Here is a 288,358-nt window from a genome sequence, read left to right on the forward strand (position 1 = left end):
TCTAGTGTATTTTTTATTTGGTCCACAGCATCTTTAATCTCTGTGGTATCTATTGCTTTTCTGTTTATTCTTTTAAATTCATCTTTATGCTTTTCTAGTGTTTTCTTAATTTCCTTTATGTCATTAGCCATCCCAGTGATTTTGTTTAGAAGAATTATATGAACATCTTTGATTAGTTGCTCCAAAGTCTATGTCTCTTCCATTTTTTTAAGTTGGTCATTCAACTGGGCTATATCTGTCTGCATTTTCATATGGTTAGTGATCTTCTATTGTCTTCATGGCATATAAATATCTTGATAAGGTTACTTTGGAAGTTGATTTCCTCCAGTATTCTAAAGCTTTATAATTGTAGGATGGCTGAGGATGCAGAGCATGGGGAGGGGCACAATAGTGCAGTGATGGTGTGTGATGCAGGCATATGCCAGGGTAGGGGATGTTATACTGGTGCCTGTGAGTGTGGTATTTGGATCATTGGGTTATGGAGGTGTGGTGCAGGGGCCATCGGGTGAGGTGCAGCTCAGGCAGGCCTTGAAGCCAGGAAAAGGGTGTAATGTGGGGGAGACAGAGGTAGGGCATGGTGGGAGGCAGATGTAGGGGTTGAGTGGATTTGCTGAGGCTGGTACATGGGCAGGATGTGGGTGGGCACGTGAAGTGTGTGGGTTGTGGATGTTAGGGTATGGGGTACAGGGCATAGAAGTTGGGGCACAGGGAGGGTAGGACCTGGGTGTGTCCTTGCACAGGAGGAGGGATCCAGTGGGGCCAGGATATGGATGCATAAGTGTGTAGGGGCAGGGCACAGGTTGTGGAGGTTGCAGGATGTGTGTAAGGGATAGGTGATGTTGGGTGGGTGAGGAGATTTGTATGGATGTGCAGGTGCAGGGGTGTTGGGGCAGGGGTGCCTGCATGTGCAGGCATAAAGTGGGAGCTTTATGGCACAGATGTACACAAGAGCACCTTCCAGGTGTTGGAGAAGGGTGCTTGTGCTGAGGGGTGGGGTAAGGGTGAGCATGTGTGTAAGCTGGAGGGTGGGTGCAGGCATTAGGAGGTTAGTGCATAGATATGTGAGTGCCTGATCATGCCCATGCATGGGTCTGCAGGGTGGGGCCCTGGTGTGCTCATGCCTGGAGTTCAGGGGCCACAAGAACAGGGTTGTGCTGTATGGGCTGGTGGCAGGTGTGGACTGGATGTACACGTCAGCACTTGCTTAGAGCTGAGGGAGCTTGGCATGAGTGCCCCCACATGCATGCATAGGCCTAGGGGATGGGATGCTGATGTGGGAGTGTGCAGAGCTCAGGAAAGTGGTGGCCTGGTTGCCTGACTGTATGGGCTGGGAGTGAGTATGACCAGGGTGTAAAGGTGAGCATCTGCAGTCTGGATGCACAGGTGATGGCCTGCAGTGGACAAGGAGGGGGAGGTGGTGGTCAAGGGGCTGGACCTCGGTGGGCAGTTCTCAGGAGGGGTGGGGCAAGACTACACACTTTCATGGGTGAGGCGGGTCCAGCTAGTACAGGCATGTGCACATGTTTGCATGTGCAAGGCATGGATGCATGGTGAGAGGGGTTGGGGTGCTTGGAGTGTGGTGGGGGGCCCAGTGTCAGTGTTCAAGGGCATGGGATGTGGGAGAAGTGGTGGGGGGTAAGGTGAGGGTAGCATGCATAACGGTAGTGTGTTCTTGGAAGGCAGCTTGGCTTACTTCCTTGTCCCTGTCTCCCAGTCCATGCACTCCTGAGGGCTCTGGGCCTCTATTTGGAAAGGGGCGTGTTAGGCTGTTTCCTGGAACTCCAAAATTTTTTATGTTCTTTAACATGGTCATTCATGCTTTCTCCTGAGTAGCTAGTTCTTATCATATTACTTCCTTATTTTTAAGGCTCACTGCTGCTTTTAGCGTCATCCCTTCATCTCAAAGCTTGCACTCAGGCCCTCACTAATCCACACTTCACTGTAATGACTCCAGGGGCCTGAGCAAGTGTTGTTTGAGCACTTTAGGGGCTTAATCCACTCCACATGCTGAATTTGATTTAGGTCATTACATTCCAAGAGAGACTCTTCATAACATAACAGCATGAGTAAATACCTTCCCCATCTTGACTTGCTTTCCTGTGTTGGTGGGCAGCCCTCTAAAATACCTTGCAATGGTCCTCACCTAGCCTCCCCTTATGGCAGTGGGATGGACATGGGTCTTGCTTCAAATGGATAGTGTATGACAAAAGTGATGTCACTCCATGATTAGTTTATCAAAAAAAAGCGACTGCCATTGTGCTGGATTCTCACTCCATTGAGTTTTCTACTACATGCTTGATGAAGCAGTTTTCCATATTGGAGCAACATATCTGGCAAGGGACTGAGAGTAACCTCCAGCCAACAGACCACAGGGAACTGAGGCCTTTGTTCAGTCCAATAGCCCACAACAAAAACAGAATCCCAGCAATTATAGTGCCAGTGAATTTGGAGTGGATCTTTCCTCAGGATAGCCCTAGATGATTGTACTGACTGTAATCTATACTGTGATTTGCAGCCTGTTAGAGACCCTAAAGCAAAATACCCATATAAGCTGTTCTCAGATCCCTGACCTAAAGAAATTGTGAGACAATGAATGTTGTTTCGAGCCACTGAGTTTGGGGTAATTTGTCATGCACCAGTAGCTAACTAGTATATACTGTCTTAGGACATTACACACACATGCACACACACACACACACACACTTACACAAACAGCCAGTCTAGATTTTATCTCTATTCATGGATGTTATTTTACTTGCTCAAAGAGAATGTGACATCAAATATGTTTCACAGAATTTTAACTTTCTGTAAGATGTTGCCCAACTCTACCCTCCCCCTCCCCCAAGTATTTCTGGTAGACAATCCAGATGTTTTTCTCTTATATTTATTTATGAATAAGATCTGTCAGTAATAATGAGGTTTCTGCCATTTTCTTCCTCTACTATCCAGGGCTGCTTCTGAAAGCTCTGGTGTCTATGAAGTTAGGGAGGGATTTCTTATCCCTGCTTCTGACAAGGCACTTCTACCCTTTCTTCGCACTGACATGGAAGTTCCAGAGACTTCAAAGTGTCAGGGCAACCTGAGAAAGTTCTGGGGTCTTTGATGAGCATAAACAGCTCCATGTCCTGGACTATAGTAGTTTTTATATATTTTTTTTCTTTATTATATGAGAATTTAAAGCCACAGATATTCTTCTACACAGTGCTTTAGCTGCATCCCACAGATTTGGATATATTCTCAGTATCTTTCAGTTCAAAATGTTTTCCGACTTCCCTTGTGACTCTTCTTTTACCCATGGGTTATTTAGAAATCTGTGGTCTAATTTCCAAATAGCTGGGGATTTTCTAATTTCTAATTTAACTCTATTATTTTTGAAGAAGTGCTCTATATGATTTTAGTTCTTTAAAATGTATTGAGGACTTCTGGGAAGATGACCAAATAGATTGGCTCAAGATTAGCCCTGTTCCACAAAAAGAGAAGGGACAGGAGGGTGACTGAGGTGGTGATTTGGGAGTGTGGTGACCTGGAAGAGCCTTCTGTAGCACATGGGGGCAGCCCTGGTTGCACAGTCTGAGGAACTGAGAGGCAGAATGCTGGAGCCTGGTTCTGAAGCATGCAGCTATGGAGCCAGCAGGAGTGCACAGATGGGAGCCCAGGACCAGGAAGTAAGCCAGGCTGCATTCCTTGGGCACGCTACCCACACCAGCACAGCCCCGTGACCTGTGACTCACCCCACACCACACACACCCAAACCCTGTCACCCGCTCCCATTCCCCACACTCCAGGCACCCCCCCCACCAGCCCCCAGTACACGTAACTGTCCCACACTCTCACTGCAAGTGCAGTCAAGCCCACCTCTCCTACACCCTTCCCAAGCACTACCTCCCCCTCCCTGTTCCCTGCAGGCTATTGACAGTGCAAAAAGGTTGCGGGCACTAATCTCCAGACCTAGGCTACACCTGTCCCCCACCTATAGTGTCACACAGTCTTACTCTTCCCTGCTTGAGCTCTGTGCATCCGTTTAAGGCACTCCCAGGCCCAAACATGCACACAGGGTCCCAAATACATCATTCGGTTCTGGAAACAGCACTTTAGAGCAGCCCTAGAACCATACATTTGTACTGCCCTCAACCACACTTCCCAGCTTGGAGAAACTGCTGATCTGTGCAGCTGAGTCACATCTGCCCCCAATCCACAAGGCATAATACCAACCTGCTGCCACAGTTCTACACATGCACACAAAGGGCCCCATGCCTTAGACCAACACACACCAGGGTTAAGACCCACAGACTATTGCACCCACACAGCTGCACACTTCCTGGCCACTGGGCACCCACATTCATAAGCATCAGCATAACATCCCCAACCTGCACCCATACCTGCCCTGAAGCAAATCACTGTACTGAGCGCCCCACACCATGCCTGAATCCCTGCTGTACAACCATTCTGCAAACACAAGACCTTAGACTACTGAAAGAAATCAACTCCCAAAGCAAATCACTCAAGATATTTACATACCATGAAGACAGCAGAAGATCACTAAGCATATCACAATGCAGACAGATATAGCCCTGCCTAATGACAGACGAGACACAGAACAACTAATCAAAGATAGTTCATACAATTAAAACACCAGAGGAGACACAGAACAACTAATCAAAGATAGTTCATACAACTCTACTTAATAAAATAAGTTGGTCAGCAAATGACATAGGAGATCAGGAAGACAGTAGAAGAGCATAAAGAGGAATTTGAAAAAAATAAATAGAAAAATAGCAGATATCACAGAGATTAAAGACTCTGTTGACCAAAAAAAAAAAAAAAACACACACACACACACACACTAGAGGCACACAACACCAGATATGAAGAAACAGAAGAAAGAAAAAGTGATATAAAGGACAGGATAAATGACTTCAAAAACTCAAAACAGCAAATAGCAAAAAGATAGAAAATTTAAGTTAGAACTCAGGGAAATGATAGACAAAACAAAAACAAAGAGCACAAATATAAGAATCATTGGTGTCCCAGAAGGAGAAGAGAGGAGTAAAGGGCTAGGAAGAGTAGCTGAGGATATAATGGGGGAAAACTTCCCAACCCTAATAAAGGACATAAATATACAAGTCAAAGAAGGCCAACAAACTCCAAACAGAATAAATCCAAATAGGTCTTCCCAAGGCATATACTAATCAGCCTGTCAAATGTTGAAGAGAAGCAGAAAATACTGAAAATGACAAGAGAAAAACAATCTACTACATGAAAGGGAAATCAGATAAGATGGAGTTCAGGCTACTCAACTAGCACCCTGGAGGTGAGAAGGTATGATATACTCAACATTCTGAAAGAGAAACACTTCCAGCCAAAATTTCCATACCCAGCTGTGGTAGTTAGATTCAGGTGTCAACTTGGCTAGGTGAAGGTGCTGAGTTCTATTGCTGTGGACATGAGCCAATTGCATGTGAACCTCATCTGTTGTTGATTACATCTACAGTTGGCTAGGAGGCGTGCCTGCTCCAATGAATGATATTTGATTTAATTGGCTGGTGCTTAAGTGAGAGAGCACAATGTAGCACAGCCCAAGCATCTCAGTATACCTCAGCTCAGCACTCACAGCTCAGACCAGGCCTTAGGAGATGCAGAAAGGAATCACCCTGGGGAAAGATGTTGTAATCCACAGGCCTGGAGAGGAGGCCAGCAGAGATTGCCCTGTGCCTTCTCACATAAGAAGGAACCTCAGTTGAAAGCTGCCTGCCTTTCCTCTAAAGAACTATATGTCAACTAAATAAATCTCCTTTTATTGAAGGCCAATCCATCTCTGTTGTGTTTCATTCTGGCAGCTAGCAAACTAGAACACCAGCCAAAGTGTCCTTCAAAATTGAGGGAGAGGTTAAAGTTTTCACAGACAAAGAAGTCCTGAAAGAATTTGTCAACAAGAGACTGATCCTACAAGAAATACAAAAAGGAGTTCTGCCAACTGAAAAAAAAGGACAGGAGAGGGAGGTCTGGAGGAGGACACATAATTGAAGAGTACCACTAAGGGTAATTTAAAGAATACAAAGAAGAAGAAGGAAAAGAATATATAGATCTGACAACTAAAATAAAAAACAAGATGGTGGAATCAAGAAACGCTTTTTCAGTAATAACTTTGAAAGTTAACAGACTGAATTTTCAAGTAAAAGATATAGATTTGCAGCATGGGTTAAGAAACATAATCCAGCTATATGCTGCTTCCAAGAGACTTGTCTTAGACACAAGGATACAAATAGATTGAAAGTGAAAGGATGGAAAAACATTTTCCATGCAAGTTGTAAGTGAAAGAAAGCAAGAGTAGCTATACTAATATCAGACAAAATAGATTTTAAATGTAAAGACATCATAAGAAACAAATAAGGACACCATATACTAATTAAAGCATCAATTCTCCAAGAATATACAACGTTCATAAATGTTTATGTTCCCAATCAAGAGGCTCCAAAGTACATGAGACAGATATTGACAAAACTGAAGAGTGTGAAAGATGTCTCAACAATAATAGTAGGGAATTTCAATGCTCCACTTTCCTCTATAGACAGAACAACCAGACAGAAGATCAATAAGAAAATTGAGAAGTTAGATAACATCTGATAAATGAATTAGACCTGACAGATATTTGTCAGATATTTATAGGTCATTGCACCCCCAAACACAAGGATATACATTCTTCTCTAGTGCTCATGGAACATTCTCCAGGATATATCATACACTGGGACACAAAACAGCTCTTTATAAATTTAAAAACATTGAGATTATTCAAAGCACTTTCTCTGATCACAATCACCAAAGAATGAGAACATTCACAAATATGTGGTGATTAACTAGCACACTCTTAAACAACTAGTGGGTCAAAGAAGAACCTGCTAGAGAAATCAGTAGCTATCTAGAGATGAATGAAAATGAGAATGCAACTTATCAGAATTTATGGAATGTGGCAAAGGCTGTGCTGAGAGGGAAATTTATTCTTTAAATGCCTATATTAAAAAGCAAGGGGGCGGGCCATGGTGGCTCAGCAGGCAAGGACGCTTGCCTGCCATGCCAGAGGACCCGGGTTCGATTCCCGGTGCCTGCCCATGTTAAAAAAAAAAAAAAAGCAAGGAAGAGAAAAAATTGAGGACTTAATAGCAAAACCTGGAGGAACTTGAGAAAGAACACCAAACAACCCCCAAAACAAATACAAGGATAGAAATAACAAAGATTAAAGCAGAGATAAATGAATGGGAGAACAAAGTAATAATAGCAAGAATCAATAAAACCAAAAGTTGGTTCTTTGAGAAAATCAATAAAATTGATGGGCCATTAGAAAAACTGACAAAGAAAGAGAGTGCTTCTGCACCTCAAAAAATTTTGTCATAAAGGTGAAGAGGCAGCCAACTCAGTGGGAGAAAATATTTGTAAATCACATGTCATGGTTAGATTCATGTGTCAACTTGGCCAGGTGGTGGTGCCTGTTTGCCTGGTTGGCCAAGTGCTGGCCTGTCTTTTGCTATGAGGACATGCCATAGAATTAAACCAGAATTGTGTTGGCTATATTCACAGCTGATTCCATTTGTAATCAGCCAAGGGGAGAGTCTTCTTTAATGAATGATGCTTAATCTAATCACTGGAAGCCTTTTGAGGAGGATTCAGAAGAGACAGGCTCTCTTCCTGCTTCAGCCAGTGAGACTCTCCTGTGAAGTTCATCCAGACCCTCCATTGGAATTGTTTGCTTCACAGCCTGTGCTACAGATTTTGGACTCTATGTTCCCATGGTTACGTGAGACACTTGTATAAATTTTATATTTACAAATATTTCCTGTTGATTCTGTTTCTCTAGAGAACCCCAACTAATACAATTTGGTACCAGGAGTAGTTCTTAAGAAACAGAATCTTAAAAATGGGTTTTTATAAATGGTTTTCTACTCTGACTGGACTCAAAGGCACTAAGGACTCTTTTTCCCATAATCAGAATGGCATTGCCAATCCGTGGAATGAGATGACAAAAGTATAGTAAAAACATCACCATTTGAGTCTTCTAATGCTTTGCTTGTACAAAACCAGGCTCTGGGAGAAAATATTTTTGACACCTTTATGAAGTTTTGTGGAGATAAGAAGTGTAGAGATGTTGGATGGTTGTTGTTAGATACACTGTATACATTAATGAGTGAAAGGGAAGAGCTTAAGTCTTCAAATGAGAAGCTTAAGCATTATTTGACAGATGTAGACATTTCTGTGAGAGTCCTGAAGGAAAACCTTATTTCCTATATTCGTAGACTTGAGATCTCCAAAAATCAGACTCAGAATCTTATTGTTAGAGTAGCAACTTTATGACATCAATTGAAATCTCAATCTTAGATGGTGTCTGCTGTTAAAGGGAGATCATTGATTGAAAAGGAGTGGGACCCTGAAAAATAGGATGGTGACATATAGATGGATAATGATGTTGGTGGCCATGACCTTGAAAACCTAGGTCATGCTGCGTCTTCTCTAGATAACCTTGTAATAGCCTGCCCTGAGGACATAGCTGCTCCACCTCCAGCCTGCCTTGAGGAGTTGGCCACCAATCTCCACCTGAAGGGATTAGCCCTAGAGTGATTAATTCTGTTTCACCAGATGAAACTGAAAGTGAACGCCCTGAAGAAAAGACATGGAAGAGACTTTTAATTCTTTTCATGACCCACCATCATCACCTCTCATTTCTTCCAGACCTATAACTAGACTGAAGTCCCAACAGGCCCCTAAAGGTGAGGTACAAAGTATAACACATGAGGTATGTTATACTCCAAAAGAATTGCATGAGTTTTCCAATTTATATAGACAGAAATCAGGGGATATGTGTGGCAATGGATTTTAAGGGTGTGGGATAATGGTGGGAGAAATATGAGGCTGCATCAGGCTGAATTTATTGATATGGGCCCACTAAGCAGAGATTCTGCATTCAATGTTGTAGCTCGAGGGGTTAGAAAAGGCATTAACAGTTTGGATCGTTGGCTGAAACATGAGTCAAAAGGTAGCTGACATTACCTGAGGCTGAAATGCCAGAACTGTCTTGGTATAATATAGATGAGGGGATCCAGAGGCTTAGAGAGATTGGAATGTTAGAGTGGATTTATCATGCAAAGTCTGCTCTTACACCCCCAGGAATGTCTGGAGGATGCACCTTTTACCAGAACCAGGAGAAATAAATTTGTGAGACTAGCGCCGTCATTCCTGAAGAGCTCTGTAGTTGCACTTCTCTGTAGGCCAGATAATACTATGGGAACTGCTGTCACTGAGCTGGAATCCTTAAACACAGTGGGGATGATTGGATCCTGAGTTGGTAGAAGTCAGGTGGCAGCACTTACTCACCAAAGACAGGGTGGACCTGGCTATTATAATAGACAGCAAACTCAGAGCAGGAGTAAAAACTATCTGACTCACAGAGACATGTGGCATTGCTTAGTAAATTGTGGGGTACCTAGAAATATAATAGATGGGTAGTCTACTAAATTCTTGTTCGAACTGTATAAACAAAAGAGTTCTAGATCAAGTGAACAGAAGTCTAACTTGAATTACAAAATCACAGAGTCATGGCCCCTTAATCAATTTCCAAACTTGAGACACTTTATAGACACACAGCCCCTTGAATGAAGGGGAGGCCAGGTCCCTTTGGGGAAGAACCTTGTTACACTGCCACAAATTTATACTTTTAATTTTCCTCCAAGCATTCCTGAAGAAAACCAATGGCCTTTTACCATGATAATTGCGCATTGGGGAAAAGGAAATGATCAGGTATTTTGGGGATTATTAGACACTGGTTCAGAAGTGACATTAATTCCAAGAGACCCAAAACATCACTCTGGTCCACCAATCAGAGTGGGAGCTTATGGAGGTCAGGTGATCAATGGAGTTTTAGCTCAGGTCCATTTCACCGTGGGTCCAGTGGGGTCCCAGACTCAATCTGTAGATATTTCCCCAGTTCCAGAATGCATAATTGGAATGGACATACTGAACAACTGGCAGAATCCCCACATTGGCTCTTTAACTCATGCAGTGAAGGCTAATATGCTGGGGAAAGCCAAGTGGAAGCCACTAGAACTGTCCCTACCTAACAAAATAGTAAATCAGAATCAGTACTGTATTCCTGGAGGAATTGCAGAAATTACTGCCACTCTTCAGGACTTGGAGGATGCAGGGGTGGTGATTCCCAACACATCCCCATTCAACTCTCCTATTTGGTCTGTGCAGAAAACAGATGGGTCTTGGAGGATGACAGTGAATTATCATAAGCTCAACCAGGTGGTAACTCCAATTGCAGCTGCTGTTCCAGATGTGGTATCATAGCTTGAGCAAATAAATACATCCTCTGGTACCTGGTATGCAGCTATTGATCTGGCAAATGCTTTTTTCTCAATAGCTATTAGTAAGGACCACCAGAAACAATTTGCTTTCAGCTGGCAAGGTCAGCAATATACTTTCACTGTCCTGCCTCAGGAGTATATCATCTCTCCAGCCCTATGACATAATCTTGTCTGCAGGGAACTTGATCATTTCTCCCTCCCATGAGACATCACACTTGTCCATTATATTGATGATATCATGTTGATTGGACCTAGTGAGCAGGAAGTAGCAACTACTCTAGACTTATTGGTAAGGCATTTGTGTGTCAGAGGATGGGAGATAAATCCAACAAAATTACTGGGGCCTTCCATCTCAGTGAAATTTCTAGGTGTCCAGTGGTGTGAGGCATGTCAAGATATTCCTTCTAAGGTGAAGGAGAAGTTGCTGCATCTGGCCCCTCCTCTGACCAAAAAAGAGGCACAATGCCTAGTTGGTCTCTTTGGATTTTGGCAACAACATATTCCTCATTTGGGTGTGCTACTCTGGCCCATTTATTCAGTGACCAGAAAAGCTGCTAATTTTGAGTAGGGACCTGAACAAGAGGAGGCTCTGCGACAGGTCTATGCTGCTGCACAAGCTGTTCTGCCACTTGGGCCATATGATCCAGCAGATCCAATGGTGCTGGAAGTGTCAGTCACAAAGAGAGATGCTGTTTGGAGACTTTGGCAGCCCCCTATAGGAGAATAACAATGCAGACCTTTAGGATTTTGGAGCAAAGCTTTACCATCTGCTACAGATAACTACTCTACTTTTGAGAAACAGCTTTTGGCCTGCTACTGAGCCTTAGTAGAGACTGAACACCTAACCTTGGGCCACCAATTACCATGTGACCTGAGTTGCCTATCATGAGCTGGATGTTTCCTGACCCACCAAGCCATAAAGTTGGGCATGTACAGCAGCATTCCATCATAAAATGGAAATAGTATACACAAGATAGGGCCAGAGCAGGTCCTGAAGGTACAAGTAAGTTACATGAGGAAGTGGCCCAATGTTCATGGCCTCCACTCCTGCCACATTGTCTTCTCTTTCCCAGACCAGAGCTATGGCCTCTTGTGGAGTTCCTTACAGTGAATTGGCTGAGGAAGTGAAAACTCAGGACTGGTTTACAAATGGTTCAGATGATATGCAGGTACCACCCAAAAGTGAACAGCTGTCACACTACAACACCTTTCTGGGGTGTCCTTGAAGACAGTGGTGAGGTAAAATCTTCCCAGTGGGCAGAACATCGGGCAGTGTACCTGATTGTTAATTTTGCTTGGAAGGAGAACTGGTCAGAGGTGCATTTGTATACTGACTCATGGGTTGTTGCTAATGGTTTGGCTGGATGGTTAGGGAATTGGAAAGAACACAATTGGAATACTGGTGACAAAGAGGTCTGGGGAAGATGTATGTGGATAGACCGTTCTGAGTGGCCTAAAAACATGAAGATATTTGCATCCCACATGAATACGCACCAGAGGGTGACTTTAGCAGAAAAGGTTTTAATAACCAAATCGATAATATGACTTGTTCTGTGGATACCAGTCAGCTTCTTTCCCCAGCAAATCCTTCATTGCTCAATGGGCTTATGAACAAAGTGGTCATGGTGGTAGGGATGGAGGTTATACATGGGTTCAGCAACATGGATTTCCACTCACCAAGGCTGACTTGGCTACAGCCACTTTTGAGTGCCAAATCTGCCAGCAACAAAGACCCGCACTCAGCCCCCGATATGGCACCATTCCCCAAGGTGATCAGCCAGCTACATGGTGGCATGTTGATTATATTGGACCACTCCCTTCATGGAAGAGGCAGCGATTTGTTCTAACTGGAATAGACACATACTCTGGATATGGGTTATATTTCCCTACATGCAATGCTTCTGCCAAAACTATAATCCATAGGTTTTCAGACAGCCATATCCATCATCATGGTATTCCACACAGTATTGCTTCTGATCAGGGAACACACTTCACAGTAAGTGCGGGAATGGGCACATGCTCATAGAAGTCTCTGGTTTTACCATGTTCCCCCATCATCCAGTAGTGGCTGGACTGATAGAATGGTGGAATGGCCTTTTGAAAACTCAATTATGGTGCCAACTAGGCGGCGATACCTTGAAGGGCTCAGGTAATGTTCTCCAGGAAGCTGTGTATGCTCTGAATCTGTATCCACTGTATGGTGCTGTTTCTCCCATAGCCAGGATCCATGGGTCCAGGAACCAAGGGGTGAAAATGGGAGTGGCACCACTCACTATTACCCCTAGTGATCCACTAGGAAAATTTTGCTTCCTCTCCCTGCGACTCTGAGCTCTGCTGGTCTATAGGTTTTAGTTCCAAAAGAGGGAGTGCTTCCACCAGGAGAAACCAGAATGATTCCATTGAACTGGAGTCAAAGACTGCCACCTGGTCACTTTGGGCTACTCATGCCCCTGGATCAACAAGCCAAGAAGGGGGTTACATTACTGGCTGGGGTAATTGACTGTGGCTGTCAGGGGGAAATAGGACTGCAACTATGCAATGGAGGTAAAGAAGAGTTTTCTGGGAATATTGGGGATCCCTTAGGGCGTCTTTTTGTACTATCATGCCCTGTGATTAAAATAAATGGAAAACTGCAATAACCCAATCCCAGCAGGAGTACCAATGGCTCTGAAACTTCAAGAATGAAGGTTTGAGTCACCCTACAAGCCAAAGAAGGTAGTGATAAATATGAACTATGACCACATGATCAGTTACAGAAATGAGGACTGTAATGCTGTTTGTTCATGTTATACTATTTAAGTTGTAAGATATCAAGTTTAAGACTGGACATTACCCAAGGACTGGCACCCTATTCTGGAGAGATTTAATGTGTTCCCAGTTATATGCAGGACCGTTGAGTATTGTTAGGTGAAAAAAAACTGTCTTTTATTGTTTTCTACTTAAAAATTAGGTATGGTTTGAGGTGATGAGTATAACTACCAAGTTGACAGGGGGTGGATTGTCATGGTTAGGTTCATGTGTCAACTTGGTCAGATGGTGGTACCTGCTTGCTTGGTTGGACAAGTTCTAGCTTGTCTTTTGCTATGAGGACATTTCATAGAATTAAATCATGATCATGTTGGCTATATCCACAGCTGATTCCATTTGTAATCAACCAAAAGGGAGTGTCTTCTTTAATGAGTCATGCTTAATCTAATCACTGGAAGCCTTTTAAGGAGGATTCAGAAGAGACAGGCTCTTTTCTTGCTTTGACCGGCGAGCCTCTCTTGTGAAGTTTGTCCAGACCTTCCGTTGAAATCATCAGCTTCTCAGCCTGGCGTACAGGTTTCAGACTCTATGTTTCCATGGTTATGTGAGATACTTTTATAAATTTTATATTTATGAATATTTCCTGTTGATTCTGTTTCTATAGAGAACCCTAACTAATGCATCACATATTGGACAAATGTTTGATTTCCTTATATTCAAAGAAATTATGCAACCAAACAACAAAAGAACAAACAACCTAATTATAAAGTGGGCTAAAGTTATGAATAGGCATTTTTCTGAAGAACAAATACAGATGGCTCAAAACCACATAAAAAGATGCTCATTTTCACTGGCTATAAGGGAAGTGTAAATCTAGACTACAATAAGATGCTAACTCACACCTATGAGAATGGTTGCTATTAAACCAACAGGAAACTATAAATGTTGGAGAGGATGTGGAGAAACTCGGACAGTTATGCACTGCTGGTGGGAATGTATAATGGTGCAGCCACCATGGAAGACTATTTGGCAGTGCCTTAGGAAATTAAATATTGAGTTGCACTATGACCCAGCAATAGCACTACTTGGTATATTACCCAGAAGAGTTGAAAGCAATGACACAAAATGGAACAAAGTCATGAGGCATGCAACAATGTGAATGAACATGTGTGACTATTGGTGAGATAAAATAAACCAGAAACAAAAGATCAACAATGGCATGAGCACCTTTAGAAAATACTTATAAGAAAACAGGAGCCCAGATCATAAGCTTTTAGGCATACACATTAAATCCCGAGTGGTGATTATTACTTCCTGATTTTGAGAGGCTGATTTATGGTATATAACCTGATATTTAGAGACAAGAATGAAACCAAACAGGTTGGGGTTAAAGTAATTCAAGACAGGGCGGGCCATGGTGGCTCAGCAGGTAAGAGTGCTTGCCTGCCATGCCCGAAGACCCGGGTTCGTTTCCCGGTGCCTGCCCATGTAAAAAAATAAATAAATAAATAATTCAAGACACAGGTATAAGGAGGAAAGTGTCCATATTTTAGAACCACACATGCTCTTTGAGACTGAGGGAAGAGAGTTTCATTTGGTTTGGAACTGAAATTTTTTGTAGTGTATAATCTAAATCAACCTATTTGTATAGCTCATTTGAACAATTGAAACACAGGAAGCACAGAATAAGGAAGAAGTTCTTAAATTTTGTATAGATTATTGTAATACCTGGATACATCATAGAATATGTTAAGCAGATAATCAAAAAGTATTGGCAAAGTTCCTTAAAGGATGGGAAAAAAATATGGAACTATTACATCTTACCATCATGGAATCACCTGATACTGTGTCAAACTTTAGGGACACCCAAATCAATAGGCCATACCATCGATCAGGAAGCTTACTCTTGTGAAGCTTATGTAGGTAGCAGAGAAGCTTAGATTACCTATAGGCATGCCTAAGCATTACTTCTGGAGGTCCACTTTTGTTGCTCAGATGTGGCCTCAGTCTTTCTAAGCCCAACTCTCTGCAAGTGAAATAGTTTACCTTCTCCCCTACTTGGGACATGACATCAGGGTGAAAGTCTCCCTGGTGATGTGGGACATGACTCTCAGGGATGAATCCAGACATGGCACCATGGGATCAACAATTCCATCCTGACAAAAATTGGGAAAAGAAGTGTAATTAATGAAGTATCAATGACAGAGAGAGTTCAATTAGAGTTGAGAGGCTTCTGTGGAGGTTGCTCTAATGCAAGCTTCAGGTGGACCTTGCTTCCTATCATAACCTGCCAACTCCCAACCAGGATCAGTACAGGCAATCCTAGAGAACACCTAGGACAATACATATAATTCCACAAGGGTTTCATTCATTAAACTAACTTTCCAGAAACCTACAACCTCCAGATGGGTCCCGGGTCAAGATAAGCCCTGAAACCTAGCCCAGCCTCTCCAGAATGTCAGATAATTCCATCTCTCTACCCTATATTAGTGACAGACTTTTCCAATATCAAGAATTTATTGTTGCCATAGCCCAAACACTCCTAAAGAAAGGGATAGAAAGATCAAAGGGATGGAGTTATACAGAGAGAATAGGATTTAACAAATGATTATGAGTGCTGAATCATTAAATTGATATCTCTTTTAGTCTCAAGAATTTTAGAACAGGTAAAAGTAAAAATCTAAAATTGTGAACATGTAACCCATGTCAAACTCTGAAATATGTTCTACAACTAATTGTGGTGCTATACTTTGAAATTTACAGCTTTTTGGTCTATATGACATTTTACACAAGACAGAAGGGGAAAAAGTCCATTGTGATGATAAAAAGTATTTAACCATCTAGCCTCCCATATTCTGGCACAGCTGGAAGGAAAAATATGAGAGGATCATATGGTAGCCCACAGCAAACTCTGGGATCTGTCCTGTAACTACTTGTTGAAGAGTACTTTGAAATTATTGCTTTTTTATTTCTTTGCTTTGGGTATGTGTTGTACTGCAGAGTTAAAAAAAGATAAAAACTTGATGATTCACTAGCAAGACTGATGAATCAGAAATGAGAGAGGAGGCAAAGACACCAAATCAGAAATGAGAAGGGGTGCATTACCACAGACCCTGAAGAAATAAAAGAAATCATAAGAGGATACTGTGAACAACTATATGCCAACAAACTGGACAACTTAGATAAGGTGGAAAAATTCCTGAAGATGTACAAACAAGCTACACTGACTCAGGAAGAAATAGAAGATTTCCACAAGCCAATCACAGATAAAGAGGTTCAGTCATCAAAAATCTTCCTACAAAGAAAAGCCTAGGGGCAGATGGCTTCACAGGAATTTTATCAAACATTCTATAAAGAACTAACACCAATCCTGCACAAACTTTTCCAAAAAATTGGGGGAAAAGGAGCTCTACCTAACTCATTTTATGAAGCTAATATATCATTTTAATACCAAAACCAGGTAAAGATGCTGTAAGAAAGGAAAACTACAAGCCAATCTCCCTAATGAACATAGATGCAAAAATCCTCAATAAAACATTACCAAATCGATTCCAACAGCACATTAAAAGAGTTATACATCATGACCAACTGGGGTTTATACCAGGAATGCGAGGATAGTTCAAAGCAAGAAAATCAATTAATGTAATACAGCACATTAACAAATCAAAAGGGAAAAATCACATGATCATCTCAATTGTTGCTGTAGAAGCATTCGACAAAATTCAGCATCCTTTTCTGACAAAAGCACTCCAAAAGATAGGAATCAAAGGTATCTACCTCAATATGTTAAAGGGAATATATGAAAAACTTATAACCAGTATTGTACTCAATGAAGAGAGACTGAAAGTTTTCCCCCTAAGTTCAGGAATGAGACAAGGATGCCCACTGTCATCACTGTTATTCAACATTGTGCTAGAAGTTCTAGCTAGAGAAATCAGGAAGGACAAAGAAATAAAGGGCATCCAAATTGGAAAGGAAGAAGTAAAACTCTCATTATTTGCAGATGATATGATACCATACTTGGAAGATCCTGAGAAATCTACAGCAAAGTTATTTGAACTAATAAACAAATCCAGCAAGGTGGTGGGGTATAAAATTCATGTGCAAAAATCAGAAACATTTCAATACACAAGCAATGACCTAGCTGAGGAGTTAGTTAATGAAAAAATTCCATTCAAAATAATACCTAAAAGAATCAAATAGTTTGGCATGAACCTAACTAGGGATGTAAAGGAGTTGTACACAGAAAACTGCATAATATTGTGAAAAAAATCATAGGAGATGTAAATAATTTGAAAGACATTCTCTGCTCCTGGATAGGAAGACTAAATATAGTTAAGATGTCAATTCTTCCCAAATTGATCTACAGATTCAACACAGTACCAATCAAAATTCCAACAACCTACTTTGAAAAGTTGAAAAACCTAACTACCAAATTCATCTGGAAGGGAAAGAGACCCCAAATACCTAAGAGCATCCTAAAAAAGAAGAACAAAGTGAGTGGATTAGCAATCCCCACCTTTAAAACCTATTAGAAAGCCACAGTGGTCCAAACAGCATGGTACTGGCACAAAGTTAGAAACATTGACCAATGGAATCAAATTGAGCGTGCAGAAATAGACCACCAAATATATGGTCAATCGATCTTTGACAAGGTCCCCATATCCTCTGAACCGGAACAAAATCGTCTTTTCAATAATTGGGTATGGAAGAACAGGATATCAATAGCCAAGAGAATGAAAGAGGACCCCTCACTTATACCCTACAGAAAAATTAACTCAAAGTGAATAAAACATCTGAATATTAAAACTAGCACCATAGAGCTTCTAGAAGAAAATGTAGGGAAACATCTTCAATACCTAGTAATAGGAGGTAACTTCCTGAAGTTTACACCCAAAGCACAAGCAACAAAAGAAAAAATAGAAAAATGGGAACTCCTCAAAATCAAATGCTTCTGCACTTCAAAAGACTTATGATAAAATGGTGAGGAGGCAGCTAACACAATGGGAGAAAATATTTGGAAATTACATATTGAACAAAGGTTTGATTTCCTGTATATACAAAGAAATCATACAACCCAACAACAAAAGAGCAAACAACCTAATTATAAAATGGGCTAAAGATATGAATAGGCATTTTTCTGAAGAACAAATACAGATGGCTCAAAAGCACATGAAGAGATGTTCATTTTCATTGGGTATAAGCGAAATACAGAATAAGACTACAATGAGATACCACCTCACAGCTATGAGAATGGCTGCTATTAAACCAACAGGAAACAATAAATGTTGGAGAGCACATGGAGAAACTCAGACATTTATGCACTGCTGGTAGGAATGTATAATGGTGCAGCCACTATGGAAGACTGTTTGGCGATTCCTTAGGAAATTAAATATTGAGTTGCACTATGACCCAGCAATAGCACTACTTGGTATATTACCCAGAAGAGCTGAAAGCAATGACACAAACAGACATTTGCACCCTAATGTTCATAGCAGCATTATTCAAAATCACCAAAACATGGAAACAAACCAAATGCCCATCAACAGATGAGTGGATCAACAAAATGAGGTATATACATATGATGGAATATTATGCAGCAGTAAGACAAAATGACATCTTGAAGCACATGACAAAAACAATGAACCTTGAGGACATAATACTGAGTGAAGTTACCCAGACACAAAAGGATAGATACTGTATGATTCCATATGTATGACCAGCATAAAGTTGTAATCAGAGGCTTATAATACAGAATATAGGGGACCTGGAGATACACAGAAGCTAGAAATGGGTGAACCGTTAGCTAACGAGTTTGAATACCAATGTAAGGGAAATAAATAGGAGTGAAAGTGATTCTCTAGTGAGTATATAAGTAATATTACCATATTGAAGATGAACTAAATTGAAAGGGGATATATAGACCCACGTGTCCCACTGATTCACACTACAAATATGAATTAGTTCTTGCACCATTAGTTCAAAGTTATGATTCTTGTATAAAGAGTGTTCAAGTCCAGGGTATGGGAGAAAACTGCTATTGCATACTATGAGCTATGTTCAAAAGGAAACCATCAGCACTACCACAGCAACAGCAGAGGTAAATAATGTGAGAAGGACAAGAGTTAAGAGGACATCTAGATTTCCTATTTTGTAAGGGTGTGTTTATTGGTTTTCTTTTCATGGGAACAACGAAATCTAAAATTGAAGATGTTGATGGATTGTGGACTTTGGGTCTTCTACATGGTGCCCAATGAATGCAGGTGGCTGAAGGATATACTGATGGAGAAGTAGATTGGTGAATGATGGTGTATACTTATGAACAAAGGCTGTGTTGCTACAAAAAGGAACAAAGCAGTGATGCATGCAATGATGTGAATGAACATGTGGAACATTTGGTGAGACAAAATAAGCCAGGGACAAAAAACAAACAAACAAACAATGGTATGGCACCTTTAGAAAATGCTTATAAGAAAAAAGGAGCCCAGATTGTAAGCTTTTAGAGCAGACACAATAAGTCCAGAGTGGTGATTATTATTTCTGGATTTTGAGAAGCTGATTTATACATATAACCTGATATTTAAAGACAAGAATGAAGCCAAAGAGGTTGGAGTTAAAGTAATTCAGAATATAGGAGTAAGGAAGACAGTATCTATATTTTAGAAGCATACATACACTCTGAGACCAGTGGAAGAAAGTTTTATTTGGTTTGGAACTGAAATTTTTTGTAGTGTATAATCTATTCCAACCCATCTGCATAGCTCATTGAAGCAAGTGAAACACAAGGAGCACAGAATAAGAAAGAGGTCCTTTAATCCTGTATAGATTATTGTAATGCCTGGATACATCTTAGAGTATATTAAGTGGATCATCAAAAAGTATTGGCAAAATCCCCTGAGGGAGGTGTTTTAGTCTGCTAGCTGCCAGAATACAATATACCAGAAACAGAATGACTTTTAAAAAGGGGAATTTAATAAATTCCTAGTTTACAGTTCTAAGGCTGAAAAAATGTCCCAATTAAAACAAGTCTATGGAAATGTCCAGTCTAAGGCATCCAGGGAAAGAACCTTAGTTCAAGAAGCCCAAAGAAGTTCAGGGTTTCTCTCTCAAGTGGAAGGGCACATGGCAAAAACAGAGTTTCTCTCTCATCTGGAAAGGCACATGGTGAACATGGTCAGGGTTCCTCTCTCATCTGGAAGGGCACATGGCAAACACAGCATCATCTGCTAACTTCTTCTCTTGGCTTCCTGTTTTATGAAGTTCCCCAGGAGGCATTTTTCTTCTTCATTTCCAAAGGTTGCTGGCTGATGGTCTCTGCTTCATGATGCTACAGCATTCTCTGCTCTCTCCGAATATCTCATTCTCCAAAATGTTTCTTCTTTTATAGGACTCCAGAAACTTCTCAAGACCCACTGTTCTAGTTTGCTAGCTGCCAGAATGCAACAAACCAGAGACAGATTGGCTTTTAATAAAAGGGGATTTATTTCATTAGTTCTTCAGAAGAAAGGCAGCTAACTTTCCACTGAGGTTCTTTCTTACGTAGGAAGGCACAGGGTGCTCTCTGCTGGCCCTCTTTCCAGGCCTCTGGGTTCCAACACCTTTTCCAGGGGTGATTTCTTTCTGCATCACCAAAAGCCTGAGCTGTGTGTGAATCCTGAGATGAGGTATGCTGAGCTATTTGGGCTGTGCTACATTGCACTTTCTCATTTAAGCACCAGCCAATTAAGCCAAATGTCATTCATTACAGCAGGTATGCCTCCTAGCTGAGTGCAGATATAATCAGCAACATATGAGGTTCATGTACCATTGGCTCATGTCCACAGCAATAAAACTAGGTGCCTTCATCTGGCCAAGTTGATGACTGAATCTAACTACCACGCCCACCCAAATGGGTGGAGACATGTCATCACCTAATCCAGTCTAACAACCACTCTTGATTAAATCATATCTCCAGGGAGATGATATGATTACACTTTCAAGCATATAATATTGAATAGAGATTATTCTGCCTTTATGAAATAGGATTTAGATTAAAACATGGTTTTTCTAGGGGACATACATTCTTTCAAACTAGCACAGGAGGGGAGAAAGAATATGGTACTATTAAACCTTACCATCAGGGAATCCCCTGATATTGCATCAAACTTTAGGGACACCCAAATCAATAGACCATGCCATTGATCAGGAGGCTTACTCTTGTTATGCTTATGTAGGTAGCTTAACAAGCTTCATAAGAGCAACCCCCAGAGAAGCTTAGACTACCTATATGCATGCCTAAGAGTTACTTCTGGAGCACATCTTTTGTTGCCTAGATGTGGTCTCAGTCTCTAAGCCCATCTCTGCAAGTGAAATCATTGCCTTTTCCCCTACATGGGACAGCATCTCCAGGGGTGAAAATCTCCTTGGCAACATGGGAGATGATTCCCTGGGATGAATCCAGACCTAGCACCATGGGATCATCAATTCCATCCTGACCAAAAGGAGGAAAAGAAGTGTAATTAATAAAGTATCAGTGACAGAAAGAGTTCAAGAGGCTACTCTGGGGGTTGCTCTTATGAAGCTTCATTTAGACTTTGCTGCCTATCATGACATGCCAACCCCTAACCAGGACCATTCCAGCCAATTCTAAAGAACACCTAGGGCAATATATGAGATTCCACAAGGGTTCCATGCACTAGAGTAATTTTCCAGAAACCTGCAAACTCCAGATGGGTCCCTGGTCCAGATAAGTCCTGAAACCTAGCCCAGCCACTCCAGAATGTCAGATAGTTCCATCTCCCTACCCCATGTTAGTGACAGACCCTTCCATAATAAAAAATTTACTGTTGCCATAGCCCAAACACTCCTAAAGAAAGGGATGGAAAGATCAAAGGTGATGGTGGAGTTATATAGAGAAGATAGGATTTAACAAATGAATATGAATGCTGAATCATTAAATTGATACCTATTTTAGTCTCTGGTATTTTAGAGCAACTAGAAGTAATAACCTGAAATTGTGAAATTGTTACCAATGTCAAACTCTGAAATATGTTCTTCAACTAAGTGTGGCGCTGTGCTTTGAAATGTACAGCTTTTTTGTTTATATGTTATTTTTCACAAAAAAATGAAGGAAAAAAGTTGATTGTGATGATAAGAAAATATTTAAGCCCTCTAGCCCCCTATATTCTGGAGCAGTTAGAAGGAAAAATATGAGAGGATCATATGGTAACCCATAACAAACTCTGGTGTCTGTCCTGTAACCACTTTTTGAAGAGTGCTTTGAAAACTATTGCTTTTTTATTTCTTTACTTTGTATATATGTTATAGTACACAATAAAAATAGTTAAAAAAAATAAATGTATTGAGTCTGGTTTTTAAATGTATGGCCAGAATATGGTCTATTTTGGTGGATGTTCCCTGTGCACTTAAAAATTATGCCTATTCTGCTGTTGTGATATAGTTTTCTACATATACCTATACATACTCAATTTGGTTGAGGAAGTTGAGAATGTTATTCAAGTCTTCTATATCCCCACATAGGATTTTTTCCCATCCTTTCACACTATGCCTACCAATGTCTAAATATTTAAGTGTTTCTTATAGATAGCATTGAGTTGGGTCTTGCTTTTTTATCCAATCTGCCAATATCTTCCTGGAGATGTTTAGACTATTTGTATTTAATGCATTTTTCATTGGATGTGTTTAAGTCTGCCATCTTGCTATTTGGTTTAGTTGTTCTTTTTTAAAAAAAAATTTTTTTTTTGCTTATTTCTGTTGTATTAGCATAGTATTTTAGAAATTTCATTTTTTCTTTTGTATGGTCTATCAGCTGTACCACTTTGCTTTATTTTCTAGTTATCACTCTGGGCTTTACAATATACATTTTATTTATCACTGTCTACTTTCAGATACTATCTTACCACTTCACATATAGGGAAAAACTTTTCAACAGTGTACTTCCATTTCTCCCTCAAATGCTTTGTCTATTGTTGTAGCAACAGTTCACTTCCACATGTTAAATATCCCATAATACATTATTATTTTTGCTTCAGTCAAGAAATTTAGTGAATGTCTGTAGTACTTATTTGGAGAAACAAAAATATTTTACATTTGCAATCACATTTACTATTTTGGTCTCTTCATTCTTTTCTGTATATCTGAATTTCCATCTTTTGTCATTGTCGTTAATTCTGAAGAATTTCATATAACATTTCCTATAAGGCAGACCTGCTGGCATTGGTATAAAATTTTCCTACCTTTTTGCATGAACTGTCTATTTTAACCTTGATTTTTGAAGAATATTTTTATTGGCTGTATATTTCCAGATTATTTTTTTTTATTTTGATACTTTAAAGATATACATTGTCTTCTTGCCTGCAAAGTTTCCAATGGTAAGGCAGCATATTTTAAATTTTTCCCTTGAATATAGCATGCTCTACTGCAGCTCTGTTGGAATTTAAGATGTTTTTCACTGATTTTCAGTGATTTGATTATGATATGTTTTTGTATGGTTTCTTTATTTACCCTACTTGGTATTTTTAGAGCTTTTGGATTTATATATTTTTGCATATTCACAGAGTATTTACAGTTTTCATCATGTTTGCAGAATTTTGGATGCTATTTGTTAAATAGTTCCCACCCTGTCCTTCTCCAGGACTTCATATATAAATGGGGCTTTCATTTTTTTATTTCATTTATGCTTCAGTTTGGGTAGTATCTATTACTATGCTTTCATGTTCACTGATCTTTTCTTCTGTCATGTCTAATCTGTTTAGCCCATTCAATAAAACTTTAATTTCATATTTTGTGTTTTTATACTTTAGAAAATTTTTATATATACATACATATATATATGTAAACACACACACACACACAGAGACACATTTCATTTCTTTCCGTTACGCTCATATTTTCCTTCAAATTCTTGAAAATATTTATTATAGCTCTTTTAAAGCTCTTGTCTACTAATTCCAACATCTGTGTTTTTTTCTGGCTTTGTGACCATTGACTGATTCTTCTCCTGACTTATGGGTGACATTTTTCTACTACTTTAATCCTAGCAATTTTTTATTGCTTATTAAACAATATAGAGTGTCTGGATTTTATTGTCTTTCTTTCAGTTGTACTGATATTTGTTTGGGGACACCGGTCAAATTACTTGCAAATCAGGATCATCTTTTTAAAGCATGTTTTTAAGCTTCAGTAGCTTAAGTCTACAATGTCCTTCACTGTATGGCTATTTTACCTTTACTACTAAGGCAGGAACATTCCGAGGTTTCCACTCAATGCTCCAATGAGATCTCTCTCCTCAGGTTAATTGGAACTCAAATATGTCCCAATTCTGTGTGATCTTGGGAATAGTTCAGATTACAGCTCTTTGTTAGCTCTTCTTTTTCTGGTTATTGTTCTTTGCCCTGTTTTGTGAAAACCTACCTTATGCAGGTTTAGTTTAATATCCAGCCAAAACCTCAAGGAACCCTTGTGCAGTTTCTGGAGCTCTTTCTCTGCCTAGCTACCTCCTTTTTGGTACTCTGCTCTGCAAAATATAGCTATCTTACCTTTCTTCCACTCTGATCTCTGTCTCCCCAACTCATCAAAATAATTGTGTTTTGCTTGTATTTCTCTTCCCTGTGCTTAGTTGTGGGATGTGTCTCTTGGCAGAAAGCCTAGACTATCTTAGAGTATCCCTAATTTTTTTAGGGATCAGTCTAATGCTACATATTTCACATTCTCTGAAATAAATATATTTTGTGCAATTTACTAGTTTTTACAGCAGAAGGGAGAGCGTAGTACCAGTCACCCTGTCATGGCCAGAACACCCCCTCTACCACTTTTATTCCTAAAAGAGCTTCCCTTTGTCCTAACATGTTAGAAGAAATGAAAATAAATTGTTTTTTCAGTTTTCACTTTTCCTTAAAATAAGACATGAGTTCATGGGGATTCAGCTGGAAGGCAACTCCAGGTTATAGACTCCATGTTATACTCAGAATCACTCCTCCCCTTGACAAGAATGGCTTTGTCAGTGGGCCAAGCCTTCTGTCTGCTCCTTTCTTCCTTCAGAATTAGTGTCCTCCGAAGACAGTCCTTGATTCCTCATGCAAATAGATTCCTGGAAAGCCAGTACCATCGGACTGCCAGACAAGCCCAGACATGCCCACACAAAGCACTGGATATGGCTTAGATTCCAACCGCAACTCTTTTTATGCAGTTATGAGAGCCCTTCATGCTTGATTTTATCATTTGTTAATAAAATTCTGGCTCATCCTCCTTTCCATTATATATCTGATGGAGGAAAAGTGTACCTTATTTTCCCTAGAAATTTATTTTCCAGAAATTTGTCTACATGAGATGTTTACCTATATCATAGAGAAATATCCTCCCTAAAACAGTGGTTATTAAATATTAGCAAGCTAAAGAATCACATGGACAATTGTTAAACACTGAGATGCAGATAGTCTTTATTTTTCTAAAATCAAATCTGCACCATATCCCTCTATTTCTTAAGGTGATGGGAAATTCATTTTCTGTTATTATTTGGGATTCTCCCTTCTGGAGCATGAAATAATTGTACAGATCTTACACAAAGTAGAACTTTTGGGGTGAGCACTCTAGGTTTTGGGCCACATATGTTTTCATTTTCTAAGCCTGCCTGCTCTCTAATTGGAGGTGGGCCTATTGCTTTTGTGCCACAATTGGGCAGAAGGACCTTGTTGCCTCTGGAAGTTGTATTCTTCTCCTATAGTAAATTATTTGTGGGTGCACCATATAGCCAGCACCTCTGCTCCTTCAAGATTTTCTACCTTCATAGGCTCTGTAAAGGAGTAGGACAAGCACTCTTGTTCTTTGCAGGACCCTCTAGTCTCCTGGACTTGAGGAATCTCATCTGCCCCTGTTCTTTTTCTTCTCCAAGCACTTGCCTTCTTCTTCAAATGCATTGCATTATTCCCCATCTTCCTGAGAACAAGTATTGAATTGGTAGTGTCAGTCTTCCATCAACTTCACCCTTCACTTTGCATTATGTTCAGATTTGTGGTAACAAACACCTTACTATCTCCTTAGTACAAAGAAGTGGAAAGTACAAAACATGGTTCACACACAAATCAATGTCTCAATAAATTACTCTCTGGTGGCTTGAGTTATATACTCCACATTTACACATGTTCTTAGTCTTAATCTGCATTCCTGTGGGTGAGAACTCATTGTTAATAGAATCTCTTGAAGGTGTTATTTATAGTTAAAGTGTAGCCCAAGTGAATGAGGTTGGATCTTAATCCAGATTACTGGAGTTCTAATAAAAAAAGAAAGAAACTGGGAGCTAGAGTTAGAGAAAGTCAAAGGGATGATATAGAAGCTGTAAATCAGCAGGAATCTGGAAAAGAAAGAAGACACTTCCATGAGAAGAGAGAGCCAAGGAAGTCAAGGATGGTTGGCTAGTCAGGACATTACCAATCCTGGTGAGGATGAAAGCTGTCTAGCTTCTGGAACTGTGAGCCAATAAGTTCCTGTTGTTTATACCCAGAACAGTTTGTGATAGCTGTAATAACAGCTCAAAAAATATGACACCCTGTCACGCATAATTTTTTTTGTCTAAGTCTCATCAGCTTCTGGTAGTTACTATGCTATAATTTCTAAATAACATTAACTGTTTATAATGTATAATATTCATTCTTTTTCCTATATTATAGCTTTTATAATATTATCTTTACAGCTTGCTGCACTTCCCAAATAAACTGAATTCAATTTGCTCAATGGAGACAGAGCCTGAAGGAAAAGTTCAGATTGGGTGATTTCTAAAGAAATTTAAATGTATTCCTCCAATCATTTTGGAAAAAAGATCTCATAAAATGACAAATTTTTAAATTTTGCAAACACAAATTTAATGTCTCCTCTGGGTGTAATACCTAGCATACTATTTTAGGTATTGTACAAGTAGTCTCAAAGATGGTCTCCACTCTTCAGAAGCTTGCATCTGACAAACTGTTATATCATATACGTACACCTTCTACTTTCCAACTTAAGTCTTCTCTCTTTCATCAATTTCCCTCCCCACCCCCTCCTTTCTCTCTTGTATCATGTATACTGTCCTGACTTCCCTGTTTCATTGTACATATCTGCTCAATTATTTAATTCATTTACTGTTTTTATCAGCTTAATCAGAGTTATATAATAGGCAAACTATCTGTTATTATTTACATGTTACAAGTTAGTTCATTAAGGCCCAAAATGAGACTATTAAGATTATAATTGAGTATGAGGAAGTGAAGAATAGAACAAGGGCTTTCCAACTCTCAGTACCATGTTTTCTTCAATTGACCACACCCTTTTAAAGAATATCATGGACTAACACTCATGTCCAACACAGCAGACCAGCCTGCTCTGATGTGCATAGGTCAGAGTTGTATATTTATACCCAGAGAGATAAGATATATATCTTTCAGCAATATAAATCTTTTCTGTCATCCTGGACATATCACATCAGATTGGAATCTCCCTTCTCCAGGGGAAGACGATTGGCTTTCCCAACAATAGCAATGTCCTTTCAAATTCTTCCCTGATGTAAGTAATGAGCATCCTTTCTGTTTTTGCAATTAAATACCATAATAAGAAAAATGATATTCTGTAACGTGATATCCAGACTTCAGGCCTTGTTTTCTAGATTTCTTTTACAGAGCAATTCAGCTCATTCAGTCTGAAGTTGTGTATCTTCCTGGTTTCACGGGAAAAAATCTGAACAGGATGTCTACTAACTTTGCATTCTCAGTGATCTGGTATTTCAGGGTTTGGTTTTATTTTTTTGTTTGTTTGTTCTTTTAGTGGGTAAATATGGCACCTACTATTTGGAAGATAACTCATTCATAAAAATGCTCGTTTTGTCCCAAAACATGTCCCCCCCTGGCTGGGGCTATAATACCTTAGGTGGATACCAAGGGGCTGGCTGAACCAAGGTTGATTCAGAGGATAAAGTTTAGTAAATCCAAGAAGGAAGCCTGAGCCTGGCAACCTGAGATTGGAAGGCAGAAATCAGATAGCCTTAGATAAATAAATGAGGACAATAAGACAAAAGTGAATTGACACTTGTCTGGGACATGAATTAAATTATTCATTGTTAGTTGTACCTGGCTTTTCAGTTCTGGCTATAGCGAGGTGTTCAGGAGCTCTGGCTGAGGTTAATGGGCCAGAACAAACATCATCAGATATTGATACTATGGGGGAGCATCTCGTATGTCTTCTCCTTTGCTAAAAAAGTCTCTGTTTAAATGTTCAACTATTTTTCACCTTTGCTACAGAATGCACAATGTCTTTCTTGTCTGTATAGTATAAAATTGAAATATTCTGCCCATATATCTTCTTCTTGCCTTGCTCTATCAAGCTGCCCTTATTTCTGGCTCTTTCTACACACCAACCACTACTTCTGTCTGGTCTGTCTCTTTCCTCTCCTGGCCCCTGGAAACCCAAATTTAATTACACCTCCGGTCCTCGACTCATGATACCACACTGACATTTTACTGTTCTTCCTCCAAACCACCTATCTACTTCTTTCTTTCAAAGCACAGCTCAAGTTTCACCTTATAGAAATCTTTTGGAATATTTGTGCCCTCATCCATATTACTTCTCCTTAAACATTTCTTGTGCTTAAAGATTAGCACAAAAATATAGTCAAGATTGTATTGTTCACTGCCACCCAGATCGTTTTAACCATTCACCCATTTCAGGTAAGTTGTATGTTTCACTTATTTTCCCTTCTGCTAAGGCTTTGCATATTCTGAAGACATAATAGTTGCTCAATATAGTATAAAAATAAATACATATGGCACTAGCAAAAGAGAGTGCCCTAAGTTTGGCAGGCAGCTGTACAGAATAATGAAAGAAGGGGTTCTCTTGGCAGACTTTCAGTTATGTTTGCATATTTTGTACACTTCTACACTGATAAAATGTGATAGATGTTACAAATGATAAACCAATGTTGTATCTCTTCTTACCTGCACAGCACTTTTGGTTGTAGATTAAATTTGAGATTTTCTTCAATGAAGATAGAAATGAAGTTCCAGCTGTGAGAAGGAAGGTTGCCATTTTCCCCAGAGACAGATTGATTTGACCTTTAACACTGATGTTAAGAAATGTCTACCCAAATTACATAGTTGCCCTTTGATAGTAGGAAGGTTACTACTTTTTTGTCAGTGACTCTGTCCTCCCTGCCTTATATATTTTGCTCTGCAGATGCAAAACAGAAAACTTTAGTTTGCAGGAAATGCTGTGACTCATTATATAGAACATGGGATCATGAGCTTTATTCCTATGAAACAGTTCTTAGTTTGCTTAGGCTCCTTTTTCATTTTGGAAGTAATTCATCTATCAGTCTCCTTACACAGCTAATTGAAAATTAACACCTTCCTTTGCTTGGTTGCAAAGAGATATGTTGAAGGTAGATGTTTGTAAGAAGGTTTGAACTTCTTTAAGTTACTTGCAATCAATGGAAGTGTTGCCATTACTCCTTATTTATATATGGGTCAAGGAGAATAGATGCATTATGTGATTTGTTCAAGGTTCTATTTATAACAGTTATAAAGTTATCAAAACAAGAGAGAAGAGATGAATGCACGGAAACAGTATCCAAATCAGATATGAGGTTTCCATTACTTAAAAAGAACTCCAAAACAAACAAACAACAAACATGTTTTCTGCATACATGGAGGGCTTCAGATTTTTGTTTGGTTTAGATTAACAGTACACCTGGAACATTCTATCCATTTCTTTTTGCCGTTGCACAAAATTTTACTTCCAATAAAGTCCTACTACAGCTTACCTACTTCCTAGATTAATCTTACATCCTTGGTTCATAAAGTTGCCATGTTGCAGAAGAGAGAACAAGGGCTCAGAGCCTCAATATGGCCATGGAAATGACAAACTCTGAGCCCAAGTTTCTTCTGCAGGAAAATAGGGATAATAAAATGCTACTTGACAGGGTTGTAACCAGTGAGATAAGACAAATGAGGTATTTCTAAATTAGAAAAGACCATTCAATTCCAGTTATTATTTTTATTATCTTTCATTTGCTCTATAGATTATGGCTGGCCTTAATTTAGTACTCTGTTTGTACTATATTAATGGATCCATTTGCAAATTGCTTTCTAAGTCTACCCGGCCCTTTCCATGACTTATAAACTCTACAAGGACAGGACTATATCTTGTTTCTTTTATGCCCAGCACCTCCTGCATCAGCAATCAATACCACCCTAAATGTAAAATGCCCTGAGAAGCAAGTGATGGAAAATGACTTTGGATTATCCACAGACTATGACATCAGCAATCTCAAAAGCATGCTCCTGTCAGAAGAGTGAGAGCAGGAACCAGACAATGGGGTTCCTGCTATAAACTATAGCAGACTCAAGATGAAGCCAGAGAGCAAATGGTTATTATCATTAGCAACAGACATTAGAGGTAAAAGGGAAGAAGGTAAAAATATTTTACTGCTTTTATGGATAAAAGCATAGCTCCATTACTAAGCTAAACTTGCAGACTTAAAGTTTTAGCAAGTGAGAAGCTATGGCCACCACAGAGGCTCCTGCCTCTTTCTTTCTGAGGTTTATCTTCCTCTTGGGCACTTCACTGGGAATCCAGCATCCCTTGCTTTTCTCTAAGGACATGTTCTCTCCCTTTGAAGCTCAGATTCAAAGGCAGACAAAATCCCTTTAGTATAGTTTAGAGCAGTGGGAAATGTCAAGAAGTTTACTAAAAGTGATAAAAGAATAAAAAAGAAGTGGAAAAAATGCATGAAATCTCAAACCAGTATATCTTACAAACCATAGGCTTGTAGCCTATAAAAGACCCTAATTTGTTTTCTAAGTTCACACCTGGTCAATTCTGAATAAATAGATTTACTTCTTCTACCAATAGCTACAACAACTTTGCAAGGATCTCGTCTTGCTTTCTTGCTTCCTATGTCCCCAGATGGCTCTATATGGGGGTGCCATCTTAGCTCCCTGTTGGTCTCTGCTACTTGTTATGATGTTTGAAGGAAACTACGGGAGGGCCTTCTGCTTCTACTCCAAACCCCAGAGTCTTTTTACTCAGTTTTTAATTTCATCTGAAAGCAAGCTTTCCCACTGCCCAGTGATGTAGCTTGTGCTTGAGACTTAATACATTTTACAAATAAGAAATGTCCTACTCTTTTACATAAAGACACCTTATTTTGCAGTAAAAATGATACCCACGTGCAAGAATTATACACATATAAAAGTAGAAGATCCTTTCTATACACTGTAAAACTCTGATTTTTATCTCTTGAATTTCTACATTGATTTTCAAGAAAACCTATGGATTTGAGGTTTTGGTTTCCATGTTTTCAATATCCCTATTTCCTACAATAAGCTAAATTACTAGCTATTGTTTGAGTTTTGCTCTACATAGGACCCTTCTATGCTGCTGTTACCCAGAACATATTAAATGGGAGGTCATTTGTTTTCTTTCTTGGAGCCTATCAGATGTTTCAGTGTGTCAAAAATTTGTATCTCTTCGAAGTTCTTTATGACGTATTCCAAGGACTGGAAGGAAACGGAGACAGGGAAGGCTCTTAAAGAAACATAGGCAGCTGTGTGAAAAATCTTTTGAAATCATTTCCTTTCATAATCAATCAATTCCTTATCCATCAAATTTTTCATATGTGGGAAGTATTTATAAAATATCTCCTGAAAAAGTGAAGTACATCCAAAATTCCCATGCTTTCCTGTAGGTTGTGTGTATAAGAGTTCTTAGACAGATTGAACTCTATTGGCTGACTAATTGAAATTCATTGTCTCTGTGTTATATGCTTACAGTGACAATCAACTAGCTCTGAATATTAAGCTCTTTATGATCATTGCAGTTTAGCATTCACACCTCTGTGAATAATAATAATGCCTGTCAATACCATGCAAGGAGATCCTGGGAAGTCCCTTGAACATCATAAGGAAGAAGCAAATTTTGAAATCACTTGGGGAAGCACTGAAGGACAGAATCATTCCCTTTGTAACTATGGGTACTGTGCTCGTTTGAAGTTGTTACGTACCCCAGAAAAGGTCATATTCTTTTAAATCATTTTTGTGAGTGTAGACCTATTTTGGACGGGGCCTTTTGTTTAGGTTGTTTCAATTGAGATGTGAATCACCCAATTCAGGGTGGGTCTTAATCATTTACTGGAGTCCTTTATGAGAGGATAAAGGGCAGAAACACCTAGAGAGCTCAGAAAGAAGCTTTAGAGAGAAGCTTAGAGGAAAGCCCCCAGAGGAGCTGAGACAGCCACTGGAGCCAGGACCTAAAAGCAGCAAAACCCAGGAGACAAGGCCCAGTGAAGGCTAGCCATGTGCCTTTCTATCTGATAGAGGAGCCCTGGATGCCAGCACCCCTTCTTCAGAGAAGGTATCATCCAGTTGATGCCTTAGTTGGAAACTATACTTTGTAAAGTAATAAACTCCCATTGTAAAAGCCAACCCATTTCTGGTATATTGCATTCTAGCAGATTTAGCAAATGAAAACAGGCACATATAAAGTCTCTCTAGAAAATGTAGATAAAGTAGTTATTATCAATATGGTGGTAAAACAGAAATAACTTTGAGTTCCAAAGAATATTAACAAAATCTAGAGGTAAAGTGAGAATAGTAATATAATTAACAAATCAAGGCATAAGAACATTACTTTTAATATACTTTTTTAAATGTTAATTTGCTTGTGTTTTCTTCCATTAAAACCTATGCTAAATGAGAGCAGATATCTTTATTTTGTTTTCTGACATATCTCAAATGCCTAAAAATGCCTTGTACATAGTAGGTACTCTATAAATAATTTTTAAAATTTGTTTCAAAAAAGCATTTTAATTTTGCAAAATAGTACCAAACAACCTATTAGATTATAAGAAAACCAGTCAGTGACAAAATTTGCTTCCTTTTTCCTCATGATACTGCCTTGGTAAATATCTGTCACAGTGGTAAATGCACCTGAATACATTCCAGGAAGTCAAGAAAGAGGGTGGAACAATTGGGTGGGAAGCATTATTTAGTTACCAAGATCTTGAAAACTAGGCACAGAAATTATGAGAAGAGGAGAGTAATTAACTGGCCATTTTCTGATCTGACCTACTGCATCCCTGGACAATGAGGGGGTTGTGTATCTGTGAGTGTTTTCTTGTTTTCATATTTAATTCCCTTTTTACAAATATATTAGATAAAAAAAATCAAAGCAAAAATATCTATAGGTTGAATGTGAATAACAGGGCTGATCCTAAGGTGTATGGGCCATACTCAAATGCTTTTTGGGGGCCTCTGTTTATATAAACAGTTTGAATTGTTTAAATCTTGCGAAATTCCTGGGGCTATATGGATATGATGAGTGAGCTGTCAATGAAGACATATAATGGTATATAAGAGGTACTTCCATATTTGCTTATTGTCCAATCAGTGCATGTGAAGATTTTTCTCAGTGTTTAGACACCATCTTTTCCTGCTCAGGTCCAGGGACGTTCTCCTCATGTTCATTATTTTCAAATGCACTGTTTCTGGTTAATTTCACATTTCTCACCATGAGAGAGAGTAAGAGTGCTCTCCTTAATCACTGCGCCAAGATTCGTCATGAGCTGTTTGCACTGACACAATACAAATCTTGCTTCTGCTGTTCCCTAACTGCATTTATTTATCACTAGTTCCATCATTACTCCTGACTCTGCATCACTCACTGTCCTGTCATGAGTGCTGGCTTCTACCTTTTCTCAAAGGTTGTTACTGTGCTTCATTGATGCTGACCATGAATGCAAGTCTTACTCAGTGTATGTAGTAAGTGTAAATTGTAATTTATATCCTGATCTTTTAGATTTACCATTCAGAATTTTATAGAGTAAATATATATCGCATCATTCAGTCATCTCTTCTCTAGAACTCTTTACGCTCTAATCACTACATTTCTAGAATGATTGATCTCTTTCAATGTTGACTGCTTTTCACATACTGCCAACAGTGTGAATAACAGGTGAGTGGACCTTGGGTGAAACAAAAAGAATGGTACCATTTGTATAGGAATGTGCATCACTCGCTCATGCAGCATAATTTATGAGAACCTGGTAGATCGTGATGTCGCCATATAGAACAGGGGCAGGGGAGGAAACTGCTGGCACTGAAGAGCAATACTCTTGAAAACCCCTGGAGGAGATGGGCATGGACACCCTTTCTGCCCAAGACTATTGTACATGTGGCGTGAGCCTCTAGAGGGTGAAGAATGACCACCACAGGGGACAGCAGTAGGTGTATAAGGCAAAGGATGCTGCTGCCCGGACTCCTGCCCAAAGGAGCTTTAGGCCAAAGGCAAGACTGCAGTTGGAATATAAACAAATGAAAACTGAGACATGGGCCCATGCAGGTGTTTCAAGCTCAATAATTAGTGGTGGACTGTGCATAGCCCAGAATTCTGAACTCATTGTATGTGTATTTGTGAGAATCACACCAAATCAGCAGGTCAGCACAATTCTGGAAGCTCAATCTCACATGAGACTATGAAAGAAATGTCATGACAGTCAGTGGGAACAATCCTTTCTCTTAAAATGGGCTAGTCATGGGTCCAAGTCATTCCCATGGATACAAATCAGAGGGTACCTTGGGGTATCTAGTCAACCTCAGAAATGGGATAGAGAGTTAGAATTTTCCTGATGTGTACAACCAGAAACTGGAGCCAACACAGGTCTTGGTTGGGACTTAGGGTTCCTATCCCAGGAAACACTTGTAGTGGCAGCCAATCTCCGTAACCGAAGGAGGTCTCAGGAACTACGTGGAAGGATTTTCAAAGTATGGGTCCCTTAGAACCGCAGGGCCAAGGGCAAAGGCTCTACTTACTTGGCTCTAAAGGTTATACTGGTGAATATTACCTTCTAAGGATAGCTAAGTAATTCTGTTTCTAAATATAATATCCAAGTAAGCAAGAATATGTGAATATGTGAATATGTGAATATGTGAATATGAAAGAGAATTTCAGGACAACTGATAAATTGATTTACTATTTTCCTTTCAGAGGTTAAGCACGTTGCTAAATACCCATGGTTTCCTTTTACAGTAGGTAAATCTTTAAAACTGCATTAGAAATTGGAGAGTCTTTGGCTAAAATATGGACTTAAAATGGGATCTAAAAGCTAATGTGCTATTTCCGATGGTCTGAAATGATTGCTCTGATATCCTAGGGAAGTAAAGAGAATTTTAAATGGACAAGGACACCAGGTAGGGTGACTGACCATTCTGTGTTGCCTGGGACTGAAGTGGGACATGGGATACAGGACTTTGTTTAAAAACTGAGAAAGTTATAGGCAAACCAGGACTAGTTGGTTACCCTAATGCCAGGAGATAGTCAAATTTGATGTTGCCACCCAAATGAACAGAGCAGTAGAATTCATCCTGAACTAGCATTCCTACCCCAAAGCATCTTTTGCTTTCACCTTCCATCTTTCTTATTATTTCCTCATCCTCTAGAGTCTTTTTTAACTTTTACTTTCTTAGTTTACAGGCCCTTAAGTGACTACTCCTTTGCCTTTGGCTTATTCCTTATCTTTTTTTTTTTAGCTTGGTATTTCTGTGTTGGCTTCCTTAGATTTTCTCTATTTCTTCCTTTTCTTATCTCACTCCTTTACTTTCGCTTTTTCATACCTTTCCAATTTGTCTCTTTTTTCCTACAACCCTTGCAAAAGGCAAAAAAGAACTATATTGTTCCAAGAAGTGTTCACCAAACTGTTCATATATTATTTAACTTCATTTGCCATACTTCTTGAATAAATTTTATGTTCACTAGTCTTCAATAGCAGCTGAATTAATTATTTACAGAAATTCCATGAAAAAGTATAGACTGGTTACCTTGATGTTGATTTTCCACCAATTCCTAGAAGATATTAGTAAACAAATGGTTTGTGACCAATAGCAAAAGAAAAAAGTTAATAAAAATCACTATAGACTTACTTTGAGCAAATTATGCAAAAATCACTTAGGAAGAATTTTTGTGGTCCTGGGCTAAACGTGTTAAATGTCATATCTGCCTGCGTTACACTGATTGGATCTCAGTCTGTCAGCCAAACATAGCTGCAAGAGAGGCTGGGAAATAGTTTATCTATGGATTCATGGGAAAAGGGAAATGGTTTTGCTGAATACATAATAGCTTTACATGTGAAAAAATATCTGAGCATTGTATCAGAAGTTTATGAGCATCATTGTTGTCTTAGCCACAGCTTTAAAAACTGAATAAATAAAAATTAAAATAAGATTAAAATAATGTTCCAAATTCTGAATTGTAGGAAGTTTCGCCATGTATTTTTTAATTTGAATGCAATTAGCATAATTTAATTGCCATCTTTAAATTGAAATTGTTATTGAGATAATTGTTGATTCATATACAATTATAATAAATAATACAGAAGGATCCCTTCGTACACTTTGACAAGTCTTGCCCAGTGATAACAATTTGCAAAACTATAGTTTAATATCACAAGTATATGCTGACAGCTTATTTAGAATTCCCCAGTTGTACTTATACTTGTATGTGTGTGTTGTGTGCGTGTGTGTGTGGTGTATGAGGTTCTATACAGTTTTATCCTCTGTGAAATCAGATTATCTACCACCACAGTGAAAATACTGAATTGTTCCAGCACTGCAAGTATCCTGGTGTTGCCCTTTTTTTTATTTTTTATTTTTAATCCATATGTTTTACTTGTTTGTCAATAAGGTAGATAAAAGGAGCATCAGATAGAAGGTTTCCACAATTACACAGTCACATTGCAAAAGCTATAACATTATACAATCATCTTTAAGAAACACGGCTACTGGAACACAGCTCTACAGTTTCAAGCACTTCCCTCCAGACTCTCCATTATACCTTAACTAAAAAGATGATATCTATATAATGTGTAAGAATAACCTCCAAGATAAACTCTCCGCTCTGTTTGAAATCTCTCAGCCATTGACACTTTATTTTGTCTCATTTCTCTCTTCCCTCTTTTGGTTGAGAAGCTTTTCTCAATCCTTTTATGCTGAGTCCCAGCTCATTCTAGGATTTCTGTCCCACATTGCCAGGAACGTTTACAACCCTGGGAGTCATGTTCCATGTACAGAGGGAGAAGACAGTGAGTTTGCTTGTTGTGTTGGCTGAGAGAGAGACAGGCCACATCTGAGCAACAAAAGAGGTCTCTGGGGGTGACTCTTAGGCCTAATTTTAAGTAGGTTTGGCCTATCCTTTGCAGGGATAAGTTTTATATGAACAAACCCCAAGATTGAGGGCTCAGCCTATTGATTTGGTTGTCCCCACTGCTTGTGAGAATATCAGGAATTCTCCACATGGGGAAGATGAATTTTCCCCTTTTCTCACGATTCCCCCAAGGGGATTTTGCAAGTACTTTTTTATTCATTGTTCAAATCACTTTGGGATTTATTGGGACATCACTCTGGACAAACCTACAAAACTTCATGCTCTGTTCAAGATTCCATGTACTTATGGTATTCAATTAAACTGTCCACTTAAATATATTAGGAAATGCTCTAGTCAAAATATAACATTATTTTGCTTTAGTCTCACATATAAGTTAATTTTTTAAAATATGAATTACCATCTATTTTCAATGTCCTGCAGTATTGACATTCCTTTGTTCTTCCTCATGCAAAAACATTTTTAAATTTGTACATTTAGTCACTATCATTATACACTCTAGGCATTCCTACATTATACCATCTCAGTCTTTATTGTCTATCTTTCCTTCTGGTTTAATTTATGCCCCCAGCCCTCCTCCCTCTATCATTCCCACATTCGGCTACATTCAGTGTACTAACATTATTATATTACAGTTAGGGAGTATTGTGCTGTCCATTTCTGAATTTTTGCAATGAGCCCTGTTGCACAGTCTGCATCCCCTCAGCTCCAATTACCCAATATCTACCCTATTTCTATCTCCCGATGGTCTCTGTTCTTAACTGAAATTCTCCAAGTTCATTCACTAATGTTAGTTCATATCAGTGAGACCACACAGTATTTGTCCTTTTGTTTCTGGCTAATCTCACTCAGCATAATGTCCTTAATGTCCACCCATGTTGTTACATACTTCATAACTTTATTCTGTCTTACAGAGTCATAATATTCTGTCATATGTGTATACCACAGCTTGTTTAGCCACTCGTCTGTTGATGACATTTGGGCTGTTTGATCTCTTGGCAAGTATAAATAATGATGCTATAAACATTGTTGTGTAAATGTCTGTTTGTGTCCTTGCCCTCATGTCCTCTGACTAGATACACAGCAATGGCATTGCCAGATCATATGGCAATTCTATACTTAGCTTCCTGAGGAACCTCCAAACTGTCTTCGACAGCGGTTGTGCCATTTGACATTCCCACCAACAGTGGATAAGTGTGCCTCTTTCTCCACATCCTCTCCAGCACTTGTCGTTTTCTGTTTTATTGATATTGGCCATTCTGGTGGGTGTGAGATGATATCTCTTTGTGGTTTTGATTTGCATTTCCCTAACAGACAGAGAAGTTGAGCATTTTTCAGGTGCCTTTTAGCCATTTGTGTTTCCTCTTCTGAGAAATGTCTGTTCATGTCTTTTGCCCACTTTGTAATTGGGTTATCTGTCTTTTTCTGGTTGAGTTAAACAATTTCTTTATATATTCTGGATATTAGACCATTATCTGATATATCATTTCTAAATATTGTCTCCCTTGTATAGGTTGTCTTTTTACTTTCTTGATGAAGTTCTTTGATGCACAAAAGTGTTGAGGAGTTCCCATTTATTTATGTATTTATTCAATGCTCCTGTTTTGTGTGTAAGGTCTAGGAAACCACCTCCTATTATAAGATTTATAAGATATTTCCCTACATTTTCTTCTAAAAGTTTTATGGTCTTAGATCTAATATAAGATCTAATCTAATCTAAAAACAGCATCTTGGTAAAACACTCACGTAAGTCACTTAGAAACTTGCCAGAAAACCCGTTTTGAAAATTAAGCCCCACATAGCACCCAATAGCTCCTCTGCTCTTATTTTAGTGAATAAGATCCACTTAGAGTTAATTTTTGTATAGGGTGTGAGATATGGATCCTCCTTCATTCTTTTGCATGTGGATATCCAGTTCTCTAGGCACCATCTATTGAAGAGACTCTTGTGTCCCAGGTGAGTTGGCTTGACTGCCTTATCAAAGATCAATTGTCTATTGATGAGGGGGCCTATATGAACATGCTATTCAAATCCATTGGTCAGTATATTTACCTTTATATCAGTACCATGCTGTTTTGACCATTGTAGCTTCATAATACACCTTAAAGTCAGGTAGTGAGAACTCTGACTTCATTTTTCTTTCTCAGGATATTTTTAGTGGTGCTGCCCTTTTATAACCATACCCACATCCCTCCAGCACTCTCTCTTCTTAATCTTTGCCGACCATTAATATGACACATTTCTAAAATTTGTTATTTCAGAATGTTATGTAAGTGGAATCATAGAGTACCTAATATTTTGAGCATTGGCTTTTTTCATTTACCATAATTCCCCAGAGATCAATCCAGATTGTTATCTGCATCAATAACTCATTCTTTCTTATAGCTAATTAGCATTACATGGTATGTACGTACCACAGTTTGTTTAAACATTGGCCTGTTGAATAACATTTGGGCTAATTCCAATTTTAGGCTTTACAAATAAAGCTGTTATGAAAATCCTGTACAGATTCATGCATGAACATGAATTTTTTTTATTGAGTTAAATTCCAAAGAGTGCAATTGCTGGGGTATATGGTAATTGCATATTTAATTGTATAAGAAACTGGCAAACTGTATTCCAGAGTTGTGTACCATTTTACATTCCTTTCAGTAACATATGAATGATCTAGTTTCTCCACAATAACACCAGCATTTTGTTTTGTCACTTAATTTTAGCCATTCTGATAGGTGAGTAGTAATAGCTCATTGAATTTTAATTTGCATTTCCATGACAGAGAATGATGCTAAACACCTTTTCATGTGCTTATTTGCCATCTGTGTATTCATGGATTATTTGTTTTTTTATTTTACTGCTGAGTATTGAGAGTTGTTTTTATATTCTAAACACAAGTCCTTTATTAGGTTGTGGTTTGCAAATATTTTCTTACTATCTGTAGCTTTATCTTTTTGTCGTCTTCTTGTGGTCTTTCATTGAGGAAAAACTTAAGTTTGACAAGGTAAAATTTATCATTTTCTTAATGAAAACTTATTGATTCTGTTTTTGATGTCTAAATAACAATTATAATTTTTATACAAGTTTTATAGTTTCAGTTTTTACTTTTAAATCCATGATCCATTTTGTGCTAATTTTTGTTTAAGTTGTCAGGTTTTGGTCAGAGTTCATGTTTTTGACTATAGATGTCCAATTGCTCTTGTACCTTTTGTTGAAAAGGCTATCCTTCCTCCATCAAATTGACTGTTCACATTTGCCAAAAATCAGTTGTACTTATCTATTTGGGTCTATTTCTAGATTCTTCACCATATTCCAGTGATCTGTGTATCTATTTTTCTTCCAATACCTCTCTGACTTAATTACTATAGTGTGTCCATTTGAAACTATTATGTACCCCAGAAAAGCCATGCTTTAATCCTAATGAAATAAATCCAATTTTATGGGGCCAGAAATACTGTTTAGGGTAGGGAACTGTGATTAGATTGTTTTCATGGAAATGTGACACACCCAGTTGTGAGTGTGAACTTTTGACTAGATGGAGATGTGACTCCACCCATTCAAGATGGATCTTGATTCCTTTACTAGAGTCCTTTAAAAGGGGTAACATTTTTGAGAAACCTCAGATGCAGATGCTTTGAGAACAGCTGCTTGAGAGATGACAAAAGCACAGATGTTTGGAGACACTTGGAGTTCCGATAGAGAGAGCAGATGCCTAGACATGGGTAGAGCCCAGCAGCAATTGCCATGTGCCTTCCCATGAGATGATAAGCAATCCCCAGAACCCAGAGTTATGTCCAGGAGGAACTAAGTGAAGGCCCACAGACACTTAGAGAGAAAACCCTGGCATCAGAAGCTGGAAGCAAAAGAACCAGAAACAAGTACCAGCAGATGCCAGTCATGTACCTTCCCAGATGGGCCTTCCTTGAGCCAAACCATCTTTCTCTGGATGGCTTAGTTTGGACATATTTATGGCCTCATAACTGTAAACTTTCAAATTAACAAACTCTCCCTTTAAAAACCATTCCATTTCTGGTATATTTCATTCTGGTAGCTTTAACAAACCAAAACATTTAACTATATAATAACATTAATATTGGATACAGTGATTCCTTTCACTTTATTCTTCTTTGTGAAGATTGTTTTGCTTATTCTAGGGTTTTTTCCTTAGAATAAGCTTGTCTATGTCTACAAAAAAGTTCTTGCTTGGATTTTGATAAGACACATTAAATCCATAAATAAATTTGGGAATAATTGACATCTTTACCATGTTGAGTCTTCAAGTCCATGAACACAGTATGTCTCTTCATTTGTTTAGGTCTTTGATTTCTTTCATCAGTGTTTTTTATTATTTAGCATACATGTTTTTTACATATTTTGTTAAGTGTGCACCTAAGTATTTTATTTTCTTTTGATGGGTTTTAATTGCCATTGTTTTTAATTTTGGTTTCTGAATGTTCATTGTTATTATCTAGAAATATAATTCATTTTTCTATGTTGGACTTGTATCCTGAGACCTTACTGAACTCACTTATTAGTTCTAGGAGTTTTTATAGAGTTCTTGGGATTTTCTACATAGGCAATCATGTCATCCCCAAATATAGTTTTCTTCCTTTCTTTCCAATCTGCATGAATGACTAGAACTTGCAGTTCTAAGTTGAATAAAAGTAGTGAGAAAAAAAAACATCATTGCCTAACTGGCATATTTTAAAAGAACGCTGCAAAATTGGCATATATTCAAAGAACAGGACTTGGCCTTCTCCAAGTTCTGATGAAACATCATTGAAGGAGCCTGAATTATTTAATCTTCATAACCATAACAAATATTAATGTTTAAAAGAACATTTTTTAGAGAAAAAAGGATAATTTTATGTTGCCTCATGACACTGGGTAAGATTTGGAAAAAGCTGCAAAGAGAAAGCTTTTGACTGAAGAAGAAAGAGTATTCTAGTGGAAACTGTCTCCAACATTGATGAAAGATGTTTCAGGAGGATTACTTTTCTTTAATGAAGGTATTCAAACATACTGTATGCTTTGAAAAGAGGCTGTGTAGAAAGTGGTCTTCCCTGAATCAGAGGTGGCCTCCACGCATCTTTTCCATTCTCCATTCTAGTATACTGGGATACCATGATTGTTCTCTCTCTAAAAAACACATTCAATTGCATTTTTCTTTCATGTGGTTACTGAACCATAATTTTCTGTGCATGCATGACTTTGAACAGAGGGTTCTCAGTTCACAAAGCTAATTAGTAATGGATGTTAATGGTATGATAGCTGAGAGTGACTATGGCATAGAGAAAACACAACCTTAAATAGGAATAGATGTGTAATAAGTATAAAGATTCAATCTCAGCCACTTTCTGAATAAATTGATTTTTTAATCTGTAAGCCACATACTCTTCATTTTCTTCTACTCAGCTTTTGTGTTTTCTCCTCAAAACAGTATGAGTAATCTTTTGAACCATGCATAAAGAAGAGATGCTGGCTCAGACTGCGCATCTCCTGTATAATTCCTTACCTTACATGATCTGGGTACAGATTTAGCAGTACTGGAATAATTTTTTTTTAAAAAGCTTGGGAATTTAAAAAAAATAGGGAGTGAGAGGAGGAACAGAGGTAAAAGGAGAAACTGGGACTATGAGAAAGCCTTCACTCTCAAGCTCACACAAGTACTGGTTTTTCACCTGAGAAAGAATGTGAGGGTTTGAAGTTATTATGTACCCTAGAAAAAATGATGTTCTTTTAATTTATTTCTGTAGGTGTAGACCTACTGTAGGTAGGACCTTTTAATTAGGTTATTTCAATTGAAATGTGACCCATCTCATTCAAGGTGAGTCTTAATCCGGTTTCTGGAGTCCTTGATAAGAAGATAAAGAACACACAGAAAACACAGAGAAGCTTATGGAAGAAGTGCCAGAGAATCTGAGAGACAAGGACACACCCACAGAAGCTGAGAGAAGAGGTCACTGAAGACAGAAGCTGAAAGCACTGAAACCTGGGAGAGAAGAACCAGCAGAAATCGCCGTGTTGACTTGCTATGACTCAGGAGCCAAGCTCACTGGTATCCAGTCTTCAGAGAAAGTTTCATCCTAAATTCATCTTAATTTAGACATTTTCATGGCCTATGAATTGTAATTTGAAAGTTAATAAATCCCCATTGTAAATGTCAAACCATTTCTGGTATATTGCACTCTGGCATCTTTACCAAACTAAAACACTAAATAGCTCCTCAAATTTTGTGCTTTAGCACTTAGCTTGTCCCATCCTAGCCTAGGTCCTAGATTTCTGATTCATTCTGAAGTGACTCAAGTAAAAGAATATCAGGGAGGCAAGGAATTTGTTATCAATAGCTGATAGGATGTATTATTGCTAGTATTATCAAACTCAATTTGCAGAAGGAAAATACTCATTTATTAAATGTGATGTTCATATGGCTTTATTTCTTCACCATAATTCCTTGTACAGTACTTTGTCTTCTCCATTTTTTTTATGAACTGAGACTTCTTGGATTGAATGGGATAAAATCATAATTTCTGTAGGTCAAAAAATTAAGTACTGGCTATTTCATGTGGTTGGTTCCACTTATTACTAGCATGGCATAGTGAAAAGAACAAAAGCTAAGGAATCATACCTGTATTCAAATTTTGGGTCTGTCCTTGAGCAGCTATAGATGCATGAAAGTTGCTCATCCCTTTGGTTTTCTCATATGCAAAGTGAGTTTATAATTATTTTCAGGATTGTTTTGAGTATTAAATGAGACGATAGAGCTATACTACTATAATTAATTATCTGCTAAACCTGATCAGTTAAGGAACTCCAGAGCAGAAATCTAAAGTAATTATGGAAGTGGAAGTATTAGGAAATGCATATGGTGATCAATACTCCAGGATGTTCTAGTTTAATGGTTTCCAAACCTGTCTGGATTTCAAATTCTGCCATAGTTAATCTGGGGTGCAGTCTCATTAACTGTACTTTTAAATTTTTGATTATACAATGTTTTCCTTTATTAATTCTGTTTTTTATTAGAATCAGAAACTTCATAATACACAGATCCAGCTTAACCTAATTTTCTTCTTTATGATGTCAACTTTGTCTCCTTTACAAACCCTCCCAAACTCTTTCTTGGCATGTGGTGAATCCCTGTTTGTAATTACAAAGAACTTCATTCACATATGTTATTTCACATTGTAACATCATTATCAAAAGTTGGAGGCCTCATATCCAGGACAATTAGGAGTGAAGTTTTGCCTTTGCCAAAATTTTAACTATTCTTTGTCTAATTCTTGATTTCCTTCTTTTAATTGTATTTTTATGGAGCTTTATTTGAAATATGCAGTCACATTTGGGAGGTCTCCCTAGATAGCAATAATGTCCTTTCTGACTTTAAGTCTTATGGTTGTTTACCAAATTCTGCTTTGGACATTGCTTCTTTTTAATACGCATTCATGATTACTTTACTCTGTAACTTTTTTTTCCCAGGGAAAGCCCCAGCTTACTTGATGTGTGGCTTCCTTGCATGCAGAAGGCAAAGCCTTTTGTTCTAGCATTGTCCTGTGAATCTGCCAGTTTTGCTGTGGGTTTCAAAGTGAACAACCTCTTAATTATAAACAAGATTACTTAGTTTTCTTCTATAAAAGACTTCATTGTCAGTTTCCTTTACTCTTTACCTCTCTTTAAGATATGTGGAGATACTTGAGTTCAGCAACATCCTCTGTGTCAACTTCTAGATGAAAAAAAGATGTTTCTTGGTCTGCTTCTATTGTGTGTGGCTGCCTTAGTAAAACAATTCATGCCAATAGCCCAGCTTGCTGGGCTGCTGCTGATAATAGCCTCCCTTTCCTCGGTCTGGCTTCTTGTTCAGATCTATAGCAAAAGCTCCATTGCTCTCTGCTGAGAAATTTGAGTGTCATCTTGGTGGCTTGCAGCCAGCATTCTGCCCTGCAGAAAGGGTCTTAGGGCACAATCCAGGGTTTACTTGGTACAGAGTTGTTCAGGGGATCTTTTCCCCTGTACATTTCAAACCTGTATTTTTGACCCTCAATTCTAAAAGCCTTAATTTTATTCTAGAACATATATTCATCTGGGTTAAATATAACTCATTCTAGAAAAGGAATCTTTCAAAGCAGCTGTTGTTTTACAACTAAATACTGAAGATGAATTAGGTGTCATTATAAGAGAAATATTAAACACAAATAATTGACATTGTTATTTTATTCCTATAATTTTGTCACTCAAAATACTGTTTAGGTCTTACAGTTCATTTAATTCTAACATATACCCCACCAGGAATGTCAGAAAGAAAGCCATACCTGAAAGAGAGTAAATACTCACCCGATTGTGGAGGAGAAAAGAATTTATTCATGAACTTGCAAGAATCAGCGCAAAAACAAAACATAGTGGGCTGGGGCACCGAGCAACAGAATGCTGCAGATTTTACACCTTAAACTCAATAAGCAGGTTCCTCCCCTGTTTCTCTGCTGATTGGATACTCCAGAGGTTGCAGCCTATCCGAGTAGTCTAATTCAAATTTCCAGCCCAAAAGTTGATTGTGTTTTACATCCTAGTGACCTTGGTCCTTACTTGTTTAAACTTGTTTTTACACATATAAAGATCTGGTGTGGATTCTAGGCTTATGTCAGAGGCCCTCTCCTTTCCCTGTCTGCAAGACCAGTCTGAACTGGTTTTGCCACCTTTAGTTTAGTAAGTTTTGTTTCTCCCATACCGTACCATTTTGTGTGAAAGGTAAACTTAATTCTATTCTTACAAGGAATTTTTTCTAGTAACTACTTTGTATATTGTCATCAGAGGCTTTGATAGGTAATTGCTATTTTTATGAGGCAACTCATTCAACTTTGAAGTTTCCTAATTTTTGCAAAGTAGTCTTAAATATTTGTCAGTATTTCTAATATCCAATTATTTATCTTATTTATGCTCTGCAAAAGGACACAGAATAAATTTAATTTCCCTTCTCTATGAAGTCCTTCAAGTATTTGATGATACATATGTCAGTCCATGTCTTCTCTTTTCCAGTTAAAATAACCTTCCTTCTAAACCTTTTATATGTTATAACATTAAACCTTAATATAATTCTTTTCATCTCCTATATAACTTACCTGGCATCTTTTATGAGCTAATATCATAAATATGTTCTGACCAGGGAACACTGCAGTGAAATTATATCCTTCCTTAATCTAGATTCTATACAGTTTCTTATCATATTAGTATTTTTGACAGCCTATTGTTCTTTGAATCCTGGTTAATTTCCAATGAACTGAAACCCCCTATAGTTTTCAAATGAGCTGATCTTATCAAGAATTATGAAGTTATGAAGGGAAATGAAATTAGTCTAGACTGTGCTTTAGCCCCAGTTTTACCACTACCTTATTTTGTGATCTTAGGTATGCATTTGGTCCTCTATTTCCTGAATTTTAAAATAGAGGATTCAATTAAATGATTTCTAGGACACCTACCAGCTCAAATATTCTTTTATGCAGGGCACCACTATGTATTTCTCATGCAGTTGAGTTGTTTTTAACCAAAAATTTAGAACTTTTCATCTACCTTAACAAATATTTGCTGTGAAGTGGTGCTTCTATTAATTACTATTTCTGTTGGCATCAACTTTTACATTTGGATCTGTAGTTATACAGGTATGGAATTCAATTATTCTCTGAGAAGTTTCTAAATGAAAAGGGAGATAAAATGTTTTTGACATGGAGTAAAGAGAAAGTACATTGCTCGTTAAGGTTGAAATGGAAAGCATATCACTACTATGAGTGCAAGGTAAAAAGGAATGAATTAAAGAGATTGGAACTAAAACAATTATGGATGTGGTGAAAATGGTGATGGAAGGTTTTTGCCTCTCCATCTGGTGCTGCTCTTGACTGGTTTAGTAGGGCTGGCAGTTGTGAAGAAAACCTGAACATGAAGTAGGGGAGAATGGAGACTAACTAGAAATTGTGAGGATAATTGGAACCCATGTGGACAAACTGTGACTCACATCCATGACTGACCACCTCTAACCTTCATAATGTAGGTGATCTCCAGATGGAGTCGAGCCCTGGCCAATGAGCTGTGCATGCAGCTAGCCCAGGACCTGGAGAAGCTGAAGTAGGAGATACAATGGGACCTAGAGAGGTTGTGAGCCCAGCTGCTACCTCACACCAATGAGGAGAACTGCATTTTAGCATCAAATTTTGCGGGTGATTGACTTCTATATCAACCTGCAGTTTTACCTTCCAAATCTCTCAGAAATTTTCTCATGGTCAACCCTAACCAAGAACCTTAATGGGAAAGGAATTCTGAGAAACATAGGTCCAAATTAACCACATTAACATAGTGGCTAAAATAAAACAATCATATTTTCTGACAACCTTAGCATTTGAAGGTCTGGGAAAAGAACATATAGGTAACCCATAAAACAAATAATTGCTTTGATTATAATGAAATGCAATAGTTGAATAACCAAAAGGTTGAAAATAACATTTCATTGTTTTAGTCAATTAGTCAAGATTCTCCAGTGAAACAGAACTATTTATCTCCTATATATATATTAGATGTATTATAGGAATTGGCTCATGCAACTGTGGAAATGGATAAGACCAAATTCCGGGGGGTAGGCTGCAAGCTGGGAATGCTGGATTCCCCAGAAAAAAGTAGAGATGGGAAATTCTTCCTTCTACATGTATCTTCTCTGTCCATTTCAGTCCAAACTAGTAGTGGTTCCACTCATAAAAATTTTGCACAAATTTTGTTCACTTTGTGTACAGATCACAAGTGTCCAATCCATCAAACAATAGAACCTTCCTCATTTACCTTGAAATATCCTCTGCTAAATAGCCAAATAAATATCTAAATTCTTCACTTACAATTTCAGTTTTCAATCCAACATAAAAATATAAATTTAGTTGTATGCCACTTTATAAGAAGGATCGCCTTTCTTCCAATTTCCAATAACACATTCAACGTTTGCTTCTAAAGCCTCATAGGACGTTACTTTTGCCTCGATATTTCTAACAACAGTCTCTTCAAAGCAATCTAGGCATTCTTTATCAAGCAAGTCCATTACCCAATTCCAAAGTCATTCCCACATTTTAGGTGTTTGTAATAGTAACACCCCACTTCCCTGTACCAAAAACTGTTTTAGTTTCATGGCTGCTAAAGCAAATAACGTGGTTGATTTAAACAATGGAATTTATTGTCTCACAGTTTAAAGGCTAGGAAATGTCCAACGTCAACACGTCATGAACTGATGTTTTCTCCCAAAAGACTGTGGTGTTCTGTGGCAGGATTCTGGGGATCCATGATCCTTGGCTTTTTCGTCACTAGTCAATACACATGAAAGCCTCTTTTGGCATCTCTGTTCCATTGACGTCCTGTGTTTGAATTTCTTTCTGCTTATAAGAGACTGCAGGAATATAAGACGTGTCCTGATTCAGCTGGGCCATGTCTTAACTAAAGTGACTTCATTTAAATGTCCTGTTTACAATGAGTTCTCACCCACAGGCATAGGTTAAATTTTAGAACATGCTTTTCTGGGACATATAACTACAAGACCCCACAGCACATAAAGAAGTTTTAACCGGGGCGGGCCGCGGTGGCTCAGCGGGCAAAGTGCTTGCCTGCCATGCCGGAGGACCTCGGTTCGATTCCCGGCCCCAGCCCATGTAAAAAACAAACAAACAAAATACAATAAAACAAGAAAATGTTTAAAGATGTTTCCCTTTCTTCCATCCTTCCTTCCTTCTCTCTGTCTTTCCTTCCCTTCCTCCCTCTCTCTTAAAAAAAAAAAGAAGTTTTAACCAATAGCTCTATATATTCCTTATAATAAAATGCCTCAACAAACAAAAAGGACAATATTTTAGGATCTGTCACCTTAATCACATACGTTTATCCTATAAAGTGCAATTTGAATGTTTGTGCATGTATGGGGGAGGGTGGTAAGGTGGGGATTATTGCTGTCTGATGGTCTTGTCCTGTGTTAAGAATTAACCTTAGATTAAGCAAGGATTGGGACAGATTTCTTTCCTCTGGATTTTCGCTACTAATCCTTCCCTCCTTTCTCTGAGTGACTCCCATTTCTCACTTTCCAGTTTTAATTTGAACCCTTCTTTACTAGTATTCATTTTACTAAATCTCTAGATTCCTGGTTTCATGATTAATTTTATCGGTGATATTTTATTTTCTAGTCAATATTATTTTCCTACCATAAAAAAGCAGCCTTTGGTCTGCTATAATCTCCCACTGTGGTTTGAAACAAAGAGGTGTATAATTACAAGGTGTCGTCATCTTGAGGAGATACACTTATACGTAGTGTTAAAAACAACACTAGTATTTTCAATTCTCAAAGAGCCTTCTGTAGTCCGTGAATAGTGCTAAGTGACTTTATGTATGCTTTTAAAATCACAGTAGCTCAAGTTATTCTGTTCTCTTAGAAGGTCAAAGTTGGTTTTAAATAGTTTGTACTAAACTTATGTATTTTGTCTGTCTTCAGAAAACTTAATCAACAAAAACAAAAGAATTCTCTTGAATGCCACAGAATAGTTTGAAGAGATTGTGAAAGAACGTATGGTTAATACCTTTTTTTTGATCTCCTAGAGACAAATAAAATGAAGACAAATTAAGATGCCTTCATCTTTCCACTTCTAAGAAACTAACATGTCTGGTAGTTCCCTGAAATCTTATCATTTTAGTTTGCTAGGCTCCTTAAAGCAGATACTGTGAAAAGAGTTGGATTTCAACAATGGGAATTAATTTTCTTAGTTAGAGTCCAGGAAAATGTCCAAATCAAGACATCATCAAGGTGATGCTTTCTTCCTGAAGACTGGTTGCCAAAAATTCTTGGCTCCTCTGCCACATGGCAAGGCACATGGCAGCGTCTGCTGGTCTCTCCCTTCTCTTCCAGGTTTTGTTGTTTCAGATTCTTGCTTCTGTGGCTCCCTCTCCCTCTCTCTCTCTGTATTCATTCCATTTATAAAGCACTCTAGTCATAGGATTAACTCTCACCCTCAATGAAGCCGGTTGCACGTTAACTAAAGTAGTCTCATCGAAGGATTCTACTTACAGTGGGTTTAAACCTACAGAAATGGATTAAATTTAAGAATATGTTTTTCTGGGGTGCATAGAGCTTCCAGTCACCACATTACTTATGCCACACCATCTTTAGCTTACTGCAAAATATTTCCCTCACTAGTTTTACCACATGTCATTCCTATAATACTAAATTCCAGATATCCCAGAACTTCCTGTTCATTGTAGGTTGAGATGTTGAACATGGGAGGTGTTTGCTATGTTGTGTTGCTGATAAGGACAGTTGAAATGGGACTGAAAGTTTCAGGAACTTGTTAAAGACAATTTAGATTTGGAGGATACTGATAAATGAAATTTAGATGCTGATGACCTATTTATTTAAAGCTTCAAAGAGGAACTCTTTCAGTATAGTATAGAAATGTGGTTATTTACCTACTTATTCATCTACTTAGGGTAATAAGCTTATGTTTTGGCAAATGTTTACTAAAATAACAACAAATCAAGTAGCTTTGGACAGCCATATGAATTACACAGCACTTCTATTTTATTTAAAAATCTGTGTTCTGGATAAATTTTGAAAAAAGTGAGTTCTTCTCTGCCCAATTAGGATCACTTAATTTTTTTTTTAAATAATTAAACATTGAAGTTTCTCTATGGGACAGTTAATTAATCCTTGAAATATGAAAATCACTATGAAGAAGGTGATTTATGATAATAATTTAAGTACATTCAAGCCAATGCCGTGGTGATCAAAGTGGGGGATATGTGAAAATTAGATAACAGTAGAAGAGATAGAATATGTATTTTGATATACCCTTAGCACAAGGTAATGAAATAGCTTCTGATATTATTTTTTTAATTATTAAAATCTTCAATTTAAACGTGTCAACTTGACAATTTAAATTTAAAATTTGGCAATCCTATAGAGGTAGTGAATTTTATTCTTCTTAAAAAATATATCCAATATGAAGTTATGTCCCATGAATTTTCACAATACTAGGCATTTTAGAAGGAATAATCACACAGTAACTTATGTAACTTTTTATAAAATTCCCTTATTATAATTTTTAAAATTAAACAGGAAAGAGAGTTAAGGAATTTTTTTGAGGTCTCTAGTCAATGGGTTTCTTCCTTAACACTTAAGCCAAACTCTTGAAATGAATGCTGAAGCAGGTTGCCAAGTGCAATCTATCAGAGACCATGTAGCACAGGTAAATTATACTTCATGCCTCTCTCTACCTTAAAGACTGGTGTTGTATAGGGGCAATCAGCATAACACAAACTTTACAAGTAGTTTTCAAGCAGCAAAGATTTTACAAAGAAGATTGAGTGGAAGATGGAAGTTCATTGTTTCCATGTTGTCTTGGAAATGATGCTACTGGATGCTAGGTCAACATCTCTTCTTGTTCACTAGCCAGTCTAGTAAACTCAAAGTTTGTGTTGGGACTACCTGCCTGAACTGACCCACTGAAGGGATATTTCTGGCTCTTTCAAAGCCTAAGAAGTGGTAACATTGCTTTTGTTGGTTCATGTGCTTTCTCATCAGCAATCTGATTGCAGATGCAAGGTATAGAAGTGGCAGAAAGTTAATCTTCAATCCGTTAGATTAGAGCTAGAAGACTAATTATGGAGAAAAATACTAATGAGGTTAGTAAAGAAAGAAATTTCAATTATCCCCACCATCAAGCCTTCCCCCAATCAACAAGAATATCACTTATATATTCTATAGAATTCTCTAATTAGAGCAAGCTATCATAGGTACTAATGGAAGGTGTCAAAGGAGAGGGAAAATATGCTTCTGAAGACTTTCTGTAAATTTTCAGCTATAGCTATATGTTTAGACCATTTTGAAATATTGCTTGTCTGCCAGCTTCTGTACAGGCCAGAATTAGAATCTCCCTTGTTGTTTGTATGTAAGGATACAAAGAATTTATTTTGCGTTTAATATAGACACAGGAAAATGTTGAATCCATCACTTTTCTGTTCCAAAGTATAATTATAATCAGAGGGAATGCAAGGAACAAGTAGATAGGTAAAAAGAAATTGGAAGAAAAGAGTAAAAGTCACAGTCGGCTTCAGAAATCTGGGCTACAGAGTGTTAGGTGTGCTGTGGTGAGAGTAAATTTGTAAAAAAATAACTTTTAGGAATCATGTAGGAAGAATTTAAATACATTATTCATTCCTTTGGTCTGGAACAATAAAAGCAGAAAAAGATAAAAGTAGATAAAATAAGAGAGAAAGTGAATCACTCTAATGGGCCTCCATTGAGGCTTAAGGGAGGTAAATTGAAATAAGAAACATATTGTTTTCTATAGGCTGTGCCAATTCAAGGAGTTTGTACTGCCTCACATATAAAAAGTCTCTGAAAACATATAAATAGAATGGTGAATAATAGATTTCAGTGTGCTATCAGTACTGATACATTTACATTTGCATAATGCTCAATGACTTTCACAGCATTTTCATATAAATTAGTTTATATGACTTTCACCTCCCCTGTGAGATATATAACACAAGTATCATTTTACTGACCTTATAGGCCAGGAAATTGAAATGAGATAGAAATGTTCACCTGCCTTATTCCCTGTCACAACAACCTACAAATAACTGAGATTACACTCAGACTCTAGTTTTCTAGAGCTCTTATTGATGACGTACTTAGCCTTTCACGATTAAATAATAGAAGATATTATTCTGTCAGGGCCAGAATCTTAGTCTGGAGAAATTTGAGTCTGTTTAATGTTGTTTCTGATTTCCCACAAAGGGGTTGGAAAGGAAAATAAAAGAATAAATAAGTCAACTTGGGAAACTGGTAAAGAAAGATTGCAGTCATGCAGGATGACATAGAGGAGGAATTACCTTTTTTCTTGGTGCTCTGAACCATGTGGAGCCACATCCTGGCATAGGATGACACTCTGGTTCTTTAAAAATTCTGAACTCTTGGAAACTGAGATATCAGGAGGAAATATGCCTTGCTCCAAAAAATAGCACACTGCGGTATCTGTAGGATTTCTGAACATACTTCTGAACTGGGACAATGTGACTTTTTCCAATCATGACCAGAGGCAATATAGACTACCAAGTGAGCACGGCAGGCCAGCACTCAAGTCTTTGCTATCTATTGCCATTTACTGCACACCACTTAATCTTGCAAATAAACGATGTTATCTGCTCCATAGTGTGGTTGGAAGATGAAATTATTTCATGTAAGTAAAGAATTTACAAGCATAATTATTGTTATAAATATCACCCCTATGGAGAAAATACCTTCTTTCTCTTTAAAAATTCCTGAATTCGTTTCTAGAATTTCTAGAACTGCATCACATTGAGGCAAGGACAGAAACTTTAGCAAATTTTTGTGTATACTACTATCAACTTTTTTTTTTCCCTTCCTCTAAGCCTGCTGGATAGATTTTCTGGGCTGGACAAGATGACACCCACTATCATGAGGAGAAGGAGGTAGAAGCAGCAGCTGTTCTTGCAGCTGCAGAAAGTTGCTGACGCTGGACTCAGTTGGAAAAGCACTGAATGGAGTGCAGTAATTTGATGGAGAAAGGCAAAGAGAAGGCACAGCAGCATGCAATGAGGAATGACTCAGAGTTTTCCCTATCCAGAAGTTTATTCTACTGGAGTTCTCTTCAGTGTTTTTGTCATTGTAAGTAGAAGACTTAAAATCAGCAAGAGACAGAAAAGAGTCTCTGATGATCCCCTAGATGGAGGCACTTTGATTAAAAAAGTAGTGGGAATTGAAAGAGAGGTGTACTTGCATACAGAAAAGAGACACAAAGAGTAAATGAGCATCAGTAGAGAAAAGAGGTTGTAAGTGACTGCAGAGGGAGCAACACCACTCAGTAGCCCTCTAGGAGTCTTAAGAAAAGTTTCTGTTTTGTTTTGTCCACATCCTTAGAATTTAACCCTAAAAGACTACAAAATAAAGAAAAACTGACTTCATTTAACATCTAAGCTTACTTCCATGCCAAAAGATTAGAGGAAAGGATCTGCAGCTGGCTTGCCAACAGCGCCTATTGTGGTCATAGTATTGCCTTATCTATTGCTGCACAGGATCAAATAAAATATTTACGAATTTACTGCCAAAAGGGTTTACATTTTTTCTAAACAATTTTACTGAGATGTAATTTATGGACAATAAAATTTACTGATTTAAAAAATACATCTTATGAGTTTATCAAATGCAAGCACCATCACAATCACAACATAGAACAATTCCACCAAGACAAGAGTTCTCTCAAATCCCTTTGCAGTCAATTTCCTCTCCCTGACCTGGCCCCTGGCTAGTGATAGGCACAGTGATCTGTTTCTATCACTATTATCTTCCCTTTTTGAGAATTTTATATAAATGGTATCATATGATACAGTCTTTTATTTTGAGATTCACCCATGCTGTTTTCAGTATAAGTTAGTTCTTTGTATATTTTTTGTATGAATATAGCACAAAATTTTTATCCATTCACCAGATGATGGCCCTTTGTGTTGTTTCCAGTTGGAGGCTATTATGAATAAAACTCCCATGAGCATTCAAGTGCATGTCTTGGCATGGGTGGATGCTTTTTCATTTCTCTTGCATCAATATCTACAAATGGAATTGCTGGGTTATATCGCAGTGTATATTTTACTTTATAGAATATTGCCGAACAGTTTCCAAAGTGGCTGTAAAAAACTTGGAATTATCAGTCTTTCATAATTTTAGCTGTTTTAGTGGGTAAGAAGTTACCCACTTCTTATTGTGTATCTTACTGTGGGTTCTATTTGCATGTGCCCAACCACTAATGATGTTGAATATTGCCATTAGTGTATCATCTCTGGTGAAGCATTTGTTCAAATCTTTTGCTCATTTCATTAGATTGCTTTATTATAATTTCAGTATAAGATTTTTTATATATTCTGGATTTAATTCTTCAATGAGATATAAATTCTGCAAATATTTTCTCCTAGACTACCGAGTGCCTTCTTACTTTATTTACAGAGGCTTTTGAAAAACATAAGCTTTTACATTGTATGAAGTCCAGTTTATCCATTATTATTCATTTATTCACCTTTTTACCTTCCTATATAGAAAATGGAACCCAAGATCATGAAGATTTTCTCTTATATATTCTTCTATAAGTTGGATAGTTTTTAGTTCTCATATTTAGGTTTATGATTCATTTCAAATTGCTTCCTGTTTGTAGTGTGACATTAAGTCTAAGGTTTGTTTGTTTGTTTACCTATAGATATCCAACTGTTTTAGCAGAATTTGTTGAAAAAATATCTTTTTTCCAATGAACACCTTGGCATCTTTTTTGAAAATCAATTGTACAAGTATGTGTAGGTCTATTTCTTAACTCTGTTTTCTGTTCCATTTACCTAAATATCCATCTTTATGAAAATATTACACTGCCTAAATTACTGTGCTTTACACTAATCCTGAAATAATATAGTGTAAGTTCTCTAATTTTGTACTTATATATTTAAATTGTTTTGGCTATTCCAGGTCATATGTACTTCCATACACATTTTTATATTAGCTTATCATTTTTTTCAAATGACATATTGGAATTTTGCTTGAGATTTCTTTGAATCAAGAGGCAGATCTGGGGAGAATTGAAATCACAATAATAAAATTGAGTCAATGAACATGGTATATCTCTCCATTTATTTAGGTCTTCTTTAATTTATTTCAGCAATGCTTGTAGTTTTTAACCACAATAATCTTGTACATATTTTCTTGCATTTATCCTAAATATTTGATATTTTGATAATATTATAAATGGAATAGTTTTTTAAATTAGTTTACAATTTTTTCTTACTAGTATATAGAAATTTAATTATTTAATATTGACTTCATGTCTGTAAATTCGATAAATCTACTTATTTAATTTGCTTGCTTTTCTAAGAGTGTACATTTGTGTGGGAATAGAGATAGTTTTCCTTCATCATTTCCAATCTCTAGATCTTCTATTTCTTCTTCTTAATATTTTACACTGGCTAGGTGATTAGAACTTACCTTGTTACTGACCATAGGGGAAAGCATTTCATCTTTTTACTATTAAGCATGATGTGAATTGTAGGTATTTGTAGATACCCTTTATTAGATTTTTATTACTATTATGCTGAGAGGCTTTATTTATGAATAGGAGTACATCTATTGAGAAAATCATAATTTTTTTATTCATTAATATGGTAGAATTATATTGATTCTTTTTTTTTAAATATTAAAATAACCTGGCATGTGTGAGATGTACTGTCCTTGGTCATGAGCTATTATAACTTTTATATACAATCTGTGTTCAATTTGCTAAAGTGTGTTAAGGATTTCTTTATTTTTAATCATGATGAATATTCCTCTATAGTTTTATTTTTTGTGACTTTTTTTTGATTTTGGTGTCAAGATAATGGTAGCACTTAAATAAGTTGGCAAGCAATCTCTTTATTTTGCAGGAGCCATTGTATATCACTGTTATTGTTTCAACTTTCAGTGCTTTATAGAATCACCAATGAAGCCAACTGGCCTCGTCGTTTTCTATGTGGCAAAGTCTTAAACTATGAATTCCATGTCCTTAGTAGTTATCAGACAACTCCTAATATATTTTTTTATTTGATTGAGCTTTGATAGTTTGTGTTCTTCAGCACTTAATCTAAGATGTGGGCTGTATTGCTGCACTTCTGTTCATAGTTTTCCCTTATTAAATTTATTGTGTTACTGGATCACTAATCATGTCCCTGTTTCATTTGTAATTTTTCCTTTTCTTAAAAAAATTCCGAACACTCCCATTGATCCTCTGTAATCCCCTGATAATCTCTAATCTACTGACTCCACAAATTTTCCTTTTGTAAATTCTCTCTGTCTCTCTCTCTCTTTCTCTCTCTCTCTGGGTAACTCCTGGGATCAGCTTTCTGGTTTGGCTAGTGCTTTGTATACAACAATTTTTCCCACAATATGGGTCTTTCCTTGGGCTATGGTTGACTCTTAGTGAGGTAGTATATACTTCTTTCCCTCCTCTACGGGGCGGGCAATATGTATGAAACTGAAAAGTTGCCTTCCAAAAGTGAGAAAGAGATTAGGTTCCTGGTTCAGAGATGTGGAATTATTTGGAATGTTTTTCAAATGGTTGCTACACAATAACAAAAAGGGGAAATGTGTAATTACAACATGTGCACATCACAACATACTTCTAAAGACACTTGTATCATGCTCCCAAACTGTCTCTGCCTTTCGCAGAGATCCTAGACCAGCTGCAATCTCTGGGAAAGGCAGAGACAGTTTGGTAAAAAAAACAAAGGGCTAGGAAGTCAGGAGCGGATGGGCAGGTGTATGGTGAGAGAAGAAAGGAGACTTCCAGTTAAAGCTCAGCCCTCAGCTTAAAGGCAACTGGCTTCAAGTGGAGTCAGGGTCAAAGAAAGAGCCGAGGCAGTGTGGGATCAGGGTGCTTTACTTCTCACTCAGGTCAAGCGATGTCTGTTGCAGCCGTCTTTGTGTGCAGAGGTACTCCTCTTCAATACATTTCAGTTTATCTTCCAAATCATCAGTTGTCTTTCCCAGCTTGACTACTGAGCTCTCAGCAAACTTGCACCGATCTCTGTCTCCTTGAGTTTAGCAGCAAAAATATTTCTCTCTTCTTCATGCTTCTTTTTCTTGGGGCGGGGGTGAGTATTTTTCTTCGACAGAACATAGACATTTCAGCTTCTGGTCCAACGGTCTGATCTCTCATCCAATTCTCAGCAATGGGACTCTGACCGCTCAGCTCATTCCTCAGTGTGTTCATTCCAAGTCTCCTTCAAAAATCACCAACTTAACACACCACCTCCTCTTGCTTTTGATCTGCCTCTTCTGCAATGTGCCTACCTCCTTTGAGTTGGATTCCCCGGAATCTTTTCTTCATCTTTTAAAGCCTGGTTTTCGATAACCTTCATACCTCTATTGCACTCATCAGCAGCTTTCTCTGCTTCCTCCAGCTTTTTCAGGGCAGTGGCCAGGCACTCCCAGGTGATAAAGTAGATTTATCGAATTTACAGCACAATCCTGGGCCTCTTCAACCAGCGCTAGTTTCAGTTTCTTTTGTTATATACTTAGAAGTGGATTGTAGGGTCAGATAATAATGCTATACTTAAATTTTGAGGAACTGCCATATTGCTTTCCACAGTGGTTGAACCATTTTACATTTCCAGTAACAACACACTAGTGTTCTAATTTCTCTGTGTACTCACCAACAATTATTAGTTGCTTTTTTTCTTTTTTTAAATAATAGCCATCCTTGTGGGTTGACATGGCATTCCACTGTGTTTTGATTTGCATATCATTAATGGTTAATGATGTTGAACACCTTTTCATATGCTTGACCATTTGTATATCCACTTTGGAAAATGTCTGTTCAAGTCCTTTCACATTTTTTAGTTGAGTTATTTGTCCTTTTGTTGTAGTGATGTGAGAGTCATTTTTAAATCATCTGATATATGATCTGCAATTACTTTCTCTCCTTCCGAAAGTCATCTATTTATGTTGATAATGTCCTTTGACGTGCAATCCTATTGGCTTTGATAAAGACAAATTTATCTATTTTCCCTTAGTTGTTCATGCTTTTGATATCAAAACTAAGAATTTTCTACCAAATGCCAGGTTATGAAATTAGTCTCAAAATAATCTTCTAAGAGATGTACTGTTTTAAATTTTATATTTTGGTTCTTTATCCATTTTGAGTTGGTTTTTGCAAATAGTGTGAGATAGAGGTCTGCATCATTCTTTCGCATGTGGATATCAAGCATTCCCAGAATCATTTGCTGAAGATATTATTCCCTCCACATTGCATGTACATAACACCTTCTTCAAATTCAAGTGACCAAGTACAGTCACTATGGAAGACAGTTTGGTGGTTCCTTAGGACACTAAATATCAAATTGCCTTATGACCCAGCAATAGCACTACTCAGTATATAGCCAGAAGAGCTAAAACAATGAGGCAAACAGACATTTGCACACTGATGCTCATAGCAGCACTATTCACAATTGCTTCTTTATTCACAAAAAAGATGGAAACAATCCAAGTGCCCATCAACAGATGAGTGGATTAACAAAACATGGTATATACATACATCATATATATATATGGTATATATATATACATCATATATACATACGATGGAATATTATGCAGCAGTAAGGTGAAATGATATCTGAAGCATAGGACAAGATGGATGAAACTTGAGGGCATAATGCTGAATGAAATAAGCCAGGCACAAAAGGACAGATCCTTTAGAATTCCAATTTTATGACCATGGTAAAGGTAAAAATCAGAGGCTTATTATACAGAATATAAGGGACCTAGAAATACATGGAAGGTAGAGATAGGTGACCAGGTAGCTTATGAGATTGAGCTGAAATTTATGGGAATACATAAAAGTGAAGGTGATTCACCGGAGGCTCTATAAGTAATATTATCATATTGAAGATGAACATGATTGAAAGGGGTTGTATAGATCCATGTGTCCCACTGATTAACACTAGAAATATAAATAAGTTCCTGCATGAACTACATCAAAGGTATGAATCTTTTACCAAGAGTGTCTAAGTTCAGGGTATAGGGGGAAAATGTTACTGCCTATGGGATTTGTTTAACAGAAAACATGAATAGTACTACAGCAATACCAAGGGTAAATAATGGGGGGAGGGACAAGAGTTTAGATTTTCTGGTGAGGGTATGTTTATTGGTTGTCTTTCTCTTGGAAACAATGAAATTATCTAAAATTGAGAGTGTTGATGGACTGTTGACTTTGGGCATTATACATGATGCCTAATGAATGGAGGTGGCTGGAAGATGCACTGACTGAGAAGAGACCAAAGAAAGAAAGGTTTATTTTGTCCAGAATCTGTATTTTCTGTAGCACATAATCTAATTCAAACTGACTGGATAGATAATTTAAACAGTTCAAATACAGGATGCCCAGAATAAGAATGAGGAATTTTAATCCTGTACACCTTAATGTAATGCCTGGATACATCCCAGAGTATATTAAGCAGATAATTAAAAATTATTGGCAAAATCCCTTGAGGGGTGGGAGAAATAATATGGAACTATTAAACTGTACCACTAGGGAAACTCCTGATACTGTATCAAACATTAGGAACACCCAAATCAATAGGCTAGGCCCTTGGTCTTGAGGCTTGCACTTGTGACACTTAGCATACCTAAAGGTGTGCCTAAGAGCTACTTACAGAGGACCTCTTTTGTTGCTCAAATGTGGCCTCACTCTCTTTAAGCCCAACTCTGCAAGTGAAATCATTGCCCTCCCCTCTATGTGGGACATGACATTCAGGAGTGAAATTCTCCTCGGTGGCATGAGAGATGACTCCCAGGATGAGTCTGGCCCTGGCACCAGGGAATCAAAAATACCATCCTGACCAAAAGGGGGGAAAGAAATGTAACAAATAAGGTATCAGTGGCTGAGAGAGTACAAATAGAGTTGAGAGGTTACCATGGACCTCACTCACGCAAGCTTCAGTTGGACATTGCTACCTACCAAAACTTACCAAACCCCAACCAAAACCCATCCCAGCCAATCCTAAAGAAAACCAAGAGTAATGTATAAGATTCTACAAAGGTTCCATGCATCAGGGTAACTTCCCAGAAACCTACAATCTCAAGATGGGTCCCTTGACCAGATAAATCCTAAAATACAGAAGGGCCAGCCTCTCTAGAACATCAACTGGTTCCATCCCCCATATCCCATATTATTGACAGCCCCTTCCAACATGAAAAAGTTAGAATGGGCATAGCCCAAATACCCCTAAAGAGTGGGAGAAAGATCAAAGGTGACAGTGGTGTTATACAGAGAAGTTAGGGTTTAACATATGAGTATGATTGCTGAATCATTATATTGATATTTCTTTTGGTCTACAGTATCTGAAAGCAGCTAGAAGTGGAAACCTAAAATTGTGGAATTATGACCTCTGCCAGACTCTGGGGTCTGTTCTGCAACTGACTGTTCTGATGTGCTTGAAATGTGTTGCTTTTTTTTTTCCATTATATAATTGATAAGATGAAAGGTAGCCTATGACAACCTCTGGGATCTGTTCTGTAACTACTTTTTGAAGTGTGCTTTGAAAATTACTGTTTTTTTTCTTTCTTTGATTTGTGTATATTTTATAACATACAATTTTAAAAAGTTAAAAAAAAGTCAATTGACCATAAATATGTGAATCTGTATCTGTTCTTTCAATCCTCTTCCATTTGTCTGTTTGTCTATCCTTATGCTAGCACTACACTGTAATGATTACTGCAGTTTTGTGGTACTATTTGAATTGGGAAATTTAAGTACTCCAATTTTCTTCTTCTTTTCCATAGGTGTTTTGGCTATCTTTGGACTCTTGTAGTTCTATATGAATTTGAGTATCAGCTTTTCTATTTCTGCCAAAAAGTCTGTTTGAACTTTGTTTTGAATTGCATTGACTCTGTAGATGGCTTTGCCTTCTTAGCAATATTAAGTCTCCATTCCATTGACATTGACATGGTTATAGAATTCTTTTATATATTTTTGAAATGTATTACTATTTCATTTATTTAGATGTTATTATGCATTGAATTATTTATTAACTTGCTCTTTAGGTTGTTTATTGCTTGTCTATTGGGACACAATTGATTTTTATGTGTTGAGCCTGTTGAACTGCTACTGTTGAACTTTCTAATTAACTCATAATTTTTTTCAGTATTCCTTCACATTTTCCAATATAACTTCATGTTGTCTGCAAATAGAGATAGTTTCCCTTCTTCCTTTCCAATTTGGAAAACTTTTAATTCTTTTTCTTGTTTAATTGCTCTAGCTGGAACTTCTAGTACAATATTGAATTGTAGTAATGAGAGAGGGCATCCTTGTCTTGTTCCTGGTCTTAGAGGAAAACTTTACATCATTAGTCATTGAGTATGATGTTGGCCATGTATTCTTTATAAATATCCTTTACTGTGTTATGTTTTTTTCTAATTTCTTGACTGTTTTAAAGAAGAAAGTAGGATGGCCTTTCCCGAATGCATTTTCTGCGTCAATCGAGATACTCATGTTTCTTTTTCTCTTTGTTATAGGTATGTGTCATATTACATTGACTGATTTTCTTATGTTGAACCATTGTTGCATTCCTGGAGTAAATCCTACTTGATCATGCTGCATAGTCTTTTATATATGTGTTAGATTTAGTTTGAAAGTATTTTTTTTGAGAATATTTTCATCTATATTCATAAAAAAAATAGGGCTATAATTTTCTTTGCTAGTGATCTCTTTACCAGGATTTGGATCCGGGTAATTCTGACCTCATAGAATGAATTAGGAGGCGTTCTCCTGCTGCCCCACCACTTGATTTCTTTGGAAGAATGTGGAAAATGTTGGTTTTAATTCTCTTTAAAATACTTAGTAAAATTCACCAGGGAAGCCATCTGATCCTGGACATTTTTTGTAAGATATTTTTTAGTTTTTTATCAAAGAAGTTGTGGGTTTACAGAAAAGTCATACAGAAAATGCAGTTTCCATATATCCCCACTCGTACTCACTATTTTCCCAATTATTAATATTTTGGCTTAGTTTGGTATATTTGTTATGATTGATGAAAACAATATAATTATAATTATAATAGTAACTGTAGCCCATGGTTTATACTAAGTTTAATTGTTTGTGCTGCACAGCTGTATGGCATTTTTGTAAAAGTGTTTATTCTAATTATATATATATATAATATATATATATTACTATATTCAAATAAATAATTCAGTGATTTTAATTATATTCACAGTATAATATTGTGCTTCCAATACCACCAGCCATTACCAAAACATTTCCATCACCCCAATCAGAAACTCTGTACCAGTTAAGCATTAACTCCCCACTAACTACCCCCACCCTAGCCCCTAGGAACCTGTATTCTAGTTTCTGATTCTATGGATTTGATTATTATAATTATTTATTATGTTATTGATATCACACAATATTTTTCCTTTCAGTCTGGCTTATTTTATTCAGCATGGTTTCTTTAAGATTCATCCATGCTGTTGCATGTATCAGAACTTCAGTCTTTTTACATATGAATAATTTATATGTATCACATATTGTTTAACCATTCATTAGCTGGTGGACACTTATATTGCTTTCATATTTTGGCAATTATGAATAATGCCACTAAGAACATCAGTGTGCAAATATCTGTTTGAGTACCTGCTCTCAATTCTTTAGGGTTCATAACTGATAATGGGACTGCCAGGTCATATTTAGTTTTATACTTAACTTTCTGAGGAATTGCCAAACTGTCTCCCACAGCAGCTGCACCATTTTACATTCTCACCCACAATCAAAAAGTATCTGTATTTGTCCATGTCCTCTCCAAAACTTGTTATTTTCCATTTTTTTTTCAAATATTAACCATTCTAGTGGGTGTGAAATGTTATCTCATGATTTTGAGTTGCAGTTCCTTAATAGCTAATGATGTTGAGCATCTTTTAACATGCTTGTTGATCATTTACACGTCTTCTTTGGAGAAACGTCTATTCAAGTCTTATGCCCATTTTAAAAATTGGGTTGTTTGTCTTTTGGTTAACTTGTAGGATTTCTTTATATATTCAAGATATTAAAACATTATTGGTTATATAGTTTCCAAACATTTCCCCCATTCTTCTATACTCTCATGATGAGATTTCAAACAGTTGAGAGGACGTTCTGGAGGTTATTATGCAAGCTTTAGCCAGATATTTCAAACTGTGTCCCAAGGCCCCACCAATAGTATTCTCGAAACTCTAGGGAGTTCCCCGGGCCCTTTCTTAGTCTCCATATAAGTTTTTCATAGTAAGTTTATTTTCTCAGAAATTTAAGGCCTCCAGATTGATCACAAGCCAATTAAGTCCTGAAAACCAGAGGTACCAGTCTTTCCAAGAGCAACAATCAGATTCATTTCTCTATCACAGAAGGTCAATATGCCTTTCCAGCATGAAGAAGTTAAGATAGTCATTGCCTAGATAGCCTGAAGATTAAAAGATCAAATGAGAGAAAGAAGGTGTAAATGAGAAATTAGGATTTAACAAATGATTGTGACTACTGACTCATTATATAGGTATTTCTTTTTAGAGTCTAGGATTTTGGAATAGCCAGAAGAAAATACCTGAAGCCATTGAAATGTAGTCCAGTAGCCCTGGTATTTGAAAATGTTTGTATGACTATGTTGCAAAAAGAAAAAACTAGTTTCCTGTGTTTGTTCAGATCTACATTAGGATGTTTTGTTTTGTTCCACTGTTATATATATGGAAATATATATAGATATACACAACATAAATAGAGATATAGATGTAGATATAGTTATATAGAGAAAGATATGTAGTTTTATATAACATATAGATACATAGATATATATAGTCATATGTACAACATATATATATAAAACAGTAAACAAAACAAAACATCCTGGAGTATATCCGAGCAAACATAGGAAATTGACTATTTTTTTTTTCTTTTTACCATATAGTTATACAGTCATTTTCAAAGACCTGGGCTACTGAATTACATTTCAACAACAATACATTTCAAGATATTTCCTTCTACATTGTCTTAGTTAGCCTACTACTACTGTAAGTCTTAAATTGGGTAAATCGCAATATTAATGATCAAAAAGAGGGAGGGATAAGGAGTTTGGGATGTTTGAAGTTTTCTTTATTCTTTTAATTCATTTTCTGGGGTAATGCAAATTTTCACAAGATGATCATGGTGATGAATACACAACTATGTATGACATTTTGAACGATTAGCTGTTCACTTTGGATGGATTGTATGGTGTATGAAGATATTTCAATAAAAATACATTAAAAAAATCATTTGGCCCAGATCCTGAAGGCCAAAAAGATATTTATCCATACATTTACAGAAATCAGAGCCAAAGCCATATTGGGAGAAGGGGGAAAAAAACTCTTGCAACAAGATAAGTAAGCGTTAAATGAGTATTTTTAAAATTAAGATTAATGTAAGTATCCATAATAAAATATCAAATTTTAAATGGAGAATTACTGTTCTTGATATTTCCTTTTACTTCATGTTCCAATATGTTTTTTTTTTTTTTTTTTGGCTTTCAAAAAGGGGAATTTAATGAGTTGCTAGTTTACAGTTCTAAGGCTGAGAAAATGTCCCAATTGAAACAAGTCTACGGAAATGTCCAATCAAAGACATCCAGGGAAAGATACCTTGGCTCAAGGCCGATGAAGTTCAGGGTCTCTCTCTCAAGTGAGAGGGCATATGGCAAACACAGTCAGAGTTTCTCTCTTGGCTGGAAGGGCACATGGTGAACACAGCATCATCTGCTAGCTTCCTCTCCTGGCTTCCTGTTTTGTGAAGTTCCCCAGGAGGCATTTTCCTTCTTCATATCCAAAGGTTGCTGGCTAGTGGGCTCACTGCTTCTTGTGGCTATGTCATTCTGCTCTCTCTGAATTTCTCAGTTTCTTCAAAATGTTTCCTCTATTTATAGTACTCCAATAAACTAATCAAGACTCACCCAAATGGGTGGAAACACATCTCCACTTAATCCAACCTGACAACCACCCTTTTTTTTTTTAATTAAAAAAATTTTTTAAATACCAAAAACACCAAACAAAAGCAAGCATTCTTATTTTGATTTTTCTGTTCTACAAATATAATCAATAATTCACAATATCATCACATAGTTGCATATTTATCATCATGATCATTTCTTGGAACATTTGCATATATTCAGAAAAAGAAATAAAAAGAAAACAGAAAAAAAATTATGTATACCGTACCCCTTACCCCTCCCTTTCATTGATCACTGGCATTTCAAACTAAATTTAACATTTGTTTCCCCTATTATTTATTTTTATTCCATATGTTCTACTCATCTGTTGACAAGGTAGATAAAAGGAGCATCAGACACAAGGTTTTCACAATCACACAGTCACATTGTGAAAGCTATATCATTATGCAGTCATCTTCAAGAAACATGGCTACTGGAATACAGCTCTACATTTTCAGGCAGTTCCCTTCAGCCTCTTCATTACATCTTAAATAACAAGATGAGATCTACTTAGTGCGTAAGAGTAACCTCCAGGATAACCTCTCAACTCTGTTTGGAATCTCTCAGCCTTGACACTTTGTCTCATTTCACTCTTCCCCCTTTTGGTGGAGAAGGTTTTCTCAATCCCTTGATGCTGAGTTTCAGCTCATTCTAGTGTTTTTCTCAATCCCTTGATGCTGAGTCTCAGCTCATTCCAGAATTTCTGTTCTATGTTGCCAGGAAGATCCACACCCCTGGGAGTCATGTCCCACATAGACCTGGGGAGGTTAGTGAGTTTGCTTATTGTGCTGGCTGGAGAGAGAGGCCACATCTGAACAACAAAAGAGGTTTTCTTGGGGGTGACTCTTAGGCATAATTTTAAGTAGGTTTATCCTATCCTTTGTGAGGTTAAGTTTCATATGAACAAATCCCAAGACTGGGAGCTCAGTCTATAGTTTTGGTTGTCCACACTGTTTGTGAGAATATCAAGGATTCAACTTGGAGAAGTTGAATTTTCCTCCTTTCTCACCATTCCCTGAAGGGGACTTTGCAAATACTTTTTTATTCACTGTTCAAATCATTCTGGGATTTATCGGGGGATCACTCTGGACAAATTCACAAAATCTCATGTCCTACTCAAGGTTCCATGTGCTTAATGGTGTTCAATTAAGCTGTCTACATAAGTTATATTAGGAAACGTACTAGTCAAAATATAAATTTTGTACCAAATAAACATTTTTTGCTTTAGTCTCACACATAAGGTAAAATTTTAAAATATGAATTGCCATCTATTTTCAGCACCCTGCAGTAATAACATCCCTTTGTTCTTCCTCATGAAAAAACATTTTTAAATTTGTACATTTAGTCACACCATGATATACTCTAGGCATTCCTACATTATACCATCTCAGCCTTTATTGTCTTTCTTTCTGACTTCATTTGTGCCCCCAGCCCTCCTTCCCCTATCATTCTCACATTCAGCTTCATTCAGTGTTTTAACATAATTTATTACAGTTAGGTAGTATTGTGCAGTCCATCACTGGGTTTTTATCTTCAGTCCTGTTGCACAATCTATATCCCTTCAGCTCCAATTACCCAATATCTTACCCTATTTCTACCTCCTGATGGTCTCTGTTACCAATGAAATTCTCCAAGTTTATTCACTAATGTCAGTTCATATGAGTGAGACCATACCATATTTGTCCTTCTGTTTCTGGTTACTCTCACTCCTCATAATGTCCTCAAGGTCCACCCATGTGGTTACATACTTCATAACTTTATTCTGTCTTATGGCTGCATAATATTCCATCATATGTAAATACCACAGTTTGTTCAGCCACTCGTCTGTTGATGGACATTTTGGCTGTTTCCATCTCCAATACGGTTTTGAATGGCACCAATGGATATTTAAAATAATGTTTAAAAAAAGAAAAGGGAGAGTGGGAATATATGGCTGTAGAAATATGGTGATTGGGAGATTTTTGTAAAATTACAAGTCTCATGAGATGGAGAAAACAGTAATTAACCTTCAGAGGTGTTCTGTTAAGTTTGAGAAGGAACTGCATCATGGGATAATAACTCCCAATTGCAACTCTGCTCAAGATATTCTAAGTGAGAGCCACAATCAAGGAAAATAGCTAAACACTGCTGTTAGATTTCAGAGCCCATAGATGTTGGACTGGCCCATGTGACTTTCTTTGGTTGATGGAACATGAGCAGAAGTGAATGTATGCCAGTTTCAAGTTTAGGCCTTTAGAGATGTCACATATTTCTACCCACCCAACTTTCAGTTCTGCCATTTCCATGGAGTAAACATACCCAAGTAGCCTGCTGTTTCCAGAAGGATGAATATCACATGGACCCGAGCTAAACTGAACCCATGGCTTGAAGTCAAGACCAAGCAAGACCTGTTCAGATCATTGAACCTACCTAGTCACCATCTCAGATGCATGAATGAACATTAGATTCTTATTACTATATGCCACTGAGAAAAAATAAATTGGCTGTAGATCTTCAGGTTTATATCTGAACTCTCCATTGGCCTATATGTCTCCATTGTACCAGCACCATGTTGTTTTCATTACTGTAGCTTTGTTTTTAAATCAGAAAATTTGAGTCCTCCAACTTCGTTCTATTTTGAGAAGAGTTTGGATATTCCATATAAATTTGATTATCAGTTTTTCTATTTCCATAAAGAAGATTATTAGAGTTTTACTGGGATGGCATTGAATCTGTAAATCATCTTGACTAGAACTGAAATCTTAATACTATTTAGTGTTCCAATCCATAAGCATGGAATATCTCCCATTTCTTTAGGTCTTCTTTGATTTCTTTCTTATTTTTTAATAATTTTCTGCATAGAAGTCCTTTACATACTTTGTTAAATTTGTTCTTAGATATTTGATTACTTATCTGCTATTGTAAATGAAGCTTATTTCTTGATTTCCACTTCAGATTGTTGTTGACTATTGTATAGAAAGTTTTCCAAATTGATCTTTTACCCCACTACTTTTCTGAATTTGTTTATTATCTCTAGGAGCTTCATTGTAGATTTTTTAGTGTTTGGCATATATAGGATCATGTCATCATGATGCAAAGAGGTCAGTTTGCCAATGTTTCTGGGAGGCAATTTACCAGAAATGGATTGGCTTTTACAAAGGAGATTTATTAAATTACAAATTTATAGTTCCAAAGTCATGAAAATGTCCAAATTAAGGCACCAGCAAGAGGATACCTTCACTCAAGAGAGTCAGTTCAGGCCCTGGGTTTTCTCTGTCACACAGGATGGCAAATGGTGATGCTGCTGGTCCTTGCTCTTGGTTCATTGTTTTCTCTCTCTAAGCATCTGTGTGTCCTCTCTTAACTTTTTCAGGGCAAACTCTGGATTTCATTGCTTAGCTTCTCTCAGGTCTCTCCAAATTCTGGGTCCTTCAGGTTCTGTGAGTTTTTGCTTAGCATCTCCTGGGGCAATTCTGTCTGAGCTTTATGTGATTTCCTAAAAGGCCTTCCTATTATAGGACTCCAGTAAGTGGATTAAGATCTACCTTGAATGGGCAGGGTCATAACTCCATGGGAGCAACCTAACAAAAGATTCCATCCACAACTGGGTGGGTCACATCTCCATGGAGACAACCTAACCAAAAGATCCTACCCATAACCATTCTGCATCCAAAGATTTGGATTAAATAAGCATGGCTTTTCTGGGGTACATAACAATTTCAAACCAACACAGAGATTTTTATATCTTCCTTTCTGACTTGGATTCTATTTATTTCTTGTTCTTGCCTAATTGTTCTAGCTAAATTTTACAGTAAAATATTGAGTAACAGTAGTGACAGTAGGCATCCTTGTCTTGTTTTGGATCTTAGAGGGGGAGATTTCAGTCTTTAATCATTGGGTATGATGCTAGCTGTGGGTTTATTTATCATTTCCATGATTTCCTTTAGTTCTTTTCCCATGTCTTCCTTTAGCTCTTTTAGCACGTTGAAGATTATTTTTTAAAAGCCTTTGTCTGGTATATGGAAAGTCTGGTCTCTTTTGTTCATAGTTTCTGATGCCTTTTCTTGTTCTTTTGGATCGGCTATCATTTTCTATTTCTTTGTGTTGTTATTGTACACTGTACACTTTGATATTTTAATATTTTGACTCTGGAATTTAATCCCTTCATCCCTGAACGGCCTGTTCCTTTTATTTATATCTAAATAGTGATATGACAGAGATTTCCCTGAATGCTAGAAATAACAAAACAATCAAACCAATGTAAAAACATACTTTTCACAATTTTGCAAATTGACTCTATGTTGGTTGATGCTCTCTTTCAGAGTTTAGCTTTAGTACTAAGATGATTAGCCTGAGGCAAAAGTGTGGTGTTCTCTCTGTATTTTCTGAGCATGGTTCCTTTCCTGGCCATGAGTTTGTGGCCTTAGAAATCCCCTTAATTACAGAGCTCAAAAGGCTCCCTTAATACCCTCTCTTATGTGCTGTATGTCATAAAACTGGTAATATTTTGCCCTGGTCTGTGTAGGTTTGATTGTTTCTTATACTGCTTAGGTGTTCCAAGCTGCTTCTACTTGAAAAGAAGTTCTGTGAAGGTAAACCTGGGACCAGCATCCTGGTTTCATCCTTCAGGCTGCTATAGAATAGAATCGGCACTGATGTATAGGCAACCCAGAAAGTGCATAGGTTGTTACTCTGATCTCAGAGCAGGGCCAGCAGGGCACTGCACTGGGAAGGGCTGGGGGAGGGCTGAGAAGGTTGACATGAGTTTCTTCTACCATTTATTTTTTTTGCATGCTCAGGCACCAGGAATTGAACCTGGGTCTCCGGCATGGCAGGTCTCCTACCATTTTTAAACTGTGTTTTCTTGATTAGGTACTTATCCTGTTGTTGCCCTCTACATGCTTTCTGAGCTCTGAGGCAGATGACTCTGACAGTTTTTGTTAATTGTTCAAAGGTTCTCTGGGGAAATGAAACTCTGGAGTGTCGTATGCTGTCATCTTGTTTAACTGGAAGTCCCTGTCTATATTTTCCTTTGGTTCATTGATCCTGTTTAAGTGAGTTGATCTAAGACCCTCAATTACTAAATCCAGAGATTGAACTTCCTTTGGAATAGTTTACATGAGAGTTTTTTTTCCTGTGACCGTGTCATAGTTTTCCTGTCTCCTTGTATGTTTTGCACTTTTTGTTGAGAATGGGCCATTCTAAGCAATATGTTCTAGTCACTTTGAAAATCTGGTTTTCCCATTCCTCAGTCCACCACATCAACAACAAGAAAAAAAAAGAAAGAAAGAAAGAGAGAAAACACAAAACCAGAAAAAATATTAACAGACAAAATACTCACACACAAAAAAGCAAAGACATGTACACTGTCTCTCCAATTCTCCGGTTACTATACCAGTGGGAAGCCAGAAGCTGCTGCTTTCCAGTCTGATGCCTAGGCCAACAACTGTGCTGGTCTCTCAGGGGTCTACTAAGAAGAGTTAAAAAGAAAAAAAATAAAGAAAAGAAAAAGCAGCCCTCCCTTCTGAAAAAAAATTAAAATGTACAGGTGCACTGGCTTTTTATATTCCAGTAGATGAAGATGTGAGACACAAAGGCCCTGATTTCGAGAAGGCCAACCTTGTGGCTGACGTCTAAGCCAGGCATTCAGCAATCTGCCAGAACAAACAACACAAGAAAGAGAAAGAGGAAACCCAATCACAAAAAAAAGCTGAACTGGCTCTTTATGAAAGCTGAATTGGCTCTTTAAGTCTTTGTGGGTCCTCCCGTAATGCTGGTATCTGCATTGGGCTATAAGTGACCTGGATCTGCAGTCCAAGAAACACCTATCCAAAGAGAAAGAAAACAATGAAAAAAAGAAAAGGTTCATTGGCTCTTTCCTTCCTAGTGGATGCTGATGGAAGCCTGGAACTTGCAGCTGCCCAAAGGGCCATAACTGAGGCCATTGTTAATGTTGAGCCCTAAGGGATCTGCCAGACCATGAAATGTCCCCTCAGTGGACAATTCTTCAGTGCTTCAGTTTTTTTAATTTTTCAGATCTGTATCTGTGCTGGTCTTTCAGTGATCCCCCAGATCTCAACCTTGAACCCAAACTTTTGGAAGACAAGGTGCCTCTGCTTGCTTTGACTGCCCCACCCGCAACCAGCCAATCAATCTCAGGCTCCACACTGTGCTTGGCAGGGTGGAGGAATGGGGCCATTTCCAGTTTGTGCTTTCACTTACAAAAGCAAAACTTTTAGCAACCTTCCACTTTAGGTATTCCTGTAGTTTTAAATGTCCAGTCTGGATCCAGGGTTACGACCTAGTTAATTCCAATAACTTTTTTCAGCACATTCATTTTTATCTAGAGGAGGGAGGCTCTATAACTTTCTACTCTGCTATTTTGCCCTTTTTTCATTCTTGAGTGCTCTAATTTAATTTTTTCTTGTTGTTTTTCCCTAACCAATCTGGCTAGAGATATAACAATCTTATTTATCTTTTAGAAGAGCCAGCTATTGGTTCCATAGATTTTTCTAATTTATTTCTATTTGTTTTCCATTTCACTAATTTTTGCCATTTTCTTTATGATTTCTTTCCTTTTACTTATATGATTATTATTATTGTTATTGTTATTATTATTATTATTTGCATGGGCAGGCACCGGGAATCAAACTCAGATCTCCAGCATGGCATGTGAGAACTTTGCCTGTTGAGCCACCATGGCCCACCCTTCTTACATTATTTTTACATTGCTACTTTTTCCAGTTTTTTTTTTTTAATGCAGAAGCATAGATCATTCATTCAATACCTTTTCTTATTCTATTATAAGCCCTTTAGCACTATAAATTCTACTAAGCAGTGCTTTAGCTGTATCCCATACATTTCAATATGTTATGTTTTCAGTTTTCTTCAGTTCAAAAGATTTTCTGGTTTCCTTTGCGATTTATTTTTCCTATGGGTCATCATGGGAATGTTGCATAATTTACACTTATTTGGAAAATTTCCAGATATCTGCCTGTTATTGATTTCTAATGTAGCTCCATTTTTGTCTGATAATACACCTTAGACCATTTCATTTTTTTAAATGTTTTGAGACTTGTTTTATGGCCAGAATGTGGCTTATCTTAGTGAATTTTCTGTGTGTATTTGAAAAGATGTATTCTGCCATTGTGGGTATAGTGTTCTTTGAATGTCAGTTGAGTTAAATTGAATGATGTGGAGTTCAAACATTCCCTATGCGTACTATTTTTTCTCTATCAGCTATTAAGAGAAGAGTGTTGAAATCTCCAACTATAATTGTACATTTGTTTCTTTTCCCTTTTAGTGCTATTCATTCCTTGTGTCTTTGTTTCAGATGCATTTTGAAACTCCTTTATGTGGCACATTCACACTTTGTGTTAAAATGGCTTCTTAATGAACTGACCTTTTTATCTTTATATAATGATCCTCTTTATCACTGGTATTATCTATGTTTCTAATCTACTTGGTCTGATATATTAATAAATCCACTCCAAATTTATTTTATTTTATTTTGTATGCTGTATGGTGGGGTCACATTTCATTCTTTTTCCATGTGAGTATCCCATTGTTGCAACATCATTTGTTGATTTTGGGGTGGGCGGGAAGTGCATGGGCCTGGGATTTAACCCGGGTCTCCCACATGGCACACAAAAATTGTACCACTGAACAACCCTTGCATCCCCTTCTTTATTTAATTTCAATTCTGGATTTATAGTGGTATAACTCATACAAAATAAATTTTACAATTTTAGGTTTACCTTTTATGAGTTGGAGAAAATGTATAATGTGTAATCACTAGCTTAATTAAGAAATAAAACATTTCCATCATTCACAAAATTTCCCTCAGGCTCTTTTAAAGTCAATTCCCAATTCCCCTTCCATCCCCAGCTCCTGAAAACCACTCATCTGTTTTCTATTCCTATCAATGTTCATTTTCAAGAAGAAATATAAATGGAATAAAATAGTATGTAGCCTTTTGTGTCAGTAGTATTTGTGGTTATCTCCCTTTAATTGCTAAGCAATATTCCACTATGTGTTTATCCAAATGAATAAATTCACCAGTTGATGGATATATGGCTTTTGCCAATTTGGGGATATATGAATAAAACTATATAAGTATTCACATACAGGTCTTTCTATAGCAATTTTTTTTCTACAAATATATAGGATTCAGGAGGTAAATAACAGATATCTTGACAAAGCACACAAGGTCAAAGAACTGAGATGGGCAGAGAATTTGAAATCATGGCACAAGTAAACTAAAGGCATCTTCGGTGAATGTCACCCGAGAGCAGATTCAGTCTTCCCTGAACAGAATTCAACAGTGACTTATTTATCTTACTGAAAAAAATAGATCAATAAACCCTTGTTAGGCAGCTACCCAGATTTTGCATGAATATACTATTTGGACTGTTTTGCTGAGTTAATATTATGACCCTGCAGGGCCCTGCTCTGATGTCCCTGGGCAGGTTGCATAGGGTATGTTTGGCTGTTCTTGCCTCATATCAGGGTTTAAATTAATGACTTACAGATGAATCAGGAGGTGATACAATCATACAAATAAGAAAGAACAATTGGGATGGTTAGTCTTAGGCTGTCTAGAGTGGTTAACCTCTTTCCTAGACTGAAAATTAAACTTTCTGTTGAAAGAGATAAAGGTGAGACTAAACGCAAACATTTTACATTCGAGATCTGCGATCAGTCCTTTTGTCTTCAAGTGTCAGACACTGTCATTAAACCTTTGCTCTCGTTCCTATCATGTAAACGGGGGCCGTTCTAAGAACATCAGGAAAGGCATAGTAGAGAGGGCTCTTGGGCATGCTTCAGTCCTCCCCGCCCCACCCACACAGACCGACGTGACTTTCTCAGTGTCAACCCAAAGGACAACAATGTTCACTGCAGCTCCAGGTGCTAGCTCTTTAAAGTGACTAAAGAAAAAGAGGAATGCAATTTCTACCAAATGAAAAGCAAGAGGAGAAGGGCAATGCAAAATCTGTGGGAAAAGTGCAGATGGAAGATCCTCTCAAAGATGAATTTGTTATAAGAATCAGATTTATGGATGAAGTGAGTAAAATCCCAGAAGAGGAATATGTAGTAAGAACATTGATAATAAACTCATTAGGAATGTCTCCAAAGAATGTCTTACTAGCAATTCAAATTCTGAGGATGCAGAGGTATGATATTAGCTTGAAGTGTGGGGCAATATGTAGGGCATTTTGGGGAGTTACCAAGGGAAATTAGAAGATAGCTATTGAAAGATTATTGCTGTAGGTAAATCAAGGATTGAGAATATGTACCTGCAGTCTTGAGATTATAAATTAGCACTGCAATCTCTTTTATTTGCTATGATACAGACTGTATAAAACAATTTCCTTTATCCCAATGCCTAAATCAAGATTTCTTATCCCGGAGACTGATAACCGTCTGTCAGTTACAAGTATGTAGAGAATAATTACAGATTTCAAGTATCCACATTAATATTTCTTTTTATTAATAAGAGAGTTAATTATTTAGAGAATAATGAACCTGGCAGGGGAAAAAGTGCATTAGCTGATACCAGCATATGGTTATCATTTTTTTAATCTGTTCATTTTTAATGGGCAAGATTATAAATAGAGAAAAACAATTCTTCAGCTGTAGAGGAAAAACCTCAATCTTTTCAAATTGCAATTTCTTTTGAACCTCAGTCTAGTTTAACCTTATGTTTACCTGACTTTCTTTCCTTATTCATTTTTCCCATTTTTAGTCTTATGCTCAAATGTGTTTTCTTTAATTCTCTTTTGGGGTTTATTCGCCAACCCAGTTCCATGCATTCTTATCTCTCTGCCTTTCTTCTTTTTCTCAGTACATCTTCCCTTCCAAGCATGGACTATTTATTAATTCAGGAAATATTAATAAATACCAGCAGAAAAAAGGAATGAATAATGGAAATATAATTCCAAGGACACATATTTTTCCCATTTTAATTGGCTTTACCCAATCCTCTTCTATTTTCACCAGGATTTTAGTCGCCCCTGTTCTAAAATATGGCAACCGTTTCCATAACATTTCCTTCGAGCCAAATGCCTCAAGACATATTTTCAGCAGTTCACTTTAAAATGTTTGGATGAAGTATGCATGCTGAGGTAACTCCTGCCCACTCCCACTTTCACAGCCATGAGTCTATATGTATTAGTAATCACCCCTACTGTTTATAATATGTTTTCTTGCCTATGACCCAAGCACTTTGAGTGTTTTATATACATTCTTATTGTTTAGCCCTATGGTAGGCGGAATTCTAAAGATGTCCCCCTCTAAGATTTCCATCCCTAGTTTTATACAATCAAACAGGAATCCAAATAGTGCTGTGAAGGGGCTTTGAAAATTGAATTAGGTTACTAATCAACTGACTTTAAACTGGGGAGATTATCCTGGGTTATCTAGGTCAACTGCAATCACACAGGCCTTAAAAGCAGTAGAAAGAGGCAGAAACATCAGTCAAAGAGGTAATAGAATAAGAAAGCAGAGGAAATAGGTGATAAAAGGAGAAGAAAGAGTGCTTCAAAGCATGGGAAAGATTCTTTTGCCATTGTCAGCTTTGAAGATGGAGGAAGTGAGCCACAAGCTAAAGAGTGTAGCTGGCTTTGAGAAGTTGAAAATGACCCCTAGACAAAAGTCAGCAAAGAGATGGGACCTGAGTTATACAACCACATGGTATTATACCCTGTATTAGTTAAGATTCTCTAGAGAAACAGAATCAGCAGGAAATATCCATAGACAGAAAATTTATAAAAGTGTCTCACGTAACCGTGAGAACATAGAGTCCAAAATCCGTAGGGCAGCTATGAAGCAGACGACTCTGATAAAGGGTCTGGACAAACGCTTGGAGAGGCTCGCTGGCCAAAGCAGGAAGAGAGACTGTCTCTTTTGAACCCTCCTTAAAAGCCTCCCAGTGATTTGATTAAACGTCACTCATTGCAGAAGACACTCCCCTTGGCTGATTACAAATGCAATCAGCTGTGGATGCAGCAGAGGTGAGTGATCATGATTTAATTCTATGAAATGTCCTCATGGCCACAGACAACACTTGCCCAATGAAACAAACAGGCACCACCACCTGGCCAAGTTGACACATGAACCTGACCATGACATATCCTCTCAACAATATGAATCAGTTTGAAAGGGGATTCATCCCCAGAGTTCCTGGAAAAGAACAACTAGATTTTAGTGTTATGAAACCTGAAGCAGAGAACCATCCAGCCACACTGTACCTGACTTCTGACCCATAGAAGCTATGCAATAATATATTTGTGTTGTTTTAATACCCTTAGTTTGAGACAATTTATTAAGTCAGCAAAAGAAAACTAATAAAAGTACCCATAACAACCTTATTTTACCCTTTTAAATAAGAACCTGGGGCTCAAAGGTTAAATGTTTTGCCCAAATTCTATGCAGTAACAAGTGTTATTCCTGATAATCAGATCTGCTGAACACAAAATTCTTGTTCTTCACAATTTTCCATTAATGCCTCTCGTGCATTACTTTCAGATGTAGACCAATAGTTTATTATGGCATATAGTATGTTATGGGTGTCTATAGAAAGATGGGGTGGGAAGATCTCTACTGAATAGATGATAAAAGGGAAAAGGGTGAGTAGATATAGAATAAAATAGTAAGCCAGACATGCAGAACAATTATTGAACACCTATCACAGGCAAGTATTTTTGCTAGCTGTAAGAACAGATCAAGGACAACAAAAGAGGATGGACTTTTCTTTCTTTGCTTCTGTTCTAGTGAGCAGTATTATATATATATATGTATATGCATACATATATCATGACATTAGCCAGCAATGATGTGTTTGAGGAGTCTTGAGAAAGGCACAAGGTAAGAAATAGAAAACTGTGAGTAATTATCTTTCATGGATGACAAGGACAGGTCTTTGGAACACATCTCATATGGTGTTTTTGCCATTGTCCATAAAACATGGTACTTCTGTAGAATTTATTGGGTCTTGCTAAGATGTTTTAATTAATTTTTAAAACGCATTCACATTTTAAAAATGATTCTCATACATTAGAACGGTATAAGCGCTTTTATGTTTCCTGAAGATCAGACCATACTGGGATCTCCTGGTTACTGTGTAAAAATGCTGTATATTGCTCTCAACAGAGCCTCCCCCTTGAAGCACTAAATTTCAGGTTATACTTGGATTATTAAGTTTTAAGTTATTTTCAGCTGGTGGTAACTTATCCTGTAATTTCTGGGATAAGGCAATAAAAATCATTTTTCATCTAGATAAAAATATAGTTGTATATATATATACACACACATGTAACATAATATATATGTACACATACATGCACACACATGTATATACACACATGCATATACATGCATACATCATCAATTCTTTTTATTTGTGGTGGTTACATTCTATAAAGTCACGGTGGATATACTGACTTTAATAAACAGTGCAACATTGCTGTTAAGGGATATACAAACTTAGTTTCCTGCAAGCTTCTGGTCACAATATTTTTCATTGACTCGCTAATAAACAAATTGTTTTATTTTTAAAATATAATTGTTAATTCATTAGTATTGAACTCATGGCCAAAGCAGTATCACTGAAACCTGAATAAAGCTTAACTGACCAATGTACTTTTCTCTTTAAAGCACATCACAGTCTCTTTGGACTTAGGAACACTAGACAGCACTTTAGCACTATGCTTAGGGTCCATTTTAAAAATTACCAAAGAAGCACAAAACATGAGAAGTGTTGCACTAAACAAATATATTGCACAAATGTTTACAGTGTGAAAGCTGAAACAAGAAGTCAAAGTGTCACCTTATTTGACTTCAGCTGGGAATGTTCCATTCAATTTTTTCACTCTTCTATATATGTGATGGCTAATTTTACATGTCAACATGGCTAGGCAGTGGTGTCCAGTTTTTTGGTCAAACACGAGACTAGTTGTTTGTGGATGTTGATCAACAGTCAAATGTAATGTTGTATCAACAATCAAAAAAGATTACTTTCCATAATGAGTAGACCTCATCCAATCAGCAGGAGATCTTAATAGCAAAAACTCAGGGTTCTAGAGAACAGAAGAAAACCTGTTTCAAAACTATACCCTCTACTCCTTCCTGAATTTTTCAGCCAAAGGAATTCTGACTAAGGAACTCAAAACCACTGAAATTTCAGCTTCCAGCCTCTCTACATTTGAGCTTGCCAGCCCCACAATTATGTGGGCCAAATCCCTAAATCCACGTGTGTGTGTGTGTGTGTGTGTGTGTGTGTGTGTAATATATATATATATATATATAGATAGATAGATAGATAGATAGATAGATAGAGATTTATATAAATAAATTTTAGCTAGTAGGTGAATTCACATATATGAAACCCACAAGTAATGAGGATTGACTGTGCACATGTGTGCATATATATATTCATTTAATTTTAATGCTTCCCAAATCTTTTCACATTAAAGAATAGATTTTAAAAAGCCTCTTCATAAAAAATGCCCTTTAATTTTTGTTGAATTTTTTTTTCTCCATACAAACAAATAGGGAGTGCATCATCCAATAGTCAAGAGGAAACTATTGAAGAAGTGTTCTAAATATTTTTGGTTTTCAGCCTAAAAATAGAATAATCTCTTGTTGTCTGTACCAATCATTTGTTAATTGATGTACAGGTTTGTAGATCATTCCTAACATTTTCTGTACTTCTGGTTTATATATCACTGTACCTAATATAATATTGCATCAAGGTATTTATTAATTTTTTTTAGTTACTTGGCTTAATTAAAAATAAATTTTTGATAGAAGAGGTCTTTCTCAATGAGGTGTTTTATATGATTTACATGAAACTTTAGGCGATCCATAAATAGGCTCCAAGTGTGTGTGAATATACCTTTAATTGTATGCAAAATTATTTATGTGCCTCTTTTGAGGAGAGACAATCAATAAATTTCATATGCTCCTGTAATGAGCCTCCAACATCAAATTTGATAAGACAGTCTTACCTAAAGTTTCTTTATCTAAACCTTCCAACAGAAACAACGTTAATTTTCTTCAATAATGTTTCTCTCCTAAAACTAGCTCCCAACCCTAGGTTCTTGCATCCAGATCTACTCACCATCACTGCTTTTGCTATTGATGTGAACACTTCAACAACCTGATTACTACAACAACCTTCTATTGGGGATAGTGATCTGGAAAGAGAATTAGTTTATTTGAAGCATGCAACAGTGGATATTTTCAAATATAAATTCCTAAATCAGCTCTCATTGCTTAAAAAACTCTGAACTTTTCTCTTGAGGGAAAGTTGCTGATGCTATGATTAAAATGCATATATGTCAATATAGACGGGATAAACTTAACTCACTGTAAATAAGCAGTGACTCATTATTTTTATTAATTTATTGGTTTCTTATGGGGGTTAGAGCAGATAAGTTTTTTAAAAGAATTAACTCAGGTATAATCATACAAACTGCACAAGTTTTCTGTATTGCTCATTACATTATCACAATTATATGCAGGCATTTGACTAACACCCAGATCAAGATACAGAACATTTTCAAATCCCAATATACTCATGTCCTCCCCCAGTCAGTATTCCCTTTCCAAGTTAACTTCTGATAATGATCAGAAGAATGAGTTTTGTTTTAGAACATGTATGTTTGAATTTGAATGGTGGGGTGAAGTTGGGCAAGAAAAATGAGGAGCATAGGTCTGGTCAGGATTTTTGGGTAGCCAGGTGTGAACCTCAGAAGCAGCAAGAGGGAATGAAAGACAAGCACTGCCAACTTCCCTACTCCACAGTGTTATGGGAAGATTCAAAAAACAGAGGTGGAAACATTTTGCAAAACAACATATGATGCTATTGAAAGCTGTAAGACATCTTCAACTTGCAAACAGGTTGTATCTCAAATGCTCATTGACAAACATCATTTGGAAATCAGAGTCTACTTCCTTCACAGAATCAATATCCTAAATATCATAAATAATGGTTAGGATCCCAGGCTACTCATATAAGTTTATATTAAGCATAATAAATCTGAAACATTGCACATTCACAATGAAAAAAAAGTTTAAAATCCACAATGCACATAATTAACACAACAGAAAAAAATAATATTTATTCTTACTTCTCTTGATGTTGGTAGTTCAGAAAAGCCAGTTCAATTAAAGGAGATACATAACACTTCTTATTTACATTTTGAAAAGGATTTGAGGTGGGAGGCATTTTGAAGGTTGTTTTTCCTTATTTGGCTTTCTATTTTTTTCTTTGATTTTTTACTAGAGCAGTTATGAGTTTACAGAAAAATCATGCAGAGTTTCCATATACACTTTCCTCATGAACAGAGTTTTCTCAATCATTAACATGTTGTACTTGTGTGTTAACTTTGTTACAACTGCTACAAGAAATATTATTATAATTATAAGATTAATTGTAGTGCATAGCTTGCATTAGGGTTCACTGTTTGTGTTGTGCAGTTCTATGTTTTTTTATTTTAATTTTAATATATATAACCTAAAATTTCCCATTTTAACCATTTTCAAGTATACAATTGTTATGGTCGTGTTCATGTGTAAACTTGGCCAAGTGGTGATGCCTGTTTGTCTGGTTGGGCAAATGCTGGCCTGTTTGTTGCAATGAGGACATTTCATGGAGTTAAATCATGATCATATCAGCTACACCCACAGCTGATTCCAATTGTAATCAGCCAAAGGGGAGTGTCTTCTGCAATGAGTAATGATTAATCTGATCACTGGAGGCCTTTTGGGGAGGATTCAGAAGAGACAGGCTCTTCCTGTTTCGGTTGGTGAAACTCTCCTGTGGAGTTCATCCAGACCCTTCATCGGGATCGTCAGCTTCACAGCCTGCCCTGTAGATTTTGGACTCTGCATTCCCGCAGTCATGTGAGACACTTTTATAAATTTTATATTTGCGAGTGTTCCCTGTTGATTTTTTTTTTTCTCTAGAGAACTCCAACTAATGCATCTTGGTACCAGGAGTGGTTCTTAAGAAACAGAATCTTAAAAAATGGGTTTTTATGAATGGTTTTCTACTCTGACTGGACTCAAGGCACTAAGGACTCAGATTCCCATAATCAGAATGACACTCCCAATCCATGGAGGGAGTTGGCAAAAGAGATAGTCAAAATATCACCATTCAATTCTCCTAATGCATTGCTTGTACGAAGCCAGCCGGCTCTGGGGGATAATGTCTTTGACTCCTTTACAGAGTTTTGTGGAAATAAGCAGTATAGAGATATTGGCTAGTTGTTAGATACACTGGCTACATTAAGGAGTGAAAAGCAAGGGCTTAAGTCTTCAAATGAGAAGCTTAAGTGCCGTCTGACAAATGTAGATGTTTCTATGAGTATCCTGAAGGAAAATCTTATTTCCTGTAGCCATAGACTTGAGATCTCTGAAAATTAGACTCAGAATTTTATTGTTAGAGTAGCAATGTTACAATGTAAACTGAAATCTCAATGTTGCATGGTGTCTGCTGTTAAAGTGAGGGCATTGATTGGAAAGTAGTGGGACCCTGAAAAATGACATATGGATTGATAATGATCTTGGGGGTGAGGTTGAAACCCTAGGTCATGTTGAGTCTTCTCTAGATAACACTGTAATAGTTTGTCCTAAGGACATAACTGCCCCACCTCAAGCCTGCCTTGAGGAATTGGCCACCCAACCTCCTCCTGAAGGGATAAGCCCTAGAGTGATTAATCCTGTTTCACCAGATGAAACTCCAAATGAAGGCCCTGAAGCAAATGGCTTGGAAGATATTTCTAATTCTTTTCATGACCCACCCCCCCACCCCTCATTTCTTCCAGACTTATAACTAGACTAAAGTCCCAACAGGTTCCTAAAGGTGAGGTACAAAGTATCACACATGACGAGATACATTATACTCCAAAAGAATTGTGTGAGTTTTTCAATTTATATAGACAGAAATCAGGGGAATATGTGTGGCAATTTTAACAGTGTGGGATAACAATGAGAGGAATATAAGGCTGAATCAGGCTGAATTTATTGATATGGGCCCACTTAGCAGAGATTCTGCATTCAATGTTATAGCTTGAGGGGTTAGAAAAGGTATTAACAGTTTGTTGGATGGTTGGTTGAAACATGGATCAAAAAGGTAGTGAACATTACCTAAGATTGAAATGCCAGAACTGCCCTGGTATAATGTAGATGAGGGGATCCAGAGGCTTAGAGAGATTAAGCCTCTGGATTGGCTTGAGATTGGAATGTTAGAGAGATTGGAATGTTAGAGTGGATTTATCATGCAAAGCCTGCTCTTACACCCCAGGAATGTCTGGAGGATGTACCTTTTACCAGAACACTGAGAAATAAATTTGTGAGACTAGCACCATCATCCCTGAAGAGTTCTGTGGTTGCACTTCTCTGTAGGTCAGATATTACTGTAGGAACTGCTGTCACTGAGCTGGAATCCTTAAACACAATGAGGATGACAGGATATCGAGTTGGCAGAAGCCAGCTGGCAGCACTTAATCGCCAGAGACAGGGTAGATGTGGCTATTATAATAGACAGCAAACTCAAAGCAGGCATCAAAATTATATGACTCACAGAGATTTGTGGCATTGGCTAGTAAATCATGGGGTACCTAGAAATACAATGAAAGGGTAGTGTACTAAATTCTTGTTTGAGCTGTATAAACAAGAGTTCTAGGTCAAGTGAACAGAAGTCCAACTTGAATTACAAAAACACACGGTCACACCCTTAATCAATTTCCAGACTTGAGACAGTTTACAGACCCGGAGCCCCTTGAATGAAGGGGAGGCCAGGTCCCTTTAGGGGAGAACCCTGTTACATTTCCGCAAATTTATACTATTAATCTTCCTCCAAGCCTTCCCCAAGGAGACCAACAGCCTTTTACCAGGGTAACCGTGCATTGGGAAAAAGGAAATGATCAGATATTTGGGGGATTATTGGACACTGGTTCAGAAGTGACATTAATTCCAGGGGACCCAAAACATCACTCTGGTCCACCAATCAGAGTGGGAGCTTATGGAGGCCAGGTGAGTTTTTGCTCAGATCCATTTCACCATGGATCCAGTGAGCCCCCAGACCCATTCTGTAGTTATTTCCCCAGTTCCAGAATATATAATTGGTATAAACATACTGAGCAACTGGCAGAATCCCCACATTGGCTTTCTAATTCGTGCAGTGAGGGCTATTATGGTGGGAAAGGCCAAATGGAAGCCCCTACCTAGGACTGCCCCTACCTAGCAAAATAGAAAATCAGAAGCAGTACCACATTACTAGAGGGATTGCAGAGATTACTGCCACTCTTAAGGACTTGCAGGATGCAGGGTTGGTGATTCCCAACACATCCCCATTCGACCCTCCTATTTGGCCTGTGTAGAAAACAGATGGGTCTTGGAGGATGACAGTGGATTATTGGAAGCTCAACCAGGTGGTAACTCCAATTGTAGCTGCTGTTCCAGATATAGTATCATTGCTTGAGCAAATCAATACATCTCCTGGTATCTGGTATGCAGCTATTGATCTGGCAAATGCTTTTTTCTCAACAGCTATTAGTAAGGACCACCAGAAACAGTCTGCTTTCAGCTGGCAAGGTCAGCAATATACTTTCACTGTCCTACCTCAGGGGTATATTGTCTCTCAAGTCCTATGTCATAATCTTGTCCGTAGGGAATTTGATCATTTCTCCCTCCCATGAGACATCACATTGGTCCATTATGTTGATGATACCATATTGATTGGACCTAGTGAGCAAGAAGTAGCAACTACTCTAGACTTACTGGTAAGGCATTTGCAAGTCAGAGGATGGGAGATAAATCCAATAAAAATACTGGGGCCTTCCACTTCATTGAAATTTCTAGGTGTCCAGTGGTATGAGGCATGTCGAGATATCCCTTCTAAGGTGGAGGAGAAGTTGCTGCATCTGGCCCCACCTATGAACGATAAAGAGGCACAATGCCTAGTTGGTCTCTTTGGATTTTGGCAACATATTCCTCATTTGGGTGTGCTACTCTGGCCCATTTATTCAGTGACCAGAAAAGCTGCTAATTTTGAGTGGGGACCTGAACAAGAGGAGGCTCTGCGACAGGTCTATGCTGCTGTACAAGCTGCTCTGCCACTTGTGCCGTATGATCCTGCAGATCCAATGGTGCTGGAAGTGTCAGTGACAAATAGAGATGCTTTCTGGAGCCTTTGGCAGGTCCCTATAGGAGAATCACAATGCAGACCCCTAGGATTTTGGAGCAAAGCCTTACCATCTGCTGTAGATAACTACTCCCCTTTTGAGAAGCAGCTTTTGGCCTGCTACTGGGCCTTAGTAGAGACTGAGTGCTTAACCATGGGTCACCAAGTTACCATGATACTCGAGTCGCCTATCATGAGCTGAGTGTTATCTGATCCACCAAGCCATAAAGTTGGGTGTGCACAGCAGCACTCTATTGTAAAATGGAAATGGTATATACGAGATAGGGCCAGAGCAGATCATGAAGGCACAAGTAAGTTATATGAAGAAGTGGCCCAATGTTCATGGCCTCCACTCCTGCCTTCTCTTTCCCAGACCAGAGCAATGGCTTCTTGGGGAGTTCCTTACAGTGAATTGACTGAGGAAGAGAAAACTCGGGCCTGGTTTATAGATGGTTCAGCATGATTTGCAGGTAGTACCTGAAGTGGACAGCTACAGCACTACAACCCCTTTCTGGGGTGTCCTTGAAGGACAGTGGTGAGGTGAAATCCTCCCAGTGGGCAGAACTTAGAATGGTGCACCCAGTTATTCTTTTTGCTTGGAAGGAAAACTGTCCAGAGGTGCATTTGTATACTGACTCATGGGCTGTTGCTAATGGTTTGACTGGATGGTCAGGAAATCGGAAAGACCATAATTGGAAAATTTGTTACAAAGAGGTCTGGAGAAGTATGTGGATAGACCTTTCTGAGTGGGCTAAAAACATGAACATATTTGTGTCCTATGTGAATGTGCACCAGAGGGTGACTTCAGCAGAGGAAGGTTTCAATAATCAAGTGGATAAGATGACCCGTTCTGTGGATACCAGTCATCCTCTTTCCCCAGAAAATCCTGTCATTGCCCAATGGCCTCATGAACAAAGTGGTCATGGTGGTAGGGATGGAGGTTATGCATGGGCTCAGCAACATGGACTTCCATTCACCAAGGCTGACTTGGCTACAGCCACTGCTGAGTGCCCAATCTGCTAGCACCAGAGACCCACACTCAGTCACCAATATGGCACCATTCCCCGAGGTGACCCAAACAGCTACATGGTGGCAGGTTGATTGCATTGGACAACTTCCTTCGTGGAAAGGGCAGCAATTTGTTCTAACTGAAATAGACACATACTCTGGATATGGGTTTGCTTTCCCTGCACGCAATACTTCTGCCAAAGCTATCAACTGTGGGCTTACAGAATGTCTTATTCATTGTCGTGGTATTCCACATAGCATTGCTTCTGATCAAGGAACACACTTCACAGCAAATGAAGTGTGGGAATGGGCACATGCTCATGGTATTCTCTGGTCTTACCATGTTTCCCATCATCCAGAAGCAGCTGGATTGATAGAACGGTGGCATAGCCTTTTGAAAACTCAATTACGGTGTCAACTAGGTGGCAGTACCTTGAAAGGTTGGGGTAATGTTCTCCAGGAAGCTGTATATGCTCTGAGTCAGGATCCACTGTATGGTGCTGTTTCTCCCATAGCCAGGATCCATGGGTCCAGGCACCAAGGGGTGGAAATGTGAGTGGTAACACTCACTATTACCTATAGTGATTCACTAGGAAAATTTTAGCTTCCAGTCCCTTTGACCCTGAGCTCTGCTGCTCTACAGGTTTTAGTTCCAAAACGGGAAGTACTTCTTCCAGAAGAAACAACAATGATTCCCCTGAACTGGAAGTTAAGACTGCCACTTTGGGCTACTTCTGCCACTGGATCAACAAGTCAAGAAAGGGATTACATTATTGTCTTGGGTGATTGACCCTGACTATCAGGATGAAGTAGGACTGCAACTACATAATGGAGGTAAAGAGTTTTCTTGGAATATAGGAGATCCCCTAGGGCATCTTTTAGTACTACCATGCCTTGTGATTAAAATCAATGGAAAACTGCAAAAAAACAATCCAGGAAGGACTACCAATGGCTCTGAAACTTCAGGAATGAAGGTTTGGGTCACCCCACCAGGCAAAGAACCAGGGCCAGTTGAAGTGCTTGCTGAGGGTAAAGGGAATATGGAATGAGTAGTGGAAAAAGGTAGTGACAAATATGAACCTTGACCACATGATCAGTTACAGAAACAAGAACTGTAAGGCTGTTTTGTTCATGTTATACTATTTAAGTTGTAAGATATCAAGTTTAAGAATGAATATTACCCAAGGATTTGCACCCTATTCTGGAGAGATTTAATGTGTTTCCAGTTATATGTAGGACAGTTGAGTATTATTAGGTGAAAGAAAAAATGTGTGTTTTAATTGTTTTTTATTTAGAAATTAGGTATGGTTTAAGGTGGTATGTATAGCTACCAAGTTGACAAGAGGTAGACTGTCATGGTCAGGTTCATGTGTCAACTTGGCCAAGTGGTGATGGCTGTTTGTCTGGTTGGGCAAGTGCTGGCCTGTCTGTTTCGATGAGGACATTTCATGGAGTTAGATCATGATCATATCAGCTACATCCACAGCCTATTCCATTTGTAATAAGCCAAAAGGGAGTGTCTTCTGCAGTGAGTAATGCTTAATCTGATCACTGGAGGCCCTTTGGGGAGGATTCAGAAGAGACAGGCCTTTCCTGTTTCAGCTGGTGAGCCTCTCCTATGGAGTTCATCCAGACCCTTCATCGGAATCATCGGCTTCACAGCCTGCCCTGCAGATTTTGGACTCTGCGTTCCCGTGGTCATGTGAGACACTTTTATAAATTTTATATTTGCGAGTGTTCCCTGTTGATTCTTTTTCTCTAGAGAACCCTAACTAATACAACAATTCAGTGTTGTTAACTACATTCTACATGTTATGTGACCATCACCACCCTCCATTACCAAAACTTTTGTATCACCCCAAACAGAAATTCTGTACCAATTAAATGTTAACTCCCCATTCTCCACCCCACTCCTGCCCCTGTAAGCTATATTTTGATTTCTGACTGTGAATTTGCATAGTCTTATCATTTCATATAAGTGAAAATGTACTATATTTGTCCTTTTTTGTCTGATTTATTTCATTCCACATGATGTCTTCAAGGCTTTACTCTTCATCATGTTGTAGCATGCATCAGAACATCATTCCATTTTAAGGCTGTAGCAATGATCATATAGCAGTATCATGCAAGATTTCCATAGTTTCTGTTTTTACTGTCAAAATATCACTTCTCTTTACACTGATACAGGTGAATCACTAAATTTACACCTGCATTTATCTACTATTTATAGCCAATAATGCACAGTAGGGGAAGTGACTTTAGTAAAAAGAGAGCTAAGATTAATATTTTCTTTCTCCTTTTCCAAAATCTCCTTCCTCTTCTGGAAAAAGAATTTGAAAGATGGGAACAGGAACTGTGCCTTGAAGCTCAACTACAGGGAGCTTCATTGTTCAAGGGCTGCAGTGCTGTGCTCTGACATATACCAGTATATTTGCCCTGAGGCCAGGCTCCCACCATGTGGGCCCCAGTCAAGGACTGCCTAGCTAAGGCATGCATATTCCCTAGACTGCAGTCTCTTTCAGCAGCAGACTGGCTAGAGGACTCCTGCCAGCATTGCTTAACCTTCTCTAAACCACAGGGAAGTCAGGAGCTTACACCCCACATTCCTTTCCACTCTCCACTCAGGGTCAAACTTGCAACCTTGCCTGACAGTTTTTTTTTTTTTTTTCACTTTCTTCAGCTCTTCTCCATTTTGCTCTTCCAGTATTTCCTCTAATAAAATCCTTGTATGTCTGATTTTGTCTTGGTGTCTGCTTGGAGGACCCAGACTAACATAGAAATGCTCGCTAGTTAGGAGTTTCTCTAATCCTAGAATGTTAAGCAGAAACAAGTTGGGTTTAGAGGAGGGAAAACAAGCAGATTTTAATCGGGTCTTAGAAAGAAAAAAAAAGGAATTTTTGGATTTTCCTTTTTGCCCAGGCTAGGGAATAGGGAGTAGTGAAGGGTATGGGCTGAAGAACTATTAAAAAATGAAGAGTAGGTATTTGATGAACATATGACCATTGTTTTGTCTTCCAGGAAATTAAGCAGAGCAGGAGGTGGGTGGAGAGTGGGTTGAGCAGAAGAGGCCATGACTTTGAATATGTAGAAGGTGATGGAAAATTTTAAAAAGACTTAATGGACTAGCATTTGGAGGATAGGCTAACTTCATAAAGCAGCTCTGCTATTTTGGGATTGAGCCTCAAATGGAGGAAACGAGGCTCATATTCTAAAAGAAGGTCATGGTTAATGTGTTTTATGTCAGTGAAGTATATATATATTCATCTTCTATTGGGCTTTTTATTTTAACACTCATTCTTTTTTTTTTTTTTTTTTTTTTTTTTTTTTTTTTTTTTTAAAGGAAAGACAGAGAGAAGGAAGGAAGGATAGAAGGAAGGAAGGAAGGAAGAAAGGGAAACATTTTTAAACATTTTCTTGTTTTATTGTATTCTGTTTCTCCGTTTTTGTTACATGGGCTGGGGCCGGGAATCGAACCGAGGTCCTCCGGCATAGCAGGCAAGCACTTTGCCCGCTGAGCCACCGCGGCCCGCCCACTCATTCTTGTAAGATATAAAATAATTGGCCCAAACACTTGTCACCAGAAAGAGTTAGAAATAAAAATTCCTGACCCCAGAAACAAAACTTGATTCATTCTCCAAGTTCCAGAGACCTGGCATCCCAGTTCTGCATTGTGATAAGGCTTGGCCTACATTTTCTTCTGAATGGGACATTCCAGAATAGGAATTCACATCTTAAATTCCAAACCACTTTATTTTCCCTCTCTTTTTGACTTCTTCCTTTTAGAATACTAAGGTTCCAACATCCACTGACTTCACACTATGGTTCGTCAATGGTAGGGGAATACTCTTTGGGGTACAAATGGAAAATTTCAATGCAGGTTAATAGAAAGTATGGAGAGGACACAGCTATTACTTTTTCCAGAGCATTATTTGGCCATACAGAATTTCCCTGGGGACATCTCCCAAAGCTATACTTGTAGGGAACCTGTAAGAAACAAATCAACACCCCATAGTGTTGTCTTTATTATTGTTGTGATTGTTCACTTGTTTGTTTCTCTTTCAAGCCCTGATATTTCTCATCAACATTTATTTTATTTGTCAACTAGTAGCTCCATTTTACAGCTATGTCATCAAGAGCAGTTCCTAAGTCAGTGAAAATAAAAATACACTCTTCCTTAAACATTACTTCAGATATCTTTCTTCAGCTTTAAACAACCTGACTTTAGGTAAAGTTTTCAAATCTTATGGGAGTACATATTTCCCCAGGCATCATACTCTCTTTTTCTGCTACTCTAAGAACTTAGTATTGTAAAAAATAAAAAAAAAGCAAAGAGGTATAGCTAATGCATCAAATTGGAAATAAAATGGAATTCTAGAAAAAAAAAACATTCACTTACTCCCAAAGAAGACAGGAAAAGGAAAACAAGGAACAAAGGAACGAGGGGACACAACATAAATGGCAAGATAGTATACATCCAGCCATCTATTTTGATAATTCAACACTAAATGTCCATAGCCAAAATGGCCCAAACAAAAGCAGAAATTGTCAGAGTAAATAGTAAGGCCTAATTATATGCTGTATACAGAAAGTGTAATTTAACAATAACAACACAGATAAATTGCAGGAAAAATACATACCACGGAAAACTAATAGTCATAAGTCAGCTACAGTGGCTACAATAATGTTAGACAAACTTGATTTCCAGGGCAATAATATCAACAGAGATAAAGAGGAACATTTTATAAAAGAATAAAAGATAAATTGATCAAGAAGATTTAGCAAGCCAAAATGTCTATGCACCTAATTACAGAGCTTGAAAATCAAATACAACAAACCTGAGAGTTCTGAAAGGGAAAATAAATGCATCTAAAATTATAGTTGGGATGTCTACATTCCTCTTTCAACAACTGATATAAGTATACTGAAAATCTGTAAGGATATTGATGATTTGAATAACTCAGTGTGAATTAGTAGACATTTTTAGAACATTCTATATATCACCTTTATAATAATTATTCTCTTCAAGGGTATATGGTATGTTCACAAAATATATCAAATGCTGAGTCGTAAAATCTCTCAGTAAATGTCAAAAGATGAAAATTTTATGAAATATGTTCTCTGACCATGATAACATTAAGGAACTTAGTAAGAATAATATTACCTAGAAAATCCACCAATATCTGGAAAATAAGCACTATACTTCTAAAATAACTTGTGAGTCAAAAATTTACAAGGGAAAATGAAAAAAAGTTTTCTAACGGATAATGAAAATACAACATAACAAATTTGTTATGGAATGTTTAGAAGGAAAGTCACAGCTTCACATATATACATTAGAAAGATGAAAGATCTAAAAAATCAACAATTTGCAATTCTACCTTGAGAAGTTACACAATGAAGAGTAAAGTAAATAAACAGTAAGTGGAACTAATAAAGCTAAGATAAGAACCAATTAAATAGAAAGGAAAAAAGAAGAAAAGTCAGTGAAATCAAAAGCTTGTCCTTTGACAAGATCAATAAAACTGACATGTCCCTAGTCAGTATGATCAAGAAAAGAAGTGAGAAAACACAAATTACCAAAGTTATAAATGAAAGAGAGGACATCATTAGAGATGCTCAGACATCTGTATTCATAATAACTACAAACGGGAAACAACCCAAATACTCATTAACAGGAGAATGTATAAACAAACGGGGACTTATTCATATAATAAGATGCTACTCAGGAGAAAACAAACAAAAAAACTACAGATACATGCAACAATATGGATGTATCTCAAAAATATTATATTGAGTATAAAATGGCAGAAACAAAAGAAAACATACTGTGTTATTCCATTTATACAGAGTTTCCATTTATACAGAGTTCAAAAATATACAAAACATTTTTTTTTTTTTCACATGGGCAGGCACCGGGAATCAAACCCGGGTCCTCTGGCATGGCAGGCAAGCATTCTCGCCTGCTGAGCCACCGTGGCCCACCCTAGACAATACATTTTTGATGATAGAGATCAGAATAGCATATGCCTGTGAGAGGGTAAGCTTGACAACAAGGGGTAGGAGGGAATTTCCTGGACTGATGAAAATATTTGATATCTTAATTGTGGTCATAGTTAAATTGGTATTTGCATTTATTTAAATTAGTCATACTGTATACTTTATATCTGGGTATTTTACTGTATGTAAATTTTATCTCATTAAAAATCCTAAAATAGTGATAATAACGATAATACTAATAATAGCCAACACAATATTGATTCCTCTCAGTGTAACTTTCATTGTGGTTTAAGTACTTTTTTTTTCAATTTTTAATTTTTTTAAAAATACCAAAAAAACACCAAAAGCAAACATTGGCAATTTTTGATCATTCTGTTCTATATATATAATCAGTAATTCACAATATCATCACATAGTTGCATATTCATCATGATGATCATTTCTTTGTACTTGCATCTATTCAGAAAAAGAAATAAAAAGAAAACAGAAAAAAATCCAAACCACTTGAAGTGGTTTAAGCACTCTTTATGTATTAATTTTATGCTAATAGCAGCCCTATAAGGTTGATATTATTATTATTATTATTATTACTACTACCTCTACTACTATTACTACCTTTTTACAGGTGAGCAAATTGAGGATATAAGAGAAACAGTAATTTGCCCACGGTCACACAACTAATAAAAGGTGAAACAGAAATTGGACCCACATGGTCCATTTCCAGAATGTAAATGCTCTGCTCCCTTTTGAAAGTAATTCAGGTTCATCGAAAAGATAAAATCAAATAGTGGAAAAGAAAGTAAAAAGTGTCATCTCCCTACCCATCCCACTTATTAATCACTGTTAATAGTTTCTTCAGCTTTCTTAAAAAAAAATTTCTGTGTATTCACAGATTTGAATTATACGATATTACATGTTGGTGTATTATGTTCTATCACATAACCACAGTATACACTTCAATACAAATTAAATAATTTTACAAATACAATACTTGTATTTTCTCACTTAATGAGCTTGATTTTTTTCATTTACTGTAACTTGGATTTTTTTTCCAAGCCAGTTCTTTATTGATAAACATTTATGATTTTTTAAAGCCAGTTTTTCTCTTATGCAATGCGATAATGAGCAATCCGTACATCAGCATTTTGGGGGAGTTTTGTCAGTAAATCTCTAGAAAACATTCATGGAAGAGGGAATGCTGAGCTAAGATAGATGCATTTAGATTTTTGATAGATGTTACTAAATATCCTTCCAAAAGTGCTGTCTTAATTAAATTCTCCCCAATAACATAGGAGAGTATTTCTAGTCCAGACTTCTTCCAATTGTTATAATTTTTTAATCTTTGTCAATCTTATAAGCAAAACATCTGTTATGTAAAATGATTTATTTCAATATGAATTAGACTGAATGTCTTTTCATATGTGTGCATTTCTATATAAACTGCCCCTTCGTGCTCTATTTATTATTACTTGTTTTTTTCTTATTGATATTTAGAGTTTTTTTCTATCTTAAGGAAAATTCATCTTTGCCAATATTTTCCCCATTTTGTATATTATTTATTTTTTTCCTATAAAGGTTTTTAATTTTTATGAAGTCATGTTTAAAACTCACCCCCAACGCAAAATAAAGTCTCCCATGTTTTATTATAGTATTTTCATTGTGTTTTTACATTTAAGTTTTCAACCTTTGCTGTTTCCCAAATTTATTTTAGTGTAACTACTAAACCAGGGAATTTAGTAGTAGAGCAAATTCTACTTTGCTAGTACCATTGAAGATCAGTAATGCAAAGAAAAAAATTTAAATACTATGTATTTTTCTCTTATTGATTAAATTAATGAAATTTCCATATATTAAAATATCTATTTCTGGAGGCTTTAGTCTATACCATTGATTTATCTCCTACCCTAGTAAAAGAGATTTTGCTATTATTTATTTATTTTCAAATTTATTAATTTTAAGGCAAGCCTGCTCTCCTCTCTCTTTTATTTAATTTTTTTTTTTTTTTTTTTTTTTTTTTTTTTGCTTGGGCAGGCCCCGGGAATTGAACCCAGGTCTCTGGCACGGGCAGGTGAGAACTCTGCCAGCTAAACCACCATAGCCTGCCCTCTCTCTCTCTTTTTAAAAATATGCTATTTCTTTTTTTTGTTCTCAGATTAAATTTAATACCAGTTTTAATTTTTCCAAGTTCCAAGAAAAAAAATTCTATTACTATTTTGATCAGGATGACATTGGATTTCTAGATAAATCTGAAGAAGATACATAATTCACATAATTGGCTTGAAAGCTTTTCTCTTCATAAATAAGTATATTTTTACATTTATTTGTCTTCCTTTATGTCCTTCAGTCATTTAAATTTTTTCCATGTTACGATTGCTATGAATGCCAATTTATTCTAGTTGTATATTTTCTTGTTACAGCTGAATGGAATATTTTCTTAAATTATGTCTTGTCAACAAAATCTATTGGTATTTGTACCTTAGTTTTATGTCCTAGGCACCATACTAAATTCATATTTTTCCTAGAGATTCTTTTTATCCACTTCTCTTTATTTTGTCAGGTGTAAAATCATGATAATAAATACTGGTAAAGCAAAATATCTTATTCAGTATTTTACGTATTTTTAAAGCTCCAACCTAAATGTATAGATTAGTGTAACTGAGAAGCCAGAATTTAAGGGATGATTTTGATCACTGAATCATTATATAGATATTTCTTTTCGCTTTGTGGTATATTGGCGTAGACAGAAGGAAATTTCCAAAATTTCTAAATTGTCATGCAGCTGCCATGGTCCCTGATAATGTTTGTATGGCCTTTATCTTCTGCTCCTGTGATTGTAAAAACCTTCATGTGTACACAGTTGTCCAGTTTTCCAAATTTAAAATCTTGTAATTACAGAAGACAGCCCCTAATGCTTATTAACGAGGGGTCTTGGGTCAGCTCAGAACTAACCCACCCCAAGTCCAAAGTTATCTTGATATCCAAGAGTAGATCTAACCAAAATGGGCCTGCCTGACATGCACAGTAGCTTAGACTTTAACCCACAAGTCACCTAAACCTCATTCTGCCATTTTCTTACCCACGTTCTGTGACTAAGCATGTAATCAATCTGCACATGCTCAGTAATTAAATCCCCTCTAATACAGCATCTGGGGCCACTGTGCTCATTATCCTAAAGCCTGCCCATCTTTTCTCTAATAAAACTATCAGAATTACTGCAGTTCCGGGAGACAGATTTTGGGCTGCTAGGACATCCGCTCTCCTACTATGCGCCTAGTAATAAAACTGTTTCTCTCTGAAATTCCAGTGTCTTAGAAATTGGTTATTGAGTGTGTAAGGCAAAAGAATTCATGCCCTTTGTCCGGTAACGCTAGTACCTTCAAAGTATTGTTAAATAAGTGTATTGAGAAAAGGTATCTATGTAGTTTTCCTAACATTAAGGAGAATTTTTCTAGTTTTCTATGATTTGAAAAACTGCTGGTTTCTTGCTAATGTAGTCACATTTATCAGATAAGAAAACCATCTTCTAGTAAGACATTATTAAGTGCTTTCATCAGGAATAAATATTTAATAATGTTAAATGCTTTACATAAGCTATTGAGATGAACTTTTAAAAAAATTTGGCCTATTATATTGCAATCAACTATTTTTATTTTAAAACATTCTTGTTCTATATACACTACATGGTTAAAATGAATTGTGTTTTATTGCATTGCTTACATTTTATGCTAATGCTTAACTTACATTTTAGCACACATATTCTTAAGGAACATTGAGTTTTCTTTTTAATGCACTGCTATTGTCAGGTTCAGGAAATTATTGGTTTGGTTTTATGAAATTTTCCTTTTTCTGTCCATGAAGATGTTTCTCAAAGTATGTTATATATGGACTATAAGTAGAGCAACTTACTGAGGATGTTTCCTTTAATTATTGGCTTTTAATTATGGAAGCTATTGCTTATTTCTGGTTGTTTGTCTTTTAAGGACTGGGCTCTTGAATTTTTCTCTTCCTTTGGTCTCACTTCTGTGATTTTCCACATATGTATTGTCAGTGTCCACCTTCCTCATTAGTGCCCCCTTTTCTAGTCCAGTTTGTGATTTTTACCTCATTGAATTGAGTATTTGATTGATTTATTTTCATTTTAATTGATGCCATATATAAAAATACAAATCTTACAAATAAAACTTCATCCTATTATCTCCATCCTGATTTCTTCTTTGAAGTAAAAGGTAAAAATGGTAACTTTAAATAGCCAATAATTTTGTTCTGGTTGTTATTGTTTGTATTTTTTTTTTCTTATTGCACGATGGTCAGAAAATGGTACCTTCATCTTTTGAACATTTTAGATTTTATTTTGTGTTGTTCTTTTTAGATTAATATGTAATCAATTTTGTACGTGTTCTTTGAGGATATCATACCCTGTTTATAAGGAACAGTATATCTTTATCTATTGATTGAGCAATAGATCTATAGATGTGTGTGTATGAATACATATATGTACATTAAAATCATATTACTCCTTTATGATGTATTTCATCATAAGCTGAGATCATTGATTTAATATGTCCTACCTCTATTTTCTATCTGTTGACTTTCCCTTGTACTTCCTGCAGTTTTGACTTCCTGCTTTGATGTTATGTTAATTTGTGGCTTAAAGAATGATGGCAGCAATATACTAACTGTTAATTATGTTCTTTATTATTGAATATGTTCCTCTTTGTCACATTTAATACATTAATGCATTGAATCAAACTTGTTTGATATGACTATGAAGATAACATCTTTCTTTACATTAGCATCTGCCAGGTTTATTTTATCCTTTTACTTCAATATTTTGATTCATTTATCTTAGATGTATTTCTTGCAAGTGATGTATAGTTTTGTCTCTTTTGTTGGTTACTGTAAACTTGCTGTACATTTTTATAGGGAAGTTCATCTAGATATTTGCTGATATTATTTGTATATTATCTTAATTATCATTGTTTAAGCTTTTCAAATTTTATCTTAACACACCTTACTGATTTTCTTTCTACATTTTGCCATATGATCTATCTTTTTCCTTCCATGCCCACTCCTTTGTCAACTTGAAAATCATATTTTTTCTTTTTTTCTTCTGATGTTATGTTATAATTTAAATGATATTTTAATATCCTTAGCTCATAATTTATCAGCTTTTTAAATGAAGCACTATTCATTAAATTGTTTTTCTTAAAGAATGAGAAAATTAGTTCTTGCTCCCTACTCTTCTCTACTCCTATGTCTTGACTTCCATTGCAGTGCTGGAATTTTGCTCTAATCCATCATAGTTCTATCATTATTTTTCATTTGATGTTCTTCTCTTGGTGTCTGCCATTTGCTTTTATTTAAACAGAACTCACTCATTTACTTTTCTGTAACTCAATATTTCCATAATTCATGTATTTATATTTTACTTCCAAAGTTTTCATATTATAGTGTCTTCATTCCCAAGCTACTTACTTGTATTCCATCTTTGGCCAGACTCCTTCATCAGAGTGATTTTTAAGGATTCATGCTTGCTATATTGCCAGAATCCTCGCATGATTCAGATTTGTCACTCTTTGCCTTTCTACAATAATTTAAATGGACATACATTTTGATTATTTTCCCCACTTTTTCCACTCAAAACTCAGAACTTGTAGATATCATTCTAGATCTACTTGGAAATAAATGCCAGTGTCAGAAAATTTGAGAGCTTTTTTTGTTTGTTTTACTCCAGGTGAGTGGATTGTGTTCTGTTTTGTTTTATTTTCCCATCAGAATGTCATAACTGACTTTATTTACATTGAAGTTCAAAGCATTAATTAGGGAACTTTCAATGAAAGTGATAGAAACTGCACTTGAACAGGTGTGAGCCTAAAGAGGGTTTGAAAGCTCACAAATGTAGACAGCAATGGGGAGGGTTATGGCCATCTTTAAGGATGACTGGAACCAAGTACTCAAATGCTGGCATGGTTCATTTGTTTCGGTGTGTGGGCTTTGTACCATGCGCTGACTTAATTAATTCCAACTAAAGACTTGATGGAGAGCAGGGCTTTAGAAAAGGGGGGACCATGCAGTTCCAGACATACACTATCACAATTTAGCAGCCATAGAGGAAAAGTTGTTCTCCCCTAGCTCCACCTTGAAGAACAAGTCTCTGGCCTGAGGGTTGCCTCCCATAATTGGACCTGCCACTGAGGTGAGAGGGGTTGTGCACTCTGACTGCACTAGTTGGATGATATTCCCTCCTCCATGAGCCATAGCAATGGAGCTATGACTAAGAATCTCCATTAGAATTGATTTGGCAGAACACATTGCAAAAGTTTGTGTGCCATTTAAGTTCAGATGAAGAAATAATTGGGCATCACATTCAATAAATTCACCAGGATAGCACTTACTGCTTGAGATTTTGATTCACATTTTTTTTCTGGAAAAACTTTTAACTTCAGATTCCAATTTTATTACCTCCACTTTTGCTTGGCCTCTTAGTCTTTTTCTCTCGAGTCTTTCTTGCAAATATTTATCATTTGCCTACATCAAAAAATTTGGCCTTTTCTATATTCATGCCCTGTTTCCCTTTAAAACAATGCAATAGTCATTCCCTTCATCTCCAAAATTGAAGTATTTTGTAAATAAAATTTAGCGTATACTTTAGATACCACCATAATAACATGTAAAAAAAAAAATCTCAAAACCTGATCGCCTCCAAACATAAGTATTTTAGTTGGGCTTCATTCCAAATTGTAAATTAGGTTCAGATTACCTCCATGAGCTCTCATCCCTCTTATACCCAAAAGCAACCCAAGGCAAATTCTTCACATGTGAAAGGCAGAAATACAAGACTGGAAGTTCAAGTGCAAAATAACTTTTAAGCCTTTGCTGGTGTCATATCCACTGACATCTTATGCTCAAAGCAAGTAATATGACCAAGCCTGGAAACAAGAGTTGAGTAAATCCAGTCCTCTCTCAGTAGTGAAAGGCAGGATTTTGGATGTATAAATTTTCTTGCAGAATAATGGAGAATTGAGACTAATGATTCTATCATTCACTGTTTACTTGTTGGTTATGATTATTCCCATGCAAAACACACTGACTCCTAACCAAAGACCCTGAAAGTCTCTTCCGATTCTAGCAGACACAAGATCAGAAGATCTACATTATGTACAGATGCAGTTTATTGTGACCCAGAAAACTATGAACTAATTGCCCACCAGAATTCAAAGTACAATGGTGGAACAGGGATAGGAAAATCTACAATAAACTTTCCCATTCAAAAAGAGTAATAATGGAATGCACATAGCAGTTAATGGTCCACTGAAATTTTAATCTCCTGCTGGACAAAAGTTGTCAAATCTTCCTTTCCTGGGAGGACTGTTCTTCAATGGAATCCTCTTTCTGCTTCCTGGAAATGCTCCCTGAACCTTGCTCTCCATGGCTCTTTTTCTGTCATCTTGGAGGTCTGTCCTTTTACAAAATCTCCTAAACCACTTCTGAATAAAAAACTGAAGAATATGTTTTCCTTCAGAGCTGAAGAGGTTTTTGAACCTGCTTTCATACTGGAGGAAATGGAATCCTCAAAAGTCATTTTCAGTGTCTTGTATTCCAGTTTGGATGTTTTGCCAACACAGCTCTCATAAAAACTGTGTGTTTTCTAAGTACTTGGTTCTAATCAGTGCCATGTTCCAAAAGCTACCACCATGAGGATTTCTGAGATATGTCTCTCACTTTAATTATAATTATAGATTGTCTAGGTGTATCTGGCTTCTGGGGACACCAGGCTTTTAAACTTTATAGGAACTTTTTTTCCAGGTGAAAGGATCCATTAGTTGTAAACAATTCTAGAAATCTTAAAAATAAAGTTACTACCACATAGATAATGTTGTCTTATTCTGAGTGCACGTCTTATTGGAAATGTCAGAGACTTAGTTTTCCCTGAGGCTATATCTGAATAATTATACATTAATAAGGTGAAAAACAGTTTAAGTTTTCAATTCAGCAATTCCTAGATTTCTGGGCTCTTCATGTTACTTCTCACTTCTATTTTTACTCTGGCCAGTTCTTTCTCATCAAAGATTTTTGCCAAATACAGTTTATAGAAACTACCTTAGACATTCAGGAATTTACCTAAGAATCTCTTCAATCAGCCTGACAATCCATTGGATATATTTTCCGTTCTCACTCAGCCATAGTTTCCTATGGCTACTGAAACAAAATATCACAAGCTTCAACTTACAGAAATTTTTTCTCATAGTTCGAGAGACTAGGAGTCCAAAATCAAGGTATAAGCAAGCACGTGATTCCTTTAAAGAATCCTTCCTTGTTTCTTCTAGCTTCTGATAGTTTGCTGGTAGTAATTAGCATTCCTTGGCTTGGAGCCACAGCACTTCAATCTTTGTCTCCATCATCACCTGGTCCTTTTCCCTGATTCTTTTCTCTCCTTCTTCTAAGAGCAACAGTCATACTGAATTGAGGCCCACCTTACCCCATTATGACCCCACCTTTACTTAACTAATTCTATCTGCAATGACACTATTTCTAAGTAAGGTCACAATTTGAGATATTGGTGGTTAGGTCTTCAACAGATATTTTTTGCAAGACACAATGTAATGCTTGTCAAAGAGTGACAGTTTTACTAAGTCTTTAGCCACTACATACTACAGGTCAACGCTTTACCAGTTTCCAGTAACATTCCTCACTATTTTCTAACCGCTTATAACAGATTTTTTTTGTCACCTGCTACCCAGTTCCAAACCACTGCCACCAATTCTAGGTTTTTGTTACAGTAGCTGTCCACTTTTTGGTAGCTATTGTTACAATTCTGTATCAGTAACCAACCTAAAACTCAGGGTCTAACAAAAATAAGCATTATTATCCTATTCATATAACTGTGGGTTATCTATAATTTGACTGATCTAGACAGGGTTTGGTTTTAAGATGCAGGTCTGTTCAATGTGGCTCTAATTCTCCTTGGACCAGCACCTACCTGCAGTATAATATTCTTAAAACTAATGGTAAGTGAAAGAAGAAAGCAAGAAGGTAAACTCAGTGGTTTGAAAAAAAAAAAAAAGGATCAGTACAAAGGTTATTAATAAATAAACCAGGAAAAAAAAAAGACCCAAGCTAAACGTAATTTGAATCCTGAAACCAACCAACAAACACTGGAACAGAACTCTTCTTCAAAAAATATTTTACAGGAAAATTTTTAGAAATAAAAATCTGAATTTACCAACTAGAAGAGTCCACTAAATATGGGAAAGTTGACCAGAATCATACAGTTACAAGACATTTAGTACAATTCTTAGAAAGTAATATTGAATGGAAAAATAAAAACAAAACTTCAGAATTCCAGGCCAAAAGACCAAGTCATATATAAAAGGAAGAAAATTAATGCTGGCAATCGGACTTATTGATGTCAATATACAAAATAAACACAACAGTGCAACATTTTTCAAAAACTCAAGGAAAGAAAGTGTGAACTAGGGGATTTTATATCCACCTTTGATGCCACGAAATGTTAAAGTGAAAGAAAATACATTTAATCTGCCAGAACCAGCGAACACTACATTTACAAGCCTTCTCTGATATATCTACTTGTGGACAAGTTCTACCAAAACAAATTATTTCTGAGAAGACTTTGACAAAAGAATTAATCTTGACCATTGCAGTACAGTGAGATGACTGATATGCTTGGTTTCAATTCTATTCTGTCATTTTATGTATATTTACTGTAATACGTCATTTTGGGAGTGTTTCTCCATGTTTTTCTTCCAAAATCAAAGTGGGGACAATAAGGAAAATTCCTTTGCATAAATTTCATATGTTCTGTCAATGGAAGTGAAGCTCACCCAAAGAGCAGAAGGAAGATGAGAAAAGGAGATAGAATGACCCATTGATTATCCCATAGGTAATAATTAGGAGTCAGAGGAAAAACAGTAAAGGTGAAAACTATAGTTACTGAGTGAAAAGGAACATTAGAACTAAAGGTATTATAAAGGTCTGAGTATCAAGCTAAACATGTGAACAAAAATAAAAACCTTACTAAATGCCAAAAAGAATAAAAGGAGAAAAAAAGAAAATAACACAAAAAGAAAGTAGCAGTACAAATAGAAAATATAATGGAAAATAAATATAAAAAAATATAATTAAGGTAATAGTTCCACATTGAAATGAAACGTTCCAGTTGTATTAATAAAATGAAATGAGGTCAAATCATGAATTAAAAATTATTTTTAAATTTCCTTACAAAGAAAATCCAACTGTACTGAGCACAAGTAATTTAACTGTCTTGGTTTCCCAGCTGACATGTCAAATATCACACAATTAGACAAACAACAGAATGTATTGAATCACAAGTTTAGAGTCTAGAAGACTTGGCTCCTCCCAGCAGTCCTTGGGTTCCTGGGATTATCTGTCACATGTCAGTGTTCTCTCCTTTCCCTTATGGCTTCCATCAACTTTCAGCTTCTTCTCTTCCCAGTGGCTTTCTTTTCGTAAAGCCTCCAGTGATAGAAGTAAGGCCCAACCGCACACAGCATTGTCCACAAGTCCTAGCTGCAATGAGTTCATACCCACAGTAAGGAATTAGTATTAAGAACCTGCTTTTTCTGAGGTACATAACTCAACCTACCACAACACCGAAGTGACTTAGAACAGTTAAAAATGAAGACGCTGACAAATGTGTATCAGGCAAATGGAAACAATAAGAAAATATAGATTGCAATCATGATAACAGATAAAGTAGAATTCAGGCCAAAACATAGAGCAAGGACACTTTACAGTCCTCAAAGCTAAAATTCACAATGAAGGTATAAAAGTTATGGATATCTAGTCATCAAATAATTGGATCATCACCTTCATGAAGAAGAAACGATAGGATCTGCAAGGAGAGACAGGTAATATTACATTAAGGAAAAGAGATTTAAATACATTGATGTATGTTCTAGACTGACTGAACAACAAAACAACAAATCATGAGTATATTCTATATTTAAAAAATAATCAATAACACGGGTATTCTGAATATATATAACGAATTTTACATTCCCAAAATCCAAAATATATTTGCAGTCCACAGTATAAAAATTCACATGCAAAAAAAAACCAAATTTACCCGCAAAAAATGTAGTCAATAGTACAATTATAAAAATGTTTTTTTCATGAATTGTGGCAGGGGTGCCTAATGCAAGGCTTTTTTCCCTTTTTTTTCTGTAAATTTACAACTTCTCTAATTAAAAAAAAACTGCATCAACAAATTCTTTAAGTTTAAGACTAATCCTCTGATCATGATATAAAACGACTAAAAATCAATAACAGTAAATAAACAGGATGAGTTTGGCTTCAGATAATGACAGGTAGTACATACAAAACAAACTGTCCCACATACAGCAATTATAAACTCTGCACAAAATATTACGAACATAAAAACTATTTGATAGCACTATGAAGATAGTATTTATGGATTGACTTATGTGCCCCTAAAAGTTATGTTCAAGTCCTACACCTGGATTCATGAATGTAATCTTATGTGGAAATATATTCTTTGGGCACTTTATTAGTTAAGATGAGGCTAACTGCATTCGAGTTGGTCCTAATCCAATATTACTGGTGTCCTTATGGGAAGAGGAAATTTGGACACAGTTAATAGGAAAAGGACATACAGTGTAGCCATGTGACAGAGTCAGAGATTGAGGTATGTCATAGATTGCTTGCAAGCCACTTTTGAAGAAGCATGGCCCTGCCAATGTGTTGATTTTGGGCAAATAGTCTCCAAAACTGTGAGACTATGAATTGCGGTTGTTTTAAGCCATCCAATTTGTGATACTTTATTATGGCATCTCCTGCAAAAAAGACAGATAGCAAAGGAAACAGTTTTGAAGAAGAAAACAGCACCTGGTAAATTTCTCATTTTTATGACTTTTCCCTTAAGGCAAATCATGGACACATGCATGCTGCATTAGGTTGTATAAAATTGTATAGAAAGCAGAAGTCTTACTAGGTCAATCGGTCAGAAGACAGAGTTCTGAGCTACCACCTCAAATGGTGAGGAGAGAGGAAATCCTAAGAAAAGAAACAAATCTCAAATGGAAAGCACCAGTGTTTGTTTATAAACTATGCCTAAATCTTTCACAGACTCCTGAACTATACATGCACAGGGAAGACTTCAAAGAGTCCATATAAGGCTTAAACTACTAAACAGAAATTTCAACTGTTGCTCACTGCAGAGAGACAGTTTGGTGTTTGAGTTCAGCCAAGTTAACTGCTGAAACAGACAGAAATTGACATTCCTCAGCAGGTGATAAAATATTTCATAGCTTCTATAATGCATCAATCATAATATCTGGTAAATATAACATTCAAAATTACTAAATAAAGAGGAAACAGAAAATATAATCCATAATAGGAGAAAAATAGAATTGAAATCTGTGGATACTCAGATGTTAGAGTTGGCAGACAAGGATTTTACAGTTGACATTATAATGAAGCTTATGGTGTAAAAGAAAATACACTCATAATGATTACACAGGCAGGAAATCTCAGCATAGGAATGGTAATTGTAGGTGAAGAAATCCAGTGTAAATTCTTGATTTAACATGGCATTAACTGAAATAAATTTTACTGAATTGGTTTAACAGCACAGAAGGCGTTACAGAATAAAATCAAGGAAATTGAAATACATCAAAATAAATTATCAAATATAAAGAACTGAGAGAAAATTATAAAAACTGAACAGAGCCTGAGTGACCTGTGGGGAATATTGTGAAGTTTAATATACATGTAGTTGTAGTATCAGAAAGAAAATCAAGAAATAGAATATGGGGCAGAAATATATTTAAAGAAGTAATGATTGAAATTTCCTAAATGTACTAAAAGACATCAATTTATAGAAACCAGAAACTCAGCAACTCTCAGCAAGATAGATCCAAAATCAACAAGGCACATGATGGTCAGAGTATTGAAAAGAAAAGTTAAAAGAAAAAAGTCTTCACACCTATTAGAATAGGTAAAATTCAAAACATTGAAAATATAAAATGCTTATGACAACGTGAAGTAATAGGAAACCTCATTAATTTCTGGTAGGAATGCAAAATGATATAGACTTTTTAAAAAGGCTTACTGAATAATCCAGCAATTGCATGGCAAGATATTTACCCAACTGAGTTGAAAACCTGTGTCCACAAGAAAAACTGCATATCAATGTTTATGGCAGCTTTACTTAAATTGCCACAAATTGGAAGTAACCAAGATGCTCTTCAATAGACAAATGGTTAAACACACCATGGACTACACTGGACTATTATTCAGTGATAAAAATAAATGACCAAAAAATAAAAAAATAAATAAATGACTTGTTAAGACAAAACTATATGGAGGAAACTTAATTACACATTACTGAGGGAAGGAAGTGAGTCTTAAAAAGCTATATATTGTATGATTCTAACTATATGGCTTTCTGGAAAAGGCAAAACTATAGAGACAGTGAAAAGATCAGTGGTTACCAGGGGTTCAGAGGGAGAGAAGGAGAAACAATTGGAGCACAATGTATTTTCAGGCCAGTGAAACAATTCTGTATGATCTTGTAAATTACATGCCATTAGTAACTTATCAAAACCCATAGAACTATACAACATAAAGAGTTAACTTTAATATAAACTATAGACTTAAGTTAATAATAATGTATCAATAAAGGTTCATCTATAATAAGTATACCAAACTAATGCAAAATATTCAAAATAGAGGAACTGTGGGAAGGCATGTGGAGGAAGTATTTGGGAACTCTCTATACTTTCTGAGCAATTTTTCTGTAAACATAGACTTGATGTAAAAAATATAGTCTATTTTAACCATCTGAAAAATAACCAGAGAACAACACATTTATGGGAACAGTGATGGCTGACTTATCACAAATGGTGGAGATCATAAAATAATGGAACATTTTTTAAGTACTGAAAAAAAAATCCAGTCAAATTAAATTCCATTTCCAGGTAAAATATTATTTAATAAAGGCATTTCAGAAAACAAACTAACAAACTAACAAACAAAAAAGATTTAATCACCAGCAGTACTGCACAGTAATAAGTGTCAAAGGAAATACTTTTGAAAGAAATAAGGTAATGTCATATAGAAAGTCAGATTTGGGAGATGAGTTGAAGAACACTAGAAATAGTAATTTGGATAAATATAAATGCAATGCATTTTTCTCTTATTTGTTTAAAAGTCATACAACTTTTTAAGGCAAAATTATAACATTGTATTGTGGAATATATGACATGTATATATAATACATATAAAATTATGACATAAAGGATGAAATAAGTGAAAGAAAATATTTAGTTGCAAGAACTTACATTATATACTAAGTTGTATGACATTAGCTCTAAGTAAATTGTGATAGGATAAGGGTACATATTGTAATCTATAGAGCAACTTCTGTAAAAACATAATAAAATAATTACAAGTAAAATAACAATAGAGAAGTTAAACTGGAATTATTCAAAATAAAATAAGAACACAAAAAATATAAAGCATAGAAGGAAGAGAGGAGAAAAACAGTAAAATGGTAGATTTAAATTCAACCATATCATAATTATATTAAATATTAATGGACTAAATCCTGCAATTAAAAAGCTGAGATTATAAGACTGGATATAAAAACAAGCCCCGAAGTTTATAAGTGCATTTCTTATATAATGCCTATAAGAAATGCACTTAAATAAAGTCACAGATAAGTTGAAAGTTAAAGAATGAAAAGTAAGTTTAACATGCAAACACTAATAATAAAAAAACTAAAGACAATGCTATCAGATAGATAATTAATATTGACAAAATTTATTACCTGAAATAAAGATATAGATATCTTATTGATGGCATAAAATTATAAATATCTTTATTTTTGTATTATTATATTATTCAATATGAAATATATTTCATTATTTTTTTATTTTATATGAAATTTCAAGACCACAAAAGCAAATATAATAAAAGAAAAAAGACAAATTGGGCTTCACCAAAATTAAAAATGTCACCAAATGTCACTATCAAGATATCAGTTAGAGGGTTCCAGAGAAGATGGCGGCTTAGTAAGACGCGCGGGTCTTAGTTCCTCCTCCAGAACAGCTACTAAAGAAACAGAAACGGTACAGAACAGCTCCCGGAGCCATGACAGAGACCAAAAAGACAGCATACCCCATTCTGGAACGGCTGAACAGGCTGGGAGAATCCGCTGCTGTGAGATCCCCGAGGGGCACGTGCTTCCCCGGGCCGTGGCGGCTGATGGCTGGAGTCCCTCCCTCCCTCCTTCCCGGACCAGCTGGGAGATTTGGACAGGTGGTCCCCTCAAGCCATGGCAGCCGGTGCGCCCCCCATGCACGGCCTCCCGGGCCGGCTGGAAGATTTGGATCGGAGATCCCCCAAGCCACGGAGGCCGGCGACTGGGGTCTCTTCCACAAATGTGGCTTCCCAGTCCGGCTGGGAACTTTGGATCGGCACTCCCCCAAGCCATGGTGGTTGGCGTCCCCCGCCACGCTTGGCTTCCCAGGCCCGCTGGGAGATTGGGATCAGCACTCCCCAAAGCCACGGAGGCTGGCACCCCCCCACCTGTGGATTCCCGGGCCGGCTGGGAGATTTGAATATGCACTCCCCCAAGCCAAGGTGGCCGGCGCCCCTCCCTCCCTCCTTCCTGGGCCGGCTGGGAGATTTGGATCAGCACTCCCCCAAGCTGCGGATTCCTGGACTGGCTGGGAGATTTGGATTGGCGCTCCCCCAAGCCGCTTCGGTTGGTGACCCTCCCCCACAGCGAGAGTCTCCCAAAGTTAAAGGAGCCACAGCATCTTTTACTGGTGGGACCCGCAGACAGATGAGCGCCACATACTGGGCAGGATAAGAAAAGAGAGCCCAGAGATTTCACAGGAAAATCTTTCAACCTGCTGGGTCCCACATCCAAGGAAATCTGATTAAATGCCCAGAAGCCAGCAAAAAATAACGGATGACACCAGGAAAATTGAAGATGTGGCCCAGTCAAAGGAACAAATCAATAGTTCAAATGAGATACAGGAGCTGAGACAACTAATTCTGAATATACGAACAGAAATGGAAGACCTCTTCAAAAACCAAATCAATAAATTGAGGGAGGACATGAAGAAGACATGGGCTGAACAAAAAGAAGAAATAGAAAGTCTGAAAAAACAAATCACAGAACTTATGGGATTGAAGGACAAAGTAGAAAAGATGGAAAAAACAATGGATGCCTACAATGGTAGATTTAAAGAGACAGAGGCTAGAATTAGTGAACTGGAGGATGGTACGTCTGAATTGCAAAAAGAAACAGAAACTATCGGGAAAAGAATGGAAAAACTTGAGCAGGGGATCAGGGAACTGAATGATAATATGAAGCACACAAATATACGTGTTGTGGGTGTCCCAGAAGGAGAAGAGAAGGGAAAAGGAGGAGAAAAACTAATGAAAGAAATTATCAATGAAAATTCCCAACTCTTATGAAAGACCTAAAATTAGAGATCCAAGAAGTGCAGCACACCCCAAAGAGAATAGACCCAAATAGGCATTCTCCAAGACACTTACTAGTTAGAATGCCAGAGGTCAAAGAGAAAGAGAGGATCTTGAAAGCAGCAAGAGAAAAACAATCCATCACATACAAGGGAAACCCAATAAGACTATGTGTAGATTTCTCAGCAGAAACCATGGAAGCTAGAAGACAGTGGGATGATATATTTAAATTACTAAAAGAGAAAAACTGCCAACCAAGACTCCTATATCCAGCAAAATTGACCTTCAAAAATGAGGGAGAAATTAAAACATTCTCAGACAAAAAGTCACTGAGAGAATTTGTGACCAAGAGACCAGCTCTGCAAGAAATACTAAAGGGAGCACTAGAGTCAGATACAAAAAGACAGAAGAGAGAGGTATGGAGAAGAGTGTAGAAAGAAGGAAAATCAGATATGATATATACAATACAAAAGGCAAAATGGTACAGGAAAATATTATCCAAACAGTAATAACACTAAATGTTAATGGACTGAATTTCCCAATCAAAAGACATAGAATGGCAGAATGGATTAAAAAACAGGATCCTTCTATATGCTGTCTACAGGAAACACATCTTAGACCCAAAGATAAACATAGGTTGAAAGTGAAAGGCTGGGAAAAGATATTTCATGCAAATAACAACCAGAAAAGAGCAGGAGTAGCTATACTAATATCCAACAAATTAGACTTCAAATGTAAAACAGTTAAAAGAGACAAAGAAGGACACTATCTACTAATAAAAGGAACAATTAAACAAGAAGACATAACAATCATAAATATTTATGCACTGAACCAGAATGCCCCAAAATACGTGAGGAATACACTGCAAACACTGAAAAGGGAAATAGACACATATACCATAATAGTTGGAGACTTCAATTCCCCACTCTCATCAATGGACAGAACATCTAGACAGAGGATCAATAAAGAAATAGAGAATTTGAATATTACAATAAATGAGCTAGACTTAATAGACATTTATAGGATATTACATCCCGCAACAGCAGGATACACCTTTTTCTCAAATGCTCATGGATCATTCTCAAAGATAGTCCATATGCTAGGTCACAAAGCAAGTCTTAACAAATTTAAAAAGATTGAAATCATACACAACACTTTCTCGGATCATAAAGGAATGAAGTTGGAAATCAATAATAGGCAGAGTGCCAGAAAATTCACAAATACGTGGAGGCTCAACAACACATTTTTAAACAACGAGTGGGTCAAGGAAGAAATTGCAAGAGAGATTAGTAAATATCTTGAGGTGAATGAAAACGAAAACACAACATATCAAAACCTATGGGATGCAGCAAAGGCAGTGCTAAGAGGGATATTTATTGACCTAAATGCCTATATCAGGAAAGAAGAAAGGGCACAAATTCGGGAATTAACAGTCCACTTGGAAGAACTGGAGAAAGAACAGCAAACTAACCCTAAAGCAAGCAAAAGGATAGAAATAACAAAGATTAGAGCAGAAATTAATGAAATTGAGAACATGAAAGCAATAGAGAAAATCAATAAGACCAGAAGTTGGTTCTATGAGAAAATCAACAAGATTGATGGGCCCTTAGCAAGACTGACAAAAAGAAGAAGAGAGAGGACGCAAATAAATAAGATCAGAAATGGAAGAGGAGACATAACCACTGACCCCACAGAAATAAAGGAGGTAATAACTGGATACTATGAACAACTTTACGCTAATAAATACAACAATTTAGAGGAAATGGACAGGTTCCTGGAAAGGCATGAAAAACCAACTTTGACTTAAGAAGACATAGATGACCTCAACAAACCATTCACAAGTAAAGAAATTGAATCACTCATTCAAAAGCTTCCCAAAAAGAAAAGTCCAGGACCAGACGGCTTCACATGTGAATTCTATCAAACATTCCAGAAAGAATTAGTACCAACTCTCCTCAAACTCTTCAAAAAAATCGAAGCGGAGGGAAAACTACCTAATTCATTCTATGAAGCCAACATCACCCTCATACCAAAACCAGGCAAAGATATTACAAAAAAGAAAACTACAGACCAATCTCTCTAATGAATATAGATGCAAAAATCCTCAACAAAATTCTAGCAAATCAAATTCAACAACACATTAAAAGAATTATACATCATGACCAAGTAGGATTCATCCCAGGTATGCAAGGATGGTTCAACATAAGAAAATCAATTAATGTAATACACCGTATCAACAAATCCAAGCAGAAAAATCACATGATCATCTCAATTGATGCAGAGAAGGCATTTGACAAGATTCAACACCCTTTCCTGTTGAAAACACTTCAAAAGATAGGAATACAAGGGAACTTCCTTAAAATGATAGAGGGAATATATGAAAAACCCACAGCTAATATCATCCTCAATGGGGAAAAATTGAAAATCTTCCCCCCTAAGATCAGGAACAAGACAAGGATGTCCATTATCACCACTATTATTCAGCATCGTGTTGGAGGTTCTAGCCAGAGCAATTAGACAAGAAAAAGAAATACAAGGCATCAAAATTGGAAAGGAAGAAGTAAAACTATCACTGTTTGCAGACGATATGATACTATACGTCAAAAACCCGGAAAAATCCACAACAAAGCTACTAGAGCTAATAAATGAGTTCAGCAAAGTAGCAGGTTACAAGATCAAGATTCAAACATCTGTAGCATTTCTATACACTAGCAATGAACAAGCTGAGGGGGAAATCAAGAAACGAATTCCATTTACAATTGCAACTAAAAGAATAAAATACCTAGGAATAAATTTAACTAAAGAGGCAAAAAACCTATACAAAGAAAACTACAAAAAACTGCTAAAAGAAATCACAGAAGACCTAAATAGATGGAAGGGCATACCGTGTTCATGGATTGGAAGACTAAATATAGTTAAGATGTCAATCCTACCTAAATTGATTTACAGATTCAATGCAATACCAATCAAAATCCCAACAACTTATTTTTTGGAAATAGAAAAACCAATAAGCAAATTTATCTGGAAGGGCAGGGTACCCCGAATTGCTAAAAATACCTTTAGGAAAAAAAAACGAAGCTGGAGGTCTCACACTTCTGGACTTTAAGGCATGCTATGAAGCCACAGTGGTCAAAACAGCATGGTATTGGCATAAAGATAGATATATCAACCAATGGAATTGAATAGAGTGCTCAGATATAGACCCTCTCATCTATGGACATTTCATCTTTGATAAGGCAGTCAAACCAATTCACCTGGGACAGAACAGTCTCTTCAATAAATGGTGTCTAGAGAACTGGATATCCATATGCAAAAGAATGAAAGAGGACCCGTATCTCATACCCTATACAAAAGGTAACTCAAAATGGATCAAAGATCTAAACATTAGGTCTAAGACCATAAAACAGTTGGAGGAAAATGTAGGTAGATATCTTATGAATCTTATAACTGGAGGCAGTTTTATGGACCTTAAACCTAAAGCAAGAGCACTGAAGAAAGAAATAAATAAATGGGAGTTCTTCAAAATTAAACACTTTTGTGCATCAAAGAACTTCATCAAGAAAGTAGAAACACAGCCTACACAATGGGAGACAATATTTGGAAACGACATATCAGATAAAGGTCTAGTATCCAGAAATTATAAAGAGATTGTTCAACTCAACAACAAAAAGATAGCCAACTGAATTACAAAACGGGAAAAAGACTTGAACAGACACCTCTCAGAAGAGGAAATACAAATGACCAAAAGGCACATGAAGAGATGCTCAATGTCCCTTGCCATTAGAGAAATGCAAATCAAAACCACAATGAGATATCATCTCACACCCACCAGAATGGCCATTATCAACAAAACAGAAAATGACAAGTGCTGGAGAGGATGCAGAGAAAGAGGCACACTTATCCACTGTTGGTGGGAATGTCAAATGGTGCAACCACTGTGGAAGACAGTTTGGCGGTTCCTCAAAAAACTGAATATAGAATTGCCATATGACCCAGCAATACCATTGCTAGGTACCTACTCAAAGGACTTAAGGGCAAAGACACAAATGGACATTTGCACACCAATGTTTATAGCAGCATTATTTACAATTGCCAAGAGATGGAATCAGCCAAAATGTCCATCAACAGACGAGTGGCTAAACAAACTGTGGTATATACATACGATGGAATATTATGCAGCTTTAAGACAGGATAAATTTATGAAGCATGAATAACATGGATGGACCTAGAGAACATTATGCTGAGTGAGTCTAGCCAAAAACTAAAAGACAAATACTGTATGGTCCCACGGATCTGAACAGACATTGGAGAATAAACTTTGAATATGTCATTGGTAACAGAGACCAGCAGGAGTTAGAAACAGGGTAAGATAATGGGTAATTGGAGCTGAAGGGATACAGACTGTGCAACAGGACTAGATACAAAAACTCAAAAATGGACAGCACAATACTACCTAATTGCAATGTAATTATGTTAAAACACTGAATGAAGCTGCATCTGAGCTGTAGTTTTTTGTTTGTTTGTTTGTGTTTTTTGTTTTTTTCTTTTTCCTTTTTTTTCTGTTTTATGTATTTTTTTATTTTTTATTTTTATTATTATTTTTATTTTTTTCTCTATATTATCATTCTATATCTTTTTCTGTTGTTTTGCTAGTTCTTTTCCTAAATCGATGCAAATGTACTAAGAAATGATGGTCATACATCTATGTGATGATATTAAGAATTACTGATTGCATATGTAGAATGGAATGATTTCTAAATGTTGTGTTAGTTAATTTTTTTAATTAATAAAAAAATTAAAAAAGATATCAGTTAGATGAGATACAGACTAAAGGAAAATATTTTCAAATTATGTATCTATTAAAGAATTGTTACCTAGCACATATATAGTAGAGAAGTATGAGGAAACTTCTCTGGGGTAATGGAATATTTTATTTATTGATAAGCCTTGGGTTACATAGATATGTGCTTTTGACAAAACTCATTGAATGGCTTGTGCATTTGCACATTTTATTGTTGGAAGAAATTATAAAACTAATAATTAACTCAAAATAGATTGCTTAGGATGGGCAATGGCGGCACAGTGGCAGAACTCTTGCCTACCATGCTGGAGATGCAGGTTCAATTCCTGGTGCCTCCCCATGCAAAAAAAAAAAAATTCTTTCTAAGTTAACAAAAATAGACATATCAGTCTCTAGCCCATTCAGAAAAAGTAAGCAAGGAAACACAACTATACAAAATAATTAATTACAAAAAGAAATAACTACTAAAACAGTGGATTAATTAAAATTGTAACAGAAAACCTTGTACAACTCTACGTAAATATATTAAAACTTAGATAAGACAGAAAATTTCCTAGGTAAGTACTACTAAGATTAATCTTGTAGTACACAATGCTTAAATAGATTGTTTCCATAGTATAATACTGAAAGTTAGAAAAAAATTTCCCCCAACAAAAAAACACAAGGGCCAGATGTTTCCAAAGTGGAATTCGATGTAACTGTTAACAACTATATAGTCTTAATTCTATTTAATTATTCTAGAGCTTTGAAAGTGAAGATAAATTTCCAAATTACTTCTTATGAGGCAAGCATAACATTAATTGCTGATTCTCATGATATAAAAAAAGTAAACTCAGGAATAGGAACACAAACACACACATGAATCACACACATTAGAGGCATTCCTACTGAAGTCTGGAACAAGACAAAGATGACTACATTTTCACTGCTATTTAACATAGTATGGGAGTATTTAACAAATTGGAAAAGAAGAAATAAAACTGTTGGCAAACGATGTGACAATATTTTCTGAAACTTCAAGAGAATACATTACAATACAAACTTCTATAATAAATAGTCTAAGTGTAACAGCATATAAAAATCAACATAGAAAAATTAATGTTTCACCTGCACAACCAGTAAGAAAAAAATAGAAAATTCCATTTCAATTGCAACAAAATATATCAAATGCTTAGGAAAAAATTTAGCAACAAATATGTCAGAACCGTATGTGGAAAACTCTAGAACACTTTTGAAAAGCACACAATAAAAGAAAAAAAGTCATTGTTTAATAACATATATATTCCAATTTTCTTTAATATATGAATCAAATGTAATTGTAATAAAATGCAAAATTTATTTTGTAGTTATACAACTCTAAAGTTTATATAGTAAAATAAACATGCAGTAATAATTATGAAATCTGAAAAAGAATGAATCAGGATGGGAAACAATCTTATTTGGTATTAAAATGCACTAAAAAGCATCTATAATTAAACCATTTGTATGTTGCTATATGGATGGACATAAAGTATAATAGAGGGTGGGCAATGGTGTCTCAGTGGCAAAGTTCTCGCCTGCCATGCCGGAGACCCGGGTTCGGTTCCCAGTACCTGCCCATGTTAAAAAAAAAATATATATATATATATATATATATACTATAAATATATATATATATATATACTATAAATATATATATATATACTATATATATATATATATATATAGTAGAAAAGAAAAGAAAGTTTATTTAGTGTAAAAATAAGATGGCACCTCAAATTACCGAAAAAATGCAGGCATGTAATGATTGGCCACTGTATAGCCATTTGGGAAAGGTAATATAGAGTTTGTATCAAACACATTACACAGAAATAAACTCCAAAAGAATGAGAGATCTGGATGTAAATATATAAAACTACAGATAGAGTAGAAGAAAACATGGATGAATTCTTCTGTAATTTGGTTAAAGTCAAAGGTTTTCTACTTGTTTCTCAAAATTCTGAGGCAATGAGAGACAGGCATATTCAACAACATCAAAATAACAAACTTTTGCCTGGAAAAAGAAAGCATAAATAACATTAAAATACTAATTATAAACTGGAAGTAAATATTTGTGTAATATTTAATTCAGAACAAGAGTTAATTTCTACAAAATATAAAGAATCTAATGAAATCAAGAAAAAATTACTAAAAAACTGAAACCCAAATCCAGTAGAAAATAAAAGCATACAATGTAGGAAAAATGGTTCACTTGAAAAAAAAGTGCAAATTCATCTATATTATGAAAAATGTGACTAAAACTACACTGAATTAAAAATACATTTTTCACCTGATAGATGTGCAAAAATTACCAGGGTGGTCACACTTTGCTGGTCAGGCTATGGGGAAATAGTCACTCTTATATTGGTAATAGAAAAGTAAAATGATGTAGTGGGTTGAGTAATGTACTACAGGAAAAACATGTTCTTATTCTTAGTTCACATTCTTATGGGTGTGAAATGCATTGTAAATAGAACCTTTTGAAGATGCTCTTTTTTAGTTAAAATGTGTCCAACTACAGCAAGGTGGGTCTTAATCCTTTTTACTAGAGGGCTTATAAAGAAAAAGCCATAGAGAGAAGCCAAAAGCTGGAAGACAGTATAAACCAGAAGAGCAGACTGGAGGAAGGAGAGGACATCGCCATGGGATAGAGTCAGGGATAGAAGCCAAGAATGCCAAATATCATGACGAGCCAGAATCAGAATGCCAGCAATCCCAGGAGAAAGCAAACCTTTTAGCCTTTGAAACTGTGAGATAATAGATTCCTGTTGTTGTTTTTTAAGACAACCCCTTTGTGTAGTATTTATGAGAGCAGCTCAGATGAACTAAGACAAATGGTATAACTCTTATAGAGAAAATCTGGCAATAAATAACAAACTACACATGCATTTACTCTTTGACCCAGCAATCACAGTACTAGGAATTTATACTGAAGATACACTGCTAGTAACACACATGTACAAAATGCATAAACTTTTCACTGTACACTATTAGTAACAGCAAATTATTTGGAACCATATGTCCAATCATAAGTCATTAGTCATAATAATACATCCGCAGAATTGAATAATGAATAAGCCTAAAAAGAACGTGGAAAATTTCTATGAAGCAGTATGAATTAGCAGCAGTATAAAAAACATAGTGATATCTTTCTTGTAAGAAATAAGGGGAAATGATGCTTCTGTACAAGGGTTTTTGCATATCTGCTTATGTTTGCAAATGAAACAGGGAAAGGATAAAACAAAGTGTGATCAAATTTATCTACAGAAGATATGTGGAAACATAAGAAAACGTGAGAACTGGGAATGAGGCTTCATAGATTTTTAGGTAGATTTGACTTTGAAGCATGTTAATATTTAATAGTCATGAAAAAGTAAATCTACTAAAAAGTGCAAACAGCCCTAAAATTGAATACAAACATAAAAAACACATAATTCATATCAAATTGATTATATAATCACACATAATAAGAAAGAAATTGATCTAAGTAACTTTTGTACGCAATACTCTGTACGTGGTGTATATTCTAAGGACAAAAGAAAATCTTGACCTTTATTGGATTTGGTGGTAGTAATGCAATGATGGTGCAGTAATTCTGAAACTTTCTTAGGTGTATCATATAATTGAACAAGTATGTACATATATTGATATTGATGGAACCCAGTTTCCCCTCTGGGAGAAGGGAATCACAATTGTGGAATGGGAGAAAGAGAGGAAGAATTCTAAAGACTTGGATTTGAAACTGGAGCTATCAATGCGAGTTAATGACTTTAAATTATGCATTTCCAATTTTTGTTCACTGATAAAACTTGCAGCAACAGTACACCAATAGCAATGAGCAGAGACATCTAGATCTTGATTTATAAATTCTCCTCTAAAAGGAACTGGCGTTCCTTGGAGAAATAGCTGACTCTCTAGGTCTGGGACGAAGGAAACAAGATTAGTATAGAATATATTTTATGTCAGAGAGTAACAATGTCTCAAAAATTGAAAGGGTCATGTCAAGAAGACAGAAAAGCAAGTTTGAAGTGGCTTCAATTGGCCAAATTTGGGATAATATGAACCTCAAAAAGAAAGAATGTCAGAAATAGTGTATCATGCACTGAATAAGACATGAATCCATGAGCCTAAGTAATAGTAACACATTTTTAAAAGGAGGAAAGAAAGGAGAGAAAGCAAATGTCTTCTTTATATAAAAATGCTAAGAAATGTAGGAGAAATTATCAAGTTAGAAAATTATTTTGCAACCAACATTTTAAGAATTGATTTTTGTATAAATTATCATTGGATACTAAAACTACTGGGTTAAGGATTGTTGGGGAGCATGATATTCACAAAGCCATAATGCATGACCTCACAGGTTAGTTTTTAAGTATGGAGGGGACAAATAATAATATTACAGTAGGGGAGTTCCAGGAAGATAGCAGAATAGGATAGGTCAAGTTCAACCCTGCTCCAAGGAACAGCTAGAGAAAGCACAAGTGGACAACTGAGACGGTGATTCCAGGGTGTAAGTGACCTGAGAGAGTCTCCTGCACCACCTAGCGAGGGCCTGTTCTCAAAACTGAGGAATTGAGAAGCAGAGAACCAGAGACCACCTGGCTGATGCAAACATCCTAAAATGGGAGCCTAGAGCCCTCAGGAGTGTGTGGAAGGGGAGACAGGGACTAGAAAGTAAGCAAAGCCACGTTCCCTGAATGTGCTACCATCACCAGTGCAGCCCTGTGATCTGTAACTCACCCCACACCCCACACACACCTGAACCCATCCACCTCTCTCTGCACTCTAAGCACCCCCATTATACCAACTCCTTGCACACATACCCGCCCCACACCCCCACCTCAAGCTCACGCAGCCCTACCCCAGCCCAACCCACCTCTCCTGAAAAAATGCAGTCTCACCCCACCCCTCCTGAGCCCTACCTGCCCCTCCATGTCCCCTGCAGGCAGTGGACAGTGCATAAAGGCTGCAAGTGCTTACCTCCATACACAGGCTATACCCAACCCCAACCCATACAGTTGTGTAACCCTCTCTCCGCCTCCCCCAGCTTTGCACATGTGTACATTGGTTTAGGGCCTTTCCAGATTTGTGCATGTGTATGACCCCCAGTCATGTCCCCCAGCTCTGGGTAAGCACTGACCCGTGCAACTGGGCCAAATCTTCCCCCAACCCATGCAGGTCCAACACCGACCTGCTGCCCTGAGCTCTGTGCATGTGTGCATAAGGTCGTGCACCCTAGACCAGTGCACATCAAGGGTCCCACCCCCCCAGACTCATGCTCCTGCATAACCACATCCTCTGGCAGCTGGATGCCCATGCTCACAGTCACCAGTGTAATATCCCCAACCTGCACCTATGCCTGTGCTGCAATGCATCACTGCACTGTTGTGCCCTGTCCTGTGCCCTGCATCTTGCTCCACACCCATCCCGCAAATACAAAGCTTTAAACTACTAAAAGAAATCAACTTCCAAAGTAAACCAGTCAAGCTATTTACATGCCACGAAGGCAGCAGAAGATCACTAAGTATATCATGATGCAGACAGGTATAATTCAGCCTAATGACCAAATTAAAACACCAGAAGAGACACAGACATTGGAACAAATAATCAAAGATGTTCGTATAACTCTGCTAAATAAAATAAATGGCAAGGCTAATGACATAAAGGAGATCAAGAAGACATTAGAAGAGCATAAAGAGGAATTTGAAAGAATAAATAGAAAAATAGCAGATATAGAAATTAAAGATGCTTTAGACCAAAAAAAAAGAAAAAATACTAGAGACACACAACAGAAGATTTGAAGAGGCAGAAGAAAGAATAAGTAAACTAGAGGACAGGACAACTGATTTCGAGCACTCAGAACAGCAAATGGCAAAAAAGATGGAAAAATTTGAATTGGACCTCAGGGAAATGATGGACAAAACAAAGTGCACAAATATAAGAATCATTGGTGTCCCAGAGGAGAAGAGAAGAGTAAAGGCCTAAAGAAGGTTAGTTGAGGATATAATGGGGGAAAACTTCCCAACCCTTATTAAGGACATAAATATGCAAGACATTAAGCTCAACGAACTTCAACTAGAATAAATCTTAACAGGCCTTCCCCAAGATACATATTGATCAGTCTGTCAAATATTGAAGAGAAGCAAAAACTCCTGAAAGCAGCAAGAGAAAAGCAATCTACTACATACAAGGATAACCACACAAGAGTGAGTTCAGACTACTCAACTGGCACAATGGAGATGAGAAGGCAGTGGTATGATATATTTCAGATCCTGAAAGAGAAAGACTTCCAGCCAGGAATACTGTGCTCAGCAAAATTGTCCTTCAAAACTGAGGGAGAGATTAAATTTTCATAGACAAACAAATCCTGAAAGAACTTATTAACAATAAACTGTCCCTACAAGAAATACTAAAGGGAGTTCTACCAGTTAAAAAAAAAAAGAAAGACAGGAGAGGGAAGTCTGGAAGACAGCACAGAATTGAAGAGTACCAGTAAGGGTAACAAAAGATAAAAAGAAAAAGAGGGAAAAGAATATATAGATACCTAATGAGCACTACCTTTACCAGAAAATCAAAATTAATATCACCAATAAAAGGACAAACTGACATCAAGCATCCTATAATAAGATGCAGTGAGTGGACCCAAAGTCATCTATGTAGTATTCTTTTTAAAAATATTTAACCTGAATTTCAGCATAAGGAAATAATCAAATAAATCCAAATGGGAGCCATTGTGTAAAATGAATGCCTTGCATCATGTCATGAAAGACAAAAAAAAAAAGCTGGGAAGCTATTCTTGATTAAGGTAGACTTAAGAGTAATGGCAATTAAAAGTATTGATTGGGTCTTGGAGAGATAGTGAAAGAAAGACAGGAGTGCCATTTTTAGGACAATTAGGTAAATTAGAATAAAATTGGGGCAATTAGGGAAAATAGAATATGGACAATATATGATAATAACAAATCAACATTCAATTTCTTATATGAGAATGTCCTTGTCCTTAGGAATAAACAGTTAACTATTTAGGGGTTATAAAATACTGACAATTGGTGAATGTGAATGAAGGATACACTGGTGATCATTGCTCCTTCCTGGCAACTTTTCTAAAATAAACATTTAGAGGAAAAGAACATTTCAAAAGCCACACAAATTTCTAGATCAGTCATGTTATGTTATTGTTGTTTAGAAAGGGAATATATTAATCTGCCCTAAACAATTAGAAGGGTGAGGTGTTTATAGCATTCTGGTTCTTCAATGTAACTGATCACCACGATAAATATAAAAAGCAGATTCCTAAATAATGCACTAAATAATAATGCACTGTTGCTTAGCACTAAAATTGTCTTAGCCACAAATCCTACCTTTAGAATCTAGTTTTGAAGTGAGCCTTCCCTGTTTCCAGAACTGTCCCCGACAAGGACACCAATGTGTCAGGAATCAAGTGAAGCCCATGAAGGATAAAACTTGCTTCAATAGCACCTGGCAGTGGTGGACTTGGTGGGAGGAATGAAGTGGTCCTGATAGTGCCTACTCTCCTCTTTTTGTCTCTTTTTCTTGCCACTGTACTGGTAATATAGGGTTGTCCTATTCAGAGAAGCCCTCAGCTATGGAGGGCTAAGTAAAATATTAAGGGGGAATCTTTAAGGCTAGACCTTATAGTAAAGGGTTTAAAGGAGAGTGTGACAGATATGTCAATTAGCTCAATCAAAATTCATTACAACACGTTTTTACTTTACCTGCCTCTGTTATAGAGGTTAGAAAAGATAATGCTCACTTTCCAAATCTCTTTTGCTATTAGGGTTGGCCATGTGATATACATCTGGACAAAGCTGAAGTGTGCTAGTGTTGATACTTCTCTTTGTCTTCTTTTACCTAACTGAATATCATATGATAGCCAGAGCCACTGCAGCCATCTTGCAACCATGGTGTGAAGGCCAGGGGAAGACATGGCTGCCTGATTGTTGAGTTATTAAATCAATCACTTCTGGACTTCTTATATATTAAAAAGAAACTTATTTATTTAAGCCATTCTGGTTGGTTTTCTGGACCTTGTAATGGAACACAGCCCTTAATGATACAGTCCATTTTATTGTAATAAGACTAGGGATTTGTGGCAAAAGCCTAGCATAGAATATTAAGAATTCACTTCAGTTTGAATATACTTTCTGTCATCTCTCTCAGGAAGCTATGTGACTAGATGCACTATACTATCAGCAGAGAGAAATCAGACCCTCAACAATTGTAAAATAAAAATTGCCCAAGGCAGAATCATTTCAGCTATGTCAGGTTAAAGAAAGAAGCAAAATAAAAACCCTGAAGAGGGAAAAAGAAGGTTGTGTGGAATTTAACTTGGATCAGTGTTCTTCATATCAACTGCCTGGAATCATTAAAGGCCAAGGATGGGGGATATGTGGCAGAGTGAGGGTGAGAAAGTGGCTTCTTATGATGAAGGCTAACAAGACGCTAAAAAGATAGGAAACCATTACTAGTTAAGTGTTCAGAACCAAGTCTCTTGAGTAATTATTCCCCAAATTTTTCTGCTTGTTAATTGCAAATTTGAAGGAAGTGGTCTTTCCTCAGGCTAGTTAATCAAATATTTAAAAGTTATTACATAATAACTTGAAAAAAAAATCCTGCTGAGGACAGTTGATCCTGAGACCTAGCCAATATGAAAGTTCTTGCCAAAGCAGCCCTGGCATTTGGCCTCATCACAAAGGCAATCCCATAGATGAGGAAGCATCTGCTCTCCTACTTACTGCTTATGTTAAAATGAAAGCTATTCAATAAAATATTTATAAGTATCACTTACAGTGGTGGGTAGATGGAAATAAAATGGCAAAAAACCAAATTTATGATAAATACATGAATACTCACTCAGTTGACCACTTTTTGACATAAATATCATTCATAATTTCTGATTTCTTTTTCAATTTGTATCAGGGAATTAAAATAAAAATATTCTAGGCCTCTACTTCTAAAGTATCCAAAATAAACAAGTTTTATCATATTTATAGACAAAATTGATCATCTGATGTGAATTTTTATTCTTTAAAAAATAGATTGTTAACTCAATCATATATTAGTTAGTCCATTAAATATGTGTTTTGTGCCTGATAGTTGTCTGTCATGAGCTACTTTCTTTGGCTATGTCAAGATCTGTCATGTATCCTCTAAAAGTGTACATCCTATCCCTATATGAATTATAAGAATACAGACAAATCCTCTCTTCACCTTATACATACAGGTTTCCATACTGTCTCGGGTCTTTATTGAGTGGATCATCTTAGCTACTCTGTCCTCCTTATTTATTGGGCTGATGGTTTGAATAGTGAGGAGTAACCTATATTTTTGTCAACATCATGTGGCCTTCTATAAAGAGAGGTAGGCTGTGTGCTTAAAATGCTTTTGCTGCTTATAAACTAATCTCTTTTTTTTCCTGATTTGAGTGGGATTCCTGTAAGATAATTCAAAGTAGCCTTCCATATTGATCTTGTTATTGCTCATGCAAGTTACATCTAGAAATTCTAGAAACTCAGGCAATGTGAGTTTCTCATAGGATGAGACTAGGCAAGGCTAGGTTGACTTGTTCTTACTTTGAAGCTGGCCTCAGGAAAGAATTATAGTTAAAAAAACAAACAAGCAAGCAAACAAACTTTGACAACCAAAGTTTAATTAAGAACAGTTAAGAACTTTTGACAAAGTTTGAAAACCAAACTTTAATTAAGAACAGTCTGAAACTTACTATAATATCTCAAAAATTTCATAAAGACTATTCCAATTACAATGTTTCCAAAACTTCTAGAAAGCTATTCTCCCAACCTCTATTTATTTCACTTATCAGTCAATTGTCTACTCCCCATGGGTCTTAAGGATCATCTTCTTGTCTCCTCACCCAGTAAATTTCTCCCTCTACTCAGCCTCCATAAACTCCTTTAGGCTCTCCTCATCTCCCAGTATTTTTGTTTTTATTATATAAATTGGTAATTTTATTAAATTTTTAAAAGTTTTTTCTACTTTATTCATTAGTTGAATTCTTCCCAATAAAGGCAGACACAGAGAAGGTAGATAACAAGTGCTTATAACTGACTAATATTTCCAATATCCCTGACAGAGCTGAGAAAATTATGGTAAGAATGTGGGGGTAGCATTTCTGAAAACCTACTCTTTGATTAAAATCATTTTAGGTAATTTTTATAAATTATCTCTTAACGGAAATTTGGCTTTAAGAAATATTAAGTGTAGTGTTCTTTATGAGCCATCAATTTTGAGGGGGCTATGGATTAATTTTATGGAGTCCATAGAAGTTTGGGTTCCACCAGTTTGAAGAAGGTGTTCTAAATTTTTTATTTCTTTCATCAAGGCATATTTGATAGACAATTACATGAGCTTCTAAGGAGCAAACTTTAGTAAAAATAAATAAGGTAGTGAATGAGGTTAAATATTTAGTGTGTTATTCTTAACTTCAACTTTCTCTCAGACTCAATAAAGTATATAAAGATGTTAAGGAGATGCAACTGCAAAAGACGTCCTTAAATCCATTCTTGTGTGTATAAAACTAAATGAAATATAATCACAATCATATTATTAGTAATAACAAATTCCTTTCTTCAAAACTCAAGACAAATACACTGGTGCAAAGTGTTAGTAGCAAATGGTCCTAAAATTGTTTGCACTCAGAAGAACCTCTACAGTTTATGCCAACCACATTATAAATATTTATTGAGTACCTACTAAGTACATCAGTGAACAAACAGAAAAAATACCTGTTCTTGTGGAACAGGAAATTTCATAAAGTAAATGCAAAAAATAAATACATATTTAATATAACACCAGATAGTAAAAAGTTGGTCTAGAAAAATATAGTAAAGATTAACGAGTGAGAGTGGGGGTATTGCTGTTTTAGATAAGATCATTATTGAGGTTATCTCTGATGAAGTAATATTTGACTAATAACAGACTACAAATAGGTTAATAATAAACTAGAATGAGTTGAAAGAACAAGCCATGTAATCATCTGGGGAAGGGCCTTTCAAAGGAGCCAGATCAGCAAAGATCCTGAGACAAGCATATACTCTGAAAAACAGGAACAAGTCTGAGGAAATAGGACCAGAGAGGTAATGAAAGACTTTAATCTTATACTAAAGTGATTGAAAGTCATTGTAGTGTTTTCAGCTAGGGTGTAACATGATCAGGGTAATGTTTTAAAATGATCACTCTGGCTACTGTGCAGAAAATAGCTGCTGGGGGTAGGAATACGACAAGTGTGCAGGAAGCTACTGCAATAATCCACAGGGATATATTGTTATCAAGAGCCCTTGGAAATAAGTTTTAATAAGTACTTTCTAAGCTGCATCTGAAAGAGAGATTTATCAGAGTTAGGTATGAGGCATACTATAAACAAGTGATTGATATATCAGAGAGTAATTGACAACTCTGTTACAACCTTCTAAGAATGAGTGCAGGGGTATGCCAAACGTACCTTAATGCAACTGTAATTGGTCACGTATAACTTTAATGTTGTTAGCATAAATTCAGGTTGGGAGGGCAGTAGATGGAGCGAAGAGTTAAGGTAAATGAAAGGTATTCCAATAAGACCAATTTTGTCTACTCCCAAAATTTGTCTCTAAAATTCCTCTATCCCTTTGCCCATTTTGGACATGCTATCTTGCATGACCTTGACCTACCTTCTCAGATGTGATCTTTCCATTGTAGTTACTTAACAAGCACTGGACTGGAACAATTGCAAGATTACTGTTACAGTGCTATAGATATGTCCTCCTGAAGCAGGCAGAAATATAGGTGGATACACTGGAAAATTAAGAGACATGAGTCTTTGGCCAAATATTGCTAAGAGAGGCCATGTATTCTGTAGGAAGTGCTGTTAGCTCAACCCTTAGTGTATTATACTATGTCTCCACCAGGTCTGAGCATTTCAGAAGCATAAGGAACATCTCCAAGTATAACTACTATTTTAAATCACACTACTTCGTATGGAAGAAATGTTGACACCTGTATGCCGCTAAGGTGGTCAGAGCTGCAGATGAAGTGAGATATGGTGTTGAATGTTCTGCAAACTGGATTGTTGACTTGAATTCTAAGGCATCTTCCTGTGTGATCATGCACAAAGACAAATAATTTGATCTTTCTAAGCCTCAATTTCCTCATCTGTAAAATAAATTAGACTACAAGATTCAGAAAGTCATTCCCAACTCTAGCAATCTACAACTTTTAGTTGGAGAGAGTCCTGATGCAGGGTTATATCTCAGAGAATAATCTGTTTCTCTGTGTAGTTCTTCCTTTTCTTTTCTCTGTCTCTCGGCCTACATCAAAGTTGAAACAAAGAACTGCGAGAGGAAGTTTTTATAGGTGCCAAGACTGGGCTTTTCTCTCCCAGACACTTGGTAAGACTGAGTTACTATTTAAGTGAAAAAAAAAAAAAGGAGGAAGTTGTAAATTGAATAGGAGAAAGGCTGATGGTAGGAATTAGAGGAACTCAACATTGGTGAGTTGGGTTAGAGGAATAAAGATAGTATTTCATGTTGGGCCAGGAAGAGACTCTACATTTGAGGTAACTTCTGCTCCTCCCATTGACAGCTTGCCATTCAACTGTCCTGGACATGTGCTCTTCTTCCATTAGACCTGGGCTTGGACATCTTTTATGGACACAGGAACATGAGGGAGATCACTGCCTCATGATCAAGGGGAAACCGAAAAGAAGAGTTGGGTATTTCTAAGTGATCAGGGCAGCAGTGGACCCAGTGCCCTTGCTACGCTCTTTCTTATGGGAAGGGAAACATAGACTAGAAGAAAGATTAGTTTACAGATTGCTAAGGCAAATACCACCAAATGGGTTGGCTTATGGATAAGAATGTATTGGCTCAGTTTCAGAGGCTAGAAAGCTTGTTTCCTTCTGGGACTGGCAGCATTCTGGCTGGCCGGCAATCATTGAGTTCCTTGGCTTTCCTGTCACATGGTGATGTCCTCTTCTTTCTCTTTCAGGTTCCCACTGACTTCCAGCTTCTGGCTCCTCCCAGTGGCTTTCTCTTGATGAGGCCTCAAGCAATAGGATTAAGACCCATCCTGATTCAATTTTTCACAACTTAACTAAAAATAACATCTTTAAAAGGTCCTATTTATGCTAGGTTCACATGAACAGAAAGGGATTAAGATTTAGAATGTGTTTTTTTCTGGGGTACATAATTCAATCCACCATAACTAGGAAAAAGAACAACTTGAAATAAGATACTCATATTGGTTAGAAATGATTTGAAGCTTTTTTTCCCCATTAAATCTTGTTTTAATGAGTCTCAAAATTCTGTGACCAGTATTTTACTATCAAATCTAAATGGCAGAGAGGCGGGGCCAAGATGGCGGCTTAGTAAGGTACGTGCGTCTTAGTTCCTCCTCCAGAGCAACTACTAGGTGAACAGAAACAGTGCAGAACAGCTCCCGGGGCCACGGCAGGGAATGGACACACAGCATACCCCAGTCTGGACTGGCTAGTCTGACTGCACGACTAGGCTGCGGTGAGATCCCCGAGCGGTGCGCGACCCCCCGAGCAGCGGCAGCTGTGGCGGCCGGAGCTCCTCCCTCCCTCCTTCCCGGGCCGGCGGAGAGTCTCAGAGAGGCAAGTTTCCCAAGCTGCGGTGGCCGGCGCCCCTCTTTTGTGGGCGGCTTCCTGGTCCGGCTACGAGTCTCAGATCAGGGGGCAACCCAAGCCGTGGTGGCCCTCCCTTGCGGGCGGCTTCCTGGTCCGGTAGCGAATTCCCCGGGCCCGCTGCGGCCGGCGACCGACACCCCTCCAGGGAGAGGAGGGAATTTCCGACAGTGGCAGGGACTGGGTCCAACCAAACACCAATAGGAAAATTAATAAAGGAGCCACAGGGTCCCATGAAGCTACGGCGGCTGACGCCCCCACCACGTGTGGCCCCCCAAACCAACTGAGAGAATTGGATTGGAAATCCCCAGATCGTGGAGAACGGTGACTGGGGGGATCCCTTCCAAACACGTGAGACAAACGTGTGGCACGAGCGCCACCTACTGGGCAGGATAAGAAAAACAGAACCCAGAGATTTCACAGAAAAATCTTACAACCTTGTTGGGTCCGACACCCAGGGAAATCTGACTAAATGCCCAGACGCCAGCAGCAGAAGATAATGGTCCATGCTCAGAAGATTGAGAATATGGCCCAGTCAAAGGAACAAACCAATAGTTCAAATGAGATACAAGAGCTGAGACAACTAATGCTAAATATACGAACAGAAATGGAAAACCTCTTCAAAAACGAAATCGAGAAATGAGGGAGGACATGAAGAAGACATGGGCTGAACAAAAAGAAGAAACAGAAATACTGAAAAAACAAATCACAGAACTTATGGAAGTGAAGGATAAAGTAGAAAAGATGGAAAAAACAATGGATACCTACCAATGATAGATTTAAAGAGACAGAAGATAGAATTAGTGATTTGGAGGATGGAACATCTGAATTCCAAAAAGAAACAGAAACTATCGGGAAAAGAATGGAAAAACTTGAACAGGGTATCAGGGAACTCAAGGACAATCTGAACCGCACAAATATACATGTTGTGGGTGTCCCAGAAGGAGAAGAGAAGGGAAAAGGAGGAGAAAAACTAATGAAAGAAATTATCACTGAAAATTTCCCAACTCTTATGAAAGACCTAAAATTACAGATCCAAGAAGTGCAGCGCACCCCAAAGAGATTAGACCCAAATGGGCGTTCTCCAAGACACTTACTAGTTAGAATGTCAGAGGTCAAAGAGAAAGAGAGGATCTTGAAAGCAGCAAGAGAAAAACAATCCATCACATACAAGGGAAACCCAATAAGACTATGTGTAGATTTCTCAGCAGAAACCATGGAAGCTAGAAGACAGTGGGATGATATATTTAAATCACTAAAAGAGAAAAACTGCCAACCAAGACTCCTATATCCAGCAAAATTGTCCTTCAAAAATGAGGGAGAAATTAAAACATTCTCAGACAAAAAGTCACTGAGAAAATTTGTGACCAAGAGACCAGCTCTGCAAGAAATACTAAAGGGAGCACTAGAGTCAGATACAAAAAGACAGAAGAGAGAGATATGGAAAAGAGTGTAGAAAGAAGGAAAATCAGATATGATATATATAATACAAAAGGCAAAATGTTAGAGGAAAATATTATCCAAACAGTAATAACACTAAATGTTAATGAACTGAATTCCCCAATCAAAAGACATAGACTGGCAGAATGGATTAAAAAACAGGATCCTTCTATATGCTGTCTACAGGAAACACATCTTAGACCCAAAGATAAACATAGGTTGAAAGTGAAAGGTTGGGAAAAGATATTTCATGCAAATAACATCCAGAAAAGAACAGGAGTGGCTACACTAATATCCAACAAATTAGACTTCAAATGTAAAACAGTTAAAAGAGACAATTGCAACTAAAAGAATAAAATACCTAGGAATAAATTTAACTAAAGAGACAAAAAACCTATATAAAGAAAGCTACAAAAAACTGCTAAAAGAAATCACAGAAGACCTAAATAGATGGATGGGCATACCGTGTTCATGGATTGGAAGACTAAATATAGTTAAGATGTCAATCCTACCTAAATTGATTTACAGATTCAATGCAATACCAATCAAAATCCCAACAACTTATTTTTCAGAAATAGAAAAACCAATAAGCAAATTTATCTGGAAGGGCAGGGTGCCCCGAATTGCTAAAAACATCTTGAGGAAAAAAAACGAAGCTGGAGGTCTTGCACTGCTTGACTTTAAGGCATATTATGAAGCCACAGTGGTCAAAACAGCATGGTATTGGCATAAAGATAGATATATCGACCAATGGAATCGAATAGAGTGCTCAGATATAGACCCTCTCATCTACAGACATTTGATCTTTGATAAGGCAGTCAAGCCAACTCACCTGGGACAGAACAGTCTCTTCAATAAATGGTGCCTAGAGAACTGGATATCCATATGCAAAAGAATGAAAGAAGACCCATATCTCACACCCTACACAAAAGTTAACTCAAAATGGATCAAAGATCTAAACATTAGGTCTAAGACCATAAAACAGTTAGAGGAAAATGTAGGGAGATATCTTATGAATCTTATGAATCTTACAATTGGAGGCAGTTTTATGGACCTTAAACCTAAAGCAAGAGCACTGAAGAAGGAAATAAATCATAAATAAATGGGAACTCCTCAAAATTAAACACTTTTGTGCATCAAAGAACTTCATCAAGAAAGTAGAAAGACAGCCTACACAATGGGAGACAATATTTGGAAATGACATATCAGATAAAGGTCTAGTATCCAGAATTTATAAAGAGATTGTTCAACTCAACAACAAAAAGACAGCCAACCCAATTACAAAATGGGAAAAAGACTTGAATAGACACCTCTCAGAGGAGGAAATACAAATGGCCAAAAGACACATGAAGAGATGCTCAATGTCCCTGGCCATTAGAGAAATGCAAATCAAAACCACAATGAGATATCATCTCACACCCACCAGAATGGCCATTATCAACAAAACAGAAAATGACAAGTTCTGGAGAGGATGCGGTGAAAGAGGCACACTTATCCACTGTTGGTGGGAATGTCAAATGGTGCAACCACTGTGGAAAGCAGTTTGGCAGTTCCTCAAAAAGCTGAATATAGAATTGCCATACGACCCAGCAATACCATTGCTGGGAATCTACTCAAAGGAATTAAGGGCAAAAACTCAAACAGACATTTGCACACCAATGTTTATAGCAGTGTTATTTACAATTGCAAAGAGATGGAAACAGCCAAAATGTCCATCAACAGACAAGTGGCTAAACAAACTGTGGTATATACATACGATGGAATATTATGCAGCGTTAAGACAGGATAAACTTATGAAGCATGTAATAACATGGATGGACCTAGAAAACATTATGCTGAGTGAGTCTAGCCAAAAGCTAAAAGACAAATACTGTATGGTCCCAATGATGTGAATCGACACTCGAGAATAAACTTGGAATATGTCATTGGTAACAGTTCAGCAGGAGTTAGAAGCAGGGTAAGATAATGGGTAATTGGAGCTGATGGAATACAGACTGTGCAATAGGACTAGATACAAAAACTCAAAAATGGACAGCACAATAATACCTAATTGTAAAGTAATCATGTTAAAATACTGAACGAAGCTGCATCCGAGCTATAGGTTCTTGTTTTGTTTTGTTTTGTTTTGTTTGTTTTGTTCTTATTATTATTACTTTTATTTTTTTTGTCTATATTAACATTATATATTTTTTTCTGTTATACTGCTAGTTCTTCTAAACCGATGCAAATGTACTAAGAAACGATGATCATGCATCTATGTGATGATGTTAAGAATTACTGATTGCATATGTAGAATGGTATGATTTCTGAATGTTGGGTTAGTTTCTTTTTTCCGTTAATTAATAAAAAAAAAAAATCTAAATGGCCAACTGAGAAAAACAGTTCTGAGATCATTCTGCCACCACTGACTAAGAATGGGTGTCAGGCAATACAGACAATATTTATTATCTATATTAGCCTTCTGAGCTTTCTGGGCAGACGTGGTGACCTTGCTGGCTCCAGCAGCCTTCTTGCCCACTACCTTGGTGACACCCACAGCAACTGCCTGTCTCATATCACAAACAGTACAGTGACCAGAGGAGGATAGTAAGAGAAGCTCTCAACACGCACAGACTTGCACAACTATATCAACAACGACAGCCTCACTAGATTTCAAGAATTTGAAGCAATCTTCCAGCTACTTACAGGAGCAACAAGCAATTTTCTTTGACTCAGCAAACTTGCAAGCAATGTGAGCTGTGTGACAATCCAGCACTGATTGGGACTGGGTGGTTCAGGATAACCACCTGAGCAGCGAAGCCAGCTGCTTTAATTGGCAGGTCATCTTTGCGGTCACCAGTTACATTGCCATGATAAACATCTTTGAAAGACAACTTCTTGCCATTAAAGCCCATGTTGTTCCCAGGAAGAGCTTCACTCAAAGCTTCAAGCTGCATTTCAAGAGACTGAGTTGTAACATTGACTGAAGCAAAATGGACAACCATGCCTAGTTGGAGAACACCAGACTCCACTTATCTCAGAGACAAAGTATCAATACTACCAATTTCATCGACATCGTATAGGGACAGATGTATGGGCTTGTCATTTGGATGAATTGGTGGCAAGAGGCACTCAGAACTTCAGGCAATGGGGTTCTCTGTCACTCCATAGTTATAGGTGACTTTCTGTTCTTTGAACCAAGGAAATATTCACACAGTATACAATCCATCCAAAGTCTATGGTCCATGGCACACTGTATTCAAAGAATTATGTTTTCATGACCACAATCAAGTTTACAACACTTTCATTACCCCAAAAAGAAAAGCCCATACCACTTTACCCCCTTTTTATTGACCCTTATCATTAATGTGGTACTTTTATTACAATCAATGAAAAATTATTAAAATATTACTGTTAGTATAGTCCATAGTTTGCATTAGATACATTTTCCCATATGTCATTCTATAGCTAACACACTGTAATAGTGATGTATACTTGTTCTAGTTCATGAAAGAACAATTTTTGTATTTGTACTATTAACCACAGTCATTATCCACATCAAGATTCACTGTTATACTGTACCTTAGTTTATCCTCTGGCTTTCCTTCTAATACCGTATAAGACACAAAATGTCCACTTTCAAACACAATCACATCCTTAATTCAGCACAGTTAATTACACTCAGTAATGTGCTGCCATCACCTCTATCCATCCCCAAACATTTACAATCAATCTAATTAAAAACTGTGCAAAAATTAAGCATCAGTTCCCTATTCTCTACTTTCATTCTATTTCTTGGTAACCTATATTCCAGATTTTAATTCTATGAGTTTGCTTTTATAATTAGACCATATTAATGAGATCATGGAATATTTGTCCTTTTGTGTCTGGCAAATTTCAATCAGCATAATGTCCTCAAGGTCATCCATGTTGTCACATGCATCAGAACCTATTTTCTTCTTATAGCCAAATAATATTCCATTATATATATATATATATATATATCTATATATATATATATATATATATATATATATATATATATATAGATATATATATATATATATATATAATAACACATTTGTTTGTCCATTCTTTGGTTGATGAATACTCAGTTTACTTCCATCTTTCGGCAATAGCGAATAATGCCACTAAGAACATTGGTGTGCAAATATCTGTTTGCATCCCTACTTTCAGTTCTTCTGGATATATACCTAGTAGCAGGATTGCCAGATCATATGGCAATTCTAAACTAAGCTTCCGGAGACACCATAAACCTGTCTTCCACGCAGCTGCAAAATTTACATTTCCACCAGCAAAATTTTCCATTCCCGTCAGCAGTGAATGTGCGTTCGCATTCTTCCACATGTTGTCCAATACTTGTACTTTTCTGTTTTTTCAATTGTGGCCATTCTTAGGAGATGTGAAATGATGTCTCATTATTGTTTTGATTTTTATTTCGTAATAGCTGGTGATGTTGAGTAGCTTTTCATGTTCATTTTAGCCATTTACATTTCTTCCTTGGAAAAGTGATATTTAAATCTTTTGTCCATTTTTAATTTTTTTTTGTCTTTTTATTGTTGAATTGTAGGATTTCTCTATATATTCTGGATATTAAAGCCTTATCGAAAATGTGGCTTTCAAATATGTTCTCCCATTGAATAGGTTGCCATTTTAATTTCTTTTTTTTTTTTTCATAATGAAATAGTTATAAAAGCATTTATTAATGGCCTACTATACCACTTTTTGTTTATGCTCTACAATGCCTTCCTTAGCACCATGAACAAATAGTTATTGAAAATTTGACTTTTTGAGGGTAACAATGATCACAAACCTGAATGACTTTTTTTTTTTTAACTTATCTCTTATATAACAAATTTCTTATACGGGCCTTTGCATTAGATGTTTCCTCTTCCTGGAACACTCAGTTTCCATATTTACCTGGCTAGATCCTTTGCATCACCAGGTTTCAGCTCAGAAGTTAATTTTCTTTTTTTTTTTTTTTTTTTTTATTAATTAAAAAAAATTAACTAACACAACATTAGAAATCAATCCATTCTACATATGCATTCAGTAATTCTTAATATCATCACATAGGTGTATGGTCATCATTTCTCAGTACATATACATCGATTTAGAGAAAGAAATAGCACGACAACAGAAAAAGAAATAAAGTGATAACACAGAGAAAACACAAATAAAAATAAAAAGTACAAAAATATATAAGAGAAAGAAAAAAAACAAAAAAAAACTATAGATCAGATGCAGCTTCATTCAGCGTTCCAACATAATTACATTACAATTAGGCAGTATTGTGCTGACCATTTTTTTTTTTTTTTTTAGACATCATACCATTCTACATATGCAATCAGTAATTCTTAACATCATCACATAGATGCATGATCATCGTTTCTTAGTACATTTGCATCGGTTTAGAAGAACTAGCAGTATAACAGAAAAAAATATATAATGTTAATATAGACAAAAAAAATAAAAGTAATAATAATAAGAACAAAACAAACAAAACAAAACAAAACAAAACAAGAACCTATAGCTCGGATGCAGCTTCGTTCAGTATTTTAACATGATTACTTTACAATTAGGTATTATTGTGCTGTCCATTTTTGAGTTTTTGTATCTAGTCCTATTGCACAGTCTGTATTCCATCAGCTCCAATTACCCATTATCTTACCCTGCTTCTAACTCCTGCTGAACTGTTACCAATGACATATTCCAAGTTTATTCTCGAGTGTCGATTCACATCATTGGGACCATACAGTATTTGTCTTTTAGCTTTTGGCTAGACTCACTCAGCATAATGTTTTCTAGGTCCATCCATGTTATTACATGCTTCATAAGTTTATCCTGTCTTAACGCTGCATAATATTCCATCGTATGTATATACCACAGTTTGTTTAGCCACTTGTCTGTTGATGGACATTTTGGCTGTTTCCATCTCTTTGCAATTGTAAATAACACTGCTATAAACATTGGTGTGCAAATGTCTGTTTGAGTTTTTGCCCTTAATTCCTTTGAGTAGATTCCCAGCAATGGTATTGCTGGGTCGTATGGCAATTCTATATTCAGCTTTTTGAGGAACCGCCAAACTGCTTTCCACAGTGGTTGCACCATTTGACATTCCCACCAACAGTGGATAAGTGTGCCTCTTTCACCGCATCCTCTCCAGAACTTGTCATTTTCTGTTTTGTTGATAATGGCCATTCTGGTGGGTGTGAGATGATATCTCATTGTGGTTTTGATTTGCATTTCTCTAATGGCCAGGGACATTGAGCATCTCTTCATGTGTCTTTTGGCCATTTGTATTTCCTCCTCTGAGAGGTGTCTATTCAAGTCTTTTTCCCATTTTGTAATTGGGTTGGCTGTCTTTTTGTTGTTGAGTTGAACAATCTCTTTATAAATTCTGGATACTAGACCTTTATCTGATATGTCATTTCCAAATATTGATTCCCATTGTGTAGGCTGTCTTTCTACTTTCTTGATGAAGTTCTTTGATGCACAAAAGTGTTTAATTTTGAGGAGCTCCCATTTATTTATTTCCTTCTTCAGTGCTCTTGCTTTAGGTGTAAGGTCCATAAAACCGCCTCCAATTGTAAGATTCATAAGATATCTCCCAACATTTTCCTCTAACTGTTTTATGGTCTTAGACCTAATGTTTAGATCTTTGATCCATTTTGAGTTACCTTTTGTATAGGGTATGAGATACGGGTCCTCTTTCATTCTTTTGCATATGGATATCCAGTTCTCTAGGCACCATTTATTGAAGAGACTGTTCTGTCCCAGGTGAGTTGGCTTGACTGCCTTATCAAAGATCAAATGACCATAGATGAGAGGGTCTATATCTGAGAATTCTATTCGATTGGTCGATATATCTATCTTTATGCCAATACCATGCTGTTTTGACCACTGTGGCTTCATAATATGCCTTAAAGTCAGGCAGCACAAGACCTCCAGCTTCGTTTTTTTTCCTCAAGATGTTTTTAGCAATTCGGGGCACCCTGCCCTTCCAGATAAATTTGCTTATTGGTTTTTCTATTTCTGAAAAATAAGTTGTTGGGATTTTGATTGGTATTGCATTGAATCTGTAAATCAATTTAGGTAGGATTGACATCTTAACTATATTTAGTCTTCCAATCCATGAACACGGTATGCCCTTCCATCTGTTTAGGTCTTCTGTGATTTCTTTTAGCAGTTTTTTGTAGTTTTCTTTATATAGGTTTTTTGTCTCTTTAGTTAAATTTATTCCTAGGTATTTTATTCTTTTAGTTGCAATTGTAAATGGGATTTGTTTCTTGATTTCCCCCTCCACTTGTTCATTGCTAGTGTATAGAAATGCTACAGATTTTTGAATGTTGATCTTGTAACCTGCTACTTTGCTGTACTCGTTTATTAGCTCTAGTAGTTTTGTCGTGGATTTTTCCAGGTTTTCGACGTATATTATCATATCGTCTGCAAACAGTGATAGTTTTACTTCTTCCTTTCCAATTTTGATGCCTTGTATTTCTCTTTCTTGTCTAATTGCTCTGGCTAGAACCTCCAACACAATGTTGAATAATAGTGGTAATAGTGGACATCTTTGTCTTGTTCCTGATCTTAGGGGGAATGTTTTCAATTTTTCCCCATTAAGGATGATATTAGCTGTGGGTTTTTCATATATTCCCTCTATCATTTTAAGGAAGTTCCCTTGTATTCCTGTACTTTGAAGTGTTTTCAACAGGAAAGGATGTTGAATCTTGTCAAATGCCTTCTCTGCATCAATTGAGATGATCATGTGATTTTTCTGTTTTGATTTGTTGATATGGTGTATTACATTAATTGATTTTCTTATGTTGAACAATCCTTGCATACCTGGGATGAATCCTACTTGGTCATGGTGAATAATTCTTTTAATGTGTTGTTGGATACGATTTGCTAGAATTTTATTGAGGATTTTTGCATCTATATTCATTAGAGAGATTGGCCTGTAGTTTTCTTTTCTTGTAATATCTTTGCCTGGTTTTGGTATGAGGGTAATGTTGGTGTCATAGAATGAATTAGGTAGTTTTCCCTCCACTTCGATTTTTTTGAAGAGTTTGAGGAGAGTTGGTACTAATTCTTTCTGGAATGTTTGATAGAATTCACATGTGAAGCCGTCTGGTCCTGGACTTTTCTTTTTAGGAAGCTTTTGAATGACTGCTTCAATTTCTTTACTTGTGATTGGTTTGTTGAGGTCATCTATCTCTTCTTGAGTCAAAGTTGGTTGTTCATGTCTTTCCAGGAACCCGTCCATTTCCTCTAAATTGTTGTATTTATTAGCATAAAGTTGTTCATAGTATCCTGTTATTACCTCCTTTATTTCTGTGAGGTCAGTAGTTATGTCTCCTCTTCCATTTCTGATCTTATTTATTTGCAGCCTCTCTCTTCTTCTTTTTGTCAATCTTGCTAAGGGCCCATCAATCTTATTGATTTTCTCATAGAACCAACTTCTGGCCTTATTGATTTTCTCTATTGTTTTCATGTTTTCAATTTCATTTATTTGTGCTCTAATCTTTGTTATTTCTTTCCTTTTGCTTGCTTTGGGGTTAGCTTGCTGTTCTTTCTCCAGTTCTTCCAAATGGATAGTTAATTTCTGAATTTTTGCCTTTTCTTCTTTTCTGATATAGGCATTTAGAGCAATAAATTTCCCTCTTAGCACTGCCTTTGCTGCATCCCATAAGTTTTGATATGTTGTGTTTTCATTTTCATTCACCTCGAGGTATTTGCTAATTTCTCTAGCAATTTCTTCTTTGACGCACTCGTTGTTTAGGAGTGTGTTGTTGAGCCTCCACGTATTTGTGAATTTTCTGGCACTCTGCCTATTATTGATTTCCAACATCATTCCGTTATGGTCCGAGAAAGTGTTGTGTAAGATTTCAATCTTTTTAAATTTGTTAAGACTTGCTTTGTGACCCAGCATATGGTCTATCTTTGAGAATGATCCATGAGCACTTGAGAAAAAGGTGTATCCTGCTGTTGTGGGATGTAATGTCCTATAAATGTCTATTAAGTCTAGTTCATTTATAGTAATATTCAGATTCTCTATTTCTTTGTTGATCCTCTGTCTAGATGTTCTGTCCATTGATGAGAGTGGTGAGTTGAAGTCTCCAACTATTATGGTATATGAGTCTATTTCCCTTTTCAGTGTTTGCAGTGTATTCCTCACGCATTTTGGGGCATTCTGGTTCGGTGCATAAATATTTATGATTGTTATGTCTTCTTGTTTAATTGTTCCTTTTATTAGTATATAGTGTCCTTCTTTGTCTCTTTTAACTGTTTTACATTTGAAGTCTAATTTGTTGGATATTAGTATAGCCACTCCTGCTATTTTCTGGTTGTTATTTGCATGAAATATCTTTTCCCAACCTTTCACTTTCAACCTATGTTTATCTTTGGGTCTAAGATGTGTTTCCTGTAGACAGCATATAGAAGGATCCTGTTTTTTAATCCATTTTGCCAATCTATGTCTTTTGATTGGGGAATTCAGTCCATTGACATTTAGTGTTATTACTGTTTGGATAATATTTTCCTCTAATATTTTGCCTTTTGTATTATATATATCATATCTGATTTTCCTTCTTTCTACACTCTTTTCCATATCTCTCTCTTCTGTCTTTTTGTATCTGACTCTAGTGCTCCCTTTAGTATTTCTTGCAGAGCTGGTCTCTTGGTCACAAATTCTCTCAGTGATTTTTTGTCTGAGAATGTTTTAATTTCTCCCTCATTTTTGAAGGATAATTTTGCTGGATATAGGAGTCTTGGTTGGCAGTTTTTCTCTTTTAGTAATTTAAATATATCATCCCACTGTCTTCTAGCTTCCATGGTTTCTGCTGAGAAATCTACACATAGTCTTATTGGGTTTCCCTTGTATGTGATGGATTGTTTTTCTCTTGCTGCTTTCAAGATCCTCTCTTTCTCTTTGACCTCTGACATTCTAACTAGTAAGTGTCTTGGAGAACGCCTATTTGTGTCTAATCTCTTTGGGGTGCGCTGCACTTCTTGGATCTGTAACTTTAAGTCTTTCATAAGAGTTGGGAAATTTTCAGTGATAATTTCTTTCATTAGTTTTTCTCCTCCTTTTCCCTTCTCTTCTCCTTCTGGGACACCCACAACACGTATATTTGTGCAGTTCATATTGTCCTTGAGTTCCCTGATACCCTGTTCAAAATTTTCCATTCTTTTCCCTATAGTTTCTGTTTCTTTTTGGAATTCAGATGTTCCATCCTCCAAATCACTAATTCTATCTTCTGTCTCTTTAAATCTATCATTGTAACTATCCATTGTTTTTTCTATGTTTGCTACTTTATCCTTTACTTCCATAAGTTCTTCGATTTGTTTTTTCTGTTTTTCTATTTCTTCTTTATGTTCAGCCCATGTTCTCTTCATGTCCTCCCTCAATTTATCAATTTCATTTTTGAAGAGGTTTTCCATTTCTGTTCGTATATTCAGCATTAGTTGTCTCAGCTCTTGTGTCTCATTTGAGCTATTGGTTTGTTCCTTTGACTGAGCCATATTCTCAATCTTTTGAGCGTGGACAGTTATCTTCTGCTGCTGGCGTCTGGGCATTTATTCAGATTTCTCTGGGTGTTGAACCCAGCAAGGTTGTAAGATTTTTCTGTGAAATCTCTGGGATCTGTTTTTCTTATCTTGCCCAGTAGGTGGCGCACGTGGCACACGTTTGTCTCAAGTGTTTGGAATGGGTCTCCCCCAGTCACCGATCTCCGTGGCCTGGGGATTTCAGATCCAATTCTCTCCGTTGGTTCAGGGGCCGCACGTGGTGGGGACGTCAGCTGCCGCGGCTTGAGGGGACCCTGTGGCTGGTTTCGGGCCGCAGCGGGCCTGGGGGATTCCCCACCGGACCAGGAAGCCTCCCGTGGGGGGGTCTACCGCGGCTTGGATAGCCCTCCTATCCGAGACTCATATCCACGGACTCGAAGCAGAGACTCGAAGCCGCCCGCCAAAGAGGGGTGCCGCCTGCCTCGGCTTGGGAAACTTGCTTCTCCAATACTCTCAGGCGGCCCGAAAAGGAGGGAGGGAGTAGCTCGGACCACCGCAGCTGTCGCTGATCGGGAAATCGCGCGCCGCTCGGGGGTCTCACCGCAGCCGAGTCTCGCAGTCAGTCTAGCCAGCCCAGACTTTGGATAGCCCTCTGATCTGAGATTCGTAGCCACGGACTCAAAGCCGAGACTTGAAGCCGCCCGCAAAAGAAGGGCGCCGCCTGCCTCGGCTTGGGAAACTTGCTTCTCCGATACTCTCAGCTGTCCCGGGAATGAGGGAGGGATTAGCTCGGACTGCCGCAGCTGCGGCTGCTCTGCAAATTGCGTGCTGCTCGGGGGTCTCGCCGCAGCCAAGAGTCGCAGTCAGACTTGCCAGCCCAGACTTTGGATAGCCCTCTGATCCGAGACTCGTAGCTGCGGACTCGAAGCCGAGACTCAAAGCCGCCCGCAAAAGTGTGGCGCCAGCCGCCTTGGCTGGGAAGCTTGTCTCTCCAAGTCTCTCAGCAAGCCCGGGAAGGAGGGAGGGATTAGCTCGGACCGCCGCAGCTGCGGCCGCTCGGGGATCTCGCCGCAGCCAAGTCTCGCAGTCAGACTTGCCAGCCCAGACTTTGGATAGCCCTCTGATCCGAGACTCGTAGTCGCGGACTCGAAGCCAAGACTCGAAGCCACCCGCAAAAGTGTGGCGCCGGCCGTCTTGCCTGGGAAGCTTGTCTCTCCGCGTCTCTCAGCCAGCCCGGGAAGGAGGGAGGGATTAGCTCGGACCGCTGCAGCTGCGGCTGCTCGGGAAATCGCCCGCCGCTCAGGGATCTCACTCACCGCAGCCGAGTTTCGCAGTCAGACTAACCAGCCCAGACTGGGTTACGCTGTGTGTCCATTCCCTGCTGTAGCCCCGGGAGCTGTTCTGTACTGTTTCTGTTCACCTATTAGTTGATTTGGAGTCGGAGGAACTAAGACGCATGTACCTTACTAAGACGCCATCTTGGATCTCCAGAAGTTGCTTTTCTTGATCAATAATCTAAGGGTCTCTCTGTTACTATTTTATTTTCATCTTAGCACCTCCATCGATGTTCAGCCTCCATCTTTTCCTCGAGTGGGCCCATTTTACTTTCTTGACCAAGTACTTTCAAGCATGAAAGCATTTAATTTTGAGGACACAGGATACCCCATTTATCTTTTTTTTTCCTTTGTTACCTGTGCTTCTGTTTTAAAGCCTAAGAAACTATTACCTACCAAAGGATCTTGAAGATGCTTCCCTACATTTTTTTCTAGGAGTTTTATTGTCCTGGTTCTTATATTTAGATCTTTGATCCATTTTGAGTTGTTTTGCATAAGGTGTGAGACAGGGGTTCTCTTCCTTTCTTTTGCATATGGGTATCTAGTTGTCCCAACACAATTTGTTAAAAAGATTGTTCTGTCCCAATTGAGTGGACTTGGCAGCATTGTTGAAAATCAGTGGACTATAGAGGTGAGGGGCTATTTCTGAACAGTCAGTGTTCTTCTATTTGTCAATGTGTCTATCTTTCTGCCAGCACTACGCAGTTTTGACCACTGTACTTTTGTAATATGCTCTAAAAGTCAGATATGTGAGTCCTCCAATTTCAATGTTCTTTTTTTCAAAGAGTTTTGGCCCTTTACAATTCCAAATAAATATGATAATTGACTTTTCCATTTTTGCAAAGTAGGCTTTTGAAACTGTTATTGGGACTGCATTGAATATGCAAATCAATTTGTGTAGTATTGACATCTTAACAATATTTAATTTTCCAGTCCATGAGCATGAATGTCCTTCCACTAATTTAGGCCTTTTTAAAACTTATTTTAAGCATTTATAGTAGTTTTCTGTGCATCTTTGGTTAAATTTATTCCCAGATATTTGATTCTTTTTGTTGCTATTATAAATGGAATTTTTTCTTACTTTCCTCCTCAGATGCTCATTGCTAGCATATAGAAGCACTACAAATTTTTGTTGTGTTGATCTTGTATCCTGCAACTTGGCTGAACTTTTCTATTAGCTCTAGTAGCTTTGTTGTCGATTTCTCACGATATTCTCTCTATATATGACTTGTCATCTGCAAATAGTGAAAGTTTTACTTATTCCTTTCCAATTTAGGTGCCTTTTAGTTCCTTTTCTTGCCTAATTTCTCTAGTTAGAACTTCCCGTACAATGTTGAATAACAGTGGTAATAGTAGGTATCCTGTCTTGTTCCAGATCTTAAAGGGGAAGTTTTCAGTCTTTTTACCACTGAATACAATGTTAGCTGTGGGTTTTTTAAAAATGTCCTTTATCATGCTAAGGAAGTTTCCGTCTACTTCTATCAATCCAAGTCTTTCTTATCAAGAAAGATACTGGATTTTGTGAAATGCTTTTTTCTGCATCAATAGAGGTGATAATGTGATTTTTTTCACCCTTATATTTCTTAATCTGATGAGTTACATTACTTGATTTTCTTGTGTTGAACTATCCTTGTTTACCTGGGATAAAAGCCACATGATCAGGTGTATCATTCTTTTAACGGACTATTGGTTTCTACTTGCAAGCATTTTGTTGAGGATTTTTGCATCTATATTCATTACAGGAAATGGTCTGTCATTTTCTTTTCCTGTAGTATCTTTATCTAGCTTTAGTATTAGGATGATGTTGGCATCATAGAATAAGTTAAGTAGTGTTCCCTCCTTTTCAATTTTGTGGAAGAGTTTTAGCAAGATTGGTATTAGTTTTTCTTTGAATGATTGGTAGAATTTACCCATGAAGCCACCTGTCCTGGGGTTTTTGTTGTTGTTGTTGGGAGAGTTTTCATGACTGATTCAATCTCTTCATTTGTAATTTATCTGTTGAGGTGTTCTATTTCTTCTAGATTCAGTGTAGGTTGTTTGTGTGTTTCTAGGAATTTGCCCAGTGTATCTAAGTTGACTAATCTGTTGGCATGCAGTTGTTCATATATCCTCTTATGAAACTTTTTATTTCTGTAGGTTGAGTAGTAATGTCCCATTTCTCATTTCTGATTTTATTTGTATCGCCTCTCTTTTTTCCTTGTCAATCTAGCTAATTGATTTGTCAATTTTATTGACCTTTTCAAAGAATTGATTTTAATTTTATTGACCCTCTTTATTGCTTTTCTCAATTTCATTTATTTCTGCTCTAATCTTTGTTATTTCTGTTCATCAACTTGCTTTTGATAAGTTTGCTGTTCTTTTTCTTGTTTCTTGAGGTACATAGGTCTTTGATTCTTAGCTCTTTTTGACTTTTTAACATGGGCATTTTGGGCTATAAATTTTCCTTTCAGTACTGCCTTCACTGAGTTCCATAAGTTTTTATATGTTGTGTTATCATTTTCATTCATCTCAAGATATGTATGGATTTCTCTTGCAATATCTTTTTTCACCAACTGATTGCTTGAATGTGCTGTTTAACCGCCATACGTTTGTGGATTTTTCCAGTTCTCTCTTTATCTTTTGTGTTTGACATTCTGATTAATATGTGTCTCACAGTAGATCCAATGGTATTTATCCTGTTTAGAGTATGCCACACTTCTTGAGCATATATATTTATGTCCTTCACAAAAGTTGGGCATTTTTCACCCATTTTTTTCCTCAAATATTCTCTCTGCCTCTTTTCCCTTCTCTTCTCCTTCTTGGGAAACCCTTGATGCATTTGTTTAATCATTTTGTGCTTTCATTCAAATCCCTGAGACTCTCCTTAGTTTTTCCCATTCTTTCCTCTATCTGATCTTCTGTCTGTAAGATTTCAATTGTCCTATCTTCTAGCTCACTAATTTTTTTCTGTTTATTCCAATTTGCTGATGTTTGCCACTAATGCTTTTTAATCTCTTCTGTTCTATCTTTCATCCCCATAATTTCTGTTATGTTTCTAATTCTTTGGGCTCTCACAGTGTAATATTAATGCCCTTTATCACATTAGCCATACTTTCCTTCGTCTCTTTGAATTGATTTAGGAGATGTGTTTGAACATCTTTGATTAGTTTTTCAAGATTAGTGTCTCCTCTGAAATTTTACTTTATTCCTTTGACTGGGTCATATCTTCCTATTTCTTAGTATGGTTTGTGATTTTTTATTATTTGATGAGTTTAATCTGGAGGAAGTTTTTCTGTCTTGCCTTGGGTTTTCTTGTTGATTGGTTTTGTACTAAGGCACATCTTTGACACTTAGTTCAATTTATTAGGACTAGCTCATGTTTAACTGATCAGACTTTTTCAGCTCTTATTCATCTGTTTCTTTCCCTGGGTATATGATACACTTTTTTGTGGGGGGGGGCTATAATCTAAGAAGTGAACTTGGGTTTTCCACATGAAAGGTGAGTATTCTACCACTGAACCACCTGTGCACCCCTATATGGTACAATTTTTGAGATTGGACTATTTGTGCAATTGTTTCATTTGCATGAGAAAGCTTCATTTACCCTGTTCCTTCTTTGGGAATATTGATCTGTTTTATTTGCTTTTGATTTGCCTTTATAGGTTTTTAACACTTTTTTCATCATCTCTAGCTGCTTTTACCTGGAAGGAAAATTCTGGAGAATGTTTACTCAAGAGAGGACTTCCCCAAGTCATTATTTCCCAGTTAAACCAGGGCCAGGGACTCATGAAGGGATATAGACTGGTTCTAAAGTGCCCTGGGTAGGAAACCCTGAAGGATGCCAAACTTCTTTTTGAAGGCTCCCTGAATCTGTGCTATACTGGCCTGCTCAGCATATGCCCCTCTTCAACCAACTGTTCCCCATAGTCCTAAGGTGGTACTGTGTTTTTAAGTCTCAGTTAACTTCACCTCTGTCTTGGGTGAAGTTGAAACAGAGGCTGCTAGTTGTTGCTTTTGTCCAGGGTAGGTTGAAACCTTAGCACGCAACCGGGACCCAAAGAGCTGAACTCACTAATCAGAAGTCACAATGGGTGTGATTGGTGCTCGGCCATGCCCACCTGCTCCCTGTTCTTGGGAAAATGCTGCCATTCAGCAAACTGTTCCCCACAGACCCAAGAAGGCACTAAATACCCACTGCTTCCACCATTGTCCAGGGCAGGTTTCAAAAAAAGGGTGCTGGTTACTTTTTGTTCAGGGCTTGTTGAACCTGTAGCTGCCCTCAGAGCTGAGATCCAGCATTCCAAATTCACTAATCAAAATACATGATTGGTGCTTGGTTGTGCCCCACTCCCCCTCCACCTTGTTCTTGGGGAAAAGGACTTTTAGTTTCAGTCATAGAGTGGATCCTGATATGCATGCCACAAGAGTAGGGGATGGGCATCAGTCTCCACAGTGTGGAGAGTTTTATTCACAACTCTTCACCACAAGTTATCAGTCTCCTCCTTTCACTCTTCTCTGGATGGTGTACAATGATCTTCTGGTCTCTGGAGCCCTGGGCCAGTTGTTTCAGGTGGTTCCCGGCTGTTTACCAGCTTCCCTGGAGGACAAGCTGAATTTTGACACTCCACCATTTTACCTACAATATTAGAGTATATATATTTTTTCTTTTTATTTTTAGGTGAGTGGTCTGGGAATCAAACCCAGGTCTCCTGCATGGAAGACAAGCGTTCTACCACTGAACCACCAGTGCAACTTATATTCTTTTTTTTGTTTGTTTGTTTCTGTATGCTGTATGTCACAGTCAAATTTCATTCTTTTTTCGTGTGAGTATCCTGTTATTATAGCACCATTTGTTGAATTTTCATTTGTTTGTTTGCTTTTGTTGGTTTCTTTGTTTGTTTGTTTGGGAGGTGCATGGACTGGGAATTGAACCCTGGTCTCCCACATGACAGGCAAGAATTCTACGATGGAACTATCCTTTCACTGTGCCCCCCTCACCATATGTGTTTGTGTATATATATATATATATATATATATATATATATATATATATATATTTTTTTTTTTTTTTTTTTTTTGCATGGGCAGGCACCAGGAATTGAACCTGGGTCTCTGGCATGGCAGGTGAGAATTCTGCTACCGAGCCACTGTTGCACCACCCCATATTCTTTTTTAATACACAAGAAAGCAGAGTACATTGGAGGCATATGACACTTTGAAAAAGGTGGTGTGTCAGAGTTAACACTTCAGTAAGTGTATGACCTTGGCAAGTGACTTCATTTTTTTGGACATACATTTGTTTATCTAGAAAATGAAGAAGTTGGATTTGACAATCTTTGGGATCCCTCCTAGTTACAATAATCTTTGTTATATGAATTGAATCTGGTGGGGTATTTTCCAAAAGTTGTAGATGATTTAAATGGAGTCAATGCTCCATTCTTACTACATATCTATGTACGTCTTCTATAATATAAAATGTGAATGCTTAAACATATGCAAAGGGTTTAAAGAAGAAGAGAAAACATACCAAAATACTATGAATGTTGTATCTGAGAGGTGGGTTTTTAGGATAATCTTTTTCATTCTTTCTGCTTTTCAGTATTCTCCAGTTATATTTTTATTAAATCTGTAATTCTTTCAAAATACATCTTTAACCAAAAATTGCCAACAACAAGGGAAAGTTACTGATATTCTCTTGCTTTGTATACATGTGTGTGTTTGTGTCTTTCTTTCTCTTTTTATAATGAAGAATAACTGAAACATTTTCTATAAGATTCTGACTTTTACATTTAGAGGTCAGGGAGCCTACTATGAAGGTTCAGAATCTCTCTCAGACTTAGCCTTGAGCTTAATGATATCTATGTTGAATCTTCTCACCCCCAGTGTGAAGTAACACATTCTATAATTTCTTATATAGCCGGTCCTAGGTGAATTCCAAAGAAATAATAATAGATTAGTTTACTTTTTGATCTGCTCATAGTTTATTTCTGGGAAGAAGGTAAATGACTGGAATACATATTTCACAAGAAGCCTTTATGCAATAAAGTAAATCCTCATTTGGATGCATTTACCAGTACAATGACTTCTTTTTCACATCAGAGTATGCCAAAACGTCTGCCCTAGCAATTAGTGACTTCCTTTTGTAGTGACTAAATGTTACTGGACAGCCTTCTGTAATTTCTTGCCTTGGGCAGTTGCTGTTCCAAGACCTCTACAAGGTGTAATGTAATCTCAGGGATATTGTTTCCATAGCAGCATGACTCTCTAGTATACTCATATCAGCAATTGTAACCACTCCTGCCAACTTAAGCTTGATACCTTCAGATGAGAACAGATGGGTAAGTAGTCTACTTCAGCTATCAGAATGATTCAATGAAATCATTTTTCATCTCTCCACAAAACTATCCTTGAATTCTGACTAAGGCATTTTTGATTAAGTGGGAGTGAGAGGTGTTTGAATAACCTGTCTTTGCACAAACATACAAATACCTTTCTGACCTTTATCCTTGCCACAACTATAAATAAGCACTAGAAGATGAATGGAAAAGAAAAAGATATACCATTAACAAACACTCTAACAATAGTCTCCATCTTGTTTTTCTCCCTTCTAATGCTGGTATGATCTTAAGAGCAAAACTGACCAGTCATGTCTAATATGTGGAGAGATTTCAAAATGCTAGCTTAGATAAATTACTTTCAAGTCAAATTACTCATCAGTTCTGCATTTATTTATTTGACTGTCATAACTCCCTGCTGAGTGCCTACAGTAACAATGCTCCCCTATCATCTTCTGAAATTGTTGGGGTAGATTAGATGTCAAAATGTAGGTAACTAATGCCATCAGCTTTTACAAGGAGTGGCCAAGTTATATTTTTTCCTTTTTTTTCTTGAAAAGTCATTTCATTCATATTTGCTTATAATTATATCCAACTGCTTTTCTTTAGTCAGAGTCCCCTCAGAAGGTCTAAACCTGAGGATTACCAATGTGACTGATGTTTAATACTGTTATATCAAGTTGGCTTATAATGTGTGCATAGATTATTGAAAGAATGCCTTAGTCTAGCAAAAAGCTACAGTTGTTCTGACAAAGAAAGCTTTTTCCCATTTTGATGGAAGTTTTCTTCAATTATTAATGTATTTCTCTTCAATTTCTCCTCCTCATTTAAAAAAATGTTAGAATTGGCTCAGACTCAAATATTTATCATCCCAAAACTGATTTCTATCAAAAATGCAAAACATCAGCCTCTCTGGATTTGAAGCAAGATTAAACAGAAAGTGGTCACTGTTCTCCAAACCTTAGTTGACAAACACTTGCTGCTGATTCTTCAAGAAATATAAGAATAGGTATAGTTTAAAATGCAATGTAAACTGCAATGGTCAAGAAGAGTTTTTAAAATGTGATTACTATTTTAGATGCTTCTATATGTGTTGGTCCCACAGCAATTCAATGATGACTCTCTCACAGTCAGTTTGCAGTTTTGCAATTGGAGAGCAAGAGGGTGGATCTCTCAACAACACATTACAGACAAGTGAAAAAGGATTGGACATTTATGTTTCTTTTCTGCTTCTGTAGTCATTCATCTCACAATTTTTAAAAAATGAATTGCCCCTGAAAAAGAAAATTCAAAACCAAAGATACCTGAAAGAGTGGCTAAAATTTTGACTATTGAGCAGGCAATTTGGTTCTTCTTATTAATGTTGAAATAGTAAATAATAAAACAATACCTTTAAATATTTATAGAAGACATATTCCCAATATGAGATCCTAGCCCAATTGGGAGCTTATATTAACTTAGTAATGACGGATTCTTCATAATATTTTAAAATTTGTAATAAGATCTTATTGTGGCTTTATTTTACTGCATGGTGGGTTATTTATTTATCTGATTAATACAGGTAAGAAAATAGTTATTAATAAATGAATATATCAAGTTTGCTTGGTAGAGAAAGTTTTCAAACTATAGAAGTGAGTGATAGTAAAAGGGATCTTTAGAAACATAGGAGTCATTACAATTTTTAATAGTTAACAAATAACTCATTTGATTCTCACCTGGCTCTATGAGGTTGGCAAATGGATATAGTTAACTCCATGTTATAGACCAGAGAACTGAAATTTGAGACTTCTTATCTTAGTTTGCCAGGCTTTTATGACAAATACCATACAATGATTTGGCTTCAATGACAAACATTAATTTGGTTATAGTTTCAGAACCAAGAAGTCTAAATTAAGGCATCAGCGAGGAGACGTTTTCTTCTAAAAGTCTGCAGCATTCTGGTGCTGGCTTGTTGCAATCCTTGTGGTTCCTTGGCTTGCACCCCTGCCTCCCATCACATGGTGATCTCTTTTTCTGCATGTGTCTGCTCTTCAGGTTTCCTCTGACTTCTTGCTTTCTTGCTCCTTTTGTAGCTTTAACTGACATCTCTTTATAAGGCTTCCAGTGAAATGGATTGGGCCACGCTGGTTTATTTAGGCCACATGTTAACTAAAAGTAGCATCTCCAAAAGGTTCCATTTACAATGGGTCCTCACCCACACGAATGCAGATTAAGATTAAGAACTTGTCTTTTGAGGGAGGCGTAATACAATTTACCATACTTCCTATTTATATTATCTGTCTTATCTGAAATTTCAGGTTTCATGTACTATAGGTCTGCCGTTCAAGGTTTTCTCATTCCATAAGTACCTTATTGAAGTAAGAACCATGATAAATAGCATAGGAATATTGTATATAAAATACTTAGTTTTTGCCCATCATGGGGCTTAGCCTCAGATGAGGAGAAAAGTTAATCACATGAAAAGTCACAGAAAAAGGAGGGAGGGCAAATTGTGAATTAAACACTTGTCTATGTCATTATAGTTACAACAATATCAGACTGAGAACTTGAGAGATACTACTCAACTACCAAAAATGAAAAATGTTTAGAATAAAAATGATAATGATGTTATGAGGCAATATATAATTATGAGATGGATGATACAGGCAGTTTAAACTGACAGGAAGGAGAGGTTACTATAAGTGTAGTTCGTGGCAAAAGAAATTTTTTATGGACATAAAGCTTCTTGACATAAGCCTGGCCTTCAATGATTAATCAAGAAAGAGGAAAAAGAAAGCAATGTAGATAAAAGATATTTTGGATAGGCTAATGACACTATCATGTGGCATGTCCCTTTCCTGTAAGAAGCTATAAGCTATTGCATTTCAATGTATTCTGAAATATTTAGCCTTTTTTTCTTAACTTAAAAAAAGATGCAAAAAAAAATTAAACTGGAAAGCAATAAGTAAATGAATGGAGAAGGAAAAATTTAAAAGAGAAAAAGAATAGCTAAGTCTTATTTTCATAACCTGTAGCCTCACTATACCAAAGGAAAGCAAAAGAGGAATCATCCCATTTTTTATCACATATGCAATTAAAATGAAATTGGGTTCAGGTCTTTAAGAGATCACACTTCTGTGCACACTACAAACAGGAAAGAGTGAGCAAGAGTCAGAGACAGCTGTTAAACAAGGGAATTGTGAATAACATGAGGATGGGATGGTGCTGATAGGGGAAATTTAGTGAAATGGTCCTGAAGAATAATGATGACCCTTAAGCTAAATTTGGGAGAAAAAGTCATCTATGCAAAAGTCAGGAGTCAAAACTGGTGTGGGCTGTGCCTGCCACCAGGTAACAGGCAAATAAGGACTCTGAATCCAGTTTTCTCAGTCTATCTGAACCTGACCAGGTGTGAGAACATTCATCAAGCTCTTGATAGACTACGGCGCCCATCCATGAGAAATCTCATTTCTGGACATTCTGCAGTCCTTGACCTTGAAAGCAGTTCCGGACTGATAGTCTTACTTGATAAATGATGATTTCTCAAAAAGCAATGCAATTCTCTCACCCCGCCTGACCACACACGCGCGCACGCACACACACACACACAGATACATGCACATGTGGCATAAAAATGTATAGCTAGTACATGGAAAGATCCATGAATGTGTGAAATACTCATTCTACCAGCAAGTCATAGATAACTGTGGCAACTTGATGCATTCAATATAATTACAGATACTAACACCTGTGCCTGCCCTGCTCGAAACACTTGAAGAGAAATCTTGGCTGTCTGACAGCAAGGTGTGCAAGGGAGTCCTTGCCAAAGAGTAAAAAATACAAATGTTTATTACAAATAACTCATTGGGTCATAACTGTTATATACATAACTACAATGACCTAACCAGAGCATTTGATCAAGAAATCCCAAAATGTGCTGAGTTTCTATTTGAATGTATCATTTTTAAAAATCTAAACAAGCTTTATAATGATATCTTTGCTTCTTATTCTTATGTTATGGTTGTTGATTTATTGTATATTGGCTAAATAATAAACCCCTATGAGGACCATAGCCATGTGTTATTTATGATTTATTGTATATTTGCTAAATAATAAACCCCTATGAGGACCGTAGCCATGTGTTATTTATCTCTATTTCTTATGCAGCTATCACAATTCTACCTATCTATCTATCTGTCTGTCTGTCTGTCTCTCTGTCTTTTTGTCTATCTACTTATCTTTCTATCATCTATCTGTCATCTATTCAGGTAATAGTCTATCATCTATCTAAACATGTGATCAATGACTATTTGCATGTTGTATTACCTTATAGTCTTCCTTCATTCTTGAGTTAATAAAAATAAAATGAATATGCATGAATTCTATATAAAAGATGAAGTAATCTTACTTTTTATGGACATGTAATGTTAACAAGAATTAATTATTTCTTCAATGAACAGGGAGCTTGTATATATTTTATAGCTGATATTTGTAAGCAAAATACCAACTTTAGGAATATGTCCTAAGGCCTCTACATGGATTCCCTTTTTTGCTGTTATATATATTATCTCCTCTGAGAGATCCAGAGTCTATGTATTTTGGAGATTATAGATATACAGAGACAATTACATCTTGACATCTTTGTATTAAAATAAGAGATCTCTAACCCAATTCTACTTACACAACTCACTAATTAACCATCACTTCCCATATCTTGCATTCTGACTGGGGCCCATGGATTAGTAGACCCCATTAGTTTTCTATGTTCTTTTGCTCCCAATCGACTGAAAAGTTATGTTTATCAAGTGGCAAGCATTTTCTTCCCAAATGTGTTTATGCCATTTTGCATACTATTGTAATGATGTATTTTTTAAATTTAAAACAAGTAATGAGAACAGAAAGAAAAACTAAGTTGGTGAATGGAAACTATGCTGAATGCTTTAGAAACATTTGTTAAAAGTTAGCTGAAAAAATTCTGTCAAATTAGAAGAAGGCAAGACAACTGTAAAATACTAAATGGCATGAGGAAAATTGTGAAAATATGGAAGAAATTACTCAGATTTTTCTTAAGGATTTTTGGAAGAAATAAAATGGGCCTAATATAAGAAAAGGCCTTAGGCTTACATTAAAATTTGGTAAATGAATGCATATTTGTAAACTTGAAGTTAAAATAAAGTGTTGAAAGTATGCATATTTTTTAGAAAAATAATAAATTTCCTTAGTAGGCCTTTAAAAATTTGACTTTTTCTAAGATAATTAGAGAGAAGGTATGCTGACTTGGAACTGTTATGTAAAGACATGTTTTCCTAATCCAATCTTGTGGGGGCAGACCTACTGTTTGGATGGTATCTGTTGATTAGGTTGTTTCCATGGAGATGTGGCCCCACCCATTCAAGGTAGGTCTTAATCCTTTCCGGGAGCCTGTTATGAGAGAGAACTCAGAGCCAACACAGTAGCAAAGAGATGAAACCAAGAAACAGACATTTGGAGATGCAGAAGGAAATGCCCCGGGAGTTACCAAAAACTGAGAGAGCCAATTGAAACCAGAAGCCAGGGGAGGAGAGCAGCAGACTTTGCCTGTGCATTCCCATGTGACAGAGGATCCCTGGACATGATCAGCCTTTCACGAGTGGAGATATCTTCTTGTTGATGCCTTAATTGGGACATTTTCATGAACTTAAAACTGTAATAATAAATTCTGTCTAATAAGTTCTGTTTGAAAAAGTCTATCTATTTCTGGTATATTGTATTCCAGCAACTTTAGCAAACCAAAACAGAGGGCTTCTACTCTTTATTTACCCTTGCATTTGTTCAATTTCAAATTGTACTTATTTATGGTTTATAGAAATTCTCTGAAAATCTAAAACTGAATACATTCATTCTTTCATTTTATTATGACTACATGCTTAAAATCAAGTGATGCAGTGGGCATCTTCGGTGGCATGCTCTTTGCCTTCAAGGAGCTTGTAATTGAATAAGAGAGGTATGCCATAGATGCGTATGAGTGTTTTAAAATATTTATCATTTGAGTCATAAAAGTATAAAAGGTGTTCACTACCAGAGGAGTAGATGAAATACTCATTTCTTTATTCCACAGATGTTTTTGGTAGGGCTTGTTAGTATCGGGAACTATTCTCGCCCTCATGGACGTGTGTGTCTGAGAAGGTTCTCCTTGAATGTATGAGATCCCCATAGAAGACATTGGTTTTGGAGAAAATAAATGGCAAAGGGAGGTGGGTGGTTTGAGCAAAAGCAGGGAAAAAGCTCAAGATTAGTTGAGGGATGAGTGAATAATCTGGCTAGAGGATGAGAGATCTGTGGAAATGTGGTGAGAGATAAGGATGGAAGGTGTGCAATCTCCCCTTCTCAGGCAAGGACAATTTGAAAACTGTTACTTTGTCTTTCTGAGCCTCAGTTTCCTCATCAGTGAAATGCAGGTAATGTTCAAACTTCATGATCTCCAAGATTCTTTTCAGATCTAATGTTTTTCTTTTCTGACGTCAAATCCCCCTTTGTGGTCTTGGAACACAGTTAATAGCCAAAACTATCCGCCAAGTTTGTTTTGTCCTTAGGTTCTCATTTTGGGCTGGAATTAACACAGGGAGTAAAGATGAAGAAATGGAATTTCTAAGCCATATTGCTCAATGAAGATCATCAGGGCCTGCTGTGGCACTCCATTAATTGCTAAAAGTAACAACATAACAGTAAGGAACAAGAGGGAAGAAACCAGAAGCATTTCTATATCCATCTGGGTCCTTTAATTTCTTGCTTTTCAGTGTGTTTTGCACACCCCCCACCCTCTCCCCCCAAGTCTTACATACAAAAGTATCATCTAGATTTGGAATTTATAGCTTCTTCTCCTTTGTGTTATTTGCTTTTATAGTTTAAGCTTTACAAATTCTAAGACTATGTCTATATAATGCCCAAAAAAGATTTATTGGGCAACAAATTTGCTTGGCCATTTGCATCCTAATGGCAAAAGCAATTTCTTCAGCCAGAATAGTTTATTTTCTTTTCAGTTGCAAATGGGAATATTTGTAAGGGAAAAGAAGTTATTTTGGTTCAAAGGGGATATTATGCATCTTTCTTTCTGACACCTGTCGCTCTCCCAACTAGGCAATGCTTCCATTGACTAGGAATTAATGTCTTGACTGAATGACCGTGGGATGTATTAAAATTAACCAGTCCTTATCTATTTTAAATATCTGAGTTTTTCTCTAGGTTTTTGTAAATATTTTTAAAAGTATAACATCTAAAGAGAGAAATTATTACCTTATGAAAAGGGTTGATGGAAAGCCTTGCTGTTAGGGAGTTTTGTACTCAGAGAGAACCTTATATTAGGAATCCTAAGTGCTGAGTTCTGTGTTTTTGATTAGCTATATTAGTTTGGACACATTGCTTGACTTTTGGAGGACTGAGTGTTTTTCTTTTTTGTGTGTGAAATTGGATGGTAGAAGTAAATAGGGAAAGGCTGAGAGTCGTCAAGTGTTATTGAAGGTAGGGAACCGTCTCTCACTGAGCACCTGATATATGTTACGAATTTTTTATACCTTATTTCAACACATCTTCACAATAACCCTACTAAAAGAACTGGAGCCCAGAAAAAGTAAAGTTATTTACATAGGATCACACAACCAGTAACATCTGTCTGATGTTCTAGCTCATGATTTTTCTTTTATATCTGATTGCCTCCTCTAAGCCCTTTAAGCACTGAGGTTCTTTTACCTGAGGCTCTACCGTTTAATTTCTTGACACATCAAATCCCAGCTTTTCCTTCTTTAAGCCATATACTTTCAGGATGCGGATACATTCCCACCTTCTGAAACTGTGTCCATTTGCTGTATTAATAAGATCATGCACATAAGGTAGCTTCATGATTCACTGTAAGGTATTATTGTTATTAGATGAGTATAATTACACACTCTGGGCTTTTCAATCTGAAGTTTGGTATTGGACTTGTTTCATTTCAGTTACCCACAGAAGTATGCATTCTTGTTCTTCATTTTCTGATTCTACATAAATTATGTAGTCATTTTTCAATATCTGTGAAAACTGCTTCAGTAGGCATTGGGATAGTCAAAAGAAACCCAGAGGCCGCATTGCAAAGTCTATTATGGAAGATATCGTCAATATCATCTTCTCTTGCCTAAAGTCAAGTACTCAGAGTATACACTCTGAGTATAATAGGCAGGAGTGAATGTCACTCGTATATTGCTACAGGATGACAGTTTTCTAGTTTGAGGGGGTGGGGGATGATAAAATCCAGCTCTAATATAGAATAGGTAAATATGGACAATCCATATGTTTTAGAAAAATACATAAATAAACATTCCTTGTTTAGTTCAATACCTTAGTAGAGCATCATAAGGGTTCTCTGGACAAAATGCACTTGTATACACATAAACCCACTTGTACTTAAATTCAAAGTGATTCTTTAAAAAATGACTAGCTAATTCCTTATAGAAACTTCTGAAAAGCATCCTATTTAGAGACATTTTGATTATTTACATGCCATCCATTTTTTTTTATTCCTTTCCTCTCTTGATTTAATTTTGGGGACATTAGTATGAAAGTTGATATTTAAAAAATATGTATTTTTTAAAATAATTTTCCTCATAATTTTGGAAGGAAAATCCACAGAGAAGTTTAGACACAGATATGTAGCCTAAATATTCTGCCCACTCATTGAAGGAGGGAGAGAAATAGTTGGAGTCTATTGAAATAAAATATGAAATGACAGCTCAGGCATCTGTGGTGTTCTTTTGAGTGGGAGAGGGTTCTTTCTTTTCACATAAGGGAATTCTGGTTCTAACTGAAAGGAAAAGAATTAATAAAGGAGTCCAGCACTAACTGCCACTTTTTTTTTTTCTTTTCCTTTGGTTCATTCTACTCAGAGAGAGAATCCACTGAAGGGGTTGTGGGACTTCTAGGAATTCCTGGACCCACCAGAGCACAAATCACTCAACAGAATGCAAATGATTCAAAAGTAACACAGGGAAGCTTCATACAGCAAATTACAGTCCCATCACTGAGAATTAGCAATGGAAGCTGACAGGTTTTATAAACTTGGAGGTTTTGTTGGAGCGGAAAGCAACTGCAGGGAAGGAAATAAAATGCCCTTAGGTAAAAAGTTAGGAGGACCTTCAATGTCTATGGTTTAATATTTTTCCTAAGCTATATGTGACTTTGGAAAAGCCAAATTAGCTTTCTGGAACCTAATGATGATGCAGTCATATCTCCACCTGTTTACACAGCCATGTCCCTATTTATAGTCGTATCTCAGGCCATTATCACATGCTATTTCATAAACTGCATTTCCTAGAATGAGGGGAACATTTTGTATTTGGAAAACATGGACGAAACCTCACATATTGCACATATATACATGCATTCACACACACACACACACATACACACACACACACACACACACACACACACGCATCTTCAACCTCAGGTTCCTGAATACTGGTAATGTATCAGATTGACCTGTGGCCCTACCAACACCGGAATAAAAACATCCTGGGATAGGACCTGAGTGTCTGCTATTTATGAAATGTCTACAACTGACTTTGCCCAGCCAATTTGAGAAACGTTTTTCTATGTTGTAAATAGTGTCCCTGAACAAAAGTCAAAGTTTGGGCAGAAATAGATTGGAATATTTTCTTTCTTCTAGGAAATAGTGTTTGTGAAAAAAAATCCCCAAGTATATTTTACATTCAAGAAACCTCTGATAAAGACATTTGGACAGTTGATATTATAATACAAAGCTCTCTCTGAGTCAACATAACCTTAGTTCATGAAAATCAAATGAAAAAATAATTATTTAGTTGCTAACTACGATCAAAAAACATCTGACCTACATCTAGCACTCTGCTAGGCTCTGTAAGGGATACAAGATAACCGGAAGGTGTGAGTGTTTATGATTTGTGTGGAAATAGATGATACTGACAGAGAAATTAATTAGAGATTGATTTTTATAGCAATATAGAAAGAATAACAAAATCATAGTTGATACAGCTAGCACACATGTTGCAGGCAAAATGTTTAATTTAGGTATCAAGAATAATTTTGAAATAACTGCTAACGAATGATTAGAAGTTACTCTAAGCATAATGTTGGGAGATTATAAAGCGTGATGCCACATACTTCATGGTTTGATTTATATTCCAGCTCTGGCAAAACCAAAACTAGACTGTGTGAGCTTAGACAGTCACATAGCATCCTCAGGACTCACTTTTCTCACTTAACAAAGTGGCTTGGACCAGGTAAGAGTTTCCCCATGGGATGTGTCAGGAGTGTAGCAGTAGTGGGGTAGAGGAGCGGACATTTGGCAATGTCTTGAGATATTTTTATTTACCATACCCTGGAAGAGTTCCTACTGGCATCTAGTGGGTAGAGGCCAGGAATGCTGCAAAACATCCTACAATGCACAGGACAAACCTCACAACGAAGAATTATGCAACCCAAGATGTCAATCATTCCAAGGCTGTAAAACTCTGGTCTTGATGGGTTTAAAATTTTCTGACAACTCTTAAGCTTTGTATTCTTGGATAAGTATCTCAATTATTAGAGAGCACAAGAATCCCCTAGAGAAATTAGTAAACTGTGGATTCATAGATCTCAACTTCCAGACATTTTAATACATTATGTCTGGTGTGTTCCTCAGTAATCTGTATTTTTAACATATACCTCTTGTGATTGTATTGCAGCGAGTCAGGTAGCATTTTGAGAAAAATTACTTACATATACATTAACACTGAAGAAATCTATACTGCCCCTTGAAAATAATAATACAAGACAATATTTATTAAGTATCTCAAGAGTAATACTCACAATAGCCCTTTGAGACTTATACAAGGTCTCACAGCTTTTAAAAAGCAAGGTACAACTTGAATTCACCTAGTTATAACTTCAAAGCCCAAGTTCTGGCCACTATGCAAACTGAATCCTGAGAGTAGTATAGTCTTGAAAAAACGAACAAGCAGCAGAAGGAGAAAGTAAATGGGGCAATAAGAAGAGTGGACAATCTGAAAGAGAGAATTTCCATTGGAGACAGACAAAGAGAATGTGAATTGTTAAAGGTAATATGAGAGATTTCAGAGGACCTTTAATTAGAAAATGAAGACTATGAATTCAATCTGCTAGGCCAGTTTTCTTCGAAACGTAGTGATTCCAGGGCTGCATCACAGAGATTGCTGATTTAGTTAGTCTGGAGAGGGGTCCTGCATCCAGTAGGTTTTAAAAGTCTTCAGGTGGTTCTAATCAGTAGTCAACATGCCATAGGGTGTCCCCATAACTCATAGGCAGTTGTGAATCTTAAGGAAAGGTTAAGGTGGATTAACCTGGTGGTGATGTATAGATCAGAGCACAGACAATGGAGGAAGGAGATCAGCTAGGAAGCTGTTGCAGAAACTTAAGAGAGTCAAGATAAAGACCCACACTGAGAAGATAGGATGGAACAAGAACTGTAATTAGGAGACCCCAGCTCTGCTATTGTTGCTATCATCAGCCTGCTTTGTGTCGTGGGAAAAATCACCTAACTTTTCTGTCTCCACTTCTTCCTAACATCACTGAATTTACCACAGCATTGTTACCAATTCAAACTAGATAATTAAAAGTATTTTGGGACATGTAATGCACAATATATGTTCAATATATGATGAAAATGGTGACAGCAGACTGGAAAAAAGAGACATCTTGAATATATTGACGTTGGTGAGACTTATCGTCAACTGAACTTGAGAAAGAAGGAGTGAAAGATTCTTTAAAAGGTTTGAACCTGTGGAACTGATAGGAGGTAATTAAGGAAAAGAGGTCCAGAGAGTGGAGACCACTATTACTGAACTGAAATCTATATTTCCGGACTTCTGTTCAGTGCTCTTTAGAAGTGATTCATCTAACCCCTCACCCAACTCAGAGATGTTCCTGGAGCCCTCAACTGGAAAAGCTTTGCACTCAGCTGCGAAATATGATCTGAGGGCTAAGTAGGAGTAGGGGTGGAGTTTCCATCTTGGATGGAGCACAGATGAATTTGATTCTCAAATATGTTAAATTTCAGGGAGAAGAACAAGAAAATATAAATAAAGAGTTAGAGGACCCAGGAGGACATTCCCTTCTGAAGGGAACTTCAGAAACACTATCAGAAATGTTTTGTCTCAGTAACTTTAAAACCAACCAGAAAGGAATTGTGTTAAGCCCTGTGAAACACAGCACAAAGAGTCAGGTAGGGTGAGCCTCATACAGCCGTTAGACTTTGAAATGGAGGTCATGGTGACATTTGTAGGAGTATTTATACTGAGTTATTGGGGAAAGAATGAAGATTTCAAAGAGAGATGGAAGTGGTAATGGGATAATGAAGATAGGAGGATGGTAAATTCCAAACATGTCCTTTTGAAAGGAGATAATCAAGACCAATGGGACAGCAAGGTCAAGTCAAGGACTTAGGAAGGCAGGAGCTTTACCTATGTTTGCTAAGAGCAAAGGGGACTTTGGCGGCATTGGCTGGACCTCTCAAGCAAACGCAGGGCCGTGGCGATACCGGGATCTGCACACTAGATGGCAGTAGCGGGGCCCTTTCGGCTAGGTTCGCGGTCCTATAAGGCGCTGCTTGTTTAAGTACAGTCGCATTTAGTTGGAGCTGCAGGGGAGTGAGGGAGAGGAGGGTAGCAAGGAGGAGAGAGGGCGAGCTTGAGAAAGAAGGGAGCTCGCTGTGTTTACACCAAGCACAGGCTGCGGACGTCCATCCCGGTCCCTTACTCGCGCTCCTGAGTGAGAGAGCGAGGCTGTTCTGGGATCCCGCCGTCGTGCGGCAGGAACCTAGTCTGTCCCGGGTGCCGGAGCCAGGAAAGCCCAGAGGGAAAGCAGCAGCGCGTTTTACTACAGAGAGCGCGAGCGGAAGACGCGAGAGCCAGGGCGCGCGAGGGAGCATCGAGTGAGGCGGAGACATGAGGACCTACTGGCTGCACAGCGTCTGGATGCTGGGCTTCTTCCTGTCCCTCTTCTCCTTGCAAGGTAGGGAGAGGATTCCCTGACCCCTGGCGCCCCCATGTCCCCGCTTCCCGCTCTAGGGTGGTAGATGAGGAGCGCTCAGAATATGGACGGAACGGGCTTATTTGCAAGTCCTGCGGTGCGCTCCCTGCCCTGCCGGCTCTGTGCCTAGCCTGGTCCTGAGGCGTACAAGAGTGTGAAAACGGACTTGCTGCAATATCAGCGCTGGTGTTGTTGTTGATCTCGAGAATCGGCGTGGATAGAGTGGTGTGCATGTGAGTGTGCGTGTGTGTGGTGTGTGTTTTTGGGGGGGGGTTGGGGGAGGCTGGTGCGAGTGGGATGGCAGTGGAGCGAGGGTTGCTCCTCTGTAAACTCCAGGCGTCGCGGTAGTATTCGCTGTCCCCGAGTCCCCGGTGCTGATACCACTGCATTCCTCCTCTTTCAGGGGGGAATTGGCATTAAGTTTAGGAGCAGGCTGGGTAACCGCAGGCACCTGGTACTTGCATCTCTGTGGAAAATAACCCTGCAGATTCCGCTTGAGATGGCGAGGGATGCGGGTGGAGTGGACGGGTGGGGGGTGGGAGCTCACCAAGAGAGAGGGAGAAGGAGAGGAGGGGGGGCAGAGAGAAAGAGAGAGGGGAGCAATGAATTCACGGGTTAATAGCTATGCTAGCTCGGAATGGTCAGTGTGTTTCATGCCTGGAGGACTAAATAGCTAGTGCTGAGTGTTTACTTTGAAGAGGTTTTAGGTCTTTATGTTTTGATGAGACTGTAAAATGAATCCATGAAGGTTAGGAATGCGTGTGCATTTCACTTAAAAGCTGGCATCCAGACCCCACGTATATGTTAAACATACCTACAATCGATGAAGTACTTCTAACATAAAAATACATTACCTTTTAATCCACCTATCTCACCCTCTCCCCACCCATGAGAGAAGCCTTGCACAATTAGCACAGGGAGCCTGTGTTGTGTTGCTCCAGCACTGACGGTTCTACTACATCTTCATGTTTGGTGATTTCTGCCGTCATTAGGACCTGCACCCTCTCCCATTTCTCACACTAGTGCACACGAGTCTCTTCATTACACACATATATATGTACACACACATGCACAGTCCCTCTTATGAACACTCAGCATGATATGACCAGACTGGCACTCCTGCTCCTGATTTTCTTCTGACAGCTGGTTGCTAATGTTACATTTGTGGGTTTCATTTTTCATTGCTAGGGGATATTTTGTGTAGCGTTAGAGCTCTCCTGCCAAATGAAAAGAGAATAGACTTTCTGGCTGTTTACTAGTTGAGACGTTGCAAGTGAATAAATACTGTGCTGAAGTTATATTTTGAAATACATTTAGAGGAGCAGGTGGACCTCACCCACAACACAATTTCAAGTTACAGGTCCTAAAAACTTCCTCATCTCAGAACCCACTGACCCATACCTGCCCCCATCTGAATTATTGGGTCTTGTAATACACAATTGCTCTGCTAAGCATGCCTGAGTGAAAAACAGAATCCCAATCCAGGTTTTGCTTTCTTATATTTTATTCTGACATGATTTCTCCTCTAAAGCTCCCAGGAATTTCTCTGTGATTTCAGATATTGCTGCAATTCAGCTTTTTCATACTGAGACATTAGCATCGTGACTGTACTATGCCAGCAGCAGAGGTTAATCCCTTTCCTTCCTGTTCCATTTAACTCTAGGAACTTAGCTGTTCAGATAAAATGCTAAGAATGAAGTCACTAATACACGCTTCTCTTAAGTTTGAATAAAACTGTGGAATATTCATTACACAGCAATGGGGTCAACGAATGAAGGTAGATCACTGTGCTGTACTGATGGTAGTGGCACTTCTAACAGATAGGGAAGGTCTAATGGAGCACCAAACCAGATAATTATATTTCAGAGGATCTTTCACTAAGAAAAAAAAAAAAAAAAAGCTCTACAGTCTTTTTCAGCAATACCAAAGTTAACTCCAGTGACAATTATCTGAAATAGAGTTTCTGGTATCATTTATGGTAAAATAGATAGATTTTCCTCCTAGAGAACATTGTTATTTCAAAAGAGAAGCCTTCAAAGGTTTGCCAAATAAAGTTGAGTGAGTCTTAGCAGCTGGCCCAAATTCTCAAATTTTGGGGTCTTCTGATGTGTGGCATGGACCACACAGCAATAACTGAGTAACGAGGTGGTAGAAGAAGGCAGTCATGCCAGCTGAGGTTAAGAAACATGGGGTCACTCATGTACAGTTGACGTACACACTTTCTGCCATCATCATGGCAGGTACAGGCCTGGCTGCCTCACAACATGCCTCCCCATTTCCCTTTAGACATGCACAGACACACACAGCACACACACACACACATGCACACTCATTGTCATCATCTGTGGTCCTTTTGACTCAGTCCTATCCCTTGACCAGTCTCCTTTCTGAAATACAGTTGCTTCTACTGTTGTTTATGTTTGTGTTCTTGGATGCACAAAATGCTGTTCTTGGTGTTTGTTTTATAATTATATTCCATTCGTTCAGAGATTTTAATGTGAGGATTTGGAGCTAGATGAGGGTAGGGTAGAGAAATATTTATTATATAATGTGGACTGGCCCCGTGAGACAGAAGCAGTGCAAGCTAAGTCATTACTTTGTGGCCCTGGGCAAGCCAGGCACATATATTGGTGAGTTCTCAGTAATAGTTATGTTCTGTTCTCAGTGATGATATAAGTATCATTGTCATTATTTTTAAATAGATCATACATGGTATGTTAGTCAAATGTATTTCTATATGATAAAAACCTCTAAGTTTTATTGTACTCTTTCTCCAAATATCTCATATCACTTTGGTAAATGATCATATCATTCATGCAACACCCTTGTGGTATTGGTAGGTACAACATCTATCTCTGGAGCAATGACGAAATGGTGAGAGGTTTACATATTTAGTGGCCCTGCTAGTTTTAACCTGAATATTTTGGCAATAGTGAAAAACTTTGTATTAATGATAACTTTGTTGGTAAAGGGCTTTAAGCTTCCCAGGAGAAAGTCTTCTATAATTTCATGATTGCATCATTATTATCACACTTACTTATAACCTTGAGCAAGCCAAGAGATAACAGTTCAAAAGGAATTTTTTAATGGTAAAGGGAAGCAAGCGAGCAAGCAAACAGATAAACAAAAATCTACTCAGGACTTTCCAATCAGTGCTTGATTTAGCCTGAGGCTCCTGCTCCACTGGCTCAGATCTGGCTGGGTCTCCTTGTCATCTGGCAACTGGCCTTCCTCATACTCCAGATCCTAAGCCAGAGAGCAGCCATTGCTTTCCTCTGATGTTGGCTCTGTTCTTTCCCTTTGGCACCAGGAATGGCAGTAGTTGTATGCCCTTTTGGGATTAAAGAGGAAATGAGCTCCATTTGGCCCACCCCACCCCCATCTCTCATTCATCTGGACATGGAGGTTGCCTTGGTTTCTGCCCGCAGCCAGATTTGGGCTTCTCAGTGGCCAGGAGAAGAGCAAAGTGTAGTTATATTGCATCAGAGGTAGAATGGCCAATCCCTGAGGTGGGAGCCCTGCAGCAGCTGCTCGGTGAAGGAACAGCAGAGAGGTCCGCAAGGTAGGCGTTCTGTTCCACCTCCATGAACTTCCCTTTAAAGAATTTTGCCTAAACTACTCACAGATTGCTCACCACCCTTCCCCCAGGGAGTCCCAATGCAAATGAAAGGAGAAACCACTCCAGAGGTTTTTCACAGCTTCCTCTGACAAGGACTGAAAATCAGACCCTCCAAGAAATACCTTCTTAGTGTCCAAGTTGCATGTTGTTTTAATATTAGGTACAGTAGCAAATAATTAGTAAATAAAAAGTTTCTAATTTTACCCAGGTAACTTAGAGGAGTAAATGCAAATCTTTCCATAAAGTCTAGTTGTCTGCTAGGTAAGAGTGTTGATATTTGTCTCCATCATCCCAACTACCATCAGTCCCTAGAACTGACTCAGTGAGAGTCAACTGCAGTGAGGTCCTTTGTTTTGAAATACAGGAGAAATACAGTTCCTTTTTTTCTAAGAAACTTGTTTCTAAGGAAATGTCTGACATCACTTAATTAAAAATAATACTAATGTTAACATTCTGAGGAATCTACCATCTTTCTGTTCAATGCTAATTGTCTTCTCTCTAGATTTTATAAGTGGCTGAACAGACCTCGTTACAAGTTTACAGTGCAATGAGAATGCAATCCCTTGCTCAATTTACCACCAAAACAGCAAAACAAGAAGTGTAAAATATTTTTTTCTGAGTTTTATTTATAGGTAGCTTATTAATCTAGAAAGATAAAGTACTGCTCAGAGTTACAGTGATTGCTAGAAGACTTTAGGATATTTTTTCTTCTCTCATTTGATAACTCTCTACAAGTCAACCCCAGGAGATTTTGCCAATCTAGCACATAAACAAGATTTTTAGATAGTAAACATTGTTATCATGTCTGCCTGTATGGTACATTTTCTTTCCCGTGTAGCCCTTTATCCTGCCTGGCATATTTGAAATAAAAAAAAATATATATATATGCTTTCCTTATGTAATCCTTCCCTTCCTACTGTCACCGTATGTATTACCATCCACAATTTTATTGTTTTCTCTTCCATTTTTAACAATTTAAAAACATCTATGCCATCAACAGAAGCAGTGCCAACCTGGGCCCTAAGTAGGGAATGTGGTCAAGTAGAAGGATCATTGAGCTAACCATGAGAAAATCTAAATAGTGGTTTTCAGTCCATTAATAATGTCCTGAAAAAGTGGAGACCCTAATCTCATATGAGTTTCTTCACTTAACTGAATTGGCATGATGGTACCATCATATATACTCATGCATGCTTTGAAATCATAAATCTTTAAGCAAATGCAGTATTTGTTTCTGCCAGAGAAGATAAAGAGTTAAATTAGAAGGAGTTACTGGCTGCTTGCCATCAACTGAACAGAATTAGCCAGTGTTCATAGCTATCTCTTTCTCCCTACCTCCATCCTTTCTTTCCCTCTCTGGACTTGGGTGAAAGCCATATTGAGCTCCCAGTGCAAATTAATGCTGAGGCGAGATACCAGTATTGATATGGGGTTGCATAAGCTGCCTCTGCCTTTTTCTTGCTTTGCTCAAAGGGCTTAAGCCCAAACATAAAATGGAGCAAAAAATATTGAAAGGAAACACAAATGTCGCTGATCACCCTCTGTTTGTTTCCCTTTTTCATAAGCTTACAACAATCGCACTTAATATTTTAGCTTGCCATACTGAGGAATTGCTGAAGGAAGGAAGAAATGTTAGGGGATCTAGATTCCAATTAACTTTGCCACTGTAGCTGTGTAACTGTGTGAATCACTGTTGTTTAGTAAATGAGAGTGAGGATCTCCGAGATTAATGAATTTTGCTGAGGGTGTCAGCAGACCAGAACTCTGCTGTTCAAATAACCTCCATCCTTTCCCCTCTTCTGCGTTACACATTTCTTACTTCAGTATAAAAAAAGTCAGAAAAAGAGGAAGTGGTAGGGGGAAAATGCTGGCATTGTTGATATGTAGGGTTAGTATTTGTCTTCAATTGAAATATTAATGATACCGAGGAATTCCTTGTAGGCATCATTTATGGGGCCATTTTTATAGCCTAACTTCAAGTGCAGGACTGGGTACATTTAAACCAACAATACAACTTACTTTTCGAATTGGATGAATGCCAAATGTTTTATGAGAGAGCAAAAGGAATTTATATAAATGTCCTCCCCGATTCAGGAACCTGCTCCCTTCTCTCTCCTTGACGAGGAGATTGTGTGCTCCCAGGGGTGGGCAGGAAGAGAATTTACTTCTCTCCCTCCTGATGTCTCTCCTTCCTGGCAGCCCCAGAAGCTATGCTCTGCTCCCAGGAGAGGAAACTTGTGATTCCATCTTCTAAGAAGGGCAAAAAGCCACTGGCAGGAAACCCAGATTAGCTGCCCTTGGTGAATTCCCAGAGCGGTTCTGGCAGGTCAGGCTGGTCTAGGCAGCCAGTGACCAGCCAGCTTTCCACTGGGGACCCTTTGTCTGAACAGTAATGGAAAGAAACTGCCTAGTGAATGCTGCCTCATATAGCAGAGACTGACCTGATCCAAACCTATGCTGGCATATTAGATTCAGCCTTGAAACTGCTCCTAGTAACGACTATGGTTTTGTTACTGAAATTTTAATTTCCTAACCTTCCCATTAGGCAACAATGTGGTTTGTGCTGAAGGGGAAGAAGAGTGGGCATTCTGTGGGTTTAAAGTTATTTTTGTTTGTATGATGTGTGTGATATGAAGAATGGGTAGCTATAGTCAGTTAAAGAAGATGGGAATATAGGCGAATAGGCGAGAATAACAATTAAATTCCCTCCCTTTCTCCTTTCCTCCTACCAAAAATATGTATTAAGCCTTACGCAAATACACACAATAAATTTTATGTTATAATAAGGAAAAGAGACACTTAAAAGATAGTAAGTTAATTACCATTGCCACGAAATACAATGAAAAAGAGTTGAAGGTGCCATGAGGATTTATTTCAGGGAGACATAGCTCAGTCTGGGGAGTTAGGAAAGGTTCCCCTTAAATAACTGGATTAATTGAAGTCTAAAGGATGAAGAAGAGTTAGCCAAGTGGAGAAAGGTGCTGAGAGAGCTTTAACAGCAGAGAGAAGAGTTTCACCGAGGCCTCAAGCTACCAAGGAGAGCAGTCTATTCTAGGGACTGAAGGAATAGGAGGGATGCACAGACCAATGCAGAAAGTGATGGAAAGCCTGAAGGGGTGAGGTAGGCCAAAGCTGTGGGGCCTTGAGGAGCTTTGCAATGATGAAGAATTTAGTTTAAGGGAAGGAAATGAGGGAAGCAATGAAGGACTACAAAGAGCCACCTGAGATCTATGTTTCTAAAAAGGGCTCTGGCTACAGTGGGGAAAAAAGATTGGGGGTGTCAGAGTGATTGGAAAAAGTCAGTTTAGAGGCTGTTATAAAACAGAAGAGATAATTGTGGTGTAGACTAAGATTGTGGCGTTAGAGATAGAGTGACTGCATTGAATAGAGATTCAGGGAAGAATCCTCAGGATGTGGTGATAGGGTTGAGGAGCTTCTCTGACATATTTGTGTATAAACAATCTTGGCAGTTTAGGTATGCAAAATTTGCAATTCAGGATGGCCATATATATATAACCAATCTTGAGATCTAAACGACTCTGTGAGGTCATATGCTACTATTTCCACTTAAAAACTTAGGAAAGAGGTATCAAGTAAGTAAATTATTACGTAAAGGAGCAGAGCTTGTCCTTAAAGCTTAGGCTTCTGTCTCCAAATCCTGATTCTTTTTCTTACATCGTGCCACCTACCCCTAGTTGTAGCATAAGAGGGAATGACTTGTAGAATTAAAAAAAGAAAAATCACTTTCACTAACCACCTAAGTGGCCTTGGGCAAGTTATACTGTTACTCTGGAAATAATCTCTAAGGTCTCTTTGTGCTCAAAAAGTTATATGAGTCTATGATTTTATTCTGATTGGGGAGATGTCTAGTCTTAATTAGCAAAAGACTGAATTAAATACTATTTTTAAAGAAATGAAGTTTTATTACATTCAGCAATTTACCTTCAATTCATACATTAAAAACCAATTCTTAACAAAGTCTTTTCAAGGAGAGTGTCTTGCTGACCTAATTTTATGGACAGATTAAAAAAAAGAAAAAGAGAGTCAGACCAATTTATAAATGGTGGCAGCACCATTTATTTACAATGTTTGCACTAAAATCAATTCTTTTGGGTATGTATTATATGTAATTTCTAAAAAACTTTATACTAAAAGATGTTTGTGCTTAATTCAATCTATTTTAATTAAGTACCTAGTATTCAAAGGAATAATTTTCTAAAGACCAATGAGCAAGATATGATGAAGTGTGCAAGGGAATGATTCACAAGATAAATTGAGAGAAATCAGAGATTAGATTTCCTTTGGACTTTGATCTGATAATGAAGCATGGAAGGGTAGGAGGATTCATAGGGAGAAAGAAAAGGGTGAAAGGTATTGAAAGTATGATATGAAAGGAAAAAAAAAAAAAAAAAAAACAGAGGAAAGAGTGCGCTGTGTTAGAGTTGTAGCACGGACCCTGGCCTGAGTGGAGTTAAAGGTTCATGTTGGGTAGCATGGACAAAGAAGCCTGGAGAAGCGGGTGAACCTTGGATGGCAGGCTGAGCCATTTCGACTTAATCCTGAAAGAAATAAAGGGCCATTGATTGGTCCAGGAAGGAAGTGACATAAAGGAAGACTAATTTGATGCCAGGATACCATTCGCATACATAATAGAGAATCAAATTTAAGCCTTGCCTTTTTTTATTGCAAATTCTGAAGCTACTTTTTTTTTCTGCAAAAAGCTTACGTATATGTGAGGCTAGAATGTAATTTTCAATGCCAATAGGGTTATATGATAAGTGTGAATATCTCTATCATGTCATTTCTGAAGACACACACACATGTGTACGTGTGTCCTATAGGATGACCTTGACAGCTGAGATCCATGTAGGTAGGATTCAGGTAAGGATGTTATTAGTAAGGCATATAAGAAGTGGTGTGAATGTGTGAAAAATATAGCATGTGTATATGATGAGTAGGTAGAGTGAGGATAGCTTTTCCTAGATTGCTGGGTTTCCGATGTAAACCATCTGTTTAGTTCTGTTCTTGTATAATATATGGTGAGAAAATATTGTTAAATAAACCTTGGCAACACTGAAGGAACTTTGAAGTACTTCCCATTGAATTCCGTAGCAGGGCTTGTTTTTTTATATTCTTAGAATGAGTGAAGCTACAGTTTTCCTTGATACAATTAACGGAAGCATTTGTATATTTACAAACTTCCCATTATAAATTAATGTGTTCAATGTAGAAAAATGGGAAAATACAGAAAAGCACAAGGCAGGAAATGAAAAATTAATCACCTTCTCGATAGCAGAGAACCAAATCCCTTTTAACTCTTTTTTTTTTTTGGTATATTATACTACACTCCATCTGTCTCCTGGGCATATATATTCATAATATACAAAATTAGGATCACTTGTGATTTACACTTTTGTCTTGATAGCATATTGTGAATTTTTTTGTATTATGAAATATTAGCCTATAACATCTTCGTTAATGACTGCATAGCGTCCCGTACCATAATTTATTCATCAATGTCCTATTCTTGAAAATAATTCTTGGTGAGTGTTTTAATTTTTAAAATAGGAAGATATTACATGATGCCATCTATGATGAATTTGTTTTTGCTGTATGACCCTAGTGGTTTCAGCAACCTTAGGAAATTGATTAGCAAATTTTGGAGGTATTATTTCCATCTCACAGAAATCATGTTGGTTTTCCTCCCATCGCTTATGTTTGGTTGCCTATTCAGTGACGTGTTGTGTTAAATAGATTAGGTCTTTTCATAAATTCCTTACAAGCTCACAGAAATTTGGGCTTTATGAAGTGTTTTCATATATATTGTTTCTTTTGGTCCCCAAGAGTATTCTGTGGGGAAGAAAGGAAGCCAAGAGTAGTGAACACCTGCTATGTGAGCATCGCATGTAAAACATCTAGTAAAGGGCCTAGCATTGTAGTAAGAGTTCTAAAAATATTAGTAGTGCTAGTGGTTGTGCCATCTCCTTGAATCCATACTTTTTTTGATAAGTATGGTTATCTCATTGCCTTGAATCCATATTTTTTGGGGGGTGGTGGTGGTGGTTATTATGCTTCTTTTTAGGATGGGGAAACTGAGATTTTAGAAGATTCAAAAATGCATGTGAGATCATATGCTACTCAGTGGTATAGCAAGTCAAGGAGCCATGATCTTCTCTCCTGGTCCAGTATACTCTTTCCTCTCTCCTTCACTGCCTCTGGCTGGAATCAGCCATCCCTTGTGTTGTGCCTTTTACTGGGAATAGGCTATTATGAAGGGGTGTTTCACCTGGCTCCTCACTATTGACTGGTTGTAGGGAAGTCTCTCTGGCCAATCTCAAATTGTTTTGAATGTGGCAGTTTAAAAGCATTGCACGGCTGCATTGATCTGCACTCAAGGTTCTCTTTGAGTTACTTTTAGGACTTCTGAATGGATGCCATCCAACAGGGATGATTATTCATCAACATTTAGCTTGTCAATTTGTTTTCAAAGATAATACGTATAAGGCAGGGTTCTTCAGAGAAACAGAACAGATAAGAAATGTGTATGTTTATGAGTATGTATATGTATATGTTTTTAAATATTGTGAGATTTATTATAGGAATTGGTTTACGCTACCATGGGGATTGACAAGTCCAGATTCCACAGGGCAGACCACAAGCTGAAAATTCTGGTAAAGGTTTTGATGAATTCCCCAGGATAAACTACCTGATTGAAGTAGAGTTAGAAATTCTTTCTAACTCCTGAAATCATCAGTTCTCTTTTTAAAGCCTTCAGCTGATTAGATGAGACTTCTCTCATTGCTGCAGGCAATCTCCTTTGTTTATTGTAGATGTAACTATCCATAGATGCAATAACTAGCTAAGGATTTAAATCCACACAATACCCTCACAATAACAACTGGGCCAGTCCTTGCTTGACCAAACAATTGAACATCATAGTCCAGTCAAGTTGACCTCTGAATCATCACATTGTATATATCCAGCAATCTTTGATCTGACTGTCCCTTTAAAATATGAGACTGACAAAAACCTTGAGAAAACTGAGGCAAAAATCTAGTTTCCTAGTTTTCAAAGTTTTAGCCTGAGTCTGCTTTCTTGTTCCTGTGGTCAGGTGGTTGTGGTGTTTATCCACCTGATCTCATCACTGCTACATTTGAAGAATGCAGTTTGGTACTATGGACTGACTTGCATGCTAGACATCTAGTTCTTTCTGGCTCCTATAATTCCTGATTTGTCCTTGAAGTATCACCTTTTACGGACTCCCTGTCTTTTTTTTTTTTTAACTCTACTTATATCCTGTATACATATTTTTTAATGTTTTCCTCTGTCTTTGAATATCTCTTGTACTTTACCAGTTGGTAATAAAGGACTATTTCAAGCTCTCCCTATTTTTTCCCTAGAGTCACATTTACTCAGGGCTTTCTTTAAGATGTTTCTAAGGAGCTTTAGAAAGTCTTGCAGGTTTTTATATTTATTTATAGTTTTTCTTTACTAATTATATCATTTTGTCATGGTTTCCTTTTCTAAAGTTATGCAACACTGTGATTGATTTCTTTGGATTTCCCTCTACCATCAGGATGTGGGCTTGAACTTTGTCATACCTGACTTACCCTCAACTAATTTCTACATCTACTTTATATGGAGTCCTTTCCTCCTTCCCCCTCCTTTTTCTTCATTTCAAGCCACTTGTTCTAAGGAGCAGTCATATGGCCTATCCATTAAACACATCTTTTTTTTTTCCTTCTTTTAATAGCAGATGATTATTTTTCTGCTAGTCTGCATTAAGAAATCACAATACTCATTGTTAATATCTTCTTTTGGTTTCGGTTTTCCAAATTAGCTTTGTTTTCCTAATAAGGTGGATAGTGTATATCCCAGTTGTAATATGTTGCAATTTTAGCTATTTAGATATGGAATTCTCAGCCATAAGCATTCCATAAAATTAATGTGTCCATATTTTTAACACTAGTTTACTTTTTCTTGTTTCTTTTCTCAAATGCTTTATCTTCCTCGAGAACACTTGACTATGTCTAGAATATGTCCAATTCATTGCATTCCCATTGTTACTACTCTTACTGTAGCTACTGTAGCCTCTTCTAGGCAAATGGCACAGAGCCCCTAATTGGACTCATAGCATTTTGTTTCCAACCTTGAGTCAGAATGACCTTTAAGATACTTTCACTAATCCATAAATCAGTGTGGTATTGGGGGGTTGAGTGGAACTCAATAGTCAAATCCCAGCTTAGCTTGCCATATATTTGTATTTAGAAAAGTTATTTAATGTCTCCTGGACCTACTTTCATCATGTGAGATGAAGGGATGAGGAGATTATAACCAGTTTTTACCAATGCTCTGTGTTTTTAATGCTTTTGAAGTATAGCAAAGCTTTGCCTATATTTTTATACAATGCTTGTATACACTGAAAGAAAGTAAATTTTAGTTTATAATTACCCATTAGTTGGTAAGATGGACTTCACTAGACAATAACTTTTATAACATATGAGGAAAGTGTAATTATCTACAGAAAAACCTAGTCCTACTGCAATGATTTTAGTTAATCATCCTACAATATATACTGCTATTCCCAGCAAGAGTGAGCAGGTGAGAAGATGAATGTTTTAATGAATCTATCATCCCTTTATAGTTTTTATAAGAAGTAACTATAATAGTTATAAACAATATTTTCACTGGTTCTAGCCCCTGAGTTAGGATATTTTCTAATATCCCTCAACGTCCTCCCCCGTAGTATATATAGGAAGTGCCCAGAGGAGATACAATGAATAGATTTCATCTCATATAATATGCCAGGTTGATCACTGTAACTCCAGGAGAATTGTACACTTAAGAACTTTGTGGCTTATTTGGGGCTGGATAAGAAAGAATTATTATTGGTTTGTGAGCATGCTAGAGAGAGAGAAAGGTATGGAGACTCTGGAGCCCTATGTCTTGTTCCTGACAGTGATCTCTAGGCCAGTCCTATTCAGACCCCTTCAGTTCCTCCTTCTGCTTCATGTTTGGACTCATGTATGTTCCAATAGTTGACCACCTTGTTTAAATAGGAAAAATACTTTCTGCTCTCTTTTAAGTCTTTGTGATGAGAACAAATGCTATTTTGACCTTTTGATATCTTGTATTCAATTCTTAAAAAAACTTACTACTTATAAAAGTGCCTTCTCCCTAAACTGATAATAATTCCAAGCACCCAAAAGACTTGAGTATACATTTATGGAGCTGTGTCATAGTATTTCATTAATGATCAAAATAACATGTGATTCCCTCAACAATGCTGTCCCCAAATTCCTCTCCTTATGTTCAAGGCTTGCAACTTAACTCCTTCTTTTAGTAGTGAATTTCTTCCTATCTGGATTCTCAGTTACTCATGCAAATGTACCCTTCCATTACTAGAGTCCTCTCTTCACATGATCTAGCAGGCTATCTCAAAAATGATGTATGGCACAAACTGAGTTCATAATTTGTCGTTTCATAGATGAAAAGAGACAGAGCCATCTTTTTTTATAATCTTTGTTTTCTCTTTAGAAATTCACTCTTTATTCCCATGTGAGAAAAGAGTTAGGAAAGTTCTTACAGCATTGACCTCTCAAAACCAGCAAAGAATTCTAATAGCACAACACCAGTCCACCTGGAAAAGTTGCTGCAGATGGACTCACAGATTGTAGCCAGAAGTTTCATGGCATCTGAAGGTTATGGAGGCTAAGGTCCAGTGAAGGGATCTTAAAACCAGGCCTATAGCCATTTAATATTAAAACTAATAATGATTACTAATATAATGCTTTAAATTCATCAACTCATTAAATTCTAGTACTATCAACCTTTGCATTTTATAGGTGAAGTAAATGAAGCACAGAGAAGTTCTTAAGTAAGTTGTGTAAAGTCTCACAGTTAGAAGGTGGCAGAGCTGAGTTTCAATTCTACACAGTCTGATTCCAGAGTCAACACCTGTTTTGGTTTACTAATGCTGCCAGAATGCAATATACCAGAAATAGATTGACTTTTACAAACCGAATTTATTAAGTTACAAATTTGTGGTTCTAAAGCCATGAAATATTCAAATTAAGGCACCAAGAAGAGGCTACCTTCACTCAAGAATAGCCAGTCATGTTCAGAGTTTCTCTGTCACAGGGGAAGTCTTCACATAGCGATGTCTGCTGTCTTTCTCTCCCAGCTTTTGGTTTCAAAGGGCTGTCTCAACTCTGGTGCCTCCTGGGGCTTTTACCTTCTGCATCTCCAAACATTTGTGTCTAGGTGTCTGCTCTCTGTATCAGTTCTGAGCTCTCTTTCTCACCCCATGAGCTCTTTTAAGTATTCTAGTAAACTAATTAATGGGTGGGGCCACATCTCCATGGAAATAATGTAATGAAAAAGGTCTTACCCACAGCTGTGTGGGTCACATCTCCATGAAAACAACCTAATCAAAAGCTCCCGCCCATAATAAGCCTGCAACCACAAGATTGGATTAAAAGAACATGCCTTTTCTGAGGTATGTAAATTTCAAACCAACACAACACCCTTAGCCACTTTCTTGCACTGCTTCAGAATAAAGAATAGCTTTGACATGGGTATGGCTTGGTAAATAAATAAGGATTACCTATACATCTTTCTAAGAATTCCTGTAGATGTATCTGTTATCTACAAATAAAGGTTTCTGGAGGCCTTCAGAAGTTTTAAACTTTCATTCCTGGTTCTAAATGGCCTTTATATATTGGATTACCAACACCTCTACTCTGGTGAGGTCTCTGGTTCAAACGAGCTCCATTAGCTGTAAAGACATTTGCAGAGATGGGTGGGAGAGAATAATGGTGATAATGACAATGATGACGAGGATGGCTCTGATGCTGCTGATGCGGGAAAAGTATGGTTCTTCCACAAGGAAAAGCAGGCAGCATTTACAGAGCAAAACTCTAGAGAGGTACCTTTTTAATATGAGGGCTCAGCTTTCAGTACTAGCTGCTGTAGCAGAGAGGACATTTGACATTGCAAGAGAGAAGGGAAAAAAATATATCTATCTTTTGAGTAAATAGGGTCAACCTTCCAGGCTTCATTCAGCCTGGATGATATTCTGGAGCCAAGGAATTGTCTAAAGTTCTTCCATCCATTGTAAGAAGGAATTTTCAGATGATAATGTAAAAAGGTATCCTTTTTCTATGTTCTCTCTATTGCAGAGGGCAATGGAAAATTCCCCTCCTTTGGACAATGTGTACTTTAGACTGGTTTAGGGATAGTATTTGGGTTTGGATAACAGTATTTCAGAAGTGGGCAGTGGTGATTAAAATTGGAAATTTTGGTTAATAAAGTCATAATATTCTCATATTTAAAATAGAGTTAATAATGCCTGCTTCACCGCATCATAAAGATTAAATGACATTAACATGTTCATTTTATTTATGCGATGAATATTAGATCCTATAAGTATAAGCTCTCATTATCATTAAATATATATATCATTTACTTTAATGTCCATTTAATGATATTTTTCCTTTTAAATTTATAATTTGTGATCCTTCTCCTTGAAGATGTTGCAGACATCTTCCTTGTCCATTAATACAGCTGAAGAGACAGCCGTGTCATATACAGTTGCTTTAAAGATATGCTCAGTTGTTTACAGTGCTGTCAATGTTCATTCAGCTCCACTTCTTAGATTCCATCTCTCTCCAAGCCTTTGCTTTCAAAGGCCTCCCTTTCCTAGATCCTTGTAAATAAGACTTGCCTGTCTGTTGGTAATTTTTACCCCTAGAAATCCACAGCTCAGCCACTGTATTTGAAGTTTGGCTTCAGTGGACCTTTGAAGGCTGAACGCATCCTGTATAGGTCCCAACTTGCCTCATCATTCAGCTGCTGCATGGGAATCTTGCCATCAGGTGGTCTCAGCACATCTTGTGCCTGCTCAGCCATGTGGCTGGGAGCATTGCTTCCCTGCTGGTATTACTGCCCTGCAGATAAAGTACCAGCATGTTGGAGCAGTCAGAAAAGTTGCTGCCATGTGAAGTAAGTGAACTCGATTGTACCTGGAAGGTAACATTGTCCCCAATAGGAAAGAGATGACTTTCTCTCTTGGTTGAAGTTTATATTTTGAAATAATTTCTGCTGGGGAATTGACAGCTTCCCCTCATGCCAGAGTGAAATTCTATTTATCCCTCTGGTAATTCTTTAACAAGACCCCCTTTTCCTTGGCCAGTCTCCCAGAACTGGCCTACAAATATAGTATTTGTTTCCTTACTTCTTTGCATCTGTTCTTCTCATCTTCAAATGATTTTGCACCTTAAGTTTCACTCCATAAAGAGGAATTGATTTACCTGTAAGTGAATTTTTTTTTGACGCCAGACAAGTTGTAGTCTACCAGACACCAGTGTTGTTTCTGACAATGAGAAACACCACCTGTACCCCTTGCCCCAATCAGCTAAGCAGCTGCTGTTAGATCCTGTTGTCTCCCTTTTAGTATTGGTTTAGATTTATGGCTGTATATATAGAAAAAAATTTGGAGGGTGCTAATTAGTTCTATATTAATTGTGTGTGAGTATATAGTGTAAAATATTTTTAGGAGTAATGCAAAAGCCCAATGCAGTACTTCTCCAAGTATGGTCTCCAGCTTGGCAGCAAAGGCCTATTTGGACCTGTTAGAAATGTCCTTCTACTGTCCTAGTATATCAGAAATAGTGAAGGAAAAACCCAACAATCTTGCTTAACAAGTCTTCAAACTGATTATGATGAGCACTAAAATTTGAGAACCACTGCCCAGTGAGATGAGGCACAATGAGGCCTGACTCGGACACTGCTGGCAGGTGTTAAATTAAAACTGTCTATGCTAGATTTTTATATGTATATTAGAAAGATGTGAATGAAAGTCAGTATAGAACAGTCTTTTCCCTTGTCACTGCATGATCCAGATGTTGTAAGTGTTCATGTGATGGAAATGATGTATTTTCCTCTAGCACAGCAATTGGAGATGAAAGTAATGCTAGTTATTGTAACACATAGCCTCCCAAGTATTCAAGGCTTGAATGCAGTAGGAGTCTGTATCTCATGGTCCAAGGGAGTTACTTAACAACAGGCAGACACTGTTCCTTGCCGTCGTTCAGGATCTAGGTCGCTGATGTTTCTGACAACTTCAACAAACAACTTAACACATTTGCCCTGGGGGTCATGTCTGTTCATCAGAAACTGGAATGGGCAAGCTAGAGACTATTTTATGACTGATGTTGCATGTGTGAAGTATCATTTCTGACCACATTTCGCTGGCTGGGTAGAGCTCCATTGCATGTGCATGCCTACTTGCAAGGGAAGTTGGAAAAATGAGGCCCAATTGTATTCCAGGGAAAGGAGGAAACAGATTTTGGTAAACAACCGTCTCTGTTACAAGTGACAAATATTTTTCAAAAATCTCCTTTTATGTTCTCATTAAAAACTTTATTTTCAAGTTAACGTCAATTATACCATGTCATAAGCCTCAGAAAAGTAGATCTCATGCTGTCACCCTAAAAATGGCAGAATTTTTTATATGACTTAACTGTAATGTTCTGGGCAAGAAAGAAAGCAGTGACCTTCAGCAGCAGGACATGCTCCACTGTGTTGGAGGCCACTTCCCCCTGCCCTATGTAGTTTGGTCCCCCTGAGAGAATGGTCCCTGACACCAAACCATGGAATTGAATGGGTATATATGATAGCACACCTTGAAACTCAGTTCCAAGTATCAGGGATAAAACACTTGTTCTAGTTTGCTAGCTACTGGAATGCAACACACCAGAGACGGATTAGCTTTTAATAAAAGGGGATTTATTTTGTTGGTTCTTCAGAGGAAAGGCAGCTAACTTTCCACTGAGGTTCTTTCTTTCGTGGAAGGCAAAGGATGGTCTCTGGTGATCTTCTCTCCAGGCCCCTGGGTTCCAACAACTTTCCCCGGGGTGACTTCTTTCTGCATCTCCAAAGGCCTGGGCTGAGCTGCAAGTGCTGAGATGAGGAATGCTGAGCTGCTTAGGCTGTGCTACATTTGCGTTCTCTCATTTAAACACCAGCCAATTAAGTCAAACATCACTCATTGCAGCAGACACACCTCCTAGCCGACTGCAGATGTAATTAGCAAGAAATGAGGCTCACGTATCATTGGCTTATGTCCGCAGCAACCAGACTAGGTATGCTCACCTGGCCAAGTTGACAACTGAATCTAACTAACACATGTCCACCCCTTATCAACTTGGCAACTTCAAACATCACCTTAAACAGGTGCAAAAAAAATTCTCTTCTTGCTGTGGACCTGTGAGTCTCAAAACAAGTTGTCTAGTGCCAAGATGAAAAGGAGGATACTCACAGGATACAGATTTTCATTTCCATAGGGAGAAATTGGAAGAAACACAGATGTAAAACCTGCAGGGCAAGCACCATGGAATTTCAAAGTCTGAAAGTCATTCATCCTTCAGCTTAGAAAGTGGCAGTCCCACCCTTTCCGAGGGCCTATGCAGTGGCCCACCTCTTTCCAAATCAACCTCGGGGAACATCAAGGAGACCACCTCTAGGCTCCACTCTCTCCAGGCATCAGGGCCACCCCTGGGCTCTCTGCCATTTCTGGGGCACACGCTCAACCCCTCCACATGGTGGCAGCCAGGCTCTCCAAGTCCCCCAAGGAGCGTGTTCTACCTCCTCCAAGGCCTGAGGCTACACAACTCTTCCACTGCAACAAGATGAGAGGCTCATCCTCACCCTTCAGGGTAAACTCACCCTCTCCATGTATACAGGTGGGTTCACTCTCCTGGCTGAGTTTCTTGGTTTCAGACCCAATCGTCCATGGTTCTCACTCTGCAAACTCCAGTCTCTCCCTTTTGTGTCCTCCCTTGTCAAGATTGGCAGTGGTTCCATTTTCACCAACAGTCCCTTCACGCACTCCAGGTCTTCTCCATCATTCTCTTCACAACTCCTCCAAAATCTTCCCCTTAGCCATCCAAAACACCGTTCAAACACATCTGGCATTTGCAAACGGTAGCAGCACCCCACTCTCCAGTACTTGCAAGGGAAGCTGGAAAAATGAGGCCTAATTGTATTCCAGGGAAAGGAGGAAACAGATTTTGGTAAACAACCGTCTCTGTTACAAGTGACAAATATTTTTCAAAAATCTCCTTTTATGTTCTCATTAAAAACTTTATTTTCAAGTTAACGTCAATTATACCATGTCATAAGCCTCAGAAAAGTAGATCTCATGCTGTCACCCTAAAAATGGCAGAATTTTTTATATGACTTAACTGTAATGTTCTGGGCAAGAAAGAAAGCAGTGACCTTCAGCAGCAGGACATGCTCCACTGTGTTGGAGGCCACTTCCCCCTGCCCTATGTAGTTTGGTCCCCCTGAGAGAATGGTCCCTGACACCAAACCATGGAATTGAATGGGTATATATGATAGCACACCTTGAAACTCAGTTCCAAGTATCAGGGATAAAACACTTGAAAAGCTTCATTTTTTTTTTTTTTTTTTTTTAAAGGAAAGACAGAGAGAAGGAAGGAAGGATAGAAGGAAGGAAGGAAGGAAGAAAGGGAAACATTTTTAAACATTTTCTTGTTTTATTGTATTCTGTTTCTCCGTTTTTGTTACATGGGCTGGGGCCGGGAATCGAACCGAGGTCCTCCGGCATAGCAGGCAAGCACTTTGCCCGCTGAGCCACCGCGGCCCGCCCGAAAAGCTTCATTTTAAAATATAAAACGTGGAATAGGAGTCAGGATACCTGGGCTCTAATTTTAATTCTGTCAGTTATTAGCTTTGGGTCAGTAGGAAATTCTCTAATCTCTTGGAGAAGGAATTCCTTTCTCCATGAAATGGTAGAGCTAGACTAGATAGTTTTGATGGTCTTCACAAGAGATAAAATGCTAAAGGTAGGTGAGAATAATTGCACTTTCCATGTGTGAAATTATTCATCAACAAACATTTGCTGAGTGCCAACTATGTCCAAGGCATTGCATTAAGTGCTAGGAATTCAACAGTGAACCATGCACAATCCCTGCACTGAAGGAGCTTAAGGTCTGCTTGTGAAGGAGATAAATATTAGCAGGAAATTATTAAGCAGTATGATACCTACATTGATTCATACATTTTAAGACACTGATAAAAATCATAATATTGAAGAAATTGATGATGTCCATTAATTAAAATATGAGTTAATTATTTTTGTTCTTGACCATCAGTCACATATCTTTTTCTTACTAAAAGTCATTGGTGTATGTGGCAGTAATCCAATGTTTTTTTCTCACAACACCAGCATATTAAATAATAATTTTTAAGTAAATTATGCAATCTAATTTGTTAAAATCAACTCTAAGATACCTTAAAGGAGGCCCAGCTATTCTATTTGGATTAATTTTAACTGGTTACATGAAAAATTAAAAATTGGAGGGCACCCAAATCGGATTTATAGAAGCTCATATTGTATCAGATTTTTCAGCTTTCTATGGATGTTGATGTGTTCTCAGAAGCAATTTATAGCTGCAATAGAAAACTGACTGACTATTGATTATTTTTTAGTTACCAAAACTAATTGACATATAAAGCTTTGTAAATCCTTTTGGATAAAGATGGATATAAATTAAAAACTAATTAAAGCAGAATCTTGTAAAGACAATGTCTCCATTTCAACGGGTTATATATTTTTGTTATTTATTAGGAAGATATTCCTTGCTCTCCTTACTCAAAACTGCTGCCAAACAAATAAACAAACAACACAAAAACAAATCCTAGACATGAAAATTCTTTCAATTCCTAACAGCCAGTTTATAGATGCCGTCTTTATTTTCAAATGTAAATACAATTATTTTAACAAAGGAAGATTTAAAAAAATTATTTCAAAGTTAGGTACCATACAGAGGGTACAATAAGACTGATCAACCCGTCATCTGTAACCGCCACCCTCTGTGAGTAACAAGCCTTTTATCTTTGAAGACACTAAACATCTGGGACCTGAGCACTGACACCTATTAGTTACAGGGGTTTCATTTTACCATTCTAAATAATCTGATAGATAAACCTCCAGGAATCCTGCAAAATTGGGTCCCTAATTGATGAAATTAATGGCTGTCTCTCCTTTTCAATCTAAATGGAAGTGAGTTGAGACCCTGTGAGATGAGACATGGTAGGTGGAAAAGGTATCCCAGCTCCTGTTCCATGAGGAACCATCAGTATGACTGAGTAATCTCTCTCCAATTCATCCCCCGCACAGCTGCCAAAGGGAGCTATCTAAAACCTATACCCATCTATGTCACCTTCTCATAAAAAAAAAAATCCCTGCATATATAGCAGGGTAAAATGAAGTCAACATTCTTTTGTTTGATAGGAAGGCCCCTTATCCCTTCTAGCCTCTTTTGTCCCCCACTCTTCCTCATACCCTTTAAACAAGACTAGCAATGGAGGATCTCCCATTCTACGGGCATCTCCTTCCTCTGTTATCTCAGCTTTGAAGACCTTAGGTCCCTATCCTGTTCTGGTGATAAATTTATTCAGATATCTCAGTAATACAATTGACCTCCATGTAGACAGACCCCTAGCCATAGTTCTATGCCAGGAAAATTGGGCATTTGATAGTGAACAAGGCTCCTATTTTCTTTTTTGTAGCTTACCATAAAAAGTGGGGTCATTTTTCTCCTTAAACTGGAGATAATGTAATGTTTGTATGTAGGTTTGTGTGTGTGTGTATATATAATATTTACATAGATAGATATGTGTCTACAGATATACACACACAGTTACACCCATATAAATCATAGTTAAACCAAATTCCAAAGAGAGCTCCTTACTCAATTTTTCGGTGCTGCCATACATCCCTATCCAAACCCAGCATCTAGCTATACTTATTTCTAATTTTCCCTTTAATCTTGAGATATGGTTAGAGCACTGGGCTAATAATTTGAAGACCATGTTTTAAATCTTAGACCCCTGCTTGCTAGTTGAGTACAAAGGTAAATCATTTCACCATTTCAGGTAATGTGGATTGTATTAGATTGGTTTAGTTTAAACAAGATTGCATTAGGTTGCATTAGATTAGATTAGAGCAATGATTTTCAAACACATTTCTTAAGAGACTAGGATTTATTGATGTCTGCTGCAAAAGAGTAGGTTGGGGGCAAGGAAGAAGCCTGGAAATGGAGTCTCAGTCCTTAACATTTTCTTTGATCTACTAGTGATTAATACGGATTATATCTGTTGCCAATACCAGTGCTATCAAGAGGAAGGATAGTATGATGGGAAGAGGAGGGCATGTCTAAGAGTTGGTTTCAAAGTCCATCTCCTTCATTAAGCTGCTCTCAAGGTATGGTGTTTAAGCAAATTACATAAATCTTAAAATCCTCTGTTCCTTAAGAAGGCGATACTAATAACTTCTCTTCTACTATCATCCTCCAGTGTTGCTGTGTGGACCACCCTCAGTAAAGTAGCTGTCAAAGAGTAGTAGATAAATGTATGTTCATGCCTCCTTGTTTCATTTTTCTCTCACTCCATACAGCCTACCTTTGTTAAACAAACAAACAAACAAGCATGATAACTCATCAGAATTCACTGTTTATAAAGGAGCTCATCCATGCCACTCAGTTCATCTTTGTTTTACATGTTTTCCTTATTCTCCTTACTAGCAATTGTAACCTGCAACCCAAGCCACATGCAAACCATGAAGCAGCTGCTTACAGGTTTCCCTTTGTCCTTTGTCCAGATTCTGAGCTGAAATTTAGGTCTTCTTTTGGAATTCCTATGGTGGGAACTCATTGGTACTGGTCTCAGTTCTCTGAAAAAGATATTGATAAATGTGTTTTAGAAGTGGGGTGTGCTTAAGTTGCTAAAGAGTTAATTAGAATAACATCATTATGGGGTAAATTGTAAACCCTTTTCAAATTGCATATCTGTAAATTAACGATCCACAGTGCCCAGTTTCATCCCTGAAATGTATACTTGCTTTTCTTTATTTGATTTGCTAATAGAATGCTATTACTAGACAGAACTGAATTCAGGGTGGTTTTCAATATGGTGCCTTTCATAAGTTTCTCTTTTGCTAGATTTTCCCACAGACCCATGTGCCTTTAGGCTGACTGTCAGTCCAGCCACAATTGTAGGCTGAGCGACCCATGATCTCTTGCATATCTTAACTGTGCAGTTGCTGCTGGAGCAGAATGATTGGCATACAGCAATTCCTGAATGACTGCAACTACACCTCTGCATGCATTTGCCATCTGTTGAACAGGGATCATATTTCAGGATACCAGAATGTATTTAATAACTTCTTCCAGGTTCTTTCTTGATCTCCCAGGATGATCACTGAAGAATGTCGAGTAAAATTGGTCCCTAGATAGGGCTTCGTCAATTCCAAGAGATTGAGCCGTGTTATTGTTAGAAACGGGCACCCTGCAGAAGTCAATGGTACTTATTTAGAAATTGATAGATCTAGTTTTAACATGAAGCTGAAGGCTTTCAGATATTTTTATCACCTGTTTCTACAATTCAATAATCAAAGAATATTTTGTAGTTTTAGAAGGAGTCAACTGATGATCTTTTTTTATAATACCCTATTAAAAGTATATTTGCGACAACTGCATATATTTTAGCTTTAGTTAAGAGCACAGACATTTATTGAGGTCTTTTGTTTTCTTTTTAATTTTATGTCAGAGAGGCAGTGGTGTGCCTCTAATCTTCTAAAAGGGGCTATAGAAATGGGGGCTGGGGCACATCCTTTCCCTCTCCACTCCTGTCCAAGCTGTAGCCCTTGGGACTGCGTGCCCCTCCCAAAAGCCTTTCTCTGTGTGGACTCCCCCCCACTCCCCTCCACTCTGAAAAAATCAGAGCAGAGAAAAGGATTAGATCAGCTGAGCGCAAATGGAATCTTTTAAAAACATTAAATACTGAAGAGAAACTAAGTTGGAATACTAGTAGGTGCTGAACTTCTAATTGAAGGATCTCATCAGATAGTGTGATTTCACCAGTGTTTTTGGCTCCAGTGTCAACAGCGGCTTCTGAAAATTTGAAACTCTGGACGACATATTTTCTTTAAAGCAGTTATTCATGTCCAAGAGCTAAAAAACTGAGCATTGTCATCAGAGTCTTTAAGCATTGTTAATGAGTCTTAAGTATCAAATCATTCTGAGGATTGTAAAAGCATGTCAATCCAAATGAAAGTTTGGGGCTTTGTATTGAGATTCAGAAAATAATGTGTGACCAAGGAAATGTTTCTTGGGTGGATTGCTGTATACATTAACAATGGATTTTAACATATTCATGTTCAGAAATAAATTGTATAGGCATTTTCATGACATTTCAGAGAATTTTAAACAGCTGCTTTTCAATTTTATTTAGCCTTAAGGATACGCTTGCATTGCAGGCAACTCAGACATCACTGCCTGGAGCTAGTGCAGGGAGTGCCTAGGAGCATCAAATGAAGAACACAGCGGAGAAATGTGTATTAACAGAGCCTTTCTAAAGGTGTTATACTGATGGGCTGTGAATGTGGTGGTCCACCTTGAATATTTGGTTTGACCAGATGTTTTTATGAAGGCATGGTTCATTCAAGATGCACAATTATGTGATTGGCTAGACATAAGTTAAAAATACATGGGAATGCCAGAGACCTGGGTTCAATTCCTGGTGCCCACCCATGCAAAAAACCAACCAACCAACAAACACCACAAAATTACATAGGAAAATAAATTGGTACCCACTTAGCCAGGGTTAGCAGAGAAGATTCCTAACCTGAAGACTGGAATGGAATGACTAATTAATGTTGCATTTTATATGGACCCCACTATGAATGATGCTTCCTCCCCTGTTAATGTGAATATTAGGAGTCTCTCCCAAGAAAAATGCACGTTCACAACATGAGAATTCAAGACCCTATAGGCTAATGGGACAGCAGATGTGGAAAATTTGGACTCATGGGGTTAGCAAGGTTTTACTTATAAAAGTTTCATATATGTCAAAGGATACATGAGGTGGCAAAGCGGGTGGAGGTTCCTCCCAAAGAAATGCCTGAGATTGGTAGCTTTAGGAAACCAGTGTGGGTTGGAAGTCCTACTAGAATGAATCACTGAGTCTCTTCACTCTTAGACTTTCTTCATTACTGATCCTGAAGACCACGTGATACACATCTTAACCCCAAGCTTTTCGCTTTACAGATCCAGTGTAGAATTTCTAAGCAAGCCACAGGGTCTAGAACCTTGGAACACAAGACTTAAAAATAGCATCATGACTCTATGTTGAGAATAGAAACTTTCTAGCTTAGGGGCTTTCTAAGCAGCACACTGATCCTAGTCTGTCACCCATAGATTCCTATTTTTACATTCCATTATGAGGGTTCATAGAACAGCTTACAGTATACTGTAATTAAATTTTCTTTCCTATCTGCAGGCATCTGTGTGCTATTTAATGGATATGGTAGGATCTCTCATTGAAGTTATGAACTAGAACTCTGGAGTGCAAAACATTTAAACACAAGGCAAAAAAGAGACTATATTTTATGGAACATCTACTGAAATAGAAGGATTTTAGTGATTTTTTTTCTATTCTTGACTAAATATTTTAGAAAATGCAATCATGAACTGGAATTGCAGTCAACTTAAAAATTCCTCAAGACCTATATCATGTACAACTCAAAACTATTCTGTTTTAAAGTCAACCATGAAAAGCCTCTTTCCAAATTGCAAAGTATGGTAGCAATTCCATGTCTCATGGGATTAATTTTTGAAGCAAGGATTTGTAGCCTTTCCAAAGAAATAGGTCAAGATTCTAATTCTTGTTCTCCTGACATATTAGGGCAAAAGAAATGGAATCCTCTGACTAATAAAGGGTTGATAACAACAGCAAAAGGGATGAAGAGAAAAGTCCCCCATCCCAATTGACCTATGTGTCAGGTATGTCATCATCAGTCAAATCTTGCTCTAAAACAAAAAAGAGGAAGAGCTATAAGTTGAGGCCCTGAGAGTGTGTTTTCTTCCTAGTTGGTCTGAATTATGCTACAGTTATGAAGTAGATTGTTAGGTTTCAATTGACTCCACTTTCCTTCTGCCTCTACCCAAGTGGGTGCGAGATTGCAAAAGAGGGAAATAACTGGTCTGAAGAAATAGATGGCTTCTTTTCATGTAAATACTTCTTATAAAAAGTCTTGCAGTGTTTAATTGGAATCACCTTCTACGTATTTGTAGTTTATGAGACCAGTCTTCCTCAGTGAATTTTCTCCTGCATTGCATTATGAGAACTGGAATTAGCCTCCTGTTCTCTCTCTCAACACCTAAGTGTCCCCACAATGGTAGTTATGAAAACAGTGCTACTTAATGTTTTCTTTGATCGAGTGATCCAAGGGGAGCTCTGGATGCTATTGCTTGGCTTTGTTATTTTCAGACCCTGAGGCAAGAAGCCATTTGCTTCAACATTTAGGTAAGGCCATGCTAAATGTGAGCACTGAATAGAAATCCCGTTTGTCAATTCAGACGACATTCACCTAGAGAAAATATTGGAATACTTTAATCTATCTCAAGGCATTTAAGCAAGGTACGTACTCTCTAGTGACACTTTATATTTCTTCTTCCTCAGGAGAAATTTGGGATCTATTAAATAGATCCTGAACAGAGATCTGAGTGCCTTTTAAAGGAAAATGCGCTCTGGAAGGTGGAGGAGTATACACAGAAGAATGGGGGGGGGGGGGGGGGGCGGGGTACAAGGATGGGTAATGGAAAAGCTGCTTCTTTCTGTGCGTTTTCCTTGATCTTTCAGCTTGATTAACCCGTCTCTTCTCTTGCAACCCTGCGTGATTGTATTTATTTACATGCTCTTACTTCAGTTACAGTGTTTCTCCATACCCTCTTCTATTTATACATCTTTCTCTTTAGTCAGACCATCTTATAAGGGCTTTCTCTTTGGTTAGAAGCTTTCCCTGACCCTATACCATTCAAATTAGGTCCTCTTCTATTGTTCTCTTTTTGTTCATAGTCTTTCTTTCTTTTTTGTAACATTTAGTACAGTTTGTGATTTTACTGTTATCTGTGTGCTAGTTGGTTTACGCCTGTTTTTCAAACCAGATTATAAACATGGTGAGGGCAGGGGCCATCCCCCACTACTATTTATCTCTGTTGCCTACCAATGTTCGCCCACTTTTTATAGCTAATGATATGCAATATTATTCATAACAAATAATATATACAATATATATTATTTACAATATACAATATTATTTGTAACAAATAATATACAGTACTGCTTTAATCTTCTGAATTGAAATAAAAGTATAATCTATATGCATAGTTTTAAAAAATATACAGCATGGTGGAAAGGAGAAATAAAAGTAAAATATTTACAATAAACTATCATGATTTCAATATGTAAATGTTCAGACAGGAATTCATGAGAAGGAATAATAGAATGATGCTTACATGTATGTATGGCATTACTTGGACTTGGCCACTATACATGCAAGTTGTTTTGTTAAGATTCATGATCTTGTCATTGATGATATGATTTTTATGATTTTTCCAAATTAGTGACCACATTTTAGTAAAATTCCGAATCAATCAATGCAAAACCTTCCTGTGATTAATGTATTTGTACTCAGGGAATTCAGTACCTATCAAAACTACAAATTATTCTTTCAGTAATAAATAAAATATAGAGGTAGGTCCTAAACTCAAATAATTATAAACTGGCTTCTTACCCATGTGTGTGTATAGTGGAATATTGAAAAGTCATGTAGGATTGAGACAATTATTCATTGGTAAGACTGTCTGAATGTTGCAATAGTGTCCCTGGACACTCTCCAATAAATTTCCAGAGCTCCCCAGTTATTGTGACAACGAAAACCCACCCCTGGCTAAATTCCACAGTTCCCCATGGTGCCTCCAAAGCAGCACTACTTGTGTGAACTTTTGGCCGTGGGTATTGTAGTTGTTCCAAATGTATTGAATGAATGAATATATTTAAACCTCTTAATCTGTCTTTTTGATATATTTATGTCCTATCTTTTTGAGTACTTCTGCCCCTGCCCCTGATATTGTTCCTTGCTTATGGCAAATGGTAAATATTTAACTGAACAAAAGAAATGGATGATAAAATTTTCCAAGTGCTGAGAGTTTTTGTCATAGTCCCTCTTTGCTGTTCTCTCCCACAAACCTACACTTTTTTTCTGTCTGTTTTGGGGCATTTTAACTCTTAATATCTTTAGCCTCCGATAGAGACACAGAGGGAAGCAGAAATATTACCAAATTTGTGTTATCTGACCCAGCATTGTCCCTGTGTTAATCTATTGTATGCTCAGGATTCACAACTTTCATTAAGAAGCTGGGGGACAGACTTTCCTCAAGCAGGTCTATTCCTAAGGTGTTCTGACCTTCGTTATGTTCCATTTCACCCCTTTGTTACATGTTTTTCACATTTGAGCATTATTCTAATCATTAAAATGATTTTCCTATCAGTGGATCCAGACTGGCAGAAAGAAAATTTGACCTGGGAAGAGCTTTTGAATGATGGTGATAATAAAGGTAGCCACATAAGAAAAGATTTTCTGGATTATTTTATTCATAGCTATACGAATGACATGTTATAATTTATTATGATCATATGCCAGTTTGTATTTGAAAACAAAGTTTTAACAGAGGTTCAAATAATAATTTATGCCAAGTTACCAGGGTAGGATTGAGAAAGCCTGTACTTTATACTGACTTAAGGTTCTGTAGTATCTTAAGCGAGACAGTAAGCCTATTTCTTGCAAATTGTCTTTATCTTGTGAGACCAAATTAATGCTTGTAAACAGTGCTGAGAATGAGCTATTTCAATAGAAGATGTTTCAGAAATGCAAAATGTTATTGTTACAATTTGTGCTTAAGTAGATACATCTTTACTTTCAGCACGCAGGCCTTGTGACTGTTCAGGGATGGCTAAACCTCAGACTGAAAGTTTAGATAATGAGATGAGGTATTTTCAGAGTTTCCTGTGACTCAACCTCAAATATTCAGCCCCTATGCAAATACAAATAGGCTAGCCAATATGTCCTCCTCTCTATCTCTCTCTCTCTTTCTCTCTCAATCTCTCTCTCTCTACACACACACACACACACACACACACACACACACACACACACACACACATATATTGTGCCTACTGCCACCTGATTTACAGCGGGAGTCATTGGCAGATGGTGGGGACAGAACTCTCTGTTCTGTTCTCTCTCTGGCTACCTGGAGAGCAGACTGGAAAGCAGATGAGAAGAATCCCAATTCCATTAACGTCTAAACGTGCAAAATCAAAATGACAAATTAAATCCACTTAAATCAAGTTGATTTTATAATTTAGGATGTTTTATATCCCTGAAAGTAGTGAATACTTGATTTCTTCTCTAGTCCTCTTATAGCACCTGCCACCTTTAACACTCACCATTTATCATGGCACTTCATCATATCTCTCCCTTGTGTTGTTACCTGTTTTATGGGCATATATCTTGCCTTTCTAATTAGATAAGAAACTCCTATGAAATAATGACAGTCTTCTCTTAGACAAGAATAAATTTTTCTTGCTATCTAAATTGATAGTAGTAATAGATACATTACTACCTACCCATAGTAGGTAATCAATATATAATTGTTATATATAAGAAATGATGAACTCCAAATATTATATAAAATAGCATTTTTGCCGATTTCCCATACAAAAATTTACTTAGCAATTCTTATTTGAGTAAAATTTTCATATACTCTTTTTATTTACTATACCATAGAAATTATGAGTTGAAAAAGTAGATTTCAAGGAATAATTGACATCACACCCAGTGACTTCAGATCATGCTGAAGTTTCCATTTTGGAGGTTTTTATTCATATGAGAGGGTGTTACATTTCAGGAGAAGCGTGTTGTTTTGGGAAACTGATTTTTCGTCAATCTCCTCTTCCACACTGAACTCTTAAAACATCAAAGCCATGTGTTCTGTTCTTTTATTAAGAGAATTACTTGCAGTGAGAAGGTTCTCAAAAATATTTGCATTAATGTAGTGTCATCTGTTTTCTGTACACCTAAATTGCCTATATATACTTAATTTCCTGAAGGTAACATAGTAAAAATAATAAAATGTATAATTGCAGGGCTGAAAAGAAATCTCGGTGTCAATCTCCCTCCCTTTAATCAGGTTGCGTACAAACCATCTATCTCATATATTATCGATATGACAAAATAGGCTGTGAATGGATAGCAGAATGTGCTTTTATAGGTTTCACTGTAATTGTTTGGGAACCACACTCTAAACCAGAGATCAGCAGTTTCTGAAGTGTGTTCCAAACACCACTACATGTATAGGAGGTTTATAAGTATGACTTAGGAGAACAGTTTTCATGGTCAAAGATATTTGGAACAATTCTGTGTTTTGAGCTAAGCAAAGTATTGAACAGTTTTCTTAGAGATGAAGCTTCTCAGAGTCTATATTAATATATTATTTAAATCTTTTAGGGGATCATATACTATACCATGTTTCACAAATTTACTTTACCAGAAGAAGTTTCTTCAAATTTTCTGAGGAACTGATGTTTCTTGGAACATACTTTGAGGAATATTATAATAGACCCATCACTGATTAGCTCATTTAGATTACATTTCAATAAATCTAACCATATTCATTTATTAATTTATTCCACAGGCATAGTTCTTAATTACAAAGCAACTAGAAAATACACACTTTTATTTTAAATGGACTAGAGAAATTATCAACTTTAAATAATTCTAGGATTTGTCCTTTTGCAAGGAGGAATGTTAATTTTTCTTTTTCATAAATCCATATTATCAACCATAATAGAGTCTTGGTTTACAGCAATTCTTATGGAATTCTAGATGACAGAGAGTTAACCATTGCTGTTGAGTTCCTTCTATCTAATATTTCCTGCATTGCTAAGTACATTATAGTTAATCTAATTTAATCCTTGAAGCCAGGATCTTGCAGAATTTCATGGTCTTTCATTATGAGCTCCAATTTTCAGTTTTTAGAGCTACAGATATAGAAGGTTTAAAAGTTGAAGAGAATCAGTATTCTCCCTTAATATATCCTGAAATGTATAGTTTAGATAAAAAGTGCTACATTAGCTTATTCTCTTGTCATTTTCCTCTTTGCCCTAAAAATCAAAGTGAAGAATTGTATGGTTTCCTGGGAGGTAGACCTTTTCTACAGCACTGTGAATTTTGAATCAAAGGAGAAGAGAGCCAAAATGTGTATTAATTGCTTCCTATATTCCTATATGATCATCACACCTAATCTTCAGAGCAATCCTATAAGATCTTTAATATTATATTTATATTATAGATGAGTGTTTTGGTTTGTTAAAGAATGCAGTATACCAGAAAAGGGTTGGCTTTTATAGAGGGAATTTATTGAGTTTCAAGTTCACAGTTCTAAGGCCATAAAAATGTCCAAACTAGGGCATCCAGTGAAAGATACATTGACTCAAGAAAGGTTCTGAACTCAATGGGTTTAGAACACCTCTGTCAGTTGGGAAGGCATGTGGCTGGTGTCTGCTGATCCTTTGGCTTCTTGTTTCAAACAGCTTCCCTGGCATTTATTTTCTGCATCTCCAAAAGTCTGGGTCTCCTTTTGGCACTCTCTGTTGGGTCTGAAGCCATTTCCAAAATGGTTCCCTCTTAAAGATTCTAGAAAGCACCCCCACCTTGAATGGGTGGAGACACATCTCCATGGAAACCACCTAATCAAAAGGTCCCACACACAATTGGGTGGGACACATCTCCATGGAAACAACTTAATCAAAAAGATCCCATCAGCAATATGAATCAGGATTAAAGAGCATGGCTTTTTTGGGGTACACAGCAGTTTCAAACTGGCATAATAAGGAAATCAGCCACCTCCCCAGTAGTAAAAGGTAGAAATGGAATGTAAATTCAGTTACGTCAGTTTCCAAAGTTCAGCCTCTTTTCTTATAATTGTATTGATTTCAAAGGCTATAAGCAGATTTCTAAAATGATAACCCATTGGCCTTTCTTGAGTCAATGTATCTCTTCCTGGATGTCCTAGTTTGGACATTTTTATGGCCTTTATTGAAACTTTTTTATAAAAGTCCACTGGTTCTCAACCTGCAAAATATCTTAACATATTTACATTGTTAATGTGATTTATGCATAGTTATGGATGGCTTCAGCTTCAAAGATGAAAAATACATGCTAAGAGATAGGAGCTATGTATTTTTAAATCCCATATTAAGAAGGCTATTCTTGTAAATATTGTGGCTAATGTCTCTGCAGTTCTCTTAGTCTTTCTTCAACCTGTTTATCTTAAAGGCTACAAAAATGGCTATAGTATTTTCAAATATCATATTCATGTTCAAGGCAGATGAAGATTGTGGTGGAGAGGGGCTGGAATAGAACATGTAAGTACAAATGATTTCTATCTCTTCTATCAGCAAAAGCAAAGCAAATGTCTTCCTAGAATCCCATAGCAGATACCTGGTTACTTGTTTGTGCCTAGACCTATGTCTGATGGCCATGCAAAGAAGTTGAAAAGTGAAACTTGATCTGTGCTTGCAAATAGCTGCCCTGAGCATAATCAAGATTCTGTAAGGAAGAAAAAGAGGAAATAGTAGGTAGGTTACTAATAGTGTCTACTCAAATATGTCACATACTGCCTTATCAGCTTCAGTCCATATTTCTATCTCACTTTTATTAAGCTTATTGGTTAGTTGTAATGGATTAACCTCCACCTTTTCAGGGTTTTTAGAGATAGGTATTTCTAGGAATCCCTTTATATCCTTCAGATTATATTTTCTACATAGAACAGGAGGGTAGAATTTTTGAATTGGCATTCACTTTAAGCAGAATTCTAGATAAAAAGTAACATTAAGATTGAGTCACGCTTTCTGTTATAATAGGTGAAATTTCCCAGATATATCTCCTGTATGGGTCAACACTGTCTTATAAAATAATATAGGCTTGGCTAAACAAACTGTGGTATATACATACGATGGAATATTATGCAGCTTTAAGACAAGATAAACTTATGAACCATGTAATAACATGGATGGACCTAGAGAATATTATGCTGAGTGAATCCAGCCAAAAACTAAAGGACAAATACTGTATGGTCCCACTGATGTGAACGGACATTCGAGAATAAACTTGGAATATGTCATTGGTAACAGAGTTCAGCAGGAGTTAGAAACAGGGTAAGACAATGGGTAATTGAAGCTGAAGGGATACAGACTGTGCAACAGGACTAGATACAAAAATTCAAAAATGGACAGCACAATAATACCTAATTGTAAAGTAATCATGTTAAAACACTGAATGAAGCTGCATCTGAGCTATAGGGTTTTTTTTTGTTTTTGTTTGCTTGTTTGTTTGTTTGTTGTTGTTGTTTTTTACTATTACTACTACTTTTATTTCTTTTCTCTATATTAACATTTTATATCTTTTTCTGTTGTGTTGCTAGTTCCTCTAAACCAATGCAAATGTACTAAGAAACGATGATCACGCATCTATGTGATGATGTTAAGAATTACTAAGTGCATATGTAGAACGGTATGATTTCTAAATGTTGTGTTAATTTCTTTTTTTTTTCTTTCTGTTAATTAAAAAAAAAATTACCCTTTCGTAAAAAAAAAATAAAAAAAAATAAAAATAATATAGGCAATAACATTTCTTATATGGCAGACTGTTTTGTTCTGGGTGACATCTGATATAATATTAGAGGTTGTAGATAAGAAAGTTAATACAAAGAAAGTTAGCTGCAGAAGTTTTAAAGGAAAATTTCAAAACACTTATTTAAAATTTAAATGTACATACCATTTGTCTTAGCAGTTACTTCTACTGTTAATCCTAAAATATCTTCACTTGTAGAAAAGTATAAATAATACATAGAAAAAAATGCTTAACTGTATCACTGTATAACTTTTGTACTTGTACCAAATAGCACATAGAAAGATGTTTATTACTATGTTCAATGGTGAAAAACTTAAAACTTCCTCCACTTAAGATCAGGAAGCCTGCTTTCACCACTGCTGTTCAATATTGTACTAGGAATGTTTGCCATAGCAATTAGGCAAAATAATAAATAAATAAATATTAGCCAAATTGGAAATGATGATGTAGAACTGTTTCTATTTGCACACTCCATTATCTTAATCTCATATACAAAACCCAGAGGAATCCAAAAGAAAAATAACAGACCTAGTAAATTAATTCAGCAAAGTGACAGGGAATAAGATCAACAACAACAAAAATGTGTTCCTATACATTACTAGTGAACAACCTAAAGAGGCAACCTAGACAATATTTCTATTTACAAGAACATCTAAAATAACAAAATATCTAGGAATTAATTTAACTAAGGATACAAAAAACTTGAATTCTGAAAACTTCAAAATATTGCTGAAAGAAATGAAAGAAAACCTAAAGGAATGACAAGATAGCCTATATTCATGGAGTGAAAGAGTTATTGTCCATATGTCAGTGTTACCCTAAGCAATATACAAATTCAATACAATCCCTAATAAGATTCTAGCAGCCTTTTGGCCGAAGTGAAAAAAATGATCCTCAAATTTACATGAAACTCAAAGGGCCCTGGATAGTCAAACAGTCTTGAAAAAGAAGAACAGGTTGGAGGACACACACTCCCCAATTTCAAATCATATTCCAAAGTGACAGTAATCAAAACAGTGTGGTAGTAGCACAAAGATAGACAAATCAATCAGTGGAAAATAATTCAGAAGTCCAGAAATAGAACCACACATCTATGGCCAGTTGATTTTTGACAAAGGTGCTAAGTATGCACAGTGAATAAAGAGTAGTTTCTTTAATAAATGGTGCTGGAAAAATACAAGAACAAGTTTGTCCCCCTATCTTTTACCATTTATAAACATCTACTCAAAATAGATCAAAGACCTAAATATAAGAGCTAAAACTATAAAACTCCCAGAAAATAACATTGGGGCAAATCTTCATGGCCTGGAATTCAGTAATGTATTCTTATATATGACACTGAAACTATGAGCAATGGGAGAAATAATAGATATATTTGATTTCATCAAAATTAAAAACTTTTGTCCATTGAAGGAAATTATCAAGTGAAAAGACAACCTACAGAATGGGAGAAAATAGTTTCAAACTATACATTGGATAAGAATTTAATATCTAGAATATAAAAAGGACCCCTAAAACTCAGCAACATAGAGAGAAACAATAAAATTTTTAAATGAGAAAAGGAGTTGAATAGATCTTTCTCTAAAGAAGATATATAAATGGCCAATAAACACATGAAAACAAGCTCAACTTCATTAGCCATTGGGGAAATGCAAATTAAACCCACAATAAGATGCTACTTTACACTAACAAGGATGAGTTTTATTAAAAGATACAAAAGATAACAAGTATTGAAGCCATTGCAAAAAGAAAAATGTAACTTCCATTGTTGGTGGGAATATAAACTGGGAAAGCCACTGTGGAAAGCAAAATGGCAGTTCCTCAAAGAGTTAAATATAGAATTACCATTGACTGGGAAATCCCATTATTAGGTATATGCCCAAAGAGAGTGAAAAGTTAGCAAACAGATACATGTACATCAATGTTTATAGCAGTGTTATTCATTATGTATATATGTATATAGAACATGAATAAATGTATTTAAAAAGATGAAACAAGAGATTTTCTTATAACCTTCAAACTAAGCTAATAGAGATAAAGCTAATTAGTTTATAGGAGCTGTAATATATACAGGATGGCCAATAAATTTTGGGTGGCTCAAATTTATTTGAATTGTATTAGGTTGCATGCACCACCCAGAGGAGAAACATCTCTGAATTGGATACCAATACGAAACCTTTATTTAGTATATGTGGGCTAGTTTTGGACAGCCACTTTCTAGACCAATAGGACTTTGCCATGCTTTGTGAACTTTGTAGTAACTAGAAACCACTCTTTGAGCCAAGTGCAGATGGAATCTAGGGTCTATACTATAATCAAAATGACTGTATAAGGGCGGGCCGCGGTGGCTCAGCGGGCAAAGTGCTTGCCTGCTATGCCGGAGGACCTCGGTTCGATTCCCGGCCCCAGCCCATGTAACAAAAAACGGAAAAACAAAATACAATAAAACAAGAAAATGTTTAAAGATGTTTCCCTTTCTTCCTTCCTTCCTTCCTTCTATCCTTCCTTCCTTCTCTCTGTCTTTCCTTTAAAAAAAAAAAAAAAAAAAATGACTGTATAAGAAGTAAGCTTATTTTTTTGCCAAGCAACTTTAAGCAGCTTTCACCTCTCAAAGTTCAGTCACAGATTCCCTTCTCATGCTACATCTCTTACCCTTCTCTTTTTTTAATGCAATTTTATTGAGATACATTCACATACTATATAATACATCCAAAGTATACAATCATTGGCTCACAGTATCATCACATGCTTGTGCATTCATCACCACATTTTAAACATTTTAAAACATTTTAATACTTCAAAAAAGGGAAATAAAAATAAAAAAGAAAACCCAAAACATCCCATATCTCTTATCCCCCATTATTGTTTAACAATTTTATTCACACACCATACAATCCTACACTTCATCTTAACTGTACAATCAAAGCCTCTTGGTATAATCACATGGTTATACATTCATCACTACAGTTAGTATAAGAATATGCTCATATCTTCCAAAGTAAAAAATCGCACATCCCTTATATCCTCCTATTATTTACATTTAGTTTTAATATAGTACCTTTGTTACAATTAATACTAGGATATTACAATGATACTGTTAACTGTAGACTCTGGTTTATATTAATTGTATTTTTTCATATGCCACCCTATTATTAACACCTTGTAATAGTGATGTATGGTTTTCTAGTTCATATAAGAACTTTCTTATATTTGTACAATTAACCACTGTCATCATCTACTCTAGATTTTGCTAAGTTGTGCAGTCCCAAGTTTTATCCTCTAGCTTCCCTTCTAGTGACACACATGAATCACATCTTTCCTGTTTCAACCATACTCATACCCAGCATTTTAAATTACATTTGTTATTCTGCTACCATCCACAGTATTGCACTATCCATTTCTGAACATTTACAATCAACCTTATTGAATATTCTGTACTCCTTAAGCATTACTTACCCAATCTCTGCCTTCATTCTATGTCTGATAACCTGTGCTCTCAAATTTAACTCTCAGAATTTGTTCATTATCATTAGTTGATATTAGTGAGACCATACAATATTTGTCTTTTTGTTTCTGGCTTATTTTGCTCAACATAATGTCCTCAAGGTTCATCCACGTTGTGGCATGCATCATGACTTTATTCCATCTGATAGCTGTATAATATTCCATCACATGTAGATACCACAATTTGTTTATCCACTTATCAGCTGATCTTCATTTGGTCTGTTATTACCATTTGACAATTATGAACAATTCCGCTATGAACATTAGTGTCCAAAAGTCTGTTGGTATCCCTGCTTTCAGTTCTTCTCAGTATATACCTAGTAATGGGATTGCTGTAGCATATGGGCATTCTATACTTAGCTTACTGAGGAACCACCAAAATGCCATCCAGACTGACTGCACCATTCTGTGTCCCCACTCTTTTGGTTTGCTGAAGCTGCCAGAATGCAATATACCAGAATTGGAATGACTTTTAAAAAGGGAATTTAATAAGTTACAAATTTATAGTTCTGAGGCCACAAACTGCTCAAACTAAGCCATCAGAGAAAGATACCTTGATTCAAGATTGGCTGATGGGTCTTAAACATCTCTGTCAGCTGAGAAGGCATGGCTGGCATCTGCTGGTTCTTTGGTTTCTGCTTTCAAGCAGCTTCCCCAGGGGCATTTTCCTTCTGCATCTCCAAATGTCTCTGTCTGTGTCAGCCCTGAAGCTGCTGTTCTCAAAGCACCTGAGCTTCCTCCAAAATGTTTCCCCTTTTAAAGGACCCCAGTAAACTAATCAAGATCTACCCTCAGTGGGTGGAGGTACATCTCTATCTAATCAAAATGTCACACCCACATTTGAGTGGGTCAATCTCCATGGAAACAATCTAATAGAAGATTTCCACCCTAAATGATAAGTCTGGCCCCACAAGATTAGATTAGCATTAAAATATGGCTTTTGGGGGGTGTATAATAATTTCAAAACAGCACACCCATCAACAGTGAATAAGTGTACCTATTTCTCCACATCCTCTCCAGCATTTGTAGTTTTCTGTTTTTATGATGATGGCCATTCTCATAGGTGTTAATTCTCTCTCAGTGAGAGGTTTTGATTTGCATTTCCCTGATAGCTAGTGAAGTTGAACATCTTTTCATGTGCTTTGAGCCAATTGTATTTCCTCTTTGGAAAAGTATCTATGCCTTTTGCCCATTTTAAAATTGTTTTTGTCCTTTAGTCATTGAGTTGTAGGGTTTCTTTATATAGTCTAGATTTTGAGCCCTTATCAGATATGTGGTTTCTGTTTATTGTCTCCCATTGAGTAGGTTGCCTTTTTACTTTCTTGACAAAGTCCCTTGAAGCACAAATACATTCAATTTTGAGGAGATCCCATCTATCTATTCTTCTTTCATTGCTTTTGCTTTGGGTATAAGGTTTAGGAATTTACCTCCCATCACAAGATCTTTAAGATGTTTCCTTGTATTTTCTTCTAAAAGTTTTATGTCCTTACCTCTAGCGTTTAAGTCTTTGATCCATTTTGTGTTAATTTTTGTATAAGGTGTGAGATAGGGGTCATCTTTCATTCTTTTGGATATGGGTATCCAGTTCCCCAAGCACCATTTATTGAAGAGGCTGTTCTATCCCAGTTGAGTGAACTTAGCCTCCCAGTCAAAAATTAATTATCTGTCAATGAGATGATTTATTTTTGAGCTCTCAATTATATTCCATTGATCAATATATCTATCTTTATGCCAGTACCATGCCATTTTGACTACTGTTGCTTTGGAATATGCTTTAAAGTCAGGCAATATGAGACCTCCAACTTCATATTTCTCTCTCAAAATGTTTTTAGCTATTCAGGGCACCCTGCCCTTCCAAATAAATTTGATTATTGGTTTTTCTATGTCTGTAAGTTGGTGTGAATTTGATTGATATTGCATTGAATCTATAAATCATTTTGTCTTATGCTTCTCTTTTGACTTTACGCAGCTCTCTGTTCTGCCTCACTAGAACACCTTCCCACTTTTCTGTCTGTCCCCTCCCCAAACACTGTGTTACTGTAAACCAGCTCTTCTGTACTCTCCACTTTTTAACAGAACTTTTGGGATACCTGCATCTCCATATTTGAAACTAGGCACTCCTCCAAGGATAGAGCTTATTGTACCCACTTCCACAGAGTTCCATGAATTGTGGTTGGGATGGGAATGGGTGGATTTTTAGATCCATACTGTTCTTTCCATCCTCCAGTTTAAGGTCTTTCTTTGTGCTCTTGTTTTCTGACAATGTTGCTTTTACCCTCAATCTCAGCCACCCATAAATCTCCTCATGGCTTTCCCCGAGTTTTAAATGTATTGAGTTCACACTGACTTGTTTTCTTCCTCCATTGAGAGGATAAATGTAGTTTTGGACAATCCCTTACAAAACCTTCATTTTACAAAAACTTGATTCCATCAATCCTACCTTCACTTCATCTTCATTTTGCCAATCAATTCCTGGGCTATTTTTTTCAGAAATATTGAATTTGCACATTCCAGTCTTTAGCCACAATCTACTTCTAACGCTTTCTCAACTTCCCTTCAATTAATTCTCTTTTCTGGACTTATAGACACTTTATGGACTTCTCTTTGTTCATTTTCTCATTATATCAGCTGCCTTCTGATATTTTCTCCCCTTCTTGGCTCAACCTCTTCAAATATCTGAGCCATGCTCTTTCTGATACTCTTAGTTATCTTGCACCTTCCGCTGCACCTATAATCTTTTATGAATCTTATAGTCCATTTCTAAATACATATATCACTTCATCCTCACAAACCTTACAAGAAAGGCAAGCCAGGGATTATTTGCACAGATTTACAGTTTAAGAACCATATCTCAGTACAATTAGCTTATTTGCCTAAGGATACATTGACAACGCATGGAAGAGTACAGAGCAGAACACAAATCTTGGGACTCTGATTCCAAAACTTTTTCCCCAGACTAGGAGTTTTATGTAATATATGTATTACATATATTATATAAAATATTTATCAACAAGTTGAATTCCCAACATATTAAAGAGCCCAGAGTTCTCTGTATGGTTTCTTCCCTATTGCTACTCAAGTATGCTGGCCTCTGAGGTACCCAAGTTTTATGGAAGAAACACATTTTGTATCCCCAAACCACAAGTAGTGTTAGTACCCAGAAGAAACATACATCAATATATGGTGATTATCCAAAGCTTATTTTAATAGAGGGAGAAAACAGCACAAACAATTTACCTATAAATAAGAACTTTGAATGGAGAAGTGAAATCAATTTTTATTCCTTGGGGGTTGGCCCTGGAACCTGTCTTATTTAACATTTTCATAAATGATTTGGAAGAGGGAATGCATGGTGAATTATCCAAGTTTGCAGATGACACTAAGCTCTTCCAGGTAGTGAAATGCCAAGCAGATGGAGATAAACTGCAGGGAGAACTTGCCAGCCTGTGTGAGTGGGCAGAAAAATGGTAGAAGATATTCAGTGTGGGCAATGTAAAGTAATTTACTTAGTAAAAATGATAAAGCTATGCTTATAGAAAAATAAGCTAAATTATTATTAGTCCCACAAAAGATTCAGGTATTTATATAGACCATTTTTTATGGTAGCTCTTGCATGTATTGACAAATAAAAATTATATTAAAAATAAACACACAGAAACATTACCTTTGACTCAAATGATACATCATAACATGGAGTATTTAGTCCGTTTATCAACCAGTGCCGAATGCTAGTATGTGTTAGGCCCTGTTCTAGGCGCTGAAGACTATTTCGTCTCTGAATCTGAAAAGAAAATAAAGAAAAAGCCTATAAAATATTTAGAGGAGGTCAGTGAGGCTAGACTACAAATTAGGCACCAATTATCCCAGCTTAAATAAATCGCCAACTTCAGTAAAAAATATTAAGTGTTCAGAGTCTTTCCACCTATTCATTTAATATTAAAATTGCCTATGAGGTAAAAGTTCATGAATTATTATTTACCAAGTAGGTTAAACAAGAGGACTTAAAGGTAAGCTAATTTGATTGGCTCTCCTAAATTCATACAAATAGTGGAGGGTTAGTGTGCAGGCATACATTTTCTGACTCCAAGTACTGTTCCTTTTCCACAGGCCCATAAAGCTTTACTTATCAAGAAGTAAATGAAGGATTGTATATCAAAAGGGGTCATCTATCTGAATAGATGGATAACAGATTGCTATATAAACTATGGATGAGTCAAATATTAATGAAGATACATGTAACCCTGCAATATATCTTTCAGTGCCTACCCATGTTTTGTTGTTGTTGTTGTTGTTTTTTAAGTATGTGGCTTTGAGGATATCTTCAGTCAGTCACCAATCACATGTAGGTCAAGTGGCACTTTAGGCCTCCATTATAATGGCAGAAGCAAAGAAACAAGACACAGAACTTAAGGTACCCAATAAAGGTTGAGCACCTACTTGCTTTCACATGGATATTGCATGGTGGAACTACTGAAGCTATACAAACTATGCATTTGGTCACACATGAACAAAGAGTTTGCAGATCAGAGAGGACTGAGATTAAGCTAGATGGTAGTTAAGAGTCTGAAGTTCAAAGAGAAACTTGGAGTGACCCAAAGAATAACTCGAAGGAACAGAGATTGATTGCAGTGGAAGAAGGGCGTTGCAACAGTGACTGGGGGATGCACCAGTGGCTCAGTGGCAAGAATACTCGCCTGCTGGATCCCAGAGCCTGTCGATGTCGAAAAGAAAAAAAATGGAAGAAGGAAAAAGAAAAGGAGAGAAATGGAATGATAGGAGAGAATGTGGGAGCAAGAAAGAAATCAATAAACATTAATATAAAATGAAATGTGAATGTCAAACTCTGAGATCTGTCCTGTAACTACTTATTAAAGAGTGCTTTGAAAATTACTGCTTTTTTATTTCTTTGCTTTGTATATATGTTATACTATACAATGAAAAGTTAAAAAAACCCAAAAAGTGAATAAATAAAACGTGATAAAGTCAGTCACGGTCCTAGTATTTTACCAGCTACATTATTCTTGAGACTCATATTATTAAGCTTATCAAATCATTCCCCTGGAATAATTTATTTATTACTATAGTAACACAAATCTGCACTCAGGATTTCCTTTTTAAGAGAGTAAACAAATAATTATAGGGAATGTGTATGTGCTCTTCATGCCCTCAGAATATTTCCTCCATTTGAGCTTGTTTCTGCTACTTTGACCACTCACAGGTGACCCCTCATTTGCATTCCTGCCTGTGGCATCTGCAGTGGTAAACTCTTGCACACAGGAGTGTCTTGCACTCTGGTTCATCAAAGCCTCCCCACCTCTCAGTACTGAGCCCAATCACCCTAATCTGTTCATTAATTTTATGAACATTTAGTGAAAATCTGCTATGTTAATGGAACTGTGCTTAACCATTCCCAAACCTCTGCCATAAATATTTCATACAATTTTTCAATGATGTATTTGTGTATTGGTCTTACCACAGCAAAAGTCTGTTGAGTGAATTGTTAATTGCTGGGAGGAGGGGCCCATGCTTTTGAATTTTTTTGTACCTCTCTTATCCATAGAGCTGTAATGCCATGAACTCTTTTTGCTTGTTTGAACTGTTTTTGCTGGTTTGATTGGCTGATAGATTGAAATTGTCACTTGAAAGAGAACACACGTGTATCATTTAATTTTAAACGGAGAATAACTATGCATTTTCTCTGAAGAAATATATTTTACTTTTCAAATAGGATTTCCCAAATTGAAAGGATGACAAAAATAAAAGAATTCAAATGCAACATGATGGTGCTGTTTCCAGTTCTAGAAGAGTCTGGTGCTTATTACAACTATTCTAAATTTTTCTCACTTAAAACTGTGTTTCTATTTTAGATGTTTTCTTAAGTGTTCACTTTGACCTTTTATTTCTCTCTCACATTCAAAACTTCTGTCATTTATGAAAAAGCTTGGACGTTTTCTTAGAAAAACCCTGTTGTGACAAGTGGGTGTCACAACACTGGTATTGGCCATTTAAAATGTATAACCAAGAAACTCATATGTCTCATTATTCCTTCACTCAGGTTCATAACATATTTCCAGATAATAAAAGCAGTGGGAGGACGTTGCAAGGGCACACAAGGGAGCATTGGAGGGGGCTTATGAGAAACAAAAAGTAAGGTAAAGAACAATAGATGCAAGCCAAGATGTGAATGCAAGAATCTTGCCAAAAAGGAAAAAAAAAAATCTCCAGTCCAGGCTATATAAAAGTAGCCATTTGGAGAAGTGTTGGTAATATGTAACAACTACCTTGAAGTGTAGCAGGAGAAAAATGTCAATCACTTTTGCAAGGGCCTAATCTAAGTGTGAGTATTCCTCTTGTCCAACTGTTTTCTCTGTGCTGGCTGAGGGTCCATATTATTCAGCTCAGTTCCTCCATAGTGCCTATCATGTAGTAGGCATTAAATAGAAATTATTAAATTACATTAGGTTAACTTTTTCATGGTTTAGTTGAACAGAACACTTAGCTTTTATATTAACAGAAAACAGAGGTCTGGTAAGAAAACTATAAACCTGAGAAGGGAAGTTGACTGTAGTGGCGCCGTCAGCAGGAATAGCGAAAAGGCACTGGTTAGGGAAGTTGGTCAAGTCAAAGGAGCAGTACCAAAGGATGGCCATGGAAAGAAGTTGGAGCAGTCCTAGACACAATTTTGGACTGCTTAATGGTTTTCCATTGGACCTGCACCTATTCACTATTTCTTCACTAGACCAGCTCTGTAATTCTATTTCAAAAATTTATAACATTCCCTTTGCCCTCAAATTTCACTTTAAAAACATCTATCCAATTATCCCCCCTAGTTCATTCCATTGTACTGTGTTTGATAATTCTGGTAGGGGACTCCTTATTTGTAAATGTCCCTTTGTTTCAAGTGTTTTCTTACCAGCTTTTTTTCAATACCTATTTTAGCAATGTCTTCATTACTTCTTAATTGTCCAGTGGTTTTTTGTTTACTGCTAAAAAATGAATTCAGTATTTTAGCCATTATTGAGTGTTATTGATTTCATGCCTGCCCCATTTATTTAGGGAGCCTATTTTCTCTTGCAATTTTTTTTTATTCAAAAATTTACATGTACTTAATTTTCTTATTATTTTTAATCCTATTGGCTAGTACTGATGTTTCTATTTTTTGTTGCCATTATCTGCTTTCAGCTGTGAGAAACTGATTCATATTCTTCTACGCTAAACTATTGTTTCCCAATAAATGCTAAATAATAATACATAATGATGGTAGTGGAAGAAAATAGAAGATAGTTTCCTGGCCATGCAGTGATCACAGTCTAAAAGTAGAAAGAGAAGACAAACTAACATGACTAAAATATGCCTACCATCGATTACTTACTGCTATGCAAAAAACACTATTCAAAGGTTGTGGCTATCTTAGTGGAGTGATTTTAATGACTGGAGGCAGGTAGGTTGACTTGGAAATTTCTGCATGGAGCAAGCAACCTTGATCAGAGCAACTTGAGAGAAGGTTAAGTCAAGGGATTAATATGACAAACTTTGCATATTCACAAATTTCTAAGCATGAGAATCCTGGAGTTATCATCTGGATATTTGGTGTTGGACAATAAGACAAAAAAAAAAAAAAGTAGGGGAGATATGAGCCCAGACACAGGACAGGTCTTTCTTTAGTTATCCAAAAAAATAAAAGAAATATTTCAATCATATATCAATATGATGAATAGTTCAATTATATGTCAATGTATAATGTATTGGATCACATATTTTTCATTTACTAGAGTTCTGTCTTAGGACTGAAAATAACAAAGGGCTGAATATGTGTCCTATCTGGTGCCTTTTGTTGTAACAGCATAGTCTCAGAGTGCAATAGAGAGAAACCTTGAATAAAATGGAGGTAACAGACATTGGTTAGTTTAATATTGACACCATACATTACATCAACTCCAAACACTTCTACTTAAATTTATTAAGTACTTGAAACATGGCTCCATCATGTCTGTCCAACTGTATTTTCAATTTCAATTTTCAAATCTGAATTTAGCCCCTGACTCCTGCACATATGTTCATTCCCAAAATTATTCTTTCCCTTATTCTCTTCCTGTCCATATTTTGAAGGCTTCTGCATCCTTCAGGCCTAATTTCAAGCTTTTATTCTTCAAAAAGCCCTTCTTAAATATTCTATTCTTTGAAGAACTTGTAAGAGTTACTGTCACAGAGCTTTATACATAATTATTATCAGATTGTTTTGGTCTTGACTCAGCAATTAAAATATGAACTCTACTATATCCCTAGTGATAAGAAAGGGGCTAAAATTGTAATAGGTTTCTAATATAAGATTGTAGATTGAACAATTGAAAAAGAACAATTCCTTCATATTGTGGAGGCAAAATGAATCAGGGCAGATGCATGAGCCTTTTACTGCCTTTGAGGATTCTGCAGACAGAAATTTTGCTTACTAGTTAATTATTAGACCAAAGCCTCAGCATTGCCATGGTGTCTGGACAGTCAACCATGTCTTAGTGAATATCAAATGCTACTCACTTGTAAAATCCTCTCCCCACAATGAGGTTCTCTTCTCACTCCTGAGGGTTTATAGCATTGCCTTTTATTGATTTCTAACTGCAACAACCTATTTCTGTTTGCTCGGTATTAAATAATAGCAATGACAGCAACAGATAACAGAATGATCCATTCCTTTTAATGTCAGAATACTCTGAAGGGAGTTTATTCACTTGTCTGATGGTATACTGATAATTCATTGTTCACGCTGATGTACATCTGTATGAAAGAGAGCTCTATCAATAGTTGCCCTGGGACCATAGGTACAAACTTAGACTGTCCAAGAAAAACCAATACATCTGATCACCCTATTATTAGAAGTTCAGAATTTTCTTATGGAGCTATATGAAAATTGATTAAAATGAAGTAGAGTCCATTCTGGCTACTACTCCCTCTTTCCTCTCATCTCAAGACCCACTCCTTGGTAGCTTCTAGTCAGTGTTAGAAATTTGGACATAGATGTCCTGTCCAATAAACTGGCAGCACAAGTATTTGTTCTATTTTTCCAGTTTATAAAATCCATGCTTTCTAATTATTATACAGAAGAACACTCTCCTCTTTTCTATTTCAAACTTATACACAACACATTTTTATTAAATTTTGAGGGATGGTGGTCTCATAACTTAGGACTTCTGCAGCTTGTTTTTGCATCTGCCTGGAATTGAAGCCCATGATGTATTAACTCCAGGGGTTACTCAGGCAAACAATCCAGTGACAGTGTTACAGAGCTGTGTGCATGCCAAAATTATTTTGCCCCAAGTGTGCTATGCAAAAAACATTTTGCTGAATTAAATATTATTTACCACATTGGACTTTATGGGAAAGTTACACTTAGAAATCCGATTTTGAGCCAAAAATATTTATCAGATATAGGAGGCATGCTTTTTATGAATAGTTAGTTACATTTGACACCTGATCATAATGGTGGTTTAAGTCTATCCTTTGAATATTATTAGAATTATCGTAAATCCAAGGGCTTTCTACAGTAACAGTTGTTCATGTATAGGCTTTTAATGTTATAGAATTAAATAAATCCAAGGAAGCCATAAATTTATAAACAAGAAGCATTATTTTAAAAGCCTCTAGAATTAGCAAATTTTCCCAGTTGAGATGAAATCACAACTTATGGGTATAATTTTGCAAAATAAAAGTTTTAAGGATATATGTGAGAAGTACTCTAATGTGGACTCTTGTCCTTTTAGAATATGCAAGGACATCATGGAGCCATGTATAATAAATGAAAAATAGTATCCTAAGAGAACAGCAGAGTATTATGAAGTCAAATTCAATGTCAAATCAACACAGACTTGAGGAAACCACTCTATAGCTGCATAAGGACATTGAAAACTTTTTATCTCAATGGCTTCTCACATAGTGGGCAATACTGTACTTCATTCATAGAGATAACTCAGTTATGGTTCGCTCAAGGACTTAGCCTGTATTTCACATTTTCCTTTCTTCTATATTCAGAGGAAGAGGTGTCAGTCCTGTTTTTTACAGTCAATTACTCCAGGTGTATACTAGATCACTTTGTCTCCCATCTGTGTGGTATCCTCCTTCTATACTCCTTCTCCCACTAAACTATCCACCCCCCTCCCCAGACTTTTCTGTCTTCCTTCAAATGAAGTATAATTGTAAATTGTTTAGTTTTCATGAACAGGCACATCATTTTAAAAAATTCATCATTGTCATCAACCAGTTTGCTTAATTAAGTAATTTGTTGACATAAACAGGATCTTTGGCCCAGCAGAAGCTATAACAGATGGCATTAAAAATAAAAAATAATCATTAACCTGTCCCACGGAAGGTGTAAAACAGCGTGTTTGGAAAGAAACAAGCATGGCTATAAGATAGCTTTTTGTAAATGTCTGAGAAATGCATTCTTCAGACATTTATGGAATAAGAAAATAGAAATATTGAACAGTGAGATGAAAGTGACAGCCAGAACTGTATAGTATGAAGTGCTGTGAGTTCCCAAGATATGCAACATACTTAATTGAATTTCTTATGAAATAATATTATAATATATTTTAGTATATTAATTTATTGATAGTAAATAGAATATATTTAATAGACAGGTGCTGTCTCTAATATAATATGTTAAATATTGTGTATTTTTTATTAATTTGTAAAGTTTAATATATTACAATATAAAACACATTAATTGTAAATAAAAATATATAGATATGTTTGCAAGTATAAACATACCCCTTATAAAACCAAGTGTGAATTGATTTTTGGTAATCTAGGATAATGCTTAATTCCCTCAAGGTGATTATCTAGAGTTTCCACTATTCTATTTGTTTTTCTTATGTTGATTTATAAAACACATTCTTTGATCTTCTAACAGACGCTATAAAAGGTAACAACATTTTTCTAATCTTAGGCTAATATGTGTATAAACAAATGTAATAAATTAAGAAAAAATATCAACTCTAGGTCCAATCTTAATGTGGAAAATAAATAACTGTTGTTGCAAATGATTTTGTTTGATTTGTTCATTTTGCCCAAGTATTAAACAGTTATAGTAACATTTTATCTCTTAACAGGTGTTGAATATACATAATTTGATGAAATACCCCTGCCCTCTCCCCTCAAATCCTGCAGAAAACAGGCTGCTAAGTGTTCCTTTAAAGATAGCACACTGGATAATGATGTACGATTTTGATATCTTCCGAGCACAAAACGTCATGGCTATGTCTGGATCATTAGCCTTAGCATGCTTTTCCCTGATTGCTTCATCCACGTTAGAGACCCTAGGATCATGGTGCAAAGCCAAATCTTCATTTTTAAAGGGTGTTCTCCTTATGAAGACAATTCAAACAATTAATACAAACTGGCACATTGATCAACTGCATGCTCTCAGATCAAGTTTTCACAATATAGAATAAGAATAAATGTAACTGCTATTCTTTACTGAATGGCCTCTAAACAGTAGGGATCATTCTTATTATTTATTCCTCACAAAACACAGAAGAACAGGCATGATTATCCTGTGTCCTTACAGATGAAAAACTTGGGTTCAAATTAGTTATGTGACTTGCTCAACATTACCCAGCCGGTAAGTGGTGGAGCCCAATCTGTATGTCTTACTGCACAGCTGTGCCGTTTTGGAAGGGAGGAACATTCAACTGTTCCCCAATCAGGTTGATGCAAGGCACCATCACTTTTGAGTCAGTGGTCTTTGAGTAAATAACTCCTCTTCTTAGCATTTAAAATAAAGTTGTATCATTTGTTAGAATGGTGTGCATGTGTTTGTGGGTTGGAGTGGGGTTATGTGTGGGACTTTGAATTTTGTTTTGCTAAGTCATACCTCTCCACCCGGGTGATGAAGTAGTAGCTGACCTGATGGTAAGGCCTGGTCTTGGAATGTGATATCCCGGACTGTCAAAACAGGACTGCTGTAGTGATACGACTGGAAACAGATGTGGCCATATGACACACAGGCTGCAGCCTGAGTCCATCTCTCCAACTCTTTTATCTCCCACTCCAATATGAGCCTAAAGCTTTCATAGCCTCTAGACTTCATTGATTTTCTTGAACCTTGTTTTTGAGTGGTTTTTGAAGCACAAGAATTATCTGATTTTGGTACTATTCAAAGGAATAGCATAGGTACTCAGATACAAGTATAGAAAATGAAACCCACACACTGGATGTTGCCATCTGTTCTGTGTGCAAGCAGAGGGTGCAACCCTATAAGGTTTGCCAGTGATGATGTTTTCAGTTATTATATAGCATTATGATACCCAGCAAGCCTTTTTTTTTAACTTACTCTTCATCTTACAAATCCCTCTGCAATGTGGTCCCCATATTTATAGTTGGTGAAGGGAAGGTTTAGCCACAATAAGTTGTAGTTCCCACTTACTAAAGGGATGAAAGATAAAGTTGGCATTCAAATCCTTGATTTCAAAAACACCATTTGCTCTTTTCTACCATGCGATCCAGAGGATTTTAGTAGAAAATATTTGAGTCTCTTGTATTTGGACAATAGGGACTTGCTGTCTGCAATATGAGCACAAAAGGATACACATCCCCATAACATACACATAACAACACCCATAAACCTAGGCAGGATCTGTGTAACCAGAGAGGGAGTGGCACAGACAGAGGAAAGAACACTTCTCCTCCCCCCCCATTCAAGGGATTTACGTGGTAATGATACTGCTTTAGAATTGAGTCAAAAGATCTTCATCTTATTGTGGAGCCCCCAAAATAACACAGTTATCATTGGGAATAAGGGAGTGAGGGAAGAGAAGCAATCTCTATCCTACATTCATCAATGCATCTTTCCGTCTTATTTTTATAATGAGTTTTATTTAACAGGGATTTTTTAAAATGCCTTGGATAAAGCAGTGAACAAGTGAAGCTATAGTTACAATTCATAAATTGTAATTACAATAAATATAATGAAGGATATAGGATATGAGAATGGGATTACTCAATCTATTGTGATGAAAGCTGTGGAGATATCAACGTGTGTGGTGGATGTGGACCACGTGACCATTGAGTGGCTTTACTTGTTTGCCAACTCCATTTCTATTTGAAAAAGATGGGGTATTCCTTAGAATGCAGGTAAGATGTTGAACATTCCTATGTAATTCTATAGGCTATTCTAGTGCCATTCGTTTCAAAGGCAAATAAATCTATTTCAGCATATTTACCAGCCTGAGCTAAAGTCAAGATTCTGTAATATTTGAGTTGAAGATCATTTAAGTCAAGGCAGGGAAGTGCCAAGTTTATCTTCCTTTCCAGAACATATTTTTTGCACTGGGGTATCCAAAGTGATACCACCTTCTCAGTTTCCCTGAGGCAACTCTCTATCTTTGTTGAACTTCTCTTTCATGGACTCTCACAGCGTAAATCTTGGAATGAAGCTGAATTCTTGGTCCTTAAGTCTTCTCAGAAGTAGATTTGTATATCTGCTTGCACTCTGGGGTGGGGTCTTCAAAGAACACAATACTCTAAAAATATAGGCCATGCTCAATGGTCAAGAAGGTTGCTAAGATAATATAATGGCCTTTCTAATTTAGCTTGAAGATTGTCTCTTTACTTTAAGATGAATCTCTTTAAGTAAAAAGTATATTTGGTTATTTTATTCCACTAACTCTACTTTCCCCTTTGACTTGTCAGTGAGATGAAGACATTCCCTGATGACCAAAACCTTTTTGCATTATACATGACAACCCTGATTAAGACTGCATTTTAAATTTTTATTATTATAAACATTTGGCAAATTCCTTAACAATGACTTCATTTGTAGGCTTTCTTGAAGGAGTTTCCACAGAACATATCAGTCTATTCTCCCAGGAAACAGTTTTTTTTTTTTTTTGATTACCTTTTACATGTAAAGTTTTCCAGTTGCTGTGATGAAAGTTTCTGTTGAGTTGCTTGGGTCAGATACAACTTGTATGCCTTTTCACTGAGGAAGCAAGTTAAAATGCATTAAAAATTTTTTTTCTGACTGTAATAAGCTAAATAAAATTAGTTTATTTCTGCTGGTGATACTTTTCTTAATGTCTTTTGGTTATGCATAAAGAAGAAAAGAAAAATAAAATATATAGTTATTATAGTACAGTGCATTTTTATGCAAGCTGACTGAGGGTGTATTCAGAAAGGGAGCCCTTGCAGTCAGACAATAGGACAATGTTAAGATTACATTGATCATTTGTCCTTTGTGTAGTTAACTAGCCTATGGTGATTGATTCTTTTTCTCTGAAATTCACAACCAGTTCATTTATATATGAGTATGACTCAAAAGATGTACTTGTGTCATAAATTGTTTGAATTTTCCAGGCATGTTGGTATTCTTTTTTAAACTTTAGAGTCTTTTGGAAGCTTTGATAGGGCTCTGAAAAATTGCCTTATTCAATCCTGATCCTCAATGTAAAGTGTACTATACTCCATTTAATCCAGTTTCTAATCTTTTCTAGATAGAGTGATAGCAAAGAGCAATGGGTGAAGAGGTGAGGGAGGTAAAGTCCTCACCCTTGAGGAAATAATGAAAAGAAGGAAGGAATTCAGGGTATCACACATCATCTTCCCCAGGGAGGCTCTCTGTCATTCCCTTCATTCCCTCCTTCTGCCTTTGGCAAACCCATATGTCTAGAGCTGGTAGTACCCAAAGAAAGGAACCACTTGACTTCTGCCTCAAACATTCTAGAGTAGCAGCTACATAGCAGAGAGTGACTTATTAATTTCTAACAGTTATGGCATTATGAATTTCTAATAGCATGTCCCATTTTGCAATTTTGTCTTGTCTAACAGCACTATTTAGCATCAACACATCTCCAACGTTCACTTTGGACCTGAAATTTGGTTACCTAGGAGATTAATATAGCTTCAACCAGCCCCCTGCTTTGTCAGAGAAAGACTATGCCTCTGGAGATAATGAACAGGATATAAGGAAGGCCTTGTTTGCCCGGAATTATACTTTCCACTTCTCTACCCTGGGTTCTGACATTCTTATCATCATTCATTCATTTATCTGAATAAACAAGTTCACTTGGTGCTAGGCTGGTTGGTTTTGACTGTGGTTGTAGTAGTGAACCTCAATTCTACCCCACCAACCTTTTGGAGCTCACATAATGATGGGGGAGAACAGAAAATTCACAAAAAATAAAGTAAGTTATATGCTGTATTAGAAGTTATTTAATGCAATGTAGAAAATGCAAGAGTGGTGGTAAGAGAGGCAGTTTCAACTTTTAAAAAGATGGCAGGGAAGGTGAAAATTAGGCAGAAGCTTAAAGGAGGTGAACGAGCAAGCCATGTGGATATGTCAGGGAACAGTGAGCCAGGCAGAATGGGTAGCTATTGAAAAAATCTAAAGTGTGAAGAAGCCCTGGGGTATTAAAGGAAGAAGCCAGTGTGGTGAACACAGATTAAACAAGCAATTGAATAACAGAAGATTAGCTAAACAGGAAGGACAGATTTTATGGAAGCTTACAGAACATCATCAGAACTTTATTTCACTCTTATTGAGATGAAGAGTCATTGGAAGTTTTAGCCAGAAAAGTGGCATATTCTGATTTAAGTTTTAAATGGGTAATTTTGGCTTTGCTGATAAATAAACCTGAGGACAAGGTTCAGTGAGGCAAAGGTAGGGACAGTGACACCCTATGATAGATGTAGTTAAGAAGGTATTGCATGAATCAGGTAACTTTTATGGTAGTTTGGACCAAGGTGATAACAGTGAAAGTCATAACGAATGGCCAGATTCTGGATACATGTTGAAGGTAGAGTTGGCAGTATTTAAAGATGGATTGAATCTGGAAAATTAAAGACAGTGAGGAGTCAAGCATGAGTTTGTAGTAGGCTGAATCATAGCCCCCCAAAATACCCAGGACTTAATCCCTGAAATATGAGAGTGATACCTTATATGGCAAAAGGGACTTTGCAGGTGTGATTAAGTTAAGGATCTTGACATGTGGACTCTATCCTGAGCTATCCATATGGACCAAAATCTAATCACAGTGTCCTTATACGAGGGAGGCAGTGGGATATTGGACAACAGAAGAGGAAGTAGGAAATGTTATGATGGAAGCAAGAATTTGGAGTGATATGAGGAAGGGTTCATGAGTCAAGGAAAGTATGTGGCTTTCAGAAACTAAGACAAGGAAACAGATTCTCCCCTAGAGCCTCCAGGTAGAACCAGCCTTGCTAACACCTGTGCTTAACCTAGTGAAAATCATTTCAAACTTCTAATCTCCAAAACTGTAAGAGAGTAAAACTGAATTGTTTTAAGCCACTACTGTTGGTAGTTCATTATAGCAGCAACAGGCTACTAATACAGTCCACATGTTTTTGTCCAAGCAACTTAAAGAATGGAGTTCTCATTATCTATGATCAAGAAAAACTACAGGTGAAAAAAGGGGTGCAAATCAGAAGATATTGCCATGATAATACTGTTCTAGTTTACTAGCTCCCAGAATGCAATATACCAGAAACAAAATAGCTTTTAAAAAGGGAATTTAATAAGTTGCTAATTTACAGTTCTAAGGCCAAGAAAATATCTTAATTAAAACAAGTCTCTATAGACATGTCCAATCAAAGACATCCATCCAGGAAAAGATACCTTGGTTCAAGAAGGCCGATGAAGTTCAGGGTTTCTCTCTCTAGTGGAAAGGCACATGGCAAGCACAGTCAAAGTTTCTCTCTCATCTGGAAAGGCACATGGTGAACCCAGTCAGGGTTCCTCTCTCATCTGGAAGGGCACATGGCAAGCTCGGCATCATCTGCTAGCTTCTTCTCCTGGCTTCCTGTTTCATGAAACTCCCCGGGAGGCATTTTCCTTCTTCATCTCCAAAGGTCGCTGGCTCATGGGCTCTGCTTCATGGTGTTGTAGCATTCTTTGCTATCTCTGAATCTCCTTCATTCTCCAAAATGTTTCCTCTTTTGTAGGATTCCAGAAACTTATCAAGATCCACCTGAAGGGGTGGAGACATGTCATCACCTAATCCAGTTTAACAACCACTCTTGACTAATCACATCATATAGGGAGATGATCTGATTATAGTTTCAATACAGTATTGAATAGGGATTATTCTACCTTTATGAAATGGGATTTTGATTAAAACATGGCTTTTCTAGGGACATACATAATTTCAAACCAGCACAAATACTTTATTGTGAATATGCTTACCAGGTTCATCCTTTCTCAGTTGTATTTCATTACAATAATGTGAAAGTAAATACTTCTGTTATGAAAAGGTGGTAGTTAAGAGTAATTTAGTGGCATGACCTCTAGAACCTCCAAATTTGTCAGCTTAGCAGGAGGTTTTAGCACAGTGGCTAGTACACCAGATGCTAGAACTCCTCTTTTCCTTCGGCAACTGGTTAATTTTGGGGGGATTTCACTTTTTTTAAGTATAAAATGAAGATTCTTAATGTTTACAATCAATCCCTCTGCCATTTTCATGTCTATCAGATGTGGGGGGGGGGGGGCTTTAGAGGAAAGTACAATAGAAGCTTAAAAGTAGATCTACTTCACAATTTTGCACTCATTCATATATTACCGTTCTAGGACTTTACAAGTGAAGAGGAGTTAGGAACATTGTCTAGTTAACTAAATTAAGGCAGGCACCCAAATTGAGTAATTTAATTTAAAAAAATCTACTTTGACATATATTTTATCAAGTTTGGCTGTCTACATTGATCAGATTAAGATGATAATTGCTAAATTTCTTTTTTTTGTGTGTAAATCAAGAACACCCAACTAGTGGACATTTTTCAGAGAATATCCAGGCTTGAAAATATACCACCATGCATAAAGAAATGGAGCCTTTTTACATTTTGAAAAATAATTGTAGTCACCCTTTGATGCCCCTTTGGCTGTGATGGATTTTGGGGCCATAAGTCAGAAGATTCAGCCTAACTAGTATTGAGGTGCCATTCTTCTATTGAGCTTAGACAATGCTATATTATCAGTTCATCTGTTTAGAATATGGGATCTGTTAATTGTAGAAGATGAAACTTCTGGCATCCTGCCATCATTTTCTTTGGGCCTTAAAGTATGCTCCATGATTGTGGTTGCTGTTAATTCTGGAAGGCCCCACTGTATTATATCTTTTGGGCTGGAGATATTCCTTTGAAGAAACTGGTTGAGCTGTATGGGCTTGTGAGGACAGATATAAATCATTGTGAATTCTGTTGGGCTGTTAAGCTCTACATTTCTCCATTGCTCTATTGCTGACATTCCAAGCACATAAGCAGTTATGCAAGAATTGATTTTTGGCATGGATAGAGTTGGGGTCTGAGCAAGCATGTTGGTCAACATCCAACTGTGGACAGGATGTGAAACCCATTATTGATCCAGGACTGAGAAATCAGTGACTGTTGTATTATATAATTATTGATGGGGCCAGAGAATGCCACAGGCAAAGCACAACTTACTATTTGTTATGCTGGATTGTCTCCCTCATCTGTCAGGCTGCTGTGTTCTGCTCTCATGTTCCCATACCATGTTTATTTATACTATGTGCAGTTAGCTTTTGTATTTCTCTTGTGATTCCAGCTTGGAAAATGAACACTGGTTTTGTTCAGGGGCTGTAAAAAAAAAAAAAAGAATTTTCCCAGATACTCCAATGGCCTAAGCTGAATACCGAGGAGGGAAGATGGGACACCAAAAAAGACATCAGAAGAGTGAGTGGAGGATGTGCCTTCTGTGTGTGAACCCTCATGTACATTCCTTTTACTCCCTGCCCCAGTGAGAAAAGTAAAGGCGACTGGCATAGTCTATTAACAGGAAATATTGACTGAGCACCTACTATTTGTAAGGTCTTATAGTAGGTCCTTAAGGAGGTGTAAGAGGGGTTTGAAAATGAAAAGTCAACATGGTTGTAATCCAGATGCTGTGTACATTGCATCTGTAAAGTCCTTCATAATCCTTTGTTCAGTCCAATTTACTGATAGCTTCGTATCTTCCTTCCCTTCCCTTCTTCTTTTGGGTGCTGTTTTTGTTTTTGTTTTCATTTTGCACTTGTCAATTAGATTTGTATCTCCTGGATAAAACATGAGTTTTTTTCTTGATGAATGCAATCTTTGAATCTATAGTCATACGCCAAGTTCATGAACACAGACAAATGTCTGCTATGGAGTGGAGAGCCGATGAAGAAATCTTGACTACTATCTAGCTATCTCAATTGACATATTTCCAGGCTACAGGGGCATGGAGAAGCTTTGGAAAGTAAAATGTGACCAGCACTTATAAATATTACAGTTAATATTCATCAACTGGCTTCTGTTCATAAATGATTAGAGAAATTCCCAAATTGCATTTCAAGGTCTCAAAATGCTTTACTTAACTGATATTGCCAATGAAATTGTAAAATCAAAAGTATCTTTGAAAGAGTTAAAAGAGAGAGAATTTTGGGGTAAAAGGTAGTTATGGAATGATCTAACAGCTTTGAAAAATCCTATGCTAAAAGGAAGATGGTTCTAAATTAGATATAGATAAAGGGGTTCTTTTGGATAATAGTACTGGTGTCATAATAAGGATGAACCTTTGTAGCCATGAGCACTAAAATCTTTCACTCACATGAAATACATTATGCAGGGTTTCAAATTATTTATTCCTTAATAATTTGATTCAAAGTTCTTAGAAATGAAACTTGGTAAATGTGGTTTCTTCAACATAAGTTGTGTTTTAATATTCAGCAGTTAAAGTGATTCTTTGGGATGAAGCAAATTAGAGCTACTGCCCATGTATGAATGGTCTAACACTCTTGAGAGATCCCTGAGAATAGCTCCTTCATTAAAATGTGAGCACTGTGAACATCTATGAATACTTCAGGGTTTTTATGGAAACACAACTTCAGTAGCCATAGAGAAATCTTCAACTTTTATTATGTAAGTTTACTATTTGCATGAATGATGTCTTATAAGCACAAATCATTATTCTTATCTTTAGTTCCTTGATTTGTTTTCTGTTATTCTGTCCTGAATTATTACCTGTTGTGAAAATGTTGCTTTTAAAAATTCCAAGATTAATTCTGTTCCTAGAGAGTAATTTAATGTTTTTCTTTTATTCTGATATCAGAAATGAGTTTATAATTAAACAGTGACAAAACACTAAAGCCTATGTCTAAATGATGCAAAACATTTTTTCCTTTATAAATCATTTGTAAGAAGCTAGGTAAAGATAAAGAAAGAAGCAAATCAAACTGAGTAATAACATTTTTGAGCAGTTTGGAAGGGAAAGGTTTTCTTAATTATAGCAGACAAATGTTTAGAATTGAAGACTCAGGTAAAATATTTCATTGAATATATCCATCTTCAAACTCAAATTCATACCCACTGGCATGAGTTATTTCATTTCTAAGCCATCTCTTCCCTCTGTTTATAATTTGATTCACCAAAATAGTAACTATTTGAATGTTCAAATACATAGTTTGCTTACTTTCCTGAGAATTCTGTAAACTTATAGTTATTTGGTTTTGTTTTTTTAATATGAATATCATATTAAGATATACTTTGAGTGTATCTATGCTCAAAGATAAATTTACTGGAAATGTCTAAACCTCCCACAGTTGACTCATTATTAAAACTAGCTTAACACTATCACAAGAAAGACATTTTTCCCTATTTATAAGCTTTGTCAAATGCAAAAGGGAAAAATAATCAACATCTTGCAAAAGCTATTGGTCAAAGTTATTAATGGGGTAATTCTTTCTCCACAAGGCATCATGGAAAAACTAATGAGAGAAAATGTGACAATAAATTGTGGGTTGCTTTAGATTGTATGACATTTTTATTAATAAGAGTCAACTTCAATGGAAACGATCAGCTTTCTGTGCACTTCAAATGCAAATTTTCTGCTTTATGCATTATATGCTACCACGTTCTTTTATCTTGAAGCAGGGGCAGAGCCAGTTTTCGTGGGTCCTGAGACTTTATAATTTGAGGATCTTCTAAGAGAAATAATACAAAAAATTATTTTAGAAAAAATTAAACTAACTGTGAACTTGTTTCTAGGGATTTTCCTGGAACCTTGGAAGGAAGCTGTGCCAGTGAAGGGCCCTGAAGCATGTGCTTCCTTAGCTTCATGATTAATCTGATTCTATTTTCATTCCTTTACCTAGATAATTATTCATCAATCATCAATATGTGATATTAATGCTACCCATGCAATCATTAGTTATACGTTCATTACATTAGTTAGGGTTACTCTACCTGCTTTTATAGATAGAGGCTCACATTTCAGTGGCTCAACACAATAGAAGTTTACTGGGGATACAACTGGGAATGTATTAACTGGATGAGCAGCAGCTACCTAACCACCTCTCTGTCCTGTGGAAGAATAAGTTCTCATGAGCCACCAAGAATTGCTGCCATGTTAATCCTTTTATTTTTCTCTTAAGGACTTATTATATATTAGGCAGTAAGAATATATCTGGTATGGATCTTCTGCATTCAAAGAGGTAATAGTCTAATAAGTGTGATGTTAGGCACACTAGTGGTTCTAATGTGGGAAAGAAGTTGATGAATAGCATAAAATAATTAGTATATTTGAAGGAGAATTGTTGAAAAATTCAGCTTATTAATATTTTATGACTGAAATGTATTTTATAGGCTTAGAAGTTTATAAATTCATTTAAAGGTTTATAATAGAGAGAGTCATAATTTATAATCCAAGTCTGTGTGTTTCTTCTATTATGGACAGGCAGAATTAGCCAACCACAGATTATCTTTTTCCTTCCTTTCCTTTTATTTATTCTTGCTGAGTATATTTTAAAGACATGAGGAAAGAAAGTTAGGCTGGTGGTAAGAAAGGGAATACAGACATTCTTCTTCCTTCACATTTCTTCTTTAATTTTCAGCATCCCCTTTGTGTCTATCCTCTGGGATTTTAGAAGCATTTATATTGAGCTGATGCAAATTATACCAAGTTATAAAGGAACTTCCTGGAATGAAATATTGAAATATGCTTTGTACAGGAAACTTGCAAATTTTGTTCATATCTCATTTCAATTTATCTAGAGAAAACAGATCCGTTGACAAAAACACATAAAGAACTTATAAAAAAATCAAGATCTATTAAATATCCCAATTCAACCATCAACAGTTCTTCCTTTCCTTAGTTCTCAATTTCTCAATGCTTCCCCAGTCAGATGTGTTCAGCAGGCTTGACCTTCATTCTCCAGAGAAGAAAGCTATAGTTTCCTAAATCCTTCAGGTTATTGAAGTAAAAAATCTGGCTTTTTGCTCTCTTGACCTCATTTTTCTACAGAACACCTGGCTCCTGACCGATCTCTCCAAACCTTTAACAGACACTGGAGAGAGGCATACTGGGGGAGTTGATAGCAGGGTCAGGGAGAGAGGAAGAGAAAAGCAGTATGGGATGGCCAGTCACTGAATATGGCCCCAATCACAGTATTTAATGTACGTATCAAATTTAAGTCTTGGAGAAAAAGGACATGATTCATGTTGATGCTGCTATCTGAGTATTAAATCTAACCAGCTGTAGAGGCCCTGTCAGCAGCTCATCCATGTAGATGGCATGAAGGAGATTTTGGGCATTCTCTTAAGGTTCAACCCTGCCAAAGGGCTGATAAATGTTGATATGTGCCCCATGGTTTATTTTGGGCATAAGAAGAGAGGATAGACAACAAGAATATGATAAACATAGACTTTCAATATGAAGACTTGAGTATAGGGAAACTTTAAACCAAGTAGGAATATGGTGGTATAGGCAGGTAAACTGAGTCAGGTGTCTGTCACTAGTCCCTGGGCCAAAATAGGTGGCAGGCAAGGAGTGCTGGAATCAGGGCCTGGGGATTAACCTTGGAATACAGCTTTTTAGATCTAACATATAATTCCTGAATGGTGAGGCTGAGGTGGCTCATATCCTGATGTCCCAGTGATCATTGCAGCTCGGAACTAGAGTAGAACTTGGTATACCGAGGCCATCAGTGGGATTTGAGGAATGAGTATGGGCTTTGTAGTCAGAAGGCCTGTAGTCAAATGCTTACTCCACCACTTAATAACTGTGTGATGACTGACAAGTCCCTTAACTTCTTCAGGCTTTAGTTTCCTTCTCTGTAATTCTGTAAAACAGAATTAACAATACCTACCTCAATAAAGGGATTTGGAGGATTAAGTAATCTATATTCCCCTGGTTATTAGTGATAATTTAAAAAGCAGCAGCCAATATTCGACATGGCCAAATACTGTTCTAAGTGATTGGAAGACTCTTTAAAAAGAGATATTTGGGGCCCCATTTAATTGATTAGATATTTGATGCCCAGAGAAATTTAGCAACTTATGTCGTTCCATAAGGAAATGGCAGAACCAAGATTCTAGATCAGGAATGACTGATTCCAAGTCTCAATCAATACTTTTCTACTACATCATGCTGCCTCGAAGAACACCAGCAATGGGGTAAGCTTTAAAGCACACTCAACTCCTTAAGAAAGTAATCTAAGTAACAATTCTGGGTGGCTGTCTGACTCCTCGATATCCTTTCTAGTTGCTTGAGTCTTACAGGGGTGATATGGTTTCTAGAGCTCGGGTTTTGATTGGCAGGGAGCAAACAGACTATTAAGGAAGTGAGTTCTGATATGGGTCTGTGCATGATGAGCCGGGTAAGTCCTTGGATGACAGAAGAGTTTATCATTTTGATAAGGCTGCTTTCAAAATGGCACTAAGAAGAAAGGTGGATAATAAGGAACATCTATGAGTTTTCCTCCCTGTGTCACTTGAGTTTTATGGCATATAGGTAATTTCAGAATTGGAGTCAATTCTATGCCATTAATTTAGCTATAGATTTTCTGGTTAAACATAAATTATGCTCCACAAGAATAAAATTATATGAATTGCACTACTTCTGTCTTAGATGATCTCTCTTCTTTTTTTTCCTTCACGTTTACAAAGGCTCACAATCTTTTGCTCTTCTCTCATCTTTTGTCAGTAGACTCACTATCCTTTCCCAGGTGGTATAGGGTTCCTTTTTCAGCATAGAACTGGGGAACTGGTTAGTTTTGAGTAGAGTTTTAGTCACCTTCACCAACCCTATCAGTGTTCAGCAGAGCCTCCAGACAATACCCCTATTAGAGTCTCTTATATATTGAGGTTATAGTGAAGGACCAGTGCATCCAAATCTGCTGAAGTGACTGAGAAAGGACCATTTCCATGGCAAATTATTCAGCATAGTCTTGGGCAGAAGTTGAGTATAAATCTTCCTTCTGTAATTGGAATAACACATTAAAATATAGACTTTGGGTTAGCAGTGATATGAAGGTGCCCTCTTCTTTCAAAAACACTGCCAATGGCTTGTAGTGGGGCTCAGCAAGACTTTTCTGTAAAGGGCCGGGGAGTAAGTATTGCAGACTTTATGGGCCATATGGGCTCGGTCGCAACTATTCAACTCTGCTGTGATAGCATGAACTCAGCTATTGAAAACACGTAAATGATTGAATATGGTTGTGTTCCAAACAGATTTTACTTATAAAAAGAGGTGGTGGGGGTTGCATGGATGGTTCACTGGCAGAATGCTTGCTTTCCACGCGGGAGACCCGGGTTCAATTCCTGAACCATGCACCCCCACCCCACCAAATTAAAAAGAGGTGATGGCCTATATTTGGCCCATGGTCCTTAGTTTGCCAATCACTGGCATAAAGTTATAGAGTCGTAAAACTGGAACTTCATCCAGTTCAACCCTCTCATTTGAGAGATAAGGCAACTTAAATCCAAAGAGGGTGAATTCTCTAATGTGATCTAGCTGGTTCATGCCAAATGCAGAATTAGAACCCAGTTTTGTAACTTCCAGGCCAACAGGGTCTCCATTCTACCACCCTTTTCTGAGCTTTTTAATTCACCCCCCCCCCCCCACACACACACCTTCTAATCATAAATGCATAGCCATTTGTGTCCCTGGTGCATACAGTAAGTTCTGAACCGGTGTTGTTCTTGAAATCAGAGAAAAACATCTTATTTTTGAAATATATTTTTGTTGTTGAAACTTTGCAGGGAAAACAAACATTTTAAATTTGGATGTTAGGATTCTTACTTTAAAATATAACATCTTGCAGGAAAGTTTTGGAGGGCTTGCCTGAAAGCCTCTTTCCTCTAATACTTCCCCACCATGACCAAATACCCAAAGTGTAATGCTATGCTAAGTTCATAACTGAGACCTACATAATTTTATAAAATGAAGTAAAAAATGACCCAGATTTACAGGAGCTTTTGGTATGAGGCCCTTGCAATCTTTTTATCTTTCAAGTTGGTCCTAATTATAGTTGAGTCATTTGGAGGGATAATAGGCTTGATGAAACAAAGGGTCTGGACAGAGGCAGAGTGATTGCTTCCTTCAGAGAAACTCTGCAATGTGTATGTGTTTAGTTCATCTAAGCTTTTCTCTGAACTTACCAATAAATACAAGAGATTTTATGTAACTTTCAAATCTGTTTCTTGATGGAAGAAGCATCCATTCGAATTTGTACTTTAATGTTCATCTCAGTGATGCTGGGTTCCTATTAATCACAGAAGCATAATGAAGCGAGTCTTCGGCTATGGACGTACAATACAATGTAGAGTGCATTTTTGGCCATTATCCAGTTTATTTGGTCAACATAGACAGTCAATCTAGGTAATGAGGTTCTCAATTGGATTTTCTGGCCATAATTATCCCTGGTTGTCTGTACACATCTGTCAAATTTATCAGATAATTGCCATATAGCTTCATTTTGTGCTGCCTTGACTTAGGTTGGATAAAATGGAAAGAAGACTATGTGTGAATGAGGAACCCTGTATTTTAGTTCTGGTTCTGCCACTAAGAATTTATGTGATCTTGGGTAAGTTTCTTAACATAACTGGTTATTTGTCCCTTGCTGGATCAATAAGGTAAGGCTTGATCATGTCTGAGGTTACCTTCAGCTTTAATGAGTTAAGACTAGATCAGGTCTTGGTGCTACAACTAAATATTTCCTTTTAAATTGATTTAGAGAATTATAGATCATCCATCACTTCCAGAATAGTTTATCTGATTTTCTGGTTTTAATAACTAAAAGAAGTATCCTCTTAAATTTGGGGAGGGGGTTCATTAAAATAACCAAATAAAATTGTTTGCTCTTTGAACTATTGCTTGTCATTTGACTATTTTGGCTGAAGATTGAGCTGAGTCAGCCCTAATGGCCTAGACTTCTTGGCGTGGTTTCTGATATGTGCAGAGAAAGGTAGAACAGACCAGGCCATTGAGGTTCCTCACTTTTGCAATTCATAAACTGGTAAAAAGTAAGCCCATGTGGCTTTCTATCCATGTCAAAGTTACAAGCTGGCATCTTGTATTTTTTGCTTGAGTAGGAAAGGGAAGAGAGGGGATCTGAGTAAAATGAGCTGCTTCAAGATACACACCAGTATTCTAAAAGTTCGGGATATCAAATAACCAAGCTTTGAACAGCATGTTATAATAAAAATAAATATATAACTGAAGTATATAACCACTTAAACCATAAGGTATGAGAGTATATATTTAATAACTTGCCAATGTCAAATGACTTAAAATCTTGAGAACAAAAACTTAAAATAGGGTTTAAAGGAAGTGACTTGTTTTTTTCTCTCCCTAGTTGATCTTCAATCTTCCACTTTTTCATTTCTCCTGTCTCCTAATCTCACCTCCCCTAACTATCTTGTTATTGCTCGCCAGTTTCTCTATGTTCTACTTCACTCTCAAGTCTGACTAGCTTGTCCCTAATTGTCTCATCTCTGCTCTTCCCCAGCTGTGAGCCTCTGAATGAGCCCATTCTGTCCTGCACTTTCCACCTTCCACGATTTTCTGCTCCAGCGCTGTGAAATTCAGGGCATGATTATCTATGACTTGGAAATCATTCATTCTTAGAGGGGGTGGGATTTTTTTTTTATGCCCCAGTGGTTATTCATTTGGTCAAGGACAATTAGAAGAGAAAGATGGGAGGGAAAGTGAAAGTGTCAGGAGGTCTCTACACTAGTTTTTAGCTGCACAGAAGAATTAAAAACCCTAAGAGAAGGTGTGACTATTATTCTGCCTTGTATTCCTCCACCTCAGCTTTGCTGGAGACTCATAAAAGCAGTCTCCTTATTTCACTGTCATGCCACGGCAGGCCCTCAATATTCTGGATAGTTAATCTGATATTGCAAAATCTCGATGATATCTTTTATCATTTTTCTTGCATGTAAAACGTGGGGGATATGTAAAAACCAAGATATGCTGGTTGTGACTTAGCTAGATAGAAACATTGAAACACCTGCCTTATGTTCTTCCTATTTTAAATTATTTTGCTGCCATTGTAATTACAATTAGACAACTAAGCCTAAATCAGCTGACATTCTAAATATGAATATCAATGGAAGTTTCTAAATATTGTCATAGAGAAAATAACTACAGTATTTCAATCAACACATATGATCAAGGACTAGAATATTTTAGTTAGCTCAATTTTCTAATTAACTGTAGGTTAAATTAATTCCTATATGGAATTAGCCTAGGATAAATATGCTTCTGAATATAATTTCCTCTGCATCTCTCCTGTAAAGCTCATTACAACACAGACTGCCGGGCCCCACCCCTAGAGTTTTAGATTTTGTAAGTTTGGCGTGTGCTCCAAGAATTTGCATTCCTAATAAGTTCCCAGAAGATGCTGAATGCTTCTGGTTGGAGGCACACACTCAGGAAACCACTGTCCTAGTGGTAAATAGCTATACTGTATACCTAGTAGGCATTATTTTAATATTATAGTGTATTTAAAAACTATCCACAGATATTCATAGTAATACGTTTATGTGATCATATTACTTTGCAAATAATTATTTCAGTTAAATTAACATGCATCCTTAGGCAGCTACATTTCATTACATTTGGGGAATGAATGACCTGATCTATAGAGGATAAGACCTAACTCTTATTTTCTAAATTTGACCCATCATGATGAGCTTACAAGTTGACTCTTGTGATGAATAAAGCTTCAGAAAAGCAATGTAGCACACTATCTTCTGCAATACAGGATTGCTCAATTTTCTGCCTCTTGAGCTTGATTTGTGCCTGTTTTCATCATTTCTGTTGCCTGGGTACCAGGTAACTAGAAATTCCATGTGCTTAGATGTGTCCTTTATTCTAAAATTGAGTGGCTATGAAACGCACATAAGCTGATTAGAAATAACTTTTGTGGTCTGAATCAGAGGACTTGTTCTCTATAAAAAAGGTTGGAAATACATACAGGACCTAAAATTACTCAGAGAAATATGGCATTGACCTGAACCACATTTCCCAGAAACAGCACAAAGCATAAGTGATTTAAAAAAACAATACACCATAGTATTATTCCCTGCTTGGACAGGCATTTACATTAAGAAACAAAATTTATTGTCATGTTGTTCTGGAAACATAGCAGTTTTCAGGAAGTTTGCCCTGGTACAAAACAGCAAGAGCAGATGCTACACAAATTTGAGGTCATGGGCACCCTGGAACTTCTGGGGCGGGTGAAGATTGGAAAAAGGCATATTTATACCTTAGAGATACCTGGGGTGAAGGCCTAGACTTCTGGGGTGACCCAGAAATGACTCCTGTACTCATAGCATCTGTGCATATCAATACACAGCCACATGTCACACGGACAAACTTCTCAGAAGTGCACACTTAAAACTGTTAGGCTTATTTGGGGGCAAAAATAACCTAGCTACTGAGGCTAAGGCTTCATAATCTAATTTTGTAAATGGTTTCTCCTTACCTAAAGTTATTCCATTTAAAAGAATCTATTAGGACTAAGATAATGAACCATGAGGGTTATTGAAAATAACTTTGCCCATAGGAAAAGAAAAGAGTGTGTTAGAAACAAGCTTATTTAAAACAGAAATTAAATTGATCAAGTTAATCAAATGAAAAATTCAGAAGGTTATGCTATTCAGTCTCCTATTTATTCATAGACAAGAATAGAAAGACAAGAGCTTTCCTGTCTTTTCAATTCCTGAACCATTATCCCTTAACTTAGAATAAATTAACCTAAGGAAAAGCAACTTTCTATGCCTACTGAAGGTGGAATTGCCATTTAAAACTGTATCATCACTTCAGTAGTCTCTTATGAATCTATTTGCTTAAGTGACTTCCATCAGTTCACTGATGTAATTTCTTTAAAACCTCATCAGCAAACATATGTTTCTTGAATGGTTCATATCTTAGCCTTGAAATGTATTATAGTTTACAGTTTTGGAGGAGAAATTGCTTCACATTTATATCAAAACCAAGTCCTGTGTTGCAGTAAAGGATTGACCTAGTTACTGAAAATGATGGCAAAGCAATGAGCTAATGATACACACCAATACCATCTCCCGGCATCTTTTAGCCAGTTAAGTGGTAGAGCCCAAATTCCAAGACCGGTCTTTTATCTCCAAATCCTGGGTTCTTTACAGTCTGTTGCACTGATGCATGCTTTACCATTGTCTGCAAGGAGCTTACACAACCACTTGGGACATAGAGAAAAAATCCCTCCACTCAAGTCAACCATCAAAAGGACAAGGCAAGGCCAAAGAGCCACTGCTGCATAAATAATGTACATGTGTATGAAGCAACAACTGTATGTGTATTATGAGTGTTTGTTATATGGATTTAAAAGACCCCATGGGGCTCAGTTATTTCTGGTCTTGATGGAAGCTTAGATGCCTTAACCTTTGAAGGCTTATGGATTATGTTCTGTTTTTTTTTGTGAAAGAAGTCATGATCTCTTGGGTCCATTTTCCAGATCTTGCCCTTCCCTCGGTCTTTAATGGCTGTACTCGAGTCCTTCAGCTTGCGGATAAACAAATACTACATGCACACCCCCAGATCCACAACAGATAACTAAAGCATTTAGCAAGTTATTAGTATGTAGTGAAATATTGTATCTCTAAACCACTTTGCCCAAAATTGATGATGGGAATTAATATTTATTATTTACACATTGCAGAAAGATATACATATTTATTTCTCTTTAGTCCTATCACTGTTTCATAAATATTGTACTTAAATCCATCAATAATACAACATGCTTTCATTAATCCCAAGAAATAATTAAAAAACATTTATGATAATGATACTATTACTTTGAACAGATATTACACAAACCCATTAAACCCTTAGGGAAAATCACAGCTGGTAAGAATGTCAGATGCCCTGTATGCTCAGAAATAGATAGTAGGCTGCTGATTTGATATTTAATGGAAAATTAAGCTAACTAAACAATATGAAATTAGACATTTGCCACTCTGTCTATATAAGTTAAGACAGACTGCCTTGAATCTTGAATCATACTTTGTAGGTTATATTATCTAGTTTTTACTGATGGCTAAAGTATATTCTAGTTTCACATAATTTTAAGTATTGTAGCTTCTTTACATTTAGCTCTTGACGATGGTCTTTGGTGATGTATCAAGTTTATTAATTGAGTGTTTACCTCTGCCTTTATTGCTGGCCCATGGATGCCACCACAATAAGTCATTTGTTCTGATGTGCATTAGAAAAGCTGTGACCCTGCTTCATGTCATTCTATTCTTTAAACATACTTCCAAGTGGTTGTTTAGTGATCATGAAACTATCTGCATGGGTTAACATAATGCCGACAATCCAAAGCTATTCACACCAAGCCACTGAATGATTTACACTCTTATAGAAGTTTATATGATATGGTACTTCTTGCATAATTCTGAGTAGCAGTATGTTTGGATGTGTGCTGTTTAATAGATATATATTGTTTGTTTCAAAGTTCAAGTTAATGTCCGCCTGACCTGACAACTTGGGAGAGTTATTTAAATTTTTGATTATCGGATCTAATATCTCTATAAATGGAAAAATAGCACTACCCCGTAGTGTAGTCATAAAGTTTAAATTAGGTGACTTATATGGAAGCATTTAACATCCTGGTAGGAATATACTAGTCCCTCTGTAAACATAAAGTATTTTCCTTCTATTCTTTCCATCTATCCTTCCTTCTTTTCTGCCAGCTGAAAGTTATCTTTTCTCCCTTTGCTTGTATCCCTTTTAAGACATTACAGCTCTTCCTGTATTATGCTTATTTATGCACATTTCTCTTGAGGTCAGGGGCCTGGTCTTGTTACCCTGTACACTCAACAGCTAGCACAGTGCTTTTTAGAAAAAACCTGCTGGCTAAATATTTAGTTTTATTAAATTGAATTTCAAATTGAGCTAAATTTCATACTCATTGTGCAGGATCTACTTCCCCGAAAAGGTATTCTCTCCTCTCTCTCACAGGACCCATAAATCATTGCAATCTCACATGTGCACGTGTGGGTTTGTGTGTGTGTGTGTGTGTGTGTGCATGTGCACATGTGTTTGATGAGGTAGAGAGGAGGGAGAGAAGTAGCAGCAAAGCCTTTCATTCACTGGGTGAGGAATGATTGGGGAGTACTTGCTACTGTAGTATAGAAAGAAAATTTTCTCTGCTGAGACAACTGGAAGGAGAAATATCAATGTGGAAAAGGTGGAATCAAAAGCTAGCAACTGAGATGAACCCAAATACAAAGACATAGCAGGTGCAGGCTGAAGCAGAGAAAAGTGTGTGATGGTATTGAACCTCTGAGGTAAAGCACTCCTGGGACTGGGACTTGGTAAAGATTTCCATGCTGAGAGCACAAAAAAGGCTGCATTCTCTGAATGCACAAAAGGAGCTGTGATGGGACTCTGAGCCTGTAGTAGCACATTGCAATGTTTTGGAAGCCTCACTTTATTACTTTCTAACCAATTATCTTCATACCATACTTTGTGTTTGCAATGGACCTAACAATCAAGTTATATTAATTAATCCTTACAGCTTTGCTAGAGGCTACATCTGTATTATTAGCCTCATTTCATAGACAAGAAAGCTGATGCACAGAGGCATTCAGTATCCACATACAGACAGAAAATTAAGGGCTTTAGACAAACAGAGCAACAGGGACCTCTTATACTTTGGCACCACAAAAAAAGAAGAAGCTGATTTAGGCTCTTCTGCCTACCTCTTTTTAAGATTGATTTCACTTTTTTTTTTTTTCTAATCTACTTGGCCATCTTTTCAGATCTGGGCTGATAAGAATAGGTAATCCCAGTTTTATTCAAGTTAAAGAAAAAAAAAATTGAAGCAGAAACATGTTACAAAACTGTCATGAGAATACCATTAATCATCCAGGCAATCAAATTGTGGGGCACTGGAATCAGTATTAGTGACTGATGTCCAAAGCTATCCACTTTAGGCCTGTCACAAATGACATCTTGGCCATCCTTTCTGTCACCCTGGGAACACCAAGGAAATTCTGTCCAGAGTAGGAGAGGTGGGCTTGGAGGAAGGAGTCAAGGGCAGCTCTGCCTGGGTGCTCTGGTGGGAGGACTATGCAATGAGTGTAATATCTAGGTAAGAGGGACAAGGTTTTAAGAAATACAAACAAATTAACCTATCGAAAATTCCCAGCTGATTCTCTGAATGGGTTCAAATGTGACTGTCTTGATTTTACTCACTCTGTTCAACCCGTCTGAAAAGTCTTTTCCCTTTTCACTGCCTAATCTAGTCTTACCTCTTCAAGAGTCTAGCTCAACGCTATGAAGACTCCAATTTATTTCAATATCCTCATTAACACACTATTTGTGTCCACCGTGTGTGTGCATGCACACACACATGCACACTTCTTGAACTTGTATTGAAATTTCACATTGCTCTTTCCTATTGTGAATACTTATACTTTGTCTCCTACTTAAATATACCTTCTTTGAGGTAAAATGTGTCATGATATTCTCAATATTGATATTTTCAATAACGTCTAGTATGTTAGGTAGTCTTGTATAATTTCCAGGCCAGCTAATAAGACTAGGAAAAGACCATAATAACTTTCCCTACTGAGTCTTTGAATTATGGATGTGAGAAAAAAGGAGGACCTCCCCATTCTCCCATGAAATTCTGATAAAGGCTTGGTGTCTTGGCGTTGGTGATGGGTAGATGGATTGAAAGGAGAAGTAAGAATTTGAACCCATAGAGCAGACCTTCTGCAATATTCAATCTTTTCATTTATTGAAAAATGAGAGACCTTTGCATTAATAAAAATTACAGATAAAAATCAGAGTATTATTGCAGTCTGCACTCAATGTGTGTAACTGGAGCCTCTGTCATTCTCGTCAACGTGTACACAGAATACAACTTGGAAGAAGGCCAAAGTCTCTACACATGTCCTTTGTCACACTGGAAAAAGAAAGAACTGCCAAGATGACCAGAAGAGGCAACGATGGTCAGACTTCTCTGTCAACCTGCCTATCCCTGGGCCTTTGGCCTCTATGCAAATCAGTGTATATTGATGGGTAATGCACACAGGCATTTAAATAGGACCCGCAAGCTGAGCTGCTCCTTGTTATATTCACCTCACTCCTTCCCTGTCCCAACAGGGAGTTGGTCAGTGTCCCAGCATCACCCTCCGCTGCATTTTAAATAAGGCTATTTTATCTTTTCTGTGTCAGGGTTTCTGTTTGCCAGAATTTTGAGCTAATTAAAAGGAGGAGATACAGGTCTTGAATTTTTGTTTCCTCCTTAGTGAGTTGTTGGCAGGATTTCCAATCTTTCGGGATGTAGTTTGTGGAAACAAGTCAGAAAAACTCTGACTGACTGGCAGCTAAAATCACCACTATGGCAGTCAGAAAGCCACAGCAAGAACTGGGAAGGAGCTGCAATTATTCAGGTGACGCTGCCTCACAAAGCCAGGGGCGACCAGTTGCTCGCCTCTGGTTTTACAATATTGTAGGAAGGGATTGCCTCCCTAAATTTTAGTGACAGAGACTGTGACCTGTTGTTTATTGCTCTATCCCCTGCCCCTGGCACAGAGCTTGCACAGAGTAGACACTTGGAAAATATTTCCATTGAGTTGACATATTTTAATAACCCATCCCCAGAAAGTATAAGTTGCAACAGGAACATCTAACTTAACACTGTGAAAATAATAATAAGAATGGGCCCCAGAAATTAAGTTTCTACCTTGATGTAGTTGCTATTAGGACTTTATTTGAAATAGTGGGACTAGTTTCCTCTTTGGCATTTTCTGCTCTCCTGGGTCACTGGTAATATTCCAGGCCATCTGTCTGCCTAGGCCAGTCATGTATAGTAGAATTGGAGATTTTTCTATGTGTAGAGGTCATAGTCACAGAAGGAATAAGGTCAGCTATTGTAGGACAAGCTCTGAGGAATTGTGTGACGTAGATCAGAATAGAAGACATCCCAGAATGTAGGTTTTGGAAATGGAAAACTGGACAAAGATAAAGAAATTGAGCAAAAAAGGCAGTGAAGATACATAGCTATACATATATAAGAAAGGGGTCACAGGACTTTTGTGCACAGAAATGGGCAGGTACCAGTTTTTGTCCTTTTATCTAGGCTCTGTACTTCTTTAAATTTTGTTGTTTTAAGTTTTATGTAAGGCTGATCTGCATCTACATTCCTGAGTTTTTAGCCAGATCTTATAGCCAATTAGCATCTTAGTGTGCTTTTATAAGGAAACCCATTTCTTTTACTTGTTGAAAGAAGATCCCTTTTACCATATCAGCATTCTGTGGTACACCTTATTTCTGTGATTGGTGGTCTTTTTCCTCAAGTAAATATTGTTGATTCACACTAAGATCACTTACAGCGATACTCCTATTTTTGTTTGCTAATGCTGCCTGCTGGAATGCAGCATACCAGAAATGGATTGGCTTTTATAAAGGGGATTTATTAAATTACAAGTTACAATTCTAAGGCCATGAAAATGTCCAAAGTAAAGCATCAACAAGAGTATACTTTCACTTGAGAAAGGCCAATCATATCCAGGGTTTCTCTGTCAGCTGGAAAGGCATATGGCTGGTATCTCCTGGTTCTTTGCTCCTGGGCTTCATTGCTTTCTAATTCCAGTGGCTTTCTATGTCACCTCTCTAAGCACCTCCAAATGTCTATATATAGGTGTCTGCTCTCTGTATTGGCTTTGGCTCTCTCTCCATGACCTCTTTTAAGGCTTCCAATAAACTAATTAACAACCACCTTAAATGGGCAGGGTCACATCTCTATGTAATCATAAGGTCCTACCCACAATTAGGTGGGTCGCATGTCCATGCAAACAACCTAATCAAAAGGTCCCATTCCCCAAAATTGGTCTTCCCCCCAAGATTGGATTAGGATTAAGAGAACATGGCTTTTCTGGAGTTCATAACAGTTTCAAACCAGCACACTCCGCTTTGGCATATTTTCATCTCATAAGATGTAGCCCAATAGTGACTAAACCAAAGATTCAGATTGCTAGTGGCAGAATTCAAAATGTCAACTACCGATCAATGGAGAGATATTTTTATAGCCTGGGTCCTTTCATGATACATCAACTCTCACTAGTTTAGCTTATACTATTAACATGCGAGTATAGCTTATCCCATACAATACAAGCACACACTTATGCTAAAATGAATGGGATATGATATTAAGAAAGTCTTTGGCAATCAACTCATTATATACTTGATTAAAATATTAGCTGAATGTTCTGCCCAACTCTTGGTCATTTCCTCAGGGACTCAACTGTCCTATAGTGATCACTCTTTACTCTTTAGGTAAAAATCTATTAATTCAAACACGTATCTCTAAACGCCAGACCTGTGTTATGCCATCTACTTTTCTCTGGTCACTAGAAAGTGATATACTCTCCCACATAATGGAAATTTAATTTGTAAGTACTATTCGTTTGACATTTTTAATATCAATTTTTATAAACTATACTGCACCCCCCTGCATTCTTAAATAGACTACAGCTTTATATTCAGCTTTTTAAGGATGAATGGTCCTGATCATCAGTATAAATAGGAAATGTACTCTGAGATACTATACTAATGCCTTCAGGTCTTATCAAGTTGTTGAAGCCTGATTGTCCCTACTCTAACTGCTTCCTAAATTATTGCATCTGTTCTGATGGTTTTTCTACTTCTTTCCTCAATGTTCCTACATCTTGCCAGTTGCTTTGTGAGTTAAAATGCATGAGCTTTAGTACATGGAATTTGTGGCATCTGTTTTAGACATTCTTAGGCCATTCCTTGGCTTAATTTACCATTCTAAGCAGGGTTTTGAATAGGTCATGCTTTAAATTGGGGTATCCTTAAAACAAGATTTAAGTACAGATAGATTATTTGGGAGATAATCTCAGGATGCAGAGGTAATGGAATGGGAAAGGAGGAAACCAATAGACAGTGTATTATGTACTCCTAGGGCTCAGTCCCACTGAGAAACTTTGGGACATGTTGAGGAATAAATCTTAGGTTTATCCCACTTAAAGGCAAAGAAACTGGATATTTGTCCTCCAGCTTCGGTAAGTACTTGGCTGAGGACTGTTCTCGGGGACATTGTACAGGATGCCCCAGAATTTCTAGACTGCTACATGAAGGCCAAGAGAAAGCACTAGGGGAGAGAGTCACATGGGGTTGAGGTGGGACAGGGACAGCATGTTCTGAAATGGTACATCTAAAGGAGGTCTGCGCAGTTCTGTGAGCTAAGAGCAGGTTACCAATAATGTTATTTTGAATATATGAAGTTGAACTGTATTACTAGATCTTTTCTTGGAATTCTAACACTGTCTATAACTAGATATCATTAAATGGTTAAAATAACCTGTGATTCTGACATAGGCTAGAGATATATGTAGCCACTTTAATAATCATATTTCTGTTTTTATTTTCTTATGGTACCTCATTAAATCATTTCTTTTTTGGTTTAGGTATAAATACATTGGATTAATAGCATGGAATATCTGAGTTGTTTCTTTAAAGTTCTCAACACAGTTTAGCTAGTTCTTAACATCGTGCCCAACATGTGGAAGGCATATTTAAGGTCTCCTTTACATCCCACAGGTGAATTGTGCAGGTGAATTGTATATTTGCGTGAAAATATTCAATTTCTCACAGTACCATTTGGGCTGTCATTTCGCGTAGTATCTGCATGAGAAGCATCCTGTGACTTTTTATTTGATTTTGTTCTGCCTCATTATGATTATATTCAGGAACTTTCCATAAGCTTTTTTGCCCTCTACTCTCCAAATACACATTATGAGTGTTATGCAGACAAACCATCTTTTTGCATACACTGGCAGCAGATGTGATTAGAGGGAAATCTAATTTATCTAGAGCACTCCAGAAATGGAAGAAAATTACTTAACAGCAATATTTGCAAATGCATTCATCACAGACACCCATGCATCCCAATACCAGCATGATGGCTTTGTGATCTCTGTGATGGTCTTTTTGGAACTGCTTTCTAATGGTCTATATAAATTTGCTCTTCTCTATAAGCATACTTTGTGCTTGGAGTACAAGATGAATGTTTTGGACAAGAGCGAATTGGTGTGATGTGGACAGCATTTAATTCTCTGCATCTCAAATTGTCTTTCCAAACTGAGTAGCAGAGCTGTCTGGATTATTTGTTAGGTTTTTTTCAAAGTATGTCTGTGCTGGGTGAAGATATAAAGGATGTCTTATTATCTCTTCTCTCTTGTTGGAATATGATTTTAGATCCCACGTCCCCTTGAAGCTGTTAACTTGTACATTTCTTCAGAATTAAACACATATTTGAATGTCTATTATGCAGAAGGCACCGTATTAGGTATGGGGTGTCTCTGTTCTCTAGATAGTCATTTGCCTCATGTCCATCTTATTTGGTACATATTTGCCCACAAGAGGTTAAGCAGAAAGGTACAAGGGCGAAAGGGAAGAGGGAGGCTGACAGAGTCTTAAGAAATCTTACAGGTGCCTTTTTAGTGTAGAGAGAGAAGCAAGTAGGAAATTAGTGTAGACTCGAAGTGCAAATCAGAATAATGGATCCAGAACTAACAAAGGTGTAGTGGTTGCCTTCTGGTTCAGGTGCTTTGGGTCAGAAAGATGCAAGTGAGCCTGGCCTGGGGAGTGGAGACTTTGCTTCTAGGTAGAAGCATGCCTCTCACTCTGAGGCTTTAGGCAAATCCTTCTGGGCCTCAGTTTCCTCATCTGTAAATGCAATGTATCTCTCCCAGTCCTGAACTGAAAATGAGGCTACCGGATTTTAAATTCAAATGTGTTTAAGTTTTATTTACTTTCAGTGCATCTTCTGTTATTTTTTCCATCTCATCACTCTCAGCCAAATAAGACACAGTTCAGTAATATTTGTAATAGACTCACTACTCCTAGCTGTACCTAATTAATAGGAGATCATATAAACAAGTACAATCCACTGAGGGGAAAAATATACTTGTGTTGCAGGAATAATATAATCAATCTGCATAAAAATTCAGAGTACAAAGAAGAACATATTACCATTTATAAACATTGAGAGGAAAGAAATAAATGTCATTGATGGAGATCTATTTATATACATCAGACTATAACCTGGCACTATGTATTACATTTCTGCATTTTGCCTTTCTTACAGAAGTTTCCCAGAATGTTGTGGAAATTGGAAATAAATGAATGCCCATAAAAATAATATCTCCGGGCAATTGCAATATCTGATGTAAAGAGTATCTACAGGTTGTGAATTTTAACCACAGTTGCCTTCTTCTGAAAATGTGCAAAACAAAACCCAGAGGCACTTAAATCTGATATATTCAATGGTTCAGGCACAAAGTGGATAGATGCTCCCAACTTTATCTAATTAATACATAATAGATTTAGTTGTAGTCAATTTTATTTTGGATAAGATGGAGCAAATCCAATTTTTGCTACATCTTCTTAGCAGTTTGGAAAACTAGCTTTGGGGAAGGAGTCTTAGAAGCAAAGGATGAGAATGCTAAGTGGGAATGGAACAATATCAGTGATATTAGGTTTCTTAATATCAGTAGACAAAATCGTAATGTGTCTCCTATCTATTAAAATCTATATTAAAAATATTTTTAAAAACCAAAAAAAATGCATCTATATATTGAAAACAAAACAGAGTTGTCAATATTAAAGCAACTCATGTAAAAAAAAAGAACCCTTAAAATAAAATGCTGTTGTTACTTTTTACAAAAGAGGAATTCTGCCTTCACTTTGCTTTCGCAGTACTGGATATTGAATCCAACCAAACTCATAGAAAATGCAGATACAAGAAAATCTGTTAAATATTTATTTACTAAAAAACATAATTTTTCAGAGGGCCGTCAGGGAAGACAAAGCTGCGTGTTAAATATGAGCTTCCTGTCCAAAAGAGAATATACACTGGCTCCGTTTAGCAGGGCTCCCCCCGGGCGGCAGATGAGGAGCAGGGACCTTACTCACATGCAATTATTAACACTCTCAATAAATCCTCAAGATCCCGATCCCATTGATATATGTCATGGCAGAAATAGCTCAGTACCTGAAGCGACAAGAAATGCTGGTGCTGTCAGTGGGAGAGATACTGCCATCCACATTAAATCAGGGGCAGATGGAGACACTGAGCGCTCTGAGTTCATAATGCCGACATTCCTTGTACCGCTGTTCCAACTCCAGCTTAGACATGTGTTCCCCCACCATGGCTTTGACAGAGAACAGTACATCTGAGATCATGTTTGCCCAGTGATTCTATGTCAGACTAGCCATCTAGAAACTTCTTGTTTTGTTTTGTTGTTGTTTAAGTAGACCTTTGACTCACTTCTGTGAGGTTGAGCAAGCTATTTCATCTCTTTTCTGCAGTTTTAGCATTGGAGGAACAAGGATTAAAATATTTACTCTGTTCTATAGGAGTATTAGGGAAATTATGCCATCTTATTCTTCCCAATAACTTGAGACTATATGTTGGTTTGCCAGAGGGAAAAACATACCACCTTCAGTATTGCTGTTCTTGGACCAGGCATATTTCTAGCCTAAAGGTAGAATCACTGCACTTTCTAGGGAGAACACTGGCCAAAATACTTCTGAACACGTCATTCACTGGGTATGAGGTGACTCCTTGTGAGTGCAAGGAAAGTCCTAGGGATAAGTGAATTTCCAAAGGGGTGAGATGGCCGTCTCCATCCTGAATGGTGGTAACTCCCACCTCCCTTGTCTCTAAGAACAGGGAATGCTACATTTAACTGGTAGGAAGTTAATTCTCTTTCTCTATCCCTAGAGATATCCAGCCAAGGACACAGCCACAACTGAGCCAGTAAGAATTCTTCCAAGAATAGAGTGCCATGGTCTAAGGGAAGAGAACAGAGAGGAAGCTGTGGGAAGGTAGAGCATGATCAAGTTCAGTTAGCTTTCCCTACCAGAGAGAGAGAGAAACCTAGACTCAAGGATTATCAACCACGTGCTGAGCGCTGAGCAGAACATAGGATTTGCAATCAAAATCAAGCCCATCGGACCCCGTGCTGTTTTAAAATGTCCAAGGCAGGGTTTCAGTTATTTTATTGAAGCTAAATCTAGAAATGTCATGGGAAAAGACAGTCTCTCTCTATGAGGACTACATGCTTGAGACTGTGCAGAAAACAGTATGAACATGACCTTTCAATGCTCCTGGCCCTTCTGGTTTTCCAGGGCTATGAACAGCTACACTTTTGCTGATTAAAATAAAAAAGAAAAAGTAAGAAGGTGGAAATTTAGATGAATTTTAAAATTCATCTTAATTAGTTTTCAAAAGCACGTGAGGCAGGTTTTCCAGCTCCACTGGCACCTGGAAGGCGTGCCCCCTGCTCTCTCCACACCCAGCCTTTTTCCTGGAAACCCCAGTGATGGCTTGGGGCTTGGCTCTCTCTGGGAATGTTGTCTCTGGGCCCTGACTTAAGCCTATGCTCCTGATCTCTCTGCTTATCCCAAGGGCCTACTTAAAGCCTCCTGCCCCCTCTAAGGGTCCCAGGAGGTACCAACCTGCCCCTGCCTAACAGTGTCCCAGCTCCCACAAGGAGCTCTGGCACGAGGAAACTTTCATAGCTCAATCAGTGTATCTTTAACTGCATTAGCAATACGATCTTTATAAGGCGTTCTGGGGTTTAGGTTCTTAAAATTGGCAAGATGAAACAGAAAACAGCCAACAAATCAGAGTGTTTATGTAATCTCTGAAGGTGAACCTCGGCTGGACAAAGGAAAGAGATAGACAACGACGAAGCAATAAAAGGCCTTAGACTTGAGAAGGGATAGAGAAAGGGAAGTGCAGTTTGGATGCCTAAGCAGGAGGGGCTTGGATGGTATATAAAAGTGGACAATAAGCACAACTATTTTGAAGATCTTTTAGGGAACTTGCCATTTGCTGTTCATCATCACTACCCTTTTGATTTTTTATTTCAATTTTTTTGCCAGTCAGGTATGAAAGCTGAAGTTGCTTTGGAACTAACTTAAGTGCTTTTGATTTATTGTCTGAAGCCAGGTTTTCAAGTTCCAGAGGCACTTGTTCTGTCCTAGCCATTTACTTCCAAACAGTGAGCTGGCTTATTTGTGGAATATATATATATTTTTTCTGGTTCCAGATGACTGACTTTGACCTCTTCTCCATATTGCAGAGAATTGGAAAATATAACCCAAAATGAAATGGAAAAAAAAAGCACAGGGTATTTGGAGTAAAAGCTGATGAGAGGGAAAATACGGTCTGGCATTTTGCAGAGGGAAATCTGTATAAGGGCAGGACAATCCAGGAAACTTGGGGTGAACTGGAAACTCTGACTGCCCATGGTGAAGGTTATAGGATGACCAGCCAATGCATCTTCAAGCTAGTCAGAAAGCTGTACCTTTGATGTGACACTTAAGATTCTTGAAATGCCTTATTGCTATTTAAAAATTATTGAAGTTTGTCACAAATATTGTAGGGGCTTTGTGGAGGGTACTACATTACACAGAGCCCTCCTAAATAAGGGCTTACATGGGTAAGTTTTTTTAGTCCTCAGAACAATAGAACAAAATAACAGGATTATTTTAATCTTGTGGGCACTGTCAAACTTAAAACTACCTCAGAGCCAAATGCCCTGCCCAGTTCAAGCACACGTAGAGATAACATGGCATAGTAATATTATGTTTCCTTCCCAATCTTTTGTTCATATTTCATCTATTTACTTTAACTCATGTGTATATATTTTTGAAACCTGACTCAAATTTTTGGATTAAGGTTTATATAACTAGGTCAAAGTGCAAGTCTGGAGAGAGAAGGATACTCACGAGAAGGTTTACCAGGACTCTGATATGAGTGTGAGTTATTATATCCAATTAAATATTTTAACACTGATATGTTAAGTTCCACAGATATCATTTCTTGAACTTTTCCTATATACCAGATGTAGCACTAAGCCCTTTTATTCCAAATACTTTATTTTATAATTTCATTTGAACTTTTTTACAAACCTATGAGTAAGGCATTTAGAGACAAAATAGATTGAGAGGAGTTTTGTTGTTTTTTTGTTTGCTTTTTGTTTGTTTGTTTACCCAAAGCAGAGCTGGGTTCCCAGATAAAGCAGTCTGAGTCCAGAGCCCATTCTCTTAATTTTGGGGATAATGGGACTGAGTTCCGATCACTGTGCTACCATTTACTAATAGCATGACCCTAGGCAAATGACTTACTATTTCTCATCATCTGTTTCTCCAGCCCCTAAAATGGAAATAATAATAATACTTAAATCAAACAATATTTAAAATGCTTAGAACAGTGCATGGCACTTAGGAAGTGCTTAATAAATCAATAGATATTGGCTATTGTTATTATATTTAAAGAGCACATCCATAGAATACATAAATAAAATTCTCCCCCACCCCCAGTAGAGGCATTTCTTCGATATTCAATTACTCACATCTTATAACTCCTTGCACATATGCCTCTGCAGTGACTGTTCCCAGGAGAGTCAGTGTTGGAATGCACATGTCGACATTTCAAATGTAAGGTACCGCAAGGTCACTGTGTCCCAGGAGAAGGCCAGTTGCCAAGAGACCTTGCAGGGCAGCATTTCCAGGGCAAATTCATCACAGCTGGAGTCCAGACCTCAGCATTGCAGGTCCCAGTACTTGGTCTGGTTAATGCCCGGAGCTGATTATTCAGGAGGGTTGACTTGGACTAACTCACAAAAGACTGGAGCATATAAATTAGAAAGCCACTGTATTAATTTACAATGAAAAATATTACTGTTAAATGGACCAGACATTTGCATCAGTCTGACCAGTGAATTCTTGCCCTGTAGGCAAGCTACATAGGAAGCTACATTAACAGAAGGTTGCTTGGTGAGCATGATGCTTGTTTTAAATGTTTAGCTGCATCAGGCTCTAATGGCAGCAGGCATCCATCTCCACCTACCTGCCAGAAAGAACAGACGCTCTGAGCAGCCCGACAGTACCAGGCTGTCCCTTCCCTGGACTGGAGCAGGATATGCCTCTCTGACTTTCTTTCTTCTATCCATCTAGGGAAGACCAAACTCTGCATCAGATCTTTATTATCTTTCTTTAGATATGTTAATTTTCGCAGGAGAGCTTGCTGTGGTGTTGATGCATCCTGTCTCCTTATGGTAATGTGGTATGACCTTTGTTGTTTTAGTAGTTTAACTTTTAGAGGGCATCTTCATTGCTCCTCTCTCCAAATTTTGTGGCTGTGTCGTGTGCCACATACAGAATATGCACTCTGCCCCACGTCACGACAGCACCATCTGCCTCAAGCTAACTGTGGTTTTGTCATCATCCCTGTGAATTCCTACTACATGAACCTCCCATTCTCTACTAAAATCTGCTTGGAGTCTGGACTTCAGCTATCATAACTGCCAATGTTACTCATCACAATGTAGGGCCATAGGTTGTTAATAGCATCTTGAGACATATTTAAAACAAATTGGAGTCTTAATTAATGCATATGTACTATAAAGACTTGACGCTTTAATGGTAATGATAAAACTTTGTGATATTATTAAAATGACTTATGGTACCTCCCCTAAACATTGCAATGTAAATATGATCCTATCACATTTTTTAACCCTATTGTGGCTTCCCATTACATCTAGAATAAAATTAAATACCTGCCACACTTCCAGAAAGTCCTTCCCTGATCTTTGCCCTGACTGCCTCTCTAACTTGACTTCCTTCTGCTATTCTCCTAGATGCACAGTTCTCCAGACTTCTTGATGTTTTTGGAATATGCCAAGCATATGATGGAATCAGATCCATTGTCCTTCCTGTTTACTCTGCCTGGAGTGCTCTTCCATTAGACATTTGCATCTGGCTCATTCTTCTTTCTTTCATTTTTGTTCAAATGTAACTTCCTCAGAGAAGTCTTCCAATTCATCACATCCAGAGCAGCATCTTCTCCCACTCTGCACCTTTACCCTGTTTCATTTTTCTTCTTTCTATTCATTACTTCTTGATACATTATTTATATTATTTGTCTTTCAGAACAGGATGTATCTTATGAGGCTATGACCAGTTTGTCTTCTTCGCTACTGTATCATCAGAGCCTAAATTAATAACTGGCACTCAGTTTGTACTTAAATAATGTTTGCTGAATGAGAGAATAGTCTTGGTAATGTTTTGGTAGTCATTATATTTTATTATTATTCATGTTGTGCCAACTATACAAGCTTTCCTAGAATGATGGGTTGGTGTTGACTTTGCCATTTTTACTATGTTTAGTATGCCCATATCAAAGGATACCAGGAAAATGGTTAGACCTGTCCAGAAGCCCACCCAAGGGTGGGCATCCAAATCCTACTCATTGTCAAGGGACTTTCCTAAGTTCTTATTTTACTCCACTTACCCCATTTCCTTTGCACTTTGCTTACTTTTGTACCTCCACCTTTAAACTAATCTCCTTTAGATTATACTTGAGTTGTTATCATTTCTTCTCTGCATTTATTCCCCTATGTACTAGTGAGATGGTAAGGAGACACTTCAAATAGTCAATGTGCAATTATTGTACTGTGATTCTCCATTCCAGAAGCTGATCTCTTACTCTTCCCTTCCTATCTTCTTGCTGCTACATCTCTTATTACCACTCTCCTCAACCTATACTGTGGCTGAAAACCTGCAGCATTTACTCTCATCTCACTTTGGAAGGACTTATTATAGTTTCCCATTAAATATCATAATGTACATGGGTGGGAGCAAAAAGTCTTCTTATTTTTTTAAAATCAATTCTCATTTTTGTACTATTTTCCATCTTTCTCTCAGTAATGTTAATGTGAGAGAGTTAACTAGGAAGCCTGATACTTCCAGTTTTCATTTTATTTCTCCTTCCCTTCTCACGCAAGTTAGAGACTTTGAAAACTATCAATATCTGCACGGTACGTGTGTGTGTTTGTGTTTGTGTGTGTATTGTGAAAAACAGTTCAATTTCTTATTATGGGGGAATTAATTCTAAGATACATTTCAACATAAGCATTTTTTTCCTAATGGATAGGGGAGAGGAGGGATTTGTTTGTCTATTAAAATGCCAACAGATCAGTTCACAGATTCCTAATTCTGAACAACTTTATTCTCCAGATCTGTCTGTACTGAGTGGCATGACATTTTGCTAGACAGCAGGCACTAAAAGATATACTCATCCTTTAGATTCACTCATCCCTGGAATACTCAAGCTATGCCACTGGGATGTCTTAAAGCAGGTTTACAGATGCTACCTACAGTAGTACACAGCTTTAAATGCAAAAAAGGAGATGTTCAAAAGCCTTTAAAGTGCCATGAATTGAGAGAAAGATGTAGACTCTATTTTAAAGAATCATGTTTATAAGTGTATTGGGACTTGAAAGGGAGAAAAATAACTCCAAGTTTACTCTGTTATCCTTCATATTTAAAAATGTGCCTGTTGGCTACATGTATATGCATGGGTGTGTGTTTTAGTACTTAGAACTGAACCCAGATAGATGAGCTTATGGCTTTTTATTATATGTGTGAATAGACAGCTAGATTGCTCTTTGCTTTGTGACTGTAGTTCCTATCTTGACAGTCTTCACTGTTAGTGTTTGACCTCTTATAGGCTATACTTATAGAAAAAGACACTTTCTCTCTGAAATTTCTTTAAGCTGATAGTCCATTTTGTATGTTGCTGCTGTAACTTCCCAACATCTCATGGAGATGTGACATTATTGGAGTTGTATTTTAATTTCATCAAACTGTTTTCTTCCTTTGATCCTTTCTATAGTCAGTTTGCCGAACAGGTGTCATCCATTCTCAGTGCTTGTCCAGATTATTAGAAGCAAGAATCACTTAGGAACTGGTAAATTTTCTTGGACTTCATTGATGATGATCTTTATTGCCTTTCTGTGTGGAATCTGGGATGATCTGAGCTGGTCTTGCATATGGAAGAAGAAAATGATGAACTATATTTTATAATTTGAAAGATGACAGGAAGGCTTTTCTACCCCTAAATAATTTCTATCCAAATATCAACATGCCTGAAATTCCATTTCCAGAAGCATTTCTTTTCATGTGAACCTCATCCACTCTCCCCTTGGAAAAGAGTTGGACGTTAATGCACTAGAATTAGTGATATTACTGTATCATTTGGGTGGATCTGTGCTTCAGTTTTGGGAACCAAAGAGCGCATTTAGCTACGGGGAACCACTTTTCTCATATAAATTCTAGGTAGAAATTTTCCTCATTCTGCTACTATTATTAAAACAAGTAAGAACCCCATGAAGATGGCAGCAATGCTTACACAACATTCACCATGTTTTTTTTTTTTTTCTCTTTGCAGCAGATGAAGCACAGAGCACTTGCTGTGATGAGACAATAATAACTCATCAATTTTGCACATATTGAAGAGGTCATGACTACTGTTCCAGCCCTATCTATTTATATTTTCAGATAGAGAGGGGGATGATGAAACAGTTAAGCTCTGAATTGTTCCTAAGGATGTCGAATCCTGAGGAAATGAGGGCAGAGTCTACCCCATTCCCATTTTCATCAAGAAGTAAAGTGAGAACACTGACTCCACATTGTTTACAGTCCTCCAGCATTGACAATAATCTTGGCCAGAGTCCAGTTTCAAAAAAATCAAAAAAACCAAGATCAAATCCAGAAGCTTAAATAAAAGAGTTAATATTTATTGGTATATTATTAAATGCCAAAGGGTATATTGCATATATTATTTTCTGGTCTTCCCAACAGCCTTCCATAATCGGTATGATTATTGTCTCAATTTTAATTACTTTAGAGAAGTTAAATAATTTGTCCAAGTTTTAAAATTAAAATAGGGAGATCAGAGACTTGAACTCAAGTCATGTTTTCGAAGATCACACTACACTGCCTCCTTCAACTTGTCCATAACTGAGTGCTAAGGACAGATGGGTCATTGCAAACAGTCTGTGCAGATACATGCACACACTCACATGCACACACATGCATGCATTCACACAAACTAAGTAAGCTAAAAGATATAGAATCAAGTCAAACCGAAACAACAACAAAATCCAGAAAAAGCCAAAGGATTTTATGGGTGAAATAGACCACCAAAACATAAATAAATGAATAGATAGATTTTAAAAATTACATAATCTCCCTATTAGGGAAGGGCCATTTCCAATAAAGAACTAAAAATTAAAATTTTGAATAGAGTGTGATAATCTTAAGGCAAGGCTCAAACTATGGAATTGACTAGATTCACAAGATAGCTTGAGAACCTGCTAAGAAATGAACATTTGGCCTGATTCATTATTCTAAGACTTGAACATTCTCGGCTTAAGTCATCTCCTTTGAGCTAAGTCATCATTTGGGTCAGCCAAAGATGAGTTAAGTCTTCTTAGTGTATTCTCAATTAAAAAATCTCCTACTCTCATAGATTCACATCCTAGTAACAGATCCACACTTTGCCTCAACTTTTCTTCACCACTCATCTACACACACACACAGGATGTATGGCATCCTGTTCATACCTTCCTTTTAAAATATTTCCCCAAAAATGGAATTTACATATGCTCATTGTAGACAATTTGGAAACACAGAATTGTATGATAAAAAAAAAATGAAAGCCTTCTACAAAGTTCATAATCACTACTAACATAAAACATACCAGTATATATCTTTCCGATACTTAATTGCATATTTTACCTAGCTAAGATTATATTCAAATATAATTTTTTTTGACTTTCTTTCATGTTAACATGATAACAAAAGCATTTCTCATCTTTTTAAATCCCTTTACAAATGGCATTGTGATGGTTGCTTGGTGGTGCATCTAGAAGTGCTATCATTTTCTTAATACTTTATTGCTGAACAGCGAGACATCAAATATGAATATTCTAGGCTCAACTGACAATTACTGCTGGCACAGTGTGTGTGTGTGTGTTTTGTGTGAGTTGGTGTTCGGGATTTGAGCTGACAGAAAATATGCTTTATTTCCCTCATCTCCATTTAGGATTTAAACTTACCTTGACTCATTCCCTGACCCTAACACTGAAACCATGCCAGGAGTGAGGGAAGAGCTAGAGCTGAGAAGGAAAGGAGATTGAAGGGAAAAAGAGAGGGGGAAATGTAGAAGAGGAGAAGGAGAAACCAGGGAAAAGGGAAGTAGAATGGAGGGAAGGGTTGAAAATGGTATAGGAGAAGATTAAACCATCGGTTCATTATGTCTTTATGACTTGCCGAGAATGTCCAGGATGGATTTAGGCTTTCAGCAAAAGGTGCTGGTTAACTACTCATCTCATTGTCTTCTCCCTAGCCCCACTCAATTTGTTTACAGTGGTACTTGAATTTGTATGTGACACATTCCCTCTTCTGATATGGGCAATTGTAGCATTTCAGCAGCCAGCCTTGTTTCCAGGAAACTGTGTTATGTTACAAAACTCTGGAATTAGATTTCCTGCTGCCCTTTCACCTCCTCAATTGCCTGGTATTACCCCAGCCGTCCTTGTGATGGACGCCCTGAGTCCTCGGCTTCAAACCAGCCATGGTCTCCTGGGGCCGCACATAGCAGTCCTCTGAAATTCCTACTCACTCGCTCCTTCAACAAGAATGATGCTGAAAGGGCTTTGCTTCTGCTTTCAGCATTCATCATATTCCTCATAAATGAAACATGAATGTAATTCATATTTCTTCTGGGGAGAAAAGTTTTAGAGGCTTCATTTATTCATTCATCTGACAAATATTTATTGGGTCCTTTTTTGCGCTTAAAATACCATGGCAGGCACTGTTGGGGATACAGATACACAAAAGGCACAGTTCCTGCCCTTAGGGGTCTAGTCTACCAAGTCCTGTTCATTTTTACCTCTTCACTATCTCCACTTCTGTCCATACTTACTACAATAGCCTTAATTTAAGCAATCATCAGCTTCTTCGTGGTGTATTATGCATTAGGAATTTGATCAGAATATTCCTATGCTCAGAAACATCCATTGTTAGGCCAAAGGTACAAGTGCTTACCATGGTCTACACACTAAAGGATCTGGACTCAATATCTCTTAGACGATATCTTTTCACCCCCAAAGCTCTAATTATCTTGAATTTCTTTGTTTTTTCCATGTACAGTGGTCTGTTTTGCTCATAGGCTTTTTGTGTATGTTGTTTTTTCTGCTTCCAAAATTTTCTCCACGTCATATTCTTAACCTCTTCCCCATTCACCTGCCAAATTTCTGTTCATCTTTAAATTAGACATTACTTTCATTGATTTTGTCCACTTATGTACCCTTCCCATCTTGAGACCAGATTTAATGCCCTTCTTTTTGTCCCATAGCACCTCTTCATACCATTCATTGTACCTTACTGTTATTGTTTACTTGAATTTGTCTCCAGGCTAAAAACTCCATGAGGCAAGTACTATGTCTACTTTGTTTCCTATTGTGTACCAAACATGTGTCTGGTCCATTATATGTCCAGGAAATAAATGCTATTTTAAAAAATAAATGCCAACAGTTAGAGCCCTTATTTATATCAATTAGGCTTCATACACTATAGACATTCATATTTTGCATACAGGGTAAGATACATATGATTAAATGGCCAGTTCATAGGGAACGTAATGGGAGTCAGAAACCAAAGCACATCTCTGTGAATGGGAGAGTCAGAGAAGACTGCATGCCGGAGGAAGAAATCGAATTGCATCTTGAAGAAAGGGTAGAATTTATTCAGTGAAAAGAAGATAGTGGGGAAGATAGTAATACATGGATGATTTGTGTGTGAAAATGAATAATTCATACTTAAATGCAACCAAAAATTTGACTATGTGTATTTTTTGGGTATACAAACTCATACCAACAAATAGCAAGTGAAAAGGTTGGCAAGTAAGAATGATGTAATGGAAAAATGTGGATGATGGACTCTGGAACCTGAATGTCCCTCTGTAGGCATCAAAGTTCCATTAACTTCAGTGACTTTTGATTGAGAGAGAGATAGCAAAAGCAATATTTTAGGAATATCTGAATGGTACTGGTGTGCCTGTTGGATTGGAGAGAGGGAAAGAAAGGACAAAGCACATGATAGAATATGAACTAATATGATGGGAGTAGAAAGTATATGAAGAAATATGACATCATATTCATATCTACTTGGAAAGTGAATTAAATGTATATAATTCTGAGTCAGTAATGTTTCCCAAGATTTCAGGCATGATTTTCTGGAAGAATATGAAACTAGTGAATTGTTGACAGAAATTGGGATACCACAGTAGAGAGGAAGCTGGAAGTGGGGTAGCACAATTGTCTTTTACATATAGAGACACAGATTGGCAGATTGGCAGGGACCTTGAACATTATTTAGATTAATCACTTTTACGGGTGAGCTACAACAGGCTCGCAATGAATTTGACATGATGGTGTACATCTAGAAAGAAGACTTCGAGGATCATTGAGGATTTAAAGTGGATACTGGGGCAGAAGTGGATAATGGGTGGGTGCTGTACATTTGGGAATCATCTACGTAAGTCTGATTGTGCAATCTCTGAGTATGCATTTCTTAATGGAAAGGGCCTAAATTTTGAAGTGCTAAATTAATTCTAAGTTGTTGAAATTATGTATAAGCTTATAATTTATATGTGTATATGTATATAAATTCAATTGATATATAGTGGTTCATTAATTTTGTATTGCCAGATTAGTAGTTTGGTTTGTGTAAGAGGCAAGGAATAGGAAAGAGTAGAAATTCAAGTCCTGAGAATCTAATGCCTTAACTGGAGTATTCAGGGTATGATAATGATGAATTTCTCTGGCACATCTAAATGAGTGTAGCTCCCGTGGCATTTGTATCAATATGTGAAGATGCTGGTGTTGTTAAATAACTTTAGCTTATTAAGTGAAATATTTAGCAATGTGATCATAGAGTAGTGATAATATAAGAGGAGGCCAGGCATGTGAAGATATATGAATATAAAAAATTAAATCAAAGCTAATGTTTATTGAACTTTTTCTTTTTTTGATGGGCATGTTGCCAGCTTCTTTACAGATATTATCATTATAATCTTTACGATAATGTAGTTGATATATATCAATGAGAAAATTGAAGCTTTTTGTGGTTTAATAGCTTGTCTAAGTTTACACATGGAGGATGTGTTCAGGGATGAGGTATGAATGCAGGCTTTGTGATTTCAACATCTGCACCCTTAAGAATTCCACTCAATGAAGAGATCAAGAGTTAAAGAAAGGGAGGGAAGGGCAAGATTGCAAATAAAGGAAAATGTGAACTTGCAGGTGTGAACAAGAATCAGAAGAGAATGAACTAGAAGGATTTTGGCAGGGTAGAGGAGAGACAGTTTACATATGGGTCATCAAGTCCCAAATTCTCAGAACAAACACCGTTCTTAGCCTTGAAAATGACATAGATTACTCATGGCAGCAGCTGAAGAGTACTAAACGGGTGGGAGGATTTTCCAAGTTGGAAATCGGAAGCTCACTGGTTATACATTCATAGAGGACTTTTCAGGATTCCTCCAGGCACCATCGTCTCCTTCCCTTTCCTTAATGTATGAGGAAGTGAAAAGATAGTGAAAAATTAAAGAAATAAAGTGGTACCTATCAAGCTGTAAAGTCACATATAAAAGGGTATCATAACCATTCATTATCAGCCATTGTCACTGTAACCAGAGTAAGAGTGCCTTGAAAGTACTGCTCAGGATTTTCTTAGTCTGGGTGTGTATCTTAATCCATGGATGCAACTATGTAAAAGTCCTTGCCACAGAGAAAACTCCAGAAGGGAGGAGAGAGCAAGCTTTCTAGGTGCCAGGGACCTAAAAACATGAAAAGTGAATTCAACCCATGGTCAGTAAATCTTCTGGGCTAAAAGGACGCACACCAAATGAGTTTCTTGCTTGACAGCAGCATGCAGCAGGAACCTCTAATATGTGGGGGGTCCTGTCTGGGTAACTTTCACCCCCTTTGATGTGCCACTATTGGATACCGGTGATCCATGTTGCTACCAGGCTGCATGAGGGCTGGCCCAGACTGGTTTTTAATTAAGTCCCCCTAAAGGATGGTTAAATCGACCTGTCTTCGCTGAAAGAGTAGTTGTGATCCAGTGTCCTGAGAATACATGCTCCCTGCCATGGCCTTCCCTTCTCCCCAGAGGCTGTCTCATTGCTCCACTGATCAATGTCTCTCTCTCTCCCTGGCTTCTGAGCAGGAGCATGACAAAGACAGAGAAAATGAAAACCCAATGCAGTTTCCATAGCAACGTTTTTAGAAAGGAAAGAAAGAAATGAAAGAAGAGGGAAAAAAACACGGATCTCTACTATGATTTGGGTTTTGGATATCAGTGAATGAACTGCTTGTTCTAGCAAGTACTCGGGATTATTTATTAGGCCAGAGATTTTTGTAAGAACAATAGAGACAAGATCTGCACCCCTTCAATCCCAGTTTCTTCCAGCAGGGGGTAGTAATGAGAATGGAATGGGGCCTGGAAGAAGAAATACACAGTCACACATATATACTTTCTTGCTCCATCGGTCACACTACAAAATGGTACAGTCTATGACTGCTTATTCTGGTATCCTGACACCTTCACTAACTTGGGGGAAGATAGCATATAAAATGTTCGTTAACTTGCTTCAAAGAGCTTATTATCATAAAGAGTGAACAAATAGGGAATAAATTTTCCCAAGCAAAGCCATATACAACAGACCAATAAAATGCAAACTGAAAGCAAACATTTTGAGTGGATATAGATTGACGAACTCATCAGCATTGAGTGATGTTAATTTGAGAAGCCTTCAAGGAAAGAGAGCATGGTCTTGTAAAAGGGGAAAACATAAATCAAGAGTAACAAAACAGCAGAGGTTTTGTCCTGGGTGGGGTGCAGCAGAATGAGACATGTGTAAGGGGGTGCAGCAGAATGAAACATGTATAAGCTTAGAGGTGAAATAGGTAAAAGTTGCCCGGGATATCAGGAATAACTTGACACTCATATAATATCTTATCTATGAAAGATAAGAAAAGACTTTGGTAAGATAGGAAGGAGAGGTGAATTAGTGAAGAGCAAAGAGATTTCTATTTATTTTCAAAGACCATAGAACGTTCTAAGATTTTTCTTGAGCCACTGAAGGATTTTAAATAGGAAGTGCTTGAGAAAAATGATATGTAGCGGTTATACAGGATAAATTCCTTGGCTAAAGGGTACATGATATTAAAGGCAGAGAGAAGAACCCAAAGTGAATTGTACATTCCTCCTGTGGTGAAGGTAAATCCAGTAACTCTAATCTTAGTAATTCTGATTAAGGCAAGATAGAAATTAATCAAGTGTCTACTATAGGTCATGCTTTATATATGATAATAGCACCTACCACCATTGGTTTACAGTTCATGATGTATCAGGCAACACGTAATGTATTTCATGTCTTATCACATTTACAATCCTCATGATAACTCTCAGAGGTAGGTTTTGTTATGGTCTCTGTGTAGGAGCTGGAAAGTCGAAAATTAAGGAGATTAAGTACACAAAGCTGATGAGGTCTTAAAGGGCAGGCATTTAGGGTGCACAGGTGGGTTCAGTGGTAGAATGCTCACTTTCGATGTGGGAGATGGGGTTAGATTCCCAGATCATCCATGCGCCACCCCCATCCCCCTGCCAAAAAAAACAAAAAAACAAAAAGGTAGGCATTTAAACCAGACTCCAAACCTCATGATCTTTCCACTGTAGCATAATGTGTCTGATTCCTATGAACAATAGGATGTAACAGATGTTACAGAGGGAGTCCCATGGCTTGACATTAAATTGACATAGAGAGTGAAAGAGAAAACCTCAACGAACCAAGACAACAGCATGCCATCAGATGCCATCAGGAGCGATGCAACTATTTTCAGGACGTGACTTCAGTATGTCTTTTTCAGTTTGGGTGAAGCTATCCCTTTAGTTTTTACTGATTACGTTTTTAATGTAGCAGGAGGGATAGCTCTATGCACCTTTGGGTAAGCATCCTATAGTTTGAAAAAATTCAGATACTTTGTGGAGATAGGGAACACCTGAGTTAATGCATTTTTTGTACATGTTAATGTAACCCCTAAGAGGTGGAGGAAGTGGCTCTAAAGAGAACCATGAGCCTTCAGCAAAATGTTCTTTTAATTCTCCATAATCTGCAGTACTCATCTTGCAAAGTTGAAGCTTTTTGGTTTAAGTTTTGATAGAACTTCCATCTCTAAGTGTTCAATTGTAAACTCTTAATATGTGTTAATATGTGTCTGAAATTCATCCAAGTCTCTATATAAAGGAATGTGAAGCAAGAAAGAATTTCTTGTTCCTTTGCCTATTTTCCTCAATTATTTGCCAAAATGACAACCCTGGGGTCTATTAGCATGCCTTCTGCTTTTCTACCTAATTTGCATGCTGGATTCTTTATAGTGAGAAGTATCCAATGATGGGTAAGAAATGAAAAAAAAAAATCATGTTTCCTCTCAACAACAGGGGGTTGTGGGTTTGGGTTTAGTTTAATTCTAGACCAGAGATAAGGGGGATTAACACTAAGGTACAACATGCTGACAGTGCTGGCTTCCCTAAAGTTAGCAGATTCTTTGCCCCTTGAGGCATAACAGAGGTATATTAACCCAGTGTTTAGAATGTGCATTCTATAGGCAGAGACCTCAATTCCAGTTCTAGCTCCACTATTACTTGGTCTGGCAACTTGGGCAACTTACTCAACCTACCTCAGCCTTTGTTTCTGATCTGAAAAGTGAGTATAATAACAGCACTGCTTTATACAATTACTGTGAGAAAAATACTGCATGCAAAGTGTTTAAAACCAAACCTGAATAATTCTGTGCTCAGTCATGATAGGAGACAGTTATTATTAAGTGCAAGGATGGCTAGATGGGAATTCTGTGTAACAGAGCAGGGGAGGAAAAGTGCTCTTCCCATCATCTGATGCATGATGATGACTTCAAAACAAGTTCCTATGGTATGATATACTTTAGTTTTTCAAGCGAGTAACGTGCTGCTGAGTTTTAGTCCATACTTTGCGTAGACTGTAGGGTTGATGCAGTATATAAAATATGTTCCTTTCAGTAGCTTCTAAATAATTAATTAAATAGAAGGCGGGGCTAGGGCAAAGCAGGAGAATGGATATTCTTGGATATACAGTACTGCACAGCCCAAATATGTGCAGTGGAAGTGATGGCGAGCTAGCCAGAGTCCAGCAGGCAGAGAAAGGTATGTGAGTAAGGGATGGGGACACGTGCATACACACGTGCACATTCTTTCACCCAACAATAACACACATTCAGAGAGAAATTTATTCTTTCTCTTCCTTGCTCAGTATTGGACCCACCCAAGTAAAAAGCAAAACGTCAAGAAAAGACATAGGAGGCTTACTATACACATACACAGAGCAGAGATTTCCCAATCAAAACCAAAACTGATGACAACAACTATTAGAATATATGTCCCCTTTAGTTATAAGGGGTAATTTGACATCCTGCCTTAGAATCCAGTTCATCATTTGGCCTGTCAGATACTCTGGCAGTTTTACAGAATAGATCTTTGACAAATAATTTCTGTAATTACTCTGGTTCCTATGAAACCACAGCCCAATTTACACTTGTTTAAATACTACAAATGTCTATATAGAATGGAATTGCCCTTTTGTCTAGAAACAGAGACCTGGAAGGTCTATTATTTTAGAGGTAGGCAGTGGCCTACTGTTGAAGCATCTCAATTAAAGCCCGGTTTTCAGTGACCTCAGGCTGTCCGGGAATCTATAATTTTTTCTAATTCACAAACAAAACCCATTTCTCCCTTCTGTATTTTTATTCCTACACTCTTTAAATTTGGAATTAGAGCATTCCTATGGTATGATATACTTCAGTTATTCAAGCCAGTGACCTGCTGCTGAGTTTCAGTCCACCTTTTGTGTGGACTGTAGGGTTGAAGCAGTGTATAAAATATGTTCCCTTCAGTAGCTTCTAAATAATTAATTAAATGCTAATATTGCTTTTTTTTCTTTAACAATTGTTCTTAAGTGTTAAATCAATCACAGATTAATTGAAACTTCCTTACCATTTTCCCTCTTCTCTCCATAAATTAGCTTTTACTTTCATTTTCTTTCATGGACCTTTTCCCCCCTTCTCTTCAGGCATTCTCAGAGGGCATCTAAAGTTCTTTGGTTCTGTAGTTTTGAAGTGTGCAATTTGGAAGGAATGTGGGTCTGGAGGGAATTAAATTAACTAGAAGCACTCTGATTTTTGATTAAATTGCTTCTTTCAAAGATATTATTGAACATTCCAGGTATTCATTTTTAAATTTTCTTCAAAAAAGGGGAAACGGCCCTGAAGTTCAGACATTTTTGGTTCCTTTTTGCTTCACTTTTAAGGCTTATACTCAAAATACATTTCTCACGCTTTTAGTATAAAGTTCCAAACATTAAGAAAATGCATTTATTGAATTTAATTTGGTGAAATGAGAGACAGGAAATGGATAGAGAAGAGCAACCACAAAATGCAGGAATGTAGCAAAGCCAGCATAATAATGCATGGGTGAGTGATATCTTAAAGCAAAGGGTAAAAATTTCAAATGATTGAGAATTTAGATAGTGGTCAGAAGCCAGAAGAATCATGTGCAAAAAAAGACAGAGCACAAGAGCACAATACTGGGGTGGAAAATTTGAGTGTAAAACTACAAGACAAAGCAAGATAAGTTTCATGCAGTCTGGGTAGAAAAATCTATAGGGTCCATAGTGGCTAACAAATGGACCACCAGTCAGCTTTAAAATTTTTCCCTCCCTTTGGTCTGCTAAAAACCAAACATGACATTTTGAGAAATGAATGCAAATAACCCTTTTGAAATAATCAACATGACTCAGGCCTTGGCTTTACTAATATAGCCAGTGCTGGGAATTTTAACTAGAAGCTATGCTTCAAAAAACAACTCAATGATACTGGAAAAACAGAACCAACAAACCAATGACTGTTGAACATCTCACACATTTGACTGCATCGAAGACACGGTGTTTGGATGACTAGTTCAAGTTTTCACTTATTCCCACTAGTTTTAGTTTTCTTGCTTCCAGTAGGCATCTAAAGAAGGTATGGTACATTCAGAGAATGAAAATGATGGTGTTTTAGTTTCCTAGCTGCTAAAAAGAATACTGGTCAATGGGTCAACTTAAAACATGGGAATTTAGGGCGGGCCACGGTGGTTCAGCAGGCAGAGTTCTCGCCTGCCGTGCTGGAGACCTGGATTCAATTCCTGGTGCCTACCCATGCAAAAATATAAATTAAGTAATTTAAAAAAATGGAAATTTATTGGCTCAAAGTTTTGAGGTTAGGAGAAGTCCAAAGTTGAGGCATCTGCAAAATGATGCTTTCACCCAGAAGACCAATTTGGGACTAGCTGCTGGTGGTCTTTGGTCCTTGGCTTTTCTGTCACATGGTAATGCAACATGGCAGCATCTTCTCCTTTCTTTTCTTGGTTTTGTTGACTGCCAGCTTCTTGCTGCTCCCTGGAGCTTCTGTTTGACTTCCACTCTGCTCATAAAGGACACCCATAATTCTGATTAAAACCCAACTTCATCCATCTGGGCCAAGTCTTCACTGAAGTAACATATTAAAGAGATCTTATTTACAGTGGGTCTGCACCCACTAGTATGCAGACCAAGATGAAGAATGTGTCTAAATTGGGGTGCACAATTCAACCTACCACAGATAGTTGCAGTTTAGAGAAATCCAGATTATTCCTTCTGAAACAAATATGATCCCACCATTCTCTTCTTAAAATATGTCAGTGGAAAAAAAAAATATGTCAATGGATTCCAGTTGCCTTTATGCAAAATCTAAGCTCTTAAATATAACATGGAAAATCCTTCTTTATTAGGCCTGACTTCCTGGTGGGCTCATTATTTTCATCATCTCTCCCATATCCTTTTCCTCTAATCATTACTGAAGAACATGAGTTTTTTAACATTACATATTCTAAAATGATTTGAAGACATTTAATGTGCTGCTCGCTCTGGTAGAAAACTCCATTCCCACCTTATTCTTTGGCCACTACCTTCGTGTAATTTAACATTTATCTCAGTTCAAATTATCTTGTAATTCAGGATATGGTCTCCAGAAAATCCTACCAAATTTGGTTTGTGTCTCTTCTTAGACTTAGGATTTAGTGCACTGTAGCACAGATGTCTTTTACTTGTCTGTCACTCCCATTAGACTTTAACTAGCTTTAAGGAGATGCCATGTGATCTGATCCATTTTTGCTTCCTGTTGCCTAGTCAAGTTGCTGTCATATAGGGATGCTCATTCAATGTTGGTTGAGTGAAATGTCCAAGGGATTAGGATAATTCCATTAGAAGGGAAGGCTGAAGAGATAAATAATAACTTAGTAGAATGAAGGACATAGTATTCACAATTTCCGTATCTGATCAGTTGATGGAGTTGACCCCTATCTTATAAAATTAAAAAGTAAGAACTTTCAAAAAAAGGGTATGCTTGCTTACAATACATTTAACATGACTCTGTTTCTTTAATACAGCAATTAAAGTTTTATCTTTTACCTTATGTTCTTTGTTATGTGTTCAGAGTATGTGTGTATATGTGTAAGTGTGTGGCTTTTCACTAAGTCAGAGACATGCTATTTTAATTTTTTTTTTAGTTTCCTTAAGAGCTAACTGAGTACAGTGCACTCAGTAGGTATTTTACAGATTTATGCTTAATGAAATATTTTAAATGAAATTCCTAGGAAGAGATGCCCTGTGAAACTGTTAAAATTAAAAACCAAATGATGTCAAATTTATAATCTATTCCTTCTGCACACTTCTCATAATGTTTCTTTAATATATAAATAAACTGACATTATAAAGGATGAGAATTTAACCCTACATATTTTTTATCTGTCAGAGAAATTAAATATTCTTCAATGAAAGTCCATTGCTGGAGAGTAGGCCACTTCCGCTTGTGGGCATCCATTCCAATGAATTCAAATATGTATTTTTAAATGTGAATGTTTGATATTAAGCAGAAAATTTTGACTCACTAAAATGTTTAATTTTTAACTCCAATTTTGTAGTTGTATTTTTTAAAAACATGGAGGACAGCCCTAATGATAGCAGAATCCAAGATAATATTGTTCTGAAATTTGAATTTAACTGAATAGAAGAACAGTGATTCATGAAATATAGTTCTTAGAGCAGTAGTATTTGCATTAGCTAGGAGAGACATGCAAATTCTCAGGCCATCCCAGACCTATCTAATTGGAAACTCCGGGGATATATCCCAGAAATTTGTGCTTTCATAAGCCCTTCAGGTTATTCCAAAGCACAATAAATTTTGAGATTGCTGAAATAAACATTTCAGGTACCAGTGAGGAAGTTCAGATGTCACCATGGCAGGACTGGGGACCTGAGATATCCTAGCCTTGACCATTCCATGTGAAATAGGCTCTCTCCAACTCTGCTAGCATATTTCCATGCTCCTTCACAAGTGTTAACTCTTGACTCAATTTGACTTTCAGAAAGCAAAATCCACATTCTTGAGCTAATGAAAAACATCAAGGACTGTTTTTCATGAGTTTGTAAAAGGCCAAATTCTGTCTGAACCCATCGACTTATCAAGTGTTAGAATAACCAGGAATAGAAAAATTGTACATTGAGTTCTCCACCAAGATGAGTGTGCTGGTTTGAAGCTGTTATGTTCCCCATAAAAGCTATGTCCTTTTACCTGATGCAATCTTGTGGGGGCAGCCATGTTTCTTTTAATCTTGATCCAGTATTGTGGGATGGAAACTTTGATTAGATTGTTTCCATGGAGATTGACCCACATGGTTGTGAGTGTGACTTTTTGATTAGACTACCTCCATGGAGATGTAACTTGCCCAATAAAGGATGTGACCTTTGATTAAATGGAGATGTGACCACACCTACTCAAGGTGGGTCTTGATCAGTTTACTGGAGTCCTTTAAAAGAGGAAACATTTTCAAGAAAGCTCAGAGCTGACAGAGATGCTTGGAGAACAGTTGTTTCAAAGCCAACATGAGAGCCAGATGTTTAGAGATGCAGAAAGAAAACACTCCAGGGAAACTGTTTGAAACCAGAAGCCAAAGGACAAGCAGATGCCAGCCATGTGCCTTCCCAGCTAACAGAGGTGTTCCAGACCCATTGACTTTTCTTGAGTCATTATCTTTCCCTGGATGCATTAGCTTAGACATTTTTATGGCCTTAGAACTGTAAACTTGTAATGTAATAAATTCCCTTTTTAAAAGCCCTTCCATTTCTGGTATCTTGTGTTTCCAACAGCATTAACAAACTAAAACAATGAGGATGATAATAGATGCATTTTTCCCTCTACCATGCTATAGCACTGCATGTACAATGATGAAATAACCATATATTTAGATATCATGTTGGGGCATGATATTAACTGAATATTGGGATGAATTCTTCAGTGCTATATAGATATTTCTGTGAAGATGATGGAGACCAGCAGTTTTAAAAATTCAAGTTTCTATAAAATTGTGTTCCTTTCCCACTGTATCATTTATCTTATACTGTTTTGTTCCCATCCCCATCTCTCTGATTATCACCTATATAGCAAGGAACGTTTATTAGACTTCTAAAGTTGTGTTTTGGAATCATCTACAAGTGAGAGGTCCATTCACATCTTTTGAATGCTCTCAGTCGTTCATACTTAAACTATAAGACTCTGGAGTCTTATAATATTGCTTATTGTTAGTTTTGGATACCCCCATGTATTAGTTTGCTAAGATACTGAAATGCAATATATCAGAAATGGAATGGCTTTTTAAAAAGGAATTTAGTAAGATACAAGTTTATAGTTCTATTGCTGAGAAAAATGTCCAAACTAAGACATCAAAAAGAGGTTACCTTCACTAAGAAAGGCTGATGCCTTCTGGAACACCCCTGTCAGCTGGGAAGACCATGTGAAGGGTGTCTTTTGGGGTCTTTGGCTTCTGGACACCTCTGTTAGCTGGGAGGACGTATGGCAAAATCTACTAACTTTCTCTCCTGGCTTCTCATTTCATAGGACTTCCCCAGAAGCATTTTTCTCCTGCATCTCCAAAAGTCTCTTGCTATGTGGCCTCTATCACTTTGGCTCTCCAAGCATCTGCATTGGCTCTCTTGCCTCTGAGCATTCTTCAAAATAGCTCCTCTTTTAAAGGATTCCAGTAAACTAATAGAGACATCCCCATCCTAATGGGTGGAGTCATATCTCCATCTAATAAAAAGGTTGCACCCACATTTGGGTACATCACATCTCCACGGAGATGATCTAAAATTTCTGCCCTACAATGTTGAATCAGGATTAAAAACAGGCTTTCCCCATAAGATTGGATCAGGATTAAAACGTGGCTTTTCTGGTGTACATAAACTTTCAAACCAGCACACCCTATTTGTAGTGGTCAAAAACAAAAGTCACTTAAGAAAACCACACATCATTTTTGGATAGGGTACTTTTGGTGAACAACTTTGATGATTAATTTCTTTCCTTTATATTTAAGTATATGTAGAAGAAAATATGGCTCCCTTTGAATAAAATATATGGAAAATAATATCAAATCTCTAGCTCAAAGAGCCTACCAAAAGAAAAATTTTGATAGATGTACATATTCTTATACACATCAGACATGATAGAGAGGAAATGAAAAATTATAGCTCCATTTTCTTTTATCTCTAGAAAGCTATTAAAGTACATATGTGGCTCAGGTCATCTCATAAAGAAAAAAATAATATGCAACATATAAAATACAGAGATGTTTAATAGGGTTGTAAAATCTTGGCTACCCACTTATTTTCTAGTAGCAAATTTATTCATTATTGTCGCTATTAATAATAGTAATATCATTATGAATTTTTGCATATATTAAAAACCCGCTATTTGCATTATCCACAAAAGATAATTTTCCCTCTGGGATTTAATTGTAGCTTTCGAAGCAGAGAAGTGAAATCATTATGAAATGCTGAAAAATTCATACCTTTCTGCTCATGAGGCTAACACTCTTTAATATTCTATATGAGGAATTTATTTTATATGGTTCAAATAGAAGATTCTGGTTTATATGATAGGGTACAAATGTGTGAAAATATGGTATGCATTGAAGTACTCTGACATAAATCAGTAGCCATGTTGGAAAGAAGAAAAAGCTCTCCCTTGAGTAAGTGAATGTAGCATCTTCATTTTCTTTTTGTTGTTTGAAACTGGGAAATCCACCAATGGATAGCTGCCTCTTTGCAGGACCTCACTAGTGTGCTACATGAGGAAGGATCTGGAGTCTTGGGACAGCTGTGTCAAAACAGCTGGTTTATTCTTGTTCCATTATTTGTGGCTGTGCTTATTTATTGGCACTGAGTGCATCTAGCCTTAATCTTGGACTAATGTGTCCTTGTCTTCTGCTTGGTTTCTCTCAGCTGAGCACAAGCTGTTGAGGCTAGAGCAACAGACAATTACTATTGGTGCAAAGTGCTGTAAGTTCTTTGGCCTCCTTTATTGGAGCACACATCTGCATGTCATTGTGAGAATTGCATAGTATTAAGAAGGAACTTTGTTAGCAGTTGTGAACTAGTTAGTCGCGGAGGTGGGTGAATCGGCTCAATCAAAGAAGGCACATACCTTAATTTCCACAGTCAGCAAAACCTTGATCAAATTTCAAATTGTGTTTTTTTTTTTAATAATAAAAGAATTTCCCATTGTGTCACTTATGAGATCTCATGAACTAATTGGATGAAGAACCACTAGGGTTGGAATAAGAGATAATAAGAAAGAGAACTCAGAAAGGAACTGTCTTTCACATGAGTCATAAACTCATGTCCTGACATAGTACCCTTGACACTTTTCTGAGCCAGTACTGAACCACTGCCCCATTCCAGTAATAACCTGGGGATAAAATAAAGCATCCTCCAAGGAGGCATTTAGTGGTGAGCTAGGGCTGAGAGGCTTCAAGGACATTTATCTCCATAGTAGCAGCGTTTGACTTTTTGTGGTTTCAACAAATCTCTGTAAAAGGCATTGATCGCCACTGTCAGTATGACTAGAGGAAGCACTGATGCATTAGCATGTGCGTGATTTTTTAAAAATCTCACACACTAGACATGTGTCATGGTTTTAACTCTCCTGGGGAAATAATTTTTTTTCTTTTCAAAGAGATATTTTCTATTTTTTTTTTAACCTTTTCCTATATAGTTTTGGCTTCTGTTGAAGATAGCCCAGTCTGAGTACCAAGAAAGTTGTACTTACTCTGTGACTTTAACCAATTCACAATACTTCTCTGGTCCTTATCATCCAGGTCTTTAAATAAGATTTTGTTTCTCTAATGTGTTCTTCACTTCCACAATTTGTGGGACTCTATGATACAGGCATAGTACCACCAAAGTCTTCCAATGTGCATTTCAGGATTTATTTTAAGGAGCCGAGTGTCAGTAGAGTGATAATCTTTCAGTTCACCAATACCTGTTGAGTAACTATCATGCATCTGGAACTATTAGTCCCTCTTTGAGAAAGGGATGCAGGTTGTAAAATTGTATCTAATATAGCCTCTGATTTCTAGGATAATATAGTATATGATGCCATGCAATAAATAAAGTGCTAAATTCCATGAGGAAGTTACAAAGAATATTACCAGCATTTTTCAACCTTGTACTTTTGAAATTTTGAGACAGTTGGGTAATTTTTTTCTCATGGAGGACTTTCCTGTGCATTGTGGATGTTTAGCAGCATCTGTGGCTGATAGCATCTGCCCAGTTGTGACAACCAAAAATGTCTACAAACATTGCTAAATGATCCCAGGAGCAAAACCACCCTGGTTGAGAACCAGTGCAAGGGGAGGACAATAACTGCTATGGAATTTTCTGTGAAAACTCAATGGAAAGGATTAATTTGATCGGGGAGTAAGTAAGGCTAGAAATACAACTTTCAGTCATATTTTAGGACCTTAAATGTCAAACTAAGGAATTTAGACTTGTTCTCTTGCCACTAGGGAACACCCAAAGTTTTGAGGAGATGAATGAGGTAGGAACTTCTTTAAGATATTGGTGGAGTATGGCCACTGGAATAGGACAAAACTGGATTCAACTCTTGGATACAAAATTTGACTCTCTCTGTCGCCTTGGGCAGGTAATCTAATAGTACCTGCTTTACAGAGTTGCTAGGATGATTAAATATAATATGTAAAGCCCTTAATACTATTCTCAGCATAATAGGCTTCTGTTAGTATTATTTTGCTGATCACACATCAACTACAGGGTCTTAACATCCTAAAGTTAGCTTGTGAGGTGTAAATTTTGTTGCAAATATCTTATTATTCATTATAAAATGTTAAGATGTGAATGATTACTTTCATATTTATTAGAGAAGATTCAATATTTCTAGTGAAGATCTTCTAACTCACTTAGATGTTCTACCTCACTTAGATGCTTTCTTGAGTATTAGAGTAAAAGTTTCATTAAAGCCAGCACCTAAGACTTGAGCTGAGATGTGCACGTGTTCATGGAATATACGTATATCATTAGCAGATGTCAACTTTAACGAGTATCAGAGTCATCCAGGATAAAAGACTGACAACCACTGCTTAAGAGATTCCTCAGCCCAAGATTTAAAAATGGACTTGACAAACTATTTTCAGTGCCATGATTGGGCTGGGATATGGAAATCGGCTAGCTATGTAGTCTCCATGCTGGTGTGAAGAGGAGCTTGGAGCATGCAAGTATCTGTCTCTAGGCCTTTACTTGGCACCAGCCATAAGAGAAACTGCAAGACTTGAAACTGGAATCTGGTGACCTAGAATAAAAGTATAAGCTGATTATAGAAATCTAGCTTCTTGTATTTTTTTTTAAAAATTTAGTTAGCTGAACAAATCATTTTGTTAACGTTACCTTGAACCAGGTAATTGTAGAGGCTAAAATCCAGAGTTTCCAGTTTTGAACATACTACCTCTGCAATATCAGTGTATTCAAGTCTTGAAATAAATGGTCATATTAGAGCTAAATTAAGGCACATTTTTATAATGCTTACAACTGATGGCAGCCAATTCCCCAAGGCTAGCATCTCTTCCAAGCATTGAATGTTTTATTCCAGTGGGAATAAAAAGATTTTGCTACATGACCTGTTAAGTTTGAGCCTTTTTTCAGGGCTCACTACTTTATGGCATGGCTGCCTCATACTGAGTATTGCATTTGTGTCAAACTCTGCACCACACACATGCGGCTTTTGCTAATAGGTGGTAGCTCCAGCAGTGGCTACTTAACCATCCCTAGGAGAGGCTGACTGAGGAGAAAGATGGTAAATGTCACAAGAGGAGATTAATTGCATATGTTCCATATGACACTACATCCCATGGGACTTAGGAAGATGTTTGTAGTTTTATAAAGCATACTGTAAATATGAGGTCTGCCTTTGGCTGCAATTCTGCCAAACACAGGGCTAATGCTATTTGTCATATTCAGACATCACCTTTAAAAAAATGCTTGCTCAGGCTGCTACTAAGGTGTGATGTGTTTGATGGCTCTGAAGAAATTATTGTCCTTATAATAGGAGGATCAAGAGACAGACAGTAGGGGAAGAGAGGAAAGGAACTGGGCCATGGAATGATGCTCTTATTTTTTGATTAATGAAGGTAACTAGACAGATGTTCTTATTTCTTCCAAAACTCTCATCTATTGAACTATGTTTGATAGACATGTTTTCGGAGAGAGGAGAGAATCCTACTGAGAGAAGAGAACCTTAGAACTTACCAGAGAGAGGTTCCTTCAGTGTTTAACTGTAGTGAGGTTTCTTGGAATCCTTACTGGTAGGGAGAAAAATGAAATGAAAAGACAGGGTATTTGGTAAGAAGGAAGAATAATATCAATTATTAGCATACTATACACCTTCACAATTACAGCATTTGCTAGTTGACCTCAGATTTGAGCCAAGAATCAGTATGGGCAATAAGTCTGTATCTCATTTCAATTTCCTGTGTCATCTGTTTTTTCCTAAATCCCAACACCCCTTATTGCAAAGCCTAAATAACTGGCTTGTCTTACTCACTTTCTAGGTCTGGTTTCAGCTATGCATAGTTCACAATTCTCAGTCTGAATGGAATTAGCATATTCTTATTTGTAGTGAACAGAAGCTCAGAGCGTGAAACCCCACTTGAAGGAGAAGCTATGATGCATAACCATCCATCTGGCCACTGCAATGACTAGCCAGTGGCTGCAGTCTATTAAACAGTTAGCTTTATTTTGGTAATACTCCTTTCACCTAGGTCCTAGAGGCTTAATTCTGTTATTGCCTTTGCCAATTTCTCTGTGTGTTACTTAACAGAACACAGAGCTTCTTCCCATGGCTGCTAGTTTAAATCCCTAGTGAAGATAAGGAGGGGGTGATATGATATGAAAATGCCTCTGAGAGGAAATGAGCTTATTCTCCAACTTCCTGAGTTGTGATCATGTGTATTCTGAGTTAAAGCAGAATATGACGATCTATGTGTGGGACTAAATATGCCGATATTGCAAACTGACTTCTCAGATGGAAAGCAAGGGTTGATGGGCTTGTCATATGCAATGTCCTCTCCTTATTGTTTTTTTCTCTCTCTCCTTGTCTGCAATTTATCTGCTTTATTTTTTTTTTCTCTGTGTTTCTTCTTTTCTATCCTCTGTTTTCATATTTTCTTTCTAGTTTTGAAGGAGAAATTGTACTGTCACTAGAAAGGACACAAATACTTCTAAGGATCAGCCATGTTATGAGTGAGAAATGAGTTCTTGTTTATCTGTGATTATCTTTACCTTGACTACAAACTAGCTATCCTATCCATTATATTTTTCTTTCATTTATTCATTCTTAACAATTCTTTATTGACCATTTTCTGTGTATCAGGTAGTAAGCTGAAAAAGAACATCTTCTTTCCTTAAGACATTTCCAAATAATTACACGGCAGTGTGGTTATGAGGGAATATTTTCTGAGTGCCTAGAGACTCCAGCAGAAGAAATTGCTAACAGGTAGAGAGGGGAGATATTGAGGAAAAGTCCACAGAGAAGTGATATTTAAGATAAAATAGCAGATTACTGGATGGGTGAACCCATTCCAGTCAGGGGCATATACAAATGCATAGAAGCACAAAAAGCCTTGCACTCTGGCATTCAATGGGGAACTTAATTTTATTTGATATGACTTGACCATAAGATCAAACTGGAGTATTTGGAGATGGGATTAGTAGGAATTTGGGACTTTCTATTAACTTCTTTTAGAAAATTAACATTGTAACTGAGAAATCAGGATTTAAAGGAGAATTTTGATTACTGAATCATTATATAGATATTTCTATTTGCTCCCTGGTATATTGGCATATAACACAAGGAAATATCTGAAATCTCTAGATTGTAATCCTGCTGCCTTAATCTCTGATAATGATTGTATAATCTTTATCTCTGCCCCTGTGATTATAAAAACTTTGTGACTAGCCTTCATTTATACCCAGTTATCCAATATTTAAACTTTAGAGTCTTGTAATCACTAAAGGCAGCCCCTAATATTTATTAATGAAGGATCTTGGGTCAGCCCAGAACTACCCTCCCCCCCGCCCCCAACAAATCCAAAGTAATCTTGAAAACCAACCCTGGATCTAACCACAGTGGGCCTGCTTGACATGTGCAGTAGTTTAGACTTTGACCTACAAGTCACCTATACCTCATTCCACCATTTTTTCACACATGTTCTGTGACGAAGCATGTAATCAATCTGGACATGCTCAATAATTAGATCACCTCTAATTACATCAGCACTGTGCTCATTATCCTAAACCCTGACCATCTGTTTCTCTAATAAAACTATCAGAATTATTGCATTTCAGGGAGATAGATTTTGGGCTGCTAGGCCATCTCCTCTCCTACTATGCTACTAGTAATAAACTCTTTCACTGAAACCCCAGTTTCTTAGGAATTGGATATTGAGCATGTTGGGCAAAAGAATTGATGGCCTTTGTCTGGTAACAACATTGGTAGAAATGTGTCCTTTGGATTGAAAATAGGAAGAAAGTCAAAGCATACAAATCTGTACTGAGGCAACTGCAATAATCCAGGCAGAAACAGAAAATTATAATGCACTGTAGAAATAATAGTTATACATAGGAAAGCATGTGGATTTAGTCTTCTGTTTGATATTAGAAAATATTTTTTCGGAGAAGAAGATATTGAGCAGAAATATAAAGGATTCTGTATGGAGGTATGCGTTAATGGGAGGAGAGGAATCTTTCTAGATAAGATAGCAGAGATTGAGATCTAGCTGTCTAGATAGAGAGGACAGAGGTGAGAAAGTGGGAGCACAATGCAGTTGCTTCTTCTGGAATATAAATTGAGAGGTAGGAGAAATGAGACTAAAGAGGCAGGTAGGTCCAGATAATTTAAGATTCCATGTTCATTTAGGCTTTGTCTTTTAGGTGATCAGGAGACACTGAAAGTTTTCAGGCAATAAAGTGACAAAGGAAGATCTGCTTTAAAAATATTTCACTCTTTCAGCAGTATAGAAATAATGTGAATAGAGTTTAGAAATAGTTACCAACCCAAATCAAGTATTTGATTATATATTCAGATGAAAGCTTCTGTATTGGTTTGGGTTTTTTAAGAAGTAGACCCTGAGACTAGAATTCAAATGGAAGTAGTTCATTTGCAAGGGGACAAAAATTCCAGCTGGGAAATGAGGAAGTGAAATTGGAGGAAGACCGTCCAAATAAGGGTTTATTGCCAAGCAAATTACCTCTGTGGGCAACTGGATTTTAGTCCTGATGAAGAATTTTGGAAGGCATTGTGAGACATATACCTTAACGATATCCCACTCAAAGGGAGTGGAGGTAGGTTATTTATAAACCAACTCTGATAAGGAATTGGTCAAAGGCAGGGGATGTTATTTCCCTGGAGCTTCTGGGATGCAATGCATAGAGATGCAGAGTTGATAGTGAGAAATCAATCCAGGAGGAAGTGTTACCAGCCAAAGGAATAAGGGAAGAACAATAATACATTCTGCCAGACAGGGTAAAAAATTGGGATCGCTCCAAGATTTTGTCTTGGGTCAATGGTTAGATGGCAATTACATTAACTGAGAGAATATAGGAAAAAGGAACAGATTGAGGAAGAAAAAAAATGAACTTGATTCTACGCATGTCTTTGCATTCTCTGCAGTATATTCAGGAGACTCTATGGATTTCAAGCTCAAGGAAGAGATCTGGGAGGGAAGCATAGGTTTGGGAGTCATCAGCAGAGCAGTATTGGAGTCATGTGAATAAATAAGATCATCCAGTGAAATTGTGCAGAGTGAGAAGATCATCGAACTAAGGAGAGAACCTAGAAATCATCCACATTTGAAGCATTTTGGGAGGAAAAGTGATCTATGACAGAAACAGGGAGAGACTGCAGAGTGATAAATGGACAATCAGGATAATACAGAGTCACAGACATCAAGAGACCAGAGAGTTTCAAGAAGGGAAAAGTCAACACATTTAATATAAAGAATAAGATAAAGGTTTAATAATGTAAATAAAATTGGCAGATATTTGGTGTTTAGAGACCCTAGTAAGAATAGTTTGCAGTAGAATGGTAGATGTAAGAATAGTGGATTTAGGAGTGAGCCTAATTTTCTTTTTGTGAGTGAGATGGTTATTAAATGGTAGCTAAAGGGATATTTAATTTCAAGGGAAGATTTATGACAAAGTCATAGACTAATACTGGAAGAAATCAGCAGAAAGTGAGAAATTGACTGCAATGGAGAGAAGGACTTTATAGTGGGATAAGTTCCTAGAGGAGAATGCTGTGGGGAATTGTAGGAAGATGGCAGAGGAGGAAACTCCAAGAATTAGTCCCTCAACAAAAACAACTATTAAACTGGCAAAAAATGTCTGAATCAACTATTTCAAAACTCTGGAGTCTGTTAGAACAGTACACAGCATCCAGGGAAGAGCAAGAGAAATAAGCTGGTAAATTGTGGAAAATATCAGTAAATTGTTACCTGTGTAGTGGTTACCATTGCCCATCCCCCACTCTCATGGCAGGCAGCCGTGGGGTCCAGTCTTTGGCGTAGCTTACTATTGCCAGAAATGGACATAGAAATACAGTTCCCCAAGGTCAGAGCCGGGCAGTGGGTGGCGGATGCAGTCCAATCAGCGAAAACTGCTTTTGATTGCTACTTCACGTCCCTGTAGGCCTGCCTCTGAAAGCGGTCATCATGCCAACCCACTTTGGCAAAGATGGTAGAGGAGACTTAAAGATGGTGTGCTTCCTCAGAGCTATAGAGAACAGCTGAAGGATTGCTTTTGCTGGGCAGGTGCAAAGACAAGAAAAAGGCAGCTTTGGGGAGCCATGAAAGAAGCTCCTGGCACTCTCCTTGGCCCCTCCATCATCCAAGACAACAGCCAAGAAACAGGAAGTAATGGTCCATTCAAAAGAAGAGAATGAAAATCCAGAAAACATCAGTGAAGATCATACTGTGCACATAACAGACAAAGACTTAAAAAAAAACTTCAATATGCTCAAAGAAATTATAGAGAAATAACTAAAGGATATCACAACAAAACAGTCAATATGCTTAAGAATATGAAGGAAACTACAGAGAAAAAACTGAAGAATTACAGGAAACCAGTGAATGGGCAGTATGAAAGTCTCAATAAAGAGAAATTTCAAAAAAGAAATAATTCCTGGAGTTAAATACCACAATAATTGGAATGAAAAACTCCTAGAAGGGTTTCAATAGCAGATTGGAGCTGGCAGAAGAAAGAACAAGGGAACTCAAACACAAGACAATTGAAATGAGTCAGGTTAAGGAGCAGAAAGGGAAAAGTAATATAAAAAGAGAAAATATAACCTAAGAGATATCTAGAACACCATGACTTATAACAGTATATACTATGGGAGTCCCAGAAGAAGAAAGAGAAAAAAGAACAGAAGGAATACATAAAGATATAATGACAGAAAATTTCCCAAACTAACCAAAAGATATGAATATATACATCCAAGAAGACCAGAGAACACCAAATAGGATAAACTTGAAGAAAACTATTCCCTTTCACATACTGATCAAATTGTTGAATCCAGTATAAGGAGGAAGTTCTGAAAGTTGTAAGAGAAAAGCAAAGTGCTATTTAAAAGAGAGTTCCAATTAGATTAAGTGCCAATTTCTCACCAGAAACCTTGGAGGCAGGAAGGCAGTAAGTTGAAATATATAAAGTGCTGAAAGAAAACAACACTGAACTAAGAACTTTATATCTGACGAGATTTTCTTTGAAAAATGACGGAACGATTAATACATTTCCAGACAAGTAAAATCTCAGGGACTTTATCACCGTTAGACCTGCCCTACTGGTGATGCTATAGGGGGTTCTTGAGACTGAAAGGAAAGGACACCAGACAGTGGTTCAATTCAAAGAGGCATAAAGAAATAAATACCTCTGGTAAAGGTAGCCATCTGGGTAATTCTAAATGCCAGAACTATTATGTTGTATTTTTTTAATATAACTGAACTTCTTTCTTCCTACAAATGCTAAAGTGAAAATGCATAAAAATAATGATAAAACACTGGCATTGGACATGCAATATACAAAGATACAATTTGTAACAAGTATAAAAATAAGTGGGGAATGGAGAATTATAGGAACAAGGAAGATGTATGCTATTGAAGTCAAAAATTGATATACCATCAAATATGAGTGTTCTTTATTTAGGATGTTAAGTTTTAACCCCATGGTAACCACAAGGAAAATAAAAGATACACACACACACACACACACACACACACACACACACACATATCTGGATATATGTATGTACAGATAGAAAAGAGAAGAGACTCAATATGGTACAAAAAAATCAAAGAAATATGAAAATAAGCATTAATGGAAGAATTGAAGAACCAAAAAAAAAAAAATAAGGCATAAGATTTACAAAATATATAGCAAAATGGCAGAATAAAATCCTGTATTATCAGTAGTGACTTTAAATGCAAATGGATTAAACTCTCCACTCATGAGGCAGAGATTGGCAGGATGGAGAAAAAAACATGTCCCAAGAGACTCACCTTAAAAAGCTAAAGGTAATTAGATTGAAAGTGAATGCTTGGGAAAAAATTATATATCTATCATAACCCAAAGAGAGCTGGGGTAGCTGTACTCATGTCAGAAAAAGCAAACTTTAAGTTAAAAACTGGTATAAGGCAGGGTGCAAGGGTAGTTCATTGGTAAAATTCTCTCCTGCCATGCAGGAGAGCCAGATTTGATTCCCGGCCAGTGCACTTCCCAAACAAACAAACAAACAACCAAACAAAAAAAAAAACAACCAAGCAAAAATTCAACAAATGGTGCTACAATAACAGGATACTCACATGGAAAAATAATGAAACGTGACCCCCGCCATATAATCATAATCATCATCATCATCATAACAAAATATAAACAAAATAATCATCATCAACATCATACACTGGTATGAGGAGTAAAAACATTCATTATATTCTGATAAAAGGGTTAATTCCACAAGAAGGCATAGCAATTATAAATATATATTCATCTAACAGCAGAGCCCCAAAATAGAAGAGAGAAATAGATGGTACAACATTAATAGTAGGAGACTTTAACATACCACTTTCAATAATATTTAGAATATCTAGATAGAAGATTGATAAGGAAATACAAGACTTAGAATGATACTTCAAACCACCTTGACAGCTTACCTAAACTTATGGGATTCATCAAAGGCAGTGCTGAGAGGGAAATTTATAGCTCTAAAGGCTTAGAAAAGAAAGAGTTCAAATCAGATACCTAACCTCAAAACTGGAAGAAATGAGAAAAGAAGACCAAACTAAACCTCACACCAGGAGGAGGAAGGAAATAACAAAGTTTAGAGCAGAGATAAAGGAAATAGAATACAAAACAAAACAACAAAACAATAGAGAGAATCAACAAAACCAAAAGATGGTTCTTTGAAAAGATCAATAAAATTGGCCAATATTCAGGTAGACTGACAAAGAAAAAAAGAGAAGATACAGATAATGAAAATGAGAATGATAAGGGGACAATGCAGGTAGCGCAAGCTACCTACATTGACTCAAGAAGGAATACAATATCGCAAGAAACCAATTGCTAGTAAAGAGATTGAGTCAATAATCAAAATCCTCACAACAAGAAAAAGCCCAGGATCAGATGGCTTCAAAGGAGAATTTAATCAAACATTCCAAGAAGACATAACTTCAATTCGGCTCAAAATCTTCCAGATAATCGGGGATGAGTGAGCTCTACCTAAGTCATTCTACAAGGCCAACAGCACCCTAACACCAAAGAAGATGGAGATGCAACAAAAAAACTACAGACCAATATCTCTTATGGGTATAGATGCAGAAGTCCTAAACAAAATACTAGCAAACAAATGCAACAGTTTATTAAACAAATTATACACCATGATCAGGTGGGATTTATTCCTGGCATATAGGGTTTGTTCAATATAAGGAAGTCTGACTGTTAATGTGTAATTAACACATTAACAGATTGAAAAAAAAAAGATCATCTCAATTGATGCAGAAAAAGTATTTGGCAAAATCCAGCACAATTTTTTGATAAAAGCACTTAGAACACTAGAAAGAAAATGAAACATCCTCAATGTGATAAAGGGTGTATAGCAAATGTCCACTACTAACATGCTACTTAATGCTGAAAGACTGAAATTATTCCAAGATCAGGAAGAAGATAAGGATCCCACTGTCACCAAAGTAGTATAACATTTTACCGGGAGTTCTTGTGATAGGAATTAGGCAAGACAACGAAATAAAAGACATCCTAATGGGAAAGAAAGAAGTAAAACATTGGCTATTTGCAGAAGACATGATTCTATATACTAAAACTACTGAAAAATCCACAGCAAAGCTCCTAAAGCTAATATATGAATTCAGCAATGTGGCAAGGTACAAGATTGAGACTCAGAAATCAGTAGTGGTTCTATACACAAACAATGAACAATCAGAATAAGTCAGGATAAAAATTCCATTCACAATAGCAACTCGAAGAATTAAATATATATAGGAATAAAGCTAACCAAGGATGTAAGGTACCTGTATGTAGAAATCTATACTGAATATTTCCACTTTCATGTTTTGCTATCACCTCACTTGGAAAATATTCAAAACAATAAGCACATCTCCATCCATATTTCCCTCTTTGTGCTAATGGTTCCTCTTTCTGCTGGAGACATTTCTAAGAGCCTCAGAGTCCTCTCTGGCTACTTTCCTTCATTTGAGGTCAAGGGTATGTTTCTACTTCTTTATCCATGGGTATGCATATGGTAGATATTCAGGAAATACTGAATGGTTTTATTTACGTATTTTTTATTCACTTGCTTTTTTCTTAAGGTGTCAAAAAATAATAATTGCATACAATTTCTGATGAAATATGTTTATCCTCCATACAATACACTTTTTTTCTCTAAGGCAAGAGTAAAATCTGCATTATATTTTTACTATTATCTTTAGTTTAAGTACATTTTTATTTGCTTTATATAAAATAGATACAAAAAAATTCACAAATAACAAATGTATACCTGTGTAACAACCATCTGGTTCAAGACTACCATTCCTTAGAATTTGTCCTGTGCCCCCCAGACACTGCCTGCCCTACCTCCATCACCCACCCCAAGGGTAAGTATTGTCTAGCACCATAGTTTTCTTTGCCTGCTTTGAAATTTAAACGGAGGAGGGGCATATGACAGGTACTCTTTTGCTCAACATTTTGTCTATAAGGTTCATCCATGTAGCTGCATGTACCTTTGCTCTACAGTATTTCATTATACAAACAGAACACATTCTGTTCATTTTCATTCATTCTATTATGGATGCACATTTGGATTTTTTTCAGGGTACATGCTATTCTGAATAGAGCTATCATGAACATTCCTGTACTTGTATTTTGCTGAATCTATGTATGCATTCCCATCACAAAATGAGTAGCTTTTCTTGGTCATAGGGTTGAAATTATGTTGATATTTATTATTTGTTCATATTTCGTAGCTATTGCCAAATAGTTTGTCAAAAAGACTGTACTGATTTACACTCCCACTAGCACATATAAGAGTACCAACTGCCTCATGTGCTTGCCAATATTTGAAAGTGTCTGCCTTTTCTGTTTTAGCCATTTTGGTAGATATTTATTGTGTCACTGTGTGGTTTTAATTTGAACTTGCCTGTAATTAGAGAATTTGTGCACCTTTTCATGTGTTATAGTTGGATATCCTATTTTATAAAGTGGCTGTTCAAGTTTTATTTTCATTTTCTTTTAACTTCCCTTTTATTGATTTCTAGGAATTAATTACGTATTTTGGATATGTGTTCTTTGTCAACTATACATTACATAAACATCTTTTTCAACTGGATTATAGATTGTAAGTGTGAATGGTAAAACAATGCAATATCTTTAAAGCAAAATGTCTTAATAGAAATTAAGAAATTTTAAAACTTCTTTAAAAATGCCGATCATAAAGGGAAAATTTTTAAATTGGACTATATTAAAATGATGAACTTCTGTTCAATAGTCTGCATTTAAGTTTATACAAGAGATTGATCTGGATTTTCCTGCCTCCAAGACACTTCAGGCACCCACTAATATCGATGGAAATATGCTTTGATATCCAGAAACAAAATGCACTTGTTAAGGGTGAAAATTTGTTTTTAGTTTTCTTTAGGTTCATGCTTGTGGGGTGTGCTGGTTTGAAATAATGTATGTACCCTAGAAAAGCCATGTTTTAATCCTAATCCCATTTTGTAAAGGCAACCATTTCTTCTAATGCCTATTCAGCATTGAATATTTTAAACTGTAATTAGATAATCTCTCTGGAGATGTGATTTAATCAAGAGTGGTTGTTAAACTGGATTAGCTGGAGGCGTGTCTCCACCCATTTCGGTAGGTCTTGATTAGTTTCTGGAGTCCTATAAAAGAGGAAATGTTTTGGAGAAAGAGGGAGATTCCAAGACAGCAGAGCAGAACGACATAGCCACGAGAAGTAGAGTCTACCAGCCAGCGACCTTTGGAGATGGAAAAGGAACATGCCTCCCGGGGAGCTTCATGAAACAGGAAGCCAAGCAAAGAAGGCAGCAGATGATGCTGTGCGTGCCATGTGCCCTTCCAGGTGAGAGAGGAACCCTGACCATGTTCACCATGTGCCTTTCCACATGAGAGAGAAACCCTGACTGTGTTCGCCATGTGCCTTCTCACTTGAGAGAGAAACCCTGAACTTCATCGACCTTCTTGAACCAAGGCATCTTTCCCTGGTTGCCTTAGATTGGGCATTTCTATAGACTTGCTTTAATTGGGACATTTTCTTGGTCTTAGAACTGTAAACTACCAATTTATTAAGTTCCCCTTTTAAAAGCCATTCTGTTTCTGGTATATTGCATTACAGCCGCTAGCAAACTAGAACAAGGGGTTTTAATCTCAAAAAAAAATTGGTGAGGTAAAAAATCAATATCCAAATCCTCACTAAATTTATAATTAAACCATATATAAATGAAATATGAAAAATGATGTTTGAGATTATTTGCCTCTTCTTTCCACATGTATATAAATATATATATACATATTTTTAATTGAGTTTCTGGATTGGCATTTGAAATATGAAAAATGATGTTTGAGATTATTTGCCTCTTCTTTCCACATATACATATATATATAAATATACATATATACATATTTTTAGTTTAGCTTTTGCATTGGCATTGCATAGCATCTGGAAGATAGGAGTATTACGTTGTTTCTGAGCATAGTTAGCTTCACAGACCAGTCACCATATTTTTAGCCACTTTTCTTTTTTTAGCATTTCTGTTCTATATCTCATAAGTGGAACTCCATTTGATAGCTTATAGGAAGGGGCTGACATGAAGCTTTGGGGTCCATTTATCCTATCCAGAAAATGGAACCATGGAGTATAACTAAAAAACCCTGGAATACGATTAAAGAGAATGAAGCTAAAGACTGGGCTATATCGCTTAAAAACAGTTGAGTTTAAAACAAGAGACTTCACTTTATTTTGTCTCAGTTCCTTGGTCTTGTAATGAGTTGATATTATTCAGAGTGAATTTTTGAAGTTTAAGTACTTTATTATGGTAAAGGATAATGGCAGGGTTTTTTTTTTTTCTTTCTTTCTTTTTAACACAAAGATAAAGAGACTGAAAGTGAAAAATAAATATATTGGGTAATCTTTTCTATTAGCCATAAGGGTGTGCTTGCTCTTTTATTTCTGGGAGCACCTGAAAAAAGAATGGGAAAGGGAATCTTAGTTTAATTGCTATCCAGGCTACTTTTTTGGGAGTTTTATCTTCAGGAAAGCCACTCTGTCTTCAGAGACAGAAAGTGGAGGCAGTGACTAACTAGAGTGTGAGAATGATGTAGAGGACAGTTTGTTTAAAACAGTTCTGTCTGCTCATGGCTACTGCAGGCAGAAGAAGGATTTAGAGATAAGAATGCCTTACAGACAGAATTAAAAAAAAGAAAGTTTTTTTGTTTGTTGTATTAAGGTCAGGGGGAACATTATCAAAGGCTAAATGCAGGAAAACTGTTTTACAAAGAGCTGAGAAAGGGATGCTACAAATCTTTAAAGATTTTCACCTAGAGAATGGAAAATATTACCAGTTTAAATGGACTAAAAAGAAGGGGAAATGGAATAAATAATTACAAATGCGTGAGCTTGAAGAGCTGGGAAAGCAAAGAAAGACAGTCCTAAAGTGAATAAAAATATGTGGTAGAGAATCAGGCCTCTGAATTGGAAACGAGCTTAGGGGGTGGCGTTCAAGAAAATGGAAAGAAGAATGAAAGACAGTGGATTTATGAGTCACTCCCTATGAACAGAGTAATTCCTATCTTTAGGTGTGTAATGATAGATAAACTAGAGTGGAGCTGGCATCACTTACATGTTAATTCTCCATATAACTATCGGGAGGAGCTGTCTTCCAGTTAAGACTGGATCATTTCAAAATCACCTAGACCACTGTAGGAAGGTAAAGAAAAAGATGACATTAGACAGTAAGAGTGAGATTTAGGGGTGGAGAAAAGCTTGGGGGAGGGGTGCTGTAAATAGAGTCTCATTAGCACAGCCAAGCCTGGTGCCTGATTAATTATGGGGCACTTGATAAAGAACGTCCTGAAGTCATGGAAATCAGGAGAAAAGGCACAGATAATTAAATGGATTTGGAGAACTAGCTGTATTGAGAGCATCATTAACATATTTTTGCTGTTGTTGTTCTTGGTGTCTGCCCTTGTCATAATTGACTCTGGGCTTCCAGAAACTGCAGTTTGGTGGGAGAGGAAGAAGAAGCAGGGTAGGGGTGACAGCAAGTGGAAGCTGTTATCCTTTATCAAAGCCCAGAGGTCCACTGGGGTTTGCAGCTGGTTCTGTCCTCAGGAACAACGGGGACCTGTATCTTTTCCTATTATGCAGAATTCACTTTTCCCTCAAGCATATCAGGGCTGGCTTCCTGTAAAAGACAGCCTGGGTGTGTGATGAGTCTCAGACCCGGTTTTGGACTGTGTTTAGGAAGCCGATACAAATCTCAGGTCTCTTCAAATGTTATCCCATGCTGGCGGTCATTTGCCTGCTAGTCCATTAGAGAAGTAAAGTTTCTGCTTTAGTCAATGTAATAAAACATTATGAATGCGGATGTTCTAAATAGATAGTCCTTTGCTTAGCACTGTGCCCACTCCTTTAAAGACATGAATTGTTTAGTTGTCAAAGTTTTTGTTCTTATTGATAGCTGAGCTTTTTAGGAATCTCTGTGGTTTTTCATGATTTTTTATGAATACATTAGAGATAAAATTTTGATAGAAAAGTTATAATACAAGTGCTTTTAGTTTAGTTGAGGGTAAAGTTGATGAAACAAACTGAAAAGCTATTACAAATGCTCATCTCTCCCTGGAGGAGGAAAGTGAGTCTCCACCCAAGAACGATGTTTTTATTGTGCATGGAGATGCTTTCTGAGACCCTGGAATATGTTCCAGATCAGTGGGGTATTGCTTGACATCCTCAGTTCTGCCTGTAGCCTGCAGCAGGGTGATGTGGAGATGGGGGCTGAGCAGAGAATGCCAGGGTCTAAAGAGCAGCAGCTGCCTTTGCTGGCTTTTTAGTGTAGATAATAAAATAGCTTGGAGAGAATCATGTGAGATAGAACAGCTCTATAGAAAATACTGCCGCTTGGGATACTTCCAAGCTTTATCTATCCCAAGTGCTTTGCTGCTCAATTTTTTTTTTTTTCTTCTCTCTTTTTTAGTTTTGGTAAAGTAATAGAAGAACAAGTCTCAGATTGAATAAAAATTGACCTCCATGTTCATTAGAACACAAACTACTCAGTCTCTCTTGAGATTTATTTTATTGACACAGAAATCAGAATAAAACCCATCTCATAGAATAGCCCCAGGATATGGATAAACTCTGAGACTGGACTCTAGAGAGTGATCCCAGGCAAATAGGATAGGGAAAGGAGCATGAGGAGCCCTTAGTGGTGGCATTTCTCTGTAGTTTGGGCATCTTTTCTTGAGACTCTCCAGACATATCTGCAGTGTCTTATCTGGGAACTCTTGTTTATATTTATTTCCTGTCTTAGTAGAAAGCCTATTCAAAGGTTATTTTAAAGATGAATCCTAATATTCCCCTTGGTACTGAAAAGCAACATTTCAGAAAGAAGTTTTCCTAAGTGAATCACACAATTTTTCCATAGTGATAAGTAGTGGAACCAACCAGAGGTTCTAGAATGGTTTGAAGCTACTCTCCCAAGTGGGAAAACTCATCAACCAACACATATATGTGAGGCATTTACTACAAATAGCTTGTTTCAAAACTTGCTGTGACTGGATATTGACAAGATGATTGTGCAAATTTCCACAAATATCCAATACCCAGAATATTTTAGACTAGTGATGTTATTAATGCAGAAAAATGATCAGGTGATTCATCCTATATTGTTTACGTAATGAGACACCATCTCTGTTTTTTTTTTTTTTTTAAATCTGGTCCTAAAATTCAGACTAAGAAAACAGCAAATGACTACTTCAATTTTTTATGTCAATTTTTATATTTATTTAGTCCTAGAAATCCATACCTTACCAGAAGACACACCTCAACAAGGGGCTCAGGAATGAAGCTTCTAGATTAGTCAAATTCATTCTTTGTTGAACATTGTTCTTGCTCTGCTAATGTGTTCTTTAGACAAAGCAAACTCAATTCACAGCAACCCTGAATCATAGGGGGAAAAATGCATGAAAAATATGCCTTAAAACCTGAGCACAGTAGTAGTTACAGTCCTGGTGTCAACTTGGCCAGGTGAGGATGCCAAGTTATTCTGTTGGTGTGGACTTAAATCACCAGGGTGTGAATTTCACCTGTGGCCGATGATATCATGGTCCGCTAAGGGGACTGCCATCTGCAATAAGTGACATTTAATTTAATTAGCTGGAGGCTTAAAAGAGAGAGGTCAAAAGAGAGCCCAGTACAGCTCAGCAGCCCAGCCCAGCTCAGCAGTCCAACCCAGCTCAGTTCAGCTCAGAACTCAGGGCCAGCTCAGTCCTGAACATTTAAAGATGGAGAAGGAATCACCCTGGGGAAGGCTGTTTGAACCCAGAAGCTGGGAGGGAAGGCCAGCAGACATCTCTTGTGCCTTCGCATGTGACAGAGAAACCTATTCAAAGCAAGCTGCCTTTCCTCCAAGGAACTGTAAATTTGTAACTAAATAAATCCCCTTTATAGAAGCTAATCCATCTATGGTGTATTGCATTCTGGCAAATTCAGCAAACTAAAATATTCTCTCATAGATTCACTTTTTGGAAATTAGGACACATAAACGAAAAATTGGAATTTCAGTAGATCACGTGCAGAAGTCATGGAATAAGGGGAAAAAGAAATTCTTGTTTTATTTTTTCCCCAAATGTCAGAAATTCAGACTAAAAGTACCTTTAAAATCTAAGTGATTATCATTTTTAAAACTATTTAGAAACAATTTCAAACTGATAGGACAGCTATAAAACTAATACAAAACTCTTCCAGAGAACTTAAATATACTTCCTCACCATATCCACCAACTTTTTACATTTTGACACATTTATATTCATTCTGTCTGTCTGTCCATAACTTCCATCTTCCATCAGTCCATCTTCTATCTATTTTCTAAATCTTTGAGAGTTGGTTATATGTCTCCTCTTTTTTAACTTTTTGAGAAACTTACAAACTGTTTCTATACTGATTGCACCATTTCCTTTCCCAACAATAATGCACAAAGATTCTTATTTCTATGCAACCTCATCAATACTTGCATTTTTTTAAATAAGAGCCATTCCAGTGGGTATGAACTGGTATCACTTTGTGGTTTTGGTTTGCCTTTCCTTAATGGCTAATGATGGTTAGTATATTTTTATATGCTTATTGGTCATTTGTTATATCTTCTTTGAAGGATTTGGCATCCTTGTCAAAAATCAGTTGGTCATAGAAGTGTGGATATATTTCTGAACTCTCAGTTTTATTTCATTGATAGTTATGTCTGTCCTTTTGCTAATAATGTTTTGATTATTGTGTCTTTGTAATAGGTTTTAAAATCAAGAAGTATGGGTCCTCCAACCATGTTCCTTTTCAGGATGTTTTTGGATATTTGAAGTCCTTGCCCCTCCATATATATTTGATGATTAGTTTTTTTCCCCATTTTTGTGAAGGTGGTTGGAATTTTTATTGGGATTGCATTAAATCTATACATTGCTTTGGGTAGTACTGATATCTTAATGATATTAAGTTTCCTAGTCCATAAGCAGGAAATATCTTTTTCTATAAAAGTATTCGACATTCTTGGTAAAATTTATCCTTAGATGCTTTGGTCTGTAAAGTGCTAGAATGCAATATACCCAAATTGAAATGACTTCTATAAAGGAGATTTAATACATTACAAGTTTATAGTTCTAAGGAAGTGAGAGTGTCCAAATTAAGGCACCAGCAAGAGGTTACCTTCACTTGAGAAAAGTGAATGGGTCAGGAACACCTCTGTCAGTGGGGTGGTCACAAGGCTGGCATCTGCTGGACCTTTGCTCCTAGACTCCGTTGCTTTCAGCATCTGTTCTTTTGGGGTTTCTCACTTTGCTTCCCTAGGGCTGGCCTTTGTCTCTTGGCTTCCCTTGACTCTCTCCAGGTTCTGGCTTGCTTAACATCTTATGGCAATGTCTGCTGGGCTCCAAGCATCCCCAAACATCTGTGTCTCTGTTTTTGCAAATATCAGCATCTGTATCAGCTGTGCTCTGAAGTTTCTGTCAGTTCTGTGATTTCTTGACTCTCTCCAAAATGTTTCCTCTTTTGAAAGATTCCAGTAAATTAATCAAGATTCCCATGGTATGGGGGGAGACACATCTCCATCTAATCAAAAGATCACACCCACAATTGGGTGTGTCACATCTCCATGAGATAATCTAATCAAGAGTTTCCAACCTACAGTGTTGAATCAGGATTAAAAAAAATGGCTGCTCTGACAAGATTGGACCAGGATTAAAATATGGCCTTTCTGGGGTACATATGTTTCTCAGTATGTTTATAAACATCTCAGGATGTTTATCTTTCTTATTAATGCAGATCTCAGCTCATGGATTGGAATGCTTTCATAAAGGGTGATAGGAAAAAGATCACAACTTGAAACTACATATAGTAAAAGTGTAATTGATGTTGAGGGAATTCAGTTTCTCTCAGTTTCCATATATTGCACATCACAATATCATTATTTAGAAATCAGTACCCTATTGTGAACATTAGTTTAACTTGTGGTTCTTTGTGCAGTTTTTGAACTTCTCTTTGAATTTAACTACTCATTTAATAAAATTTTGCTTTTAATGCATGTTTAATTCTCTTTTATTCTTATTTAGGAAGTAAATGGTTTAGTTTAAGTGGTTAAATAAGCATATTTTGTTATTTAAGAATGCAAATAAAATTGGTGCTAGAATTTGACACTGCTGAGACAAAACTTATGGTTATGTTGTATTAAAGTAAACATCCAGAAGAGAAGGGAGATAAACAAGCAGACATTTAGATATTTTGTCAACATGCTGAGAAGTGTCTACATATTTTAGAAACATCTGGTGCTTGATAAATTTGTTTATTCCCACTGCCGTGGGTGTTGCATAGGCTCAGAGATGGCCCCTTATAAAGGGGCTGATGATATCATGATGAAGACATTGTTGAGCTCTTAGACAAGTGGATTTTATATTTCATACAAGAACCCATAGAAAGAAATGCATTTATATTATGATATACTACATTTATGCATATTCACAACTATACCCATAGCCCCCAACATAAATATAAAACTGAAGCAAAAATTTAACAAAATAATTGGTAGTCTTACTACATGTGATATACTTTATACCTTTCTTCTTCTCCTCACTTCTCCCTTTACTGTCCCTTCTTGTGTTCCATCCTATTCCATCCCATTCCATTCCACTCCATTCCATTATTTTAAAAAATGCATAACCATTTCTACTAAATCCATTGCCCATCTAATTAATGGATACAACCCCCATTTTGAAAACTTTTTATTGCCATGTACCTCCAACTTAGGGTGTTCCCCTTATAGGACAGTGTATATATAACCTAATAATTTGTCGTCTTTTGATAAAATTCAGAAAAATAGTGTAGTTCAACTTTAATCTTGGACAATATAGGATCTTTTAAACCCCTGTGGGGTTCTTACAAAGAAAAGAGAAGCAGGTGGAGTACTCCATGTTTGATTGCTTTTTAGCGGTTTTAATTACCAACCTTAGTGAGGATTTTTTGGAGTGAAAATTAGCTGTCATTAACAACAGACATCATACCAGTTCACTCAGGAACTGTCAGCTAAGTGTAGCCACCATCACCCAGTGCCATCCTTTTTTTAATAAGGGTGGGGGCATCTCATGGTATACCACATTTGGCTGTGGAAAATGATTTATTGCCCCATGGTCAGGAGGCTCTTCAATCTTGTCTTTGTGAACACTTAGTGCCTACAAATCACCTCTTGCACTAAGCATATAACATACTTTGTGCTTTAGTGACATAGAGGTGAAAATGTCAGAGGACATCTTGTATACTAGGTTGTCTCCTGCCCAAGGTGTTTAAGCTTCTTATTCAGTTCATGGCTATGTATCTGACGACACACTTTACTTCTCTAGACATGAGTAAATTCCTCTAGGGACCTCATTGTCTTTAGAGATTCAGAAATTCTAAAATTTTTAAGAAGTTTACTCTTATAAATCCAAGAAAAATGAAAATCTCTCCTGCCTTTAATTTGTGTGGAATAAGAGTAAACGTCAGGATTTCATTAGGTACATCAATATTCTTTGTCTAAAAAAAAAATTACTTTTGTCTCTCTCAAATCATTCATGCATTAACTTGAGCATACTTTCTTAGTTTCTTTCTGAATGGAAATTTAAAAAATCTTAATAATCACTTTGGCAAAACAATTTAAAACCCTACATATTTACATCTTTCGTTGCAAGATGAATAATCTCAAGCTCTTAAATTTGTCCTCAAATATACTCATTAGGTATAACCCATGTATCACTAGAGCTTTCCTCAATTATTTTAATGTCCTCCCTACCTCCTTTATTGTGACGTCCAGAAATCCAGCCAGTATATTAATCAGGGTATGATTGATTGTAGGTCACAAACTCATACTTCCTCAACTCCACATTTCAACCTTCCTCAACTCCACATTTCTGGACATCAATCCCAGCTTTCTCTATATCAATGACTTATATAACATTGATGTCCAGTATGTATTTCTCCAATACATACCTTTAACTGCATTTCTGAATGGCTAATACATTTTGAGATCTGGTTGTTGTTTTTCTCCACATTTTCTTTCTCAAGTTCATTGTTCCTTCAAAACTGTAGCATCATTCATTTTTCTTCCTAGAATTTCTCATTTGTTCTTGGCTATATCTCCAGTTTCTCAAGATAACTTTTTATTCAAATATGATTAATTTCTCCTAAGGCCTGTATGATCTCAAGAATTAATAATCATTCTATCTCATTGTCCAGATTACCAATGAAATAGTTTTGTTTCCAAGACTAAATAATCCTGAACACCAATTGTTAGATTCTTCCAAATCAGTAATTTGAATTGATGATTCCTTGGTATATTCCAATAACCATCTGTGCCCATATAGTACAGGAAAGTATATTCTGTGATTCTGATATTTTTCAGTGTGTGAAATTCCTACTACAGCTTCACATCTACCAAGATTCACTGAATTCTGTTAAGAAATGCAAAAATCTATGTTCATGTGGAAAGTGCATTCACTGCCATTTGGTTTTCAGATGGTGTACTATAACCAAAATTGAATTTAAGTTGTTTCTTTTTCTTTTTTTAGCATATCACATTTGGGCTGATTTAGCTCTTTTAAATGTTATCATGAAATGATCTCTCACACTGCAGGTACTAACGGTACATACTAACCTAACTCTTGCATAGGACTGATGTTGGAAGGGGTACTTGATTGCACACCATGATTATGTTGGAGTGATGGAGAGATCTGGTAATAAAAGAAGCAGGGAGGAAAATATTCTCCAAGTCTGAGAATGTTATTTTAGAGTTTTACTTGCCTACTTTCAAAATGAAATGCACAAATGAAAATGAAAAAGGTGAATAATAAATCAAACAAAATCTTCCAATATGGAGGCTAGATAATGATTCCTAGACTGTGGTAGAGGGTGGTGAGAGATGCATATATGGCCCCATCAGGTTCAAAATGGTGCAGTGGGATGGCATATTCAGTGCTCAATCCACCCAGAGAATTTTTGAACAAAAAGGAAAAACTGTCATAAATATCATTTTAAAAGCTCCAGAAAACAGGTAAAGGATTGTAGTAACAAGGTGAGCCCCAAATCAATAAAACAGTCAACTTAAAAGTGGTAGGATCTCATTAAACCATAGTAGCCACTTCTTCATGCCCTCACCTGCTTTGCACAGTTGGCCCGTCATCTTGGTGTGGGTCCCTGGACCGAGTTCAAGAGGGAGCAGAATAACATTCATGCAAATGAATGTAGAAGCATGGATATTTGGCCCAGTCTTTCTGGTGGTGGTTTGAGGCACTGAACCTGGATGTTAATTAAAGGTTAACCATTCAAGAACTTGCCCTGCATGTAGAAGGTAGCTCACAGAGCTCTCCTACAGAACACTGTAGGAGGCCAGTCAAATCCTAGATTGCCTGGGCCAAGGAATTGCTGGATTCACTGCAGTGCCTGGGACCGTGAAGAAATAATTTCTTAGGTGTTTTAGTTTGTAAGCTGCTGGAATACAATATACCAGAAAAGAAACAGCTTTTAGAAAGGGGATATATTAAGTTGCAAGTTTATACTTCTAAGGCCATGAAAATATCTAACTTAAGGCAAGGCTATAAAAATGTCTGAACTAAAGCAGCCAGGGAAAGATGCTTTGTCCTAAGAAAGCTGATGATGATGTTCATGCTCTCTCTCTCTTAGCTGGAAAGGCACATAGCAATGTCTGCTAGCTTTCTCTCCCAGCTTTTTGTTTCATGAAACTCCCCCAGGAGCATTTTCCTTCTTCATCTCCAAAGGTCTCTGGTTGTGAGGGCTCTGTGAATTCTGTTGGCACTGTGGGCTCTTTCCAAATGGTTCTTTCTTAAAGGGTTCCATTAAACATCTCCCTCTTGAATGGGTGGAGACACATCTCCATGGAAGCCATCTAATCAAAAGTTACCACCCACAATTGGGTGGGTCACATCTCTATAGAAACAATAAAAAAGATACCACCCAGCAATGTTGAATTAGGATTAAAGAACTTGGCTTTTCTGGGGAATATATTAGCTTCAAACCAGCATAATAGGGTAGAGGGGACATTGTGCCGTGTAAATAGGGTAACTCCCAGGTCACATGTGTATGTCCAAGTGAAGACCCATGCACAGAAAGGATGAGTGAGGCCCCTGTGCTTTGGCATGAGGTATTCTTTTTTTGTGTGGTTTATTTTAATAAAAACTAAACCTTAAACAGTCTAAATGACACAGTAGAATATGGTCATCCACATGTTGATCCTCTCTCCTTAGATATAAAATAGGAGATAAATGTCACATTGTGGCATTTTCAGTATTCTACTTTCTTATGGTTTCAAGTATTTCATGACTCAAGCCTCCATATTGCTCACAAAGAATTATGCTCCTCAGGGTTAGAAATGTTTGGAACAAAGAAAACTTTCAATAACTGTTTGTTAAAAGTTAAACTTTCCAACCCCCCTCACACATGATAGGAGTGAATATATATAAAAGTCAAAGAAAGGTGTTGAGACTCCTTCATGGGAGCGTTTGATTTTTTCTTATTTTCTTCTATACCATCTCTTCCTCCTCCTCCTCTCTTGCTCTCTTTTTTAGAAAATATCCCTCAGTTGGTTTTCCAGTATAAATCAGTGACTGGAGGTGTTTATTGATTCATAATAACCAGGGGGTATGTCTCTGAATGCTTTCTCACATGTAGAGTAAAGCTCAAGTGAGGTCAGATTCAAATATGACTCTTTAGATGACAGGTCATGGTCTATCACAGAAGACTTTCTTATAGTGATGACACTTGTGACTCTTCAGTATGAATTCTCAGATGGAAAATAAGATTCTTCTTCTGACTATAGATTGTTCTTAGTAGTTATATTCAGAAATTTCCTCATGAGGCAGTTTTAAACTCATTTTATGGATAAGTTTTGAAGGAGAGCACTTGCACAGGTTAATCAACAAAAACTAGAAAAACAGGTGGGCCTCGGTGGCTCAGCAGGCAAGAACGCTTGCCTGGAATGTCAGAGGACCTGGGTTCGATTCTCAGTGCCTGCCCATGTATTAAAAAAAAAAAAAACTAGGAAAACTGTTTCCTTTTCTCCTTTCTTTTTTAGTAAGTCATGACATTCAAGCTGGGTAAAAGTTTCAGGAACAAATGCCTCAAATACCTCAGAGTCTAGATTCCAGTGATAACACATTGAAATTTCAAAATGTCAGGTTTCAAGGAAAGATTACAAATCATACAATGAATCAGAAAGTGAAGGCTCAAGTGATGGAGAAGATTAAAGTGTTAGAAACCATCAGTGTAGAAGATCAGATCTGAGACATACTAGAAAAATAATCTTAAAAATTATTTAAATATGTTCAAAGATCTAAAGGAAAACATAGACAGAGATCAAAAAGTAATTAAAGAAAAAAAGATGAACAAAAGAGAATATCAGTGGTGAGTTAGAAATTATAAAAAACAACCAAACAAAGCCAGAGACCACAGTAATAGAAATTAAAAGTCACCTAGAGAATTTCAATCACACATTGGAGCTTGGAAAAGAAAGAATCAGTGAACTTGAATATAAAACCACTGGAGTCATCTAGTGAACCCCTTAGCAATTTATGGGATGACATTAAGTATACAAAGTTTCTGGAAGTCCCAGATGGAGAAGAAAGAGAGAAAGGGGCAAAGAGAAAGTTCAAAGAAATAATGGCTGAGAATTTCTCAAGTTTAATAGAAGACATGAATATATACATCCAGACACCATGAGCTCTAAACATGATAAACTCAAATAGATCTAGAACACATGACATTATAATAAACTGTTAAATGCCAAAGATAAAGAAAGCCTGAAGAGAGAAGCAACATGTCACATACAAGGGAGCCTCAATACATTTAAATGGAAACCATGGAGGCAAGAAGGCAGTGGGATGACATTTAAAGTGCTGAAAACAAAAAATATTGCCAACCAAGAATTCTATATCCAGCAAAACTGTCTTTCAAAAATGAGGGAAAGGTTAAAACATCCCCAGATAAACAAAAATTGAGGTGTTCATCACCACTAGACTATGACTACAAGAGATGCTGAAGAGAGTTCTGTAAGTCGAAAGGAAAGGGCAATAGAAAATAGATCAAAGCTGTAAAAAGAAATAAAGATCTCCAGTAAGGGTAATGTTTTAGTTCCAAGCTCCTAAAAAAAATACCATGCAGTGTGCTGGCTTACCAACAGGAATTTATTGGCTCAAGGTTTTACAGGCTAGGCTTCCTCCTTCTTGGGGTGACTGGCAATCTTTGGTGTTCTTTGGCTTTTCTATCGTCTGGCAATGGCAAGGTGATATCCACTCTTTTCTATTCCACTGACTTACAGCTACTAGTTGCACCCCATTACTTCTCTGTCACCATCCAATTTCTGTGCTTATAAGGACTTTATCCATATTGGATTAAGGCCTGCCCTCATTCAGTTTAGGCACACCTTAACTAGTAACATCTTGTATGTTCCTATTTACAAATATCAAAACCCTAAGGGTTGGAACCTGAACATGCTTTTTGTGGGAGACATGATTCAATCTTCAAGAGAAAGAGAGATCTCTTGAAGAGAGATCCAGTGAGGATAAAATATGGGTAAATATAAATGCTAATACTATTGCGCATTTAATTTGTAACTTCACTTTTTACCCCTTAAAGGAAAATGCATAAAATGTAATGATGTATCAGTGGTTTGGCCTCTTTATATATAAACATGTAATTTGTGACAAAAGTTTCCTAGTAGTGGTGGACCAAGGGAATGTAGGAACATAGTTTGTGTTTTTGAAATTGAATTGGTAACAAACAAGATTGCTATAAGATTTAGGATGTTAAAATTAACCCCATGGTAACAACAAAGAAAATATTGGAGAATATGCAAACTCATAAGAGACAGAAAGTAGAGTACTGTTTGACAGGTATGAGGGGCATGGGGAATAAGAAATTAATGCTCAATGGGAGTAGAATTTCTGTTTGATGTGGTGGAAAAGTTTTAGTAAAGAAAGGTGGTGAGTATATCACAGCATTGTAAATGTGATTATCCCAGTAAATGGTATGCTTGGGAGTGTCTGAGATGGATAAAGTATATATTGTATCAATGTTCCTCCAATTAAACTAAAAAGAAAGAGCAACTAAAGAGACAATGACAATTAAATGCAAAATGTGATCCTGGAAAGGATCTATCGAGGGAGGAAAATGGCTCAAAAGGAGATTATTGGGACATATGAAAAAATGGAATATAAGTTTCATATTAATGTTAAATTTCTTGAATTTGATTAACTGTACTTATGATGGTTACATCAGCGAATATCCTTGTTCTTAGGAAATGTACCTGGCAGTATTAAGAGTTCAAGGAGCACAATATATACAGCCTACACTCGAGTTTTCAGAAAATAGATTGATGGATTGATATGGATGAATGGATAGATGGAAGGAAGGAAGAAAGAAAGGAAGGGAGAGAGAGAGAGACAGAGAGAGAGAGAAAGAAACATCAAAGGTGGCAGAATGTTAATATTGGTGGACATATTATTTATTTTATATTTATATATATCCATATATGTATATATCATGCTATAACATGTTTCTTACACATAGGAATTATTTCTACTCTATGTATGATTCATTTTCAAAAATATTATGAACAGGAATGCATAGAGTCATTGACAAGAGAGACATAATATAGGGATTCCTATAAAAGATAACCAAATGGAGCAAATTTGTTCATTCTATCAGTCTAGTTTTTTCCATCACTTATTAGGTATCTAGTGACTTCAGCTGTGCAGCTGGAGATCAAGAGGGATAAAACTGAAATGTAAAATACAAACCCTGCCTTCCAGAAGTATATATAATATATAGGAATACAAGTCATATTCATACGAAACAGTGCATATGGATACGAGTACATAAGAGGTGGTATGTACTTAAGGTTAAAATTAGCAATAAAGATAAGGATGTGAAATTTTGTGGGCTGGGTGATCAGATAATAAAGATCTCATACATATCCACCTCAAATTGTGAGCTTACTCTGTGCCTGATTCTGGAATTATTCTTTACTGAAGAGAAGTATATGAGGCATCAGTCCATTCATATCAATCTGGCTGCTGGTCCAGCTATCATTTTCCCCCAATTCTGGAGCTCAGACACTTTCCTGTGTTGTTCCTGAGACAAAGCCATAGTTCTATATCTTGGTGTAATTATTTTATCTTGTTCTCTTATGCTTTTATGTTAATGATATTGCAATAATGGATGTATAGTGGAATTTCCAAGCCAAGGAATAAATTGTGATATATTAAGTCAGCATTATTTTGCAGATAGATTTTGACACCAATACTCGGGATTTAGGAGTTCTGTGAGGATAACCTAGAATATTAGATTAGTTAGATGGGTATGTTGGAAGATTCAGATCCTTCATTTGCAATGTTGTTTATTTCTAAAATATTTCATCATAAAGTTAAGTCAACTCAAGCAGAATGATGCCAATATACTAGGTGAATAATGAGTGTTAAGGGACTAGATGATACGATGAGGCTGAAAAGTGCATTCTTTGGGAAAGAATAGACCTGGAGCCTAGTAAGGCAGGTACCATGCTATACTTGGGATCTAACATAATATCTGGAACATAGTACATGGTAGATTTAAAAAAAAAATCTGCTGAGTGAAAGATGTGAAAGAGAACATCAGATTTTGAGATTCTGGAAATGGAGTAATTTTACAAGTAATAAGAAATAAAAGGTGGTTGTTTTGGTTTGGTAAAGCTGCCAAAATGCAATATATCAGAAATGGAATGGCCTTTATAAAGGGATTTATTACATTACAAGTTTATAGTTCTAAGGCACAAAAAAGTACAAACTAAGTCATCTAGGAAAAGATACCTTGACTCAAGAAGGGCTGCTGTCTGTCATGTGGGAAGGCACATGGCTGGTATCTGCTGGTCCTTGCTCCCAGTTCTGTTGCTTTCAGCTTCTGATGCCAGTGGTTTCCTCTCTAAGTTTCTGTGGGCCTTCACTTAGCTCCTCTGGGAT

The sequence above is a fragment of the Tamandua tetradactyla genome, chromosome 10 (assembly GCF_023851605.1).
Source record: "Tamandua tetradactyla isolate mTamTet1 chromosome 10, mTamTet1.pri, whole genome shotgun sequence".
Lineage (NCBI taxonomy): Eukaryota > Metazoa > Chordata > Mammalia > Pilosa > Myrmecophagidae > Tamandua > Tamandua tetradactyla.